General features: G+C 38.2%; 4 protein-coding genes and 1 long non-coding RNA gene across 5 annotated transcripts; 2 read left to right on the top strand and 3 right to left on the bottom strand.

Annotated features, from left to right (window-relative positions):
• Nucleotides 1-210: 210 nt before the first annotated feature.
• On the bottom strand, nt 211-179320 carry LOC121388770 (adhesion G-protein coupled receptor V1-like). Its single transcript, XM_041520265.1, has 105 exons — nt 179285-179320; nt 178429-178596; nt 177341-177586; nt 174447-174548; nt 174066-174182; nt 173345-173467; nt 164035-164808; nt 162984-163245; nt 162254-162402; nt 161379-161517; nt 157602-157816; nt 157046-157234; nt 156536-156689; nt 155252-155445; nt 153848-153971; nt 153205-153465; nt 148672-148801; nt 147622-147837; nt 147090-147313; nt 146294-146514; nt 144620-144776; nt 143249-143460; nt 142798-142922; nt 141125-141253; nt 138596-138810; nt 137591-137829; nt 135901-136161; nt 133661-133741; nt 133299-133439; nt 120062-120334; nt 118444-118647; nt 117513-117636; nt 113351-113638; nt 112000-112172; nt 110306-110570; nt 109294-109377; nt 108753-108881; nt 107303-107421; nt 105564-105742; nt 104578-104755; nt 97805-97963; nt 96344-96713; nt 95256-95378; nt 93522-93707; nt 92074-92213; nt 91554-91653; nt 90355-90534; nt 87994-88336; nt 87374-87518; nt 85975-86116; nt 83675-83919; nt 82820-83001; nt 81505-81844; nt 80802-80948; nt 79891-80171; nt 77591-77856; nt 76129-76363; nt 74875-75079; nt 72662-72820; nt 71763-71910; nt 70663-70834; nt 67297-67426; nt 64181-64357; nt 62529-62768; nt 61585-61707; nt 60244-60411; nt 59297-59689; nt 58519-58713; nt 55516-55751; nt 54069-54214; nt 53000-53242; nt 50726-50901; nt 47578-47853; nt 45552-45701; nt 44374-44594; nt 43202-43361; nt 40058-40220; nt 38805-38918; nt 37056-37237; nt 35433-35615; nt 33932-34093; nt 32369-32456; nt 31433-31582; nt 29717-29910; nt 28830-28970; nt 27804-27956; nt 26465-26611; nt 25545-25690; nt 24826-25030; nt 24138-24241; nt 21307-21423; nt 19932-20039; nt 19079-19246; nt 18273-18356; nt 17723-17783; nt 16252-16332; nt 13310-13413; nt 12575-12779; nt 11808-11912; nt 10981-11121; nt 9639-9720; nt 8990-9262; nt 7235-7356; nt 6219-6416; nt 211-2426 (listed from the first exon to the last, which is right to left on the bottom strand). The coding sequence occupies exons 1-105, from the start codon at nt 179318-179320 to the stop codon at nt 2142-2144; spliced, it is 19188 nt and encodes a 6395-aa protein (XP_041376199.1). The 3' UTR covers nt 211-2141.
• On the top strand, nt 123037-131549 carry LOC121386420 (C-type lectin domain family 4 member K-like). The gene is made up of 2 exons (XM_041517311.1): nt 123037-124297; nt 128957-131549. Exons 1-2 carry the CDS (start codon nt 123748-123750, stop codon nt 129199-129201), a joined length of 795 nt encoding a protein of 264 aa, XP_041373245.1. The 5' UTR covers nt 123037-123747; the 3' UTR covers nt 129202-131549.
• LOC121386437 lies at nt 165151-172115 on the top strand. The gene is made up of 3 exons (XR_005959653.1): nt 165151-165287; nt 170638-170640; nt 172060-172115. It is a non-coding gene; the product is annotated as an uncharacterized LOC121386437 (long non-coding RNA).
• A 24962-nt stretch (nt 179321-204282) lies between the features above and the next one.
• LOC121378721 (sorbitol dehydrogenase-like) lies at nt 204283-218912 on the bottom strand. Its single transcript, XM_041507010.1, has 9 exons — nt 218868-218912; nt 218198-218231; nt 216653-216817; nt 211349-211508; nt 210130-210245; nt 209389-209457; nt 208465-208637; nt 206517-206638; nt 204283-204550 (listed from the first exon to the last, which is right to left on the bottom strand). Exons 3-9 carry the CDS (start codon nt 216801-216803, stop codon nt 204397-204399), a joined length of 945 nt encoding a protein of 314 aa, XP_041362944.1. The 5' UTR covers nt 216804-216817; nt 218198-218231; nt 218868-218912; the 3' UTR covers nt 204283-204396.
• A 1529-nt stretch (nt 218913-220441) lies between these two features.
• LOC121378712 (sorbitol dehydrogenase-like) lies at nt 220442-230175 on the bottom strand. Its single transcript, XM_041506999.1, has 5 exons — nt 229401-230175; nt 225271-225336; nt 224115-224287; nt 221933-222054; nt 220442-221521 (listed from the first exon to the last, which is right to left on the bottom strand). The coding sequence occupies exons 1-5, from the start codon at nt 230134-230136 to the stop codon at nt 221368-221370; spliced, it is 1251 nt and encodes a 416-aa protein (XP_041362933.1). The 5' UTR covers nt 230137-230175; the 3' UTR covers nt 220442-221367.
• Nucleotides 230176-230865: the final 690 nt, after the last annotated feature.

Genomic DNA, 230865 nt, shown 5'->3' with positions numbered 1-230865 from the left:
ATACTGCAGCTGAACAATGCATATATAAAAGATCCCTTGCGTTAATGGAAAAATGTAGCAGGTTTTCTCTTGGACTTTGTCAAAATTACTAAATGTCTGACGTCCAATAGCCGATGATTGATATCGTAATGTTAAACATTAATTCCAATGATTAATAAATCTGTGCTCTACATCCCACCCCACATAAGAAAGAGCACATCAACAAACATGAAAGAATGATAATTTTAATATATTGCACGGGTAAAAATAAAATGGTGGTGAATGGAAGCAAACGCACATTAAATACTCTGAACACAATATTTTTGCATAGACATGAAGTATGGCCACAATGAGCCAAATAGTTCTCAAAATGTAAGTTTAACAAGACAATAAATTAATGGACAAGCTGTGGTATAATGTATTCGTAACTATAATATGTTTATAAATATACTTGACAATAACGTATATATACATGTAGGTGCCTATAGTATATACAATAATGTATTTATCAACATGCATACCAATAGTGTATAGACTCATAAATTTTGGTACTGAAAACGTATTCATACATGGAGTATTTAGTTGATAAATTCATTAAAAGAATACTTGGGGAAATGATAATGTACATGTGTTTGTGTGTGGGTGGGTTACATGAGCATGATTTTGACATAATTTGTAAAACAACTGTGGCCCCATGTTCATTGACATGAACTAATCTAACAGACATAAATGTTTTTCAAACTGATATTAACTATTATGAATAATTCAGACTACAGACAAAGAAATGATCTGGAGACAGTCGTAAACCTTTTTTAGTGATAGTCATGAACCTTTCTTAATGATAGTTTTTAGCGATTAGTCAGGAATCTTTCTTTGTGATAGTCTTGAACCTTTCTTTGCGAGTCGTAAACCTTTCTTGATGAGTTGTAAACCTTTCTTAGTGATAGTCGTAAATGTTTCTTAGTGAGTCATGAACCTTTCTTAATGATAGTTTTTAGCGATTACTCTGGAACCTTTCTTAGCGAGTCATGAACCTTTCTTGGCGAGTCCTAAACCTTTCTTAGTGATAGTCATGAATGTTTTAGTAATAGTTATGGACTATTATTATTGACAATGAAATCTGTCCTGAATTGGTCATGAAATTAGTGGTAGTGATGAACTTTTCTAAAGATACAGACATTTAACTTTAATGAAAGGAAAGAAAAGGAATGTTTATTCACCAACACCTCGGCATATTTTCAATTAGTTACTTGGTATGCAACAGTTATTCGATACTTGTGCTAGTTTGTGAGAGGAAACATGATATATAGGCTGCTACCGAATAACAGCAAGAGACCTTTTATATGCACGTTCCCACAGACAGGACAGCACATACCACAACCTTTGATATACCAGTTGTGGAATACTGGTTGGGATGGGGGTAAAAGATTTGGTCCACCAAGTGCAATTGATCCTATGCCCCACTGCATCTTGGACGAGGACCCTGGCACTAAATTAGATTTCCCCCCCCCCCCCCCAAATATTAAGGAATGCAAATTCCCTATTTAATGGTAATGATGATTTTCCAAAATACAAATGACAAGAACATTGATGCATACTTACAAGATATAATAAAACTGTTTAAGCAATGATTTGAACTGCAAATAAAATAGCACAATTCTTTGAGAATGACAAACTATATACATGACAACCATACTGGTTTGCAAAATAGGTCATCTTAGAAGGTAAAACTACAGCTTACTGATGAATTGTACCGCCTTCGGCAAGTATCGGCAAAAACGTTTACTAATACACAGAATTAAGTATTAGGCTAAATAAACATTAACAAAAAATAAATGATAAAACAATATCCATCTCTGCATTCTAAATATAATGTTTAATAATATACATCACACAATCTCAGAAGACTCCAAAACTGACAGAACTTTAAGTCTGCAAATAGAAGGTTAGTGGGTTACTCTGTCATGAACCCCTACCCTCCACCCATGCTTATGGGTATGGCTAATAAAAATGTTGGCAAGTGACAAGTATAAAAATTAAATCATCAAATGACTTGATACAAATGCATTATGTTATGTCAATAAAAAGTAAGTAGTAGTCTTTGTGAAAATTGCATACTGAATGACATCGAAAATGTGGATTTTTAAATCCCAGAATAAACACTACAAATGAGTGTCTGTAATTTCTATTTTCTTTGTTTGAAATCCCTCCAAACGAACAGAGAGCTCCGACAAATTGTCATCATCAACGTTATGAGAAACCTCGCTGGGAGCGAAGCTTCCTCCCGCTTTCAGAGCATAGAGAATCTCGTCAAAGTCTTTGTCGTCGACATCATTGTGCGACGGCGGTGTGATGTACGCCACTGGTGGGTCGATGTACACTTGTGACGGGAGAGCGCGCTTCACGGTCATCTGACTGTGCTGACCCACAGAGTCTCGCTCCCAACTCTGAAAACAAAAAATGTTTATTACATACCCAGTTAATCTTACTATAGTAAAATAAAGTCAATTCTGACCATGCAATAAAAAATATTTTATTGAACATGTGTAGTATAAAAATCTTGCATGCATAGTACATGTTTACTCGAATGACGTCATGTCCTTAGCCAGGATGCTCAGCATTCTGTCAATTCCATAAAATTCAAAATTTATAATATAAAGTTGTGTTATTTAATTAAACGTTTATTACTCATAATATAAAAAGGTTGTATGTAATAAATACAGAACCACATACCAGTTGTTTCCCCATGTTATTTATCGCATCCCTATTATAGTGCGCAAGATTTATACCACTCGAGTGCTACATATTCTGGATCATTTCTGTTTGAATGGTGAGTATTATTTAGAGAATAATTAAAGAGTTACAAGGAATTATGAATTATCTGTTCCTGAGTGAAGGAATCTTGTAAACCCAAGCCTTTGGCGAGGGTTTTACAACATTCATTCACAAGAGACAGATAATTTGTAAGTCCTCATAGCGAGATGGTTATTCTCTTTTTAATATAAACATTTCTTTCCATTATGGGCAGTGAGATGCGGGTGAATATATTTTCTATCTTTCTCTGATGTCATGACGTTAGTTTGGTAATGTCGTCGGCTTCCTCGACTGTCAAGTCTCTCGTTGCTTTTCTTTCGTGATGTCATCAGTTTCAGCAGACTTTCACATCTTGTATATTTTATAGTTTGTGTCATGAAAGAAGTTTAAAGTTTAAGTTTCTAAACTATTTACACTATGGGTAATAAATACAATAACCCACTCGATACTTGGAATTACGGATTATCTGTTGTGGATAGATAATCCGTAATTCCTTTAACTCGTAAGTTATTGTTTATGTCTACAACAAAGCCATCATGTAATGTACAGTAAGTGACATCGTGGCATAACAACATTCTTGTTAGAGCCAAATGTTTACGATACAAAATGATACAACTGTGGTTGCATTAGTAAATAATTATTTTTCTATGCTACTTAGATCTCAAGCCGACGATTATTAAAATATACCATTTCATGTTTATGAAACAAATGCATCAAAATGTTTCTCTAAATATTTGTAGATCGTATAACGTATGCGTGATCTGACTTATGAATGGAAACATATGAATGAAATTGAAGTTCTGGGCCGTGGCAAACAATCAACCAAACGTAAATTTTAAACCAGCCAATCAGTAGCTGTAGAAGCGATTTACACACTGCAGAGATCGAAAACATATTACCTTGTACATTATTTCACTCAGGACAAACATGATACGAAATGGTAGCAAGTTTAATATCCTATGATGGGTCTTCATTGATATCACTCGACTCGTTTGGTTGACATTACTATAAGGTTGTAGAGTGCCAATCAATAACGTCATCATGTGACGTCGAAATCTTACGTCCCACTTGGCGTTCTAGTGGGATGTATCACTTTGATATGTACCAAGATATTTTTGACCATATGGGTAATAAATTCAACTATGGTGGGTGTTGTATTCAATTTGATGGACATTATATTCAAATACAATTTGTGGCCACATTTATTTTGTTCATTTTTGGATATCAAACTAATTGCACTTTCCTTTCTATTCCCATTTGGCATAATATTTGTGATCAGCTTTTAAAGACATATAGATTAAATATGAGTTTGTAAAAAAAGCTAACATTTGTTTGTGCCAAATGTATTTCTAACTAGCAAGACTCAAGTACCCGTGCAAGGAAGAGCACTCTCCTTTAATTATATTCTTTACGTTATTTTGACATATGCTGGAAGCCAGTTACATTATAAGGTTATGAGGCATGGAGGGAAAAGAAAAGTCGAATGTACGTCATTTTGCCATATATTTGCCACCGGTTACATTATACGGATACGAGACATGAAGGGAAAACAAAAGTCGAATATGTGAAATGCAATACAATGGTATGATTTGGCATCCATGTTCATCACTGGAATTAAGATGCATAATGCTATTTTACTTATGCCTTAGACTTATTATCATCTCGTGTAAGTGTCAGGTACTCGGGTCTGAGTTGAGTTTGATCCTCGAGTACTCGAGTCCAACATTTTGGACTCGTGGAGGCCCTATTTCTAACGAACAAATTTTTTTTAAAGTTTAAAACAAACTGTAAAATTAATATGCAAAATGCAGTTTGGCAGAAAACCTCAAATGCATGGGATCAACAAGCAAAAAAACCAATGTATGTTACAAATACTAAAGCATGGAAATTCTTGCCATCAACCAAAACAGGAAATCTTTATTATAATAATACAATAAGAAGTTGAATTACATTTTACCTAACAAATTACTCAAGTTAAGGATACATTACTCCCCCATTAAAGCCAAATTATTCCAAATGAAATCAAATTATACTAAAATAAAACAGTTTTAAATTTATTCTCAAATACAAAAAAATATATACTCTGCATTTCATGTTACTTTGTATTATGCCCCTTTTCAATAAAGAATTTAAAAAAGTAGTATGATAGGCAGCTTTAAGAGACTGCATAAATTGTTGTATCTGCTCCTTCCAGACAGCAACCTGAACATAAAACCTTGGAGAAAACTTGGAGCGTCACGTGACCGGAACCAGAGGGAGTATGCAGTAGAAGAGGTTAGGCCATCCCATTGGCTGTTGGGATGTTCGGACCAGACTACTAGCCGTAGCAGGGGGGGGGGGGGGGGGGGGGGGGGAGGGGGAGTGCACTTGTTTTGAGGACAGGTAATGTGAAAAGAAATGAGCATTAACAGGACAAAAGAGCTGCCACCACAAATTAAAAGTTTTCCACTCTTTCTCATTGGCAGCAGGTTGGGTTTTTATATGCATTTCCCACCATGCAGAACAGCGTGTACATTTGTTTTTGGGTATATCAGTTATGAAGCAAAATCCCATGGAGTCTATTCAGGAGACCAATCAAACAACCCGCCTCACCTCAGATGACTGCTCAACCAATGAGCTACCTCCATAGGAAAAAGCAATCATTTGCAATTTACACTGCAATTATCAAAACTGGTGTGAAACCGCAAGCCATGGAATAAAACATCTGCATACATTTGCAATAAGAATAGTATGTTGTTGCAACTACAGTTAATGTTGGGTTTTTTAGATTATGTTTTTTTTAAACTTTAACTTAACTTTTTAATTTAAGATAATAATAACTACATGGACAAATAAGCTAAAAATAATTACTTCTTTTTAATTAAGAATTCAAATTAATTAAAGGTTGCAATATTTATAGGAACAATGGTTACAAAAGTTATAGAAAGATAAAGAAAACCCAATTTGTATCCAATCAAGAAAATAATTACATAATTATAAGGTTATAATAATTATAGGGAAAAAATATCACCTAAAAAACCCAAACCTAAATGTTTCTAATTAAGAAATTAATTAAAGGCTACAATAATAACCCAGACAAAAGTCATGCTATAAAATCTTGTTTTCGAGGTTATTAGAAAATCCATCATAATGTCAATCAAAAAATATTTTAATCAAAAACTTCATAAAGATATAAGATAAATTTCCAGGGACCAAATACACATGCTTAAAAAACTTCACTTGAAAGGTATTTGGGAAAACAAATCCTTTTATTTCCAATAATTTTTTTTTTCAATTTAAGGTTACTTTCAATCAAAATCTTCAAAAAGACATAAATTACCCGGGAAAAAATATACATGCTAAAAACAAATGTCATTTAAAAGTTATTAGAAAAAAATCCCTTCAATTCCAAAGAAAAAATTAAATTTAAAGTTTGTGATAATTACTTCGTTGAGAAGCGAGGCTCTCGATCCTTTTGGAGTATCGTTGGACCCTTGTGATGCCTGGAAGTGGAAGTTATTACTCGTGGTTGGAAAGAAGTTATCAAAATCGGAGCTTACAGCGTAACTGGCGTTCTTGGGCCCAAACACACAGGCCAGCAGCGGATTGCGAATAATACCATACAGGATCAGCGCCAGCAAACCCTGAAAGAACAAACAAAAACACCAATTAATTTTTAAAATATATAGCAGGTACATCCATCCATCCATCCATCCATCCATCCAAAATCCATCCATCCACCCACCCACCCATCCATCCATCCATTCATTCATCCACCCCATCCCATCCATCCCATCCATCCATCCATCCATCCATCCATCCATCCATCCATCCATCCATCCATCCACCCATCCACCCATCTATCCATTCATTAAATTTTTCACATATTCATTTATTCATTTGTTTGTTCATCCATTCATTTTATCTTCATACTTATTTATGTCCAAATGTGTTTCAAGCATAATTAACTGATATTTCAGATACTGAAAAATATTGAAGACATGAATGAATTCTATTGACAGGAGTTAAGTTTCAATGTTTTAAAAATGTTCTTTTTGTTTGCACCAAGATACTGATATCTGCAAAATAATAGTACAATTTTAGATATATGTATATAGATATTTTAACACCTATCATGCTGTTGATCAGTCATTGGTGTTGTGGTTAAGCCATAGAACTTAAGCTGTAACAGATTCAACCCAGAGCAAGTTTAATGACTCAATGGGTAGGTGTAAGACCTCTACACCCACTTCTCTCTCACTAACCACCAACAACTAACCCACTGTCCTGGTCAGACAGCCTAGACTCAATGGGTAGGTGTAAGACCACTACACCAACTTCTCTCTACTAAACACTAACCTTCTGTCCTGTTTGAACCGTAATTGGATAGAAGCATGAAAATAAGTATAAAAGAAATTAATGAAATCACGCTTTTATCAATTCTCGCATTCGAAATACCAACCTGTAGTATGTTAAATATACAGAACAAAATGAGCATCCAGAGTTGTCCATACACCATGTGGAGCCCTCCCCACAGCCAGGTTAGAATGATCACCAGCCAGAACAACAGAGTTAGGCGCACCTCTGAAAAACAATCAAATCACAGTGAGAAGTATTTTAAAAAAACAAGTGCAAATGATTGTTTTCCCTCATAGGACCAAACGTGAAGAGTATAGATAAAATGAAATCCTGACCTGGTCCAAACACCACTGGGCTGCATACCACTTTCATATCACCGTGAATACAACCTATAGGCAGACCAACATGTGACCTATCACACATACCACTGAGCTGCATGCTTTTTTTCATCCCATGACTTATCACACCACTGGGCTGCAGCCTACGTCCATACCATCTTGTGACTTATCACACCACTGGGCTGCAGCCTACGTCCATACCATCTTGTGACTTATTACACCACTGGGCTGCAGCCTACGTCCATACCATCTTGTGACTTATCACACCACTGGGCTGCAGCCTACGTCCATACCATCATATGACATATCACACCATTGGGCTGCATACTGTCATGTGACTTATCACACCATTGGGCTGCAGCCTACTTCCATACCATCTTGTGACTTATCACACCACTGGGCTGTATGCAGTTTTCATAACATCATGTGACCTAACACACCACTGAGCTGCAGGCTACTTCCATTACATCATGTGACATTTCACACCACTGGGCTGCAGGCTACTTCCATAACATTATGTGACTTATCATTCCACTGGGCTGCAGGCTACTTACATATTGTCATGTGACTTATCACACCACTGGGCTGCAGGCTACTTCCATACCATCATGAGACCTATCACACCACTGGGCTGCAGGCTACTTTCATACCATCATGAGACCTATCACACCACTGGGCTGCAGGCTACTTCCATACCATCATGAGACCTATCACACCACTGGGCTGCAGGCTACTTTCATACCATCATGAGACCTATCACACCACTGGGCTGCAGGCTACTTCCATACCATCATGAGACCTATCACACCACTGGGCTGCAGGCTACTTTCATTACATCATGTGACTTATCACACCACTGAGCTGCATGCTACTTCCATTACATCATGTGACTTATCACACCATTGAGCTGCAGGCTACTTCCATTACATCATGTGACTTATCACACCATTGAGCTGCATGCTACTTCCATTACATCATGTGATTTGTGACATCATTGGGCTGTAGGCTACTTCCATATCATCATGTGACTTATCACACCATTAAGCTGCAGGCTACTTCTATAATATCATGTGACCTATCACACCATTGGACTGCAGGCTACTTCCATACCATCATGTAACTTATCACACGACTGGGTTGCAGGCTACTTCCATACCATCATGTGACTCATCACACCATTGGGCTGCATGCTCCTTCCATACTGTCATGTGACATATCACACCATTGGGCTGCATGCTACTTCCATACCATCATGAGACCTGTCACACATACCATTAGGCCGCATGCTACTTCCATCCCGTGACCTACCACATATACCACTAAGCTACATGCTATTTCCATACCAACTTGTCACCTATCGCACATACCGCTGAGCTGTCCAGCAGCCCCCTATCTCATATACCTATGGATAGGAATACTGCATCATTTGACTGATCTATACAGTCAAATTTGATTTTTTAAAGAACCCATCATTTTATGAAATGACTAAACAAGCTGTAAGTAAAGAGTGAAACACCCACCGTTATAGTTGTATCTGCCTCTGTAGATGTCATCATAAGCCTGCCAGCCTGGCAGAATCTGAAACGCTTTCACAAAGATAACTCCAGTCACCGTCAACATCAGCAGGACAGGAATGATGATCCCCCCGAGAACGGAATATGCGTTGGTGATGAAACACATTTCTGAGTTATTATTCACATCTCCGTATATAAACGCCACCGGCAAGTCATAGACAAACTTGTAGACGTTGTAAACAATGGCATAGAACACAGCAACCAGTAGCAGTGGGAGACCTGAAAAACAAACAAACAAACAAAAATATAATTAATTTATTATTAATGTACTTAATTATTAATGTACTTAATTATTATTTATACATTTATTTATGTATTCATTTATTTATTTATCAATTATTAATGTATTTATTAATTAGTAATATATTTATTAATTATTAATGTATTTATTTATTAATTATTAATGTATTTATTAAATAATTATTAATGAATTTAATCATTATTAATGTATTTATTTATCAGTAATTTATTTATTTATTTATTATTAATGTATTTTTAAAATTAATTATTAATGTATTATTTATTAATGTATTTATTTATTTATTATTAATGTATTTATTAACTAATTTATGATCAATCTGTGTGGATTACTTACCCCAACCTAAGACAAAGAATATCACATATTTCCTGTCTGTATGTTCATCATTCATCACTAAGAGCTTCCAGAAATTATACGACTGCAACAAAAACAATTACACACAAATTATTTAATACAGTGGAAGCTTAAAAAACAGGTTCCTGGCTTATTATTAGCCAGGTGAAGATAAAATAGTAAGATTTTCATAAATGTCCATTGTTTCATAACTAACAATCACAATAATAAACCTCTTTATTTATGAAGGTAACTTGTACAGTTCCTGGGCTATTCTTCCTCCTTAACAAGCATTATATTGCTGCATGAAGATTTTATTTCAGAGAAAGTGCTCTGAAGTAAATATTTTAAAACTTCCAAAACCCAAGACAATATAACTTTAAAAACATAATATTAATTATCAACTTGTATATGTAGCATTCCATTATTTAGTTTCGACATAATTTTTGGGTTAAAAAATATTAAAATTCTGTAAAAAAAAGTATGCAATGAAATTAATTATTTCTAAAAAAGCTTGTTTTAAAATATGAACCCACGCTTCTTAAGATTTTTAAAAACAAATGTTGAGTTATTTCAAGATCTAAAAATGAAAAAAAAAGGTTTTATCAAAAAAAAGGTTTGCACGTTAATTAAAATTATTTCCTTGTTTTTTTCAAAGTAAAAAGTATAATATAAAATCTAACATCAACTTACCTGTATTGAGAAAATATACATGTGTTATATAATTTGGCAATTGTTACTACTAACTTAAAGCTATCCCTCAAGTTATTTTTTTAAATATTTTTTTTTAAGTGTTCACTTTAGAACTTATTGGAAGGCTGTTAATATGTGTAAACATTTGTAGTAGTGTAGGTATAAAGTGTTCCTACTGGCAGTAGCTGACACTCACCTGTGTTACTATCCAGGTAAAACCTGACACTCGCTCACCTGTGTTACGATCCAGGTAAAACCTGACACTCGCTCACCTGTGTTACTATCCAGGTAAAACCGGACACTCGCTCACCTGTGTTACTATCCAGGTAAAACCGGACACTCGCTCACCTGTGTTACTATCCAGGTAAAACCGGACACTCACTCACCTGTGTTACTATCCAGGTAAAACCGGACACTCACTCACCTGTGTTAATATCCAGGTAAAACCGGACACTCACTCACCTGTGTTACTATCCAGGTAAAACCGGACACTCACTCACCTGTGTTACTATCTAGGTAAAACCGGACACTCGCTCACCTGTGTTACTATCCAGGTAAAACCGAACACTCGCTCACCTGTGTTACTATCCAGGTAAAACCGAACACTCACTCACCTGTGTTACTATCCAGGTAAAACCGGACACTCACTCACCTGTGTTACTATCCAGGTAAACTGTGTTAGAAAGAAGTAGTGCATGAATATGCCCATCACGATGCAGCGGTAGTTGTCATCAGTGTTGTTGTACACTAGAATCTCCGACGGACTCAGGTACGCAGCCACCACAAGACACACCTGTTATGCAAACCAATTCACTCATTACAGGTAACTAAAGTTTGCACTTAGAACAAAAAGTTTATATAAAAATTACTAGCCCAGCTTTATCTGTAAATATTATAAACATTGTTGTACACCAAAATCTGTGATAGACTCAGGTATACAGTCAGTACAAGACACACCTGTATATTAAATCAGTAAACTGATTACAGGTAACTAAATGTGCTTCGAACAAAAAGTTTATTTAAACATTACTAGCTTAACTTTATCTTTATAAAAATTATAAAGACACGCAGCCTCCATAAGGCACACCTGTACAGCAAACCAATTCACTGAAACATCGGGAAAACAATATGTGGGACAGACAGATAGACAGAGAGACAGATAGACCGACAGATGGACGGAGAGACAGACCGACAGATGGACAGAGAGACAGACAGACCGACAGATGGATGGAGAGACAGACAGACCAACAGATGGACGGAGGAACAGACAGACCGACAGATGGACGGAGACACAGACAGACCGACAGATGGACAGAGAGACAGACAGACTGACAGATGGACGGAGAGACAGACAGACCGACAGATGGACAGAGAGACAGATAGATAGACAGAAGGATGGAGAGACAGACAGACCGACAGAGAAAAGGATGGAGATGAAATCTAATAACTTACAATAAACGTTTAGAAATAACAGTTTACCTGTGTTGCCATGGCAGCAAAACACATGTGCATGATGAGACAAGCTGAGATAGTGGCCCGAGTCACACACGCATGGTGAACGAGAATCGTCACGAACATACAACCCTGCATTGCACAAAAAAACAGAATGGAATGCTTTTTAAGTACAAAATAAACTTAAGTTTTACAAGACAAAATTTAAAACTTTCTATTTCAAAATCTTATTTTAACATTCATTCATTCTTTCTTTCCTTTCTTTCTTTTTCTTTTTTCACCCGATGTGTGGTCAGTTTAAGATCGAACCCCATTGGTGGGCCCATTGGGATATTTTTCATTCCAGCCAATGCACCATGACTGATATATCAAAGGCCTTGGTATGTGCTATCCTGTCTCTGGGATAGTGCATATAAAAGATCCCTTGCAACTAATGAAAAAATGTAGCGGGTTTCCTCTCTAAGACAATACGTCAAAAAATTACCAAATGTTTGACATCCAATAGCCAACCCCTGCAACTCACAGCAATCGACAATGCCAGGGAGGTTTGAGTTCTCCACAGCACTGTTTTGTCTTCGACTATATTCAGGTGGGGTTTTATTTCAATGGCACGTTTTTTTTTGCCATGGACATTTTTTTAATTGCAGGGGTTGAAAAGCCAATGATAAATAAATAAATGTGCTCTAGTGATGTCGTTAAACAAAACAAATTTGAACTTTTAACTTTGTTCTACCACTATGCTATATATCTCACTTGCACTCATAGTAAAGAGACAGTAAGTCTTTAAGACGTACAATGCATATAAAACAGGCAATGTAGAACCAGAGAGTGTATCCAACCAGCCCCACTTCACTCGTCTTGGCAACAATAGCATAACTCGTCATGTGATTGCAGGAACAGTCAACAAAGTCGTCTGTGCCAAGTTCAAGGTTGTTGGTCACTTGGCAGATTTTTTCAGGCCCCACCCATTGTTTGATGGCCATGTCAAAATATACACACCTGGGGGAGAAAAAGGAAGTTAACATAAAATTTTTATTAATATACACACCTGGCAAAAACATGTTATTTGCATTTTTATTAATTTAATTCAATTTTTAAATAATAAAGAGTTAAAATCAATCATCCTAACTAGATAATAACAAGAATTGTGTAGAATTAAATGTCTTGCCTACCCAAAAATGGTTGGCATTAAAAAAATTAATTGTATAATTTTTCTTTATATATGACATGTGTTTTAATTTCTAAGCAAAGTTTGATGATTAAAATCTAGTTGACTTTAAAAAAAAGAAAAACTTTAAACATTAAAAAATTAATTAAAAATTAAAATTAATTCACTCTAATGGGTTTTCTTTTAACAAGCATTGATATAAACATTTACAGGTATAACTGGCATTTATAATAAATTTTGGACTAATAGTGTGAGAGAAATGCAGTTAAATGTAAAAAAAGTTTGATTGTTTTTAAAAAAAAACCGATTTTGACCAACAAAAGACTAGAAAAAACCCCCTAGAATATAATAATTTACATACTGAGCTCTTCTGGTTGCCACACGTCTATCTGGACTGTGAATACGAAACATTATTGGAGTGTCGATGTAACCAGATTGTCTCCCTTTGATTCCAAATGAAATCACCTGACATAAATAATAAAAATATTAGTATACATGTATTGGTAATCATATGTGTAATTACAACTATATCTAAAAATATCATCTGGTAACACTGGAAAGTGTTTAGAATAATAAATTTTAAGGATTAGAAAGCTTTGGAAGATGTCAGGATTAGAAAGCTTTGGAAGAAGTTGTAAGGATTAGAAAGCTTTGGAAGAAGTTGTAAGGATTAGAAAGCTTTGGATGGAGCTGTAAGGATTAGAAAGCTTTGGAAGGAGTTGTAAGGATTAGAAAGCTTTGGAAGGAGTTATTAGGATTAGAAAGCTTTGGAAGTTGTAAGGATTAGAAAGCTTTGGAAGGAGTTGTAAGGATTAGCAAGCTTTAGAAGGAGTTGTAAGGATTAGAAAGCTTTGGAAGGATTTGGGAAAGAAAAGAAATATTTGGTTAATGACACCTGAAAACATTTTTAAAACTACGGCCATTTGTGGTCCAACATATAATTATTTTCCCACTTGGTCTAGATAGGAGTGGGATGTATCCCAGTGGTAAAGCACTCGCTTCATCAATCCCCATCGGTGGGTCCATTTGGCTATTTCTCATTCCAACCAGTGCTCCACGACTGGTGTAACAAAGGCCGTCGTATGTGTTATCCTGTCTGTGGGATGGTGCATATAAAAGATCCCTTGCTACTAATGGAAAAATTATAGCATGTTTTCTCTCTATGACTGTGTCAAAATGACCATATGTTTGACATCCAATAGCCGATGATTAATGAACCAATGTGCTCTAGTGGTGTTGTTAAACAAAACAAACAAACTGGTCTAGATAGTGAGAAATCAAACTTTCTGCTGCCCCATAGGCTACTCTGACTAAATAGCTGCAAGAGATCTTTTATATGGACCTTCCTACAAACACAAATGGACACACTAGTTATTAATATACTAATTACTCATGGGGAAAAGGATTCTTAATATTTGAAATTGTGAAGAAAGAAGGTAGGCAATGTTTTATTTAATGATGCACTCAACACATTTTATTAACGGTTATATGGCGTCAGACATATGATGAAGGACCACACAGATAATGAGAGAGGAAACCTGCTGTCGCCACTTCAGGGACTACTCTTTTAGAATAGCAGCAAGGGATCTTTTATATGCACCATCCCACAGACAGGGTAGTACACACCACAGCCTTTGTTAAACTAGGAACACTGGATGGAACGAAAAATAGCCCAATGGGCCCACCAGTGGGAATCGATCCTAGATCGACCGCGCATCAAGCGAGTGCTGTAACACACAGAGATACATCCCGCCCCGTTAACAAAGAAGACATGCTTCTAATTGTTTATATCAATATAAGACAACAAAGTAAAATTTTATTTAGAAGCATGGACTCATTCTATGTAGATTTTTAATTAAACACTACTATTAAATATACTACAACAAAAAAGTTTAGCAATATGGTATTATTGCATTGTATTTTTAACACCCAAGCTTCGTCCAGTGACATGAGTGTTACACATTTCATTTTGTATTGAAAATCTCCTGTTACTTATACTGACAAATGATGCAGTTATTAAATCCAGTATCTGATTTCACTTTGAAAGTCACAGCGTTTCTTTTATTTAAACATTAAACACTACTATTAAATATACTACAACAAAAAGGTTTAGCAATATGGTACTATTGCATTGTATTTTTAACACCCAAGCTTCGTCCAGTGACATGAGTGTTACACATTTCATTTTGTATTGAAAATCTCCTGTTACTTATACTGACAAATGATGCAGTTATTAAATCCAGTATCTGATTTCACTTTGAAAGTCACAGCGTTTCTTTTATTTAAAGTGACAAACCCGAGTTTTTAAACACTATGGCATAGTTTTTATTACTATTAGAACACATTGAAATATTATTTAGATTTTATTGTTTAAAGTATCAATTTTCATAAATCCACAGTGTTTCTGGTCACCCTGGTGTTTCTAATACAATAAAATGGATTCTTCATCTTTTAAAAATGCGGAGCGGATAATTTTACCATGCTCATATACCACGAAGGTTTTGAGCATGTCTGTCCCGGGTCCCATCTCTGGATAGCCAGGGGTCCGACCTGGGACAGATTAAAAAATGCACATACCTCTGGGAAGTAGAGGTTAAAACATCCAAGCTCCAGTCTGTTTTCAAAGGTATTTTCCCATTTCAACACCACAGACTTTTGTTTTACTCCATTATACCTTTATCCAAATATGTTACAGGTTAGTAGATTCACCAAATGTAGTGTCCATGTATTTACGGGCTGAAACTAGGGTGTGCGACTTTAATCACTTTTACCGAACTGTGCTAAACGGTTTTGTCTTAGTGTTTATTGCATACCTATTCAATCTTACTACAGTGATAAAGAAATTTTGAAACTGTGTGATAAATTTATTTTGTATCGCACATATGTGCAATATGGACCAGAACGTTTAAATGGGGAATTCCCTTTTTCTTTTTACTGCAGTTAGCGTCTTTTATTTACTGATGTCATATATGATTTACAAATGACGTCACATCGTATTTGAAACATTACACAAGGCGGCCGCAGAGTATGATTCTTAACATTAAGTAAATCCATGAAAGGAGTTTTAATCATAGATTTAACAAAGTGTTGTTATGATGTTAAATTAAAAAACATTTTTGAAAAACATAAAAGAAGGCATATAATAAGTACAGAACTTCACATACGTTGTTTTTGCTTTCTATTATTGCACTCATTTATTTTGCGAAAGAATATACCACTTGACCGCTACGTGGTCTTGTGGTATATATTCTTGCGCAAAATGAGCGAAAACAACGTATGTGAAGTTCTGTATATGTATCATACCCGTCCACTGAGCAGTTGCTGGCCACCCTCAGTCCGGAACCACTGGTCACTGTTATACTCTATCATGTGGAAGTCGTGACACTGGAGAACAAAACATAAATGAAAAAATAGTGAAAGAAAGAAAGAAATGTTTTATTTAATGAAGCACACTCAACACATGTTATTTACAGTTATATGGCATCGGACATATGGTTAAGGGCCACACAGATATTTAGATAAGAAACCCGCTGTTGCCACTTCATGGGCTACTCTTTTCGATTAGCAGCAAGGGATCTTTTATATGCACCATCCCATAGACAGGATAGCACATACCATGACCTTTGATGTACCAGTTGTGGTGCGAAAAAATAGCAATGCATATACTCACACTAACACCAACTAACATTGATAAAGAAAAATTTACACTGGTACTTACCGGCCTCTATCTGAATGGAGGACCAGCATTGGTGGTGTCGTGGTTAAGCCATCAGACATAAAACTGGTAGGGAGTTTTAACGACTCAGCGAGTAGGTGTAAGACCACTACACCCTCTTCTTTCTCACTAACCACTAACAACTAACCCACTGTTCTGGACAAACAGCCCAAATAGCTGAGGTGTATGTGCCCAGGACAGCGTGCTTGAACCTTAATTGGATATAAGCACGAGAATAAGTGGAAATGGTACTGACACATAATAAAATTGACATTGACACTAAGGACCGTTTTCCATGTGACCGGATTTTGGCATAGTGCAGAATACGAAAAATAGATGCAGAAATGAAGGCAGGAAATGTTTTATTTAACGACGCACTCAACACATTTTATTTACAGTTATATGGCATCAGACATATGGTTAAGGACCACATGGATATTGAGAGATTAAGCCCGCTGTCGCCACTTCATGGGCTACTCTTTTGGATAAGCAGCAAGGGATCTTTTATATGCACCATCCCACAGACAGGATAGTACACACCACGGCCTATCATATGCCAGTCGTGATGCATTGGCTGGAACGAGAAATAGCTCAATGGGCCCACTGATGGGGATCGATCCAAGATGGCAATGATTTCATATACATGTACCTCTGTTTTATGAGTTCGTTTTCATACCGTGTCAAAAACTGCCCTAAAACATGATTTTTTTTCTTTCTTTTGTTTAATAATAAAAATATGTATCTAATTCAAATATCTGTCTGCCCCTCCCTCCCTCCCTCCCTGTCTGTCTGTCTGTCTGTCTGTCTGTCTGTCTGTCTCTCTCTCTCTCACACTCTCACACACACACACACACACACACACACACACTCACTCACTCACTCACTCACTCACTCACTCACTCACTCACTCACTCACTCACTCACTCACTCACTCACTCACTCACTCACTCACTCACTCACTCACTCACACTCACTCACTCACTCACTCACTCACTCACTCACTCACTCACTCTCTCTCTCTCTCACTCTCACTTGCAAGCTACATTACAATAATCCTACCCCATTGGCACCAGTTGATGTCTGTGGAATAGTGGCTGGCAAAACTAGCTTATCCTGTCGCCTGTAAGACAGAAAATATGTATGCTTATGATTAAACCACAATATCTAAAAAAATAAAAACTTATTCCAAATCCACTAAAAAATCCTCTTTTAATCAATTATCCCAACTGCACAAAAAAAATTTTTTTAAATTAGTTATCTCAACTGCATGAAAACTAACTAAATTGCTTTTAACGAAAATAATATTTTAATTAGTTACCGTAATCCAATTGTACTAAGAAATAATATTTTAACTCATAAACAATTCCACAAATATATCACCTGTTTTGAACAGAACTCTCTGGTGAAGTCAGAAGTTGTGCCCATGGCAGACATGCTTGAACAGTTGATGGAATTATGGCAAAAATTACCCACATCACTAAAATTCATATCTAAATTAGTCAACCCAACTGCATAAAAATATTTTTTAGTTAGTTATTCCGACTGCATGAAAAATTACATTAATTAATTAACCAGACTGCACTGTATTTTAATTAGTCAATAATCTTACTGAGCTGCATAGTTGAAGCCTTCTATATTTTCCATTGGCCAACGACCTGCAGATACCTTCACATGTGTGCACTGTTGACTCACTCTGTAAAGGGTGAAAAAACAGAGGGCCTTGTAAGTTGTCAAACTTGTGCCCGTTTCTTTTGTTCTTTGTACAATAAAATATGTTTTCAATCAATCGGAGAAAAAGAAATATTTTATTAAACGACACATTTTAACTATGGTTATATGGTGTCAGACGTATGATTAAGGACCACATGGATAATTGAGAAAGGAAGGAAGGAAATGTTTTATTTAATGACACACTCAACACATTTTATTTACGGTTATATGGCATCGGACATGGATGGTTAAGGACCACACAGATATTGAGAGAGAAACCCCACTGTCACCACTTTATGAGCTTTTTCGATTAGCAGAAAGGGATCTTTTACATGCATCGTCCCACAGACAGGATAACACATACCACGGCCTTTGATATACCAGTCGCGGTGCACTGGCTGGAACTAGAAATGACATTAGTAACTTGGCAAATGTTGCTTTGTTAGGTAGGTGTATACTACCAAATCCAATGCAACATGTGGCAAAGGTTTCTTTGTTAGGTATGTTATATCTTCAGTAACAATGAATATAAATTAGAAGACAACTAATAGGTGTGTTAAAACATGGCGCCCACTTTACTTGGCCTTCAGCAACCACTTGTGGTATTTTTACATTAATTTCCAGTGGTACCGGATGCTACTAAACACAGCTCTCTGCCCACTGTTCAGAACTGACTACATGAATGTCAACAAGGTAGACACTTACACATCGGGTGGGTTAGGCGTGGGACACTCGGCATTGGTCAGAAATGTGTACGCGAATTCCTCCAGAATCAGCGCCAGTGAGGATCGACCTTGTGTCGCATCGTTCTTCCCCGGGTCCAGCAATTTACAGAACAGGCTCACAACTGACTTAAAAACCTCGGGCGGCAGTCTGAAAAAAGAAGTAACATACACTGAATAGATGGGATTTTTTAAAAATGAAAGTAAAATCCAGAATTCTTATAAATATATAAAGGACCATAACATATTTGCAGTGCAGTGACACCGATAAACAAGCATTCTGAGTGTACTGCTAAAGCAATACATGTACCCTACTGGGTCCTTTTTTTCGTATCTCCTAATTTCAAGGGCTATAACTCTGTAAAAAATAGGAACATTGCCATAATATTGAAATCTGATCTGTAATAGTATGTGATAAAGCTATTTAAAAAATTTCAGCTTAATATCTTGAGGCATGTGCCGAAAACAAATATTCGTATCTCCCAAATTATAAGACTATATGTCAAAATTATCAAATGTTGGAAATCAAATGTTTGACATCTGATAAATAAATCTCTAGTGGTGTCGTTAAACAAAATAAACTTTAACTTTCAAACTTTTATATAATCTTAGAGAGGAAACCTGCTACATTTTTACATTAGTAGCAAGGGATTTTTTATATGCACCATCCTACAGACAGGGTAGCACATACGACAGACTTTGATATACCAGTCATGATGCACTGGCTGGAACGAGAAATACCCCAATGGAACATCCGACAGGGAATGATCCTAGATCTTACAGTTTACAAAACCTTTATTTCTTGAGTTTCACAAAAGGATGAAAAGGATAGTTACTTTCTTTTCTTCCCTTCGTTAATAATCCTTTTTAATGTGTTTTCTATCAAGGTCACATCATTATCATCAAGGTCATCCTTTACAATCTCTTCGAATTGATTGACAGTCCTGCAATAAACAATTTCATTAAAAGTAACACTGGCACCTGTAACAATGTTTTACTAAGTCTGAAGATTAACTAACTAACATGTATGAACCTAAAGTTGTATTGAAATTGGCCCTTTACTGGTGACTTATTAAATTACAACAACTGGCAATATTCATATGATTATAACTAGTTACATAATAATAATATATCTAATTAATTGAAGACACTGTACAAAGTTTGTAGCCATTGTAAGATATTTCCAACTAACAAATTTGTTTTGGTGACTAAAATTACTTAATAAATGTATGTTCTTGTTTAGAACACCAGTGTCTGTATGTTCAATGTGTTTGCAGTCATGTGCTAATGTTTTTTACTGTCAGTTTTCATTATACTTTGTAATATATATTTGTTCGTACATACAAAATTATCGGAATGTAAAATCTGTTTGGGCTACTACAAACATTAGGACAGCAACAAACACCTTGTTTATAGAGACACTGATATTCTAAACAGGAAAATATCTTTAATATGTAATTTTAGTAATCAAAAGGCTTAAAGGGACATTCCTGATTTTGCTGCACTGTAAGATGTTTCCGACTAATAAAATATTTCTACGATTAAACTTACATATTAAATATATTTTCTTGTTTAGAATATCAGTATCTGTATATTCAATGTGTTTCTGGTTATCTTAATATTTGTCAAAAGCCCAAACTGGATTTTGTCTTCAAATAATTTCATGCGTACACAAATATTTTTTTTTAGGAAATAAAATGCAATTTAACCTAGTACAAATATTAGAATGATTAGAAACACATTTAATATACAGCTACTAATATTTTATGCAGAAAAATATATTTGATATGTAATTACAATCGTTAAAAAATCTCTGCTAGTCAATAACATCTCAAAAATTGCAGCAAACTCAGGAATGTCCCTTTAAGATGTTGTAAACATTTTATAATGGTAGCAAACTAAGACAGTCCCTTTAAATTTAAATTATCACTCATCAGTTTGTTTTATTACCATGTCATTAAAAATATGAGCAACATTATACTCCATCATATTGTTGTCATCACAACTGTCCAGAATAGAGGTTAATGTTAAATTCTTAGATTTTATTTCTTCAACTTGATTTTTGTGCTTATATCCAATTAAGATTAAAGTGCGATGTTGAGGTAAAAAACTAAAAAACCCACCTCAACGACATGACAGTTATTTGGTTTATAGACTTGTACAGTGTGCAAGTATGGGCGATGGTGTTTCAGTCAATATATTAGTACTTACTTCTGTATGTTAACGTTAGTTAACGGTGCAGTTTGTTGTTCAACTATTGCCTTCCACAGGAGTAGGTATTCATTTTTCACTATTCTAACATGAGCTCTGGCAAATTCTGGATGAATGCTAGGATACAAAACAAAAATAATTATTATTAAGTCTTTTTTTCTTTTTTTGAAACAAATGTATACATCTGCCAGGAAACACTTTGTTCAGTATTGCATTACAATTCGCTACGCAGGTTTTAGAGATCACTACACAATTCTGAAATGTTAATTACCAACACAAAGATGACGTCCAGATGGAAAAAACACGTTTTTACCATTGAAATGATAATAAACAAGTAATTTTTTATTATTATTCATCAAACTTATAATGCATTCAAGAACAAAAAAGTACATAATATTGCATGATGGGGTGTTTTAGTTATACTGTGCATAAATAATTGTTACACAAACTGTGAAAGGCTTTCAAATGCATAAGTTGCAGTTGGGAGTGTTTCCGATCAGAATTTTCTGCACCAGTTTGTTGCCTCTGTGTATAAGCCGACTCTCTTCTTTTGGAAAGTGTCTCTAGACTTCAAAAGTCGGCTAATACACGGCAATATACAGTAGTAATTTGTCAAAATGATAACAAATGTTGCTAATCGAAATGATAACAAATGTTGCTAATCGAAATGATAACAAATGTTGCTAATCAAAATGATAACAAATGTTGCTAATCAAAATTTTGAAACAAAACTGTCCTTGTCTTGGTCAGTCAAATTAAATAACATTTCTATTCAAAGGTCAACAAACTTTACTAAACAAATATTTGTGTCCATACAAAAAAACATTTGTAGTCATCAACGAATAACAATGAATTTTCAAATAATACAACTCTGTATTGCAATTACATAATTCTTGCAAATCATTTATGTATTCATTGTTTTTATAAATAGTAAAAGGAGTCAAGAGTACAAAAATGGGGATAGCTATCAACAACAAAACAGGAAACCTAAATTGATTTTTAATTCTTATTATTTTAGTAAATTGAAACAAATTATCAAATGCCACAGAAATACAGTAGAAAAAGAGTATGTATTTTATATTAAACCGATTAAAAACAAACAAATAACAAACAAAAATCAATGTTATGAAATAAATAAAAGATTAATAATTATATCACATAAATATTTTTTTTATGTTCAGTTAATAACAGTTAATGTTAATAGTTTATGTTAACTCTATCTTAATCAAATGTTAAAAGATAGGAAAAAATATAAGAATGTGTTAAGTGTGTTAACCAATTGTTAAAAGATAACAACAACCATGATTTGTACATACAAAATGAAACACAAGAAATTACAAACTTTAAAGTACATATTCATCTAGTTCATTTTGAGTCAACTGTTATCTAAATAAATTTTTGTAAGTCCTAAAAAATAGTCTGTGTGTTTTCGGGAATGTGCCAAAATATTTTAGGTAGGCTAGGTCAGCTTTTTTGAAATAATAAAAAACAATGAAAACGAAAATTAAGGTTGGGCCTTTTTTCTAGGTGTAGGGTGGGGTTTCCAGAAACACACAGTTTCTTTAAGGCCTAACATCGAAGTACTTAGGTTAAACAGCTTGAATGAATATGAGATATATATGTTTTGTAAAGGAACTGTTGCCTGATCTTTCATTAATTATAAAGCTTCACTCCAATACAAAATATTAAATGCATCACTGAAAAATAAATTTGTAAACAGTTAAATGTCTATGTGAAATTGTTAGTAAGGAAAAAAAAAGAAGACAAGAATATGTTCTATTTATATTACGCTTACACTCAAAACAGCTTTGATTGTTTTCTTTGCTGTAAAAACATTAAAAATGCATATTGGATACTTTAAAATGACCAGTATTACTAAACGTCTTATTCCTGTAATAAAAATAGTTAATTTATAAACAATATTCATGGAGTATGAGATTTAAAATAAATTAAGACCAAAGAAAAACAACAAGAAAATGTGATATTAAAAGAGCTATTGTTTAAAACGTGTCATAGTACATAAAATGCAGTGTCTAATATCTAAATATTTTAAACCCATAATAACCACTTATACACAGTTTTGTATTTACTGCTTACCCTTGAATTACTTTCTGGCAGAAAGTGGAAAGAGTTCGATCCGTACCCCTCTATATTAAAGGCTCTAAAGACTAACCCTAACCCTATATCTAAAACTACTGTAACCATTGAAAGGGTGGTACAGGTCGAACTCATGCCCAGAAAGATTGATAGACTACTTCATTCTAGGGAATCTGCTCTCCCAAGTAATTTCCACATGAATACAAATGTAATGTTATTGGCAATTCTTTTTTTTTTTGCAAACATTTTATTAGGATGGGAAAAACCAATGGGATTGATTCTATGATGAACACTCTTATCACAGTATCGCAGATACAGTCCTTATTAACTTCTTTAGTCAACAAAAGAAAAGTGATAAAATTGTGGGGCCCTAAGGTGCAAGGCAATGGACAATACCCAATTTACCCTTCCCTACATCCACCGTTACTGTGACAACTGGTATTTAAAGTTAAAGTTTGTTTTGTTTACTGACACCACTAGAGCACATTGATTAATTGGATGTCAAACATTTGGTAATTATGACATATAGTCATAAGGAGAAAACCTCTTACATTTTCATATTAGTAGCAAGGGATCCTTTATATGCACCATCCCACAGACAGGACAGCACTGGCTGGAATGAGAAATAGACCAATGGGCCCACCGATGGGGATCAATCTCAGACCAACCGCACATCAAACGAGGGCTATGACACACCCCAATTGGTATTTAAAGAAAATAACTATCATGGTTACCTGGCTCCATTAGTAGGATTCTTCAGAAGCACAGAAAACTGTTTTGGAAGAGGATTATTAGAAGCCAGAACTGGAGTCAAGGTTAAGTCAATGAACTGAACTCCCTGAAAAGTTGAAAACATTCTTAAAGTCAACATTTTCTAGTAGAATCTTCAAATCAATATGATTATATACATTATCTTCTTAGTAGATTAGTAAAGAATCTTTATGTTCCATGAATTATTAAAAATACAATTTTTATCATTACAAAGTTATAATGTTAACATGGCACAGACAGTGAGAGAGAGAGGCAGATTTGCAGAGAGAGGAAGTGAGAGAAAGAGAAGGGATGAGAGAGAAAAGAAGAGAGAGAGATGGGGAGGGGAAAGGAGAGAGAGAGAGACAGAGAGAGAGATAGAGACAGAGACAGAGACAGATACAGACAGAGACAGAGACAGAGACAGAGAGAGAGAGAGAGAGAGAGAGAGAGAGAGAGATTTTACGATCAAACAAAAGAGAAAAGACAGAATAGAGACATGTTAGGGCTGATTTCAATGTGTGCTGTTTGTATTTATTGCAATGTAGCTTGCAAGTGAGAGAGTGAGAGAGAAAGAGAGAGAGAGAAAGAAAGAAAGAAAGAAAGAGGGCAAGGGAAGGAGGGAGGGAGAGAGAGAGAAATGATCTAGATATTATTTGTTTTTATATATACCTGTGTGTTTTGCTGGAAGACTAGTTTGCCAGTCTGTCTTGTAAAGTCTGACCCTTCTAAAGCCGGGTAGATCTTTAACCCAGAAACAGTTGTTTGTGAAGTCATCTGCAAAGTGTTGTACAAGACCTCAACATCATAACCTTGACCTTTGACACGTTCCACCATTAGTCTTACGCTCTTTGCATTTTCACCAACTACCATTGTTCTGTAAAACAAAAAGTTTTGTGTATATGATTTGCATACATGTGTATAATTTTATGACTGCATTGTTGACGCATGTGCCAAGAATAGCATGCTTGAACTTTAAGGAGCTAAAGTATGAAAATTAACTGAAACAAGCATTATGAGAGTACTGCTAAAACAATACATGTCCTCTACTGTACATGATAAAGTTATACAAAACATTTCAGCTCAATATCTCAAAGTCTTGTGAAAAAAAAAGAGTCTGGAAAACTAATTTTTAAGGACCATAACTCTGTCAAAAATAGGTAAATCACCACAAAGGTCAAACCTGATCTGTAACAGTACATGATAAAGATATACAAAACATTTCAGCTCAATATCTCAAACCATTCTAAAAAAAACACCATCCGGAAAACTATATGTGGGACAGATGGATATACAGACAGACAGACAGACAGAAGAAGACAGAGATGAAACCTCTAGTCCCCTCCAGTTGGATCGGTAGAGGACTAATAAAATGAATAAGCATGGCTTACCTTGAGTCAGTTGTAAACTGGAGCAGACCTCTAATGTAGTCACTCGGTTCAACGTTAATTACAGCAAACTGGTTGTTCTCGTTAATCTTTGCGTCGACTTCCGCCCGTAACAACTTGATGACAAAAATCCAGCCTTCTTCTGGCTCCTGGCAATGGAAAGATATTGTTATTATGGAAGTCTTAGTTAATTGAAGTCCAAGATGTTTCAAAGGAAATATTCACCGACAATGACTCAGATGATATCGACTCTGAAGAAGATGACCGGCCTCGGTGGCGTCGTGGTAGGCCATCGGTCTACAGGCTGGTAGGTACTGGGTTCGGATCCCAGTTGAGGCATGATATTTTTAATCCAGATACCGACTCCAAACCCTGAGTGAGTGCTCCGCAAGGCTCAATTGGGTAGGTGTAAACCACTTGCACCGACAAGTGATCCATAACTGGTTCAACAAAGGCCATGGTTTGTGCTATCCTGCCTGTGGAAAGCGCAAATAAAAGATCCTTTGCTGCTAATCGGAAGAGTAGCCCATATAGTGGCGGCAGCGGGTTTCCTCTCAAACTCTGTGTGGACCTTAACCATATGTCTGACGCCATATAACCGTAAATAAAATGTGTTGAGTGCATCGTTAAATAAAACATTTCTTTCTGAAGAAGATGATGGTTGGGATTAATCAAACATGAATTTCAAAGTGAATTTTTTAGAATATAAATATTAATTTGTGTGCACATTTTTATTAGTGGAATTACACTTACTATGATGCACCAAAAAACACTATATACAACAATTTAAAAAAGTGTTTCCTGTTTTCTTATAATATGAGGTGGGGAAAAATGTAGTTTCAAAATGACAAATTTCACTTTGGAAACATATTTCTGTGATGATGTATTCTAATAGTAAAGTTGGGTGTGAAAGAATGAAATACCTGATCATTAACAAGTTCGACAGTCAGTGAACACGTGCTCTGTTTGGCAGGACAGGTGGCGACACCTGTAGTCGCAACTAACTGGTGAGGTAACTCTACATCCTCTTGGTTAGTGCTGGTCTTGGACTTCTTCGCCTTCCAGTACACCTGAAGCAAAAATGAAGACACGAATGTGTGTTTAATGACACCCCAGTTCATTCTTTAAAAAGTGGTTATTAGGTGTCTATCATTATCAGAATTAAAAATATATCATTGCATTTGCGAACATACTTTATTTTTTAAATGTCGCTTTAATAATAATTCACTGTTTTGGTACTGAGGCCGCTTTGATTTTTATAAGCCTATGGGATGGGGGTAGGCAGGGGGCAACTGCCCCTCTAGTGCTGGAACAAAACCTCAGATTTGGGCAAAAATTATACAGATATTCGGGCAAAATGTGCTAACCTGAGACCTTTTTACCATGTATTTTTATCATTCTACTCTCAAAATTAGTTGTAATCTATGTAATAGTGAATGCATAGTGATTCATTTGCAACCCTATATAGCTATTTGGTAGTAATGCTAATATGAATAAATGTTGTTGTGCAGATTCGGGTATTTTCATTTAATTTGGGCAAATGCCTGCCTGGCCCCCTACAAAAATGGGTGCCTGTACGCCTATGTTGATTTTTGATATGTATTAATCAATATGAAATACTATTTGTATTGTTAGAGCTCTCATTAAGAATTCTACAAGTCCTTTAGGATTTGTATATTCAAGTGACCTAGCTTGCTTGCTTACACCAACAAAATTCTTGTCTTGGACAAAAGAACTGGTCCATTGTAATAGCTTGCTCTGAACATGCTTGTTTCCAAGTCCAAGACCGACAACATATTCTCACCCACAATGATCAAGAGAGGAAGCCAAAGCTGGTTCAACAAAACTATGCAACCTTATCATTTATGTAGTCTGATAATTGTATTTGTATATTTGATTCAATACCAATGCAACTATGATACAGATTGCTGTTCTCTGAAACAAATATGGAATACAGTGACACATCTCAAAACTGGACCCTCTGTAAACCAGATTTTCTCAGTCCCTTTCTAAATATTAGTACAAAATGTAACCCCTCTAAACCAGATTTTTATTCCATCCATTGGGTGTCCAGTTTACAGGGGTTTCACTGTATATCATAACATCCTTACAACTGAAATGAATGTTTTTATCATTATTATAAGTTATATTCTATTTGTTTGTAGTTTGATTATATAGAAATGTTTGTGAAAAGTATCACTAAATTCAATCAATTTTGGATTTAAAAATGTAAATATGTTTCAAATTCAATTGTAAAAGTACCTGAACTTCTCCAATAAAAGAGTTTAGTCTATTCAGGGTCAGAGTAATGACAGGAGATTGATCCTCATTGGCTGTTACACTCTTGGAGTCATCAGAGAAACCAATCAAACCATTCGATAGATCACTTGGTTGGATTGTAATAACAGAATATCCCTGAAAGAAAATTAATTCAAAATATTAAAAATTTCTATACAAATAATAAAATGTAAATGGTGCTTACTAATAATATTTAAAATATATGGAAATCTGGAGATCATAGCATGTTGGATTTATAGATTTGAACATTATAATTTTATTTCTTGAATGTGCCAAGTGAAACATATTACATGTAGGGCCTATGTTAATGTCTGAGTTACTTTTAAATCATGAATGATTAATAAATACAGAACACTTTCATAGCTTTATTTATTCTATAACTTGCCCATGATATCCATGTCATAAACCCATGTGATAATTTAGTGTAGGCCTATTGACCCGGTTAACAATGGTATGCAAATTTGCAAGGTCTCTAGGTAATGTGTTGCTGTGGATGGATCATTTGCTTACAAGCCAACAAGACCTGTGTACCCGAGTGTAACGTTTTTAAAGATTTATTTAAAATGCGTGATTTCAAACTAATTTGTGTCAATCAATATGACGTCATATTAACAATGGCGGCGACTTTAGTTGTGTGGTTTACGAAAAATGTAATTAAAATGTTATTTTAGAAGTGTTATAGGATAAACAGAAATCGCTACTCATGTTTTTCCATATGTAAAATATCAACCTCGTCTAGTTAATCGGTATTTGTCGAGGCAGAGCCGTGACAAATACCGATTAACACAGACTCGGTGATATTTTCCATATTAAAAAATACTCGTGACAAATCGTCTATTTATCACATAACTGCTATAATATATCCATAATATAAATCAACAATTGCAGACATAATCTGCCAATTAGACATGCCATTATACAAATACATGTATACACTATAATGTTATACTCAGTAGTTTCAAGATATTTAAATAAAATTCTCAATGTTACCTTCTTCCCTGCATCTGGAGTTCCTTCAGCTACTCTAGCACCCCCTTGTGGCTCGGTAAGGTAGACAATCACTGACATGGCACCTTCTGGTATGTTGTCATCAAGGATCGTCACAGACACCGGCTTCTCATTTTCATTAGGCTGAAAACAGTAATATTTTTAACACATAATTAAAATTATTTCTCCATCCCCATCCCACTACAAGAAATCATTAAAATTAGTTCTCCATCCCTAACCCACTCCAAGAAAAGGTTCACTGTCAAAAATAAGAAAACAGTAATATTTTAACATGTAATTATTTCTCCATCCCAAAAGGATCATTGATAAAAATTAAAAATAGAAACAAATAATAACAGGAAATAGTTACTATAACCAAAACCCTCAATTTATGGTGTTCGGATGTTGACTACAATACTCGATGGAAGAGTGTGGTCTGGTCTTGGGGGAAGGGTTCTGGCATGAACCTAGCTTACTTAAGTAATTGCCATTGGTGCCATCGTTAAACACTAACATGGTAATTATGGCAGAAAACTATTGCCACCATAAATGCTATTGTTTCCTATTTGCTCTTATCAATAACAGAACAATTAAGTTTACCACATTTGATGTATTATGGAGCAAACATTGGAATGCTGGAATAAAACCAGTGCATCACCACTAAGGTAACTGTGACTTCAGCTGGGATTAAAATTATAATTTAAGAAATACCCGAAATGTGGTGTTTAAAAAAAATGTATGGGCTTTTTCTTTTGGAGGGGAGGGGGGTTGTGGGGGAAGAGGGGTTATATTGTGTGTGTTTGTGTGTGTGTGTGTGTGTGTGTGTGTGTGTGTGTTTAATCTTTATTATCACAGAAAACCACAGGATGTTAAAGTTAGTGATGGAATACCTGAAACGTTATTGTGGTGTCGAGGACCTCGTAATCACGTCCGCCCGTGGCAATGTTCAGTTTGTTTTTCTGACCCATGATGTCACTGATGGTGTCGTTGGACAGTACCCCAGTGTTTGGCACAATCGTCGATGTCCAGCTCTCTCCACCACCCACTGTCCGCACCCTGACACTCACAATACCAATGGGACCTCCTGAAAACAAGCACATTTTATTTTTCAACTTATTTTGTTTGAAACATATTTTATTGTATATAATACACAAAAGGATTGGGCACAAGTTTGACTTACGAGGCCCTCTCCTAAACTTATTTTTTGTGTTATATCCAATTATGGTTCATGCACGCTGTTCTGGGCACACACCTTAGCTATCTGGACTGTCTGTCCAAGACAGGGGGTTAGTTGTTAATTGTTAGTGGTCAGTGAGAGAGAACAGGGTGTATTGGCCTTACACCTACCCACTGAATCGTTAAATCTCACTCTGGGTGGGAGCCAGTACCGGGCTGTGAACCCTGTGCTACTAGCCTTATGTTCAATGGCTTAACCATGACACCACCGAGGCCGGTATCAAGAAAATAAAGCTACAGGTTTCTTGATGCTTTATTCTATGGGAAGGAAATTACAGGAAAGACAAAAATAGGTAAATCGCAATGAAAGTTAAACTTAATCTGTAACAATACATGATAAAGCTATATACAAAATTATACATCAAAGCCTTCAGGCATTGAACAAAAAAATATCAGGACGTTCAAGGGCCATAACTCAGTCAAAAAATGGGTAAATTACCAACTTCATCTGTAAAAAAAATAATTATAAACTATACACAAAATGTCTGCTCTATATCTTGAGGAATATCGCAAACAAAAATCCGGTAAACAAATTTTCATATCTCTTAAGTTCAAGGGCCATAACTTTGTCAAAAATGGGTACGTCAAACTTAATTTATAACAGTACAAAATAAAGCTATACACAAAATTTCAGCTCAATATTTCAAGGCTTTCTGAAAAAAAAACATCTGGAAAACTATATGTTGGACAGACAGAAAGACAGGACAGAGATGAAACCTATAGTCCCCTCCACTTGGACCGTTAGGGAACTAATAATGTGTAACTGTTTGGATGAACTGAAGTGATGTTATCTTAAACCAAAACACAGAGTTTAAGTTTGTTTTATTTAATAACACCACTAGAGCACATTGATTTATTAATCATCGGCTATTAGATGTCAAACATTTTGGTAATTTTGCACATGAAGTTGTAGAGCACTCTGCCAACTAAGGTAGGTCCCACCCCACCCTACACCCCCAAAAACACAGAGATGAATTTTGTTGAAAAAGTAAAGTTTGTTTTGTTTAAAGACACCACTAGAGCACATCGGCTATTGAATGTCAAACATTTGGCAATTTGACATATATTCTTAGAGGAAACACCCTACATTTTTACATTAGTAGCAAGGGCTCTTTTGTATGCACCATCCCAGAGACAGGATAGCACATACCGCAGCCTTTGATACACCAGTTGTGGTGCACTGGCTGTAACAAGAAATAGCCCAATGGGCCCACCAACAGGTATCAATCCTAAGCCGACTGTACATCAAACGAGCACTTTATCATTGGGCTACATCCTGACCCAAATGTTGTTGAAATGCTTATCTCTACCAATAACATATCTTTGTTCAGTTGGTATCTCTCGTACCTGTATCTACAAGTGCAGCTTACCTGTTCTCACGACTTTGAGCACGACACGCGTATACTCTTCAGCAACGCTCGTTGTGGTGGGTTCTATGGACAGAATGCCATTTGGGTCATTGCTTTCCTTGATGGTAACCGTGGAAACAGCATATCTGGAACTGAGTCTTGGAGACACACCTTGTAAAAATAGAGGTAAAATATAATTTGAGTATTTTTTGCTAACAAAACAAAGTCAATGAAGATACAATATTTGCTATAAAAAATGTTTCCTTAATATCTATCTACCACTATTACCTGAGAATGCATTATAACATCACTGAAAACAGAGGATATATATATTAATTTACATATTTTATTGTGACAAAGAAATATTAAAATGAATTAATAATAAATGTACAATCCATACAGAAGTTATGGTTGTTTTGTTTAACGACACCACTGGGGCACATTGATTAATTAATCATTAGCTATTGGATGTCAAATATTTGGTAATTCTGACTCTTAGTCATCAGAGGAAACCCACAACATTTTTCCTAATGTAGCAAGGGATCTTTTATATGCACTTTTCCACAGACAGGAAAGCACATACCATAGCCTTTGACCAGTTCTGGTGCACTGGTTGGAATAAGAAAAAACCCCAATCAGTTTAATGGATCCACTGAGGTGATTCGATCCTGCGACGCAAGCACCTCAGGCGAGCACTCAACAGACTGAGCTAAATCCTGCCCCAAGAATAAGAAGGTCAGTGTTTAGAAGTTACTGCCCTGACCATGTATAACATATTTGTTGTTCAGATTTTAAAAGGTAACAGTTAAGATATGAATTTAATTATTTTGTTTAACAGTTTAAACATAAACAGGACCAAAACCCGAACTGAAGATGCCGGAATCTGTCCACACAATGAATACTATAAAATATATAATAATTTTTATTTTTTTATTTTAATATTAAAATTGTACTCACTGGGCTGGGCTGAGGTTGGGAACTTTTCAACACCGAGCAGTTTCACCTTGAATTTCTCACCAGTTTCTGGCTGATTGTCTTGGAAGATCTATAAACAATAAGAAATATAAATACAGTAAAACCCCTAAAAACAGGACCCTCCGTAAACCAGAATTCCCTCAAAACTGGACATTTTTAACAGGTCCTTTTTAAATATAAACAGAGAACATAACCTCTCAAAACTGGATACCCAATAAAAACAAACTTTTTATTTGGTCCTGGGGGTTGTCTGGTTTAGAATGGTTTCACTGTATAATGTTCCATAATTAATATGTCACAGTATACAGAGTCTGCAGGTTATATCCACAATTATACCATAAGGTACTCCAAAATATTTATTTCCAACATAAAACTCACTCTAAACCCTAGGCCTTACTTTGCAAATGGGATAATTAATTGGGATCCATTATTTCGGTGGCAATTAAATTATTTCAGAGAAAATGTTATACCCTGAACCAGGGGCAGAAGGTGCTGCCTATCTCCAACACTGAAAAATTATACATTCCCTCCCCACACCCCCATTGTAAAGTTCCTGTGTCATTTAAAGCATAATTTTTATTTCAACCAAAACTGATTCGTAATCATTCAATATTTAACTTTAACATAATTATTACTGTACCAATAAGTTTCAAAGTAGAAAACAAATTCCTTATTTTGCCTCTAGACATAAGTATTCGAGATGGAAGGTCCAGGGTGTCAACTGAACCCCACCCCACTCCCCGTGCTGGAGCAATTATTTACATTTAGGCAAAAATGAAGGAGAGGTTCAGGTAAAATGAGCTGGCCTGGAAACATTTCACAGAGTATTTCCATCATTCTAATCACAATATTAGTTGTAACTCACATACAAATCTATAATAGTTCGTTTGGAACCCTATATTGTAGTTTGGTAGTAATATAAAAATTAATAAAAATTGTTATTCAGATTCAGGCATTTTCGTTTTAAATCTGGGCCAAAACAAGGTTGCCCACACACCTACAAAAATTGAAGTCAGTATACCTATATCTCTAGAATAGTAGTTTGTGGCATGAGTCCTTTTGTAGGTGTTTTTTCTGACACAAGTCTTATGAAAATCAATCATTGGAGCAAGTTTAGTGAGTTCCATGGATTGATTTTATTTCTTAGAATGAGTGCATTTGTACCGTGACGTGACGTCCCTACTCACATCTGATATATATTACATCACTAGAAGAAATGCGGAGTGGATGATTTTACCATGCTCACATACCACGAAGGTTTTGAGCATGTCTGTCCTGGGTCCCGTCTCTGGATAGCCAGGGGTCCGACATGGGTCAGAAGAAGAAATGCATGCAGTGTTACATATTATGTGATGTCACATACTACCTTTGCTTACAGAATGACGTGATGAACAGGTAGCAATGGCCATCTACCTCGCATTACCATCTAGGGGACGTGTGCCAGATGGTTTTTCTAGCAAGACTTTTCGACACCTTTCTACTGGTTGACCGAGCTAGAATTAATAATCTATTCACTATAACACTACTGGTGATACCTGTACATACCTGTACACTGATTGTGGCCGTCATCTGTCCTGGGTTCATACTGATCAGTCCGGACTTGATGTCCTTGAAGTCAAGGTCAGCCTGGGCGGTGTCAGCCTCTGTTTCGTATCTTATTTCTAGCTTGCTGACAGAACCATACAATCGAATCACGGTCAGTAAAACCTAAAACACAAAAAAAAATCCCAAGAACAATTTGAAAAATAATAACACAGTATAGAGGATAATTAACATAAAACAACACAGACAAATCTGTAGAACAATTAGCATAAGAAGCATTCTGAGAGTACTGCTAAAGCAATAAATGTCCCTTACCTGGAGCAACAAATTTTCTTATCTCCTAAGTTCAAGGCCCATAACTCTGTTACTCTATATGATAAAGCTTATACACAAAATTTCAGCTGAATATCTTGAGGCATTGTGAAAGAAAAGTTGGAATACTGTATGTGGAACAGACAGACAGACAGACACAGACAGACAAACAGACAAACAGACAGACACAGACAAAGACACAGACACAGACAGGCAGGCAGGCAGGCAGGCAGGCAGGCAGGCAGGCAGGCAGGCAGGCAGGCAGGCAGACACAGACAGACAGAGAGAAGGATGGACAAAAAATTAAAAGATAAATGTTCATAATAATTAACATAAAAACAACACAATATGCACGATAATTAGTATAAAAAGAATAAATAAGCTGTATTATTAGCATAAAAAACATGGTATTTAAAACAAGATAATTAGCATTGAAAAAAAATCATACAGGATAAAAACAACACCTAGATAATTAGCATAAAAAGCTGTTGATTAGATAAACAAAATACATATAGTAAACAGAATGACTAGCCTAAAAACAAACCAGAAAATTATTCAATTAGGATAAAAGTAGTATGAACAAAATAAAAATACCACAGTAAACACAAAAACAATATGCTTAACATGATAATAAATATGATACTGTAGATGTAGACTGTACGACTGACATACAAAAAACACAGTTATAAATCAAACACCACCCATTTTTTTAAATATATATAATTGTAGGTAGTACTAAACCAAATAACTTCCAGCTGGGTCAAAGTTGGAGGTGCACCGAACTTTTGATAGAGAAGTGAACACCACAAGTCCTGTGATTAGTTATAAATGTGAGTGTGTTGGTTGTAAAAAATAATAGTTTCATCTGGGTAAAAAAAAAAGTGCAATTTTATTTCATCTATTACCAATGTGTCAAGTAGCCTTGTGCTTGAAACATGTATGGGGTACCTGTAAAAAAAAGTACTCGAATTTTGTGCGAAACTAGGGTAGTCATAGACGCTACCCGTTATCTCAGAAACAAGCAGCTTGACCCCCATTTTTTTCTGATTCACTTTAAGTGTAAGGGGTGGTAGTATTTATATCCGTGGCGTTTATGTCGGTTGATACGTTGCAGGTAGGAGTTTTAGCCACATATATTACTATTGTCGTCTATGGGATTTGATTTGGTAGTATACACCCTGTAAGTTCTCACCTTGTCCTTTAGTTCAGACACAGTAGGTTTTAATGACTCTGCAGCAAACTGGACCAATCCATACGGTTCAATGTCAGCCTCTTTCTGATCAACTAATAGCTGGGTACCTCCATTCACTGAAGTCTTGGGGGAACCAGGCAGCCGAATGGTAAACTTTTCAAGCTGGTTGGACTTTGGATTGACCTTGAACAAAGAATAAATATAATGTGATAAAGATAAAGTTTGTTTTCTTTAACGACACCACTACAGGGGACAATATTTCAAAATCTTAGGTAAACGGAAGTCAGTTCATGTGAGTTTTACCTAGGTAACCGATTGTTCAGTTATGTTTGTTTTCTTTAACGACACCACTACAGGGGACAATATTTCAAAATCTTAGGTAACCACAAGTCAGTTCGTGTGAGTTTTACTTAGGTAACCGATTGTTCAGCTACGTTCCGATGAGTTAGGCCTACCTAATCCTAAAACACTTGAACTACGGTTCTGTGCTACATTGGTGGTTCAAAAACATAAACTGATTTTCACTTTCATTACTGATATATATGGTACTTTTAATTTTATAATGTAATTGTGCACCACATAACCGACTGGCAGTTCTAATGATTTTAAAGTTGCATAACTGACACGCGAGCAGAACGGTTCTCGTGAAATATTGTGCCCTGCATTAGAGCACATTGCTTTATTAATCATCGACTACTGGATGTCAAATATTATATAATTTTTTAAATCATGGACTTTGAGGAAATCTGCTAGTTTTCTATTAGCAGTAAGGGATCTTTTATATGGACTTCTCACAGACAGCACAACACATACCACGGCCTTTGATATACCAGTCATGGTGCACTAGTTGGGACAGGTGAAAACCCAGTCAGAGAATGGGTACACCGAGGTTTGATCTAATGATGCAAGCACCTCAGGCGAGTGCTCTACCAACTGAGCTAGATTTCAGATGCCCCCCACCCCCACCCTCAACCGGAACAGATAATTTTTATGTATCTATAGCTGAAATGAGATCTTACCGACTACTAGGATTTTAAAGTTTCTATCAAAAGATCTAACCAAAGTCAACAATATTATATATCTGGACTACGGTACATTTGATTTGATCAATCAAAACATTTTTGACTGCAATGAGATCTTACTGACTACTAGGATTTTTAAGCTTCTATCAAAAGATCTAAACAAAGTCAACAATATCATATGTCTGGATTACATTTGATTTGATCAATCAAAACATTGCTGACTGAAATGTGACAGCATTAGACAAACTGTAACGCATTGTAATAACTGTTTATTTGACCAATCAAAACATTGCTGACCTAATTTATAAAATATGACACCACTAAACAAGCTGTATTGCATTCCAAATGTCTTAACTGGATACAAGCACAAAAATATACTAAATATATAATATATATATAACATAGCAAAAGTTTCCTGTGAATCATTAGTTAAAGTTACTGCATAGATCTATGAGTTGTATGCTATCTACAAATTTTCAAAGCTATCTTAGTGCGATGATATCGTAAGACCATTGTAGGCTATGACATCACTACAGCAGACACCAATGGTACAATGATTATTACAGGATGGTTTATTTTTAACCTTAAGAACAGAACATACCTGGACAGTAAACTGTTTGGTTTCCACACCGTGTGGCATGCTGACTGTTCCCAAGGTTGGTGTAATGATGCCGTTGCGGACACCTGAGGGAAGCTTGGTGTCTTCAACTCCCGAAATCCAGTCAACATTTATACTCCCATACGTGCCAAACCTTATTAAATCCAGAGTCACCATGTTGGAGTCTGCAACAATTAAAACATTACAATAGGACTTGCAAACATGTTTTGCTCTGGTTTTAACTTTAGTTTATCATAAAGTTAACCTTTAAGCAAAACCCTGTATTAGGTTATTAACTGCCAAAAACTATTTTACACTGCTTACTAACAAGCTGACAAAAATAGAACTCCTGTCAAATTTGCTGATCTAAGCAACTTATTACATTATTACATAAATTTATCTCAGTTTGAAAATGTCACTAGTTAAAGACACAGAAAAAACTAATAATAAATATAATAGAACTAGTGAGGTGCAACTCCTGTCTGTAATAGGTCTCAAGCTGTGACCACAAGGAGGTTAAAAAATCTGAAAACATTTGAAAAAAGTATTTCTAATGTCATGACCCATGGGGACGTAAACAGAAGGCTCAAGTGCTTCAATAATAGACAAAAAGAAAACTTGGTAGTTTCGTATGCATACAAATGCATGACCAGGACTCATGCTTATAAAACTTTTTGTCTTAGTCTTCAACATCATTTCAACAACAACAAAAAAGTGTATGCCTGTAACTTCATTGGAGATTTGTGTCTACTCTCTTAAAAGTTTTATAAGCATGAACTGTGACCCATATTTGTGTGTATGAACGTAACCTATACTTGTGTGTGTGAGCGTGACCCGTATTTATGTATATGACCATGACCTGTATTTGTGTGTGTGAGTGTGACCCATATTTGTATGTATAAACGTGACCCATTTTTGTGTGTGAGCAGGACCCATATTTGTGTGTGAGCATGACCTGTATTTGTGTGTGAGCATGACCCATATTTGTATGTATGAACGTGACCTGTATTTGTGTGTGTGTGTGTGAGCGTAACCCGTAATTTATATGTGTGAATGTGACCCATATTTGTGTGTGTGAGAATGACCCATATTTGTGTGTGTGAGCATGACCCGTATTTGTGTATGAACATGACCCATATTTGTGTGTGTGTGAGCATGACTCGTATTTATGTGTGTGAGAATGATCGATGTGTGTGCATGTGAGTGCGACCCGTTTCTGTGTGCGTGTGAGCATGACCCATATTTGTGTGTGTGAGCATAACCCGTATTTGTGTATGAACGTGACCCACATTTATGTGTGAGAACATGACCCGTATTTGTGTGCGTGTGTGAACATGACCCGTAATTGTGTGTGAACATTACCTGTCTTTGTGTGTGTATGAACATGACCAGTATTTGTGTGTGTATGAATGTGACCCGTATTTGTGTGTATGAATGTGACCCGTATTTGTTTGTGTGTATGAACATGACCCATATTTGTGTGTATGAACGTGACCCATATTTGTATGTATGAGCATGACCCGTATTTGTATGTGTGTGTGTGCGTGAGCATGACCCGTATTTGTATGTGTGTGTGTGTGAGCATGACCCATATTTTTGTGTGTGAGCATCACCCATATTTGTGTGTGTATGAATGTGACTAGTATTTGTGTGTGAGCATGACCCATATTTGTGTGCATGTATGAAAGTGACCTATATTTTGTGTGTGTGTGAAAGTGACCCATATTAATGTGTGTCTGAGTGTAACCTTACCTTCGTTAACACTAACCACTGTGTCCTTGAACCCGACCTTGCTGTTCGCTGCAAGAGCTGGTACAGGGATCAGAGCCTCTGTTTCACCAGCTTTCAGCCTCGGGGGCTCTGTCACTGTTAAAACAACAAACATTTCATTACAAGTCGGTTTTTGTTTTAATGACACCAGTAGAGCATATTAATTTGTTAATCATCAGCTATAGAATGGACTCTTTTTTTTTTCTGCGTCCCACATTCATACTGCATAAAACAAAATCTGTACTTATGAATTTGCAATCACCAGGCCTGTAGGAAAGACATGTAAATTGGTGGGAAGGAAGGAAATGCTTTATTTAACGACGCACTCAACACATTTTTATTTACACTTATATGGCGTCAGACATATGGCTAAGGACCACACAGATATTGAGGAAGGAAACCCGCTGTCGCCACTTCATGGGCTACTCTTTTCAATTAGCAGCAAAGGATCTTTTATATGCACCATCCCACAGACAGGGCAGTACATACCACAGCCTTTGATATACCAGTTCGTGGTGCACTGGCTGGAATGAGAAATAGCCCAATGGGCCCACTGATGGGGATCGATCCCAGACCGACTGCGCATCAAGCGAGCACTTTACCACTAGGCTACGTTTGGCCCCCTGTAAAATGGTGGGGTGCACATACTATCTGGGTTACGGAGGATATACAAGGACATTTAAAAAATATATTTATAGAGTAGAACCAAAAGAAAATGTTTGAGGCTCAAGTGAGAGTGCATAGGTACAATCGCCCCCCACCAACACCCACCCTCCCACCCACAATGCACAATGCCTTCCCCCTAATTGTTTTGGCCTACTTTCTGATGCAGTCATTACTGCCATCAGAAAAATAACATCTCTACCTCACTTTTTCTACTTCATCATGGCATGTAGGGGGCGGGATGTAGCCCAGAGGTAAAGCTTTTCCTTGATGCACGGTTGGTATAGGATCGATCCCCGTCAGTGGATCCATTGGGCTATTTCTCGTTCCAGCCAGTGCTCCACAACTGGTGTAACAAAGGCCATGGTCTGTACTATCCTGTCTGAGAGATGGTGCATATAAAAGATCCCTTGATGCTAATCGAAAAGAGTAGCCCATGAAGTGGCGACAGCGGGTTTCCTCTCTCAATATCTGTGTGGTCCTTAACCATATGTTTGACGCTATATAACCGTAAATAAAATGTGTCGTTCCTTCCTTCATCATGGCACGCAAGACAAAAATGATCAACATACCTCCATTTCCTAGGTACTGTACTCCTTGCAGTGACACCATGAAGGTTGAACCAAGTTCGAGAAATCCATTCCCCTGAATATCAACCATCTTAATGCTGTTCGTGTTTCCTTGGTTGAACTGTACGGTACCAGTGTTTTTTTTCAAAATTATTCCAGATAGTGGCTGCCAAAAATAAATAAATATAAATATATGGTTTCACTGTAGTTGACGGTGTAAGTGAAAATGGTGCCACCATACATATAGATGAAATCACCTTGTTATAGTTGAAGGTGTGAGTGAGAATGGTGCTGCTATAAATATACATGAAATCACCTTGTTATAGTTGAAGGTGTGAGTGAGAATGGTGCTGCCATACATATAGATGAAATCACCTTGTTATAGTTGACGGTGTGAGTGAGAATGGTGCTGCTATAAATATACATGAAATCACCTTGTTATAGTTAACAGTGTGAGTGAGAATGGTGCCACCATACATATACATGAAATCACTGTGTTATAGTTGAAGGTGTGAGTGAGAATGGTGCTGCTATAAATATACATGAAATCACCTTGTTATAGTTGACAGTGTATTGAGAATGGTGCTGCTATAAATATACATGAAATCACCTTGTTATAGTTGACGGTGTAAGTGAGAATGGTGCTGCTATAAATATACATGAAATCACCTTGTTATAGTTGAAGGTGTAAGTAAGAATGGTGCTGCTATAAATATACATGAAATCACCTTGATATAGTTGACAGTGTAAGTAAGAATGGTGCTGCTATAAATATACATGAAATCACCTTGTTATAGTTGACAGTGTAAGTAAGAATGGTGCTGCTATAAATATACATGAAATCACCTTGTTATAGTTGAAGGTGTGAGTGAGAATGGTGCTGCTATAAATATACATGAAATCACCTTGTTATAGTTGACAGTGTAAGTAAGAATGGTGCTGCTATAAATATACATGAAAACACCATGTTATAGTTGACAGTGTAAGTAAGAATGGTGCTGCTATAAATATACATGAAATCACCTTGTTATAGTTGACAGTGTAAGTAAGAATGGTGCTGCTATAAATATACATGAAATCACCTTGTTATAGTTGAAGGTGTGAGTGAGAATGGTGCTGCTATAAATATACATGAAATCACCTTGTTATAGTTGACAGTGTAAGTAAGAATGGTGCTGCTATAAATATACATGAAATCACCTTGTTATAGTTGACAGTGTAAGTAAGAATGGTGCTGCTATAAATATACATGAAATCACCTTGTTATAGTTGACAGTGTAAGTGAGAATGGTGCTGCTATAAATATACATGAAATCACCTTGTTATAGTTGACAGTGTAAGTGAGAATGGTGCTGCTATAAATATACATGAAATCACCTTGTTATAGTTGACAGTGTAAGTGAGAATGGTGCTGCTATAAATATACATGAAATCACCTTGTTATAGTTGACAGTGTGAGTGAGAATGGTGCTGCTATAAATATACATGAAATCACCTTGTTATAGTTGAAGGTGTAAGTAAGAATGGTGCTGCTATAAATATACATGAAATCACCTTGTTATAGTTGAAGGTGTGAGTGAGAATGGTGCTGCTATAAATATACATGAAATCACCTTGTTATAGTTGACAGTGTAAGTAAGAATGGTGCTGCTATAAATATACATGAAATCACCTTGTTATAGTTGAAGGTGTGAGTGAGAATGGTGCTGCTATAAATATACATGAAATCACCTTGTTATAGTTGACAGTGTAAGTAAGAATGGTGCTGCTATAAATATACATGAAATCACCTTGTTATAGTTGAAGGTGTGAGTGAGAATGGTGCTGCTATAAATATACATGAAATCACCTTGTTATAGTTGACAGTGTAAGTAAGAATGGTGCTGCTATAAATATACATGAAATCACCTTGTTATAGTTGAAGGTGTGAGTGAGAATGGTGCTGCTATAAATATACATGAAATCACCTTGTTATAGTTGACAGTGTAAGTAAGAATGGTGCTGCTATAAATATACATGAAATCACCTTGTTATAGTTGAAGGTGTGAGTGAGAATGGTGCTGCTATAAATATACATGAAATCACCTTGTTATAGTTGACAGTGTAAGTAAGAATGGTGCTGCTATAAATATACATGAAATCACCTTGTTATAGTTGACAGTGTAAGTAAGAATGGTGCTGCTATAAATATACATGAAATCACCTTGTTATAGTTGACAGTGTAAGTGAGAATGGTGCTGCTATAAATATACATGAAATCACCTTGTTATAGTTGACAGTGTAAGTGAGAATGGTGCTGCTATAAATATACATGAAATCACCTTGTTATAGTTGACAGTGTAAGTGAGAATGGTGCTGCTATAAATATACATGAAATCACCTTGTTATAGTTGAAGGTGTGAGTGAGAATGGTGCTGCTATAAATATACATGAAATCACCTTGTTATAGTTGAAGGTGTGAGTGAGAATGGTGCTGCTATAAATATACATGAAATCACCTTGTTATAGTTGACAGTGTAAGTAAGAATGGTGCTGCTATAAATATACATGAAATCACCTTGATATAGTTGACAGTGTAAGTAAGAATGGTGCTGCTATAAATATACATGAAATCACCTTGTTATAGTTGACAGTGTAAGTGAGAATGGTGCTGCTATAAATATACATGAAATCACCTTGTTATAGTTGAAGGTGTGAGTGAGAATGGTGCTGCTATAAATATACATGAAATCACCTTGTTATAGTTGACAGTGTAAGTAAGAATGGTGCTGCTATAAATATACATGAAATCACCTTGTTATAGTTGACAGTGTAAGTGAGAATGGTGCTGCTATAAATATACATGAAATCACCTTGTTATAGTTGAAGGTGTGAGTGAGAATGGTGCTGCTATAAATATACATGAAATCACCTTGTTATAGTTGACAGTGTAAGTAAGAATGGTGCTGCTATAAATATACATGAAATCACCTTGTTATAGTTGAAGGTGTGAGTGAGAATGGTGCTGCTATAAATATACATGAAATCACCTTGTTATAGTTGACAGTGCAAGTGAGAATGGTGCTTCTATAAATATACATGAAATCACCTTGTTATAATTGAAGGTGTGAGTGAGAATGGTGCTGCTATAAATATACATGAAATCACCTTGTTATAGTTGACGGTGTAAGTAAGAATGGTGCTGCCAAAGGCCCCGTCATGGCGTGTGAAGTTCAGCTGTATGCGTCTGGTCAGATCGGCTGGATCTACGACAATACTCTGATCCTCAGAGCGCACGCCAAACATTCCATGTGGATTATCATTATACCTAAAACAAAAACACATGTATGCATAAATGTGTTACTGGTCATAGATCATTATCTGTCAATTGTAGACTATTATGACCATTTTAATATAACATCAAATGCCTGCAATATAAGTAAATGTTACTTTAATAAATAGTTATTGAAATACATGTACTGTATTGCTAGCAGGGCTATAATTAAAAAGGTTCCTGTTTGGGTGACAGCAACCATGTTAAAGGTACATTATTACAGTTGCAAGTGCCACATTTCGCTTTTTTACCCATCTATTAGTAATAAACAACTATCATTTACATACATACATGTAATCATTGCCTGAAGCAAAAAAAAACCCAACAAAATTATATTTCAATTTATTTTTCAAACAATAGCTCCTGTAATTCATTTCAACAGTAGTGTACCTGATTTTAAAACCAGAGTTCCTACAATTTTGTTCAACAACAGTGTATCTGATTTTGAAACCAGAGCTCCTACAATTTAGTTTAATAAAAGTGTACCTTGATTTTAAAAGGTAGCTCCTATAATTCACTTTTAACAATAAAATACCTGATTTTGAAACCAGACCTCTTACAATTCAGTTTAACAGTGTACCTGATTTTGAAACTGGAGCTCCTACAATTCAGTTTAACAGTGTAACTGATATTGAAACTGGAGCTCCTACAATTCAGTTTAACAACAGTGTACCCGATTTTGAAACTGGAGCTCCTACAATTCAGTTTAACAACAGTGTACCTGATTTTGAAACTGGAGCTCCTACAATTCAGTTCAACAACAGTGTACCTGATTTTGAAACTGGAGCTCCTACAATTCAGTTTAACAACACTATACCAAATTTTGAAACCAGAGCTCCTACAATTCAGTTTAACAACAGTGTACCTGATTTTGAAACTGGAGCTCCTACAATTCAGTTTAACAACAGTGTACCTGATTTTGAAACTGGAGCTCCTACAATTCAGTCAAACAGTGTACCCGATTTTGAAACTGGAGCTCCTATAATTCAGTCAAACAACAGTGTACCTGATTTTGAAACTGGAGCTCCTGAACTCCGTGTCTAGCTCAGCTCCGCCCTTGACCCGCGTCATGGCCAATGTAAAACTTTCCGTCAGCTCGGGAACGTCATCCGACAAAATCTTCAGAGTTATCTGTCCTGATCGCCGCTCATTGGCCAGGAACGTGGAGCCATTTTGAGGCTGCACATCTGGGGCTAAACCTGTGGGGCCGCGCACCTCCCAGAATATCTGTGATGAATATTTATTACATTTAGTAAAGTCACAACGTAGACAGTTATAACACTATACCTCTATTATCCTTCTGCCCTATAATATAACACCTATAATGTAACAGCATTATATGGCCTCAGATTACAGTTATCTTCCCATTTGGTTGTCCAAAATCCGGAAATTTGACCGCGCAAGTAGTCTGCTGTTTGACTGTGATTATTTCATGGCAGACAGCTATGAAGTGGCAACTGTTTGACTGAAGTGACAGGGGATAGCATGTAGTTTGTAAACATGTGTAACTTGTTGACATTGAAGTCTCGTTTGTGGTAATTCCGGCCCATGCAAAAGTAGTGCTTTTTGTGTAAAATGGGTGTACTCCGGCCTGGTTTAGAGGGTGTTTCTGTTTAAACCAATATGCTGGGAGAAAGAGCTGGACAACAGGGGTTGTCCTTTTCAGGGTATGTGTCCCCCATGCAGGCAAAGGTACATACAAAACTTCACGGGCCTGCTGATATTAATAAAAATGTTATAGCCACTAAGGCTATATAGAAACATATAGCGAAATTAATTGTGGTCTGAGGCCATATATAGTCTGGTTGGAAAAGTGTGTCTTTCTTTAATTGGAGAGAGGACGGGGTTTAGCTCAATCGCTAGAGTGCTCTCCCGAGGTGCTATGTTAATATGCTGTATATTATTCTATTATATTACTGTAAAAAAGCATAGCAAAAATGCATTTCATATAACTCTTGGCATGTTTTAAATATTTTTTAAAGCAATAAAATTGTCCAATCATTTTGCTTAAAAAACAAATATTTTACACCACAAGTGATTTTTAAGCAAAGAGGTTTAATAAATGTTAAATAAAATTCATGGTTATGTATAACATTGAGTTTTAAAATCAGGCTTAATTTCATGGTCCATCTGTATATTCTGTAAATAAATACAATAACCATATTATAAACACATTATTCTGACCTGAATATTTCCCACAATTCCTGTTCCCGCCTTTCTAGTAATGGGAAAAACGAGATCAAGAGTTCCAGAATTGGGTTCCTCCACTTCCCTTACAGTCTGCGCAGCCATGTTGAACTGGACAATACCATTAGGATCACCAAACTTTTGAATCTAAGAAATATAAAACACATCACTTGTATCATGTCGAATTGGCATCTCCAAATTTCCAAATTGTTGTTAAATAAAATATTTCCTTCCAAATTTCCAAATGTGAGAAATATACACAGAGAGAAAATTATACATAACAAAATAACATGACACCACCATTAGAATCTCCATTAACTTCTGAATGTGTGAAACACATCAGGGCAGTCATGTCAAGAATACTATTAGGGTCTCAAATCACTTCAGTCTAAGAAATGAAACACGCGTCATTGCCTGTAAGTAGCCATTTCAAATACGATTTGGTTTTTTTATGGAGAATGAGACTCAAGCTTTGGCTTTGATACACCAAATATCAAGGGTAATACAAAATATATTACTGGATCGATGGATCGATGGATGGATGGATGGATGGATGAATGGATGAATGGATGGATGGATGAATGGATGGATGGATGGATGGATGGATGGATGGATGGATGGATGGATGGATAGATGAATAGATGGATGGAGGATGGGTCAATGAAATGATGGATGGATAGATGGATGGTTGTGTGATGGATGGAAGGATGGATAGATGAATAAATGGATGGAGGATGGGTCAATGAAATGATGGATGGATAGATGGATTGATGAAAGGATGGATAGTTGCATGCATGGACAAATGAATAGATAGATGAATGGACAGATAAATGGACATCAAACAGATCTGATGGATGGATCGATGGATATATGAATGGTGTGCAAGCAGAATGTCAATGGACAAAATGTCACCGGTCAAAATGCCAATGGACAAAATGTCACCGGGTCAAAATGCCAATGGACAAAATGTCACCGGGTCAAAATGCCAATGGACAAAATGTCAATGAGTTTGGAAATTCGAGTTCTTTGCTCATTACAAAATTTGGAATAATTAGAGGATATCCATTGTTGGTTGTATGCCTCATTAGCCAGCCTGTTTTTTGATATAAAGAAAAGAGTTATAGGGTGTATACTACCAAATCAAATCCCATAGGTGACAATAGTAACATATGTGGCTAAAACTCCTACCTGCAGCATATCAATCAACATAAACGCCACAGATATAAATACTACCACCCCTCACACTTAAAGTGAATCAGAAAAAATTGGGGGTCAAGCTGCTCGTTTCTGAGGTAACGGGTTGCGTCTATGACTACCCTAATTCCACACAAAATTGAAGTACTTTTTTTTACAGGTACCCCATACATGTTTCAAGCACAAGGCTACTTGACACATTGGTACTAGATGAAATAAAATTGCATATTTTTTTTACCCAGATGAATCTATTATTTTTTATAACCAACACACTCACATTTATAACCGATCACAGGACTTGTGGTGTTCACTTCTCTATCAAAAGTTGGGTGCACCTCGAACTTTGACCCAGCCGGAAGTTATTTGGTTTAGTACTACCTATAGGCATTTAAAAACAAAATTCATCACCCACGTTGTTCCAGTTTAGTACTGTTAAATGTATGCAAGCAATGCTTTGATTGGTCAAATAATTTTTTTTGTTTTCTTCTTCTTTTTTTTTCTTCTTTTTTTTTCTTCTTTTTTTACAAATTATCTATAATCTGAAAGTTGACATTTTGACCTGGGTACCACTTTTAGCAGTTGACATTTTGACCGTTGACATTTTTGCCACTGAGATTTCGACCGTTGACATTTTGACCATTGACCGTTGACATTTTGTCCTACATCCGTATGAACGAATGGATGAAGATTGGACAGACCGACATGCAGAAGGGCAGAATGAATGAATGAATGTTTAATGACACATCAGCACTAAAAAATACATTTGGGCGTCTAACTAAGGTAATCAGATGGACAGATACACAGACATTTGCATCATCTGCAGTCATACTTTTAAAGTAACTTTTCCCCGTGTCTCGCTGACTTCACCAGCCTCTGCCGAGAGAGGGTTGGCCTCGATCTTAAATATCTCGAGTATGAAGTGCTTCTCGATCTCCCAGCTTGAGTACGGTTTGATGTTGATGACGAACTTCTTCTGGCCAGCCTCACTGTCCGCCCAAACCAACGTGCCTGACGTCACCTCTACGCCGTTGTTGTTATAACTCAGATCTCCCGTATCCTCGAGAACGATGGCCGGGTTGTTGGGACCCATGATTCTCCAATAAACCTACAGATAAAAACGTCAATAAAATCATGTACAAACTACGGATTACTGATTTAAACAGATGAAAAGATTAGCTTAAAATGTCATTAATCCTCAGTTGTGTGGGCACAGAAAGATGTTCTCAAGAACAATGGCTGGGTTGTTGAGACCCATGATTTTCCAATAAACCTAGAGGAAGGAAACAAGAACAAGGAAATAGTTTACGACACACTCAACACATTTTATGACCGGTTATATGGCGTCGGACATATATTTAAGCACCACACAGATATTGAGGTAGGAAACCCGCTGTCATGGGCTACTCTTTTTGATTAGTAGCAAGGGATATTTTATATGCACCATCCCATAGACAGGATAGCACATACTATGACCTTTGATGTACCAGTCGTGGTGCACTGGCTGGAGCGAGAAATAAAAACCTAGAGATAAAACGTCAATAAAATCAGACCGGCCATATAACCGTAAATAAAATGTGTTGAGTGCATCGTTAAATAAAACATTTATTTCTTTCTTTCAATAAAATCATGTACAAACTACGGATTACCGATTTAGACAGATGAAAAGATAATCTTAAAATGTAATTAATCCTCAATTGTGTGGGCAAATATGAACTCAAGAATGATTCTCCAATAAAACTAAAGTAAAAATGTCAATAAAATCAAGTACAAACTACGGATTACTGATTTAAACAGATGAAAAGATAAGCATAAAATTCCATTAATCTTCAGTTGTGTGGGCATAGAAAGATACCCTCAAGAATGAGGGTTGGGTTGTTGGGACCCACGATTCTCCAATAACCCTACAGACAAAAAGGTCAATAAAATCATGTACAAACTACAGATTACTGACTTAAACAGATAAAAAGATAGTTTAAAATTCCATTAATCCTCAGTTGTGTGGGTATAAAAAGGGGTCATGTAAACACAGATTCTGAGAGTATTGCTAACGCAAAACATGTCCCTGTATTAAGGCTTAACAATCTTTTCTATCTTCCAAGTTCTTAGAAAAAATTGGTAAATTGCCATGAAAGTTAAACTTAATCTGTAACAGAGCATATGATACAGCTATATACAAAATTTCAACTCAATATCTTCAGACACAGCAAACAAGTCTGCAAAACAAATTTCCATATCTCCTAAGTTCAAGATGCATAACTTGATTTGTAACAGAACATGATAAAGCTATACACAAAACGTCAGCTCAATATCTTGAGGAATTGCAACAAAAAAACCCATCCAGAAAACTATATATCACATTATGTGGGACAGACGGACAAGAAACCTATAGTTCCCTCTGCTCGGAACCTGTAGGGGACTAATAATGCTATGCTTCTGTGTAAAAAAAAGTAGCAGAAGATGTTAGCTATTTCATAAACTGTTGGGATGTTTGGACTAGTCTATTGAAATGGGGGTGGGGGGAAATGCCATTAGTTTGCGGTCAGATTAAATTGAACATTTTAGAGTGGACAATTACTGCCATGATATGTGCAATACAACCAAATATATGTTGGCTCAATTACACAAATTAAAATTAATACACAGGGCTTCTAGATTATGGTAGCCGCACTCCCATCACGGGTATAGGAAGATGCCAAAAAGTGGGGGGGGGGGGGGGGGGGGGGGGGGGTCACACACACACACACACAAATATATATAAATACAGTGGACTCTGTCTAAACCGGATTCTGTCTAATCCAGATCTCTGCGTAAACTGGTCCATTTCTACAGCCCCGTCCAGCTACCGTTTATCTCTTAGGTATAAATCTCTGCCTAATCCGTATTCTGTCTACTCCGGACTCCGGATCAAAAATTAAGAATGAAAGAACCGTTCATGCATTAATTAACTCTGTCTACGCCGGATTGGGATTTGACTGAACGCCAGTGATCGTCAATTGCCAAGTAATCAGGACGCCGTCACAAGATTAAATACAAAATGTAATCGCACCCATGTGAAATTTACTCTTATTGCAGTAGATTAATATTAGTGTGTGTGTGTGTGTGTGTGTGTTGATACCTAACTGATTTCACTCTTGTGAATTCGGCATGTATAAAGATAATAATTATAAGAAGCCCAAACTCGATTTTGTAATCAAATAATTTCGTACATACGAAAAAATTATGTTTTAGGAAATAAAATGAAATTTAACCTAGTACAAATATTAGAACGACCAGAAACACATTTAATATGCAGCCACTAATATTTTATGCAGAAAAATATATTTGATATGTAATTATAATCGTTACAATGGTTTGTATGACTGTGTTTCCCAACCATCCATGGGTTCAAATGTCATTGTTGATTGTGATTTTTCGATCATTCAAGAACTATAACTCTTGATGAACTCTGTCTAAACCGGTCCTCTATGTAAACCGGACTATTTTCGACGGTACGAAGTGAGTCCGGTTTGGACAGAGTCCACTGTACATGTATATATATATAAAAAACATCGCTGCTCCCACAAAGCCTCCCCCCCCCCCTCTCCGCTTCCTATGCTAGTGATATTCAGTGTATAAATATATAAAAAACATCGCTTCTCCCACAAAGTGAGGGGGGCACATGCCCCCTCCCCCCCCTCCGCTTCCTACGCTAGTGATATTCAGTGTTGGGCTAGAAAATGGCTAGTGAAAAAAACCTTGTCAAATGCTGCATTTAAGTCTTATTTGTAAATATGAATATCCTGCCCCCCTTTTCCCACCCCCAATCTAAGGGGTTTTAAGCTCTATCTCCCTCTATGTGACATATCTGATTATTACTATTAGTAAAATTGTATTTATTTAAAGTAGGACTAGTGAATTTTTAAAATCACTAATCCCATGGCTAGTGGATTTTTATAAAATTCTAGAAGCCCTGATACATCAAAGTAAAATGAAATTACTGTTTGTTGTCCAAGTAGTCCCCCAGTTCTTTGAATGGCGAACATCTGTGTCACTGCATTTGATGGATTTGCCATCACCAAGTCAAGTTGACCAAGGAATCCAAACTGACCATTTGGGAAATCTGACTTCGCTATTGTTACTGTGGATGTTCGGGATCCACCCAGTAAGGCACCACCTAAAATAAAATGTCCAAAGTCATTGTTTTAAAAATTCAGAAAGCTTGGAAAAGAAAGACATAAAGAATAATACATGAGTGGCCGTTGGATACCATTTATCTCACAACGAGTTGTTTTAAAATGTATCTAATGAATGAAAGCGAGTTTGATATGTTTTTAAACAACGAGTTGTGAGATAAATGGTATCTAATGGACACAAATGTATTATTCTATTTCTTACATATCCTCAAAAACCAGGTTTTAAGCAAATTTTAACATCTTTTTCGACTAAAAGATATTTACAACCCTTTGCATTTGTAGCTGACTTACGTGTCACTGACACATGATTGTCAGGTTAACTATACATCACAAGATAATTGATTTCCATCCTGTTGTTTTTTATTGGATATATGGCATCGGTGACCTGGTCATCACCTAGGAGCAGCCAGTCGTACATGTATGTCTTATAATTGTTAACACATATACATGTAAACAGGGTATATGTTATCATAAATAACACATGGTGTTCTCACCAATGGGTGTGTAAGAAATTCCATTTATTCAACTATAAAGAATATTATTTTCTTTAACAACACTACTAGAGGACACTGATTTATTAATCATCAGCTATTAGATGTCAAACATTTGGTAATTCTGACATGTATAGTCTTAGAGAGGAAACCTGCTACATTTTCCATTAGCAACAAGAGCTTTTTTATATGCTCTTCCCCTGTACAGTAGACACCCTGACCTTTGATATACCATCAGGGCGGCACTGGTTGGAATGGGTAAAACAAAATCCAGTCAGAGAGTGGGTCTACTGTTGGGGTTTGATCCTACGATCAAAGCACGACTGATGAGGGTTCTATCAACTGAGCTAGACCATCCCCTTTCAAATTTAGATCTTCCTTCCCCTTCAAATTTAGATCCTACTACCCCTTAAAATTTAGATGTATATAAATAAGGTGTTGGTTGTAATCCTAATGTTTCTCGTAGCGAAAACCAGATTTTACCATCCAATAATTTCATACATAAACAAATACATATTATGAAGCAAAATCATAATTGACTGCTAGACATTAACACAGACACTAATTTTCTAAACAATTAAACATATTTAATATTTAATTTTAGTTGCCAAAAAGGCTCTGTTATAATGGCTGCAAACTCAATACCTGTAGACCCTTTAAGAAAACGAAAAATGTGTAAAATAGCGGACTTGTTCTGGGCTCATATTTTTAAAGCCATCTAGCATTACAATACTGTAAAGTTATCGGGGCTATGACATGTGTCATATTGACATCACAGCCTACAATGGTTTTACAACATCATAGCACTATAGATACAGGCATCAAAATAAGCATTGTGTCTGGTAACCCATTTACAGGTTACCACAAAATATAGCCTGGTAACCTATAAATTACCACAACCATAGGCTATGAAAGTTAGAATTGAATTCCTGTTACTACTGCTTTTAACCTCCTTACATGTGTGCCAGATGATTATTGTAGTATACATGTATTTATAATTCATTCTGTACCTTATCACTGTTCTTAATGTATTACATGTAATTCTTTACAAATAGGTGCCTTATATTTAATAACTGAACAACTGAATAAATAAATTGATGAAAATACAAATGTTTGGTTTTTTAATTTTCTCTTATTTTATCATACAGCAATGAACATCGGTACGAGAAACGAAATCCGGAAGTAAATTTATCTAGTGGGCGCTACTTAAAAGCAGATAGCCGAAATTGCTTGCAATTGCTCAAGTGCGCACAAACATCGGTGAAATTTCGTACGGGAAAACGAAACGCGGAAGTAAATTCACGGAAGTATTAACTATAATTGCTTGCAATTGCACAAGTGCACGTGAACATCGATGCAATTCCTTACAAGAAAATGAAATGTGGGAGTCCAGAATGCATTACCTGGATTACGTTCGGAAACGAAACTACCATTGAATTTTTTGTCAAGAACGAAACACCGTTCTTGACTTTTCTTACACGTGGTAACCTCCTGGTAACCTCAACGACCGTTCTCGACTTATTTTGATGCCTGTAGATAGCTTCAAAAATATAGGGCCAGATTGTTAGCCCTTTAAAGAGTTACTTACCAGTTGCTTCCAAAAGTGTTATTTTGAATGTTTCAGCGAATTCCATTTCTGTATCATCTTTGATAGTGACGTTAATTGTTTCAGTTCTCCTCCCATCTGCAATGATGAGCTCACCACTAGACCCAATGAAGTCGTCGTCTACAGTGGCTGTTAGTGGCTGGATGGAAAACTTAACTCCCACCTGCCCATAGTTACCTCCCCTTCTGATCACGGGGACCCGCGCCATGCCTTCCTCTTCCTTCACTGATTACATGGATAAAAAAAGTAAAAAGTCATTACCAAGAAATTAAATATCAGCATTTAACATATGGTTATTTCGAGATTTGGTCTTCATAGTTAGATCTGCTCCCACTACAAAGGGGGGAGGGCGAGACGTAGCCCAGTGGTAAAGTGTTCCTTGAGGCACGGTCAGTCTGTGATCGATCCACGTCGGTGGGCCCATTGGGCTATTTCTCGCTCCAGCCAGTGCACCACGACTGGTATATCAAAGGTCGTGGTATGTGTTATCCTGTCTGTGGGATGGTGCATATAAAAGATCCTTTGCTACTAATCGAAAAGAGTAGCCCATGAAGTGGAGACAACGGGTTTCCTCTCTCAATATCTGTGTGGTCCTTAACCATATGTCCGATGCCATATAACCGTAAATAAAATGTGTTGAGTGCGTCGTTAAATAAAATATTTCCTTCCTTCCCACTAACTAGGCTAATTCTGATAAATAGCAGCAAGATATCTTTTATATGCATTTTCCAAGTTGTAAATATTTGACAAGATTTTTAACCAATAAGGCAGTTCGTTATTTGAATATTCAAACAAATTTTTACCAATCAATTGTTCACTACTTGAATATTTAATTAGATTTTTACCAATCAGCTGGTCATTACTTGAATATTTAACTAGATTTTAACCAATCAGCACTTCACTACTTGAATATTTAAAATAGTTTTACCAATCAGCTGTTCACTACTTGAATATTTAAGTAGATTTTTAACCAATAACCAGTTCGTTATTTGAATATTCAAACAGATTTTAATAAGTAATTCACTATTTGAATATGCAAACAGATGTTTACCAACAAACTGTTTGGCCGCTTCATCAAACTCGATGATTCCTGCCGCGTTATCGTTCTGTGTTATGACGACCACCTTGGTCACAGCCGCCCCCAGTGCCGGTCGCATGTCCAGCTGTAGACCATTGTGTTTGGTGTAGTCATTTGTGCTGAAACAAAATGTAAAAATATGTAAAGTTTGTTACATTTAATAACACCATTACAACACAATGATGAATTAATCATCGGCTATTGGATGTCAAACATATGGTTATTTTGACATTTAGTCTTAGCGTACAAATTTTTGTTTTGTTTTTACGACACCACTAGAGCACACCAATTTATTAATCATTGGCTATTGGATGTCAAACATTTGGTAAATTTGACAAAGTCTTTGCATTAAATTTTGTTTCGTTTAATGACACCACTAGAGCACATTGATTCATTAATCATCAGCTATTGGATGTCAAATATTTGGTAATTTTTACATATAGTCTTAGTGTTAAAGTTTGTTTTGTTTAATGACACCAGTAGAGCACATTGATTTATTTATCACTGGCTACTGGATGTTAAACACTTGGTAATTTTAATCTTTTAAATGCACCATCCCACAAACTGGACAGGACATACCACGACATTGTACCAGTTATGATGCACTGGCTTGAGCGAAGAATAGCCTAATGGGTCCATCGACGGGGATCGATCCTAAACTGACAATGCATCTTAGACCTATATGTTAATTTTATGCACCAGTTTTCTCAATACGTTTTACGGTCAGTATAAAGATATATAATTACAAAAATCAAGCTTGGTTATTTTCTGGGGATAATAAAAAATAAAAAAAAAAAAAATAATAATAAATACATTTTTTTTTTTTTTTAAGTTCAATCTTGGACTTCTGTGTTATTGTATATTCCAGTTTTTACAGAATGGAAGAAATCCAATACTGTTAGAGGTCAAGATAATGCAAAAAAGAAATATATAATTATAAAAAATATTTTACCAGATATTTTATAATAAGCCTTTGTTTTGTACCCTATTTCTCCTCCAAGATGCAGACACAAAAAAAAACCTGTTAATTTTGTAAGAAATATTTTATAAACATTTTTAAAAATTGTATGCTGGTATTAACCTCCTTCGCATAGTGTATGTTGTGAAAATGTAAAACATTGCCCCCAAATTGTATAATTTTATTTAGAAAACCATTAATTTTTGTAAAGAACATTTTATCAACATTTTTTTAAAAAAATGTATGCTGGTATTAACATCTTTACCATAGTGTATGTTTGTGAAAATGTAAAAAATTGGCCCTAAATTGTATAATTTTATTTAGAATATTTTATCAATTTTTTTTTTCAAACGTGTATACTGGTATTAATCCCCTCCTCTATTCTATGGTCTGTATATTTGTTAAAACACTGACAATAGCTAACGGCCCCTAAATTGTATAATTTCATAAAAACGGCCTCACGTCGGATACACAAGCTCCACAGCAGTCAGGTTGACGTAGAAATATTCCGCTCCTTCCGGTTTGTCGTCTGGTCGGATCGTCACACCAATGTTCTGACTGTTCATGCCGTTCTCAAACATCAGGGTCCCCGCGGTCTCGAAGAAGTCTTCATTAGCAATAGCGGTGCCTGACGTCGTGGTGTACTGAACTCGCACCTGACCACTGCTGCCATCTCGTCTCACTACTTCAACTGTCACCTAGTTGTAAAAACAAATAAATGGGACGTAATTTTTTTACTCACTACTTCAACGATCACCTAGTTGTAAAAACAAATAAATGAGACCTATAATGTTTGTTCAAGGCCATTTTTAATATGTATTCTGACAGTACTGTTAAAGCAATACATGTTCCCTACCAGGCCCAACAAATGTTCATATCCCTACAGGGAGCAACACATTTTCATATTTAAAGCACTATTCAAATAATAATCAATTTTAAGATATACCTTTGCTGTTGATTTTGATGTGTTTGTTAAAATAATTATGATGTATTGAGTTATCACTGACTCAAGTTTCTTAACAAATTGATTTAAATATTATTTAAAGATTCATAATATGTGCTATTGTTCCTCATGCTATACATATTACATGTATGTTGATGTTGTTTCTTTGAATGTATGTATGTATAATATCATGTATAGATTAGAGAGGGCCTCATGGGAGACCAGTCACCTCATACTGAATGTGTTTACCCTCTGAAAATAAAGAATTTTATTATTATTATTATTATTATCTCTTAAGTTCAAGGGCCATAACTCTTGACAAAAAATTAGAAAAGCCTCAAGAAAGTCGAACTTGATCTATAACTGTACATGATAAAGTTATACACAGAGTGTTTATCTTGAGGCAAAATGTATCCAAAATGTTGATAATTGTACATGGACTCTACATGAAATGTTACAGAAATGTAATTATGCCCCTTTAGTGAATATCGTACATGTTGTTTTTTGATGAAAATGTAACCGACCTCGGAGGTGCAGTGGTTAAGCCATTGGACTACAGGCTGGTAGGTACAGGGTTCGCAGCCCAGTACTGGCTCCAACCCAGAGCAACTTCTTAAGGGCTCAATGTGTACGTGTAAGGCCACTACACACTCTTCTCTCTCACTAACCACTAACTAAAAACTAACCCACTGTGCTGGACAGACAGCCCAGATAGCTGAGGTGTGTGCCCAGGACAGCGTGCTTGAATCTTAATTGAATATAAGCAGGAAAATGAGTTAAAATGTAAAAGAAATGATGAAAATATAAAACAAATTGCAATCATATTATGAAAAAGATAAAATATTTAAAATTTATACTATAGATTTGAATGCAGTAAACAGGCTACAATAGGTTGAAATAATTTAACAGAAATGAAAATATACTGGACAACACCTCTTAGGTGTTCTACTATAGTAATTTACACTGTTGATAAAACTGCTAGAATTCAACTTTAAAGATAGGGTCAACTCAAACAAGAGCTTTATGTGTTGGAAAGATGCATACCTGGACCACCAACATATACTGACACTTTAACAAATGAAAAACGCGTACTTTTAGAGTTAATAAAAAACATGATTATTCCTGCTAACTGGGGGCAGCCATTTTGTTTCGTTTTTGCGACATCCAGTGGTATAGCTTGGGGCGAAGTGATGTCAGCTCCTCTATGCACAGTGTAAACAAATGCTCTAATTTACGACAAGGCGCTTCGCTTTCATCAACCTGACTTGTGAAACAACATAAATGACTTGATTGTATAATAAACTATTTAACTAAATATATTTCAATTTGCATAAATATTCACCAATCTGCTGCACTAATAGAACGAAATGAGGTTTTAGTATTTTTTTTTTTTTTTAAATCCAAAGAAAAAATTAACATTATTAGGCCTGTTGGTAGGGTACGTTCGAGTAAAAACGACCACTCATGATACCCAAGTGATACTTTTCTTTTCTTTGGGACGACGTCATTGGTCAGTTTTGTGATTTTAGATGGGAAAGTCTACTTAAGCAAGGGTTTTACAGAACTACTTACAGTAATAACATAGGGCGGCTGGTAATGTCCATTACGAATAGAGGGGTATCCATGCGGTTATAACACAATACCCTGTGATCTTAATAAAAGAGGCACGTCTTTTTAGTGTGTCTAGACACAGTGTCTGGTGACTGTCTAAATATACACCTGCCAATCAGGAACCACAGGTACAGGCCACGGAAAGAAAAGACCAGTTAAGCAAGAAAACACTCTGATTATTATTTCAATACATGGGTTAATTTATGCACAAAACATAATACAGTTATTTCAACAGTTTGACAATGGTGGTTTATTTTGTATTGAAAAATAATATATAATTGTTACTGGCTTACTGGGATGGCTATTATTACAGAACATTGCGATGCATCTGCAAAAATCAGGTATGTTTTGTTTCTTCAGTTCGAAAACTAATTCCTGACATGACACGTTAGGTATTACGTAACCACCAGCTCGCCAGAGGGCGTATTCACTAGGATGGTACAAAACGGCTGTGCCTGTTATATATAATAGTCGTCACATTTAACCGTCTTATTAATTAACTATAAGACTATAATTGTTGATATTAAGCAATAATGTGCATTATATATCATTTAATATGCATACCAGGCCAAATGTCTTAATTGTCCCCTCCTTTAAGGAAGGAAATGTTTTATTTAACGATGCACTCAACACAGATATTGAGAGAGAAAACCTGCTGTCGCCACTTCATGGGCTACTCTTTTTGATTAGCAGCAAGGGATCTTTTATATGCATCATCCCACAGACTGGATAGCACATACCACGGCCTTTGATGTACCAGTCGTGGTGCACTGGTTGGAGCGAGAAATAGCCCAATGGGCCCACTGACAGGGATCGATCCCAAACCGACCGCACATCAAGCGAGTACTGTACCACTGAGCTATGTCCCGTCCCAAAACTGCTAGAATTCAACTTTAAAGAAGGATTCTTACTGCAGAGGAATCTTCACCAGTTGATATCATCTGTGATCCTCCGAACTCAAACCGCCCGTGTGGGAAGTCACTAGCCACAAAGATAATGTTCGCTCTAGTCGCCAGGGGGTCAGGGGTCACTGTGGCCCCTCCAGCGGCCGAGTTGATCTGCAGGGTGTACATCTTCCTCAGTTCCGGCACCGTGTCATCCTTCGCCTAGATTACGAGAAGTTGGAGAAACAGATTAACAAATGATGCATAGAATAAGACGTAAACAAAGATAAAATAATGAAACCTTAGAGTCAACACTCAAATATTATTTTTATCTACAAAATTTCAGCTGAATATCTTGAAGTATTGTAAAAAAATAAAGTCCATAAAACTATATGTGGGACAGACAGACAGACAGACAGACAGACAGACAAATATCAGACAGACACGGAGAATGAGCCCTATAGTCCTCTCTATACATGTAGTTGGGTATGTAGGGAACTAATAACCTTCATAAATATCTAAATCTAAACACTTACTGCAATAACAATGGTTGCTTGTCGCTGCAGGTCGACAAATCATGCAGTGCATAAAAGCCTGCTGCTAATACAGGGCTATCAACTACGTGAAAAATAACCTTCATATTATGTAAATCAAACACGTAACACTCACTGCAATAACAATGGTTACTTTCTGTTGTAGGTCGACAAATCGTACGGTGCCCTCAAGTTGTAGAAATGCTTGCTGCTCATACAGGGGTTATCGACCATGTGAAAAATATTATGTAAATCAAACATGTAACACTCACTGCAATAACAATGGTTGCTTTCTGTTGTAGGTCGACAAATCGTACGGTGCCCTCAAGCTGTAGAAACGCCTGCTGCTCATACGGGGTTATCGACCACGTGACGCTGATGTCACCGAATATCCCGGCTCCGCGGCTGATCACGATTTGAGCCTCCCCCTTGTACGAGGGGCTGGACTCCCCCGGTTCTCCGATATACACCAGTCGGGAGTCCTCCTCCACCGAGACCAAGCCGCTGGCGCCAGAGTTGGGCAGGATGACAATGGTGGCGTCACGTTTCGTTGGCGAGATGTCAGCATTGTTGTCGGCCGATGTGAGGGACACTGTGAACGTCTCTTCACCTTCCAGGGTCGAGTCGGGCTTTGTTTGTACGGTGATACTCTGTTCAAGCTCTCCCTGAAATAAGATATATATTATATATTAAATAAATGAATGAACAAAAGAACTTAAAAGACAATGGAGAAAACTTGAGGTGTTTTCTCTTTTATAGATACATCACCTGTCCTCATAACTAGTGCATATTCCCTACGATTACCGGTAGTAGACTGGTCCGAACATCCCAACAGCCAATGGGATGGCTTAAATGGATGAATGAATCATGTATGGATGGATGGATGGATGGATGGATGGATGGATGAGTGGATCAATGGATGAATGAATCGTGTATGGATGGATGGCTGGATGGAAAGATGGGTGGATGGATGGATGGCTGGATGGCTGGCTGGTTTGGATGAATGGAAAGATGGGTGGATGTACAGATGGGCTGTCCTGAGCACACATCTAAGCTATCTGTGCGGTCTACCAAAGACAGCAAGTTAATGGTTGGAGATGATTGGTTGGATGTGAACCCAGTACCCTTCTCCCTTAACTCCAATAGCTAACCACTACACAACTTAAGAATGATTACTTAGACCCTATTACCTGCAGAATGATTAATTAGACCCCATTACCTGACGAAACTGGAGAGTTCCATAGAGCGGATCGAGGAAGTCAGTGCGGGCCTCGGCGTTCAGTCTCCACTGAACATGCACCAGACCCTCCGAGCCCTGGATTCTCTCCACAATCAGAGTAGCCCGCCCTTGAGGGTCGGTCGGGCTTGTAGACTCCTTCGTAACAACCTAGGAGAAATGAAAAAATTAAAGAAAGGAATGTATTGTTTAATGATGCACTCAACACATTTTTATCTACAGTTATATTGTGTTAGAAAGACGGTTAATGATCACACAGAGGAACTCATGGTCTCAACTCTATGGGCTACTTTTTACGATTAGCAGCAAGGGATCTTTGTTTGTTTTGTTTAATGACACCACTAGAGCACACTGATTTATTAATCATCAGCTATTGGATGTCAAATATTTAAGAAGTAACCGGCTACCTTTTTCAATTAGTAGCAAGGGATCTTTTATATGCACCATCCCAAAGACAGGATAGCATATACCACAGCCTTTGATATACCAGTTGCGATGCACTGGCTGGATCGAAAAACAGCCCATCGGATTGATCCTAGACCGACTGTTATATGGCATTAGAAATATGGTTAAGGCCTACACAGATAATGAGAGAGGAAACCCACTGTCAGCACTCTATGGGCTACTCTTTACAATTAGAAGTATGGGATCCTTTATCTGCATAATCCCACAGACAGGACAGTACATACAACAGATGTGGAGCACTGGCTGGAACAAGAAATAGTCCAATGGGTCCACAGACTGGGATTGATCCTAGACTGATCATGCATCAGATGAGCACTTTACCATTTGGCTAGGTTCCGCCCCTTTTTGGAAAGAGTGCCAATCTCCTTAAATATATCCTTAGTCATAATTACTTGGCCATACACTCCAGAAACCAGCATCGAATATCACCAGGCAGGCTCTGTCATGGAACCCACAAGGCAGAAGAGAAAGAGGCCGCTCAAAGAACACATGGTGAAGGGACCTCCAGGTGGACACCAAAAAGACAGGATACACCTGGAGGCAGCTTGAAACCAGAGCCCAGGACAGACAACTCTGGAAAACTGTAGTCAACGGCATATGCCCCAGAAGGGACGACGGGCATAAGTAACTAATAATTACTGGCATTGAATATAATAAAAAAAATTCAGATATTTAGGAAAAATATTATTTTTATCATGCTACTTATACTTATTTTAATTAAAGAAGTTCAAGATATAATTATTTCTATTACCTTAACTTTTAACTAATATTCTGTGAAAAAAAGAAATTAACATTTAGCAAATTCTACTGCTATAACTGTTTTTTAAAATCTATAAATTTATTAGTAGATGTTGTTACCTTTTGTGTTTTGAACTGGAACAGTCCCGTCGGTGAGTCGTTTTTCAAGATGGCCACCGTAACAGAGCTGGCTGGTCCGAGCGATGCTCCACCATTCACACTTATCAGCTTTACCTTAAATGTCTGCCAAAAGAAAATGAGAAAACCATATGTTAGAATTAAAATCAAATAAACCTAATTCATCTTTAGCTAATCCAGCTGTTTAAAGGTTGTAGTATACAAAATAAAATCCCAATGGTGACAATGTTAACATATGTGGTTAAAAAGTACTTTATGCAGTTTATCACTAGAACATATTGACAAATTAATCATTGGCTGTGGATGTCAAACATTTGACAAACCTGACATGTTGCAGAAAGGGATCTTTTTATATGTACTTTTTATATTTATTTATATCACAACTTTTAACATATACCAGAGTTGTGGGGGCACTAGCTGTAATGGGAAAAAACAATCAGAGGATGGGTCCACTGAGGGGATTCGATCCTTCAATCCTTTGACCCACACACCTCAGGTGAGCACTCTACCAACTGACAGGGGCGGGACATAGCCCAGTGGTAAAGCATTCACTTGCTGCACGGTCGGTTTAGGATCGATCCCTGTCGGCGGGACCATTGGGCTATTTCTCGTTCCAGCCAGTGCACCACGACTGGTATATGAAAGGCTGTGGTATGTGCTATCCTGTCTGTGGGATGGTGCATATAAAAGATCCCTTGCTACTAATAGAAAAATGTAGCAGGTTTCCTCTCTAAGACTACATGTCAAAATTACCAAATGTTTGACATCCAATAGCCGATGATTAATATATCAATGTGCTCTAGTGGTACCGTTAAACAAAACAAACTTTAATGAATTTATAATTTACACACTAAAAAAAAAAAAATCTCATTGCCTACAGAGAACCAGTATCTAGTTTTGTACTATCTTCAAATGTTTCTACTCACTTCCATATTTTCTTGCTGGGTGTCATCAATTATCGTTATCGCTATTTCCGCATCCTTCTGTCCCGATGCCATGGTTACGGTCCCACTGGACGGGAAAAAATCCAAGATATTTGCGTCCACCGGCTCGGCTTGCCAAGTGATTGTTATGGAACCGAAGAGACCAACCGAACGACTAATGGGGAGGTGGATCGTCTGGTTGTAGCCATACTGTTCATATGTGTCAAAACGACCTTCTGTATTCTGAAGAGGGAAAAAAACTAATTATTACCCATATGGTTACAAATGTCTTGGTACATATCACAGTGATATGTCCCCCTAGAACACCAAGAGGGATGTAACACTTTTGACGTTATCAATTAGCGCACTACAACCTTACAAGAATGTCAACGAAATGAGATGAGTGATATAAATTAAGATTGATTATGGGTAATAAATAGGATATTAAACTCGCTACAATTTCGTATCATGTTTATGTTTATAACACATACTGTTAAGACATATATAGGCGATAACATTTTAAAGACATATGACTGGATGATCCTAGGTGATGACTGGGTCACCAATGCCATATCATCCAATGAAAAAAAAGCAAGGTTACAATTGATCATTCTGTGATGTACAAGTTAACCTGAAATTGACTTGTCTGTAATGCACAAGTTAACTACATGTATAAGCACTATAGGGCCCATAACAGGTTTTAGTTGGAAAAGGCATTTAAATTTATTTTAAAACTGTTTTTTTGAGGATATGTAAGAAATAGAATACTATATTTGTGTCCATTAGATACCATTTATCTTACAATACAAGATATGTTTTAAAATAAAAGATATATGGTATCCAACTCATTAGTGTATATACATATTAGAATTCAAAAGAATATTTTTTTAACACTAGCATAGCCAGGGGCCACGTCACCTCACCAATTGTAATCTTTTTTCCCCTATCTGCATGTCGCTCCATAAACAGTGTGGTTGGCTCTTCTCCCAATGTGGCTGATCCTCTCCAATATAAAATCCTGGTTATGCCAATGTTGTTCAATGTCCTTTACTGACATATGTTACAATATAACCTATGTTATTAAACACTACTTCCATGCATGTATTAAAGTGCAATTGATAGACCCTACATTTCACCCATTTAGCCAGCTAGCAATCCATGTAGCCAGCCAGCTAGCAATCCATGTAGCCATGTACAGTCAGACAATCCACCAGACTGCAATCCATGCAGCCATCCATTCAGCAATCCTACCAGCAATCCATCTATCCATCCAGCCAGCCATCCATCCAGCCAGCCAGCCATCCACCCAGCCAGCCATCTATCCATCCATCCATCCAGCAGCAGCCAGTCAGCCAGCCAACCATCCAGCCAGCCATCCAACCATCCATCCATCTGTCCATCCATCCATCCAGTCATCCATCCATCCAGCCAGTCATCTAGCCAGCCAGCAAGCCAACCATCCATCCATCCATCCATCCAGCCAGCCAGCCATCCATCCATCCAGCCAGCCAGCCAGCCATCCATCCATCCAGCCAGCCAGCCGTCCAGCCGTCCATCCATCCATCCATCCATCCAGTAACATTAGATTTACTTCAGAGCCAAATTTTAAAATCCATTAAAAACAAACATTTTACACCTCCATTAAAATGTCTTACCGTCTTGACGTTGAACTGCACCAAGCCTCTAGCATTGTCATTCTCCTCTATCTGTATTTTAGCCACATTGCCAGGAATACGGACGCTGGGTTTGGCGCTATTGTTGCTAGGGTTACCAGTCACCTCGACATCAGTAATGTTCACAAAGAAACTCTCTGTCGCTTCAGGAATGTCATCCTTTAAGAAGAAGAGAAATGGTTTATTAAACACACTAAACACTTTTTATTTCAGTTATGTGGCGTCAGACACATGGTATGGATCACACAGATAATGAGAGAAAAAATCTGCTGTTGTTTCAGGAATGTCATCCTTTAAGAAGAAGAAATGGTTTATTATACAACACACTAAACACTTTTTATTTCAGTTATGTGGTGTCAGACACATGGTTATGGACCACACCGATAAAGAGAGAAGAAACCGGCTAATGCCACTCCATAGGCTACTGTCTTTGATTAGCAGCAAGGGATCTTTTATATGCACCATCCCACAGACAGGATAGTACATAACTTGGCCTTTGATATACCACGTGGAGCACCGAATGGAATGAGAAATAGCTTAATTTAATTTGGACAACAAAGACTTCTCCAAGATAGCAACAGCTTGCCCAGTTGGCTTGAGGAGTATGCCTATGTCAGAATACCTGAACTTTGAATGGATAGAAGCAGTAAATAAAATAAAATTATAATGAAATTAAATTCTCTGAAATATGGTTAAGAGAATGAGGCAGGTAATTAATACATGAAAAGACATTACAAAAATTAATTCATAACTTAAACAGTATACAAATAAATAGCAATCTGAGTAAACATGTTTAAAGACAATTTCTACTAGTGTTTCGTGACATGGTCATCTATTACAACAAATATTTAACTGAAACAAATGCTGATGAAAACAAAGAACAAACAAACCAGGAAAGTACTAATAATTGTTTTTAAAGATAGACAAGCATCCTCAGAGTACTGCTAAAGCAGGCCAATTTTTTTTTTCGTATCTCCTAAATTTAAGGGCCATCACTCTGTGCAAAATGGTTAATTGCTAGTTAAACTTGATCTGTAACAGTACATGATAAAGCTATATACAAAATTTCAGCTCAGTTTTCATATCGCCTAAGTTCAAGGGCCATAACTATGTGAAAAAGGGTAAATTGCCATGAAATCCAACAATGATCTGTAAGAGATCAAAAGTCCGGAAAACAAATTTCATATCACCTTAGTTCAAGGGCCATAACTTGGGTAAATTGTCATAAAAGTCAAAGTTAATCTGTAAGAGTATATGATACAACTATGCAAAAAATTTCAAATCAATATCTCAAGGCATTCTCAAGGAAAACAATACAGAAGGACGGACAGACAGACAGACAGGCAGACAGACACACAGAGAGAAGGATACACAGACAGACAGACAGACAGAAGGATACACAGACAGACAGAAGGATACATACATACAGAAGGATACACAGACACATAGACAGACAGAAAGATACACAGACAGAAGGATACACAGACAGACAGGGAGACAGGATACACAGACACACAGAAGGATACACAGACACACATAAGGATACAGACAGACATAAGGATACACAGACAGACAGGATACACAGACAGAAGGATACACAGACACACACACATAAGGATACACAGACAGAATGATACACAGACAGACATAAGGCAGAGTTCGACAAATCCGCTAGCCCGACGCCCGTGGCTAGTGGTTTTTAAGTTCGGGCTAGTGAGAAACGCAAAACCACTAGCCCCTGCGGGCTAGTGGTTTCCCCCCTCCTCTCGTCATCGCTCGATCGTGGGTTTTTTGTTTTCTTTCTTTCTTTTTCTCTCGGCTGAAAATTCGTTTAATAAATTTGATTGTGACGCAATGAGTTATAATAATAATCCACTTGAGCTAGGTCTGCAAACTGCAGTAACATGCTATCTCTACATCGTCACAGTTACAGCATGCATTGTTTACCTTTCCCTTTCAAGTTTCTGGCACAGGAAATAAAGTCTAATGACATGCGTGTTTTGATTGGTTAAACACGTCACGTGGTCGTTAATATCGCACATGTTTTAGGCTAAGAACTTGGAAATCATCAATCGCGACGACAGGTTAATCTCAATCAAGTAAACCCCAGCCATGCTTTGAATTTCAGTGTTTGTTTTATTTACCTATTGTTTTTTAATTTAACACTTCGCTAACATGTGGTTATCGGCAATCAGGAAAACAATTTACTTTAATGGTAACCGCATATGCAATGACTCGGCTTGGCCTATTACGTGTAGCGGTTTGGATAAAACGTCATAGCTGCCGATACAAGATAATACCTTTTTTGTTCATCAATTATTAACAACGGATTAGATGTCGCCGTTATATTCTTTTGATATCGGTCTGACATGGGATAATGCCCTGTATTTGACATCACCGTTCCTGGCGACACTGTCGTACCCTCATTTAAATTTAATTATTTTGATAGTGTTTTTAGATACCAACCAAGAGTTTGCTCAATTAATTTTCCCCGGGGGGGGGGGGGGGTATGGGGGCAAAAACAAAAATGGGACAATGACGATGGATCACACTTGACAAAAGACAAAACGTACGACACGACAAAAAACTGAAAGTTACAACATGATTTAAGTGTGTTTTATTTTACTGTTATACTCGTAAATGTGTAATGTTACAAAAATTATATAAAAATCCAGTTATAATTGATCAGGAATTTGGGCTAGTGCTTTATCTTGGTGGGCTAGTGGTTTTCACAAACCCACTAGCCCTGTGGCTAGTGACTTTTCAAAATATTTGTCATACTCTGCATAAGGATACACAGACAGACAGAAGGATACACACAGGCAGAAGGATACACAAACACACAGAAGGATATACAGACAGAAGGATACACAGACACACAGACAGACAGACAGGATACACGGACACACAGAAGGATATACAGACAGACAAGGATACACAGACAGACATAAGGATACACAGACACACAGAAGGATACACAGACACACAGAAGGATACACAGACATACAGACAGACGGAAGGACGGAGATGAAACCTATAGTCCCTTTTGGATGGACCGGTAGGAGGCTAATAATACAAACAGATGACAGTTTAATTACATGTTTGATAACAATCTCGACTGGTGTCCGTGTTGCGCTGTCCTCCATTATCACTGTGCCCTGTCGAGAGACGTAATCCTCACCAGAGGTCGCCTGCTGGTGAGATGGCAGACCTACAGCTCGCGAGGTACTGAAAAAAGGAAAGGAATGTGTCTTAAACAACACCTCAGCACATTTGTTAATCAGTGGCAATTGGGTGTCTGTAGTATTAGAGAAGAAACACACTTCATAGGTTACTTCACCGATTGGCAGTAAGGGATCTTTAAAATGAAACAATTATCACAGACTCTTAGAGCAATAATTTTAAGCCAGGGATTCATGCCCTGGACCTCTCCTCTGGGTGTAGGTGAAGAATTTGTAAGGACTATGTACAATTCATTTCATCCTGTGAATAAGGCAGTTTCACAGTCTTGAATAACTGAAAGATAAAAATCATAGACTACCAAGTGAAAGAAGAAGGAAATGTTTTATTTAACGACGCACTCAACACATTTTATTTACAGTTACATGGCATCAGACATATGGTTAAGGACCACACATATATTGAGGAAGGAAACCTGCTGTCGCCACTTCATGGGCTACTCTTTTCGATTAGCAGCAAGGGATCTTTTATATGCACCATCCCATAGACAGGATAGCACATACCATGGCCTTTGTACCAGTTGTGGTGCACTGAGTACAGTGAAAAATAAGCCCAATGGGCCCACTGACAGGGACTGATCCCAAACCGACCACGTATCAAGAAAGCTCTTTACCACTGGGCCACGTCTCACCCCCAGACTAGCAAGTGATACACATAAGAATTGTTTCTCATTTTTTAGCAATTTATCGATGTATAAAAGTCACAAATGGTATAAAATCGCGTAGCACTCTACCACTGGGTTACATCCTGACCCATCCAGACTGACCGCACATCAAGTGAGCACTCTACCACTGGGCTACATCATGACCCATCCAGCCCAACTGCACATCAAGTGAACACTCTACCACTGGGCTACATCCTGACCCATCCAGACTGACCGCACATCAAGTGAGCACTTTACCACTGGGTTACATCCTGACCCATCCAGACTGACCGCACATCAAGTGAACACTTTACCACTAGGCTACATCCTGACCCTTCCAGACTGACCGACCACACATCAAGTGAGCACTCTACCACTAGGCTACATCCTGACCCATCCAGACTGACCGACCACACAACAAGTGAGCACTTTACCACTGGGCTATATCCTGACCCATCCAGACCAACCGCACATCAAGTGAGCACTCTACCACTAGGCTACATCCTGACCCATCCAGACTGACCGACCACACATCAAGTGAGCACTTTACCACTGGGCTACATCCTGACCCATCCAGCCCAACTGCACATCAAGTGAGCACTTTACCACTGGGCTACATCCTGACCCATCCAGACCAACCGCACATCAAGTGAGCACTCTACCACTGGCTACATCCTGACCCATCCAGACCGACCACACATCAAGTGAGCACTCTACCACTGGGCTACATCCTGAGCCATCCAGACCGACCGCACATCAAGTGAGCACTCTACCACTGGGCTACATCCTGACCCATCCAGACCGACCACACATCAAGTGAGCACTTTACAACTGGGCTACATCATGACCCATCCAGACCGACCGCACATCAAGTGAGCACTCTACCACTGGGCTACATCATGACCCATCCAGTCCAACTGCACATCAAGTGAACACTTTACCACTGGGCTAATCCTGACCCATCCAGCCCAACTGCACATCAAGTGAGCACTTTACCACTGGGTTACATTCTGACCCATCCAGACTGACCGCACATCAAGTGAGCACTTTACCACTGGGCTACATCCTGACCCATCCAGACTGACCGACCACACATCAAGTGAGCACTTTACCACTGGGTTACATCCTGACCCATCCAGACCGACCGCACATCAAGAGAGCACTTTACCACTGGGCTACATCCTGACCCATCCAGACTGACCGACCACACATCAAGTGAGCACTCTACCACTGGGCTACATCCTGACCCATCCAGACCGACCACACATCAAGTGAGCACTCTATCACTGGGCTACATCATGACCCACCCAGCCCAACTGCACATCAAGTGAGCACTCTACCACTAGGCTACATCCTGACCCATCCAGACTGACCGCACATCAAGTGAGCACTCTACCACTGGGCTACATCATGACCCATCCAGCCCAACTGCACATCAAGTGAACACTTTACCACTGGGTTACATCCTGACCCATCCAGACCAACCGCACATCAAGTGAGCACTCTACCACTAGGCTACATCCTGACCCATCCAGTCCAACTGCACATCAAGTGAGCACTCTACCACTAGGCTACATCCTGACCCATCCAGACCGACCACACATCAAGTGAACACTTTACCACTGGGCTAATCCTGACCCATCCAGCCCAACTGCACATCAAGTGAGCACTTTACCACTGGGTTACATCCTGACCCATCCAGACTGACCGCACATCAAGTGAACACTTTACCACTAGGCTACATCCTGACCCTTCCAGACTGACCGACCACACATCAAGTGAGCACTCTACCACTAGGCTACATCCTGACCCATCCAGACTGACCGACCACACAACAAGTGAGCACTTTACCACTGGGCTATATCCTGACCCATCCAGACCAACCGCACATCAAGTGAGCACTCTACCACTAGGCTACATCCTGACCCATCCAGACTGACCGACCACACATCAAGTGAGCACTTTACCACTGGGCTACATCCTGACCCATCCAGCCCAACTGCACATCAAGTGAGCACTTTACCACTGGGCTACATCCTGACCCATCCAGACTGACCACACATCAAGTGAGCACTTTACCACTGGGCTACATCCTGACCCATCCAGACTGACCGCACATCAAGTGAGCACTTTACCACTGGGCTACATCCTGACCCATCCAGACCGACCGCACATCAAGAGAGCACTTTACCACTGGGTTACATCCTGACCCATCCAGACTGACCACACATCAAGTGAGCACTTTACCACTGGGTTACATCATGACCCATCCAGACTGACCGACCACACAACAAGTGAGCACTTTACCACTGGGTTACATCCTGACCCATCCAGACTGACCACACATCAAGTGAGCACTTTACCACTGGGCTACATCATGACCCATCCAGACCAACCGTACATCAAGTGAGCACTCTACCACTAGGCTACATCCTGACCCATCCAGATTGACCACACATTAAGTGAGCACTCTACCAATGGGCTACATCATGACCCATCCAGACCGACCGTACATCAAGTGAGCACTCTACCACTAGGCTACATCCCGCCCCCTTGTTACCAATGTGAAAAGTGTTCATACACGAAGGAGATCTGCAGCTGTCCTTTGCCCCCTTGTTCCCGGACAATGTAGAGCGTCACGGGCAGGTCCGTCCCGATCGGTTCCTTCGTGGAGACCAGGGCCTTCTCCCAGGATACCACTCCATGCGGGGAGTCATTGGCCAGTACCGTCACCTTGCTGGCAGCGTTTGTACCTGAAGATTACACACACAGTTTGTAAGTTGTTTTAGCCTTTACTGTATTTGAACAATACAAAATATGTTTTAAGGTAAATAATTTTTTTTTTTCAAAACCAGAAGAATATATTTGAAGTGGATTATTAATTAATTAATTAATTTTTTAATTTCACGTATCTATCTATCTAATCTATCTATCTATCTCCTATCTATCTATCTATCTATCTATCTATCTATCTATCTATCTATCTATCTATCTATCTATCTATCTGTCTGTCTATCTGTCTGTGTGTCGGTCTATCTATCTGTCTGTGTGTCTGTCCATCTGTGTCTGTGTGTCTGTCCGTCTGTCTGTCCATGTGTTTGTCTGTGTGTCTGTCCATCTATTTGTGTGTCTGTTTGTCTCTCTCTCTATTCTACTGAAAAACTTTTTAGATATTCGAAAGTTTCCTGAGAATAGTCTTGTTTTAATAGTGTGGAATCAACACAGGTTTTTAGTCTTACAATGTACAGTGAAACCTTTCTAAACCAGACACCCAAGAGACCAAGAAAAACATCTAGTTTTAAGAGATATCTGGTTCAGGAGGTGGTGTTCAGTGGTAATGTTTTAAAAAGGGACCAAGAAAAACATCTAGTTTTAAGAGATATGTGGTTAGGGAAGTGGTGTTCGGTGGTAATATTTTAAAAGGGGACCATGAAAAACATGATGTTTTAAGAGAATTACAGTTTATCGATTCTGGTTTTGATGGAATACTGGCTTACTGAGTCCGGTTTTGAGGAAATTCTGGTTTACTGAGTCTGGTTTTGAGGAAATTCTGGTTTACTGAGTCTGGTTTTGAGGGGTTTCACAGTTCACTGTGTATATATATATATATATATATATATATATATATATATATATATATATATATATATATATATATACATAAACTATTCCGATATTTACCAATGACCGCTCCTCTTCCAGGCAGATCAGTGCCTTTCTCGATGACCTCTACAAGCTGTATGAAGGTCACTTCTGCAAACTCTGCCACATCGTCATCTCGTATGGTCAAACTGATCGTAGAGACCGCCTGTCCATTGGCAAACTCAACCTGGATAAAGAGACAATCACAAAACAACAATGAGATATACCTGGGCTGTAATTCTTTGTTCTCTAAATAAAGTCAAACAATGTCTCCTGATATATTTAATTTTAACTTAATATCAAATTTAGGTTTGAGCAATCTGTCCTGTTAGGGCTAACTCTGGCACTCGCCAAATTCGCCAATTGCGAATTTTGAAAGCAGTTGTTGAATTTTATTCGAATTTGGCGAAATAATTTTATGTAACAATGGACATTTAAAAAAAATAAAACCTGTTTATTTCTGCAATTTTTGAAGTTTAATAAACAATTTGTCAAAATGTTTTGCTCACTCAGAGTTAGCCCTGCATGTGCACATACCTCAGAGGTTAGTGGTTAGCTGTGAGTGGTAAGTGTGACAGAAATGTGTGTAGTGGTCTTTTAGAACATTTGTTTCCAATTATCATTATAATTCATACTTACCTACCTAGTGCTAGCACAACCGATAATACCTTCTCACCTAGCTGATAAAAACTCACTCTGGGTTTGGACTGATATTAGAATGCAAATCAAGTAAATACCAATCTTATGTCTGATCACTTAACACTACAACGCCAAAGCCCATGCTTCATATAGTTTGATGACTTAACACTACAATGCCAAAAAACATGCTTAATATATATTTGTATGCTTCCATCAGAGAACTGTTCAAGCACACCTGTTGTGGACATCACATCTAACTTTGCTCTTTAAATTATGCTGATATAAACTTCTATGCTCACCCTGCCACTGACTGGCGTGATGTCGTTGAAGCCATCGTTATCCCCCGACGCCACCCAGCTGACCACCACGCGACCGAAGTATCCCTTCTGTCGTAACACGTTCAGCTGAATGGTGTTGTCCCGTCCCACAAGCTCCTCAGCTAGCACATTCAGAGAATCCTGTTGAACAACAATAAACAATTAGAGAATAAATACTCAACAAGCTATGAGGGAAGGACAACATCAATTCACGAAAAAAAAAAATTGTTTTGTTTAACACAACTAGAGCACATTGATTTATTAATCATCAGCTATTGGATGTCAATCATTTGGTAATTTCAACATATAGTCTCAGAGAGGAAACCCGCTATATTTTTTCTATTATTAGCAAGAGATCTTTTATACGCATCATCCCACAGACAGGATAGCACATACTACCAGTCGTGGTACAAAACTTATCTAGGGAAGAAATGGGAGGTGGGGTTTCTTTACGTAAGGAAAGAAAAAAATTCTTTCCCCACTTCTCTCTGCCAATAGGGGTAATAATATATTTTCTTTATAAGCTGAACATGAAAAAAACCCCAAAAAAACTTTCTTCAGATGTTTTAGTTTACCAATACCCAACCTGTCATTTTAACAATGGGTCTGTAGACAAGTATATTTCAGAAATATTAATAATTACTAACATTTTCACAAGTATACAAACCCCTTCCAAAAAGTGTACAGTGGAACCTCGTTAGTCCGGACTCCATTACTCCGGAAACCTCACCTTACGGACGGTTTTATCACAAAACGAAACGACCACCCAGTAAAGTTATTCGTTAATCCGGATATTCAGCTTCCGGAACCGGACGGTCATAATTCTGAACCAAATGTAAAAAGTAACGGCAAATTGCTTTGTTTGACCGGTCGCCGCTGATTGAACATAAAGGTAATCCGCCAATTAACGCTCAAGGAATCGACAGAGATAAAATGCCTGCATGAGGTTTCACACCGCGGTTTATTTAACGATTCACCTGTGTTTATTTAGTGTTTGTCAGATAGAGCACAAGTGTTCACAAGTGTTTGTTGTTTTTTTAAATATAATTTCTTTGATCTATGACCAGACTGGCTGTTTTATTTTATGCAATGAAAAAAAAAGTTTAAAAAAAAAGAGTATTTTATTTTTAAAAGTGGGCAACTCTTGATCATACCCTACGGTACCCCAATGACCTCATTTTGTAACTACCCTCCTAACTTACCTGTATGATTTATTACTGAATACTGTTCATAATTGTTTTTGTGTCCAACTCAAGAGTATTGCCAGTCAATCAAAATAAAGACAAAGGAAACGTCTTTACATGTTATTGCTATCAAAACACTCAGTTACACTGGCTTGCGACTCTTTCACAAGTGGAACAATGCTCATTCAGTTTCTGTGCTAGCGGCAGAGGGATGTATCATGTTGGCGTTTATATTATATCAGTAGATATAGCAGAAATGAATGATAATTTCGCCATTTAATATGTTTAAAATATAATCTGTAAACGTAGAAACTTTAAACTAATAATGATTGTATATAAGTGAGAAACAATATGCATTCCTCAACAACATACTCAGTTCGTGGAAATGAACTCAACCACGTGGCCTAGATTTACCACATTAACTGGTATGACAAAACACAACTAATAAAATTTAAAACTTGTTGCTGCTAGTAATCAAACATTTAGTATCAACAATGCAACATGTCTTAAACAGTATTTCATTTTATTTAATCGCATTTTCTAACTTTAAGACAAGCACCTGGCAGTACATTACTAAATAGTAGACTGACCTCATAAACATGCAAATAGCGCTTATTCACACCACGAGGCGGATCAATAGAACAGAACTGGTTGAAGAAATGTTTGGTTCTAAAAATCAAATGTGTCGTTTTTATTTTGTTTGTGAATCAAGGGAGGTTACTCATCACGTGCATTTCAGTAATTCGGAAATTCGTTAATCCGGACGTTTTTTTTAATAACCATACTGTCCGGACTAACGAGGTTTCACTGTATATCCAAAATATCAATTTTGCACTGGACCCTCCCCCGCCGCATTAAATGTCAGTAAGACAGTTAAATTCCTGATACTATGGATGAGGTTTCTGACAGCAGCCAATATTAACTGTTACGTGTTCACTTATTTCTTTCCACCAACATATAAACATCAACTGCGATAAAAGAATACAAACAAGATTTCTTGATGTTACTTACAGGAGCAAATTCAATGATGCCATGAGCGTTGTCATTGGACAAGACACTGACAGTCACGGCTCCTGATTGGCCAATCTCGGCTCCACCAGATGAATTTGATAGGGCAACTTTGAAAGTCTGTGTATCCTCTGGGATGTCATCTTGAAACACATAGGCTGAAGCTTGCAACATCATCTGATCTGGGTCAAAGGTCAGTGTGAGAGTTCTGGTGAGAAAGATAAAATATAACAGATTAGACAATCCATAAAGTTATTTGTATCTGCTCGTAAAATATATTTGAATGTACACATTAAATTGAAATGGTAATACAGTGACTATAACAGTGATAGAAATAAGCAGAATTTTTTACTAGTCCACCGGACAAGTACATCTAGAAATCTTCTGATCCGCCAATATTTTCACTTATCTAAATAAATGGTTCGTTTTATTCAAGTACCGGGATGATGTTTGTGATTGCTAAAAATTAAACTGCACTGACAATTTTTACTTGTCGGAATAAATTTTCACTTGTTGGGACAAACGGACAAGTGCTTATTTCGAACACTGTATAAGCATTTTATATATTAAATTAGCAAAAAGATAAATCAATAGACATATGTGCCAGATACTTTTTAAACAGGCATTCTCAGAGTCCCCCACTGGGCCCAACAAATCTTTATATCTCCCAAGTCAAGGGCCATAACTCTGTCAAACTTAATCTGTAACTCTCTATGATAAAGCTTACACAAAATTTTAGCTCAATATCTTGAGGCACTGTGGGGGAAAAAAGTAATTGAAAATTATATATATTGGACAGACAGACAAGCAGACAAGCAGACAGACAGACAGACAGACAGACAGACAGACAAACAGAAGGATGGAGATGTTGGGACCAGTACAGAACTAATAAATGACTTAGTAGGTGGAGTAAAATTAAAATATTATCACTTGGTAAATATAAAAGTTTTGAAAAAAAAATATTTACTTGCAAAGTAGTTTCATCACATGAATTTTTAACATAAAAATGCAATCTCCAACCAGTCTTCACAATCTTACATTCTAACTTCTAATCTTACAAGGCCACCTATCTATAATGGTAGTGTATCTCACAATGTCATCATTATCTAATCTCTGAAAGACAACTATTGCTGCTAATAAATTTACTTGTTAATATTGTGCCCCCTATCCAGAACCTGATACCTAGGCACACCCTCTAATCCCTCTGTCACTGTTCCTTACATCTCATTCCCCTATGAATAGCCAAAATCAAAATACCTGGGCATGAAGATGTTTGATTTTGAAACCTTGGCAACTTGGTAAACTGTTGGATTTCTGTCTGGATTGACATCTGCTGCAGCCAATAGATTTAAATCTCCAGAAGCCTGACGAATTGTGATTGGATAAAGCTGAAGGGCCGGGTCTCCACTCCAGACCAATAAAAACCTCTTCTTCTCAACATTCCACTCAAAGATTTCTGACTTACCAATTCCATTCGCAAAGACAAGATACACTGAAATAAATAAATTTAAATAAGTAAATTTAACTAATTAAAAATAAATAAATAAATGAATGATGAAAAGAAATATGGGCACATAAACAGCAACAGAAAATATTTACTGTTACCAGAGAGCTCGCTTGATGCATGGTCAGTCTGGGATCGATCCCCATCGGTGGGCGCATTGGACTATTTCTCATTCCAGCCAGTGCACCACGACTGGTATATCAAAGGCTGTGGTATGTACTACCTTGTCTGTGGGATGGTGCATATAAAAGATCCCTTGCTGCTAATCGAAAAGAGTAGCCCATGAAGTGGCAACAGTGGGTTTCCTCTCTCAATATCTGTGTGGTCCTTAACCATATTCTGACGCCATATAACCGTAAATACAATGTGTTGAGTGCGTCGTTAAATAAAACATTTTCTTTCTTTCTGTTACCAGAATTACAGTGAGAAGTTAATTGTATTACTGACAGTCAATGCCACAGTACAGACATTCAGTCCAACATTATCTCTCTGTATCTTATACGGGCATAACTACTCTAATAGTAAAGTCATTAAATTTCTGTTACATTCATCTCATATAATGTCATCTCATTGGTCCATCCACAGCAACGCAAGTTTACTAATATCTCAATGAACATAAAAATTATGTAGACCGGGAACGTCACTTTATATTGGTATTTTGAGTTATTCAGTGTTACTGTTTTAGAACCAAAAAAATTATTCAAAATAAAATAAGCACTTTTATTATTATTATTAGTAAGTATGTTTTAAACTTAATTATAAGGATTGTCTATTATTTCTTTTACATTCATCTGGGTATGAACAAAGAAACAAAATCATGCGCAAACTTATGTGCCGATTAACACAGTTTGCGGATGATTTTGTTTAGTTCATATCCTGATGAACATAAAAGAAATAACAGAGAATCCTTAATTAAATTTGGCCTCAAATATCACTTGTTCCCTTATTGTATTATTTTCCATCAGTGTATTACCCACCTGCAACACTAGCATGTGTAAATGTGTGTACAGACTAAAATTCACTGAACTATTACCCACCTGCATCACTAGCATCTATAATGGAATCCACAGACTAAAATCTAATAAACTATTACCCACCTGCACCATTAGCATCTATAATGGAATCCAGACTAAAATCCACTAAACTATTACCCACCTGCACCAATAGCGTCTGTAAATGCGTGCACAGATTAAATTCCACTGAACTATTACCCACCTGCACCACTAGCGTGTGTAAATGTGTGCACCGCCTGGACGCGGTTGGTTGGAATCTCCTGGTAGAGGAGGAACAGCTGTGTGGTTGGGTCCCACCGGTAGATCTGGGACGTCTGGGGACTGCTGATCACATTCTGACGGTTGTTGCCATACACCACCAGGTGAAGGTCACCAATAGACAGGTGCTGCACGTCGACAGCTCCGGTCGTTGAAATACGCTGGTGCTGTGAGAAGAAGTAGTTCGCTTCCAGCTTGTAGATGATGGAGCTGCAAGTAGAAGTGTTATACATATTTAATATACATTTACAGAGATTATTATAAGACCTTGTGTGTCATAAAATCAGTACGACTCACACGCGAGTGTAATAATTTCTTTATTATCCACATTATCCAAAATATTATTTTCGTGAATAGCAAGCTAGGATCATGTCAAAACATTTCAAACGTAACTAAAAAGAGATGACAAATTGACATCATTTTCCCGAAGTGATGCCATTTTGGTAAGTGGTTACACTGTGAAAGCCGTATTAAATTATGACGTCACCTCACAAAATTACGTCATTCGGTGTGCACGTGAAATCATTATGACACAAGTGGGTCATACTGGTTATATTTCCCTGAATATCTTGAACTATGTGGATAATAAATGAATTTATGACATGATGATCAGGGAATATTTTGTTCAGTATTGCGTTGTGATTGCTATGCAAGTTTTAGAGATCGCTACACAATTTCAAAACATTAAACAGTAGTGGCTAATCTAGTGGCTACTGGCTAATTTTCAGTTGACTAGAAATGTCATTAATTACAATTTTGAACCTGTGTTAAGCAGCCACCAAGGGCATAAAAAACCCTGGCCTTTTAAGACAGTTGGCTGCTTAATACAGGTTAGTTTACACAATATTAGATGATTTATGAGAATAAAAAGATGGCCTATTATTCTTGCTACAGTAGGTTTCACTGGACATACATAAAGTATGAAATCATTAAATATTGGAAACAATGAGAAAAATACTAGACTAGGAAACTGATTACTGTGTAGAGGTGGAAAGGTAAGGAGTGTTTGTTTAATAACATCTCAGTACATGTTAAACTATGAATATAAATGAGTGTCTAATATACGGTTATTTGGGAATTTGGTCAAAAGAGAGGTAGAGTAGACACCCACTGTTACATTTGTCTTCTTCTTCTTGTTTTTTTAATGTTGTTTTTTTCTTAATAGAACTTGCTAGTAATTATTCGCAAAAGTGTAATTTTTCCAAACCAAAAAATTACAAATTTGTGAATAATGCCCAAGTGTTGTTTGTTATTAAAGTATAGATGTAAAAGAAATGACATGCTCACCTCGTTTCATAAGCACTGGCTATGTTGTTTGTTAAGTACAAGTGCAACAGAAATGACATGCTCACCTCATTTCATAAGCACTGGCTATGTTGTTTGTTAAGTACCTTGTTTCAGAAATAACATGCTCACCTCGTTTCATAAGCACTGGCTATGTTGTTTGTTAAGTACATAACATGCTCACCTCGTTTCATAAGCACTGGCTATGTTGTTTGTTAAGTACCTTGTTTCAGAAATAACATGCTCACCTCGTTTCATAAGCACTGGCTATGTTGTTTGTTAAGTACCTTGTTTCAGAAATAACATGCTCACCTCATTTCATAAGCAAGCTATGTTGTTTGTTAAGTACCTTGTTTCAGAAATAACATGCTCACCTCATTTCATAAGCACTGGATATGTTTGCTTGTTAAGTACAAGATGATGATGATGAATGAATGTTTAACGACACCCCAGCACAAAAATACATATTGGCTATTGGGTGTCACAAATGGTAAGTATATGGAAATATTATTTATATATATTCATGTAAAACCACAGTGTAAGGAGCTGTGGGGAAAAAGTATAATATAATACATAAAATCAAGGTAAATATATTTTAAAACTTTATATAGAAGTCAAAGTGTTTTAAAAACTTTACAATTAATTCTGGATGTAATTTAAACGATTCCAAAACATTTCTATTGCCAAATATATCACTTCTTGTCAGCTTGAGATGATAACACTCCATCAAAATGTGGTGCACAGTCGTGTACACTGACAACACTGAGGAGGAGGGTCTTTAAAATAAATTAATGCGTCAAATATGTATGGCCGATGCGGGCACGGCATAAGACTACTTCATCCTTCCTGCACCGCCTGTAGGATGACTGCCACTCTCCCAGGACTGCCTTGACAGAATGAAGCTTATTCGCAACCACACTGTCCTGTTAAGTACAAGTGTAACAGAACTGACATGCTCACCTTGTTTCATAAGCACTTGTTGTCCAGTCATAGTAGTTGGCGACGGCCATGAAAAGGACATTGTCAATGTGGAACAAGACCACGGCTCGCGGGTACAGCGACGTGATCGTCTGCCACGTCGACGAACTGAACCGACTCAGACCGCCCTCCCAGATGTAGATATCCAGAGACAGGTCCGACTTGCTCGTGTCGTCCAGAGAGTTCACAAAGAGGAGGAAACTCTGCGCGTTCTGAGAAAAGAACTTCACATCACTGGCTCCTTTTGTGCTGAACGTCTGCTTCTGTGAAAAAAAAAAAAAATCTAAAATATATCATGAGATCTACGTTTAAAGTGACAGACCCTAGTTTTTTTTAACTTTTAGGAGATAACCATATGGAGTTTTTAGATCTGCGGGTGTTATTGTTTATTTGATCCTGCAAATGTCATTTCTGACCAAAGGCGTTAGCCTGAGGTGAAAAATGAAACATATGCAGATATCAAATAGATGATAACAACCACAAATCTAAAAAAAATCAATATAGTTATGTCCATTGTAAACGGAATTGTTTTTCTACAGAACTAACAGTATATTTGGTATTTCTTGAAAAAAATACCTGGCTACAATCTAACTGTAGACCCTTGAGCCGTCAATTTGGCCTGTTGCAATTGCTAATGACGTCACTTTCTAATGACATCATTAGCTGTCCAGGTGATAATGGAAAAAGAATGTAATTAACAAATAACAATACAGAACACACTCGCTATCACTTTACAATCAGTATTAGAGCCATTTTTGATAAATGAAAGCAGACATTAACTAAAACAAATGTTGTTATATATATATTATCCATTTCCGTACATCCGCTTATTTCAAAAATTGTTTATTTCTTTCTATAAAAAAAAAGACATTATTCAGGTTATGAATGATTACCTCTTTGAGCATTCCTCCAGCTTTGATGGTGTACAAGACTGAATTAACATTGCGTGACCCTTCAGTGCCACCATTGGCTATAACTAGGTAGTCAGCGCCCCCTAGTGAGATGGAGTCAGCAGCACTTGCTCCATTTGTGTTCACAGTCTGCAAATAATATTAATATTAAAAATGAAAAACAATAAATTCACTCATTCATATAGGGGTGGGACGATGCCCAGTGGTAAAGCGTTCGCTTGATATGCAGTTGGTCCAGGATCAATTCCCATCTGTGGACCCATTGGGCTATTTCTCGTTCCAGCCAGTGCTCCACAACTGGTGTAACAAAGGCCGTGGTATGTACTATCCTGTCTGTGGTATGGTGTATATAAAAGATCCCTTACTGCTAATCGAAAAGAGTAGCCCATGAAGTGGCGACAGCGGGTTTCCTCTGTCAATATCTGCGTGGTCCTTAACCATATGTCTGACGCAATAAATAAAATGTGTTGAGTGTGTCGTTAAATAAAACATTTCCTTCCTTCATTCAAATAATACAAAAATTCAACAATTGCATTAATTTGCTGTAACTACCTGTTATAGTAGTATGTAGTTTAATATTTATTGCAAAAGAAAATCCATCTAAAGTCTATAAAACTATCAAAAGAGGAAGCATAATATATTATATTCATTTAATTAAAATTTATCTGCTATCTTTGAAATTTACCTGAATTAGAGTTATTTCCCCCTGCCAGCGAAGCATGAGAGATTGTCCATTTCCATCCAGGTTATTGGGTGTAATAGACTTCAGTGAAGTGTTGGCAGGAAGTGATGTCAGCATCAAAAGGTAGGTAACTCCATTAACCTCCATACTGTGCCAAGCACTGACTTTCTTTCCTGGTAGATTCTGCAGAGTGGCTAGAGTCAACTCCTTTTTACCTGGTGAAACTGGGACAGATTCAGTAACCATGACTACATCAATGGTGACTTGTTTACTGGACCCCTTACTTCTGACAACATCAAACTTGATGAGTCCAACACTTTCTTCCACAGATATGGAAGAATTTCTAAAAATGAAACATGTAAAGATAAATGAAAGTAAAAGAACATTTAATGTTTAACTTTAATGACCTATCAGCACTTTTTACACCACAGATATTTAGTGCCTTAAATATGGTTAATTTTTTCAATTGGTTGAGAGAGAGAGAGAGAGAGAGAGGGAGGGTGAGGGTGAGGGAGAGAGAGAGAGAGAGAGAGAGAGAGAGAGAGAGAGAGAGCGAGAGGGAGGGAGGGAGGGAGGGAGAGCGAGGGAGGGAGGGAGAGAGGAGAGGGGAAAGGGAGAGAGAGGGAGGGAGGAGAGGGGAAAGGGAGAGAGAGAAAAAGAGAGAGAGAGATAGAGAGAGTGGGAGGAGAGGGGAAAGGGAGAGATGGGGAGAGAGAAAAAAGAGAGAGAGGGAGGAAGAAGGAGGGAATGAAGGTGGAAACCTGCTGCCATGACAGGTTATTCTTACCAAAAGAGCCATACTATATTATAAACACACTTTCGTAGACATAGCCTTTGATGTATCAGTTGTGAGGCACAAGATGGGATTAGGAAAAAACTTCAAAGTATATCAGAAGCAATCAATTCTGTTACTTATTCCACCTCAGGCAAGCACTCCTCCCTCTTCTCTCTCACTAACCACTAACCAACTGACAACCCCCAGACTGTCAGAGGTCACCGGCATCGGTGGTATTGTGGTTAGGCCATCAGACATAAAGCTAGTAGGTACTGGGTTCGCAGCCCAGTACCGGCTCCCACCCAGAGTGAGTTTTAACGACTCAATGGGTAGGTGCAAGACTACTACACCTTCTCTCTCACTAACCACTAACCAACTAACAACTAACCCACTGTCCTGGTCAGACAGTCCAGATAGATGAGGTGTGTGCCCAGGACAGTGTGCTTGAATCTTAATTGGATATAAGCAAGAAAATAAGTTGAAATGAAATAAAATAAATGTCAGAGGTCACAAAACAACCTGCAAACCCTCAGCCGACGTTACCTTGTGTTGGCGACAAATATCTCGAACATTCCGTTAGGAGAATCACTCGATCCCACCGTGATCACTCGCCGTTTGATCTGTCCCAGCTGGCAGCCGACTGGACGTCGTAGGATGATGGAGAATGTCTCAATGTCCTCAGGGATATCATCATCAACAACGGTTATCTCCAGAACACCAGTGGACTGAATACAATAAAATACAATATTAGAGATATCATCATCAACAACGGTTATCTCCAGAAAACCAGTGGACTGAATAAAATAAAATACAATATTAAAGATATCATCATCAACAAGGGTTATCTCCAGAACACCAGTGGACTGAATAAAATAAAACACAATATTAGAGATATCATCATCAACAACAGTTATCTCCTGAACACCATTCCAGGACTGAATACAATAAAATACAATATTAGAGATATCATCAACAAGGGTTATCTCCAGAATACAATAAAATACAATATTAAACAATACAATGTAATACAAAAGGACTGAATACAATGTTACAAAATACAACAGCATACAATGTTATACAATACAGTCACATACAATGTTATACAATAAAACAAATATCTTTGAGCTGTTCTAAATACCGTAAAAACCTTAATTTTGTAGCCAATAAATTTTTGCGATTTCACAACACTTTGTATATATGTGGACAAATATTTCAAGAATCTTTAAAAAGAAAAACTAATAATTCTTATTTTAAATGAAAATAAAAACCTGATCTGGCAAATATTTTCATGAATCTTTGAAAAAAACCCCAATAATATTTATTTAAAGCAAAAAACAAGACAGACTAGTTCACATTGTCATTGCACTAATAGTTTCTCGCATTTTCTCTCATACACACCTGGCCATTGCCTATGGTTACGGTTCCTGTACTGGGTGTCAGATCAGTGACCGGTGCGTCGTCGCTGGCAATGATCACAAACTCGACTGACACGGCACCGTACACCCCTGGACCACGAGTTAGGGTGAGTGCTGCCTTGCTCCTCGAGTCATCACCTTTGTCAGACTCGTACAATATGATTTCATTGCTCGAGTCGAAACTGACAAACCCTCCAGAATCATCGTTGGCTGATATGGTTATCTGAGCTGCAGATGAAAGAAGAAAAAATGGTGAGTTATATAGAGATTATTATACAAGCTTGTGTGTTATACTGATTTTATGAAACAAGTCTCATGATTTTTGTACTGCCCAAGTGAGAGCAAGAGTAATACTTGAATCCTGACACGATTTTCGTAAAATCATTACGACTCACATGTGAGTGTAATCATTTCTTTATTTTATTTTTTATTAATAGCAAGGGCCTTCTCAAAATGTTTTGACCATAACTAGAAGGAGACGACGAAATGACATCTGAGCTAGGACTTGGGAAGCAACATCATGATATGACGTCGCTTCACAAAATTACATCATTACACATGTGCTTTGTATGATTTTTATTGACTCGGTTATGTTGAATCATGTGGATAATAAGTACATATACCATAACATGGACATTATTTAATATTCTTTAAATAATAAACTTTATAGTTATTGAGGCAGTTAAAAATCAAACCAAAAAGTAAGTTTTATAGTATTACACAACACTAAACACCACTATACTACACTTTATTATATATATAGCAATGAAATATATAGACCTACAGAAACCATCAAAGTGATATCTGGTGAAAAGTAATATTTTCACTGTATTTTAGCTACAGTGAAAATATAGAAATTGTATTTACTTTTTTGTAAAAGTTCATGTTTAAATTATCTCCCTTTGTGTCGTTTGTTCGTATTTAAGGTTGCACTATACCAATTAATTTCCAGCTGGGTCGAAGTTTGAGGTGCACCGAACTTTTGATAGAGAAGTTAACACCACAAGTCCTGTGATTTGTTATAAATGTGAGTGTGTTGGTTGTAAAAAAACATTGGTTTTATCTGGGCTAAAAATTTATACAATTTTATTTGATGTAGTACTACTGTGTCAAGTAGCCTTGTGCTTGGAACATGTATAGGGTACATGTAAAAAAAAAAGTACTCAAATTTTGTGCGAAACTAGGGGTGTTGTAGAAACATCTGGTTATACCGAAAATGAGCCATGAAAGGTACAGTTAATACTTTGAGGTAGGGGTTGTAGTACTGATATTTATGGGTCATAGTTTGGTTGATATATTGCATATAGTGTTTTTAAACACAAACGTTAACATGGTCGCCTATGGGAATTTAATTGGTATAGTCCAACCTTAAGTTTGATAATTACCAATGCATCTGATCGTACTTGAAAAATAAAAAATGTAATTTAAACAACTGTACCTATTAAAAAAGAGATATGCAGTGCAATTACGATAAAATATCTAAAACGCATTGAATAAGAAGCTAAATAATGATTTCACAATGTTCTGTCATTGAGTGTAAGTTAAAATTTAACAGTGTTCGTTTCATTTTGTTTTTGTGGCTTTTGGAGGATTGTTTTGTCAGGTATGTTTGCACAGCAGTATTATTAAATAAATGTTGATTTAATAATTAAATAAATATAATTTATATTCAAATTTCTTCTAAAAAGTCTATGGTCAAGTAAATGTTCTGGAAAACTTTCATCAAAAAAAAATATATCATGGCGTTACGTGTTTTCGATAGGATACACGAAAGATATTAACAAAAAGTGAATAAAAACTTAGGAAAGATGTAAATAATAAACAGATCATTTCATGGTGTTTTTTCGAATACAATTTTTATGTCAACTCGTGATGTGATATAAATCGTATTCGAAAAAACCTATGAGATAGCTTCTATAAACTATACTACACCCATACCGCACTACACTACACTGCACTACACTACAATGGTCGGGCTGCTTTTTCTCTCTTGCACTTGTCAAGCGCGAGCGGTCCCCTCTACTCCCCCAGCCCCTTTCCTGTCCTGGTCAGAGGAGACAGTGTAAGTCGACACCTGCGCCCATGACAGGCATGCGCTACAACAGCTTGCTTTGAATGTGCACATTAAAACCTATGACCTGACCTGACCTGACCTCAGTAGCTATTAGCTCAGTTGGTAGAGTGCTGGACCGATAGTCTGATGAGTCTGTGGTTTAAATCCCCTAATTGGAGATTGATTTTTCTGTTACATTTGTATGTTGTTTATTTCTGTCAATATTTCACCTTTTGATTCCTTCCCGAGCTCAGCCCCGTTCCGAGGGTTAGTGAGAATGATCTCAAAGGTTTCATTTCCCTCTGGTATCTCATCATCGATGATTCTCACAACAATGTCTTTGTGACGCTCTCCTGCTGCAAACAGCAGCTCCTGGTAGCAAAAGAATAATGAGATAAAATAACCACAAACAGTAACTTCTGGTAGCAAACGAATAAAAAGATAAAGTAACCACAAACAACAGATCCTTGTAGCAAAATAATAACAAAATAAAGTAATTACAAACGAGATCCTGGTAGCAAAATAATAACAAAATAAAGTAATTACAAACGAGATCCTGGTAGCAAAATAATAACAAAATAAAGTAATTACAAACGAGATCCTGGTAGCAAAATAATAACAAAATAAAGTAATTACAAACGAGATCCTGGTAGCAAAAGAATAACAAAATAAAGTAACTACAAACAAAGTTCTGGTAGCAAAAGAATAACGAGATAAAGTAATCACAAACAACATATCCTGGTAGCAAAAGAATAAGGAGATAAAGTAACTACAAACAACAGATCCAGGTAGCAAAAGAATAACAAAATAAAGTAATCACAAACAACAGATCCAGGTACATGTAGCAAAAGAATAAGGAGATAAAGTAACTACAAACAACAGATCCAGGTAGCAAAAGGAGAACAAAATAAAGTAACCACAGACAACAGATCCAGGTAGCAAAAGAATAACGAGATAAAGTAACCACAGACAACAGATCCAGGTAGCATAAGAATAACAAGATAAAGTAACCACAGACAACAGATCCTGGTATCACATTAGTCATATGATGAACTCAAACAACAATTCAAATAGTAATACAGTGAAACCTCTATAAATGGGACACCCACAGAACAAAGTAAAATGTACAGTTTATTAGGGGTATCTAGTTTAGACAGGTTCTGTTCTGATTTAATATTTAAAAAGGAACCGTGAAAAACATCTGGTTTTGAGGGAATTCTGGTTTACTAAGGGTCTGGTTTTGAGAGGTTAATATAAAGTAACAAGTAAACAACAAAATAACAATAACATAACCACAAACAGCAGTTCCTGATAGTCAAATAATTTTGAGATAAAGCTTGATGAACTGAATATGGTCACTGCCATCTCCGGTCTCATATTTACTACCTGAAGCTGGCAGACATTGTCAAACAGGCTGACAGTCTTCAGAGCTCATCCTGCAGTCTTTCCCCTTGTACAACAAAGCAAGGTTAAAGCACTGGCTGACAAGCTTTGGGGCACCAAAGAAGACTTGATCTAGAGAGAGGTCTTTTTCAACACAACCAGACCCCAAATCTAAAGCATGATTAATTGTATATCTTAACACAGAAGAAAAACAAAAGAATCTTAAAAGAGGAATTAATGACTTACTGTTGGTTGAACAGAGTAGTCTGTTCCTAGAACGGCGCCCTCTGTGATACCCTGGGCGTAGTAGAAGACAGAAACATTGCCATACAGTCCACCCTCTCTAATAATCCCCAGGGAGATGTTGATGTTCATTTCATTCACAGTCATCCTGAAACAGAGTAATAGTACAATAGGCCAATGGGGTGTTAATATTTAATTTTTTTATTCCAGACTAAAATATCTAATACACACATATTCACAACACAGACACACACACACCTACACACCTACACACACACCTACACACACACACACACACACACACACACACACACACACACTCACACTCACTCACTCTCTCCCCCTCCCCCTCCCCCCCCCTCTCTCTCTCTCTCTCTCTCTCTCTCTCTCTCTCTCTCTCTCCAATTGTGTCTTTAAACAAATGCATCATTAAATAAAATATTTTCTTCCTTCCTTCCAGCCAATACATCAGTATCAAAGGCCATGGTATGTGCTATCCTGTCTATGGCATGGTGCATATATAAGATCACTTGTTATTAATGGAAAAAAATACTAGCCCTTTTAGTGGTGTCATTAACAAAACAAACTTTAAATCTGAAACAAACAGACATGCATTTATTTACCTTCTTGAGTCAGACCTGAATACGAACACCCCTTTCGCTCCATCGTTAGCTCCGATTATGATCTCGGCTATGACTCCCGAACTGGCCAGACGGGGAGGCAGATCCTTGTCCCCAAGGCCAATCAACTCCACTTGAGTCAACTTGACGAGAAACACCTCGTCGATCTCTGGCAGGTCATCGTTCACAATGTCCACAGAGATCGCCCCCGATGACTGCCCACCTACCAGGTCAATGTGGCCATTGTTGACAATGAAGTCAGAACCTGGCAACGCCTCCTGAAGGATGTCTCGCGATAAGGCTGTTATTGATCCTCGAGTCATGATATATGAAACTCGAACAGTTCCTGAAAAAATATTATAAACATTATACTATATTTACATGAAGGTACATGGACAGTATTTCATTCCTGTTCAAAATTGATCCTCGAGTCGAACCATGATATATGAAACTCGAACAGTTTCCTGAAAAAAAGAAGATTATACAACATTATATGGAGGGGCAGGGAGTATTTACATGAAATTGAATATGGAGGGGCGGGGAGTAGCTACATGGACAGTATTTGGTACAGCACTCGCCTGTTGCAAATAATAGAGTGTAACAGATAAATTGATATGGAGGGGCGGGGTGTAGCTCAGTGGTACAGCACTCGCCTGATGTCCAATTGAATATGGAGGGGCGGGCAAGCTCGCATGTGAGGGGGGCGGGGACTCGACACCATGGACTCTCAGTACAATGTGTAGATTGGAGGGGCAGCTCAGTTTAATATCATTTATGGAGGGGCGGGGCATACTCAGTGGTACAGCACTCACCCGGTGCGATTGAATATGGAGGGGCGGGGAATCTCTGTAGTTTGAATATGGAGGGGCTACATGGTACAGCGCTCGCCTGATGTGCATTTTGGAGGGGCAGGAAGTAGAATCAACCAATGAAAGAAGAGTCACAGCATAATATGGACAGCTCAGACATCCAATTGAATATGGAGGGGCGGGGCGTAGCTCAGTGGTACAGTGCTCGCCTGATGTGCGATTGATCTAGGATCGATTCCCGTTTGTGGGTCCATTGTGCTATTTCTCGTTCCAGCCAGTGCTCCACAACTGGTGTAACAAAGGCCGTGGTATGTACTATCATGTCTGTGGGATGAAGCATATAAAAGATCCCTTGCTGCTAATCGAAAAGAGTAGCCCATGAATTGGCGACAGCATGTTTCCTCTCTCAATATCTGTGTGGTCCTTAACAATATGTCTGACGCCATATAATCGTAAATATAATGTGTTGAGTGTGTTGTTAAATAAACCATTTCCTTCCTTCAATCAAATATGGAGCTTTACACCACATTCATAACTTCCTGAATGTCTTTAAAACTGTAACTAAATCTATTGGGGAATATTTTACAAACTACATGGAGTTCCATAATTGAATCTGTGCTTGAATTTTATAACTAATTGACTCTAACTGCAAATCTCTTACAAACTAGTTTTGTAATTGAATTTATCCAAACTTTTCTTAAAAGTTAGTTCCTTAATTGAATCTGTCCTTGAATTTCTTTAAAAATTATTTCTATCACTGAATCTATCTACAAATCTTTACAAACTATATATAAGTGCATACTGTAGATCCTGAAATTAATGCGATCATAATATTAATGCAAAAAATGCGAGATTGTGTTATTCGCATTAATAATATGACACATTTATTTCTGTTTTTGCCTATGTGCCCCATGTTATTAAAACAAGACAAAGATTAAAATTCTAATATATTTATAACACACAACTGGAAAACAATTCATCGTAGATGAGACAGACTAATTTTCCAATAGTTCAGCAGGCTGTCAGCCATGTGTGACAACTGCAGGGTCTTTGGCCACCCTGTCAATAGCCGACATGATCCAACGTGCGTGAATGTGTTTTAGCACGCTAATCCTGCGGTCAACGGTTTCTTTGTTTTTACTGATCAAGTTTGATGCAACTTCATCAGCATACCACTGGGTGAATTGTTCTTTCATTATGACTTTGAAATCACCATTTATAGATAAAGATACAGTTGTAATAGGACATACATGATTTAGCTAAATATACACATTACGTAAATAATTGCTAAAAACATATGCTTTGAGTTGATTTCACCAAAAACACAAGGGATTAAACAGGGTAATTGATGTGTACACAGACATGTTAGTGAACTGATCTCATTGAAGAGACCTTTAACTTTAATGATGATAGAAAAGTAATATTTCAAAGGGAGTCCATTCGCATTAATTTTATGCAGCATTTTAGTCTGCCCACCGTCACTCGCATTAATTTAGGGATGCATTAATTTCAGGATCTACAGTATATCCACAAACTAGTTGTGTAAGTGAATTACCGATTGCTCCAAACTTTCTGTCCACTTGGAGACTGACTCGTCCCACATCTTCCTCCACTCTCACAGACGTGGATGCCACTGCAAACTGGATCACTCCGTGGGGGTTGTCACTGCCCCCTATTGTTATCAGAGCTGTGCCCTTTTGGGGGTTAACAACTGCAGCTCCTGTGCTGCCAATTCCTGCAAGATTAGAAAAGCTAATTTTAAAAAATATGTCCATGAAACATTGATGCTTCAAGGAAACTAATTATTATTAATAAGAAGCAGTAGTTCATGAGACAGTGGTCGATCTTCTTTTTAACATTAGGAGATCAGGACATAGCCCATGTGGTAAAGCGCTCGCCTGATGCACGGTCAGTCTAGGATCAGTCTTCATCGATGGACCCATTGGGCAATTTCTATTTCCAGCCAGTGTACCACGACTGGTACATCAAAGGCCATGGTATGTGCTATCCTGTATGTGGGATGGTGCATATAAAAGATCCCTTGCTACTAATAGAAATTTTTTAGCGGGTTTTCTCCATAGACTATATATCAAAAGTACCAAATGTTTGACATCTAATAGCCAATGATATATAAATCAATGTGCTCTAGTGATGTTGTTAAACAAAACAAACTTTAACATTAATCTTTGTCCTGGATGAACTGGCAGGAGCTGAGCTGCATGCTTGAAAAGTAACTGGATATCATCATTATCACTGTCAAAACCATTAACACGACTGTCATGATTGTCATTATCATCATCATCATCACTGTCACCACCATTAACATGACTGTCATCATCGTCACTGTTATCAAAATCACCATAAGCATCATCATCATCATAATAATAAAAACTCAACAAGAGTTTTTAATGTAAGGGGCAATCCACAAAGTACATACACCCGGATGAGGGAGGGGGTTTGGGCAGGAGGTTTGGGGTAGGGGTTTCGCTGCCAAGCTCTTATTTAACTGAATCCATTGTACTTTTCAGTGTGAAAGAATGATATAGGGGAAGGGGGTAAAGATCAAATGTACAAAAGGTGTACAAGAGAGAGGAGATTTTGTGCGTATGTATTTCATGGATGGCTTCTAGCACCATAGTTATAGCTACTAGTTGGGAATCGACTGTACAACCCACTGTACATCAAGTGGTCTTTCACTGAGTTACATCCTGCCTCAATAAACAGTTGCTTTATTCTGCTGAGAACTGCACTGACCTGATGTGGTGACGTTCTGAAGCACAATCTGGTATTCCTCATTCACCTCTGGAGTATCGTCCAGCAAAACCTCCAACCCTATCAGTTTGAAGAGCTCACCCTTAAAGGAACAAATGTATATTAAACAAATATTTAGAAGTTTCAAAAGCACAAGACTTGACAGTGAAGTAAACACAAGCATTGTCAGTGTACTGCTAAAGCAATAACCCAACAAAGTTTCCTATCTCTTAAATTCAAGGGCCATAACTCAGTGAAAAAAAAAGGTACATCACCATAAAAGTTAAACCTGATCTGTAACAGTACAAGATAAAGCTAGATACAAACTTTCACCTCAATATCTTCAGGCATTGCTAAATAAAAAAAGTCTGGAAAACAAATTTTCATATCTCCTAAGTTCAAGGACCATAATTTTATCGTCAAACCTGATCAGATAAAACTTATAGTTCCCTCTGAATGGACTGGTAGGGGATTATCAACAGCACATCTATATTAAGAATATATTATTAATAGGGTTTTTTACCGGGAAGAAGATGAACATGCCAGAAGACTCTCTGAATCCCGTGGTAGGGTCTGTGCCTCGTACGCCGGCGATTCTCCAGTCTACCGTTACCTGGCCGTGAGCCGGGGCCGTGCGCGTCACTCGGATAGACAGCTTGTCTCCTGAACAACACAAAACAGTCACTTCTATAGTGATCACATGGAGCACTGTTTTCTTAATATAGTATTTGTACTACAAGTTACTTATTTCTGAGCCAATAGTTTTCTAAATAGTGGAGGGTTTTGTTATTTCCAAAACACTTTTACTTTTATTCTTATGTCAAATCAAACTGAAATTATTTATCAAAAAATAACCTTTTCATGGAGGCTGAGATGGACTCTTAGTTTGTTGGAGTTTTTGGAGGTTTTTGAAAACCTTTCTGCCTTTAGCAAATGCTTCCTATTGTTATATGTCTTTCTAAACCAGTGCTGGTGGTGGATTTTCACTTTAACATTAATCTTCATCCTGGATGAACTGACAGAATATGCATATTTGAAATGTAACTGGACATTATCATCATCACGACTATCATCATTCACTTCTATGTTGTTGGGGTTTGTTGGTTTTTTTCCTTTTTATTAACTCTCTGCCTTCTGCAAATGCCTTACTTTGTTTTATATCTTTTAAAGCCACTGCTGAAAAGTAATACAGTGAAACTCCTCTAAACCGGACATGCTTAGGACCAAGTAAAACGTCTGGTTTTAAGAGGTATCCAGAATTTTGCTTTTTAAATGTTCATGGTGCAACCACAAACCATGTTTTAATGATCAAAGACTTACAGTTTGTGAAAAATGGAGCTAAATGCAAAAACTGAACACCAGAGGTAAATACAAAAGTTGATGCCACTGCCGCCACCATCTTTGGTAAAGTAATACCTATATATCACTACCAATAACTTCACTGCTGCCACCATCTTTGGCAAAGTAATACCTATATATCACCACCAATAACTTCACTGCCGCCGCCATCTTTGGCAAAGTAATACCTATATATCACCACCAATAACTTCACTGCCGCCACCATCTTTGGCAAAGTAATACCTATATATCACCACCAATAACTTCACTGCCGCCGCCATCTTTGGCAAAGTAATACCTATATATCACCACCAATAACTTCACTGCCGCCTCCATCTTTGGCAAAGTAATACCTATATATCACCACCAATAACTTCACTGCTGCCGCCATCTTTGGCAAAGTAATACCTATATATCACCACCAATAACTTCACTGCCGCCACCATCTTTGGCAAAGTAATACCTATATATCACCACCAATAACTTCATGAAGATGAGACAAAAATTAACTTAACCCGACATATTACAATAATAGTTGTGCACCAAGGTATAAACTTCTAAATAATTGTTAATCACTATCTTGTATATCACACCATTAAAAACAAATTCTGTCATGTTATTACAATACAGTACCTTCATTAGCTAGGTATGCAGTTGAATCAAATGCTAGCACCCCTGCTACGTTATCGTTCTCGAGAATAACAACAGTCAGATTTGAATTTGGCCCGATGGTGGCACCACCTTGTGGGTTGGATAGCTGAATGGTGATCGTCTCATTGTCTTCTGGCTTAGTGTCATCCAGCACTGTCACTGTTATGACTGGAAATAATTAAAAGATTAGGTATACAGGGTTCATACACCTTGGAAACAAAAATATTCCAGACCTTTTTCAGACTTTTTCCAAGACAAAAAAATATTTTTCAAGACTCATGTTACTCAATAATCAGTATACATCTCCCCCTATTTTCGGAAAATTTGACAAAATGGATAATTTTTTTGTCATATGCATTGCGTAAGCGCATACTTCAAATCTTCGGTAAATGTCGGCAAATGTTAGTCTTGATTTCCCAAATGTACGTTAGTGCCGAAATGAGAAAACATCATCAGATTCCGCCGGTTTCACGCAATTGAAATTTTCTACATGGGTCCTAAAGACAAATTTCCATACTTTTTCCAAATCAACTTGCAAAAAAGGTATTTTTCCATACTTTTTCCAGGTCTGGAAAATGGATTTTCAAAATTCCATACTTTTCAAGGTTTTCCAGACTCCATACGAACCCTGGGTATATGACAACCACAAAGCTGTGTTCACATATATAGAGATATGAATCCACAATTATGGGGCATATACACACAGAAATAGGATCCTACAATCAGACATAGCTTTCACATACATGTATGTACAATTATAAATGCAATGAAAAAATGACAAAAGGTCTTTCCAAATAAAAGTAGCATGGGAAACTATTTTTGTCAACTTCTTGAATGCGGTTTGACGTGCCAATACTATCACTGTGTGTAGTGACCGAAATGATCCTGTCTGTATCCAGACACCTTTGAGTTAGCAAATAGTAATTATTGCCATATCCGTATCTGGATCCATATTCGTGTGTATGTGAACATAGCCTTACACTTGGTCAAATGCTAAAATGTAATCGTTAGTGATATATAAATTCTGGGCCTGTACTGGAATCCCACCCTGTCCTGGACGGAGGAACCAACTGAGGCTGGCACCTGTGCCCAGGACAGGCGTGCGCTACAACAGCTTGCTCTGAACATGCACTTTAAACACTCTGACCTGACCTGACCTGGATTCCCTATATAGCTCGTCATAAGATTAAATACCCTCCTGCTAATGGAAAAAATGTAGTGTTTTTTTTTTTAAAGACTACATGTTATAGGATTGAATCCCCTCAATTCGGCTTTTATCCCATTCCAACCAGTGACTCATTAATACTATTGTATGAATTGTCCTGTCTGCAGAAAAAGTGCATAAATTATAAAAGATCTCTTGCTGTTAACAGAAAACTGTAGTTTGTTGTAAGACTATATGTCAGAATTGCCAAATGTTTGACATCCAATAGATGATGATTAATAAATAAATGTGCTCTAGTGGTGTTGTTGCTCACCTCTGTCCTGAAGAGACAGTAACCCAGATAACTTAGGTTTGTTCAGGACCGCGTAATAACAGACAACATCACTGACATAATATGAATACATGAATTTGTGCTTAAAGCATTTAAATACAGAAGCATCAATAATAAAAAGATTAACTAAATCACAATATTGTATCACAAATATAAAAAGTAAAACATGTACTCCAAACATAATATGTTACAATTCAAAGACATCATTTGGAACATTTACCCCTTCTCGACTGGCCAGCTGCAAAGGTCAAGGTCGCACCATCAGCTATAAAATCTAGACCATAGGTAGCACCCTGCGTGCCACTGACAGCCCAATCCACTGACACCTCACCAATAGTTCCTCCTGAAAAATATAATAAAATTAAATATTCCATCCTGTAAATTAATATGACTTAATATCACATACATGTACCAATATTCCCTCTTATAAACTGAGGTGTTTAAAATAAAATTCCAATATTCCCTCCTGTAAAATGTTATGATAAATAGTCCATTAACCATCAACCTGGAATGGTGTATAAACTCTTCAGGGTCAGAATGATACACAAATTGGCCTCGGTGGCACAGTGGTTAAGTCATGAGACTACAGGCTGGTAGGTACGTGGTTTACAGCCAACCCAGAGCAAATTCTTAAGGGCTCATTGGGTAGGTGTAAGGCCACTACACCCTCTTCTCTCTCACTAACCACTAACCAACTAACAACTAAAACTCACTGTCCTGGACAGACAGCTCAGATAGTGTGTGTCTAGGACAGCGTGCTTGAACCTTAATTGGATATAAACATGAAACTAAGTTGAAATGAATGAATGATAAACAGTGAACCCCATCAAGGCTGGACCCTCTGTAAATAAAATCATAATTCCCTCAAAATATCAGTACAGAAAATAACTTCTCTAAAGTGGATTTCTCTTAAAAAGCAGACCTTTTTCTCCGTCTTGTTGGTGTCCAATTTAGGAGGGTTTCACTGTATAACCATAAGATATATGTGGATGTTCTGAATGGTGGGACATAGCCCAGTGGTAAAGCACTCACTTGATGCATGGTCTGTTTAGGATCGATCCCTAAAGGTGTGCTCATTGGGCTATTTCTCATTGTAACTATAGTGCACCACAACTGGTATATCAAAGGCTGTGATATGTGCTATCCTGCCTGTATGATGGTGCATATAACAGACCCTTTGCTACCGATGGAAAAATGTAGTGGGTTTTCTCTCTATGACTATATGTAAAAATTACCAAATGTTAGACATTAATGTGTTCTAGTGGTAATTTAACTGTAATGAGATCTGACTGCGTGTGTGTATATCACCTGTTCTTTCCACAACTAAATCAACAGCCAGTTGGTTCTTCTCCTCCACCAGAACCATATCTCCAGAAGCTGATGGACTGTTGCTGACAATCCGAAACATGCCATTTGCACTGTCACTGCTCGCTATGGTAACCGTTGCCGTAACCACATCTCCAAGCTGAGGTTTCTGACTGGTCGCAATTGCCGGGTCATCCACCACGACTCGCTTCAGAGTGACGAGGAATTTTTCTTTAACTTCAGGTGTAGAGTCATCGAGAATGACCAGAGGCAGGCTGCCTTTACTGGCACCATCGTCCATCAAGAAAGAGCCTTCATTCACCGTCTCAAAATCCTGACCAGAAGTAGCCCGATTTTTTTTCAGATTGTTTGTCTGAAAATGAACAAATAAATGAATGAATGAATAAATGCTTAAAGACACCTAAGCTAAAAAACCCACACACACACACGTCGGCCATTGGGTGTCAAACTTTGTCTGAAAATAAAATGATGTAATGATCAAATTGTGGAAGAGGTCAGTTTTTATTTTACTTTGTTATAATTAATGGAGTGTAACCACTTACTTTTGATTTTAAGGAGGATAACTCTAATTCTTGAGTTTAGGGACCTGGGTCCTCTTCCATGAAGTGATTTAAAGCGCAGTGATCAACTTAGTGCATTTATGGTGATCTTAGTGCAAAAATCACTTTGTGGAACGGGGTCCAGGTCTGCACAAAAGAGAAATGATCAGAATGATTGAAAACTGTTAACCTTTTTGTGTCTGCGCTCGAATGATGTTGTGGACTGCACTTTATATGAAGCAGTGTTACTTTATTTATGTTATTATATGGCACGCTATTATCATCTAATTTCTTTAAAGAGAGTGAAATAATGTATATAACTCTTATATGTTGACAAGTACAAATGCTACAGGAAGAAACCCATATGATGTTCACTAGTACAAACGCTACAGAAAGAAAACCAATGTGCCTATCTGAAAGACTGTGACTTGCTTTTGATTAGGGGTATCAGGTTTCTTCTTGTAGCACTTGTACTAGTCACTGACATGGAAGTTTAATCTCATGATCCAACAAAAGATATATGGCATCAGAGTTAGGTACTATGTGTATTTTAGACACAGTACTTACAGACATCTTGGTCAGTGAAATTGTCTAGATGGAAAAGACCCCCACTGCTATTTTTGTTTAGTAAATTCTTCACTTATTACAGGAGTACCTCTATAAATACGTCATACATAAAGTGATTACATCATGGGGTATGAATATTATACTACTGGGGGTGTTTACACAATAGACTGGGGCAGCTATAGTAGGTATGGTAACAGCGGCGCACAGTGCGTCGTCGCGTACATGACGTTATTTAATTAGCGGCATGCTGCGCACCGTCACGTTACAAAAGGGTTAAAAAGGCCTTGTGTGTTATATCATAGATTACTCTAAATGTTAACAACCTCATGCTACTTACCTTCTCCATGTCTTTTGCATAGTATTGAGAGTTGACATCACTTTCTAAATCCCCCGGTGAAAAGGCTCGAGGAAACATAGTGCAGGTCATTCCATTCACGATACTAGTCAACACAAATGAGCGACATGACAAAGAGTTTAAGCATTCTGCAGCACAGGCCTGGAATATATAATATATACACAAGTTACAGATTAATATAAATATTAAAGGGTTTTCCTTATTCTCATTTCAACAGGGTTTAAAAGTATATATACACGTTACAGATTAATATAAATATTAAAGGGTTATTCTTATTCTCATTTCAACAGGGTTTAAAAGTATATATACACACATTACAGATTAATATAACTATTAAAGGGTTATCCTTATTCTCATTTCAACAGGGTTTAAAAGTATATATACACACGTTACAGATTAATATAACTATTAAAGGGTTATCCTTATTCTCATTTCAACAGGGTTTAAAAGTATATATACACACGTTACAGATTAATATAACTATTAAAGGGTTTCCTTATTCTCATTTCAACAGGGTTTAAAAGTATATATACACGTTACAGATTAATATAAATATTAAAGGGTTATTCTTATTCTCATTTCAACAGGGTTTAAAAGTATATATACACACGTTACAGATTAATATAACTATTAAAGGGTTATCCTTATTCTCATTTCAACAGGGTTTAAAAGTATATATACACATGTTACAGATTAATATAACTATTAAAGGGTTATCCTTATTCTCATTTCAACAGGGTTTAAAAGTATATATACACACGTTACAGATTAATATCAAAGGGTTTCCTTATTCTCATTTCAACAGGGTTTAAAAGTATATATACACGTTACAGATTAATATAAATATTAAAGGGTTATTCTTATTCTCATTTCAACAGGGTTTAAAAGTATATATACACACGTTACAGATTAATATAACTATTAAAGGGTTATCCTTATTCTCATTTCAACAGGGTTTAAAAGTATATATACACACGTTACAGATTAATATAACTATTAAAGGGTTATCCTTATTCTCATTTCAACAGGGTTTAAAAGTATATATACACACGTTACAGATTAATATAACTATTAAAGGGTTTCCTTATTCTCATTTCAACAGGGTTTAAAAGTATATATACACACATTACAGATTAATATAACTATTAAAGGGTTATCCTTATTCTCATTTCAACAGGGTTTAAAAGTATATATACACATGTTACAGATTAATATAACTATTAAAGGGTTTCCTTATTCTCATTTCAACAGGGTTTAAAAGTATATATACACACATTACAGATTAATATAACTATTAAAGGGTTATCCTTATTCTCATTTCAACAGGGTTTAAAAGTATATATACACACGTTACAGATTAATATAACTACAGTGAAACCGGTCTAAACCGGACCGTGAACATCGGAATCCTGTCAAAACCGGCCAAGTTCCATGGTCCCGAATTTTTTTGCTATTTAAACCATGTATAAAAACCTGATAAAACCGGAACCTCTCAATTCCGAAAACCGGATTGATTTTTCGCTCAGAAATGTTAAATCCTTAATAAATTAACCTGAACAAACCGGCGTAGTGTAAATGAATGAAGAGTCAACTTCGCGTGAAAATACAACTTCCAGCTAACAAAGCCGACCGGAATTTCCACTGACCAACATCCGGTGTTACGTCACGGGTCACCGCTTTCTGCGGTCTCAGCCCAGAATAGCAGACAGAGTAATTAATGCTCGATTGTTTCCAATTGTACTGTCTGAAACTGTCGACTTCTTCTCACCTTCAAACACATGCCCGCTACTCACACCTTACGGTTTCCGCCTTTGATTTGGTCAATGCAATTTAACATTGAAATACAGGCACAGTTAGAGTAAAATGATAGAAAAAACTAAGTAAAATGTACACATGTGACATAATATTTTATACACTGAATAAACACTAATAGGGAATTTTATCATTTCTGCAATAGAAACGAGAGATACACACACTGAATTTTGCTACACTTTATTAAATTAGGAGAGAAAAAAATGTCACGGCCACCACAGGCTAAACGTAGGCGTGTAGAATTATCTTTGAAGGTAAAATTTGACTTGATTAAAGATTCACAATCGCTACCAAAATTAAGTCAAAAGGATTTGGCAGCAAAGTACGGAATTGGCGTTTCTACTGTATCAGACATTTTAAAGAAGAAGACCGATTATATTCAAGAATATGAAAGTAACTCTAGTGCCAAGAAAACGCAGTTCAAAACAAGCTGCAAATAAGACGAACTCAACGAACTGACATGGAAATGGTTTCAGCATGCACGAGCAAAGCATATCCCTATATCCGGACCAATCATTCAAGAAAAAGCTTTGAAATTTTCATCTGATCTGTCGATTCGTGATTTTAAGGCATCTAACGGGTGGCTAGAAAGCTGGAAGTCGCGTTTTTCAATTCGACATTTCAAGGTCAGCGGTGAAAGTGCCGGTATAGATAGCAACGTGGTTGACGATTATAGAGAGAGAATTCCGGACATTGTTTCCAGTTATGAGCTGGAAAATATATTTAACTGTGACGAAACCAGTCTTTACTGGCATGCTTTACCCGACAAGACCCTGTCTGCTAAAGGCGAGACCAAGGGAATAAAAAACTCAAAAGAAAGGTTAACTGTTATGTTGGCTTGTAGCACCATTGGAGAAAAGTTGAAGGCACTCGTCATCGGGAAAGCGGCGCGACCGAGATGCTTAAAAAATGTGAACATTAACCAGCTTCCTGTGATTTGGGAATCAAACCGTAAGGCATGGATGAATGGAAAGTTGTTTGAAAAATGGATTAAAAATGTGAACATACAAATGAAAAAACAGGGCAGAATGATCTTGATGTTTCTGGATAATGCGACTTCTCATGCCCAAATTGAGCTTTCAAACGTAAGACTGAAGTTTCTGCCACCCAACACAACGTCGGTGCTCCAACCCTTAGATCAAGGCATTATCCGTGCGTTCAAAGCCAGATACAGGAAACACCTGTTAAGAAACTTAATGGTTAAAATTGACACTGCCGACTCTGTGTCACAGTTATGTAAGGAAGTGACAGTACTGGATGCGGTACATTGGATATCGAGCGCATGGAAGGAGACACTGTCAGAAACCATATCGAAGTGCTTTCGGGCATCTGGCTTTCCAACCTCAACATCGACAAATATGGATTCCACTGATAATGATGATGATGACGACGGCGATGATGATGACGACATTCCCCTTTTACAACTGGTCAACGAACATCGGATGAATGTCAATCTGACCACTATTGCGACATTTGACGACCATTTGCCAATCGAGGATACAAGTGATGATTGGGAAAATGAACTTCTGAATGAATTCAGAAAATCAGAGGAATGTGATAAGAGCCCAAGTGATGACGAGAGTGAAAGTTGTTCCGATGAAAGTTTGCAACCCAACGGTTGTGAAATGTCGCACAATGATGCACTGGTTATGATTAAAAAACTTAGAAATTTTGCTCTTGCAAAGGATGAACGCTATTTAGAACACATTCTGAAACTTGAATCAATGTCTATGAAGATTGTCCTCAAAAGCAAATCGGAAGCAAAACAACAAACTGTGGACTCGTTTTTTAAACGTTGATCGGGTCCATGTTTTTGGTGAAAATCATGCAAGGTTTCGATAAAAACTAAATTATACTGAAACTTGTTTTGTTTTGTTTTTTGTTTTGTTTTAAAGTTAGTTCACAAATATATATATATAACAAATTAGGGATACGGCGAGATGATTAGCCCTTGTTGCCTTTACCACATTCAGATTCATTCGGCAATTCTCGGACATGTTCGTTTTTAGCTACGAACATATCAGAGAATTTACGAAAGAAAGTTCTAGATCCATGGCAAAAGAAACTTGTGGAAACAAACAATGCATTAATAATTAGTAAATATTACAGCACAATGTTATCATTAACTAAATAAATTATTATATAACTGTACGTTACAAAACAGGTTTATTGGATCAATCAAATCATTCTCGGGTAATTCGTTGCAAATTGCACGTCAAGGGCAATAACTCTGTTTTATAAAAACGCGACCCTCTAAACACCGGATCCTGTCTACACCGGATAAATATTAGGTCACCGACGTCATCCGGTTTAGACAGGTTTCACTGTATTAAAGGGTTATCCTTATTCTCATTTCAACAGGGTTTAAAAGTATATATACACACGTTACAGATTAATATAACTATTAAAGGGTTATCCTTATTCTCATTTCAACAGGGTTTAAAAGTATATATACACACGTTACAGATTAATATAACTATTAAAGGGTTATCCGTATTCTCATTTCAACAGGGTTTAAAAGTATATATACACACGTTACAGATTAATATAACTATTAAAGGGTTATCATTATTCTCATTTCAACAGGGTTTAAAAGTATATATACACACGTTACAGATTAATATAACTATTAAAGGGTTTCCTTATTCTCATTTCAACAGGGTTTAAAAGTATATATACACACGTTACAGATTAATATAACTATTAAAGGGTTATCCTTATTCTCATTTGAACAGGGTTTAAAAGTATATATACACACGTTAGAGATTAATATAACTATTAAAGGGTTATCCTTAGTCTCATTTGAACAGGGTTTAAAAGTATATATACACACGTTAGAGATTAATATAACTATTAAAGGGTTATCCTTATTCTCATTTCAACAGGGTTTAAAAGAATATATACACACATTAGAGATTAATATAACTATTAAAGGGTTATCCTTATTCTCATTTGAACAGGGTTTAAAAGTATATATACACACGTTACAGATTAATATAACTATTAAAGGGTTTCCTTATTCTCATTTCAACAGGGTTTAAAAGTATATATACACACGTTACAGATTAATATAACTATTAAAGGGTTATCCTTATTCTCATTTCAACAGGGTTTAAAAGTATATATACACACGTTACAGATTAATATAACTATTAAAGGGTTATCCTTATTCTCATTTCAACAGGGTTTAAAAGTATATATACACACGTTACAGATTAATATAACTATTAAAGGGTTATCCTTATTCTCATTTCAACAGGGTTTAAAAGTATATATACACACGTTACAGATTAATATAACTATTAAAGGGTTATCCTTATTCTCATTTCAACAGGGTTTAAAAGTATATATACACACGTTACAGATTAATATAACTATTAAAGTGTTTTCCTTATTCTCATTTCAACAGGGTTTAAAAGTATATATACACACGTTACAGATTAATATAACTATTAAAGGGTTATCCTTATTCTCATTTCAACAGGGTTTAAAAGTATATATACACACGTTACAGATTAATATAACTATTAAAGGGTTATCCTTATTCTCATTTCAACAGGGTTTAAAAGTATATATACACACGTTACAGATTAATATAACTATTAAAGGGTTATCCTTATTCTCATTTCAACAGGGTTTAAAAGTATATATAGACACGTTACAGATTAATATAACTATTAAAGTGTTATCCTTATTCTCATTTCAACAGGGTTTAAAAGTATATATACACACGTTACAGATTAATATAACTATTAAAGGGTTATCCTTATTCTCATTTCAACAGGGTTTAAAAGTAAATATACAGTGAAACCTCTCAAGACTGGACCCTCTGCATGTAAACCAGAATTCCCTCAAAACCAGACATTTTACAGAGTCCCTTTCTAAAAACCAGGACAGAACTTAACCTCTCAAAACTGGATCGCTCTAATTAAAACCAGACATTTGTCTCGGTCCCAAGGGTGTCCGGTTTAGAGGGGTTTAACTGTATATTGTTCGATTTTATTAATAATAACTGTTATAAAAGTTACTAGCTGATGACATCATTAGGAATCCCAATAACATGAGCTGGGTGGCCGAACCATTAGTGGTTCCCACATGGATGCATAACTGGAAATATTTTTATTACCTCTCATGTATGAATAAGGAGCGGGACGTAGCCCAGTGGTAAAGCATTCACATGATGCGCGGTTGGTTTGGGATCGATTCCTGTCAGTGGGCCCATTGGGCTATTTCTCACTCCTGCCAGTGCACCACGACTGGTATATTAAAGGCCGTGGTATGTCTTATCCTGTCTGTGGGATGGCGCATATAAAAGATCCCTTGCTGCTAATCGAAAAGAGTAGCCCATGAGGTGGCGATAGTGGGTTTCCTTATTCTATATCTGTGTGGTCCTTAACCATATGTCTGACGCCATATAACCGTGATTAAAATGTGTTGTGTGCATTGTTAAATAAAACATTTCCTTCTTCTCCCTATGTATGAATAATGCTTAATCAAAGAACTTGTTCATTTCTGACTTTAAAATGACCTTGGTCAGCGAAATTGTCTAGATGGAAAAGACCCCCATTGCTATTTTTGTTTTTTTTGTAAATTCTTCACTTATTATAGGGTACCTCTTTACAAGTCTAATCAAGGAACATGTTCATTTCTGACTTTAAAATGATTAAATATTTAACAGATTTTGTATGTAATATATATACACTGGAGAAATCTTCATGATGTCATTAAAAAACACCTGTGTTATTCATGATGTAGTCTGACTTCAAAAATCAGCAGCCTGTAAAATGTTGGTTTTACCACCTCAAATTCCAGAAGGGATCCAATAAAATTCATTCATAAAAATGTGTTGAATTAGAATATTAAATAAACACAACTGTTTAGGAAGGTTACATATGATAAATACCGTAAATTTGGTCATCAATCTAAAATACATGCAGTCGTACCTCAGCTTTATTAGTTTGTGAAGCAATATCCACCACAGTCCCTGCAGAACGACTTCGTTTGCCCTGAATAACACTTCCATAGTAACCAACTGCAGTACCTCCATTCCCTGTTGCCAAGGAAGCAAGAGGTATCTGGTTGGTTGAAAAGTACACCCTTAGTTTTCCATATGTTCCACCTCTGAAAACAATCAAACTTGCTACATAAGTAATCACATAAGAACAAGATGACTTTGATAATATTCAAATGGTTGTTAAACACAGAACTGCATGGCTTGAACATAAGAATTTCTTACCTATGTCATTTATGAAATGTGTTTGCCACAGGCTCACCAACTTAAAGGGACATACTCTAGATTTTAAACACTAAGGCATATTTTTTTACTATTAGAGCCATTTTTGTTAACTGAAATCATATGTTACTTACATTTTATTGTTTAATAGATTATCCATTTCTGTACATTTGAAGTGTTTTTGGTCATCCTGGTGTTTTTAATATCACAAAATGCATTTCTCATATTTTTAAAAACAGTTATGGAGTCCAGTTTTAGTCTATTTCAGAGGGTATTTCACCATTTCAAAGTCACAGACTCATGTTTCACTCAGTTGTAACTTTATCCAAATGAGTTACAGGTTTGTAGATTAACTGAACTTGGTGTTAATTTTCACGGGTTGAAACTAGGGTATGTCCCTCTAAAACCCCTAACTTATGATAATTGATATCACAACAAAGGCAGTTGCCATCTGTGTCATCATTAACTTCAAGCCATGGGTTCATTTGTGTAGTCCAAATTTGATTGTATATAACAAACCTCCTGATGTATACCTATGGAAACATATACCTGTTTTAAGAGGCCACCTATGTATTCTTCAAAATCATCTTCTATAGTACAAATTACCCTGCATAAAGCAACCACCTGTCTTTAAGAGGTCACTTTGTGCTAATATTCAGGTGGTTGTTAAAGACAGGTCTGTCTGTAAGTACTTACTGTCTGTCCACCTGGATATACTGCGGCAGGTTTCCGGGATTCTCCTGTACAGTGAAGGTGGAATTGGCAAACATCAGAATGCCGTGAGGGTTGTCATTTGGTGCTATGATTAGAATAAACTTGTTCTTCTTGCCAATTCTGCCACCATTATCGACACCAGTCAAAACAAATTCTATATTCTGTGAAAAAAAATATGAAAAGAACGATATATAACAGATGAGGTTTTACGGTTACGAAATTTAAAACACTTTATAATAAATTATTATATAATTTTAACAAAACTGGTGTGTGTGTGTGTGTGGTGTGTGTGTGTATGCGTATGTGTGTGTGTGTATGTGTGTGTGTATGTGTATGTGTGTATGTGCATAATGCAGTTGCCCCGTACACGTGCGTGGGGTGTCATTCTCGATTTTGACAATTTCCAGGAAGGTCCATTAATTATTGTGGAACATTATTTCTGTCAATCTTTTTCATTCTGTTGATCATACAGTTGTTACTGTTTTGTTTTTAGTCATTTTTATTGTTTGAATTAGCAAGTTACTGATAAAAAAATGTCAACTTTCAAATTTCACTTCTGACCCTAATTGTCCTTCAAGATCTTTGGTGGTCATAAAACCTACTGTAATACTGAACTACTGGTTTTTCCCAATTAATTCACTATTATCATATAACCATTCCCCACAGCTAATATACCTTACAATTTTGGCAATTGTAAATTCTTATTGAGTTCCCCTACTTTGTTTTGAAGAGTATTATTAAGTGTGAACGATTTAATTTCTTCATAATGAAATAACTTTCAGAAGTCTCATTTGAGTATGATGACATGCTACAGTGAAACCCTTCTAAAACGGACACCCTTGGCACTAAGACAAATGTCCTGTTTTAAGAGGGAACTGGTTTACAGAGGTTAAGTTCTGTCCTCTTTTTTTTTTATAAAGGGACTCTTTGAAACGTCTGGTTTTGAGGGAATTCCGGTTTACAGAGGGTCCGGTATTGAGAGGTTTCACTGTAGTTACATGCAAAATAAGGCACAGCCAGTTTAGCTGTGAGACTGTTTAATTTGACTAGGGGGGTACTGTTGCAATTTGATGCATGGCTGCAGTTAAATTTTGAGTTCTGACTGAGGTTGGTCCATTTTATTGTCGTCATTGGGTTTTAATACCTAGATGAAAACTGAAAACAATAACATGTACTATGTTTAACCAGCCTCAGTGGTGTTGTGGTTAAGCCATCGAACATAAGGCTGGTAGGTATAGGGTTCGCAGCCCGGTACCGGCTCCCACCCAGAGCGAGCTTTAACGACTCAGTGGGTAGGTGTAAGACTACTACACCCTCTTCTCTCTCACCAGTGGCATACCTAGGGTATGGCAGGTATGGCATGTGCCCTGGGCTCTACTTAAAGGGGGGACGCCACTGAGTAATTTCTATTAATGTCAGACATTATCTAAAAGATGGGTGTCCAATGTTTGGACAGGGGTGCAATTTTAGTGCTTGCCATAGGCACTATTTTCCGTAGATACGCCACTGTCTCTCACTAACCACTAACCAAATAATAACTAACCCACTGTCCTGGACAGACAGCCGAGGTGTGTGCCCAGAAACAGTGTGCTTGAACCTTAATTGGATATAAGCACGAAAATATGTTGAAATGAAATAAATGTAGGCTATTACATTCATATGTGTGCTCTACCGCTTAGTTTTATCAGAACAAAATGGCAACCAAAGCCTGAAATCTTTACCTCTTGTCCCTCAGGAATATTATCTGGCAAGATGGCTACCGTTATGCGTCTGCTACCTTCATTACTGACAAAATGGAGAATTCCAGATGTTGGATTTATGTCTTCAGTGGCCAGCTCACCTAAAAATCAGTTGAAATTCATCAATAATCACAAACATTAATAACTGTCTAACAATTAATTAACGCAATTAATTAATAATACATTTAAAAATTTACAAATGTTTTAACAATATTCTATTAATTTTTTTTTAAAAGAGTCAATTTGATGAATTCATTCATTGATGTAGCACTACTTATAATAATAAATAATTTAATTAAAATTTCAATACCTTAATACACATGTAATTAAAAACATTCTGTAGGTCATAAAAGGGACAGACTCTAGTGTCAACCCATGAAACTTAACACCAAGTTTAGTTAATCTACAAACCTGTAACACAATTAAAAACACCAGGACCAAAAATACTTCGAATGTATGGGAATGGATAATCTAAACAATAAAATCTAAGTAAAGTATGTTACTGTGGTTTAATTTTCATAGTTCTGTCACACTGCAAGATACGTATTTCATTAAAAACATAGGACCAGTTCTGTTCTCTTCCACATGCGTTGCCTGCTGCCACCCCACAGCCTAGAAATATTTTATGACATTATCTTGGTCTCACACATAGCACAGTTAATATTGTGTTTTGTGGTTGTGTGCCTGTGTGACAACTGTGACACCTTATGGAGTGCAACAACTGCCTATAAAAGCAAAATACAACCATTTGTTGTGTCGTTACTTGCTGTAGCAGGGGGGCGAGACGTAGCCCAGTGGTTTGGGATTGATCCCTGTCAGTGGGCCCATGGGGCTATTTCTCCACGACTGGTACATCAAAGAATGTGGTATATGCTATCCTGTCTATGGGATGGTGCATATAAAAGATCCCTCGTTGCTAATTGAAAAGAATAGACCATGAAGTGGCGACAACGGGTTTCCTCCCTCAATATCTGTGTGGTCCTTAACCATATGTCTGATGCCATATAACCGTAAATAAAATGTGAAATATGGTTAAGGACCACACAGATATTGAGAGAGGAAACCCGCCGTCGCCACTTCATAGGCTACTCTTTTCGATTAGCAGCCAGGGATCTTTTATATGCACCATCCCACAGACAGGATACTACATAACATGGCCTTTGTTACACCAGTTGTGGAGCACTGGCTGGAACGAGAGATAGCCCAATGGGGCCACAGATGGGGATCAATCCTAAACAGACTGCACATCAAGTGAGTGCTTTACTACTGGGCTCTAGAATGATCAGAAACATATTGCATATACAGACACTGATATTCGAAACAAGAAAATATATTTAATATGTAAATATTAATCATCATTACAAAATTGTATGAGTCGCAAACATCTTACAATGCAGCAAACTCAGGATAGGCCCTCTAATGATGATTTTACCTTTGAGCCTCGCCTCCCAGTTCAGGGTGACCACGCCCATCGAGCCTCCCTTCCGCACAACGGTGATGTTGACAGAGTACGGCTGACTGCCCTCCGGTTCCTGTACACTCATGTCTGTGGTAGCAAACTCTGTCAAATACAGAAGAAAGGAAGGTAAGTTTAATGACACCCCAGCACATTGTGTTAGTGATGTTGACAGAGTACAGCTGACTGCCCTCCGGTTCCTGTACACTCATGTCTGTGGTAGCAAACTCTGTCAAATACAGAAGAAAGGAAGGTAAGTTTAATGACACCCCAGCACATTGTGTTAGTGATGTTGACAGAGTACGGCTGACTGCCCTCCGGTTCCTGTACACTCATGTCTGTGGTAGCAAACTCTGTCAAATACAGAAGAAAGGAAGGTAAGTTTAATGACACCCCAGCACATTGTGTTAGTGATGTTGACAGAGTACGGCTGACTGCCCTCCGGTTCCTGTACACTCATGTCTGTGGTAGCAAACTCTGTCAAATACAGAAGAAAAGAAGGTAAGTTTAATGACACCCCAGCACATTGTGTTAGTGATGTTGACAGAGTACGGCTGACTGCCCTCCGGTTCCTGTACACTCATGTCTGTGGTAGCAAACTCTGTCAAATACAGAAGAAAGGAAGGTAAGTTTAATGACACCCCAGCACATTGTATTAGTGATGTTGATAGAGTACAGCTGACTGCCCTCCATTTCCTGCACACTCATGTCTGTGATAGCAAACTCTGTCAAAGAAAGGAAGGTAAGTGTAATGACACCCCAGCACATTGCGTTAGTGATGTTAACAAGAGTAAGGCCGACTGCCCTCCAGTTCATGCACAATGATGTCTGTGGTAGCAAACTCTGTCAAAGAAAGGAAGGTAAGTTTAATAATACCTCACCACACTGTCTTAATCAGTGGTTAACATAAGAAACCCACTCAGACACAGGCAGGTGCCTGGGGTTTCAGGATCACCCCCTCCCCCCGCCACTCAAGCAAATTTCCTTCTTTCTTTTTTTTTGTACATATACATAAAAATATTTTCCAGGGGAGCATGGCTCGATACCCCCCTAGATCCTATGCTTAAAGTCCTGAACAGGTGCCTGCTACTGCTACTAAGTAGTTATTCCATTTAAACAGCAACTAGATATCTTCGTAACTGTATTAGTTTTTTGTATTGAGTGTCATAATTGTATTACTACAGCCTTTGTTGATATGCCAGTTGTTGAGCACTAATTGTCAAAGTACAAATTAATATAGTATTAAGATGAATATGGTTTTGTCATTATCACTACCAATGTCTCATACAACATACAAAAACACATTTTTTTAAATCAGGATTTATATACAGTGAAACCTGTCTAAACCAGACCCTGAAGAAATCTGAATCTTGTCGAAAGCAACCAAGTTTCATGGTCCCGAACAGGACCCACTAAACACAGGATCCTAACTAAATCGGATAAATATTAGATCCCCAGTGCGATCTGGTTTTAACAGGTTCACTGTACATACAACAGTCTTGCGACTTTTTAAAAATGATACTACTTACCAAAAGCCCCATTTGGATCATCCGATGGCAGTATGGTGACTGTCGCCCTGCGGTTAGCACCAAGAGTGGCGCCACCTACAATCTGATCTAGCAATTCCACGACAAACGTCTCCCGTAGTTCAGGGATTGCGTCGTCAATGATGCTGATTGGAATCTGTTTGCTGGTTTCTCCATCGCTGAGAATAATCTCGGTGGAGGTCACCACATAGTCCAGCATACTCTGAGCTTGTCCATTGGAGTCTATAGTCCGGAAAACAACTGTCACCTTTTAGAAACAGAAAGAATAATTAGATGAATATACAGAGATTATGAAACAAGTGTAATAATTTCTTTATTTTCCATATTATAATTTTTTTTATGAATGACAAGAACTATGTCATAAAGTTTCAAACCTAACAAGAAGGAGACAACAAAATGATGTCATTTTCAGAAATTATGTCTTTTTCGTCATGTTATGACGTTGCTTCCTAAAATAATGTCGTTGTTTGGCTATGTGATTACTTGTTATTACATGTGTGCTTTGTATGATTATTATTAACTTGGTTAAGTTGAACCATATGGATAATAATATAGAATCTATAGTTTGAAAACCAACTGTTTCCTTTAAAAACAGAATATAATACATAGATGAAGATTAGAGAATCTATAGTATGAAAACCAACTGTCACCTTTAGAAACAGAATATAATAATTAGATGAATATTATAGAATGTATAGTTCAAAAACCAAATGTCACCTTTTAGAAACAGAATATAACAAATAGTTGAATATTATAGAATCTATAGTTTGAAAACCAACTGTCACCTTTTAACAACAGAATATAATAATTTGCTGAATATTATAGAATCGATAGTTTGAAAACCAACTGTCACCTTTTAAAAACAAAATATAATAATTAGATAAATATTATAAAATCTGTATTTTGGAAAATGACCGTCACATTTAAAAAAATATAATAATTAGATAAATATTATAAAATCTATAGTTTGGAAAATGTCCGTCACCTTTAGAAACAGAATACAATACTGTAAATCATAAAATATTAGCAATGTTTAAAATTGAGCAAAATCCAAATATGGAACATATTAGCAACATAAAACTTTAGCAAATTCATCAGACATTAAAAACAAATTAAGCTTAAGTTGTAGTTTTGGCCTTCCGATGCACTCACACTACAACTAAGGATCCAATCCATCATCTGGAGAGATACCAAGAGACAACCATTTTCACGCTATGAACCAGTCACTGCCATCTCAGATCCCATATGTACCAACTGAAACTGGCAGACACTGATGAATGTCCATGTCAAAGAGGACCACAGCCCCCAGAGCACATCCTGCAATTCTGCCTCCTCTACGATGAAGTCAGGATAAAGCACTGGCTGAACAGAGCAACCCGGGCTGTCAAGCTTTGGGGTTCCAAAGAAGACTTGACACAGACAGCGTTTTTTTATCCCCACAACCGGACTCAAATCTAAAGCATGATCAACTCTATGATGAAGCCAGGATAAAGCACTGGCTGAATGGAGCAACACTGGCTGTCAAGTTTTGGGGTTCCAAAGAAGACTTGACAGAGACAGTGTTTTTTCTCACCACAACCTGACTCCAAATCTAAAGCATGATCAACTATAGCTTGAACGCAGAAGAAGAAGAAGAAGTTTCGGCCAAAAGAGACTTTAAAAAAAAGCGCACAAACCTCTCCGTATGCTCCTCCTTTCCGAATCACTCTCAGATTCAAAACAGGATTGCTTTCCTCAGTCTCAACAGCAGAGGCTGACAGCTCTATCACACCACTGGCATCATCGTTCATCACGATAATGATCTGGGCGTAGTTCTCTGAGGCAAAGCCAAGCCTTGGAGATCCAGTGACTGTAAAATGTTGTAAAATGTAAGCTCTTAGTGTTTCAAATTCTTTATTATCATATAAACTGAACCCATGTATTACAATAGTAACATATGTGGCTAAAACTCCTACCTGCAGCATATCAATCAACATAAATGCCACAAATATAAATACTACCACCCCTCACCCTTAAAGTGAATCAGAAAAAATTGGGGGTCAAGCTGCTCATTTCTGAGATAATGGGTAGTGTCTATGTCTATCCTAGTTCCGCACAAAATTTGAATACTTTTTGTTTTACAGGTACCCCATACATGTTTCAAGCACAAGGCTACTTGACACAGTGGTACTAGATGAAATAAAATTGCATACATTTTTTGCCCAGATGAAACTACTTTTTTTTTTGACAACCAACACACATTTATCACCAATCACAGGACTTGTGGTGTTCACTTTTCCATCAAAAGTTGGGTTCATCTGAAACTTTGACCCAGTCAGACGTTATTTGGTTTAGTACTAACTATAAAGCTTACTGCAGACCTCTGCGACAAAGCACCGTTTCCAATGTTTGTTTTGTTTAACAACACAACTAGAGCACATTGATTTATTAATCATGGACTATTGGATGTCAAACATTTGGTAATTTTGACGTATAGTCTTAGAGAGGAAATCTCCTACATTTTTCCATTAGTAGCAAGGCATCTTTTAATGCAACATCCCAAAGACAGGAGAGCACATACCACGGCCTTTGATATACCAGTTGTGGTGCACTGGCTGAAATGAGAAATAGCCCTCCAATGGGGATCGATCCCAAACCAACCGTGTGTCCAGGACTGTGTACTTGAACTTGCATTAAAATAAAATAAAAATTAGTTTTTAAACCAAATGAAAACAAGCATTCTGAGAGTACTGCTAAAGCAATACATGTCCGCTACCTGACCCAAACAATTTTCATTTCTCATAAGTTCAAGGGCCATAACTGCCAAAAATTAGTAATTCAGCATGAAAATTAAACTTGATCTGTTACAGTATATGATAAATAAATACACATAGTTTCAGCTGCATATCTTGAGGTAGTGTGAAATATATATGTGGGTCAGATGGATGGATGGATGGACAGACGATGACTCCTATAGTCCACTCCGGTTGGACTGGTAGGGGACTAAAAGAAAATTTCTTTTATTTAGTGTCAAGTGAAATATCTTACCTGGTCTGTCCTGACTTCCTTGAATGAGATTAACATTTGTGAGCGCAACAAATATGGACTCTGCCTGTTCTGGTTCGACATCGTCAAGGATGCTGACAGGAAATGACACGTACTCCTGGTTGGGCAGGAAGCGAATGGTCCCTTTAGCAGGTTTGAAGTCTGTCGTGCTGTTGGCCCACTTAACAGGGCTGGGGAGGAAGTTGTAGGATCTGTCTGGTAGCAAGGTGTTGTACGAAACATCCACAGTACCGTATTTGCCATACAGTCGCTGAACAGTGATCATGGTGTCTACGTAAAGAAAAAGAGAAAGAAAGAAAGTAGCAGTGGTAGCTCTGCCACTCGCCAAATTGGCAAATTTTATTTTAATTTGGCAAAAACAAATTGTGTAATACAGTTAAATCCCGTTGGCTCGAACCCCGTCAGTGCTCGAGAAAGTGTTCGACCCATCGGGTAGTTCGACCGAACCATTCGGTCAACATCGGACATTTCCGTAACATCAGTTAGAAAGTTGAATTAGATACAAATTGTGTAATACACGTAAATGCACTGAAATCAAATAAATAAATGGCAAATTCTTAATCTGTATTTACATGAATTTATTACTGAACAATTTGAATATTTCAACAATAAAAAATGCAGCACTGTCCACTTTTCAGAAATGTAGTCGTTTTCAAAGTAACGCTTTATGCTGAGGCCCGTTTGTGCACTAATTGTTTGATTGGTATCACGGTTCATCTAACAGTTGCAGCAACACTAGCTGTACTTGAAAAATCATTACCGACAGTCGTTTAACAACCAACATGACAAGTGGGGTGACAAAGGATTGCATAGCTAGTGTTGCAATTCCCCGATTCATCTATGTCTGCGTCGTTAAATAAAACATTTCTTTCTTTCTTTCTATAGTTCATTCCGCCTAAATAATTAATCTGAAGGTTATAATAACCAACTGCGCAAGTGCAGTAATTATTAGTCCTGTTTGGCGGTTTGCCATAAGGCCAAATAAAAAAAAGAGTTGGTGATTGTCCCCGCCCGTACCTGAAAAATGCGCCAGCCCCTGAAATTATTTTATTTTTAGTTTGTTAAAAACTGTTAAAAATGCGTTGAGATAGCAGCAATTCAACTTTCGTAAGCACCGTAACAGGTTAAACCATCACCAGGTCCATCTGGCGGCCAGTGAAGGAACTACAACATCCATGCGCATGCGCTGTTGACTGCTACTCCTGGTCTCCAGGGTTTTATAAAGTTTTTCACAGAAAAAAAAACCCCCCCCCCCCCCCCCCTGATTTTTGTGATCAAAAGGACGATCACCAACTCTTTTTTTTTTATTTGGCCTAATTGATATTTGATGGATCACCAGTTCGTGGGAAATATAGCTATTAACATAGATGGGACCGACAATTTAGTTCGAGCGAAGGCTTATAGTCGACCCTGGACGTGTTCGACCCTTCAGCAGTTAATATAAGGGTTATTTAGACCACATGATGTAAAATGTTTTCTTAAATGTTTGTTTTGTTTACTGACACCACTAGAGCACATTGGATAATTAATCATCAACTACTGGAAGGAAGGAAGGAAAGGAAGGAAACGTTTTATTTAACGACGCACTCAACACATTTTATTTACAGTTACATGGCGTCGGACATATGGTTGAGGACCACACAGATATTGAGAGAGGAAACCTGCTGTAGCCACTTCATGGGCTACTCTTTTCGATTAGCAGCAAGGGATCTTTTATATGCACCATCCCACAGACAGGATAGTACATATCATGGTATTTGTTACACCAGTTGTAGAGCACTGGCTGGAACGAGAAATAGCCCAATGGGTCCACCAACGGGGATTGATCCCAGACCGACTGCACATCAAGCGAACGTTTTACCACTGGGCTACGTCTCGCCCCCTCGGCTATTGGATGTCAGACATTTAGTCATTCAGATATGCAGTCATCAGAGATCCCCCGCTACATTTTCCCATTAGCAGCAACGGATCTTTGATATGCACTTTCCCACAGAAAGGACTGCACATACAAAAGGGCACTGGTTGGTATGGGGAAGGGGATTAAGCAGATATTTTCACCAGACAAGTACATGTAGAAATCTACTTGTCTGCCAATATTTATACTTGTCCAAATAAGTGGTTAGATTTATTCAAGTGCAAGGACAATATTTTTGACTGCTTAAAATGAATCTGCACTGAACATTTTCACTTGTCCACTGGACAACCAATGACGTACATTTTGCTTGTCCGAGTAGATTTTCACATGTCGAGACAAACGGACAAGTGCTTACTGTATAATACTTTATTTTCGCGTTTTTCGCGTGTGAATGAAATTCGTGAAAATATATTCCACGCGAAAATAAACTTTTTATAAAGGCCGACAAAAAAAAAAAAAATTGTAGTCTTGTTCAACTATATCACATTAGTTTCTGATGTACGAGGCTAGTAGTAACAAAGCGGTGCTCCCTCCTGTCACGGAACAAACTACAAAACACAAAAAGTTTTATGCTGTTTTCCTTCGCATGTGCTAGCGATCAGTTCATCGGACAGAGTCTACACGTGTTCAACGACGGAAGTAAATATGCATTATCACAGTATATTAAAAATGTGGAAGTGAAAAAATTCGGACTGGGCTATGTTCAGATGTTTCATAATTTTATTTTTATTTTTGGCCTGTTAGCCAATCACAAACCGTTTTGAACTAGTATTTAGACGGCAATAAATATTGTTTCAATCAAACTTAAGTTACTGAGTACTAGTAGCTTGTGCCTTAAAATTTCGTTTCGTTTGTTTTCGGTTTTCGTTTTTATAACAATTACAAGGATTAACAAAAAACTGTACGCGGTAAGCACTTTCTGTAAACAACAAAGTCTTGATTGGTTAAAGCAGGAAAACTATTGTTTTATGTGTATAGCACTCGTGTGTACATGTAGGATTAGTTCTACAGATTAGCATAACAACCAGCAAAACTAAGTTCCTTTTTTAAAACAAAATTATTGACATCTGTACTACGTTTTTTTATTGATGGGGGTTGGGAGATTTGCGAAAATAAATGTTCGCGAATTGACCCATTTTCATTAAATCGCGAACATTTTATCCCGCGAAAATAAAGTATTCTACAGTATTTCTAACACTGGTGTGGGGGAAGGGGATTAGATTGTTGCACCCTAGCACCTCAGGTGAGCACTCTACCGACTGGGCTAGATCCTGTTCCTATAACTACAGTGCTAACGAGCATTCTGAATAATACATGTAATACTGGGCCCCAAAAAAATTCTTATCTCCTAAGTTCAAGGGCCATAACTCTGTCAAAAATGGGTAAATCCCCATGATCAAGTCAAACTTCATCTGTAACTGTACATGATAATTTAAAACACTGCACAAAATTAAAGATCAATGTCTTGAGACATTAAAAAAATACAAAGTCTGGAAAACTATATGTGACAGATGGACAGACAGACACACAGACTATTTTTTAAGACAGAATTTCTGCATCATGTTGTAAGATGATCTTTAAAGGTAAAATTCTATATTTAATTTTATAATCCACCCACTGTTTGTACTGGCCGATTATAATGACCGATTAATAAAAGCAAATTCATAACATATACCAGTAGATTATGACTTTTGACATCGCATGTACATGTATGCAAATAATAGCTTTTCACCTTAATTTTACTGGACTGCTAGATAAAAATAATAACTAGTAAATGCCATAGACTGTTGGCTTATCCTGTTCAGGCCTAATGGGAAATTCAGCATGGCAAGCCTCATGAAATTTCCCAACTTCTTACCTTTGCAGAATAACGCCAATATACTACGTCATTAATTAGATATCGCCTGATGCGCAGTCGGTCTGCGATCGATCCCAGTTGATGGGCCCATTGGGCTATTTCTCGTTCCAGCCAGTGCACCACGACTGGTATATCAAAGGCCATGGTATGTACTACCCTGTCTGTGGGATAGTGCATATAAAAGATCCCTTGCTGCTAATCGAAAAAAGTAGCCCATGAAGTGGAGACAGCAGGGTTTTTTTTCTCAATATCTGTGTGGTCCTTAACCATATGTCTGATGCCATATAACCGTAAATAAAATGTGTTGAGTGCATCATTAAATAAAACATTTCCTTCCAATTAGTTATTGTCGACATAAAAGTAATAAATACCAGCAGTGCGTTCCTCTACTGTGACTGGACGTTGTGTGTTGGGAATCACAAATATTCCATACGGATCATCATTGGCTTGAATTGTCACAGTAGACGTCAGCTTTGCAGCTGGACCAAGCTCACCCTAGAGAGGAAACAAAAAATATTTTAATTCACATGCATACACTTCAGTTCCATATTTTAAATTTCAAGGAGGGGTGCAACATATAAAAAGGGCCATTATAGTATTCATGGAAGAGTGGAACATTTAAAAAGAGCATATACAATATTTGAATAATACATGGGAATACTCTGACAGAAATATTACATGTCCCACGCTAAACATAAATAAATTTAATATGTTTGCTACACACTGGATTTTTGAGCTCTTCAAATTTTTTGGGGAGGGTGTGTGTGTGTGTGTGTGCAAACCCACAACACCCTACACCTGGATCCATGTCTGCCTTAAACCACGTTGTCTATATCCCAAACATTTTTCTACAGATTTGTGTTCCTGTCATTTATAATCCTTTTTCACTTGATTTTATTTCTCCACAAAACGTGAAAACCAATACAAAGAAAAATATGGTACAACAAAGATACTTAATATAATAATATGTATAAAGTGCACCATCCTTTTTCACTTGATTTTATTTCCAAACAAGAGTACTGGTAAGGTACATGATACACCAGTCTAACATAGGTCACTGTGATCTATTTATTATCCGCAACACACCGCCATCTCGATTTGTACATGCATGTACGGTTTCATGATCCTATATAACTGATAAGAAAAATATGCCCTGGAAATGAATAGTTTCCAGGTGGATGGACAGACAGATGTCTGGATGGGTAGACAATACCATACCATAAGAGAACCCATTCAACGATGGGAATATAATAATAATACATGGAAAAATATGGTTACAACAAAGATAATTATATTATTTACCTCAGTTGTGGCTGTGAGAACGACAGACACAATTTCATCGAGTTCTGGCTCTGTGTCACCACGGATACGGATCTCAGCGTAGCCGATGGTCTGTCCCGACATGAAGGTAATGTTACCCGTGAGATCAACAACATCATTACCATCATCGCCAACAACCTGCCATGTCACCTGGGCCTTGCCGATCGTACCACCCAACCTCACAACCTGGAGAAATGAAGAAAGGAAGGAATGCTTAACACAACATCAGGGCTTTAAATTGCACCAAAGCTAAGGTGATACAAGGTGAGCCCAAAATGACTATGTCCAAAATAAGCAAGGGCAAATTAAGTCCAAAATAAGCAAGGGCAAATTAAGTCCAAAATAAGCAAGGGCAAATTAAGTCCAAAACAAGCAAGGGCAAATTAAGTCCAAAATAAGCAAGGGCAAATTAAGTCCAAAATAAGCAAGGGCAAATTAAGTCCAAAACAAGCAAGGGCAAATTAAGTACAAACAACTTCAAATTATTTCTGCTGAAAATCAGTGGAATGTTAAGCTGTAATTAAATTAAAGGGACACAGGTTTGTTATATACAATCAAATTTGGACTACACAAATGAACCCATGGCTTGAACTTTTTAAAAACAGTTATGGAGTCCAGTTTTAGTCTATTTCAGAGGGTATTTCACCATTTCAAAGTCACAGACTCATGTTTCACTCAGTTGTAACTTTATCCAAATGAGTTACAGGTTTGTAGATAAAGCGTTACATTTTCACGAGTTGAAACTAGGGTCTGAAATATGCAGTCTTTAGTGACCCTAGTTTCAACCCGTGAAAATGAACACTAACTTGAGTTAATCTACAAACCTGTAACACATCTGGATAAAGTTACAACTGGGTGAAATATGAGTCTGTGACTTTGAAATGGTGAAATACCCTCTAAAAATATAAAAATAGACTAAAACTCCATAACTGTTACTTTTCAGACGCATGTGCATTTTTAAAAATATGAGAAATATATTTTGTGATATTAAAAACACCAGGATGACCAAAAACACTTCGAATGTACGGAAATAGATAATCTAAACAATACAATCTAAGTAAAGTATGATTTCAGTCACCCAAAATGGCTCCAACAGTGAAAAATATGTCTTAGTGTTTAAAAACTAGGGTATGTCCCTTTAAAACAAGCTTTCTGAGAATACTGCTAAAGCAATACATGTCCCTCACAAATTTTTGTATCTCCTAAGATCAATGGCCATAACTCTGTGCAAAAATGATGTTAAACCTTATCTGTAACAGTACATGATAAAGCTATATAAAAAAATATCATCTGAATATGTTAAAGTACTGCACAAAAAAACAAAAACAAAGAGTCCGAAAAACACATTTTCTTATCTTCTAAGTTCAAGGGCCATAACTCTGTAAAAAAGGAGTATATTGCCATGAAAGTCAAATTTGATCTGTAACACAACATCATAAAGCTATATACAAAGTTTTAACTCAATATCTCGAGACATTGCTAAAAAAAAAAAGAGTCTGGAAAACAACTTTTCTTATCTCCAAAGTTCAAGGACCCTAACTCTGCCAGACATATATTTGTTTTAGCAGTATATACTATGAGAAGTTCTGTTTCATCTCACCTCTATCTTGGCAGGGTTGTACCCGACATCTCCGGTTTCCTGGGCGCTTGTATTCAAGGCACTTTCTGCAAACTGGTATATTCCATACGCACCGTCAGAGGCGTCTATGGTTATGGTTGCCCGGGAACCGAGTCCAACGGCGGCTCCGAACCGCGGGTTGGCCAGCTGAACAGTGAAGGTCTTGTCGGGCTCGGGGATGTTGTTGTTGATCAGAGTGATGTTGATGAACGCGAATCTCTGTCCATCAGCAAACACCAGACTAGACGCTGCACCCTGGTTAGAAAATAAATAAAATATAGTAACAGTTGAATCCCATTGGCTCGAACCCCGTTGGTGCCTGATAAAGTGTTCGACCCATCGGGTAGTTTGACCTACCATTCGGTCAACATCATGTAACTGTAACTCTGGACTTCGTTTTTGATTTGAGCGTTGTAGTGTATTCGACCCTTCTGAGTTCGACACAATGAGATTCTATTGTATATAATAATAATTAAACTAGATACATGTCCTGCTTTAGCAGTATACACCATCAGAAGTCCTGTTTCATCTCACCTCTATCCTCTGTAAACCAGAATTCCCTCAAAACTGGACGTTTTTCACATCCACCTTGAAAATACCAGTACAAAAAATAACCTTTTTAAACAGGATACCTCTTAAAAGTGGACTTTTGTCTTGGTCCCATGGGTATTCGGAAAGAAAGAAAGAAGGAAAGAGATGTTTTATTTAACGATGCACTCAACACATTTTATTTACGGTTATATGGCATCAGACATATGGTTAAGGACCTGCTGTCGCCACGTCATGGGCTACTCTTTTCGACTAGCAGCAAGGGATCTTTTATATGCACCATCCCACAGACAGGGTAGTACCACAGCCTTTGATATACCAGTCATGGTGCACTGGTTGGAACGAGAAATAGCCCAATGGGCCCACTAACGGGGATCGATCACAGAGCGGCTGTGCATCAAGCGAGCGCTGTTCCACTGGGCTACGTTCCGCCCCCTGGGTATTCGGTTTCACTGTACTATTATTTGAAAGTTAAAGTTTGTTTTATTTAACAACACCACCAGAGCACATTTGATTTATTTATCATATTGGCTATTGGGTAGCAAACATTTGGTAATTTTTACATATAATTTTAGAGAGGAAACCTGCTACATTTTTCCATTAGTTGCAAGGGATCTTTTACATGCACCACTCCACAGAGAGGATTGCACATACCACAGGCTTTGATATACTAGTCATGTTTCACTGACTGGAACAAGATATTATTTGAAATAAAACCAATTATAAAATCAAAATTAATTAAACATTAGGCTTGATGCTGCACCCTGGTTAGAAAATTTACAAAGGAAACAAATTTAAGTCGGATACTACAGATACCAAATGGCATTGCATGGTTATAGAATGCCGAGGAGTCAAATCTTTAATTTAGTTTCCTTATTTGTTTTTGGTAGGAGTGTGTTAGGCGTATGTACTTTTAAAATTTAAACATCAAAACTATTTACTAGTTCAGTTTGTTGTATTCAATTATTTTACAAATTAGTAATAATACATGTACTGGCTTAGAGAGCTCCGCTATTTAATTTTCAATTTTGTCTCTAGTTGAGAGACTTTCAAATTTTCAATGTTAAATTTCCATTTAAAAAAGAAAAATTAATAAAAATTAATAAAAATTCTAAACTTCAAAAAAATCTCACTACTGGTTTAATGAAACTGCTCAAGAGAATCATGGTACCATGTTTCAGAACTACATGTATCCAATCAAAACTCCAGGAAAATATAGACTTTCAAATTTCGCATTTAAAATTACTTTTATAAAATTAAAAATTTCTTAAATATCATCCTGTTACCGGTAGAGTTGGTGAAAACTGCCCTTGAGAATCACTGAACAGTTTCAGAACTATCCAGTCAAAACTCTAGGAGATGATATCCTTTTCAATCTTCAATTTAAAATTCTATTTAAATTTTTAAAATTTAATAATAATTCACAAATTTAAAATTTCCAAAATATCTCTGTATTAGTTTGTGAAGACTTCCCATAAGAATCACTGTATTGAGGTTTAGAAATGTCCAATCAAAACTCTATAGGAGATTTCTGACTTTCAAAATGTCCATTTAAAAAAAAATTAATAATAATAATAATAAAAAATTAAAAAAACGTTTTTCATGTCTCTCTATTAGTTTGTGCAGACTTCCCCAAAGGATCATTGTTCCAAGTTTCAGAACAATTCAATAAAAACTCTAGGAGAAGACAGATTTCAAATAAAACATTGACACACACTGGATAATGGACTTAAGGATTCCAGACAAATTGGTGTTACAAAACCTCAGCTAACAAACATCATAGTGGAATTAAAAAGCCAAGTCATTTACTCAGCTTACAACAACAGCATTATCATTTAAAAGTTCATTGCTAGATGCACTTGCACATTCTCTCAAACACTCCCTTAGTCAGCAAACCCAACAATTCAAAACAAGGTGCAGACCCAGCTAATTCTTCCCTTAAGACCACCCCCTTAGTCAGAAAAGCCAACAATTCAAAACAAGGTGCAGACCCAGCTAATTCTTCCCTTAAGACCACCCCCTTAGTCAGAAAAGCCAACAATTCAAAACAAGGTGCAGACCCAGCTAATTCTTCCCTTAAGACCACCCCCTTAGTCAGAAAAGCCAACAATTCAAAACAAGGTGCAGACCCAGCTAATTCTTCAATTAGGACCACCCCCTTAGTCAGAAAAGCCAACAATTCAAAACAAGGTGCAAACTGAACTAATCCTCCCTTAGGACCATCCCCTCCTTCAGAAAAGCCAACAACTGAAACCAATGTGTAAGCCGCGGTAATCCGTCGACATACATGCACAATACTACACTGAGCCTGTTGTGCATTGAATCCCCCAAAGAAAGCATTGAGGAGCAGTCTGCTTATTAACATGATAATCAATAATGAACTATGATGGTCTCACGCCACACAAAGACGTCTTACAGAGACTAGACATTAAGCTCATTCCAAAGTGTGAGAACTTTTTGTGCAAAAAGAAATATCGCCGGCTAGGGAAACAAGTCAATTATGCACGAGTCAAGCCACAAGTAATGGGTGGCCAACTCCTGGCCTGTGTTCCATGTTTGTGTCTCTAGAGATTTATGGAAAGCAATTTCCATACAATTTCGATTTGGATAAAAGAAAGACAAAGCTGTACAAAAAGAAAAGAGCAGAACAAAGTTCTCAGGTGTACCAGCTTACACTTTCAGTCGGAGAGGAACTTGTTAGTATTTTACTAGCTTGTGGCAGTAACACTTTAAAACTTTTATTTCTGTCTCACATGATATAGAGTATTTAGAATACTGGTTGGAGCTCCTAGGGTGGAAGCTGCACTATTAGTGAAGTGGCAGTAGAAAACAAAATGGGCTAAAAGGTTTTCTTATGAGATGGACAAAAGAACTGACATCTGAGAATTATGAAATTTGTTGTGTGAAGGATGAAAAAAGTCAAATAGTTGACATTTTATATTGATGTTTTGGATATACCACTTTAAATATCAAATGAACAAAAACATTTTTTCTTTTTAATGTTGGATCTTGTGTTTTAATAATTGTGCATAACTACAAGATGAAGATTTGCAAAAGAACATCAAGACATCAAATGCATCCATCAAGTATTTAGAACATAACTTTTGTTTCCTTTCAAAATGGAAGTTTCTGTTACATGTTTTTGGTGCCTGTTTTTAGCATTTCTTCTTCAGACATCTGAAACATATTCAGAAAGAACTAATTCCTGTGATGTCATGATAGACGAATGCATATATAACGTCCAAATCCGATCAACAGAGATTTGCAAGAAGCAGTCAACATCAAGACGGAAAAGGGCTGACAGTGTCACTCTAGAGAGACTGGAAAACGCACCACTGACACCAAAAGATTTTCACCAACTGTCGAAGAAACTCATCCGAATAACGGAACAAATGTCCGTGCGTATTTTACGCTGGTGGCGAAAACTTGACAAGAAGATAGATGCTATGACTGGCAGCAGCCATCAGAGACGGTCACTGGAACGGAATAATGGCTGCCCGGATCATTTCGTCGGTTTGAAGAACTGGCCATCCTGTTACCTGTTCTCCAAGTTTAACACCTCCTGGTACAATGCCAAAGACTTCTGTATGGCATTTGACAGTGACCTTGTTGCCATGGGAACTGTCAAAGAGCATTTCTTGTTGACATTTTTCATAAAAAATAATCTAGGTAAGTTGTTTATTTGTAGAATTTGTAAACATATTGCTCAATATTATTTATAATAGTTCTTTGCATGTTGAAGTTAATGTTGAAATATTACACAAACGAGCAAACAGATGTGTTAGATGTTTCCTTTATTAATTTAATATTTCTTTAAAAAAATGTTTATGGTTAAACAAAATGTTTATGTTTTTCTATTAGGAGACAGGATAGCACATACCATGGACTTTGATATACCAGTCATGGTGCAAGGGCTGGAATGAGAAATAGCCCCAGGGGCCCACGAGCGAAAGCGAGTTTGTTACGTTTTTAAACGAGTTGTGAGATAAATGGTATCTAACGGACACAAATATAGTAGTCTATTTCTTACATATCCTCAAAAACCAGGTTTTAAGCACATTTTAACATCTTTTTGACTAAAAGTTATTTACAGCCATTGCACTTACACGTCACAGACACATGATTTCCAGGTGTTAACTATACGTCACAATGTAATCGACTTCCACTGTGTTATTTTTCATAGGATGCAACGCACTGGTGACTTGGGGCCTAATTCACTAAACTCTCACAACTTTGAGATATCGCAGTGCAATGCAAAAAGACTTGCAAAGAGGATGCTTTGTTGTCTAGCAGCCTTTGTGAATTAGGCCCCTGGTCTTCACCTAGGAGCAGCCAGTCGTATGTCTTGAAATTGTTAACACACGTACGTGTGTAAACAATCCATGTGTTATTTAAAATAAGGAATGATGTTCTCACCAACGGGTGTGTAAGAAATAAAAATAAAACAAATATATACATTTTTTTTAAACATGCTCTTTTTTATTCAGGCTAAGAAACCTATACACTGCCACAAAAGTGATTATGGATTGCTGTTGCATATTTAATTTGCCTCAGAAATATCAAAATGGCACCAGGCAACTTCAGTTATTACTTCATACTCTGAAGGTTTTAGAAATTAAATCTTTCTTTAGAATGAGCAAGCTATAACGCATGTCAGCTGTCCCATTCAGACCTCACATAAAAACATATTTATGGAACAATCGATACGCAAAGGTTCATTTTGATGGCATGCTATTCACTGTGCTATTGACTCAGACCATAGCTCTATAGTAAATTATGCAACAGGATATCGTGAACAACATGCCAGGGGCATAGCTATTTTCTTGATGTTTTAGGGGGCAAGGGGTGGTGAAGGGGCAAACTAATAAAATAATATTAGTTACACATATCATTGATGTGTGCATCAACTGTTGGTTGGTTTGGATATTTAATTATTTCGGGAGCATGTATAGGGTTTTTTTGGTCCTAATCGAGATAAATAAAGAATAAAATCTGACTTGTGTCCCCCTCCCACAAGAGACTGTGTCCAACTCCATCAGTGATTGTGACTCCACCCCCCCCCCACCCTGCCCCACCCTGAAAAGTCATTTACAAGGGTCTATGTTTTCAGGTAAATGTCCAGTTGAAGGTTCATGAGTTCAGAAAGGGAAACTTGTGCAAGCATTTGGCTGTATTCTGTACATATACTGAGAGAAAGAAGGGACACTTGGTATTGTAGACCATATTTCAGTTTCTATTAGCATGGTAACTGCAACCGAAATCCTAATCCACAGAATTAGGAAGTTAACCGTGTTACCAACATTCCATTTCACATTACTGACATTCAGTCTCATATTACTGACATTCAATCTCCCATTGCTGATATTCAGTCACATATTGCTGACATTCGATTTCACATTACTGACATTCAATCTCACATTACTGACATTCAGTCACATATTGCTGACATTCAGTCACACATTACTGACATTCAGTCTCACCTTACTGACATTCAGTCACATATTGCTGACATTCAGTCACACATTACTGACATTCAGTCTCACCTTACTGACATTCAATCTCACATTACTGACATTCAGTCACATATTGCTGACATTCGATTTCACCTTACTGACATTCAATCTCACATTACTGACATTCAGTCACACATAACTGACATTCAGTATCACATTAATGACATTCCATCTCACATTACTGACATTCAGTCACATATTGCTGACATTCAGTCACACATTACTGACATTCAGTCTCACCTTACTGACATTCAATCTCACATTACTGACATTCAGTCACATATTGCTGACATTCGATTTCACCTTACTGACATTCAATCTCACATTACTGACATTCAGTCACACATTACTGACATTCAGTATCACATTAATGACATTCCATCTCACATTGCTGACATTCAGTCTCACATTACTGACATTCAGACACATACTGCTGACATTCGATTTCACATTACTGATATTCAGTCTCACATTACTGACATTCCATCTCACATTGCTGACATTCAGTCACATATTACTGACATTCAGTCTCACATTACTGACATTCCATCTCACATTGCTGACATTCAGTCTCACATTGCTGATATTCAGTCTCACATATTGCTGACATTCGATTTCACATTACTGACATTCCATCTCACATTACTGACATTCCATCTCACATTACTGACATTCGATTTCACATTACTGACATTCAGTCTCACATTACTGACATTCAGTCACATATTGCTGACATTCGATTTCACATTACTGACATTCAATCTCACATTACTGACATTCAGTCACACATTACTGACATTCACATTACTGACATTCAATCTCATATTGCTGACATTCAGTCACATATTGCTGACATTCAATCTCACATTGCTGACATTCAGTCTCACATTACTGACATTCAATTTCACATTACTGACATTCAGTCTCACATTACTGGCATTCAGTCTCACATTACTGACATTCAGTCTCACATTACTGACATTCCATCTCACATTACTGACATTCCATCTCACATTGCTGACATTCAGTCTCACATTGCTGATATTCAGTCTCACATATTGCTGACATTCGATTTCACATTACTGACATTCCATCTCACATTACTGACATTCCATCTCACATTGCTGACATTCGATTTCACATTACTGACATTCAGTCTCACATTACTGACATTCAGTCACATATTGCTGACATTCGATTTCACATTACTGACATTCAATCTCACATTACTGACATTCAGTCACACATTACTGACATTCACATTACTGACATTCAATCTCATATTGCTGACATTCAGTCACATATTGCTGACATTCAATCTCACATTGCTGACATTCAGTCTCACATTACTGACATTCAATTTCACATTACTGACATTCAGTCTCACATTACTGGCATTCAGTCTCACATTACTAACATTCAATCTCACATTACTGGCATTCAGTCACACATTGCTGACATTCAGTCTTACATTACTGACATTCGATTTCACATTACTGACTTTCAATCTAACATTACTGACATTCAATTTCACATTACTGACTTTCAATCTCACATTACTGACATTCAGTCTCACATTACTCACATTACTGACATTCAGTCTCACATTACTGACATTCAGTCTCACATTACTCACATTCAGTCTCACATTACTCACATTCAGTCTCACACATTACATCTTTATACTTTATACTTTATACATAAATTACAATGCTGATAGTGACTGAAATTTGGGGTACAGTACAAAGTGATCCCTTATTTTTTTTATCTCAGTATATATTGAATGCAAGTAAATGTCAATGCGAAAACTTCTGTACCATGTTACAAACTTATATGGCTTATGTGTTGTGAAATTCAAAAGAAAATCCAATCAATGGTTTTTCAAAGCAGCCACAGTTATAGGAAGGTACCTATCGAACCGTGAATATACTCCATGAACTTAAAGGGTTTTTTATTCAAAAATATTTTCAACTGTATGTCGACTTACTATAACAATATATAGTAATACATATCACACACATTTGCATGCGTCAAAACAACCCAAACTGTCAGTAGCACTACCCTAAATTGAACATCTACAACTTACTTCTTTTTTTCTTTTCTTCTTTTTTTTTGGGGGGGGGGGGGGGGGATGAGGGTGGGGTTGAGTATTTATAGTTTTTTTTATGCCAAATGAAATCACACTGTGTAAGATATAATAAAAAATGCAATTGCCATTTTGAGTATGGGTAGTTAATAAAAACATTATTTAAATGCCAGGGTGGTGGGATGTAGCTCAGTGGTACAGCTCTCGCTTGATGTGTGATTGATTCCCATCAATGGGCCCATTAGGCTATTTCTTATTCTAGCCAGTGCTCCACAACTGGTGTAACAAAGGCTGTAGTGTGTACTATCCTGTCTGTGGGATGGTGTATATAAAAGATCCCTTGCTGCTAATTGAAAAGAGTAGCCCATGAAGTGGTGACAGTGAGTTTCCTCTCTTAATATCTGTGTGGTCCTTAACCATATGTCCGATGCCATATAACCATAAATAAAATGTGTTGTGTTTGTGTATGTATGAGTGTATGTCTGTATGTCTGATTGTGTGTGTGTGTGTGTGTGTGTATGTGTATGTGTATGTGTGTGTGTGTTTGTGTGTGTGTATGTGTGTGTTTGTGTGCGTGCGTGTGCATGTGCGTGTGCGTGTGCGTGTATGTATGTATGTATGTATGTATGTATGTATGTATGTATGTATGTATGTATGTATGTATGATTTTATAAAATGTAATGTCACTGGTCATAGCTTAAAATATTCCTTTCTTTCGTTTAATTTTAGCTATAAACCGTGAGGCCGGGTGGTGGACGAGTGGGAGTTTCTTGGGCACCACCAGACAGTGGATGTGGACATCGCAGTTCTACACCAAGCCGTTCACGTTCATCAAGTGGGGCGAGGGCGAGCCCAACGAGGACGGGTCGCAGTGCATGCTGCTCAAGGCCGAGGACGATCACCTGTGGCACGACCAGATCTGTACACGGCGCTTCAACTTCATTTGTGAGATCCAGACCAAGGATTCATCATAAAGCTTTCAACTTCATTTGTGAGATCAAGACCAAAGATTCATCATAAAGATCTGTACACAGCACTTCAACTTTATTTGTGAGATCCAGACCAAGGCTTCATCATAAAAATCTGTACACGATCAAGACCAAGGATTCCTTATAAACATCTGTACACAGTGCTTCAACTTCATTTGTGAGATTCAGTCCAAGGATTCCTCATAAATATTTGTACAGAACACTTAACTTCATTTGTGAGATTCAGACGAAGGATTCATCATAAAGATCTGTACACAGCACTTCAACTTCATTTGTGACATTCAAACCAAGGATTCATCATTAATATTTGTACAGAACACTTAACTTTATTTGTGAAATCCAGACCAAGGATTCATCATAAAGCTTTCAACTTCATTTGTGAGATCCAGACCAAAGATTCGTCATAAAGATCTGTACACAGCACTTCAACTTTACTTGTGAGATCCAGAACAAGAATTAATCATAAAGATCTGTACAGAACAGTTCAACTTCATTTGTGAAATCCAGACAATGGATTCATCATAAAGCCTCATCTTTATATTTGTGAAATCATTATAAAGATTGAACTTTATTTGTGAAATTCAGACAAATGATTCATCATAAAGCCTCATTTTTATATTTGTGAAATAATCATAAACACTGAACATTATTTGTGAAATTTAGACCAAGGATTCATTATTAATCTCCAATATACAGACTAAATATTTATCATGAAGCTTCAACTTTATTTGTGAAATTCAGACCAAGGATTCACCATAAAGCATCATCTTTATATTTGTGAAACTCAGCTCATCATACTGTAAAATTCAATTATTTGTGAAATTCAGACCAAATATTTATTATGGAGCTTCAACTTTATTTGTGATATTCAGACTACATATTTATCATGAAGTTTCAGTTTTATTTATGAAATTAAAACTACTTATTTATTATGAAGCTTCAACTTTATTTGTGACATTCAGTTCAAGGATTCATGATAAATCTTCAACATTATTTGTGATATTCAGACTACATATTTATCATGAAGTTTCAATTTTATTTATGAAGTTCAGACTAAATATTTACAATGAAGCTTCAGTTTTATTTGTGAAATTCAGACCAAGGATTCATCACAAAGCTACAACTTCAGTAACAAAATTTACACCAAATATTCTGCATAATGTTTCATCTTTATTTCTGAAATCATAAAGTAAAGCTTCAACTTTATTTCTGAAATCATAAAGCTTCAGTTTTATTTCTGAAATTCAGACTAAGGATTCATGATAAACTTCAACTTCATTGTGAAATTCAGACTAAGAATTCATCATAAAGCTTCAGTTTTACCTGTGAAAGTCAGTTGAGAATTCTAAAGTAATAATTCTTACTGAACACGTGGCCATGACAAAATTGTGTCCTTGGAATTGTGTTTAAGGTTCCATTGCATGAATCTTGCATTAACCATGTTTCTACAAACTGCCTGAAAATGTGTTTCACATTATGTATTTCAAAATATATAAACACTATTTTAAATTTTGGGGTTAAATAAAATAGTTTTAAACAAAACAAAATGCTAGAAAAAACAAAAACATGCACCATCACTCTGTGCTACCCACCCTTGCTGCAGATTGCTGTATCACTTCCCTGAGAATGATTGGGCCACAGGTCAGGTCATAGGGCTTAATGAGCACATTTAGGGCAAGCTGTTGTAGCGGACACCTGCCATAGGCTCAAGTGTCAACTTATGCTGGTTCCTCCATCCAGGACAGGAAAGGGTTTGGGGTGGGTGGGAGGAGGGACCGCCAGTGCTGACAAGTGCAAGAAACAACCAACAGCCCGACCAGGGTCGGTAGCGGGTGTGGGCATTTGTAGTGTTATTGTATTTTGAATGTCCTGCAGGATTAAGTCCAAAACATCAAGATTTGAACAGTTTTCCTGAGGTAATTGTGGCGCATAATTTGGATCAGTTCATCGAAAAGAAATGGAGCTATTTGAGTAATTTTGACTTAGTTTACCGAATTGTATCTCATCTGGGCCAAACCTTGCAAGTTGCTTATAATGTACAAATTACTGTAGATTACTGTACCACCACCCCCTTGGATATTGCTCTATCAACCCTCCCCTCCCCCCCCCCCTCCAACGTGCACTGCCAATAATCAGCAGCTTTGGTTTTCTTCTTTCTTAACTATTGATATATATTTGTTATTCATTTACCTTTTAAAAGTAATGTGGGTTTTTTCTATTGTAATAATATTATCATTACATGTTATGCACCACACTTATCTATTAATTTGCAAGCTTAATCTATACATGGAACCTCATGATGTAAATGAACAGCATACAGGTAATTGTAACAGCTAAAGATACAAAAAAAATTCTCTACTGTTTTTATTTGTTGGTGGGTATGGGTTTTCTGGGGTGTGGAGGGCAGAGGCAAAATGCAGCCAAACTTAGAGATTGGAGAGATTGGAGAGCTCAGATTATTGAATGATGACAAAACATTGCCAATAACAAAACACCTGGTATATTATGTTTAATATGTGACCTAGGTTTCAGATAGCAGGCATGTGTGCAGGGGGAGGTTTGGGGATCTAACACACCCCCTCCTTGTTCAAGGGAAGGAAGGAAATGTTTTATTTAATGACACACTCAACACATTTTATTTTACGGTTATATGGCATCAGACATATGGTTAAGGACCATACAGATTTTGAGAGAGGAAACCCGCTGTCATCACTTCATGGACTACTCTTTTCAATTAGCAGCAATGGATCTTTCATATGCACCATCCCACAAACAGGATAGCACATACCACAGCCTTTGTTACACCAGTTGTGGAGCACTCGTTGGAACAAAAATTATTCAAGGGGGTTTGGGATCTAACCCTGCCTTGTTCAAGGAAATTCACTTTTATTCAATATATTTTCCAGGGAGCATTGCTCGACTCCTATAAACTTCACTCACCACAGTCACACACCCTGCTAACATTCCAACATATGCACCTGGATAGGTATGTCAAGATCCGATGTACTCACCACATAATCGGGGGGAATCTTCCTCCCTTCACTCACCACAGTCACACCCCCTGCTAACATTCCAACATATGCACCTGGATAGGTATGTCAAGATCCGATGTACTCACCAAATAATCGGGGGGAATCTTCCTCCCTTCACTCACCACAGTCACACCCCCTGCTAACATTCCAACATATGCACCTGGATAGGTATGTCAAGATCCGATGTACTCACCACATAATCGGGGGGAATCTTCCTCCCTTCACTCACCACAGTCACACCCCCTGCTAACATTCCAACATATGCACCTGGATAGTATGTCAAGATCCGATGTACTCACCACATAATCGGGGGGAATCTTCCTCCCTTCACTCACCACAGTCACACCCCCTGCTAACATTCCAACATATGCACCTGGATAGGTATGTCAAGATCCGATGTACTCACCACATAATCGGGGGGAATCTTCCTCCCTTCACTCACCACAGTCACACCCCCTGCTAACATTCCAACATATGCACCTGGATAGGTATGTCAAGATCCGATGTACTCACCACATAATCGGGGGGAATCTTCCTCCCTTCACTCACCACAGTCACACCCCCTGCTAACATTCCAACATTTGCACCTGGATAGGTATGTCAAGATCCGATGTACTCACCACATAATCGGGGGGAATCTTCCTCCCTTCACTCACCACATAATCGGGGGGAATCTTCCTCCCTTCACTCACCACATAATCGGGGGGAATCTTCCTCCCTTCACTCACCACATAATCGGGGGGAATCTTCCTCCCTTCACTCACCACATAATCGGGGGGAATCTTCCTCCCTTCACTCACCACAGTCACACCCCCTGCTAACATTCCAACATATGCACCTGGATAGGTATGTCAAGATCCGATGTACTCACCACATAATCGGGGGGAATCTTCCTCCCTTCACTCACCACAGTCACACCCCCTGCTAACATTCCAACATATGCACCTGGATAGGTATGTCAAGATCCGATGTACTCACCACATAATCGGGGGGAATCTTCCTCCCTTCACTCACCACATAATCGGGGGGAATCTTCCTCCCTTCACTCACCACATAATCGGGGGGAATCTTCCTCCCTTCACTCTTAGCTGTCCCATCCTCTGTCCTCCACTCCACCGACACCTGGCCCAGCAAACCCTGGGCTCGCACAACCAGCAGAGACACAATCCCAGCCTCCTCACTGGCACGAATCTGAAATGGTGAACACATATAATACAGAGACATAATCCCAGCCTCCTCACTGGCACAGATCTGAAATAGTGAATACATATAATATATAGACACAATCCCAGCTTCCTCACTGGCACGGATTTGAAACAGTGAATACATATAATATATAGACACAATCCCAGCTTCCTCACTGGCACAGATCTGAAATAGTGAATACATATTATGTAGAGACACAATCCCACTCTCCTCACTGGCATGGATCTGAAATAGTGAATACATATAATATACAGAGGCACAATCCCAGCTTCCTCACTGGAACGGATCTGAAATAGTGAATACATATTATATAGAGACACAATCCCACTCTCCTCACTGGCATGGATCTGAAATAGTGAATACATATTATATAGAGACACAATCCCAGCTTCCTCACTGGCACGGATCTAAAAATAGTGAATACATATAATATAGAAGGAAGGAAATGTTTTATTTAACGACCCACTCAACACATTTTATTTACGGTTATATGGTGTCAGACAACACAGATATTGAGAGAGGAAACTTGCTGTTGCCACTTCATGGGCTACTCTTTTTTATTAGCAGCAAGGGATCTTTTATATGCACCATCCCACAGACAGGACAGCACATACCACAGCCTTTGATATACCAGTCATGCTTCACTGGCTGGAACGAGAATTAATCCCAGACTGACCATGCATCAAGCGAGCACTGTACCACTGAGCTACGTCCTGCCCCACATATAATATAGAGTCACAATCTCACAATCCCATTGACTAGGGTGTCAGCCGGTCTGATCATGGGACCACTTGGTTTTGGAGATGTCACATTACAGACTGAACTAGAACTAACCTTGACTGGGGCGTCAGCCGGTCTGATCATGGGACCACTTGGTTTTGGAGGTGTCACATTACATACAGACCGAACTAGAACTAACCTTGACTGGGGTGTCAGCTGGTCTGATCATGGGATCACTTACATACAGGTTTTGGAGGTGTCACATTACATGGGACAGACACATTACATACAGACCGAACTAGAACTAACCTTGACTAGGGTGTCAGCTGGTCTGATCATGGGATCACTTGGTTTTGGAGATGTCACATTACAGACTGAACTAGAACTAACCTTGACTGGGGTGTCAGCTGGTCTGATCATGGGATCACTTGGTTTTGGAGGTGTCACATTACATACAGACTGAACTAGAACTAACCTTGACTGGGGTGTCAGCTGGTCTGATCATGGGATCACTTGGTTTTGGAGGTGTCACATTACATACAGACCGAACTAGAACTAACCTTGACTGGGGTGTCAGCTGGTCTGATCATGGGATCACTTGGTTTTGGAGATGTCACATTACAGACTGAACTAGAACTAACCTTGACTAGGGTGTCAGCTGGTCTGATCATGGGATCACTTGGTTTTGGAGGTGTCACATTACATACAGACTGAACTAGAACTAACCTTGACTGGGGTGTCAGCTGGTCTGATCATGGGATCATTTGGTTTTGGAGATGTCACATTACAGACTGAACTAGAACTAACCTTGACTAGGGTGTCAGCTGGTCTGATCATGGGATCATTTGGTTTTGGAGGTGTCACATCACATACAGACTGAACTAGAACTAACCTTGACTTGGGGTGTCAGCTGGTCTGATCATGGGACCACTTGGTTTTAGAGGTGTCACATTACATACAGACTGAACTAGAACTAACCTTGACTGAGGTGTCAGCTGGTCTGATCATGGGATCACTTGGTTTTGGAGGTGTCACATTACATACAGACTGAACTAGAACTAACCTTGACTGAGGTGTCAGCCAGTCTGATCATGGGATCACTTTGTTTTGGAGGTGTCACATTACATACAGACTGAACTAGAACTAACCTTGACTGAGGTGTCAGCCAGTCTGATCATGGGACCACTTTGTTTTGGAGGTGTCACATTACAGACTGAACTAGAACTAACCTTGACTAGGGTGTCAGCCGGTCTGATCATGGGACCACTTTGTTTTGGAGGTGTCACATTACAGACTGAACTAGAACTAACCTCGACTGAGGTGTCAGCCGGTCTGATCATGGGACCACTTTGTTTTGGAGGTGTCACATTACAGACTGAACTAGAACTAACCTTGACTGAGGTGTCAGCCGGTCTGATCATGGGATCACTTGTTTTGGAGGTGTCACATTACAGACTGAACTAGAACTAACCTTGACTGAGGTGTCAGCCGGTCTGATCATGGGATCACTTGGTTTTAGAGGTGTCACATTACATACAGACTGAACTAGAACTAACCTTGACTGAGGTGTCAGCCAGTCTGATCATGGGATCACTTGGTTTTGGAGGTGTCACATTACATACAGACTGAACTAGAACTAACCTTGACTAGGGTGTCAGCCGGTCTGATCATGGGATCACTTGGTTTTGGAGGTGTCACATCACATACAGACTGAACTAGAACTAACCTTGACTGGGGTGTCAGCCGGTCTGATCATGGGATCACTTGGTTTTGGAGGTGTCACTGCATTGGTGAACTGTAACAGTCCATGTGGGTAGTCTGTGTCCTCGATCACCAGACGAGACTCCTGCGCCCGGGGGTCGATACTGGCACCACTCGTGTTTGTCGTTCCAGTGACGCCGTCATCAGAAGCTGCCGAGGACAACAGAACTCGAAACGTTTCAGCGACTTCTGGAATATCGTCATCTTTGATTTGGAACTGTAATGTCTGGAAATTAAAAATAACATCTTGTAACGGAAAGTTAAATTTTGTTCTCGAATATCGTCATCTTTGATTTGGAACTATATCATCTAAAAATTAAAAATTAAAAGTTGTAGAGGAAATTAAAAAAAAAATTCTGGTATATCGTCATCTTTGATTTGGAACTGTATCATCTAAAAATTAAAAATAAAAAGTTGTAGAGGAAATTAAAAGATGTGTAAAATATTGTTTAAAATACCGTATAACCGGAAATTTTTGAGGATTTTTATTTTTGTGGGTTTCGAGGGTAAGTAGTCAGCATCGAAAATATAAATCCTTGAAAATATTTGAAAAAATCAACAAATTCTAACTAAAATATTTATTGTGAAAACCATAACACACGGACAATTTACCGGAACATTTTATTTCCTGTCATGCGCAGTCCACCAGATACGACAAGAGAATAGTATAGTCAAAATAACAAGTTAGAATTTAAAAAAAGTTATTGCGTGAATCTCACTGTTTGTAGAATATAATGAAATATTTTTAAATTTCGTATATTGTTTTTGTCAATGTCCGCCCGCACTGCATCAGAGATTCTGGGGTGGATGAATGCAGATTTCAACATTTCCTGGCATATTTTTAATTCTGCCATAACTTTCATAATCCACCTTGCATGAATTGGTTTTATCGCCGAAGTACGCATTTCGATCTTGATGTCCGTTACAACTTCGCCGAGTTTCATAGCCAGGGAAACCCGCTTTGAATACCATGTGGTAAAATTAGACTTCATGGCGTCCTTAAGTGCTTTGTTCACACATACGTCGTAATTGGCTTTACACAAAATCAAAGACTGTGATCAGTTGTCTGTTGAATAGCATACCGGGTATCACAGTGGCCAATTAGGCTACAGGTGACTGTTCTATTGTTTAACTTTACAGGTCGGTAGTATCGAACAACTGGCAGCCGAAGTGAAAATAAAATCACTTTCAATTTAGATTTGGCAAACAACGAAAATAAGAAACCTTGAAATGTTTTTATACCCCAAACCACGAAAAATTAAGACCGCAAAAATTTCCGGTTATATGGTAATCTTATGACACATTTAACAAACAATTATCCTGGATTCTTCAGAAAAAATTACTTTCTTATTCAAACTCGAATTAAAAAACAATTTTAAAGCTCCTACTGTCCTTGTCAACTATGGATGAAATTCAACTAGGACTTTTTTTTCCTATTACACAAAATACAAACAGAGAAATGGCCAGTGTGGCACAGATAGCCACAAGACAAGCACTGGTCACAGTTGGAGAGACAAGGACTGGGATGTGGAGGTGGACAGTGAAAGAAGTTGAAAGATAGGAGCCGACAGATCAGGAAGAAATGAAATGGAATTCAAAGGAGAGAAAGGAAAGGGGTCAGTGGGATAAAAAGGCAGAAGATTAAATCTACAAACCTTTGTTCTTTCACCAGGACTGAACACAAGCGTCCCTGTGTAATCAAGAAAATCCTGCGTGGCAGTCTCGTATCCTGCAGTCGTGAATTTCTCAATGACCCAGGTTACACGCACAGTGTCATCATCTCCACGTTGCCTAGCAACCACACACGTGATGTTGTCGGCCTCGTTGCTCGTTCGTGATGGGGTGCACGGAGTTTGAAATCCAAACAGACCATTCGCATTGTCACTCTTCAACACTAACAGAGGAAAATTAAATAATATATTAAACCTATATTTAAAGTATGGTAAAAAGTACAGTGAAACCCCTAAAAAAGGATACAAAAGGAGCAAGTAAAAAGTCTGATTTTATGGGTCCCCCCCACCCCATTTATTATTAGGACTTAAATAAAAATTTCAAAAGTATCTGTTAAGTAATCAAGTCTTGTCTCGAATCAGGCTCATGATCTTATCGGAGGTCAGGCTCGGGATAGGCATGTTCAAAACCCCAGTGGTATATGAGCACATAAAACTAGTTACCTACCTACCTACCTATCTTTATGGGTTATCTATTTAGAGATGTTGTGTTCTGTACTGAGATTTAAAAAGGGAGCATGAAAAGCAATGGGCATCAATAACAGTGACAATTACTTCTGCTCTAGGATGCAGATAATGAGAGAGGAAACCCACTGTCGCCACTTCATGGGCTACTCTTTTCGATTAGCAGCAAGGCATCTTTTATATGCACCATCCCACAGACAGGATAACACATACCACAGCCTTTAATATACCAGTTGTGGAGCACTGGCTGGAACGATGTTTAAAAGAAGAAACCTACATAGCCTACTCCTAATCGAAGCTTGTATATATGTACACTGGCTGGACGAGAAATAGCCCAATGGGTCCATCAACGGGGATTGATCCCAGACCGACTGCGCATGAGGCGAGCGCTTTACCACTGGGCTACGTCCTGCCCCCCCATTCAGTCAAGTGCTCCACAACCATAAATAATCTAACTACATGTACCTGTGAGAGCTGCAAAGGCATCAGCTTCCGAGATGGAAGCTCCGTTATTCACCGAGACGATTCCAATAGAAAACACTTCATTCCCCTCCTCCTCTATGTCCTGTAGTGAATGGACTGTGAATGACTGGACCTTGTCCCCCTGATTATAGACGAGAATACCCGATGTAGGGCTGATGTCCTCCTTAGCCGGGGTCTGATAAAGTTCCTCTACCTCCCTGATAGAAGAAACAAAAGTTACATTGGTCAGGATTAGTTAATTAGAAACACATACCCGTTGGAGAGAACACTGCGAGAGCAAAGAATGTTTAATGACACTTCAGAACAGTTTAAACCAGTGGCGTGGGCAGGGTCACCGGGGCGGTTTCCCTGGATGCAAAATTCTGGACTGGTGGAAAGGACTTGGGGATTGCTAATGGTTCACTGGTTAGGGGGCGCAATACTTGCCTTGCCCCGGGCACTGGCAAACCACGCTACGCCACTGGTTTAAACTACAAGGTCTTGTTGTTCAAAGCACGGTTAAGCTAACCTTGGGTTATGTGTGCGATTTTTTATATCACACAGAGGTTGGCTGCTCCATAGTGATGACTCTCTGTTCAGACCCAGATGCCAAAGCCATTTTATCCAATGAAATAAGCACAATTAAAACTGACTGGCAGTCACTGCTCTGTGATGGACAAGTTAATTTAAAATGGTTTATTCTGTGATGAACGTGAACTGCATGCATAAGCACTTTAATTGAGCTTCAGTTGGTAAATGTATTTAAATATCTTTTAAACCTGTTTCTCGAGGGTATGTAAAAGAAACCCCACCCTATGCTTGTGTTTTGCTGTTTCTCATTAGCATGTCTCACCCTGTCCATTGCCAAATTAGCCAACTGCTAATTTTTATACAAAGTGGCTACAACATTTAGTCTTTGGCTAATAAAATATTCCTTAAATTAACCTCATTTTAAATAATGTTCAAGGAAATACTCATTATATTTGAAAATTGGCTGAGCCAATATTTGTTCCAGTGTGAGCCCTGCATTAGACACATTTTGAAGCACTTTACTGTGAGATAACTGGTATCTAACAGCAACTCATGTAGTATTCTCCATATGTCACATAGTGCTTAGCTAAAATCCTAAATATTGAAAGTTACTTTAGAATATGTTAGTTAATTCATTAGGTTGCAAAGCTATGGGCATTATAAACAGTGATTTATTTGTGCTACAGGCTGCAAAGAAATAAGTACCCGTAACAATGTCAGTTACTTCTGCTATAGGCTGCAAAGAAATAAGTACCCTTAACAATGACAGTAACTTCTGCTATAGGCTGCAAAGAAATAAGTACCCTTAACAATGACAGTTACTTCTGCTATAGGCTGCAAAGAAACAAGTACTCTTAACAATGTCAGTTACTTCTGCTATAGGCTGCAAAGAAATAAGTACCCTTAACAATGACAGTAACTTCTGCTATAGGCTGCAAAGAAATAAGTACTCTTAACAATGTCAGTTACTTCTGCTATAGGCTGCAAAGAAACAAGTACTCTTAACAATGTCAGTTACTTCTGCTATAGGCTGCAAAGAAACAAGTACTCTTAACAATGTCAGTTACTTCTGCTATAGGCTGCAAAGAAACAAGTACCCTTAACAATGAAGGTTACTTCTGCTATAGGCTGCAAAGAAACAAGTACCCATAACAATGACAGTAACTTCTGCTATAGGCTGCAAAGAAACAAGTACCCTTAACAATGACAGTAACTTCTGCTATAGGCTGCAAAGAAACAAGTACCCTTAACAATGACAGTAACTTCTGCTATAGGCTGCAAAGAAACAAGTACCCTTAACAATGACAGTTACTTTTGCTATAGGCTGCAAAGAAATAAGTACCCTTAACAATGACAGTTACTTCTGCTATAGGCTGCAAAGAAATAAGTACCCTTAACAATGACAGTTACTTCTGCTATAGGCTGCAAAGAAATAAGTACCCTTAACAATGACAGTTACTTTTGCTATAGGCTGCAAAGAAATAAGTACCCTTAACAATGACAGTAACTTCTGCTATAGGCTGCAAAGAAACAAGTACCCATAACAATGACAGTTACTTCTGCTATAGGCTGCAAAGAAACAAGTACCCTTAACAATGACAGTTACTTTTGCTATAGGCTGCAAAGAAACAAGTACCCTTAACAATGACAGTTACTTCTACTATAGGCTGTAAAGAAATAAGTACCCGTAACAATGTCAGTTACTTCTGCTATAGGCTGCAAAGAAACAAGTACCCTTAACAATGACAGTTACTTCTGCTATAGGCTGCAAAGAAACAAGTACCCATAACAATAACAGTTACTTCTGCTATAGGCTGCAAAGAAACAAGTACCCATAACAATGACAGTAACTTCTGCTATAGGCTGCAAAGAAACAAGTACCCATAACAATAACAGTTACTTCTGTTACAGTCTGCAATGAAATAAGTACCCTTAACAATGACAGTTACTTCTGCTATAGGCTGCAGAGACATGGGTACTTAATTCTGAAGAACTACTTACTTCTGCTCCAGGCTGCGGAGGAAAATGCGGACATCCTGCATGTATCCCGTAAACCTGTCGGTTCCCCGAGCGTTAGCCCCGACTAGCAGCTCCCCTGACACATCCTCCACATAGTTGCCTACCAGGTTGCTGGGAGACAGACAGAAAAACAAGAATTCATTTGAATTAAAGTTCTCACCTACCATAATCAAATTTGATGCAACTATATAGGGTGTATACCACCAAATCATATCCCATAGATGACAATAGTAACATATGTGGCTGAAACTCATACCTGCTGCGTATCAATCAACATATAGACCACAGATATAAATGCTACCACCCCTCACCTTTAAAGTGAATCTGTAAAAAATGGGTAGCGCCTATGACTACTCTAGTTCCACGCAAAAATTGTCATGCTGTTTTTAGTAGCATCTCAAACATGTTTCAAGCACAACGGTAGTTGGTACACTGACACTAGTTCAAACTAAATTACATTAATTTACTGGCCAGATGAAACAACATTTTATCACAACAAATGCTCTCACATTTATCACTAATGGCAGGACTTGTGGTATTAACTGCTCTATCAAAAGTTAAGTGCACCTCAAACTTTGACCCAGCCAGATATTTGGTTTAGTACTATCTAAACTAAGTTTCATTGAACTAGGACTGTTTGTGAAAAATTTAACTAAAAGTGAAACTTTTAACATTAAACTTTAATGCAAAAGTTGATACCATCAGAAAAGTTTGTTTGTTTTAGTTTAACAACACCACTAGAGCACATTGATTTCTTAATCATCAGCTATTGAATGTCAAACATTTGGTAATTTGACATATAATCTTAGAGAGCAAACCTGCTACATTTTTCCATTAATAGCAAGGAATCGTTTATATGCACCATCCCACAGACAAGATAGCACATACCACAGCCTTTAATATACCAGTCATGGTGCACTGGCTAGAATGAGAAATAGCCCAACAGGTCCAATGATGGGAATCGATCTCAGACCGACCTCGCATCAAGTTAGCTCTTTACCACTGGGCTACGACCCACCCCATCAGAAAAGTAATACCTACATTTCATCTCTTTACTTCATAAATGCAAGACAAATTTTTATATTTAATGACACTTCAACACAGGGGGGTGGGAAGGATGTGTGTGTATATTTCGTACTGTATCATACCCAACCTCAAATTGCACAAATCATACGTACACATTATTTTTTTGCAAATATGCATTGCAAATACCCAATGGTTCTTCACAAAATATAGTCATCGTGAACATGCATTAAGGTAAGCATTTACGGAAAAATAAACATTACAATATTAATCGAGTTGACAGTATACCACTACAGTCAAACTTGTGAACAAGACACCAAAAGGGGTATAAAAACAGGCCTTTTAAGATAAGTGGCTGCTTAATACAGGTTAGTTTATACTTTATTAGATGATTTGGGGAGTGGGATGTGGCCACTCAGCACAGGTGACCTCTTAACACAGGTGGCTGCTTATTACGGGTGGCCCACAACAGCAGGTTTGACTGTACATGTATTCGGTGGCTTACATGATTATTCTGACATATGGTCTAGCTAGTGAGAAGGTAATTAAAACTGCTGCTTCAATGGCATAACAAAAGGGAAGAAAGACGTTTAGACAAATATACAAAATACATGAAAATATTGTGAGGTTACCTAGTGAAGATACTCTTCCCATCCAGGTAAGCATTCATTGTAGCATTCACCACAGAAACCAGAACATGATGCCAGCCGCCATCTTGGATGTTTTTGGTTACCGAGAAGGGAATTACATGATTCTCCTGCAAGTACAAGGAAGGAATTGTTCTATTTAACGACGCACTCATCACATTTTATTTACGGTTATATGGTGTCTGACATATGGTTAAGGACCACACAGAAACCTGCTATCGCCACTTCATGGGCTACTCTTTTCGATTAGCAGCAAGGGATCTTTTATATGCACCATCCGATAGACAGGATAGCACATATCACAGCCTTTGATGTACCAGTCGTGGTACACTAGCAGGAGCGAGAAATAGCCCAATGGACCCACCAACGGGGATCGATCTCAGACCAGCCGCACATCCAGTTCGAGAACTAAACTCCATGACTTTAAACAACTTACCTGTTCAGCCGTGGAGAAGGTCAGCTGGAATGTTGTCTGAAAGGGCGTGGTGGTCAACTTGAGGCTGTAGCTGTGGTATGTATCGCCGTTTGTCTTGGCGATGATGTACCCGTTGGACGACGTCATCGGCTGAAGCCAGGCACTGAGACTGAAGCCACTCCTGATGTCATTGGCCGAAGGCTGGTTCTGACTAGGGACAGTGATGTAGTCTCCTGAAGTACGTGAGAAGACCAAGGTTATTATACATGTCTGGTCGGGTGGGTGGGTGGATGGGTGGGTGGTCGGGTGGATGGGTGGATGGATGGATGGGTGGGTCGGGTCGATGGGTGGATGGATGGATGGATGGATGGATGGATGGATGGATGGATGGGTGGATGGATGGATGGGTGGTCGGGTGGATGGGTGGATGGATGGATGGGTGGTCGGGTGGATGGGTGGATGGATGGATGGATGGATGGGTGGTTGAGTGGATGGATGGATGGATAAAAGGATGGATAAAAGGATGGATGGATAGAAGGATGGATGGATGGATGGATGGATAGGATGGGTGGATGGATAGAAGGATGGATGGATGGATAGAAGGATGGATGGATAGGTGTATGGATGGATGGGAGGGTGGGTGAGTTGGATGGATGGATAGAAGGATGGATGGATGGATAGATGGATGGATGGATAGATCGATGGGAGGGTGGGTGAGTTGGTGGATGGATGGATGGATGGAAGGATGGATGGGAGGGTGGGTGAGTTGGGAGGATGGATGGATGGATGGATGAATGGATGGATGGATTATTGGACAGATGGATGGATGGATGGATGAGGGGGGAATTAATTGAATGGAAAGGTGGATGGGGTAGGGGTGGTGGATGAATGGTTGGATGGATTGTTGGGTGAATAGACAGATACATGTAGATGGATAGGCAGATGGATGAATGGATGGGTGGGTGGATCATAGTGGGATAGATGAATGAATGGATGGATAGATGGACAGATGGACAGATAAATGGTTACATGGATGGATAGACAGATTGAAAGATGGTTAAAGTTTGCTTTGTTTAACTACACCACTGGAGCACATTGATTTATTAATCATCGGCTATTGGATGTTAAACATTTGTTAATTTCACATATAGTCTTAGAGAGAAAACCAGACTGAAAGATGGATAAGTGACAATGTGGGTGAGCAATCAGCCTGGTGTATACATATGTTTGATGGGTGAATAGACTTGGATTGGTTTGGGTTGGTTTGGGGTTAGGGTTTGGGGACAGGGACAGACTGGGATGGGATAGATGAGTGGATGGATGGATGGATGGATGGATGGATGGATGGATGGATGGATGGAACGATGGATGAATGAACATAAACATACATACTTGGTGAGCCAGTAAATAAGTAGACATTTGTTCCAGTGGAGGGTCTTCTCTTGGTTGGGACTGTAGTTAGCGATGCTGGCCGAATCCCGACGAACATCAAGTCTATCAGCTTTGGTGGGTTGCCTCCCATTCTGTCAGAAAATGTGTCCCACAAGACCTGCACACAAGCAAAAAAATAAAATTGATTATATCTGTGTTCAAACATTACAGTTCATGGATTTGTTTTATTTATGACAAATAATTTCTCAAGATGACCCCTTATTTTAACTAAATTTCAAATGTACAACTGACCAAATTGTGGCTACACCAACTTGTATGTCATACAACTATTCATTACTTTGAATTTTAAATTAATCATGTTTCCCAACATGAAGCATCATAATCTTTGGTTATTTGAAAATTAAGTATTTTTACTATCTAGCATTTGAAATTAAACATTGTCACATTTTTAATTTTAATTTATAGTCTGTCCCACGTGGAATGCCTTTTTTCCATACTATGGAATTAACTACAAGTTATTTATTTCTGAGCCGATTGTTTTGTAAATTGCACACAAAAATAGGGGTTTTTGTTTTGTTATTTCCAAAACACTTTTATTTTTCTACTTAGTTACCAAACTGAAATTATTTACACAAAAGATTTTTATACAATGATGGGACGGACTATAAATATCACTACCACCTGGCAGCACTGACTAGAGAAATTTGAAATGTTTTAATATCCAACATTTCAAATGTAAGTCCAAAGACATTTGGCAATTTCAGTTTTATTTATTTATTTATTTCAATTTATTTCCATGCTTATATCCAATTAAGGCTCAAGTACGCTGTCCTGGGCACACACACCTCAGCTATCAGGGCTGTCTGTCCAGGACAGTGGGTTAGTTATTAGTTGGTTAGTGGTTAGTGAGAGAAAAAGAGGGTTTAGTGGCCTTACATCTATCCACCGAGCTCTTAAGAACTCGCTCTTGGTTGGAGCCAGTACCGGGCTGCAAAACCCTGTACCTACCAGCCAGTAGCCTGATGGCTTAACCACTGCACCACCGAGGCCGGTTTCAGTTTTAACAACAAAACACACACACCTCAACTCTACCAATGGAGCCTAGCCTGATGGTTTAACCACTGCGCCACTGAGGCCAGTTTCAGTTTCAACATTCAAACACACACACCTCAACTCTACCAATGGAGCCTAGCCTGATGGTTTAACCACTGTGCCACTGAGGCCAGTTTCAGTTTCAACATTCAAACACACACACCTCAACTCTACCAATGGAGCCTAGCCTTAAGGTTTAACCACTGAGGCCGGTTTCAGTTTTAATATCCAAACACACACACCTCAACTCTACCAATGGAGCCTAGCCTGATGGTTTAACCACTGTGCCACTGAGGCCAGTTTCAGTTTCAACATTCAAACACACACACCTCAACTCTACCAATGGAGCCTAGCCTGAAGGTTTAACCACTGAGGCCGGTTTCAGTTTTAATATCCAAACACATACACCTCAACTCTACCAATGGAGCCTAGCCTGATGGTTTAACCACTGCGCCACTGAGGCCAGTTTCAGTTTCAACATTCAAACACACACACCTCAACTCTACCAATGGAGCCTAGCCTGATGGTTTAACCACTGCGCCACTGAGGCCGGTTTCAGTTTTAATATCCAAACACACACACCTCAACTCTACCAATGGAGCCTTGCCACCTTTCAACTGTAAACGTCGCCTTGGTTGTCTCCTCCTGTCCTGGAACAAAGTCTTCTGCGATGCTCTTTTCCCGCGAGTTAGGTGGAAACGCAAATCTACCATACGGCTCGTCGCTGGCTTTGACCAGTAAGGAAGCCTCTGTCTTTGTTGTATCAAGCCTACCAAGTACAACGTCCGTTCTGCCAACCACAACTGAAAAATATTTAACATACTGTGGGTTTTTTTGCCGTTAACAATAAAAGTGTTTTAAGATGTGTAGTTTGAAAAGCTGAAATAGAAAGTGAGTGGTATAAATGATGAAAAGAGGCAAGCAATTGTTTTACCAGTAGTTAGATATGGATTTAGATATACCAACAGGCACGGGTGTATTATTCAAGTTCTGACCCCCCCCCCCCCCCCCCCATATGTTCCCCGATCTCGCAGTAATTTGTTCAAAGTACAGTTTAATGGGAAAACACTAAACAAAGAACCTCAGCCTTAGGTACAGACATAAATGGTATACTAAAATGTCATCATTCGTTTATGTTCCTCAGGACACTTGGGTAATGACCTCGGAACAGCCATCAGAAGTGATATTAATGCTGGCGATTATATTGATCTACAATGGGTCATCTCTAACACGGGTGGGTAAGAAAATGCTATTCCAACCTGCAGAAAATATATTATTTGTAAGGCCTAACTATAAACCTTAAATGGCCCTCACAAAACTGTAATATTAATATTAATGTTGGTAGGTTCTGTTAGCCAAAACCTCATGAATCACAAACCTTTTATTCCTGTGAGAACAATTTTGTATCTCTTGTCACTCTCTGGTACATTGTCAGGCAAAGGGCGAATGGCCAGAGGATATTTCCCGATCCGTGGTTTAAATCGAATAACTCCGCTTGACTTCGCGAACTCTGTCCTCTCAGGCACTGGACGATTGGTCAAGAAGTCTCGGACTTCCCAGGAAAGATCCATTTCGCCATACGTTCCTCGATCTCGCATTATACTGTCAAAGTAAAACAGATGTCACTGATAAAAAATTAAAATGATAAAAGACAATGAAGATTGTATGAAAACAAATTAATGCTTTTACATCTTATAAACACAGTGTTTATCTGGTAGATCTTAGGAATTAGCATATACAGTTGAATCCCATTGGCTCGAACCTTGTCTGGTAAATCTTAGGCATTTAGAATATACAGTTGAATCCCGTTGACTCGAACCTTGTCTGGTAGATCTTTGGCACTTAGCATATAAAGTTGAATCCCGTTGACTCGAACCTTGTCTGGTAGATCTTAGGCATTTAGCATATACAGTTGAATCCCGTTGACTCGAACCTCGTCTGGTAGATCTTTGGCACTTAGCATATACAGTTGAATCCCGTTGACTCGAACCTCGTCTGGTAGATCTTTGGCACTTAGCATATACAGTTGAATCCCGTTGACTCGAACCTCGTCTGGTAGATCTTTGGCACTTAGCATATACAGTTGAATCCCGTTGACTCGAACCTCGTCTGGTAGATCTTTGGCACTTAGCATATACAGTTGAATCCCATTGGCGCGAAACTCGTCAGTGCTCAAGAAAGTGTTCGACCCATCGGGTAGTTCGATCTAACCATTCAGTTTACGTACAGTAAGTGTAACTCGGGACTTCATTTTTGGTTTGAGCGTTGTGTTGTATATTCGACCCTAGCGAGTTCGACCCAATGAGATTCTACTGTAATTGAAGAAACAAACATTTAGTAATTCTGACACATAGTCTTCAGAGAAAACCCTCTACATATTTCCATTAAAAACAAGAGCTCTTTTTATATACACAATCCCACAGACATGACAAGTCTTTGACAGTTGTGGGGCACTGGTTGAGACAAAACAGAAAACCCCCCAGTAAAAAAGGTGATCCGATTCCATGACCAAATCATCTCAGGCAAGCACTCAGGTCAGGTCAGCAGGTCAGGTCGCAGGTCAGGTCAGAGAGTTTAACATGCACATTCAGAGCAAGCTGTTGTAGCACATGTCTGTCATGGGTGCAAGTTCTTGCTAAGCAAGTTCTTGCGTCCAAGACAGGAGGGGGAGGGGAGGGGAAGGGGGGATTCTCATTTACGACACTGAAGGAGAGCAGAAGACCTGTTGTTGGTGGACCGTGATACGGCCGAAGAGACGGAGGTAAAATTTAGAAATTTCTCAAAAGAAGAATTAAGCCTGAAGATTGGAGTAATTGTTTTGCATTATGTTCGAAAAAATTAAGGTGATTGAATGCTAATTTAGAACGGTTCGGACAAAAGTTAAAGGGTGTCGGGTTTTTTTAATTTACCCTCCTACAACCAGCTAGATCCCACCTCTTGAAATAACAATACAAACTTACTCAAAATAGATCGTGTTCCCCTCCTCAGCTTCTTTCTGTAGAGGGTCAGCAAAGTGGAAAACTCCGTAAGCATCATCATTACTCAGAATCACAATGGTCACCTTTGAGTTGTTATTGAAGATAAAATCACCTGTGAAAATCATTTAGAGGTATAAATTGTAAATAGATTTCATGAATTATTTTATGAACTCCATGTTAATATGGTGAATAAACCTTCAATACTGGTAGAAAACCAGTAAACATTTCCACCCATTTACAACTGTAGATATGTGAACTGTGCATCATTTATGATGGATGGATGGATGGATGGATGGATGGATGGATGGATGGATGGAATGAATGAATGAATGTATGGATGAAAAAATGAATGAATGAATGAATGAATGAATGAATGAATGAACGAATGAATAAACGAACAAGTGAATGTTTAATGACATCCTAGCATGAAAAATGTATCGTCTATTGGGTGTCAGACTAAGGTAAATAAATGATGTAAATGAAGTGATACATCATTTACATATTTAAGTGTATGTGAAAGTATTAAAGTTTAACAGTTTTCACAAGTTAGTGGCATAGTCATAACGACTAATAAGTTTAGCATCTTCTAAAAATGACCGAGTTAATTCTTTCCTCTATAGAAAACTAGTTGATATTTACACATAATAGATAGAGAAGAACTAGTTAACGACATAGGATATTGGCTTTATCCTGCAAAGGTAAGAATGGGAAATTCCACGAGGCTTACCAAGCGGAATTTCCCATTTGGACTGAACAGGATAAAACTGATATCCTATGTTATTGACTAGTTATTATTTTCATCCTGCAAAACATTATATATTGAGGGAAAAAACAATTTTTTTTTTATTTTACAAACATTGTACAATGACCTAGAAATCAAATGAGTGATTTTGTAACGTAGCTATGCATGTGACATCACAGGTGTGACATCAAAAGTCATAATCTGCTAGTATACATATACGTGTATGACTTTGTTTTAATTGGTCAGCATAATTGGCCAATAGAAACAGTGGTTGCAGAATAAAACTAAATAAATGATACATCATAAAAAAATGTTTTAAAATTTCAAAGCAAGCATGACACATTCATGCAAATAAGTGGATTGGATGCACTGTTATCATTATAAATAATAACATATTGTGTACTGCCCACATGAATCTGTGCATAAGTTAATTACTAGCAATAAAATTGCTCATGTGCATTTCAAATCACATGCATTGGAAGGAAAAGTAGTAGTTTTTTGTTTGTTTAATGACATCATTAGAGCACATTGATTAATTAATCATCGGCTACTGGATGTCAAATATTTTGTAATTCTGACACATAGTCATTAGAGAAAACCCACTACATTTTTCCTGATAAAGCAAGGGATCTTTTATATGCACTTTCCCACAGACAGAAAAGCACATACCACAGCCTTTGTCCAGTTGTGATTGGAACAAGAAAAAACCCAATCAGTTGAATGGTTCCACAGAGGTTGCTCGATCCTGCGACACAAGCACCTCAAGCGAGCACTCAACTGACTGAGCTAAATCCCGCCCTGCATTGGAAGATGCCAATGACTGGAGGATCAAAATGGTGGGACCAGTTATTAAATGTGAGGTCATATATAATATTATATTTAACAATTTAGAATGTTTGTAATCAACTTTTGTTGTATTTTCTACAAACATGGAGAATTATGAGCTACATTCTTGTGAACTGTCGGATTAAAAAAAATGTTCATTCAAACCGATATTTAGATCGGTTTTCATCTGGGAGGAAGCTAAAGCATACTGTCCCCTCCAGCTTTAGAACTGGTGGAGGGCAGTGCCCCACTGACCCATAACTTCTGATGTCTATACAAATGCACTGGTGTAAAAATACAACACTCAGAAAGACATAGATTTACAAACACGACCATATTCAACACAGTATGAAATAGTTTAATAGTTATATACTGATATATATTAAACCAAATAAGAAACTTATCATGTTTATTTTGTATTCTAAAAATATAGTAAGAATAATTATTGTTACATTTCTTATTTGGTTCAGTATATATAAGACAAATTATATTTATATTAATGGGTCACCTTTGACAAATATATTATTAAATTTAACCCAAACAACTCATAAAGATCCCACTTTTTATTTCTTTTGATTGCTAACTATTAAAACATTTTAAAAACTAACATAAAATGTTGACTGATAATGGTTGTTTGGATTATACAAAGTAATTTTTAAATCAAAAGCCGATTTTACAAAATATCTTCTGTTTTTTGTTTTGTTAATTATTTAAATTTTTATAGTTATGCGATAAAAAACAATGTGATGCTATCATGAAATACATATATCCACTGAAAAACATCACAACATAGAAACTTACCATTATTTTCTGAAATGGAAAAACACAAATTACAAAATTTGTAAAAGAATTTATACTTATTCATTTTTGGCAAACATTAATATACAGTTTATTTGTTTTTGTTTTTTAATTCTTGACCACATAGAGTTGACATGTGCTCTCTTATTTTCATAAGCACATCAGACTGAAAACATCCCATTCCCATCCAAGTGCTGAAGCATATTTTTCGCATTCTGACAAAAACGATGAATACATTTAGGGAAAACGAGCTGGCCTGAAAACTTTCACCATGTATTTTCATCATTTCATTCAATATTAGTTGGAATCCATGTAGAAATGTGCAGTGATTCATTGAAACAATTGTACCTCCAGTGTCGAAGAGCTGTATGAAGAATGCATTAAGATTATACTTCCAGTATCAAAGAGCTTTGTGAAGAATTTATCATGATTATACCTCCAGTATCAAACAGATGTCAAACAGATGTATGATGAATGCATTATGATTATACCTCCAGTACCAAAGAACAAGATAAAGAAAGCATTAAGATTATACCTTCAGTATTAAAGAGCTGTATGAAGAATGTATTATGATTATAACTCCAGTATCAAAGAGTTCTATGAAGAATGCATGATGATTATAACTCCAGTATCAAAGAACTGTATGAAGAATGTATTATGATTATACCTCCAGTACCATAGAACTGTATGAAGAATGTATTATGATTATACCTCCAGTATAAAAGAGCTATATGAAGAATGTATTATGATTATACCTCCAGTACCATAGAACTGTATGAAGAATGTATTATGATTATACCTCCAGTACCAAAGAGCTATATGAAGAATGTATTATGATTATACCTCCAGTATCATAGAACTGTATGAAGAATGTATTATGATTATACCTCCAGTACCACAGAACTGTATGAAGAATGTATTATGATTATACCTCCAGTACCATAGAACTGTATGAAGAATATATGATGATTATACCTCCAGTATCACAGAACTGTATGAAGAATGTATTATGATTATACCTTTAGTACAACAGAACTGTATGGAGAATGTATTATGATTATACCTCCAGTACCACAGAACTGTATGAAGAATGTATGATGATAATACCTCCAGTACCAAAGAGCTATATGAAGAATGTATTATGATTATACCTCCAGTACCACAGAACTGTATGGAGAATGTATCATGATTATACCACCAGTAAATCAGGACTGTATGAAGAATGTATTACAATTATACCTCCAGTACCACAGAACTGTATGGAGAATGTATGATGATTATACCTCCAGTACCACAGAACTGTATGAAGAATGTATTATGATTGTACCTCCAGTATCGATGAGCTGTATGAAGAATGTATGATGATTATACCTCCAGTACCAAAGAGCTATATGAAGAATGTATTATGATTATAACTCCAGTATCAAAGAGTTCTATGAAGAATGTATAATGATTATACCTCCAGTACCACAGAACTGTATGAAGAATGTATTATGATTATACCTCCAGTACCACAGAACTGTATGAAGAATGTATTATGATTATACCTCCAGTACCACAGAACTGTATAAAGAATGTATTATGATTATACCTCCAGTACCACAGAACTGTATGCAGAATGTATTATGATTATACCTCCAGTACCACAGAACTGTATGAAGAATGTATGATGATTATACCTCCAGTACCACAGAACTGTATGGAGAATGTATTATGATTATACCTCCAGTACCACAGAACTGTATGGAGAATGTATGATGATTATACCTCCAGTACCACAGAACTGTATGAAGAATGTATTATGATTATACCTCCAGTACCACAGAACTGTATGGAGAATGTATTACGATTATACCTCCAGTATGGAGAATGTATTATGATTATACCTCCAGTACCACAGAACTGTATGAAGAATGTATTATGATTATACCTCCAGTACAACAGAACTGTATGGAGAATGTATTATGATTATACCTCCAGTACCACAGAACTGTATGAAGAATGTATTATGATTATACCTCCAGTACCAAAGAACTGTATGAAGAATGTATGATGATTATACCTCCAGTACCACAGAACTGTATGAAGAATGTATTATGATTATACCTCCAGTATCAAAGAGCTATATGAAGAATGTATGACGATTATACCTCCAGTATCGAAGAGCTGTACAGAGAATGTTTCATTTCCTTCTGGCAAGTCATCATTGAGGATGGACACGGCTATCGTCTTGGTGTCCTTCTGAGTACCGAAGGTCATCTGAGTGTCGGCTATCTCCTGGTAGTCTCCGGTCAGAGACGAGGCTGACCCATCCAGAGTCCGATAGTGGACGTACGCTGACTTGTACAACATGCCCCTTCGCTTGATGGTCAGCACCACAGTCTCAGGTTCATGAGCATAGACCAGATTTGCTGAAATTACACAGAAAGAATATTGGGATTTTAATACAGTAGAATGTAATTTATGTTTGGTTAACGAGTACTGGTTTATTTGTGAATTTGATTGGGTTATCGTTTTTCCGTATGTATTTAAATAATGTTTAGAATTATAGAACATTTTGTTTAATTTGTCCCAATTTAAGATTTTCATACAGTATAATTTAATTTGTGTTTGGTTGCAGAGTACGTCGAAATGGTTTACTTGTGAATTCGATTGGGTTATCATTTTCCACGATGTCTTTTTTAATAAATGATGTGTCATGAATTATAGAACATGTTATTTAACTCAATTTGAGCTTTTCATACAGTATAACGTTGTTTATGATTGGTAACAGAGTACATCAGAATGGTTTACTTGTGAATTCGATTGGGTTATCATTTTCCTTGATGATGACTGTCGCCATTCTCGGAAGTCCCGATCGAGCGCCTCCGAATGGTGGACTTAGCTCTACTTTGTATCTCTCGTCTATCTCAGGAATCTTCAGAAATAAAACAAGAAATGTTAGTTACATGAATAGACAATTCTAATGCAGTCTGCATGTAACATGAACGTTATAAGGCTATCCAAATCTATTTGTGGCATTGAAACCAGTATTAATGTGTGGGAAATTCAACGGATAGTATGAAATAATTAATATTCAAAGAAATTAAAAAGCTTAAAATAACACGGCACAACCTTCTCCAGCTAAATAAAGAGAGAGAAACTGGACCCCCCCACCCCCCCCCCCCCCCCCCCCAACTACCATCACTGCTGCAAGATAAATAGTAAGTTGGGTATTCTGTTTATTACTCACCGTCATTAGGATGTTTTGGAAGATTTTAAAAATAAATTCTTTATTTAAGCATTCACCTCATACTGCCCTTGGTGGTGAGGTGTAGTGTAGCTACCAGATTGACAAGAAATAAGATAGAATTCAAAGGAAAGAAAGGAAAGGGGGTAGTGGGGGGTGGGCCGGGTGAAAGTCTGGTAGTATGGGGCTCGCATCCCAGTACTATCTCCCACTCAGAGCAAGTTTAATGACTTAATGGGTAGTGTAAGACGAATATACCAACTTCACTAATGACTAACAACTAACCACTATCCCTCTAGCCTGGACAGACAGTCCAAATAGCTGAGGTGTGTGCCCAAGACAGCATACTTGAATTTAATTGGTTATAAGCATGGAAATAACTATAGTGAGTCTAAACCAGACCTTGAACTGGCCAGGTTTCTTGGTCTCCATAGCTCCGTAGCCCAGTGGTAAAGCATTCACTTGATGCATGGTCAGTCTGGGATCAATCCCCATCGGTGGACCCATTGGGCTATTTCTCGTTCCAGCCAGTGCTCCACAACTGGTGTAACAAAGCCCGTGATATGTACTATCCTGTCTGTGGGATGGTGCATATAAAAGATCCCTTGCTGCTAATCGAAAAGAGTAGCCCATAAAGTGGCGACAACGGGTTTCCTCTCTATATATCTGTGTGGTCCTTAACCATATGTCTGATGCCATATAACCATAAATGAGTTGAGCACGTCGTTAAAAAACACATTTTCTATACTTACCGTTTGTGACACCCGATGTGTATTTTTGTGCTGGGGTGTCGTTAAACATTCATTCATTCATTCATTCATTCATTCATTCATTCATTCATTCATTCATTCCAATTTTCAAAATTCTATAACGCGACCCTTTAAACACCGGATCCTGTCTTAACAGGATAAATATGATGTCCCCGATGTGATCCGGTTTAAACATGTTTCACTGAATAACCAACTCACATCATCCTGCTTCGACTCAAGAGTGATGGCCTTCTGTGATTCTCCCTGATAAAAGGTCAGTTTCCCGGTTGTTGGCGTCAGGTCAGCTTCCGCTCCTCGGGACAGCGTCCAGATGACGCTAACCGTCCCAAATGTGCCGCGGTGTCTCTCAACCTGGATGTCCACGGTGTGCTTCTTCGTCTCCGTACTTTCAGCTGGCAGAGAAGACATGCAAATAAATGCTGGTCATACAGGTATGGTTAACGTGCAAAAAAAAAAAAATGTAAGGCGATGAATCAGGAATCCCCATACCTATGTTTCTGTGGATAATATACAATTGGAAAAAAAAATAAGATGAAGAAATGATGATTATAAATGTCAAACATTATGGGCACCACCATAAATGCTTAAACGGATTTGTTTTTGGAATAAATTTGTAAATTGGGTGTTTATGTGTGTGTGTGTATGTGTGTGTGAATGAATGTGTGTGTGTGTATGCAAGTTTGGGTGTGTATGCATGTTTGTGTGTGTCATGTGCATGTGGGTTTATAACTCACCAATATACATGATGGTTGGGTGAAATTTGAACTGAATGATGCTGTAAGGATCAGTGTGTGTGTGATGTGTGTGTGTATGTGTGTGTGATGTGTGTTTGTGTGTGTGATGTGTGTGTGTGTGTGATGTATGTGTGTGTGTGTGATGTGATGTGTGTGTGTGTGTGTGATGTGTGTGATGTGTGTGTGTGTGTGATTTGTGTCTGTGTGTGTAGTGTGTCTATGTGTATCTGTGTGTGTAGTGTGTGTCTGTGTGTGTCTGTGTGTGATGTGTGTGTGTTTTCCTAGTCACTATATAACTGACCTATATACATGATGGTTGGGTCAAACTTGAACTGAATGTGTGTGTGTGTCTGTGCGAGTGTGTGTCTGTGCGAGTGTGTGCGTGTGTGTGTGTGCGTGTTTGTGTGTGTGTGTGTTTGTGTGTCCGTTTGTGTGTGTGTGTGTGTAGTGTGTAGTGTGTGTGCAACTCACCAATATACATGATTGGATCAAACGTAAACTGAATGATGCCATATGTATCATCATGTGTGTGTAGTGTGTGTGTGTGTGTGTGTGTCTGTGTTGTGTGTGTGTAGTGTTTAGTGTGTGTAGTGTATGTGGGTAACTCACCAATATACACAATGGTTGGATCAAACTTGAACTGAATGATGCCATATGGATCATTGTGTGTGTGTGTGTGTGTGTTGTGTGTGTGTGTATGTGTGTGTAGTGTGTAGCGTGTAGTGTGTAGTGTGTGTGAGTAACTCACCAATATACACGATGGTTGGATCTAACTTGAATTGAATGATGCCATACGGATCATCGTTGGCCAACACAGTGATTGTGATATTGTTCTTCTCACCAATAACTGCTGGGTCATCGTCACCAAATGGAACAAGCAAAAGTGAGAAGTCTTCATCAATCTGTAGTAACAAAAATTATTATTATATGATGGAGGTGGCAGGTGGGAGCATGCCCCCCCCCCCAATGTGTCCTCCTGCCTACAGTGCAGATGAATTAATAATTACTATTGTCACACCATTTCAACTATCTAACAAAAACTACAATTATTTATACTAACACACATCATTCACTAATAAAAGTACATATGAAAATAAAATTATTAGAAGTGTCTGTAACCTGTAAAATGCAAGTACAGTCAAATTAAAGTTGTAAAGCAAATATATTGGTCAGACTGAGCCTACGTTATCACAATTTGTACAGTAAAACTAAGTCTGATAAAGTAAGTGTATAGTAAGTGCATAACGTATGAACGTACCTCTGGTATTCCATCACCCCTAGCTAACAGTGTGGCTGACATGCTGCTGACTCCCGGTTCAAATCTTAGGACATTTGTTCCACCGTAGAATTCTTTATCTCCGTCCGGCACCACCTTGTACTGTACTTCTTTCATCAGCAAGTTTCCCCCCGTTCTCACCACGGTAACCGTGAGTGACTCAGAATTCTCCTGAAAACATCATATCTATAATGTAATACACAAGGCACCACCTTGTACTGCATCCCCTTCATCTGCAAGTTTCCCTCTGTCCTCACCATGGTAACCGATAGCGACTCGGAATTCTCCTGAAAACATCATGGCTCAGTTGTTCAAAGCATAGTTTTGATTATGTGTGGATACCGTTGATTGTTCTAATCAAATTAAAGCTTGTGACAACTGAAAATTATTTCACTTGGGACATAAACATGATATGAAATGGAAGCTCATTTAATGTCCTATAATTTTTACCGCCAAAGGATACAGCTGATATTCTATGTCATTAACTAATCATTCTCTATCTACACTACCTTAAAAAAAAAAAACCCCACAAAATTACCTTGATGGCGTACTGAATTCTCATACTAGGCAGGAACTGGAATACTCCGGCCGGATTGTCGTTAGCTCGGACAGTGATGTTGGCCACTGTGGCCCCGGGACGCAGCCGCTGAGTGTTTAATGGTGTCACACTGACCAGTGTGATGGTCATCACTTCGTCCAGTTCGGGGATGTTGTCTGCCTTTACATATATTATCAAGTCTATCTCAGAGATACCTGGAGAACGAAAACAAAACAAAAAAAGAAAAGATTCATATTTTTTTTCATTCAGTTTTTTTTTTGGTCATTATATCAAATTTTGTTGAAGCAAATGTTTCCTTGATTACTCATCTCATCAAGCGTGGGATGTGGTCCAGTGGTAAAGTGTTCGCTTGATGTGTGGTTGGTTTAGGATCAATCCCCGTTGGTGGACCCACTGGGCTATTTCTCATTCTAGCCAGTTCACCACAACTGGTATATTAAAGGCCATGGTATATGCTATTCTGTCTGTGGGATGGTGCATGTAACTCACGGAAAAATGTAGCAGGTTTCCTCTCTAAGACTACATGTCAAAATTACCAAATGTTTGACATCTAGTAGCTGATGATTAATAAATCAATGTGCTCTAGTGGTGTCGTTAAACAAAGCAAACATTAACTTATCTCAATCTATTTGGATCGTCTGTCTAGGACAGAGGGTAAAACAAAAATGTAAAAAACATTCTGGACTTTGTGACCATTGTTCTTAGAATACAAAAGTATATGTCCATTCTAGCTCAGAATATATAGAGAATAATACATGAGTGGCTGTTAGATACCATTTATCTCACAATGAGTTGTTTTAAAATGTATCTTACAAGCGAAAGCAAGTTTGATACATTTTTAAACAATGAGTTGTGAGATAAATGATATCTAACGGACATGAATGTATTATTCTATTTCTTACATATCCTCAAAAACCAGGTTTTAACCTTTAGACTACTGGATTAATTTTTGACAAAAACCACGTTGAGTGGGTACAAGTTTATAATTTTTACTGACATATAATCACTTAAATGTTTCATAAATACATGAAATAAAGTTCATATATGAATCAGTAAGTATTATTTTTGTGGGTTTTTGTAATTTTTATTATTTTTAGATCAGGTAATGGTGATTAAAATTAGGCAAAAAATCGAAAAAGTTGGGTTTACTTACAGGCATTTATGGCCAGCTGTCCAGCATTTATGTCCATTATTCCCAGTAACAGTGGTTTTCTCACCAGAATGTTTTTTTAAAACCCGAACTACGATTCATATTGCAATATTTGGTGATTTTCGTTGTTGGTAAAATGATCAAATTTATTATCAAATTTGCTGTCAAATTAGCTATCGATCCCTGAAAATGACCGCGAGGTATTTTCAATTGAAAAATCAAAACAAAAGTAACCATTTTGAAAAGAAATCTTTTTCTTTTCTTATATTTCCATTTCCGGTGAGTATCGTGTGCAAAACGGCAGGAAATATGAATTGGGGAATGCACTGTATATAGTATACAGTATGTCGAATCGGGTGACATATCTTGCCTGCAGTACTCAGAAGGTTAAGCAAATTTTAACATCTTTTTCGACTAATAGTTATTTACAGACATTGCACTTGTAATTGACTCACTCGTCACAGACACATGAATGTCAGGTTAACTATACATCACAGTCTTATCGATTTCCATCATGTAGTTTTGCATAGGATGTATGGCATTGGAGACCTGGTCATCACCTAGGAGCAGCCAGTCATATGTCTTGAAATTGTTAACACATGTACATGTGTTGACAACCATGTGTAACCAAAAATAACGCATGGTGTTCTCACCAACGGGTGTGTAAGAAAACAGTTTATATATCCAAGTTAGCTTAGAATAATTATGAAAGTCTGTATATCCATTTTGGCTTAAAATATAAATGTCTGTATATCCATTCTGGTTTAGAATATAAATGTCTGTGTATCCATTCTGGTTTAGAATATGAATGTCTGTGTATCCATTCTGGTTTAGAATATGAATGTCTGTGTATCCATTCTGGTTTAGAATATGAATGTCTGTGTATCCATTCTGGTTTAGAATATGAATGTCTGTGTATCCATTCTGGTTTAGAATATGAATGTCTGTGTATTCATTATGGTTTGAGACCGGCCTCGGTGGCGTAGTGGTTAGGCCATCGGTCTACAGGCTGGTAGTTATTGGGTTCGGATCCCAGTCGAGGCATGAAATTTTTAATCCAGCTACCGACTCCAAACCCTGAGTGAGTGCTCCGCAAGGCTCAATGGGTAGGTGTAAACCACTTGCATCGACCAGTGATCAATAACTGATTCAACAAAGGCCATGGTTTGTGCTATCCTGCCTGTGAAAAGTGCAAATAAAAGATCCCTTGCTGCTAATCGGAAAGAGTAGCTCATGTAGTGGCGACAGCAGGTTTCCTCTCAAAATCTGTGTGGTCCTTAACCATATTTCTGACACCATATAACCGTAAATAAAATGTGTTGAGTGCGTCGTTAAATCAAACATTTCTTTCTTTCTTTCCATTCTGGTTTAGAATATGAAATGTCTGTATATCCATTCTGGTTTAGAATGTGAATGTCTGTATATCCATTCTTGTTTAGAATATGAATGTCTGTATATCCATTCTGGTTTAGAATATGAATGTCTGTGTATCCATTCTGGTTTAGAATATGAATGTCTGTGTATCCATTCTGGTTTAGAATATGAATGTCTGTGTATCCATTCTGGTTTAGAATATGAATGTCTGTATATCCATTCTGGTTTAGAATATGAATGTCTGTGTATCCATCCTGGCTTAGAATATGAATGTCTGTGTATCCATTCTGGTTTACAATGTGAATGTCTGTATATCCATTCTGGTTTACAATGTGAATGTCTGTATATCCATTCTGGTTTACAATGTGAATGTCTGTATATCCATTCTGATTTAGAATATGAATGTCTGTGTATCCATTCTAGTTGAGAATATGAATGTCTGTATATCCATTCTGGTTTAGAATATGAATGTCTGTATATCCATTCTGATTTAGAATATTAATGTCTGTATATCCATTCTGGTTTAGAATGTGAATGTCTGTATATTCATTCTGATTTAGAATGTGAATGTCTGTATATTCATTCTGGTTTAGAATATGAATGTCTGTATATCCATTCTGATTTAGAATGTGAATGTCTGTATATTCATTCTGGTTTAGAATGTGAATGTCTGTATATCCATTCTGGTTTAGAATATTAATGTCTGTATATCCATTCTGATTTAGAATGTGAATGTCTGTATATTCATTCTGGTTTAGAATATGAATGTCTACATATGGAACATGTTATGGTCATCCTAATGTAACTAGTACTCCAGGGTTGATTTTACACACCCAATACAGTGAAACCATTCTGGACACCCACTGGAACTGGACGCCCAAGGGAACAAGTAAAAAGTGTTGTTTTAAGGGGTATCCAGTTTAGAAAGTTTCTTTTCAATACTGATATTTAAAAAAAAAAAAGACCAAGAAAAATGTCAATTTTTGTATTAAAAGATACAGTGAAATCCTTCTAAACTGGACACCCATTAGAACAAGTGAAAAAAAAAGGTTTTAAGGGGTATACAATTTAGAAAGGTTTTTTTCCACTACTGATATTTAAAAAAGGACCAAGAAAAATGTTCATTTTTGAGGGAATTCTAGTTGATACTTACTAACTAAAACAGGAAAAATATCCCTCACTCTAAACTGGAAAATTAGATTGAAGCTCAGTGACATAAAGGTCATATTTACCAGATGACAGAATGACGGTGCCAGACATCTGCATGACGTCATCCATGGTTACCGCGGCAGCAGAGGCATAATATCCAGAAAGAATCCATTTTATGTTGGCCGTCTCACTATAACCTTCTCGGGAAAGTCTTAATGGAACCTAGAAACACAATAATAATATTTTAAAACAACATTAAAAACAACGCAAATAGAGGTTAATAAACAAAGTTACCAGTTATTGTTACATTTAACTTGTTACAGTTAAATAAAGTGAACATTTACTTGATATTTTGTTCATGTAAGGAACACAAACAGTTTTTATTAATGTTAAATAAAATATTTTTATTAAAAAGTGCTCTCCCTCGATAACCACCTTGCAAAAAAAAATTTATCCACCCTTATGCCAGAGTACCACCTCATTTTGCTGTTATACAACAGGCAACATACAACTTGCAGGTTGTTTAGTACTAAAAATAACAAGTAATGGGTTATTTAAATACTACATGGGTCAGCCTACATGTAATCATCAAAGAAAGATTTCAAAAGGCAATTTAGTAATTTATATTATTTTTTTTAATTAAAAACTCTTTCCTAAACTGGACTATATTAACCCTTTCCCTCCCATTCTCGAATGCAGTTGATAGCAACCGGTCTTTGTAAACACAGCTGTCAACATTCACAGGAGTTATCTATCTTGATTCTGTGAATGCTAGAACAGTAGAATGACAATCGAACACACTGAGTGTATTTTGTTGACTGGTATTTGTATTTGAGTTGTTATCATAACATCGAAAAGAAAACAAAAAATGGTCTAAATTTGTGTAAACGATATTGATGATGTAACGCGCACATCTGTTGAACACCGTTGAAGCATGTTTATAATTGTGTAACTTAACCTGAAGTATGCCTGTCTCCGGTTCGTCCACTATGATGCCAGAGATATTGTAGAACCCAATCTCACCGTTGGCCTCAGCTGCAGTCACAGGTACGGTTACCTGAGTTCGCGCATTCAGCTTTGGGGTGTTGTAAAACCCATATTCAGGTTCTAAGAATAAATAAATAAAAAAATGAAATGAAAATAGCAATGTTAAAGTGGGTTTTTTAAGAATCCAGTTTAATACCACAAGATGTGAGGCATAAAAAAATAAGCGTACCTGTGAGGTACATAATATGCATGTCAGGAGTTTTATGGAGATGCACACAAATTACTGAATGTGTTATATGAACTGATAAGGAAAAAATGGCTCGAACAAGGATTTTTTTTTAATGCGTAGTAATGTGTGAAAAGTAGGTCACAGTGACCGTATATCCAGCAGAAATTTCAACCAATTTGGTAAAATAACATGAATAAAATATTATTATCCATATGGATAAAAATCTCTTGGTATATATCAAAGTGATATGTCCCACTACTGGCACTATAACACCAAGTGGGACGTAGAACTTCAACGATAATGGGTAATAAATAGAATATTAAATTCGCTACCAGTTCGTATCATGTTTATGTCCTTCGTGAAATAATTTTCATTGTCACTTACTAACGTTTGTGACAAAGGAAAATTATTGTACTCGGGACATAAATGTGATAGGAAACGGAAGCTTGTTTAATATCCTATAAATATCTACCTGTTTCCAGCACAACACTGGTTAACATGGCCTTGAAATATGAACCAATATGCAGAAATGCTGTCTGCAGCAGTGCCACATTGGTCGTGGCCAGATTTTCATTTTCGTTCATGACGACTTCAATCTGTGACTGCTCTAAGACATTGTCTGTGTCCTGCACGCCCAGACTGGTCACGTAGATCAGGGTGATGTTCATGACGAGGTTCGCTGTCCGCCCGCTTTGACGGGACAGCTGCAGTTGGAACGATCTTGGATCAGTCGTCTTAAAAAATATAACGTATCACATAAAAATAATTAAAGAAATATCACATAAAAATAATTAAATTAAATATCACATTAAAAATAATTAAATTAAATATCACATTAAAAATAATTAAATTAAATATCACATAAAAATAATTAAAGTAAATATCACATTCAAATAATTAAATTAAATATCACATTCAAATAATTAAATATCACATAAAAATAATTAAATTAAACATCGCCTTAAAGTATTAAAATAAAGTTTAAAAAAAAAGAAAAAAAGTTGAAGTCAGTTGTGGTTGCAATTGTCTTTGATGCATCATTTTAGAAATATAAAATATATATACATTAAAATAATTAAATTGAATATCACATTAAAAATAAAGTTGCAGTCAGTAAAATTTTGATATCCACCATATGAAAACAATGTCTTGAACATGTATAAAGTTAGTTTAATGACACTACTAGACCACATAGAGATTATTATACAAGCTTGTGTGTCATACTCGTATCAGGATTTATGTATTACCCTCGCTTTCGCTCGGGCAATACAAAAATCCTGACACTCGTTTCGTAAAATCAGTATGACACACACTCGAGTGTAATAATTTCTTTATTATCCATATTATTATTGTTATTTTTTATGAATAACAAGGACCGTTTCAAAATGTTTCAACCACAACTAGAAGGAGATGACGAAATGACGTCATATTTCACATTTGAAAGTCTGAACTAGGACTGGAAAAAACAACGTCATGTTATGATGTGGCTTTTTTTTCTTTAGTTTTTTTCTTGCCATACTTACAGTGATTATCTTCTGGTTCTGAGAAGTGGAAAACTCAACAAATCCGTAAACATTATCGCTGTCTTCAATCAACAGCACTGCTTCAGTGATTCCTTCCAGAGACGCCTTCGCAGATGCCGACACCAATCTAACGATGAACTGCTCGGCTATTTCCGGATCATTGTCCTGGACGATGGTCACTACAATATCTTTTTTGTTAACCCCGTCCTGAAACATGATGGATCCCTGTTCAGGCCCCACATCCTGTGTCACTGGGTCCAGACTGGAACTGTTTCTCACGATCTCCCACTGGACGGTGACCACGCCAAACGTTCCGCCGTTTCTCGCCACGGGAAATCGAGCTATGGAGAACGTGTCTTCATTCACCTGGACCACTGGTTTGCCAGATGTGAAATCTTGGGCCCTGAATGTGATGATTCCATTTGGGTTGTCGTTGGCACTGATTATAATGGTTGCCGAGTTCGGCATCACCCAAACGGCATCACCAGTGATCTGCGTAAATGAAAGAATGAAGGATTCTTCCATCTCTGGGTAATTGTCATCGTTGATGTCAAAGGTTATTATTTTATCTGTCTCGCCACGCCTGAACAACAGTTGGCCATTGTAAGCGGTAAAATCCAGACCATTCCGGGCAGTTCTGTCCGTGAATGTGTATTGAACCACGACATCGCCGTCCAGTGAACCGATCTGCGATTTGCCATCGTCGGTTTTACCTCGGTATACAGGTATGCTAACGGTTTGTTTTCCAGGTCCCTCCTCGAAACGATAAACACTCTGAAAAAGAAAAGAGAAGATTTTTGTTGACCACTAGAGCACATTGATTTATTAATTATCAGCTACTGGATGTCAAACATTTGGTAATTCTGACATATAGTCTTAAAAAGGAAACCCACTGCATTTTTAATTAGTAGCAAGGAATCTTTTATATAGTCTTTAAAGAGTTGCCCACCTACCCAAACAAAATAGAAGCTTTTGTTGTTGACTGATAACACTAGGTAGATATTTTTTACATACTCCCCCCCCCACTCCCCTCAAAGTAAAATTGAATTTTTAATTCATGTATGTGTAAAAGACCAGTGGAAATTCTATTATTGTCTGTAATGAAATAGACTAGTGGAAAGTCTGAGTTATTTTTACTGGCTGCAATGCATTTCATTATGTGCATTATACGGTCGCACGTGCATTGCGAGGGTAGTGATCTCCAGCCAATGGGAGATGGCTGCACTGCAGTGAGAGACAAATAAAAGCGGTTAGTAACGAGTGTTCGGGGTCTTCCGCTGGGAACGTGATTGGGTCGGTAGGTAAAACAGTATGAGTAAATGTTAGGTTAATTGGGGTTGGGGGTGATCATAATTTACTGTAGTTGTTATTTAATACATTCGACAGTGAACACTGCGATTATATGTTATGTTTTGTGTTTTGATAATTATGTACTAAATATTATTATTTCAATTGGTGTTTGTGTTTTATTATATGTAGTAATTACGGCATCCGGATGAATTTTAAATCTATGTGGATGAGCGCCCGTGAGGGAGCCTTCATCTCCTGTCGACATTCACTTGTTGAGGGTTGAGGGGAGATTGACGCTCACTCGTGGCCGTTCCGTCCTCGTTGATGGTCTTATTATTGTTGTTCTAGATTAGGACGGTTACATTTGGCGCTATGAGTAGGGTCGGTTGTCCGTAATTACATAGTTTATGCAGTGATCATTGTCAAACAGTTTCGTACTTGAATGGCACGTTAGGGAGTTATTATTATAGTAATATGGATAACGATACGTCCGTACTGAAATGTTGGTCGTTAGGTCGGGGCAGGGATCGTACCAATTCATTTGTTTGCGAAAAACGCGAGGCAGGTGCAATGTCTAGCCCTAAACTAGAGGTACACCCTTGCTTTTAAATGGATGCGGGTATGCCCATTACGAGTAATCGTAAAGTATCGTTAGGACGAGGTTTAGACTAGCATTCAGTGGTGATGGTTCAACCGGGTACAGGTCTTAGGCCAGAACCGTTCAATGGTGAAAAACCAGAGGATTGGCCCGAGTGGTTGAAAACGTTTGAATTATATGGAGATTTAAACGGTTGGAATGTTGAAAATAAACCTAGATTGTTAGGCGTTTGTTTGCATGGAAGAGCACGAAAATTATATTTTGACATTGGTGGCGATAAAAGTGATAATTTTGAGGAATTAACACGAACGTTGAGTGATAGATTTCACCCGAAAGGGAGTGGCCATTTAGCAAATGTAGAGTTTAGACATTGTCAGATTCAGTCCGGTGAAAATTTGATTGATTTTGGGATAAAATTACGACGGTTAGCACAACAGGCTTATCCGGGTATGGGTGTAGTAGAAATGGAACAGTTGTGTGTTACCGAGTTCATTGAAAAGATAGGGCAAAAGCCTCTGCGTTTGCAAATGCGTCATAAACATTTCAGAACCGTAAACGATGCCGTAGCGTTTGCGATGGAGTGGGAAATGATCAAAAGGGCAGATAGAGAGAGTAGACAAGTCTCTATGACCTCCGTGACCTCTAAATCACTTGCGGGTAGCGATAACGAAATCGATCAGTTAAAAGATAAAATACAGAAGTTAACTCGTGAAATGAGAGAACTTAAAGCATTGCACAAAGATGAAAAACAAGATGGCTTCCTAAACGAGCAAAAGACGAGAAATAGGTCTTGTTGGAATTGCGGTGATACAAATCATATGGTTAGATTTTGTCCAAAACTTAAAAAACCCAAACTGTTTGGACAAGGTATGTGGTAAGACCCAAAAGAGTAAGTGTTGAAAACGAGGTCAAATTTTCAACACCGTGTTTTAGTGGGACCAATATTTCTTGTCCTAAATATTTTGTATTAGGACGAGTGAATGGTGGCTTGGTAGACATGATGATTGACACAGGGGCCGCTATCACAATGATAAGCGAGACGTGTTTAAAATCCGTAGGTGGAAGTTTTTCTGCAGTCCCATTAGATCTGAATTTGGTGGGAATGGGGAAAAGTTCATTGCAACATTTGGGGATGGTAGAAGTTAGTCTGACCTTGGGGAATAACCGACTTGTTGTGCCCATGGTCGTCATAAAGGACTTGGGCTATAGGGTTATTTTAGGTGCAGACTTTCTTACCAAATGTGGGGCAACGTTGGACTTGAAGAAAGATAAACTTAAACTTATGTCGGGGAATGTGCCAATGCATCGTAAGGGAAAGGTTATATCGGTACCTATTGTTACCAAAGAGGCTGTTGTGGAGTAACAGAGGCTGTTGTGGTTCCCGCTAAACATGAGATGACGTTTTTTGCAGAATTAAATGGTGAATTCTGTGGGGAGGGGTGCGTCGAAAGTATTGATACTTTTGAAAGGGACAATACCATTGTTGTAGCAAGGGTATTAGTTACACCGCGCAACCGACAGATTCCCGTTAGGGTTGCAAATCTAACTGAAACGGAAGTGAAAATTCCCAAGGGTAGTTGTTTTGGAAACTTGGTCGAGGTAGAAGAACAATGTGAAATTGTTTCAGGGATTGATCCCGTAAAACCAAATTATGGTTCTGCCAAATTTGGAGAATTAAATATTGATGATCGGAAACAGTTGGACAGGTTGTTACAGGCAAATCAGGACGTATTTTCTAAAAGTACCGATGATTTAGGCTGTACCAGTCTTGTTTATCATAAAATAAATACCCTCGACAGTGACCCAGGTAAACAATCTCCTCGTCGAGTACCGTTTCATAAACAAAACGAAGTGAAGCAAATAGTTTCTGATATGTTAGACAATGGTATAATTCAACCGTCAAAATCTCCGAGGGCCTCTCCAATTGTCTTGGTTAAGAAAAAGGATGGCACAACGAGATTTTGTGTAGATTATCGTCAATTGAATGATGTCACAGTAAAGGACGCTTATCCCTTACCATGAATCGACGATGTGTTAGACCATTTATCAGGGTCAACATGGTTTTCGTCCCTTGATTTGGCCTCAGGGTACTGGCAGGTAGAGGTGGACCCAGAAAGTAAAGGTAAAACTGCGTTTTGTATACCAGGGGGATTGTATGAATTCAATGTAATGCCATTTGGTTTATGTAATGCCCCAGGGACATTCCAACGGTTAATGGATTGTGTTTTAGCTGGCTTACAAGGGCAAACGTGCATGATTTATATAGATGATTGCATTATTTATACAAGTGGCCCATTTAAGAAACATTTAGACAGCCTATCCCAGGTATTTGATCGTTTAAAAGAAGCTGGTTTGAAGTTGAAAGTGTCGAAATGTGGTTTTGCCCTTAAAGAAGTGTCATATTTGGGACATACCATTTCGGACAAGGGTATTTTAACTAACCAGGCAAACACTGAGAAGGTTGTGAATTGGATTGTTCCCAAGTGTGTGGCAGACATGCGTAGTTTTCTGGGTTTAGCGTCTTATTACCGACGTTTTATCGAGGGGTTCGTGACCATTTCTAAGCCACTTACCAAGTTACTTGAAAAGGGGGTTAAGTTTGAGTGGTCACCTGAATGTATCTCGGCATTTCAAAAACTTAAGGAATTGTTAACATCTAGCCCGATTTTAGCATACCCAAATTTTAATGTAGATTTTATTTTAGACACTGACGCTAGTGATATGGGTATCGGGTATGTGCTGAGTCAAGTACAAGATGGTAAAGAGCGAGTTATTGCATATGGTAGTCGCACTTTATCCAAACAGGAAAGAAACTACCGTGTAACTCGTAGGGAACTTTTGGCTGTAGTAGATGGTGTTAAACATTTTAAACATTATCTTTTGGGTTGAAAGTTCGTGGTGAGGACTGATCATGGTTCGCTCACCTGGTTGATAAATTTCAAGAATCCGGAAGCACAGGTAGCTAGATGGATTGAAGTGTTATCATCATACACTTTTGAAATTCGCCATAGGACTGGTAAATCATACCAGAATGCGGACGCAATGTCGCGTATTCCTTGTAAGCAGTGTACGCGTATTGGCATTGCTATGGTAGAAACTGTACCAACTCTCCGTCAATCACAACAATTGGATAATACTATATCCGTTATATATAGACTGATTGAAGGAAAGGCTGTGAAACCTCTTCAAAATTAGTTGGCTGTCGTTCTATGTCGTTCTATGTCAGCAATGGGAGTCATTGAAAGTGCGTGATGGATATTTGATCAGGGTTTTGGATGACACAGGGCATACACAAATAATCGTACCGGAAGCCGATAGAAATGCCCATTTAACTGGGTTACATGAGAATATTGCGGGTGGTGGACATAATGGGATTGATCGAATGATGTCCAAGTTGAAACAGCATTATTATTGGCCAGGGTGGGTTAATGACGTTCGAACTTGGTGTTTAACGTGCAAACAGTGTGCATCGCGTAAGTCACCTAGTCGCAAAAACCGAGCTGGTATGATGAGTGAAATCCTGTGCTTTCCATTTCAACGTATAGCAGTTGATCTTTCTGGACCATGGCCCGTTACTGATAGGGGAAACAGGTGGATTATGGTAGTGCAAGATTACTATACTAAGTGGGCATTCCCAACCAGGAAGCTGTAACGGTGGCTGGTAAATTGGTGGACGAGTTCATTTGTAGGTTTGGGGTTCCACATAGTTTGCATTTGGACCAAGGAGCTAATTTCGAGTCGAAATTATTTCAAGAGATGTGTAGAATGCTGGGTATAACAAAAACGCGTACAACGGTGTATTACCCGCAGTCCGATGGCCTGGTCGAACGCATGAATAGGACTTTGTCAGACATGCTTAGTATGTATGTGGTGGAATCACAGAATGATTGGGATGTTCATTTGGCCAAGTTACCTATGGCCTATCGTAGTGGGGAACAAGTGTCGACAAAGTTTTCGCCGAACTATCTTGTGTTTGGTAGGGAAGTGACTTTACTCACTAGAAATAGTGGAAGGCTCACCGTGTATTGCAAAACCCACGTCAACTTTTGTCAGGGAAACTAAAGAACATTTGCAAAATGCATTTAAAACCGTAGGTGAGAATTTAGATAAAAGTCATGGAAAGCAAAAGTTTTACTATGATATGAAATCTGTTGTGCAAAATGTTAAGATCGGTGACAATGTTTGGATGTACAAAAAAAGGGCAAAAAGGGGTAAATCTCTGAAATGGGTAAAACCGTTGATAGGGCCCTTGCGAGTTATAAAGAAAATTAATGAGGTTACTTACCGAGTACAGGGTAACGTAAACGGGAAACATATTAGGGAAGTTGTACATGTCAACAAGTTAAAATCGGCTGGTAACTATAGGGAAAACGTTGGGGTTGAAGAAAATGCTAGGTTAAGAGAAGTTCGGTTTCACCCGAACATTGTGAACCCAGAAGGGGTAGCTAATGATTGTGACGATGATGAAGTTATTTGGTGGCGAGGTCGTGCACGGCAACAACGTGTTTCCGAGCAGCTAACGTTTGTTGGGCATGTGTCTAATACTTTGTTATACTTCCGGTGCTTCACCCGTAACGGTTGATAACGAAGTGCGTTTACCTGGTGTTTTATCTGTGTCAGATGATGAGAGTACTCATCGGAAAGTGGTAGAAATACCTAGTATTGTATATAGCGAAACTACTCAACACGTTGTATTTTGAGTAATACTTCAGAAGGCGGTTCTGTAGAAACATCTGCAGGCTATGTAGGCGTTAGTCCGGAAGTTGGCTCAAGGGAAGAAACCGATTGCAGTGAGAAGAGGGTTTTCTCGACCCCACCAGTGATGACTAGGGTGGGGAGAATAATTAGGCCACCAGTCAGATTTGCAGATTATGTCACACATTAATGTCATTAATATGCTATATGGTTTGTATGTAGTTTAAGTGAGATTGGCGCCAATCGATTGTTGTGTGAATGAGTGAATGCTTTATTTTTTTTATATATTAATACTGGTTTATTTGTGCGACAAGTTTGAAAAATCTGTACATAAAATGTCGATTGTTGGGGTTGATGGTGTTGTATCGTTATCTATTTCACGTGCAATACACAGTTTAGTGAGTACATATAGGATAATTTTATCATCTTGGGGTAGATGTACAGTATTTGACTGGTGATATTGTCATGTGCGTTTAAATGGTTAACTTACTTTACATTAAGTCCAGACTAGTATATATAATTTTATTATAGGGGTGCCGTATTAGTTTATTCTGGGATGGGGTAGTTTGTTAGGCATCACTCTTGTGTGATGGTAGTGTTCCCAGCGGAAGTCCATTGTCATGTGAGTATGCTTTGTTGTTTTGTGCCGTTTTGTTTTATTGTTATTTGTCATGATATAATTGGTAGTTTAATGTTGTATGTGTAATGGATTAATTATTATATATTTATATATGGAACTAATGTTTAGCTAGTTTTTCAGGGTTCGTTTTGATGTATGAGGGAATCTATAGATGTGATGTCTTTGCTTGATGGGCAGCATTGCTGATAACTGTACAAGTGATGGTGGACACGGTAGAAACGTCCTGAGCTGAAATGTGCTATGTGGCCATGAGGGAGATGACATTGCTTGCTATGGTGCTTTGCTGATGGTGGACGTGAGATGCATTCTTGGAGTATAGATTCGTGGAAAAGAACAGTGGTTTATTGACTTTCACGATCCTTGATGTATAAAGATTGGTTTATGTGTGCTATGGATTCTCTACTCATATAGACAATACATGAAAGACATCATGTTGGACACATTAATAAGCGTTAGTTTATGTGTTTTATGATGGATTTAATTCCTCTGGTCAGTTAGGAGTTATGTGATCACCTAGCGTCAGGAGATCGCCTTATTTTGGTGGGGGGGGGGGGGATGTAACAGACCAGTGGAAAGTCTATTATTGTCTGTAATGAAATAGACTAGTGGAAAGTCTGGGTTATTTTTACTGGCTGCAATGCATTTCATTATGTGCATTATACGGTCGCACATGCATTGCGAGGGCAGTGATCTCCAGCCAATGGGAGACGGCTGCACTGCAGTGAGAGACAAATAAAAGCGGTTAGCGACGAGTGTTCGGGGTCTTCCGCTGGGAACGTGATTGGGTCGGTAGGTAAAACAGTATGAGTAAATGTTAGGTTAATTGGGGCTGGGAGTGGTCGTAATTTACTGTAGTTGTTATTTAATACATTCGACAGTGAACACTGCGATTATGTTATGTTTTGTGTTTTGATAATTATGTACTAAATATTATTATTTCAATTGGTGTTTGTGTTTTATTATATGTAGTAATTACGGCATCCGGATGAATTTTGAATCTGCGTGGATGAGCGCCCGTGAGGGAGTCTTCATCGACTGTTGACATTCGTGGCCGTTCCATCCTCATTGATGGTCTTATTATTGTTGTTCTAGATTAGGACGGTTACATATGCATATCAGAAAAGACAGTACCGGTACACTCATCAAGTATAGTAGCAAGGAATCTTTTATATGCACTTCCTACACAGGACAGCACATACCACGGCCTTTGACATACCAATCATGGGGCATTGGTTGGTATGGGAAAAAACTTAACTAATCCAATTTTGACAATTGAAATCAGACACTGTATAGATTTTATTGTTTAGAGTATGTATTTTTGTAAGTCCAAAGTGTTTCTGGCGATCCTAGTTTTTCTAATACCATGAAATGCCTTCTTGATTTCTTTAAAAAAGCACATTCGTCTGAGAAGTAACTGTTATGAAGACGAGCTAGATTGTCTGATTTTAAAGCATATTTGCCCCATTTCAATGTCACAGACTCTTGTTTCACTCTATTGTAACTTGATCAAAATGTGTTACGGGTTTGTACATTATTCCAAACTTTAGTGTTCATTTTCATAGGGTCTGTGACTTTAATAGAATATTTATAAGCAAAACAAGAATTCTGCAGAATTAACAGTCTCACCTACCATCAACGTTTTTGGTGCACAGTGATGAACATCCATAGGTGCAACTATGAACCAAGTTTCATTGATCTATGACTGGCCGTTAGAGACAAACAGATCTAAACGCAAAACTTTAACATAAAACTTTAATGTTAAACTTTAGTGCAAAAGTTGATGCCGTCAATGATGCCATCAGAAAAATAATACCTACATCTCGCCTTTTTACTTAATAAAGGCAAAACAAAAATAAAGTTAAAACTGAAATAATTAGCTTAACTTGATAAATAATATAGGTGTCAGAAGAGAAGTGCTGGGGGGGGGGGGAGGCAGTGACTCCTCCAACTGAAGATCATACAATTCTCCCCCCTCCCACTCAAAACTGAAAGGTCAATTAATATAATTAATTAACCACTTTTCCCATCAGTTGCTGGTACCTTCCAAGCCCTATGTAACAAGAAAGTATGGAAACCATGTGACTTACATTTGAGAATCGGATTGGAGCGTCGTTTGGCTGTATGATAAGTTCGATCTTTGATCGGTCTATCGTGGCTGTGGGGGAGGAATCTGTCAATATCACAGTAAAGTGTTCTGCATTCTCAGGAATCTGTCAAATTAATAAATATCATTTAATATCATTGTACATTAAGGCAGTTCAAAATTATTTTCAAACCGTACTCTTTTTTTTTTTCTTTTTTTTTTGATTAATCCCTCTTCCCCTTCATTTAAAAGTATACATTAAAAGAAATTAATCAACATTTTTGTTAATTTTTAAAGTTTAACTTTATAATAAAGAAAAGTTAAAACTAAAATGTTTTGTCAAGTTGTAGTCCAGTAATATGTTTTCATTTCCAATAAAGTCCATTTTAATTTGATACAAATCACAGAACATCCAGCATTAAAATTGTTTTTGGCTAAAAGGTAAAATGTGTGTGATTTTACTGAAAATGAACAAGATTGAAGTCACATATGAATAACGATGTCATCCTTGCTTTCGAATAAAGTTTGAAATATTTAGCACAGGTATATTGTATGATGTGAAAGCAAAAGTAGAAATGAGACAAAGACAGAGAGAGAGAGAGAGAGAGAGAGAGAGAGAGAGAGAGAGAGAGAGAGAGAGAGAGAGAGAGAGAGAGAGAGAGAGAGAGAGAGAGAGAGAGAGAGAGAGAGAGAGGCAGGGAGGGAGGACAGACATTTCTACTTACATCGTCTGCCTTGATCTGCAGCTGGAGAATACTCTCGGTCTCGGTGGGCAAGAAGCGGACGATGCCGCTACCGGGGAACAGGTCATCTTCTGCAGATTCAGAATTACTGGAGTTTACCTGAAACACAACAAACACATCAGATATCGCAAACAAGGCGACTGAAACATACTGCACATACAGGCCAGTGTGGTAGAAGAAAATTTCCTACAAACCCAACTCAAAATGTTAATAGTTGACAGATTATTTTTATTTTACTTTCTTTGAAACTAGGAAGATTTGTTTTTTAAATAAATTATTTGTGATAAAAAAGGATTAATTAACATTTCTTTCCGATTTGAATGAATTACATCAACAATATTATTTGTTTATGATCAGCCTTACAACAAAATTCAAGATAACTTCTCCAAATGTTCCTTTTGTTCGACCAATTTTCAGCTCCACTATAGAGGTGTAGGTTTTCTCCTGAACTTCAACAGGGGATGTCTGTCAAAACGAAAGAAATCATGTACAAAACATATATATATATATACATATACATATACACACATACACACATACATACATAGATACATATATATATATATATATATATATATATATATATATATATATATATATATATATATATATATATATATATATATATATATATATATACATATAAAATACATAGACAATTTTCAGCTCCAATATAGAAGTGTAGGTTTTCTCCTTAACTTCAAAACAAAAGAACTTATGTACAACTGCATATACATATTATACCTGAAGTCAAAATAATTTGTTATCCCCAGAAAACAAATATGATAATGCCAGAGTTGAGGGCCCTGGTATCACTACCTTACATTAATGTTATAGGATACACCCTACATAAGAATACAAATAATATGATATGATAGTAATAAACATGTTACCACAAAAAACATTTTATTTGTGACAGAAATATTTCATCAAAGTTCCGTTTCTATGTAAAAGTTACTGCATAAACTTATGAGTGGTATACATGGTTACTTGCACACTTTTGATGTTTTCATTGACAGCTGACAGTCGACAACACAAGAGTCTGTCTGCTGTCAATCAAAACATCCAAAGTGTGCAAATAATCATGCACACCATGAGTTAATTTATGCAATATCTGACTTGTACCATGCCCCCAAATGAGGTTGTTTGGCATTATAAGGAAGTTTAGGAGTCTGGTTCTAAACACTGTGTAGTTATACAGATTTAGTGCACACTTTTATCAATTGGAATACAAGCTCCATGGGGTACAATTATAAAGTTGCAGACAATTACAATGAAAAATATAACTCCACATGTTTGAATTAATGGCCCATAGCTCACACTTCAGAGCCACAGCTTCAACAAAGGTATTCAGGCGGTGTGTGTGCATTATACTTTAGCATGCTCATATACCACGAAGGTTTCTAGCATATGTCCACCCCAGGGTTCAGTCTCTGGGAAGCCAGGGGCCCAATCCAGGGCAAGCAGGCAGTGTTATCTGTTTTATAGCAAACAACTGCCAGTTTTCACTATTCCCCATAAAAAGTGAAGTTTAGGCATGGTAACATCCACTTTCCTCCCAAACATTATGCACGCCTACAGAAATGTATTCTTAATCTGCAATGGGGCATAACAACTCAATCCTAGCACAGCCCATACCATAATACAGAGATAAAAGTTTCCATAAATTATCAAAATTTATTAAAATCAATAGAGGCAATTATGCATTATTAGTATATTTATTGAGAGGAATGAATGGAGATTAATAAATTTGAGATTGATCAAAATAAATTAAAATAATGTCTATCAAAACGAATTAATGGCAATTTATAAAGTATAATTACAAAAAAATCAATAAAAGCTGGTTACACATTATGATAACAACACTGATCAAAACAAAAGGCAATTACACATTATCATAGAGAGATCTATAAAAATCAATAAAAGGTTATTATGAATTATAATGCTAAAAAACCCCTCAATAAAATGCAATTCCACATTATTATAATACAGGTCTATGCAAAATCAAAAGGGTTATTTAAATTTAGGTTATGAAGTAACCACTGGACCCTTTCTGATGTGGTCAGACTAAGCCACAGCTAAAGCTGATGGGATATGACAGGTGGGTGTCACAGATTGACACAAGATATAATTACCTGTTGTGGTTGGAGAGACAAGGACTGGAATGTGGAGTTGGAGAGCAAACAAAGTTGAAAAATATGACGAGCTGCCAGATCGAGAAAAAATCAGATAGAATTCAAAGGTGAAAAGGAAAGGAGATAGTGGGAATTTGTTTTTTTCAACTGCTATGGATTTTCGAAGATATAAAATGATAAAACCATCGTAGGCTATGACATCACTACAGCACATGCCACAGCTAATGAAGATTTAAGCACATACCATAGTGACATAGTTAATGAAGTTTTTAGCACATACCATATTGACATCATAGCTAATGATGTTTTTAGCACATGTTGTAGTGACATCATAGCTAATAATGTTTTTAGCACGTTGTAGTGACATCATAGCTAATGATGTTTTGAGCACATGCCATTGTAACATTATAGCTTTTAATGTTTCTAGCACGTCATAGTGACATCATAGCTAATGATGTTTTTAGCACATGTTGTAGTGACATCATAGCTAATGATGTTTTTAGCACATGCCATAGTGACATCATAGCTAATGATGTTTTTAGCACATGCCATAGTGACATCATAGCTAATGATATTTTTAGCACATGCCATAGTGACATAGCTAATGATGTTTTTAGCACATGCCATAGTGACATCATAGCTAATGATGTTTTTAGCACATGCCATAGTGACATCATAGCTAATGATGTTTTTAGCACATACCACAGTAACATTATAGCTTTTAATGTTTCTAGCACATGTCATAGTGACATCATAGCTAATGATATTTTTAGCACATACCATAGCATGGGCGTACATAGGGGGGGTTCGATGGGTTTGACCGAACCCCCCCCCCCCCCTGAAAATCGCTTTTTTTATAATTTAATATATCTGACATTGATATCTGACATTATTATATTTACTCAACATAGAAATATATGCCCAATATCTCTGCAATTTATTTTGGAACCCCCTTTTCAAAATCCTCTATTTTGGAACCCCCCTTTTCAAAATCCTATGTACGCCCATGCATAGTGACATCATAGCTAAAATATTTTTAGGATTTTGCATCACTAAAATAGCTTTGAAAATATGGGCCAAGTAATATAATGTAATACTGATCTTTAACCGGTTGACACTTACACCAAGGAAGCCGAAGACTCCAAAGGCGTCATCGTTGGCGAGGATTCTGACTTGTGACTGACTGGGTTCCCCGACCCTGGCGGCCATGTTTCCCGCGAGGACCATGTACAGAGTGAACAACTCATCGGCCTCTGCGATGTCGTCGTCACGCACCGTGAACGTCACGTTGGCCACGCCCTGGTCGCCAGGGCTGAACTTAGCCACCTGCGTGTCTCCAATAAAGTCATCACCGATGTCACTCTGAACCTAGGAACAAGGAAACAAAAGAAAGGAATTTTAAGGTTGTGGGTTTTTTGTTGTTTTTTATTACATTATTGGGACTCAAACTGAACAGGATTTTTGTGTTAGCTAATTTCTAGTTTTTCTTCTAAAATTTGTGACAAAGAATACTACATGAGTGGCCGTTAGATGCCATTTATTTTACAAGTTGTTTCAAAATGTATCTAACATCTATCGAGACTCAAACTGATCAGGATATTTGTGTTAGCTGATTTGTAGCGTTTCTTTAAATTTTGTGACATTGAGAATACTAAAAGTAGCTTTTAGATGCCATTTATCTTATAAAAAAAGATATTTAACATCTAAGTGAAAGTGAATTGGATACGTTTTTAAACAATTTGTAAGATAAATGGTATCTAAATGGCAACATGTTATCTGGGATAGAATTTGTATGGCATTGTCATGACAATCAAAGAAAGTTTGTCTTGTTTCACAACACCACTAGAGCACATTGATTTATTAATCATCGGCTATTGGATGTCAAATATATGGTCATTTTGACACAGTCATTTTTCCATTAGTAGCAAGGGATCTTTTATATGCACCACCCCACAGATAGAATAGCACAAACCATGGCCTTTGATATACCAGTCGTGGTGCACTGGTTAGAGCGAGAAATGTCATAACACTGAAGTCTTCAGACATTTGGCGGAGTTGGAGGAGCAATTAATCACTCCACTAAAAAAATTTCATGACTAGATCTATTACAAAATGGCACAACAAGATGAACCTCAAAACATAAGTAAAACAACAGCCGCAATAAACCTAAATATGGTTTCAAGTTAGTAACTAGATGTACTGGCACTCACTGAAACTATGGCAACCAATTCTGCTGTCAGTGTTCCCTTTGCCTGCAGTCGTACAACAAACTGGTCCCCTTCTTTGACGACCTGGTTTGTGTCGACAAAACTCACTTCCACCTGGGCCCTGCTACAGCCAACACAGCAGAGTATCACAAAGAACCACAATAAATTCATCTGCAAAACAATTTATAAAACAAAAACAGTTTTAGAGAAACTGTAGAAAGAGATTGTTGATAATTAAAAGTAGCTTTGAACAGGCATGTCAGAAGCAAGTAAATATTGGGGGGGGGGGGCTGAGATCGAGGATACAAAGCAGTTTCTAGGGGGATTCGGGGTTATGTTCTTCCGTAAAATTTTGAAAACTAGATGTCATGAAATGAAAAATCCTGCATTCTACAAGTAACATTCATCTCTGACTTAAGATGTACTACCAGGAAATGTTTCATTTAAGGACGCACTCAACACATTTTATTTACGGTTTTATGGCGTCAGAAATTTACTACCAATAATATTTTTTAATCTGAATTATTGGGGGACTAGAACCCCCATCCCCCCCCCCCCCAGCCCTCTGAGACCCCCTTGCTCTGCCTGGCCTGTTCAAATAAAACTGAACTGACTACATGTACCACATAAAACAAATTCATGTTTTCTTAGCAGCAAGGGATCTTTTATATGCTCATTCCCACAGGCAGGACAACACATACCATAGCCTCTGATGTACCTGTTTTGGGGCACTGGTTGGAATAGGAAAAAAAATCCAATCATAGAATGAATCCACTGACGAGCTTTGATCCTATGATCCAAGCACCTAAAGCGAACACTCTACTAACTGAGCTAGATCCCAAGATTAATACAGTCAAACCATCATTATCTCAAACTCTGTTATCTCATCCCCCATCAGGGGGTGAGATGTAGCCCAATGGTAAAGCACTCGCTGGATGTGCAGTCGGTTTGGGATCAATCCCCGTCAGTGGGCCCATGGGGCTATTTCTCGCTCCAGCCAGTGCACCACGACTGGTACATCAAAGGCCGTGGTATGTACTATCCTGTTTATGGGATGGTGCATATAAAAAATCCCTTGATGTTAATCAAAAAGAGTAGCCCATGAAGTGACGACAGTGGGTTTCCTCCCTCAATATCTATGTGGTCCTTAACCATATAACCATAAATAAAATGTGTTGAGAGCGTCATTAAATAAAACATTTCCTTTCTTCATCACCCATCGGTGGGCCCATTGGGCTATTTCTTGTTCCAGCCAGTGCACCACAACTGGTACATCAAAGGCTGTGGTATGTACTATCCTGTCTGTGGGATAGTGTATATAAAAGATCCCTTCCTACTAATGAAGAAAATGTAGCAGGTTTCCTCTCTGAGACTATATGTCAAAATGACCAAATGTTTGACAACCAATAGCTGATGAATGCTAAATCAATGTGCTCTAGTGGTGTCGTTACATAAAACAAACTTTAAAAGGTTTTCTCATCAGCCCGATATGGTGGTCCCATGGTGACATTGTCACTAACAACTATCCTGAGCCATTAATTACTCAATACCGGCCTCGGTGGCGTCGTCATTAGGCCATCGGTCTACAGGCTGGTAGGTACTGGGTTCGGATCCAAGTCAAGGCATGGAATTTTTAATCCAGAGACTGACTCCAAACCCTGAGTGAGTGCTCCGCAAGGCTCAATGGGTAGGTGTAAACCAAATGCACCGACTAGTGATCCATAACTGGTTCAACAAAGGCCATTATTTGTGCTATTCTGCCTGTGGGAAGTGCAAATAAAAGATCCCTTGCTGCTAATTAGAAAGAGTAGCCCATGTAGTGGCGACAGCAGGTTTCTTCTCAAAATCTGTGTGGTCCTTAACCATATGTCTGACGCCATAAAACCATAAATAAAAATGTGTTGAGTGCGTCGTTAAATAAAACACTTCTTTCTTCTTGTTTTTTTCAATTATTCAAGCTATTTGGTTTGGTCTCTTTGACATTGAGATAATGATATTTGACTGTGGAGGAAAAATAATCTTCATTTGTCATGAGCTTTATTTACAAATGAAAATTATTTTATGAAAGATGTAAATTTGATAATAACTGGTACCAAGTTTGCTATTTTATTTATTACCTCAGCTATGTTTGTTTGTCTTTAAAAAACTTTTATTTTCGATGTACATTCTATATAAACAATGAAAAAAAAGAAAAAAAAAGAGTTATATTTATTATATTAAAAAATCTACAATAAATTGTGTTAAAATAGTATTTTATCACAACTTTTAACAACAAAAGCAAGCATAAATGCAGTCCATAAACTATGTGACATCATTTACATGTTTGTCAAAGCATAATGACACACTTAGTACCGACATGGTCATTAGTTTGTAAGTGCTAAATTGTCCAATAATACACACTGTATGTAATGCTAGTTTCAGACTATCAACTGTCACTATGAAGTTGGACAACTCAACGGTTGCATTGTAATTACCCCCAACGGTCGCGCTGTAATTTTCCCCAAATCCAGACTCATGACGGGCTCGTTCAGATTAAAAACTAATGGGTTATACGACGAGAATCGAGTTTTAAGTGCAGTCTAGCAACTGGACAGTCGTAAAAGTCGTGAGAAAAGAAAATTAGCCAACTTTGTTGTGGCAGATGGCAGTCTGAGCCTAGCATTACGCCATGAGAAATTACCATTTTTATTTCCCAGCTTATGAGTGGCCACTGGACTAATAAATAGAGAATAACACATGAGTGGCCATTAGATACCATATATCTTACAACAAGTTTTTAAACAACGAGTTGTGAGATAAATAGTATCTAACAGACACGAATGTATTATTCTATTTCTTACATATCCTAAAAAATCAGGTTTTAAGCATCTTTTAACATCTTTATCAGCTAAAAGATATTTACAACTCTTTGCACTTAACTATACGTCACAGAGTAATCAATTTTCACCATAATGGTTTTTTATTGGACGTATGGCCTTGGTGACCTGGTCAGCACCTAGGAGCAGCCAGGTGTATGTCTAGAAATTGTTAACACACATATGTGTGTAAACAACTATGTGTTATCAAAAATAACGCATGGTGTTCTTGTAACCGGATGTTTTAAATTGCATATCACATACACTACAATTTAAAACAGTTTACATATATTTTATTCTTTCTAACTCTAATAGTGCAAAGCTGTTTCTCATTTTGTTTCTGTTGTTTTCCTGTGTCTTTGGTATTGTCAGCTTGGGTTGTGTTCACCCTCAACTCAGTGTTCAGGCCAGGTAATCGATCAGTAGTAAGCTCATCTATTGTTTCTTTTGTTACCTGGTGTTCTCTGGAGTCAGAGACTTTTAAACATTCAAGCAAGACAAGTGGTTTTCAGCATTGCAAGTTTTATAGTTGATCAAGTTCTGCATGGCACAGTTATTAACAGCAAAGGGTCGTTATAGGGATTTGTTATTTGTGTTGATGTATGTTATACATGTACATCGGGATCTTCACATTCCTCCAGAAAGAAATGTTTTATTTAACGACGCACTCAACACATTTTATTTACGGTTATATGGCGTCAGACATATGGTTAAGGACCACATAGATTTTGAGAGGAAACCCGCTGTCGCCACATAGGCTACTCTTTTTACAACAGGCAGCAAGGGATCTTTTATTTGCGCTTCCCACAGGCAGGATAGCACAAACCATGGCCTTTGTTGAACCAGTTATGGATCACTGGTCGGTGCAAGTGGTTCACACCTACCCATTGAGCCTTGCAGAGCACTCACTCAGGGTTTGGAGTCGGTATCTGGATTAAAAACCCCATGCCTCGACTGGGATCCGAACCCAGTACCTACCAGCCTGTAGACCGATGGCTAACCATGACCCCACCGAGGCCGGTCACATCCCTCCAGGTGATCCCTGAATAAAGACCTTAAACCCACTTAAACCCAGCTGAAGTCTTCTGTGATATATATGGAACCTTCGGTAACATTCTCACCAGCAGGTGTGTAAGAAAACAAATTAACACATTACCTGGTAATATTATGTCTCTGAAACATTCAGTGTGTTACCAAGACTATTAATTAGAGAAAACAAGTACAGAGCAAATGTACATTAGAATTTAGAGTATATTTAAATTATTAAGTTTAGTTGAACTTCACATTCCAAGTTGTAATCTTACTCAGTTTCAATAACCAATTGAGGTGACTACCTATATTTATTAATCATCAGTATTTATTTACTACAACAGAAACAGATGTTTCATTCACGTATTTCATATAAATGATCCATAAAACCTTTTCAATTCATATTGCTCATATGATCAATAAATAAAATTTCATACACCATCTAACAGTTACACAGTTAACTTATTTTCAGGGGGATATATTAACCGTTAACATGAAACATGATATAGGTGTGTGTATTTGATTGCTACAATGAGAAAATCAATGAAATTTGATTTTTCTTTTTTCTTACAGGATATTAAATGAAAATTCCATTTGGTATCATGCTCATGTCCCAAGTGAAATAATTTCATGAGGGACATAAACAGGACATGAAATAGTAGCGAGTTTATAGGCTGCAGTACGCCAATCGATAACATCACAAAGTGTTACATCCCACTTGGCATTCTAGTGGGACGTATCACTTTCATAAGTACCCAGATATTTTTAACCATATGTATAATAATTAACTATATGTCTGATGCCATATAACCATAATTAAAATGTGTCGAGTGCATCGTTTAATAAAAACATTCCTACTTCACTAATACATGTATTAATTATTTTCAACAAATTCTGATTTATAATATGCAAATATCACAGTCTTTCACAAGCTTGGAAATTAATAGACATACAACATATAATAAATCTTTTACCAGCATTATTCTCTAAGAATTTGTGCTCAAAATCTTTGGTTTTCACTGTTAAATCGATGGATTCATGCGAATAAGACATGACTGGTAAAACAATATGTGTTTCTGCGTTTCAGTCCACAACTCCACGATCGTGGAAGATCATTGCCTCTAATCATCTTAATTGAGAGGGGGGATATGATTACATTGATGATTCTAGTAACAATACTATCTGGCTGCTGTACATGAAACTCTTATTGTGACATGGAATCAATAATCTTTTAGGGAACGGGATGTAGCCCAGTGGTTCAGCGCTCGCTCAATGCGTGATCGGTGTGGGATCGATCCCCATCGGTGGGCCCATTGGGCTATTTCTCGTTCCAGCCAGTGCACGACGACTGGTATATCAACAGTTGTGGTATGTACTACCCTGTCTGTAGGATGGTGCATATAAAAGATCCCTTGCTGCTAACTGAAAAGAGTAGCTCATGAAGTGGTGACAGCAGGTTTCCTCTCTCAATATTTTTGTGGTCCTTAACCAAATGTCTGATGCAATATACCCATAAATAAAATGTGTTGAGTGCGTTGTTAAATAAAAAAAAAAAAATCTTTCTTTCAATAATCTTTTATTTCATATATTATGGGGGTAGGGTCTATACAGTTAGAGCACATATGTGGCAATTTTCTAGACCCAGATTGTTCAAATACCATATGTGTGACACCTGATAGCTACTAAACAAACAGTTTAGATGACATAAGTAATAAGAAGGAAGGAATGTTTTATTTCACGACACACTCAACACATTTTAATTATGGTTATGCAGTGTCAGACATATGATTCAGGGCCACACAGATATTGATAGAAGAAACCTGCTACTGTAAAGCAACTGGCTACTCTTTCTGGTTAGCAGCAAGTGATCTTTTATATACAGCATCCCATAGACAAGATACATGTAGTACATACCACAGCCCACAGACCACTGGCTGGAATGAAAAATAGCTCAATGGGCCCACCGACTGGGATCAATCCTAAAACACATGAAGTAAAGGGGATCACAAAAACTAATTTTTATACATGTCCTTTCTGGGGTATTAAAAACTGCATTTACGGAGATTAATTTTGATTAAAAATATACAAAAATATTAAAAACACAGAAATCCCTACTCTCCCACCCTACCATAACCACCCTCCCACACACCCCACCAATAAACATGGAAAACATAATCTGACTGGGTTGACAGTTATTGAGTATTACATATCAGTTACATGTATTTAGCAAATTGCCAGATGATATGAGCTACGCTTTCGACAAACTAAATCAAAATTAATCAAATAGCTCCATTTTTTCCCCAATGAAGCATTCCAAATTATGTGCCAAATTACCTCATGAAAATTGTGGTCTTTTATATTTTTTACTTAATCCTATGGGACATTTAAAATTGATTAGCACCACAAATGCCCCCACCCGCTACCCACCCTGGTCAGACTGCTGGTGCTCTCTAGTCCATTCTACCACCCACCCCAACCCTTTTCCTGTCCTGTATGGAGGAATTATGTCGACACCTGCGCCCATGACGGCCATGAGCTACAACAGCTTGCTCTGAATATGCACGTTAAACCCTTTGACCTGACCTGACCTGTGCCAAATGAAAAGAAAAAGGCAAAATATTTCTTTCCCTTTAGAAACAACCAAACAGTTGAACATGACAGGTTGACAAGACATAACTATGGGATAACGACAATGTGAGGAGAGAGTTATGCAAGGATTCCCACACTTTAGAAAGTTTTTTTTTGTTTTAAAGAAGTTTTTTTGTTTAACGATCCCCACTAGAGCATATCGATTTATTAATCATCGGCTATTGGATGTCCAACATATGGTCATTTTTGACAGTCATAGAGAGGAAACCTGATACATTTTTTCATTAGTAGCAAGGGATCTTTTATATGCACCATCCCACAGACAGGATAGTACAAACCACGGCCGTTGATATACCAGTTGCGGTGCACTGGCTGGAAAGAGAAACAGCCCAATGGGCCCACCATTGGGGACCGATCCCAAACTGACTGTGCATCAAGTAAGCACTTTACCACTAGGCTACGTCAGGCCTCCAGTTTTATTTAACACCATGTGTCTCAGAAGTAACCGTTGATAATGAAACTCACCTTTTATTGTTTCAAACACTAGCTGATTCTTGTTCAAATCATAAATACTTGTAGTCTTTCAAACACTAGCCGATTCTTGTTCAAATCATAAATACTTGTAGTCTTTCAAAAACTGAATACCCATATCTGCAACAACAAAAATAAATAAATTTACAAAATAAATAAACTAACTAACTAACTAACTAATTAACTAATTAATAAATAATGATAATAAAGTTAAAATTCTGAATTCATACATTCGAATTAAGTTATGTAGCAGTTAAGTTTATGGAGTATAAACCAGTGTAAAAGTTACGTAATCCTAGGTTCAGACTACTAACTGTCACAATGGAGTTGGCCAACTCAACAATTGGGTTGTAATTTCCCCCACTGCCAACACTTATGTTAACAACTATGACAAGAATCAAGCTGTAAGTGTGCTCGGACTAGCAAATGGACAGTTGTAAAAATGGTGAGATTGGCGAGCTGGCTAATTTCATCATGACAGTTGATAGTCTGAGTCTAGCATTAGCCTACATATTGTTTGTGTGGCACCAACTATCATTCATATATCCATACTGTATGCATGAATCCTATTTACCATGCATGGTACAGTTTAACACTAAAATGTCCATCATCATCAACACTAAATAACAAAAGAAATGCAAATCAGTGTTATAGTTAAGTTTGTCATTAGAACACATTTACCTGATTACAAACACTCAGTTCTGTGGAATGATAAATAGTATTTCAACCTGCAATTCTCCTTGATCGCCAATACGTGTTAATCACTTCATAAAAAAGGGGGCAGGACATAGCTCAGTGGAATAGCGGTTAAAGGGGGCAGGACATAGCTCAGTGGAATAGTGCTCACCAGATTGTGGGCCCATTGGGCTATTTCTTGTTCCAGCCAGTGCTCTACAACTGGTGTAAAAAAAAAGGCCATGGTTTGTACTATCTTGTCTGTAGGATAGTGCATATAAAAGATCCCTTGCTACTAATCGAAACAGAGTAGCCCATGAAGTGGGAACAGCAAGCTAAGGGAGTAAACCCCTACAGAAAATCACCACTGCCTTGGGGGTTAGGCGGGTAAACCAAAGGCTAAGGGACCTGCCCTGAAAAAAAAGGACGCTGAAGTCGGAGGTAGTTGACCAAAAGGTGCAGATAAAACAGTAGGGCGTAAATGCTATGACTGCAAACAAACCACCACAACAAACTTCAAATGATAGTAAAAAAACCCCAAAAACAAGCATTATGGTGTTCCATCAGTGGCCCACCAGGCAGATAAGAGTGCCAGTGTGACGGTTTGAGATTGTACCCGGTTTGAGATTGTCCTTTGCTTACTGCACATGCGTCAAAATCGAAGGGCAATCCGAAACCGCTTCTGCAATAAGCAAAGGACAATCTATGGCCAAACACAACAACACTCGCCACAAAACTGCATGGAACAGTCACTGAACTAATGAACACTGCCTCTTTTGTTGGAAAGACTGGTCTGATGATTCGACTAATGAAAAACAAGAAGAACAAGACCAGATTTACCTGATTACAAACACTTAATTCTGTGAAATGATGAACAGTATGTCAACATGTAATTCTCCTTAATCTCAATGTGTGTTACTCCCTTGTTAAAAAACTAAATGTAATGCAACAGCTGAACATTGGAATTTGCCTTTCTTTTGGTGTCCAGTATATCTGAACAAATAAACAACAGGATGTAGTTTAGTGTTAAGTGAATGCCTGAGGGCCCACGGTTGTAAGATTGAGTGCTTTCAGTGGAATCAATGGGTTTTTTCCTATTCTAACAAGTGCCTTATGACTTGTATATCAAAGGTTGTTATATGTGCTGTCCTGTCTGTGGGAAAGTTAAAATATGTTTTGCTTAATAACACCATACAGGGCCATGAAGAGCATTTGAAAGTCGGGTGGGGTTACTGTCAGTGCAATGTTGAAAGTGGCTGGGGTGGGCATACCGGGGTAGTTTGTCCAATGGCCCTGGTAAGGGAATTGAAGGGCCCAAAAGGCCTGTACCTGTTCTTAAGGGGTTTGCGGGCATGCACCCCTGAAAAAACTTTGAATTTCATGTATTCAAATACAGCATTTCTAGCATTTGAACACAATAACAGGGAAACGTTTGTGGGAGGTGGCATAGTCTCCATGTCCCACCTCTTTAACAGCCTGTTACACTTAGACCAAGTATCACAGTAACTGTATGTTATATACTCAACAGCTTTGATTTGAAATGTGCCAAGTTGTTGTTAATACAACATTCCTTTCCTTTTTCCTTTCAAATAAATACTCATGACTAATCTTCTGATAGCACCATCCCATGAACCACCCCCTTGCATCACAACCGCTTCAGGGTGGGGATGTAGCCCAGTGGTAAAGTGCTCTCTTGGTGTGCATTCAATCAAGGATCGATCCCCATCAGTGGGCCCATTGGGCTATTTCTCATTCTATCCAGTGCATCATGACTGGTAGATATTAATGGTAGTGGTATGTGCTATTCGGTCTGTGGGATGGTGCATATAAAAGATACATTTTTACGAATGAAATTTTTTTGCAGGTTTTGTTTCGAAGACCATAGGTCAAATTTACCAAATGTTTGACATCCACTAGCCAATGATTAATAAATCAATATGCTCTAGTGGTATCGTTAAACCAAAAAACTAACTTTTACACACCCTCCCACCTCATAAATACACCACTAACAAAATATTTTTCACACCTAATGGTGTTTTTTAAAGTAGACAGGCAAGTCGTAACAGAAAGATGTCTTTAAAACAGTATCATCTTGCAGCCACATAATGGGGTTCCATTGTCAACACACACACAGTACATGGCTTACCCTCAGGGAACAAAACACTTTTCCTGAAAGCTGGCAGGTGTGTTTGTCATGGCAGTGTTACTGTTGTGGTCGTTATTTCAGCTTTCAGCTACATGTATTTTTAGCATAAGAAAAAGTGTTATTTCTGTAAGATTTTAAGAACAATTTAAAAGACAACTTTGTTCACCTTTTGCAAAACCAAGGCAACAATTTTGAAAGGAATGAAAGACTTCTTTCACATCCCTGATCTGGGATGGGAACGATTCTCTCCATATATTTTAAAGCCCTTATTGTCTTAATAATTTCTTCTTACACACCCATTGGTGAGAACATCATTTGTTATTTTTGGTAACACATACCATTAAAACACATACTTGTGATAACACAAGACATGACTGGCTGTTATTAGGTGATGACCAGGTCACCACTGTTATACCATCCAATGACAAAATAAAAGATGTGTGCAGGAAATTTTGCAGAGGGGGTCCACAGTGGTGAGCGTAGTTTATTGGGGGGTAGCATCATGCTCTCTTGGAATATATACTGCAATTTTAAAAAATAAATTTGTTTGAGTGAGAGTTTAGACTACTGAAACCCATCCTCTGCAAATGCACTTGGAGCAAGCAATTTTTTCCCCAGTTAAAACGAAAATGCATATTTATATTAGTTATATAGGCTTCCAAATTAATCACTACACATTACAACTACAATTATGAGTAGAATGATGGAAATACATGGTGAAAAGTTTCAGGTCAGTTTATTTTGCCTGAACATTTCCACTGTTTTTGCAGTTGATCACATAACCCCCAGTCTTGTATGTTTTTACGTTTAATCTTGAAAAAGAACACACCCAAAACAATACCCACCAAACCAGTATATTTACTTGGGACCAGTAGGGTTAGTGCAAAAGGTTGCCTAAGCAATATAAAGAAAAACATAAAAAATTAAAAATAATTTTAAAAAACCAAAAATATTCCAAACAATAACAACAAATAATAAAATAATCAATTTAATTAAATTAATTTTTTTTAGTTCCATCATAATCATAGACCAGGATGAAGTGGTTGGTCTAAACATCGATAAAACCTGAAGATGAAAAATAAAGTCTACAAAACTTTGTACGCGAACATAACAACCCGTCTTCGTTTGCACGTGCAGACTCCACGTGCATTTTATATTGTTAGTCATATTATAGTGCCTAACGATGCGTCGTAATTTGTTTTCGTGCTTGAAAACCGAGCCAGTGCAATAAGCATGCTCCAAATGCGACAGTGAACGCCAGGTGCCTCGTCAGTTAAGTCACCCAGAGTTTCTGAAACAGCTGTGTATATGCTTAAAAAGCGTGCTCGGCCAAACGCATCTTTTGGCAGCCATCTTGGCGTTAAATGATTATGCAATATCCCAATTATACAGTCTTTGTAAATTCGTCATTTCGCTCTGAAAAGAATAAACGACTCGGCACCTGTTGGTTTGCAGACAACATATATAATAGGAAGTATTTATTGCAGTCTCATTGTGATTCAGAACAAATTAATCTAACGGTTCCATTCATGCCACTAAATGAATAGTTTTATTGTCCTTCAGAAATCTGTACTAAGTAAGCCAGTGGCCTGTTGCCGTCGCCGCCGCCCTTCCCCCCTCCCGTCCCCCAGCCAGCGTTATCTAGCAATATCAGCCTGAATTGCATACAAATAAGTTATTGGATTTTAAAGATTGTTTTGTACACCACCAAAGCACAAGGTTTATTAATCATCGGCTGTTTGGATGTAAAACATGGTAATTTTGACATATTATGGTCCATAAGCAATAATATATCTTTTTAATGCACTTTCTCACAGACAGGATAACACATGCCACAACCTTTGATATACCAGTCATGGTGCACTGACAAGCTATTCTTTTGATGATGATGATGATGATGATAACTAGTTTAACGTGCCCATATACCACTAGGGTTTCGAACACGCCCATACCGAGTCCGACCTCCGATAAGATCGGTGGCCCGACTCTGGATAAAGGGGGCGGGGTGAAAATGGGCAGAATTTTGAAAATAGCAATTAGTAAAAACGTTAATAGATTAAATAAAAAAAGAAAAAGGTTATAAGCCAAAAATAAAACAGAATTGACTGCTCGGCCGAATATTTATATAATTTGGAGCATTTTAGAAGGACAGTCCAAAATTATATAAGAGAAAGAAGAGAGGATCGGACTATTCAATAATATTTTTTAAAAAAGAGAAGTAATTTCGACATAAAATTCTGAACGCAGATCTAAAAGTTTAAAGTCCGATCGATATGTCCACGCGAGTGGCCTCGTTAAGGCCGTTTGGGTGCACAGCTTAAAGGGACGAGATGGGTTGCATCCCGTCAAGAAAACCCCTAGATTGACAGTCGATAGACGTTGAAGGTGTAGTGCTGTGCTGAAATACAGATCTTGAGAAGCCGGATCCGTCTGAACGAGAGAGAGAGTATCAGACTAGGGTATAGTCCAGTCGTCATGGGTTGGTATAGTGGTGCGGACGGGCCCGACTCCGGAGGATATGAGATGGTATCACTATAAAGCAAGGTAAAGTCTAGAAAAAGAGTAGTAGGCGCCGACCCCGATTCCTATTTCTTCTTAGAGTGGGGCGGTCAATCTTTCAGTGCTGCTAGGACAGGCTCGGACATGCAGAGAATAAACGCGAACAACCGTGGCGTTCTGCAGAATGGCCGTCTTACGAGTCACGAAAAAAACAAGTCGACAGTCAGACGGAGAAATGACGCGGAGGCAAGGAATCTCGCTAAAAAAGAATCCAACCTGGTGGTGCAGGCTGTCGAAACGAGAAGCGTTCCAGCGTTCAATCAGTTCCAATGGCCGCATACATGCAAGTAGAAAACTTCGTTTCGCTGACAAAAACAACGAAATGAAGGACCCCCAAGTCGAGCACACGAAAGCACGTGCAGTGTGCACAAGCGAAACAAACACGTCTTACCGCATGGAGCTCCAGACTTTGAATGCATCCTTTTGACGTAGCTCTTCACATACCTACGTATCAAGTCACCACTAACGGCTAAAATGCAGGATGCCTTCTCCACTATAATGTTGACGTACTAGAAACACATGTGGGGGTGGGGGGGGGGGGGGGGGGTAGCCCAGTTGTAAAGCGCTCGCTTGATGCGCGGTCGGTCAAAGATCGATCACCGATGGTGGCCCATTGGGCTATTTCTCCTTCCATCCAGTTCATCACGACTGGCATATCAAAGGTCGTTGTATGTGCTAACCTGTCTGTGGGATGGTGCATATAACAAAAATCCTTTGCTACTAATAGAAAACATGTAGCGGGTTCCCTCTGATGACTATGAGTCAGAATTACCAAAATTGGCAACCAATAGCTCTATTCCAGTAGTGTCGTTAAACAAAACAAACTTTTACCAGCAACACCAGGACTACCACAAAATACGTTAGATTTGATAAAAAGTACAATTAAAACACGTTGCAAGTAATGTATCAGTTAACTGTAAAAAAAAAAGTCCACACCCTCACCTCCGACACAAATTTAAATTAAAAATAAAATAAAGTTCAACAACTAATAGCCGAAACTATTTTCACTGCCTAATAACTGTGGTTAGCGGCTTACGAGGACAATACAAAAAAACCCCAACAACTTCGTGGAACTAGGTAGTAAAAGCGACGGCAAACAAATGTTTCTACACTACTTTTCAATATTATCACCCTAACCTCCAAGCTAACTTGCGATGAGGACAGACGTCTCGCCATGTACTCTCGAGTTAGACCAATGGGGGGACTCTTACTGAGTTACGGGAAGCCAGCGGCGGTCCCTTCTGCGACGCCGCCCCCAGCCCAGCCTGAGTCGAGGAAACCAGCTACGCCGGAACCGTCGACCACCGAGAGGGACAAACAACACCGCGGTGTGTAAGACGCCCCGTACAGGCCCTCCATCGCCGACCACTACGTGGCCCCGACAGAACTGGTCGGTATCCCCGGTACCGCCCGATCAGCCGCCGTTGGAAAGAGGAAGGCCGTCGCTCAGCCGAGCGACCAACCTGACAAGGCCCGGCCTCCTCCAACACCCGCACTGTCCCCCTCCGACTCGGAAGCCGTCTGGAAAGTTCAGATCGGGAAAATTAGGTCCGGCTTCCTGAAGTTCGTGCAGGGGGACACCTCGGATCCGGCATCACTGATGGGCGGACTAGGAAACCCAGAGTTAAAACAACTGCCTGATGGAAGCGCTTACGAGCTACACACCATCAAATCTACAGCTGGCAAGACGGGGTTGGTACTAACTCAGCGCCGAGAAGGAATCTACCGACAAGCGGTCCTAGTTAGAGAGATGGATAGCCACACCATCCACAGGATCGTCAAGGCCCTTTTCGGCAACGACTACCGGAGTGTCATAACCATCCTCGCCGACCAGAGATGGAAGCACTTCATCCCCGCCTTTGCCGGTTCTCCGCTCATCGGTTCGCCGTAGGCCAACCTCCAACGGCCTTAACGAGGCCACTCACGTGGACATTATACATCGGACTTTAAACATTTAGATCTTCGTTCAAAATTTTATGTCGAAATTATTATTAAATAGTCCGATCCTCTCTTCTTTTTCTTATTTATTTTTGGACTGTCCTAAAATGCTCCAAATTATATAAATATTCGGCCGAGCAGTTAATTCTTTTTATTTTTGGCTTGTAATTTTTTTATTTATTCTATTCACTTTTTACTAATTGCTATTTTCAAAATTCTGCCCATTTTCAACACTACCCCCCCCCCCCCCCCCCCCCCCCCACACACACACACACACACACATATGTGCACTGAAGCATTTTCACGAAGTACCAGGTCACCAGCTGTCAACATCTCTTGTCGTGTTTCCTTCATTACTTGTCTCGGTTTTATCATCAAATTAGTATAAAAGGCACAAGTGAGTTTAGTTATTGGAGGCATCTCAGCAAAATCCACCAAACAGTTGCAATTTGCAAAGACCTTTCCTTGATATAATCAGATATTCATCCAGAGCTTGGATCACCTTCAATGCTTTCTTATCCTTGCTTCAATTCTGTAGATTATTTCGACAGTTGAATAATTGAGAGATCCATCTCCATATACACCAGCCATAAACTTATGAATTTCAGTATCGTTTTCAAATTCCATAATGAGAAACTGTCCCTCAAAAAAAAAAAAAAAGTTTTAACTAAATATTTAATACAAACTAATTTTGTTTTGTTTTTTTGGCAAGTGTATGATGTGAAATCTGACGTATTAACCCCTGCGCGTGCTGTAACCTCACCGTGGTAAAGGGGTGTAACATTCTCTTTGAGAATGGTCAATACAGCACAAAATTGAAATTTTGAGTAAAAGTCAGTATCTGTGATATTTGTATTTTTGCACGGTTCTTTACACTGTGTTTTTATTTAAATTTTGAATTGTTATATTGATGTTGATCGTCACCTTATTTGTTTACATTACCATAGTTTGATACCCAACAGCCGGTGTATTTTTCGTGCTGGGGTGTCTTTACAAATTCATTCATTCATTCATTCTGACGTATTAAAGTGTGTTTGGGCACGTCTCTGTTCGAGTATTCCGGATAAGTACATGTATTCCTTACCTATAAACCAGTGCTCCACGACTGGTATATCAATTGCCGTGGTATGCGTTGTCATGTCTTTTGAAAAGTGCATATAAAATATCCCTTGCAACTTAGGGAAAATTGTTTTGATATCCAGTAGCTGATGATTAATAAATCAATGTGCTTTAATTCCGTCGTTAAACAAAACAAACGTTAACTTTCAAAAGAAAAAAACATGTATCGGGTTTTCTCTAAGACTACATGTCAAAAATTAATTATCAAATGTTTCAGATCCAATAGCCGATGATTAATAAACTAGTGTGCACTAGTTTTGTAGTTAAGCAACCAAACGTTATCTTTCTTCACCTATATGCAATGTCATTATACCTATATGCAATTGCTAAACAGAATGGAATACACATTTCGAAAGCTTAATTTCTCCCCTATTTTAATAAAGACTGTACAAAATATGCATCAATGCCTTAAAAAAAAACCCATTGTGTTGGATCTAATATGTATACATACCACAAAACGTGAAAATCGAAACAGACGGCAGCGAAATAATCCAGAACTAAGCACACCTGTGCTGGTGATACCTGACGTGATAGAGATGTCTTCGGAAGTCGAATGGTTAGCTACCTGAGGTTTAATTAAGTTACCGAACGTATTAATTATTCACTTCGTCAGGCACACTAGCAGTACGTTGGCAACAGAACTGTGGAAAATTGGATCGAACGCGTAGTAAATAATAAATACCACCAAGGGCAATGCAGATTTATTTAGACACATTATTCGATACAAGATAACTCCCTACAACAGGCAAATATATATCAAGATTGTTGCTGTTGCTCTTGTTGTTATTGTTATTGGTGTTGTTATGATCTTACTGGGTTAGTGAGACAGAAACTGGTTGTCTCTTTATAAATTTCAGTATTTCATTGTTTTGTTTTTGTTCTTGTTATAATGATGATGATGATGATGATGATATGAGATACTCTTAAATGTACACGAGCACAGTGTTTGAAAATGAGGTGGAGCGGGGGTGGGGTGGGGTGGGCACTGCCCTTTCCCAACCTTAAATATTATGCATTGAAAGACGAAGGCTCTTCCGGTTGCTGGTAATTTTCAATGCCTGTATGATCAGTATTAGCAGTGGTACATTTTATTATTGTTATGTGTGGGGTTTTCTCGTTCCAATCAATGCACCACAACTGGTCAAAGGCCGTGGTATGTGCTTTTCTGTCTGTGGGAAAGTACATATAAAAGGTAAAATGTAGCGGGTTTCCTCTGATGACTTCGTTTCAGAATTACCAACTGTTTGACATACATTAATTAATTATTTATTAATTAATGTTCTCTAGTGGTGTTAAACATGTAACAATTGAATAGATGATGCATTATAAAAAGGTATCATACGTATTAATATAAATATTAACATAATTAATCTGTAAATCATTTCTATATATTCTGTAAATATAATGTACCCATAAATAATTCTGAAAAATACATTCCCTGTCCCAACCAATGCACCATGACTGGTATATCAAAGTCGTGGTATGTGCAGTATTATCTATGGGACAGTGTATATCAAAGTCGTGGTATGTGCAGTATTATCTATGGGACAGTGTATATCAAAGATTCCTTGATACCAATGGAACAATGTAGCTGCTTTCCTCTCTAAGACTATATGTCAGAATTACCAAATGTTTGACATCCAATAGCCAATTATTAATACACCAATGTGCTTTATATTTATATATTAGTAGTGTTGGTCAACAAAACAACAATCTTAACTTATATTAACTTATTATTACAAAGTAATTAAATTAATTCTCAGGCGCGAAAACAGGAGGAGGATGCTAGGTGTGTGCATTTCAATTCGAATTTCAGAGTTCCAAAAAATCCAGTGTAGCAAATGGATACGATGAATTTATATGTATAGTGGGGACATGTAATATTTTCGTTAGTTTGATGTTTTGTGGTAATAATGTATTAAATGAAATGGAAAAATATATATATATTTAAAAATATATAAAATAAAATATATGTATAACATCAGCATATATTAATATTACCAAGGATTCTTGGTTCCCGTGTCCCAGGTCAGGTCGGAGGGTTTTACGTGCACATTCAGAGCAAGTTGCAGCGCACGCCTGTCATGGGCACAGGTGCCGTCTCCTCTGTCCAGAACAGGAAAGGGGTTGGGGTGTTTGGGAGAGGGGACCACCCGCACTGAAAGGTGCAAGAGATCACCCGCAGCCCGACCGGGGTCGGTAGCTGGTGGGGGTTTGATTTGGTGCTATGGAATTTTGAAAGTCCCGTAGGATTAATCCAAATAAAGAAAGATTGCGCAGTTTTAAAGAAGGAAGTTGGGCGTTTTTTTTAACGGTTCCGTGTCCCGTGTGATGATGTATTTATGACATACAATCCTGTAATAGTATGCCAATATATTCATATACAAAATGTATCTATAATTAAAATAAATCTGTTACAGTCTTCTCAAATCAAACATCACGAAATACGATTTAAAGGGACAGACCCTAGTTTTTAAACACTAAGGCATATTTTTCACCTACTCTAGTTTCAACCCGTAAAGATGAACACTAAGTTTGGTTAATTTACAAACATGAAATAAATTTGGATACAATAGAGTGAAACAAGAGTCTGTGACTTTGAAATACACTTTAAAATAGACTAAAACGCGACTCCATAACCGTTACTTCTCAGACGCACACGTGCGTTTTTAAAAATATGAAAAATTCATTTTGTGGTGTTAGACCAGGATGACCAGAAACACTTCGGTTGTACGGACGTGGATAATCTAAAGTATAAAATATAAGCAATGTTTGAATTCAGTGATCATAAACGGCTCTAATAGTGAAACATATCCTTAGTGTTTAAAAAGTAGGCTATGTCCCTTTAACAGTTCAATGAGAGGGTTTTTTTTTTTTGGGTGGGGGGGGTCTTCTTTTTGCAGTCGTACACGTACATTCCGTTAGTCAATATGGATACAACTTTCCCGTTTTATTGTCCGTGTGATACAGCAGTCGGGAACAGGGTGTGACTAACAGTTATAGTATGTATGGGCAACAGATGGCACGAGCCTGACATTCACAACGCGGTATCGATTTGTTCGAAATACGTAGTAAATCGATTTGAAATAACAATATAGTTGGCCTATCTCTGACAAATATGGGCGTTTCCCTGCCTATTGCTTTTGCGCAATTCACTTAAAATATAAGATACATTGGTCTTAGTGGCGAATTCGGGGTGGGGGGGGGGGGGGGTGTCTCCGTTTTGTCACAGGCGACGCAAGATTGCCTTGTGATAGTTTCTAGGTTCGTTCGTGTGTTTTTCCTTTTTAAACGTGTTTAGGGTGGGGGCTCCCCGACTTATTTAGAAAAAAACGCAGCAGGCCTACTATTATTTATAACTGTCATTAACTCCAACGACGACCCACCAATCAGCCGTAACAAGGTGCCGAAGGAAATAAGGAAATGATTTATTTAACGACGCACCCAACACATTTTATTTACGGTTTAAATGGCGTCGGACTTATGGTTAAGGACCACACAGATATTGAGGGAGGAAACCCGTTGTCGCCATTTCATGGGCTACTCTTTTCGATTAGCAGCAAGAGATCTTTTATATGCACCATCCCATAGACAGGATAACACATACCACGGCCTTTGATATACCAGTCGTGATGCACTGGCTATGCGAGAAATATAACAAAGTGCTGAACGCAAATTATGGCAGTCTTAGACCTATCTCGCCAGCAATGCTTTTTGTTATTGAATGTCAACACGTTTGTTTTGTTGTTTTGTTGTTTTGTTTGTTTGTTATTGGGTGAGGGTTTTTCAAGTCGTTAATGTCTAAAATCTTACCTGTTTTTCACATAGGGTGTTTACATATTAATATTTTATAAATCCAAGAAATTATCTCTCGCCACTGGTTCTCGAAGGGATGAGTTCAAACTCTTCTCTGTGAAAAGGTCCCGAGTCAGCTACTAAGTATTCTATGACTATTTTTGTTGTTCTTGCTGTTTGCTCTTTTCTTTCCAAGCGTTTTCTCTTCACACGTTTCTTGTTGCTTGTGCGTTAATAATTATTTTATCAAACACTTTAATCCTATAGTTTAATTAAACACTTTATATAATCCTTGAAAACTCCTGAAACAAATCAACCAATCCACGGGTTAATGAAATCTTGATACATACATTCCATAACTGTTTAAAGCCACACAAACAGTACAAAACGAACACATCATGATTAAAACGGGTCTCACTAAAGACACTAAAAATCCACGCACCATTAACATATAAGGTGCAAATCGACGGATTAATATCGAACTCTGTATAACGCCCTGTACACAATACAGTACAGTAGAATTATGTTCTCATTTGCCGCCGTTTTAAAATCGTCTGATAGTAGCAGGTCACGTAGCCGCAATATGAACAGCTGTACCATTATTATTGTCAATAGATTGAAACTGTGCTGCTCGTGTTGTCGGTGGTATATATTGGTTAAAACTGGCGTTAATAACGCGTTCAAGTCAGATGGACATAGCTGGTAGACCACACCTAATGTTTTCCACTAATGACTGTCCCAGTGATGATGTATATTAGGGGTTAGTTTCACACTTGGTTTAGTGTTTGAAAGAAAAAACAACCTACATAGGCTACTCCTATCGAAGCTTGTATATATATATATATACACTTTCCCCACAAAAAAGCCGAATAAAAGAAATAAAGGAAATGATTTATTTAACGACGCACTCAACCCGAATAAAAGAAGCAGCTAGAAGAAAGAATAAGAGGATAACGAAGAAGGATATATATTTTTTAATTTGAAAGAGATGAAGGAGGAGGACAAGAAGAAGATGGTGATGATTATTATGATTATTATGATGATGATGATGATTATTATTATTATGATGATTATGATTATTATTATGATTATTATGGTTATGATTATTATGATGATGATTATTATTATTATAATATTATGATTATTATTATGATTATTATTATGGTTATTATGATTATGATATGATTATGATATGATTATGATATGATTATGATATGATTATGATTATGATGATTATGATTATTATGATTATTATGATTATTATTATGAATATTATGAATATTATTATTATGATGATTATTATTATGATGATTATTATTATGATTATTATGATTATGATTATTATTATGATTATGATTATTATGATGATGATAATGATGGTGAAAAATAACAAATAAGTATTATGAATATGGTACCTTTCTTCAAACCTCTAGACTAGGTGCGACATACAAATTCATGCTAAAAAAAGATAAAAAATAGTATAGATTCCATAACCGTGGATACCAATTTTCTGTGGACATTCCGTGTTTGAGGAAACATCCTGTTAAGAATCTCCTTGGGAAATGGCGGGTATCCTAAGAATGAACATCTGATAGTCGATCGGGGACGGATTTAGTTCAGTCGGTTGAGTGCTCGCTTGAGGTGCTTGCGTCGCAGGATCGAACCACCTCGGTGGATCCATTCAACTAATAGTTTTTCTCGTTCCAACCAGTGTACCACAACTGGTCAAAGGCCGTGATATGTGCTTTTCTGTCTGTGGGAAAGTGCATATAAAAGATCCCTTGCTGCATTAGGAAAAATGTAGCGGGTTTCCTCTGATGACTGTGTCATAATTAAAAAAATGTTTGACAGCCAATAGCTGATGATTGATTAATCAATGTGCTCTAGTGGTGTCGTTAAACAAACTTTAACTGATAGTAGATCATGGAAGCAATCACGACTTTGCCTTTAGACTTCCTTTCGACTGCCTTTTACAGAGATACGATTTTGATTTGATACAGATACAATGAAAGCAATTACACACCAAAACAAAAATACATGTATATATTTTGTTGGTCCTGTATCACAGCACTGACAGCAGATTAACTTTCTGACTAATTGTAATGAGCCTAACATACACCAGACAACTGTGCCTAGGATGCAAATTATGATGACACTATGTTGTTTTGTGTATTCTAGCAAAACAAATTCAAAATCAATTAGTAGTCACTATATTTAGACTCGTAGTTCAAAACAACTGTAACTTTATAACAGAAGATACCACACAATTGCAAAAGGGGCCGTAGCTAGGACTTTTTGTTGGGGGGGGGGGGGGGTAACAGTAGTTAATAGTCTAAAACTCCTTAAATGGTTACGAAGCGAATTTTCTTTAAGTTTCTATACATTTTTCCAGATTTTTTTTCTGGACACCCCTTTTAATTAGATTGAGGTTCTGTTAGTCGGAAATAGTTTACAATGCAGGGCTGTAGCTAGGATTTGTTTTGTTTGTTTTGTAGTTTGTTTGTTGTTGTTTTGTTGTTTCTTTTTTTGTTTTTTGTTTGTTTTTTGGTGTGTGTGTTTGGGTGGGTTTTTTTTTTTTAGGGGGGGGGGGAGGCAATTGAGTAGTTAATAGTCTAAAACTCCTTAAACGGTTAAAAAGAGAATTTTCGTGTCTATAAATAAAAAAATTCCGGATTTTTCCTCCCCTGCTAGCTACGGCCCTGCAATGGAAGCAATCTCAGGACAGTCCCTTTAAATAGAATCCCTATCATACAATCTTTCATAAACATGTCCACTCGGCGATTACGGAAGTGCCAACAATATCCCGGGCCTCGTTTGCTTATGAAATCCACGAATCAATGGTGTGTATTATATTTGATAGTAATAATTGGCCATAACTTAGCATTAACGGTGACGGTTATAACGAAATCGACCACACTGGTTATTTCCAAATAATATGGACTTATCTCATTATCTTACCTTTTGCCAGAGCAGTAGAAGTCAATTGATGAAGGATATAGTATAGTAATGAAAATATGAACCTAAATAGTAATAAAATCCACCTGCTTCAGGTGTGTCGCTGGTTATATTAACAAAAAAACACCATTAGATTCTCTAGAAAGTTTTTTTTTCTAAGTCTGAAACGAACTCTAATCCAAATATTCGAAATGATCAAATAATGAGACCCAGGGTTTTAGCTTCAATGAAATTGCATTGCAACTGGTAGTTCATGCACGAACAATATCATCGTTTACAGTCACGCGTTTGCAAAATAGATTATGCGTCGTGCACAATAATGCGAGATAGAAATGTAATATTGCAGAAGACTTTTTACAGACCCGTAGCGGAGGGGGTGGAGCAGGGGTGCCCACCCTCCCTCCCCCCTAATACTTTTTTTTTTCTTTTTCTGTATAACCATTACATCTCGACTGAATGTAAAAGTTGTAGCGAGACTAACGTATCGAGATTAATGGCGAGTTACAGTAAGGAGCAAATAACCTTTGAATCATGCCCGCAGATCCCCCCCCCCCCCCAAGAACTCACAGCTCATTCAGTTGGCCCCCCCCCCCCCAATAATGTCCACCATGCTACGGGCCTGGAATATTGTGCATCAAATTGATGGTATAACATTTGGTCACATGGATTCCACCACCACCAACAACAAACCTCATAATAACAACAAAGTAACCACATACTACCATATAATTAGTTTATTATGTTATTTGGTCATTTTACATAGATCAGCATCATTGCACCAATATGATTAATAACATGAATCAATACATATGAATACAAGAATATGGAATGGTTTTTTTTCTTCAAAATTACAAAGATTATGAAAGATTCACTAACAAAATTGTTGGTATTTTTTTATTTTTGTTGTTGTTGTTGACAATATCAATGTATGACATATTTAATAAATGAAACAAACACAAATTGGGAAAATTTCTCAGGCACATGAAGCAGCCATATGTTTTATGTAAAAACTTTTATTTAGTAGTGCTGGACTTATATTACAGGATAAAATAAATGGAACAAATATAAATGAAACAAATATAAACAATCATGGACTTGAATCGTGACAATTTTGACCCCATTCAATCATGGTTGAAAACAGATAACCTAAGGTAACTCAGTCTTACTCCACTAAAAAGCACGGTCAAGGATTGGTTGTAGTTAGCTATTGAGAAGCATGCCTGTTCTGAGCATAATAATAATAATAATAATAATAATAATAATACTGTTAGAGGTAAAGAGGTAGGTAGGGAGAGAGAGAGAGAGAGAGAGAGAGAGAGAGAGAGAGAGAGAGAGAGAGAGAGAGATGGAGAGAAATGGAGAGAGAAAAGAAAAGAAACTACATATTTATTAAAATTATATCAGTCTTATGACATACATCATGGTCTTCCTTTCTCGGATTATTTTTGTCAGAATAAATGAATATTAGACACATCATTACAGTAATTGGTCCTTCTTCTACCATTGCTTACAAAAAATTAGTTGTAGACACAATTTAATTCTGAACATGCTGAATCCGAACTTGCCAGTCCTTCGAATACATGTGATTCAGTTCAGCTATACATACCTGTATCATTTTAAATTTCCTCCTGCCAATGTGTATTGAACCCATTCTCCTTCATAGTAAATATTTTTGAACAATAAGCTAGGGTTAAAGTAGGAAGGAAGGAAGAAAGAAATTTAAGGATACACTCGACACATTTTAATACCAGTTATATGGCATCAGGCATATGGACAAGGACCACACATATAATGAAAGAGGAAACCTGCTGTCGCCATAGGTTTAGGTTGGATAAAATATAATGGTTAATGAGAATGCATTCCACAAAATCCAATCTGATGGACAACAATGCAACATACATAACTAAAGCTACTACATTCAATCTTCCAATCAATATTTTAAATCATGGATTATAATGACCACACCAACTTATTTTTAACATTAATTGAAGAAAATGTGACTTCATGAAGCAATAATTGAAACATAATTACATTAATTTACTGGTGTAAAAACACCCTAATATGTTATAATATGTTGCATATCTCACCACTGGCAGGCATGTCAGTATTCATAGCTCTTTTAGAGCTGTTGGCACTCTGACCTATTGAGATAATATCTGAATTCACCACGTGACAAATTAAAGGAACATTTTTACCAAATTTAATTTCATTATTGTTTATTTGAAAAACAAAAGCTTATACATAGTCCGTTTAATTTTCTTATATATGGATTCAAATATACTCTTCAAAAAAAGAAACGCAAAAGGGTACAAATGGGTTATAACTCCAATTTTATGTTTCCTACCGGTTCATGCTTTGTGAATATAAGGTCATTGCATGTCCCAAACACATTCCCACGGTTACATTCGATAAAACGCAGCTACTGTACAATAAAGTTCCAAAATGTGAATATTCGCAAAAACGCAGCCACGTGAAAACCATGTCACCACTGCACGTGTGTTGTCTGCACGTGCAACATGAACACCGACAGTATAAAAGTGCAGGGTGTTCGCTTGCCTGGCCTCTGTATCTGGCCGACAGTTGACAATCCAGGACATGCCACGTCTCAGTGAACCGCAGAGAAACAATGCCATCGGCCGACTAGACGCAGGCGAATCCAGAACGGCCGTTGCCAGGGCATTCCATGTGTCCCCAAGCACCATCTCCAGACTGTGGGACCGTTACCAGCAACATGGATCAACACGTGACCTCCCTAGATCCGGTCGACCACGGGTCACTACCCCCGGGCAGGACCGCTACATCCGGGTACGCCACCTTCGGGAACGATTGACTACTGCCACCTCCACAGCCGCAGCAATACCAGGTTTGCGCAGGATATCCGACCAGACCGTACGGAACCGCCTACGTGAGGTAGGAATTCGTGCCAGACGTCCAGTTCGAGGTGTCATCTTAACACCACAACACCGTCGACTCCGACTGCAGTGGTGCCAGATTCATCGACAATGGCCTCAACTGCGATGGAGACAGGTGTGGTTCAGTGACGAGTCCCGATTTCTGCTCCGACGTCATGATGGAAGATGTCGCGTGTATAGGCGTCGTGGTGAACGTTATGCGGCAAACTGCGTGCAGGAAGTGGACAGATTCGGCGGGGGTAGTGTCATGGTGTGGGCAGCCATCTCACACACTGGCAGAACTGACCTGGTCCACGTGCAGGGCAACCTGAATGCACAGGGCTAGATTGACCAGATCCTCCGGCCACACATCGTTCCAGTTATGGCCAACGCCAACGCAGTGTTCCAACATGACAACGCCAGGCCTCACACAGCACGTCTCACAACGGCTTTCCTACAGAACAACAACATTAATGTCCTTCCTTGGCCATCGATATCACCGGATTTGAACCCAATTGAGCATCTATGGGACGAGTTGGACCGACGCCTCCGACAGCGACAACCACAGCCCCAGACCCTGCCCGAGCTGGCAGCAGCCTTGCAGGCCGAGTGGGCCACCATCCCCCGGGACGTCATCCGTACTCTGGTTGCTTCAATGGGCAGGCGGTGCCAGGCAGTTGTCAACACACGCGGAGGCCACACCCGGTATTGACTCCAGATGACCTTGACCTTGGTGGTGTGTCCTATCACTTACTCACAATGGACTAGAGTGAATTGTGAACAATCCTGCAACATTTGGTAATTATTGGACTCACCATTCAATAATTAAATAAATTCTCCAAATGTTACGACAATGTGGTTTTGCGTTTCTTCTTTTGAAGAGTATAGTTTATTTTCTTTCACAGTTAATCATAACTTTAACTCCTTTCCCGCTCTTGGCTGTTTCGAAGGCCTCCAGAGTCTGTTCCAGTTTGAAGCGGTGGGTGATAAGAGGCTTGACGTCCACTTTATCCGCGGCTATCATGGCCAGAGCAGTGGGGTAGCTGCAGAGGAAATAAAAAAAAGATGTGTTATGTAATATGGTTTATACAATGAAAGTTTGTTTTGCACAATCCACAGTTCCAGCCAGTGCACCGCGACTGGTACATCAAAGGCTGTTGTATGTGCTATCCTGTCTATGGGATGGTGCATATAAAAGATCCCTTGCTGCTAATCAAAAAAGAGTAGCCCATGAAGTGGTAACAGCGGGTTTCCTCCCTCAATATCTGTGTGGTCCTTAACCATATGTCCGATGCCATATAACCGTAAAATAAAATGTGTTGAGCAAGGGATCTTTTAAATGTACCATCTCACAGACAGGATAGTACATACCACAGCCTTTATTACAGCAGTTGTGGAGCACTGGCTGGAGTGAGAAATAGCCCAATGGGTCCACCGATGGGGATCAATCCTAGACTGACTGCACATCAAGCGAACGCTTTACCACTGGGCTACGTTCTGCCCCTTGGCTGTTGGATGTCAAACATTTGATTATTCTGACATGTAGTCTTCAGAGAAAAACTTGCAACGTTTTCCCATTAACAGCAAGAGATCTTTCATATGCACATATTGCAACCTTTGATATACCAGTAATGGAGAAATGGATGAACAGAACAAAAATCCCAAAAGTGTATGGGTATGGGATATTGTTGGTGTGCTTCCATCAGGAAAGTGTTCACACATGCCTGTCATGGCACAACCTCTGACTTCGCCATAGAGTTGTGTCCAAGACAGGGTTCCAGAACTTTTTGCTGTTGTTGTTGTTGTTGCTGTTGTTGCTGTTGTTGTTGTTTTATCCTTCAACCCAAGCACCTCTACCAAGTAGGTGTGGGACATAGCCCTGTGATAAAACGCTTGCTTGATGCGTGGTCGGTTTAAGATCGATCCCCGTTGGTGGCCCCATTGGGCTATTTCTCGTTCCTGCCAGTGTTCCACAACTGGTGTAATGAAGGCCATGGTATGTACTATCCTGTCTGTGGGATGGTGCATATAAAACATCCCTTGCTGTTAATCGAAAAGAGTAGCCCATGAAGTGGTGACAGCTGGTTTCCTTCCTCTATATCTATGTAGTGCTTAACCACATGTCTGATGCCATATATCCATAAATAAAATGTGTTGAGTGCATCGTTGAATAAAACATTTCCTTCCTCTACCAAGTACTCTACTGACTGCGCTAGATCCTGCCATTTGGGCAATGGATCGCTTATTAATGAAGATTTGCTGACTTATGTTCATACTAGTGATACATACAGTGGTCGTCTAAACCAACAGCCCTTTCATGTCAAATTTCTTGCCCCTTCTTCAGAAAAATGTAATACCATATGTGAATGCACGTTCCAACCTTTAAGATTGGCTAAATGATTAACTGGTAGCTAAGCTGACAGTAAATAAATCATTCACATTTAAATTTAAATGTTCATTGAAAAAAAGATGAAAAAAACAAGAGAAAAAGTTATTATATATTCATGGACAGATCAGGATAAATCCTAGAAAAGTTGTAAAGGAAGATAAAAGGAATTATATGCATGAAAAAGTTAACAAGGGAGATAATTCATCCAAATCAGTTGGACATGATTACAGTTCTTTACTGAATAAACACTGAAAATCTACAGGCTATAGCCCAGTGGTAAATTGCTCACCTGACATATAATTTGTCTAGGATCCATTTCTGTAGGTGGGCCCATTGGGCTATTTCTTGTTCCAGCCAGTGTTCCACAACAAGTGTAACATATAGCCTGTGGTATGTGATATTATGCCTGTGGGATGGTGCACATAAAAAATCCATTGTTTGGCAGCAGTGGGTTTCCTCTCTCATGATCTGTATGGTCATTAACCATATGTCTGATGCCATATAACCATAATTAAAATGTACTGAGTTCATTGTTAAATCAAACTTTTTTCTTGCTTCCTAAATGAGATCTATTGCTAAAGTTAAACTGGTATGCTAACAACAGAGAAGGACCAACTCACCAGTTTGCATATCGGAACACTCCCTTGATGTCCACTTCTCTCACTGCTGCATTGACTATCGGAAGCTGGATCTCTCCTGGACACATGCCAACTAGCAGTACACAACCACCAGAACAAGTTGCCTAGCAACAAAAGCAATTAAAATTTGAGAAAATACTGACGTTTTTCATGTTATATTTGATGAGTGTTACATACATGATATTATTAGGGCAGCGTAATATATTAGATAATACATATGGATTTAATATATGTAATATTACATGGATGGCATAATAATACAGGAATTACATATATTATATACCTGATACATAAGTGGTATATTTGACAAGCAGAGGAGTGAAGTTAGGATTCTCCTTATCATATATACAACAGTAAGTGGATGATTTATGAAAATTATCTCCAACTGATGTTCATTTTCATCACAGTTTATTATTAATAAAAAATGGACCAATGACAGTCTCAACTGCAAAATATTATGGGATTCCTTTTCAATATGTTGACAATACTATAGACATACATATACAGTAGCTGATCAGGCTAACTATTATTTCTAAACAAGTGTATCATAAACCCAAACTTTCACTGATACAACTCATGTTTTCAGATATTCTTACACTATAGAATGCCTCATTGATATTTTCCCAGCAAACACAAAGTAAGTGTTAATTAAATTACCCCAAGTGTCACAACAGCATCACATTTACATAATTTAGTTTTTTCATTTATAAACCAGGACCCATATTCACAAAATATCGTAAGCCTAGTTTTACACGTAAACATAAATCTACGACTGAAGAGCTATTCACGAAACAACGAAAACATAAGTTACGTGTACAGTTGGACGTAAATATAAGAGTGCCTCAGGTTGCAACTAACGCTGCACGTAAGTTGTGTACATATAATAAATCAAGCACGATCGCCGTTATTTACTATTATTTACGGAAACTAGCAGTATTTCCAATAAATGAAGCAATTTGCGATGGCGAACGCCCACGGATTGAACATATTTTTGTTCGTGATCGAATGGATGTTTTCGACTCGGCCAATTTCTCCTGAGTTATCTTTTCCTTTTTAAGAAATGTCCTCAAGTTCGTACCAAAACGCGGATCCCCACCAATAACAAAATGCCATGGTTCACTGTTCGCAATGTTATTGTTAGCAGACGACAAACAAAATTGAGTTTTGCGCATTTGTTATTTACCCGGTAGCCATCGTTTCTAATGTGTTTTTATTAATTACTCCAGTGAGAATGTTAAATCGTAGATTTACATCCAACTAAGTTACGTATACATTTACAACCATCTTTGGGAATAAGGTGCTTCTTGCACGTAAACGTAAATCTATGGCACACGTAAGTGCTAGTCGTAGACGTAAATTAACACTTTTTTGTGAATATGGGTCCTGATCTGTATTTGTAATAATTAACTAAGTCAGTTAGACCACAGAGGGTTTTTTTCCGGTATCCAAATTATATGATAGATCAATAATGTATATTAATGGTTTTCCTGGTTTACCTTTGTTGTTGTGTATTTTAATACACATATTTGAATTTATTATCCATATGGTTAAAAAACATCCTGGTACATATCAAAGTGATATGTCCCACTAGAACGTCAAGTGGGACGTAACACTTCGACGTCATCAATTGGCACACTACTTCCTTATAGTAACGTCAACCAAGTGATATAAATTAACATCAATTATGGGTAATAAATAGGATATTAAACTCGCTACCATTTCATATCATGATTATGTCCCTCGTGAAATAATTTTCATTGTCACTTGCTAAAGCTTGTGACAATTGAACATTATTTCACTCAGGACATAAACATGATATGAAATGGAAGCTTGTTTAATATCCTATAAATATGTATTGTTGTATAATATATAACTATTATTGTTTGAAAAATATTTTCATCTGTACATGTATATATGATTGTATACTTACAAAGATTGCAGTTTTGATACTAGATGGCGCTGCACTGCACTCTATTGTGATGTCAGCCGGCTGGCCAAACACTTCCTCCACTTGTAACGCTGTCTCTTTCGGATCTTTGGTCACCTTGATTGTAAAATCTGCTCCAAGTTTCTTAGCAAACTCTAATCTAGTTTGGTCAATATCTGAATGTAGAAAGAAAACAATTCTTGGGTTCAGCTATTAATGTATTTTTACAGGGGTGGAACCAGGACTTTGTAAAGGGGAGGTGACAAACTTCTAAAAAGTGCAGTTGTGTTTGTCAAAAGCAAATGAGATGAGCTCTCAAAAGGGGCGAGAACTGTAAGAGTGTTTGAGGAATGCTCCTGGGAAAATTTTAAAATAAAGTTGTGCGTTTTCAGGGCAATTTAATGCGGTATATCGTGGATGTTGAATGTTTTAAAAAGTCATTAAACAGGGCATGTCAAACAATGGGGGGGGGGGGGGGGGGGGGGGGTAGGTCACAGGACCTCATAGTGATCTATAAGAAACCTGGGGCCTAATTCACAGAGGTCTCTTAGGCTCTGCTAGACAACAAAGCATCCTCTTTGCAAGTCTTTTAGCATTGTACTGCGATATTGCAAAGTTGCGAGAGTTTAGTGAATTAGGCCCCTGACCTTGATGTGAAATCTTTTTAGGGGTGTGTGTAACTGCTTCCCTAACTTAAACTATGGGTAGACATTTAAGATATTTCCATATTGAGCATTGGTATTTAATTCTTTTGTAGTATTTTTTTTAAAATTCAGATGCTGAGGGGATTTAAAAGTACTCTCAGAGAGGTAATGGCGAGCCACAGTGATATGGGTGGTGGGTAATTAAACAAAATTCCCTCCTGGCCCCACCCCCATGTGATTATAAATGTGGAACAGTCCTAAATCGGGTTTCTTCTCGTTGTACCTGTTATACACACTTCAGATGCTCCCCTGGCCTTCACAGTGAGCAGATTAACCAGACCAATCGGACCTGAAACAAAAACAAAACAATATTTAAAGAGACTTGTCAAAATATGCTAAAGCAATCCATGTCGCTTACAGGGACCCACACATTTTCAAGAGCTAGACCTTTCATTTTTAACAGAGTTATGGCCCTTGATTAAGTGCCAATGAAATTCGAACTTGATCTGTGACTATACATAATAAAGGTATGTACAAAATGTTAGCTCCATATCATGAGGCATTTTCAAAAAGAAAAGACAAAAAACAAATGGACAGAAGGACCTGCTCCACAGATGAGGACTTTGTGTCAGAAAAGAAGATGATACTCTGGTTATTACACACCCACTCCACAGATGAGGACTTTGTCAGAAAAGAAGATGATATTTTTATTATTACACACCCGCTCCACAGATGAGGACTTTATGTCAGAGAAGAAGGTTATATTTTGATTATTACACACCCGCTCCACAGATGAGGACTTTGTGTCAGAAAAGAAGGTGATTCTCTGGTTATTACACACCCGCTCCACAGATGAGGACTTTGTGTCAGAAAAGAAGATGATATTTTGGTTATTATACACCTGCTCCACAGGTGAGGACTTTGTGTCAGAAAAGGAGGTGATGTTTTGGTTATTACACACCCGCTCCACAGGTGAGGACTTTGTGTCCGAAAAGAAGGAGATATTTGATTTATTACACATCTGCTCCACAAATGAGGACTTTGTGTCCAAGTCCAACATCGGCACGGTTACACGCGTGAACGGCGACAGACAGCGGCTCCAACAACGCTCCTTCTTCCGTGCTCACGTGGTCGGGAAGTCTGCAAGAATTGATTGGAAGAGTTAGTTGCAGGTTTTGTGTCATCATGAATGCAGTGAGTGAGGGAAGAAGTGTTTGAGTCAGTAACAGACTTAACGTCATCATGAATGCAGTGAGTGAGGGAAGAAGTGTTTGAGTCAGTAACAGACTTAACGTCATCATGAATGCAGTGAGTGAGGGAAGAAGTGTTTGAGTCAGTAACAGACTTAACATCATCATGAATGCAGTGAGTGAGGGAAGAAGTGTTTGAGTCAGTAACAGACTTAATGTCATCATGAATGCAGTGAGTGAGGGAAGAAGTGTTTGAGTCAGTAACAGACTTAACGTCATCATGAATGCAGTGAGTGAGGGAAGAAGTGTTTGAGTCAGTAACAGACTTAATGTCATCATGAATGCAGTGAGTGAGGGAAGAAGTGTTTGAGTCAGTAACAGACTTAACGTCATCATGAATGCAGTAAGTGAGGGAAGAAGTGTTTGAGTCAGTAATAGACTTAGCAAATGAACAAGTGGATATGTGAGCAACTACATAGGTTTGTGTTAGTGGGTGGGTAATGCAGTGTTCTCAATGGGTGAAAATTAAAGGGGGCCATGACACCCTGCCACTCCCACCACCTAAAAAAAACCTACCCAACATTTATAAAATTCACAACTTTGATAAATCATCTAATGACTTTTGCATATATGAAGACTATTCAGTTATAAATAGCATTTCTGAAAGCAGAGAAGAATGTTTTAACCAAGAGGCTCTAGTTTACAATATTCATTCACTCTGGACAGATCTCGCTCCAGCCAGTACACCATGACTGGTACATGAAATGACATGGTATGTGCTATCCTGTCTATGGGATGGTGCATATAAAAGATCCCTTGCTGCTAATTGAAACGTGGCGACAGCAGGTTTCCCCTCTCAATATCTATGTGGTCCTTAACCATATGTCTGATGCCATATAACCGTAAGTGCGTCATTAAATAAAACATTTCTTTCCTTCCTCTGGACAGATAATCCGTAATTGCTCATAGGTCATTAATTATTCTTTAATTATGATTATTACGTATCATACATGACTGACACCCTAAGCAAACACATTTTGAGAATGGCCTTACTTAAAACAGAAATCAGCTGCGTGTGTGTACAGTCTTGCCAGGTTGCCATGGATAGGGGGCGTGGCACAGAACTTCATGTCATGGCAGAGGTTGTACCGTCCAATCTTACAGAACTTACACATGCGACAGGGGACGCCGGGTTCAATAGCCACTCGATCACCTGATAAAGAAGAACAAAGCACAAGAGTTACAAACAAGACAGGGGACGCCGGGTTCAATAGCCACTCGATCGCCTGATAAAGAAGAACAAAACACAAGAGTTACAAACAAGACAGGGGATGCCGGGTTCAATAGCCACTCGATCACCTGATAAAGAAGAACAAAGCACAAGAATTACACACAAGACAGGGGACGCCGGGTTCAATAGCCACTCGATCACCTGATAAAGAAGAACAAAACACAAGAGTTACACACAAGACAGGGGACGCCGGGTTCAATAGCCACTCGATCACCTGATAAAGAAGAACAAAGCACAAGAGTTACAAACAAGACAGGGGACGCCCGGTTCAATAGCCACTCGATCGCCTGATAAAGAAGAACAAAACACAAGAGTTACAAACAAGACAGGGGACGCCCAGTTCAATAGCCACTCGATCACCTGATAAAGAAGAACAAAGCACAAGAGTTACACACAAGACAGGGGACGCCCGGTTCAATAGCCACTCGATCGCCTGATAAAGAAGAACAAAACACAAGAGTTACACACAAGACAGGGGACGCCGGGTTCAATAGCCACTCGATCGCCTGATAAAGAACAACAAAACACAAGAGTTACACACAAGACAGGGGATGCCGGGTTCAATAGCCACTCGATCCCCTGATAAAGAAGAACAAAGCACAAGAGTTACAAACAAGACAGGGGACGCCGGGTTCAATAGCCACTCGATCCCCTGATAAAGAAGAACAAAGCACAAGAGTTACAAACAAGACAGGGGACGCCGGGTTCAATAGCCACTCGATCGCCTGATAAAGAACAACAAAACACAAGAGTTACACACAAGACAGGGGACGCCGGGTTCAATAGCCACTCGATCACCTGATAAAGAAGAACAAAACACAAGAATTACACACAAGACAGGGGACGCCGGGTTCAACAGCCACTCACGACACCACTGAGGCTCCAACTATGAACCCTGTATCTACCAGCCTTATGTCCGATGGTTTAACCACGACACCACTGAGGCTGGTACAGGGCTACGAACCCTGTATCTACCAGCCTTATGTCCGATGGTTTAACCACGACACCACTGACGCCGGGTTCAATAGTATCTACCAGCCTTATGTCCGATGGTTTAACCACGACACCACTGAGGCTGGTACCAACTACGAACCCTGTATCTACCAGCCTTATGTCCGATGGTTTACCCACGACACCACTGAGGCTCGTACCGGGCTACGAACCCTGTATCTACCAGCCTTATGTCCGATGGTTTAACCACGACACCACTGAGGCTCGTACCGGGCTACGAACCCTGTATCTACCAGCCTTATGTCCGATGGTTTAACCACGACACCACTGAGGCTCGTACCAACTACGAACCCTGTATCTACCAGCCTTATGTCCGATGGTTTAACCACGACACCACTGAGGCTGGTACCGGGCTACGAACCCTGTATCTACCAGCCTTATGTCCGATGGTTTAACCACGACACCACTGAGGCTCGTACCGGGCTACGAACCCTGTATCTACCAGCCTTATGTCCGATGGTTTAACCACGACACCACTGAGGCTGGTACCGGGCTACGAACCCTGTATCTACCAGCCTTATGTCCGATGGTTTAACCACGACACCACTGAGGCTGGTACCGGGCTACGAACCCTGTATCTACCAGCCTTATGTCCGATGGTTTAACCACGACACCACTGAGGCTCGTACCGGGCTACGAACCCTGTATCTACCAGCCTTATGTCCGATGGTTTAACCACGACACCACTGAGGCTCGTACCGGGCTACGAACCCTGTATCTACCAGCCTTATGTCCGATGGTTTAACCACGACACCACTGAGGCTGGTACCGGGCTACGAACCCTGTATCTACCAGCCTTATGTCCGATGGTTTACCCACGACACCACTGAGGCTCGTACCGGGCTACGAACCCTGTATCTACCAGCCTTATGTCCGATGGTTTACCCAAGACACCACTGAGGCTCGTACCGGGCTACGAACCCTGTATCTACCAGCCTTATGTCCGATGGTTTACCCACGACACCACTGAGGCTCGTACCGGGCTACGAACCCTGTATCTACCAGCCTTATGTCCGATGGTTTAACCACGACACCACTGAGGCTGGTACCGGGCTACGAACCCTGTATCTACCAGCCTTATGTCCGATGGTTTAACCACGACACCACTGAGGCTGGTACCGGGCTACGAACCCTGTATCTACCAGCCTTATGTCCGATGGTTTAACCACGACACCACTGAGGCTGGTACCAGGCTACGAACCCTGTATCTACCAGCCTTATGTCCGATGGTTTAACCACGACACCACTGAGGCTGGTACCGGGCTACGAACCCTGTATCTACCAGCCTTATGTCCGATGGTTTAACCACGACACCACTGAGGCTGGTACCGGGCTACGAACCCTGTATCTACCAGCCTTATGTCCGACGGTTTAACCACGACACCACTGAGGCTCGTACCGGGCTACGAACCCTGTATCTACCAGCCTTATGTCCGACGGTTTAACCACGACACCACTGAGGCTGGTACCGGGCTAGAACCCTGTATCTACCAGCCTTATGTCCGATGGTTTAACCACGACACCACTGAGGCTCGTACCGGGCTACGAACCCTGTATCTACCAGCCTTATGTCCGATGGTTTAACCACGACACCACTGAGGCTTCACGAACCCTGTATCTACCAGCCTTATGTCCGATGGTTTAACCACGACACCACTGAGGCTCGTACCGGGCTACGAACCCTGTATCTACCAGCCTTATGTCCGATGGTTTAACCACAACACCACTGAGGCTGGTACCGGGCTATGAACCCTGTATCTACCAGCCTTATGTCCGATGGTTTAAAGACGGGGACGCTGAGGCTCAATACCTGGCTACGAACCCTGTATCTACCAGCCTTATGTTCAAGAGTTTAAACACAACAGGGGACTGAGGCTTCAATAGCGGACTACGATCCCTGATCTACCAGCCTTATGTCCGAAGGTTTAACCACGACAAGACAGAGGCTCGTACCGGGTTACAAACCCACTCTATCAGCCTGATAAAGATGAACAAACCACAACAGTTACACAGGCGACAGGGGACGCCGGGTTCAATAGCCACTCGATCGCCTGATAAAGAAGAACAAAGGCTCATAGAGTTACAACACATCTACCAGGGGAATGCCGGGTTCAATAGCCACTCGATTTACAGCCTGATAAAGAACTTTGCAAAACAACAATGAGTTTACGACACAATCTACAGGGGACGCATTTTGTTCAATAGCCACTCGATACGACCTGATAAAGATACAAAAAACAAGCGTTACACACAAGATAGGGGACGCCCGGTTCAATAGCCACTCGATCGCCAGAGCCCTGAACAATTCACAAGAGTTACACACAAGACAGGGGACGCCCGGTTCAATAGCCACTCGATCGCCTGATAAAGAAGAACAAAACACAAGAGTTACACACAAGACAGGGGACGCCGGGTTCAATAGCCACTCGATCGCCTGATAAAGAAGAACAAAACACAAGAGTTACAAACAAGACAGGGGACGCCGGGTTCAATAGCCACTCGATCACCTGATAAAGAAGAACAAAGCACAAGAGTTACAAACAAGACAGGGGACGCCCGGTTCAATAGCCACTCGATCGCCTGATAAAGAAGAACAAAACACAAGAGTTACACACAAGACAGGGGACGCCGGGTTCAATAGCCACTCGATCGCCTGATAAAGAACAACAAAACACAAGAGTTACACACAAGACAGTGGACGCCGGGTTCAATAGCCACTCGATCCCCTGATAAAGAAGAACAAAACACAAGAGTTACACACAAGACAGGGGACGCCGGGTTCAATAGCCACTCGATCGCCTGATAAAGAACAACAAAACACAAGAGTTACACACAAGACAGGGGACGCCGGGTTCAATAGCCACTCGATCACCTGATAAAGAAGAACAAAACACAAGAGTTACACACAAGACAGGGGACGCCGGGTTCAATAGCCACTCGATCACCTGATAAAGAAGAACAAAGCACAAGAGTTACAAACACGACAGGGGACGCCGGGTTCAATAGCCACTCGATCACCTGATAAAGAAGAACAAAACACAAGAGTTACACACAAGACAGGGGACGCCGGGTTCAATAGCCACTCGATCACCTGATAAAGAAGAACAAAACACAAGAGTTACAAACAAGACAGGGGACGCCGGGTTCAATAGCCACTCGATCGCCTGATAAAGAAGAACAAAACACAAGAGTTACAAACAAGACAGGGGACGCCGGGTTCAATAGCCACTCGATCACCTGATAAAGAAGAACAAAACACAAGAGTTACACACAAGACAGGGGACGCCGGGTTCAATAGCCACTCGATCACCTGATAAAGAAGAACAAAACACAAGAATTACACACAAGACAGGGGACGCCGGGTTCAATAGCCACTCGATCACCTGATAAAGAAGAACACAGCACAAGAGTTACAAACACGACAGGGGACGCCGGGTTCAATAGCCACTCAGTCCTCTGATAAAGAAGAACAAAACACTCAGAGTTACACACGCGACAGGGGACGCCGGGTTCAATAGCCACTCGATCACCTGATAAAGAAGAACACAGCACAAGAGTTACAAACACGACAGGGGACGCCGGGTTCAATAGCCACTCGTTACCTCATAAAGAAGAACATAACCCACTAGCCATGGGATCAGTGATTTAAAAAAATTACTAGCCACTATTAAAAATTCACTAGGCCTACTGTACTTTAAGTTAAAACAAGTTTACTAATTAATATTAATAATCGGATATGTCACCTAAAGAGGGAGATAGAGCTTAAAAACACTAACATTGGGTGGTGGTGGTGGTAGGGACAGGATATTCATATTTACAAAATAGACTTAACTGCAGCATTTAACAAATTTGTTTTCACTAGCCATTGGGCATGGCAATAAGTTATTTACTAGCCCAACACTGAAATTCACTAGCCATGGGAGTGGGGCTACCCTAATCTAGAAGCCCTGCATAACCCATAAATGGTTTTCCCAATTGTCAACTCTTAGAGACCTGTGTCTTTAAAGTAAACTCCTGTCTCAGGAATTCTGTATAGATCACTACAAAACATTCACCAATTTTAAGACTGGATACACCCTCGCCAAGTTTGGTTACAACACCGCTGGCTTCATGGCCGATCACCATCGGTGCCTTCACGATGAAATCTCCAATAGCACCATTCACCCAGTAGTGTATGTCCGAGCCACAAATCCCCACATCTCGCATGCTCAGCTGTACTTCTGAAAATATCATGATTCGTAAACATGAGTTACAGTAGTGTATGTACGAGCCACAAATTCCCACATCTCGCATGCTCAGCTGTACTTCTGAAAATATCACAATTCGTAAACATGAGTTACAGTAGTGTATGTACGAGCCACAAATCCCCACATCTCGCATGCTCAGCTGTACTTCAGAAAATATCACGATTCGTAAAATTAATAATAAAATAATGATTTACAGTAGTGTATGTCTGAACCACAAATCACATGTCACATATTGATCAATACTTGTGAAAAAAACCCCACATTCAGTGTTTGACAAATGTTTGAGAAAGTCACTAGCCATCAAAGAAGTTTTTTGGCTAGTGCCCCTGTGTTTTATAGTAATACAGTTGATAAGTTTCACTAGCCCAGTCCAAAAGTACATTAGTAGGGACGAAGGACTAGTGGATTTTTCACATCCTACCACATCTGGTAAAATTACAGTGAAACCTGTATTAAGCAACCACCTGTGTTAAGAGGACACATTTTTATTCTTCCAAATCATCTGATACAAGGACTTTGGGCAATAACTTTGTCAAGTCAATGAACAAAAAATATGTAAGATATAAAAATGTAATATGTTTTGTTTAAAAAACGGACGTCTAAAAATTTATAAATTGTTTGTAAGATGTGTAATAAAAATATTATTATACATTGTTGTTTATACATGTATATGTAATTTCATTGTACTAGTCCATATTTAATTGTAGTGAAAATCAATACTGGACTCAAGGTCTGTGGTCCCTCATGATGCCTCATCCAATTCGGATTTTCACCACCATGTGACTGTGTACAATAACATCCATACTGTTAACAACATTGTATAATAACCTTATATTACACACATTTCATTTCAACTTATTTTCGTGCTTATATCCAATTAAGGTTCAAGCACACTGTCCTGGGCACACACCTCAGCTATCTGGGCTGTCTGTTCACGATAGTGGGTTAGTTGTTAGTTGGTTAATGGTTAGTGAGAGAGAACCTACAACCTCTGGCGGTTTCCATACATTCAACACGACATGCAGGAGTGTCCCTGGGATACAAGGTGTTAATATGTGGTGCAGGTACAGTTATATGTGAAGCTAGATTCATTCATTTCAACTTATGTCCGTGCTTATATCCCAATTAAGGTTCAAGCAAGCTGTCCTGTGCTCATACCTCAGCTATCTGGGCTGTTGGTCCAGGACAGTGGGCGAGTTGTTTGTTGGTTAGTGGTTAGTGAGAGACAAAAGGGTGTAGTGGCCTTACACCCACCCATTGAGCCCTTAAGAACTCGCTTTGGGCTGGAGCCAGTAGTATGAAGAGGATTTGGTAAGCTAGTGAAAAATATTTTATATATTTAAATAATCTCACCTCCTGGTCCTGGTTCTCGAGCAGGCAAATCTTCCTGAAACAAAAAAAAACCCAACATGAATTCAAATTGCTAATATAAGATTGTTACTGGCACTTCTATTGTAATACATGTACTGGCATCTGCATTTAAACAAACCCAACCCAACGAACAAACAAAACCAATGAAGCAACCAACCAACCATCCATTAAATCATCCATCCATCCATCCAATCGTCCATCCATCTAATCATCGATCCAACCATCCACCCATCTATCCATCCATCCACCCATCCATCCATATGTCCATCCAATCATCCATCTATCCATCCAATCATCCATCCATCCATCCAATCATCCATCCATCTATTAATGCAATCACCCATTAATCCATCTAATCATCCTATCATCGATCCAATCATTGATCCTATCATTCAATGAATTTCACATTCAATAACCAGAAGGCATCCCCCACCCACCACCCGACCAAAACGGGAGCCTGAACCCCCATGCTCAACGAGTGCAAATAATTCATTGTTATTAGACGAACAACAAAATGCACGAAAAGGCTGAGTCTTCAAAATTCTATAATGACTCAGTTAGCTTGAACTATGAATGACCCCATTTACAAAAACGGTAAACAAGAATGAATAATGCAGCATCAACAAAGTGTCAGGCAGTTTGCAACACATACCAAACGAAGGTCGCCTTTCTTGTACAGAATTGCTGTCAAATTAGTGTTACTATTAACAATAAACCAAATTTAGTTTAAAATACACATATTCCGTATTCTTTTGTCAATAAAATGCTCCATCTTCCGTAATGATGTAATTTTCTGCGTGAAATAGATGCCAAACACATGTAAACGTATGACCGGTTTAACTGCTAGTCGCAGACGTAAATTTACGATGTTTTGTGAAATTGGCTAGATGGATGCAATATGATGGAAGACGATGGTACCGGTTAAATAGTTCGCGAGCGCTCAGCCTCCTAAACACGTCACTTATCTCACACTATTAGACACCAGTGTCATAACAATCACTCAATATCTAACTAGTGTAATATTGGCGTGACGCGAGCATGACGAAGATCACTTGCTGACCCAGTTCGCAGAAAACTAACGTGTAGTAGGTCCCGACATCTGCTTCTGTTCGTGACTCGTATGACGGCCATTCTGCAGAACGCCACGGTTGTTCGCGTTTAGTCTCTACATGTCCGAGCCTGTCCTAGCAGCACTGGAAGATTGACCGCCCCACTCTAAGAAGAAATAGGAAGCGGGGTCGGCCCCTACTACTCTTTTTCTAGACTTTACCTTGCTTTATAGTGATACCATCTCGTATCCTCCGGAGTCGGGCCTGTCCGCACCACTATACCAAACCATGACGACTGAACTATACCATAGTCTGATACTCTCTCTCGTTCAGACGGATCCGGCTTCTCAAGATCTGTATTTCAGCACAGCACTACACCTTCAACGTCTATCGACTGTCAGTCTAGGGGTTTTCTTGACGGGATGCAACCCATCTCGTCCCTTTAAGCTGTGCACCCAAACGGCCTAATGAGGCCACTCGCGTGGACATATCGATCGGACTTTAAACTTTTAGATCTGCGTTCAAAATTTGATGTCGAAATGACTTCTTTTAAAAAAATATTATTAAATAGCCCGATCCTCTCTTCTTTCTCTTATTTAATTTTGGACTGTCCGTCTAAAATGCTCCAAATTATATAAATATTCGGCCGAGCAGTCAATTCTTTTTTTATTTATTTACCAATTGCCATTTTCAAAATTCTGCCCATTTTCACCCCCCCCCCCCCCCCCCCCACCCATCTCGAGTCGGGCCACCGATCTTATCGGAGGTCGGACTCGGGATGGGCGTGTTCGAAACCCTAGTGGTATATGGGCACGTTAAACTAGTTATCATCATCATCAAATCACTGGCATGATTTTGCAAGAAAGGTTTTGATTGGTCGAATGAAAGGTCGAATGAATGGACATCAGCTCCAACGGGCTGTTGTTAGATCCACAGATAATAGTAAATAACCAGTGGAGATAATTCTATATATGGATACGTTAAACACTAGTTATCATCATCATCATCTGCTTCTGCGTTGGGGATTGTTTGCAGTTGGTTTGTAATAAATAAAATACTAAAATAGCTTGCCTGCCAGACACATTTTTATGAAACTCGTGAACAGTGTTGGTATTTGACCATTTTAAAATCCATCACCACCACCAACAAACCTCATAACAACAAAGTAACCACATACTACCATTTAATTATTTTATTATATTATAATGTCATTTACATAGATCAACATCATTGCACTAATATGATTAATAACAACTCATTTCATATGAATATAAGAATTTGAAATACATGTAATCCATTTTTTCCCAAATTACAAAATTCAAAAAGTTTCAGTAACAAAAGTATAGACAATATCAATGTAGGACATCTTTAATACATGGAACACACATATTGGGCAAATTTCTCAGGCATTTGAAGCAGTCAAATGTTATATGAAACAGCATTCATTTAATAAGTGATGGATTTGAGCTGTATTCAGGGGCATGAGAGAGAGACAGACAGAGAGACAGAGAGAGAGACAGACAGAGAGAGAGAGACGGACAGAGTGAGACAGAGAAAGAGAGAGAGAGACGGAGAGAACCTGCTGCCGTCACGGGTTTAGGTTGGATACAATATAATGATTAATGAAGAATGCATTCCACCAAATCTAATTTCAAAGACAATCAATATTTTATATCATGAATTATAATGACCACACCACTTTATCCTTAATATTAATCAAACAAAGAGTGACTTCATATTGCTCACGTCAGACAAAATTAAAATGTCCTTGACAAGTTCCACACAAAAATTGTCTTCCTAATTTTAGGGGTACCCTTCACGTTTAAAGCACTAACTAAAATCTAATTACATGAATTTACTGGTATAAAAACACTAATACTTTATAATATATGTCCTCCCATATATCTCACCACTGGCAGGCATGTCAGTATTCATAGCTCTTTTAGAGCTGTTATCATTCTCACCTACTGAGATGATATCTGAATTCACCACATGGCAAATTAACGGAACATATTTACCAAATTTAGTTTCATTATTGTTTATTTGATAAACAAAAGCTTATGCATAGTCTTTTTAATCTTTTAATACATGGATTGAAATAGTTTATTTTCTTTCACAGTTAATCATAACTTTAACTCCTTTCCCACTCTCGGCCATTTTGAAGGCCTCCAGAGTCTGTTCCAGTTTGAAGCGGTGGGTGATAAGAGGCTTGACATCCACTTTACCTGAGGCAATCATGGCCAGAGCAGTGGGGTAGCTGCAGAGGAAAAAAAAGAGATAAAGAGACATTAAATAATAATATTATGGTTTCTACAATGAAAGTTTGTTTTGTTTAATGGCACCAGTAGAGCATATTGGTTAATCAGTGGTTACTGAATGTCAAACATTAGATTATTTTGACATGTAGTCTACAGAGAAAACTTCCAATATTGGAAAGTGCATATAAAAGATGTTTTATTGGCAGCAAAGATTCTTTCATATGCAGTTTCCCAGACAGAAAAGCACATACCGCAATGTTTGATTAACCAATAATGGTGCAATGGATGAACAGAAAAACAATCCAATTGGTTCTGCTGGGTTCGTTTTTTTCCCCTTTATCTCAAGCACCTCTAATAAATGTTCTACTGACTGAGCAAGATCCTGCCTCAACATAGAAGGACCAACTCACCAATTTGCATATCGGAACAATCCCTTGATGTCCACTTCTCTTACAGCTGCGTTCACTATCGGAAGCTGGATTTCTGCTGGTCCCATTCCAACTAGCAAAACACACCCACCAGAACAGGTGGCCTAGCAACAAAAGCAATTAAAATTTGAGAAAGTACCAACATGTTTTTCAGGTTATATGTGATGAGAGTAATATATATATATATATATATATATATATATATACTCTTCAAAAAAAGAAACGCAAAAGGGTACAAATGGGTTATAACTCCGATTTTATGTTTCCTACCAGTTCATGCTTTGTGAATATAAGGTCATTGCATGTCCCAAACACATTCCCACGGTTACATTCGATAAAACGCAGCTACTGTACAATAAAGTTCCAAAATGTGAATATTCGCAAAAACGCAGCCACGTGCAAACCATGTCACCACTGCACGTGCGTTGTCTGCACGTGCAACATGAACACTGACAGTATAAAAGTGCAGGGTGTTCGCTTGCCTGGCCTCTGTATCTGGCAGACAGTTGACAATCCAGGACATGCCACGTCTCAGTGAACCGCAGAGAAACAATGCCATCGGCCGACTAGACGCAGGCGAATCCAGAACGGCCGTTGCCAGGGCATTCCATGTGTTCCCAAGCACCATCTCCAGACTGTGGGACCGTTACCAGCAACATGGATCAACACGTGACCTCCCTAGATCCGGTCGACCACGGGTCACTACCCCCGGGCAGGACCGCTACATCCGGGTACGCCACCTTCGGGAACGATTGACTACTGCCACCTCCACAGCCGCAGCAATACCAGGTTTGCGCAGGATATCCGACCAGACCGTACGGAACCGCCTACGTGAGGTAGGAATTCGTGCCAGACGTCCAGTTCGAGGTGTCATCTTAACACCACAACACCGTCGACTCCGACTGCAGTGGTGCCAGATTCATCGACAATGGCCTCAACTGCGATGGAGACAGGTGTGGTTCAGTGACGAGTCCCGATTTCTGCTCCGACGTCATGATGGAAGATGTCGCGTGTATAGGCGTCGTGGTGAACGTTATGCGGCAAACTGCGTGCAGGAAGTGGACAGATTCGGCGGGGGTAGTGTCATGGTGTGGGCACTCGTCTCACACACTGGCAGAACTGACCTGGTCCACGTGCAGGGCAACCTGAATGCACAGGGCTACATTGACCAGATCCTCCGGCCACACATCGTTCCAGTTATGGCCAACGCCAACGCAGTGTTCCAACATGACAACGCCAGGCCTCACACAGCACGTCTCACAACGGCTTTCCTACAGCACAACAACATTAATGTCCTTCCTTGGCCATCGATATCACCGGATTTGAACCCAATTGAGCATCTATGGGACGAGTTGGACCAACGCCTCCGACAGCAACAACCACAGCCCCAGACCCTGCCCGAGCTGGCAGCAGCCTTGCAGGCCGAGTGGGCCACCATCCCCCGGGACGTCATCCGTACTCTGGTTGCTTCAATGGGCAGGCGGTGCCAGGCAGTTGTCAACACACGCGGAGGCCACACCCGGTATTGACTCCAGATGACCTTGACCTTGGTGGTGTGTCCTATCACTTACTCACAATGGACTAGAGTGAATTGTGAACAATCCTGCAACATTTGGCAATTATCGGACTCACCATTCAATAATTAAATCAATTCTCCAAATGTTACGACAATGTGGTTTTGCGTTTCTTCTTTTGAAGAGTATATATATATATATATATATATATATTATCAAGGTGGTGTAATATATTTGATAGCACATATGGGTTTAATATATGTAATATTACATAGATGGCATAATAATACAGGATGCTAGGATGTCAATAAACATTAATTAATTAATTAATTAATAATACAGGAATTACATGTATTATATACCTGACACATAAATTTGAGAAAAAGGCTCAGGTTTACAACATTCATGAACTGGGAACAGATAATCTGTAATTTCTCATAGTCGTTATTGATGAAAATGTAGGTGACCAGGATAATAATTATTTTATTTTTTCCTTTTTTGAGGTGAATGTGTGTTGGGGGGGGGGGAGGGGGGGGGGGTGTTAATGTCCACTACAGAATTGCTCTTTGGATTCTACTGTAATATCCCCAAGTAAATACAAAATAATGTTAATTAAATTTCTCCATTGTTCACAACGGCACCATACTTACAAAAATAGCAGTTTTGACACTAGATGGCGCCCCACTGCACTCTATTGTGATGTCAGCCGGCTGACCAAACACTTCCTCCACTTGTAAAGCCGTCTCTTTCGGGTCTTTGGTCACCTTGAGAGTAAAATCTGCTCCAAGTTTCTTAGCAAAATCTAGTCTAGTTTGGTCAATATCTGAATGTGCAAAGAAAACGATTCTTGGATTCATATATTAATACTTAAATTTCCGTTACATTCATTACCACATAACGTCATCCCAATGGTTCAAACATATCAACGGGAGTTTGTTCATTTCTTCATGAATGTAAAAATTATGTCATCAGGAAATGTTTTATCTGATTATGTCATTTTATCTTATGCAAGTTGTCTTATTGAGCATTATTGTTTATGGACCAAAAATAATTCAAAATAAAGTATAAAGTTTTAGTGTTATTATTAGCAAGCATGATTCAAATTTAATTATAAGTATTGTCTGTTATTTCTTTTATGTTCATCTGGGTATAAAAAAAACAAATCTGCAAACTTATGTGAGAACGGATTCGCCGATTCACAGTTTGTGGATGATTTTTATTTTGTCATACTTCGATGAACGTGAAAGAAATAACAGACAATCCGTAAAAGTGCAATTTGAGTTTGTCAAAGGCAAATAAGCCAAGTTTCCAAAGGGGGTTAGTGCAATGCACTATGTAACATTTTCAAAAAAATATGCTCCGATGTGTTTGAGGGGAAATTTAGTGCTGTATATTGTGGATGGTGAATTAAAACAAAACAACCAAAAAACATATTAAAAAGGGCAAATGCAGGGGGGGGTTGTTTTGGGACCCCTGTGACCTCCCCCCCCCCCCCCCCCCCCCCCCCCCCCCCCGGAGTCCTCCATTAATTTAGATTATCCAGACCATGACATGAAAAATTTGAGGGCAGTGATTAATTGCTTCCGTAACTTAAATTATGGGGAGCCATTCAAGATATTTCCATATATAGCATTAAAAAATTTAGTCCTTTTGTAGTACCTTTTTCATTTAGGGGTACTAAAAATTACTCTCTCTGAATTAGTGATGGGACGTTTGAATGATATGGGTGGTGAGTATATGAAAAAAACTTCTGCTCCCCCAGATCAACTGTGGAACAGTCCTAAATCAGGTTTCTTCTTGTTGTACCTGTAACACAGACTTCAGCTGCTCCTCTGGCCTTTGCAGTGAGCAGATTAACCAGACCAATTGGACCTGAAACAAAACAATATTTAAACAGACTTGTCAAAATACAAATTTTCTGAGTTCTGCTAAAGCAATACCTGATACATGTCCCCTACAGCAGGGACTCACACATGTTCTGAGTCCTGCTGAAGCAATACCCAATACATGTCCCCTACAACAGGGACTCGCACATGTTCTGAGTCCTGCTGAAGCAATACCCGATACATGTCCCCTACAGCAGGGACTCACACATGTTCTGAGTCCTGCTAAAGCAATACCCTATACATGTCCCCTACAACAGGGACTCACACAGTTCTGAGTCCTGCTAAAGCAATACCCGATACATGTCCCCTACAGCAGGGACTCACACATGTTCTGAGTCCTGCTAAAGCAATACCCGATACATGTCCCCTACAGCAGGGACTCACACATGTTCTGAGTCCTGCTGAAGCAATACCCGATACATGTCCCCTACAGCAGGGACTAGCTCACACATGTTCTGAGTCCTGCTGAAGCAATACCCAATACATGTCCCCTACAACAGGGACTCGTACATGTTCTGAATCCTGCTGAAGCAATACCCTATACATGTCCCCTACAGCAGGGACTAGCTCACACATGTTCTGAGTCCTGCTAAAGCAATACCCGATACATGTCCCCTACAGCAGGGACTCACACATGTTCTGAGTCCTGCTAAAGCAATACCCGATACATGTCCCCTACAACAGGGACTCGCACATGTTCTGAGTCCTGCTGAAGCAATACCCGATACATGTCCCCTACAGCAGGGACTCACACATGTTCTGAGTCCTGCTAAAGCAATACCCTATACATGTCCCCTACAACAGGGACTCACACAGTTCTGAGTCCTGCTAAAGCAATACCCGATACATGTCCCCTACAGCAGGGACTCACACATGTTCTGAGTCCTGCTAAAGCAATACCCGATACATGTCCCCTACAGCAGGGACTCACACATGTTCTGAGTCCTGCTGAAGCAATACCCGATACATGTCCCCTACAGCAGGGACTAGCTCACACATGTTCTGAGTCCTGCTGAAGCAATACCCAATACATGTCCCCTACAACAGGGACTCGTACATGTTCTGAATCCTGCTGAAGCAATACCCTATACATGTCCCCTACAGCAGGGACTAGCTCACACATGTTCTGAGTCCTGCTAAAGCAATACCCGATACATGTCCCCTACAGCAGGGACTCAAAAATGTTCAAGGGCCATACCTCTGTTAAAAAAAACTAAAGGATAAATTTCATTTTCAACAGAGATATGGCCTTTGATTGAATGCCCTTGAAATTCAAACTTGATCTGTAACTATTCATTTTCAACAGACATATGGCCTTTGATTGAATGCCCTTGAAATTCAAACTTGATCTGTAACTATTCATTTTCAACAGAGATATGGCCTTTGATTGAATGCCCTTGAAATTCAAACTTGATCTTTAACTATTCATTTTCAACAGAGATATGGCCTTTGATTGAATGCTCGTGAAATTCAAACTTGATCTGTAACTATTCAAAATAAAATTCTTTATTTTCACATGGTAAACACATTCAGTACAAGGTTATGTATCTCCCATGAGGCCCTCTCAAATATTTTCATGATATTATGCACACACACACACACATACATACATACATACATACATACAAGCAACATCAACATACATGTAATATGTATAGCAATGCAAGAGAAAGACAGTAGAAGGAACAATAGCACGTATTATGAATATTTAAATAATATTTAAATAAATTTGTTAAGAAACTTATACCAGTCAAACATTTATGCGTGTTTGGCAAAGAGAATACTACATGAGCGGCCGTTAGATACATCTTATTATTACCCCAGCGGTCACTCATAACAGGGAAAATATTTTCCATATTTTCTCAGTGAGAAATATTCTGCATTGGTCTAACGAACAATACTATTGGACAATTTGATGCTCACAAACCAATGACCTTGTCGGTACTAAATATGACGTCATCACGATTTGGCAAATGTAGTTTAAAGAGTTTGCGTTTACGGCTCTCTATTTTTGGTGTTAAATTTATAACAAAATGTCATTTTAATGCAATTCCTTATAGATTTTGTAGCAGAATAAAGAACACTTTTGTTTTTAAAAAATTATTTATGAACGTGATTAAATTACAAAGTTATAGCAATTCTCAGAAAAGTGCGCAAAGTGGTTTACATCGTTTCTATACAGGTTAGCCTTTCGTGCATGTGCGTCGAAAATAAAGGCTTCTAGAGAAAAAGTAGCTGAGGTAATAAATAGAATAACAAACTCGGTACCAGTTATTATAAAATTTATGTCCCTCGTGAAATAATTTTCATTTGTCACTCGCTAAAGCTCGTGACAACTGAAAATTATTTCACGAGGGACATAAATTTGATAATAACTGGTAACTCATTTATTATCCTCTATTAACGAGTCATGAGGAATTTTCCAAACAAAAAAAAGGGTCTAGAAAACTACATGTAGGACAAACATTAATTAATTAATTCTTATCAGCTACTGTTTATCACACGTGTAGTCTTCAGAGGAAACATGCAACATGTTTCCATTAGCAATAGCAAGGGATCTATGCATTTTCTCCACAGACAGGACAGCACATACAATGGCCATTTATATATCACTTGTGAGGCACTGCTTGGTACGTGAAAATGCAATCAGAGAACGAGTCCACCAAACGGTTCCATCCTTCGACCCAAGCAACCTCACGCAAGAGCCCTACCGACCGATCTAGATCCCACCCCTGGCTATCGTAACTTCCTAGGGCCGTACCTAACTTTAAGTGTTTTCTTGTTCCAACCAGTGCACTACAACTGGTCAATGAAAAATACATAGGCTATTGGGTGTCAAACTATGGTAATACACACACAACTGGTCAAAGGCCATGATATGTGCTTTCCTATCTGTGGGAATGTGCATATAAAGGATCCCTTGCTTCATTAGGAGAAATGCAGCAGGTTTCCCCCGAACAGCTTATGATTAATTAATCAATATGCTCTAGCGGTGTAATATTCAAAACATACTTTAACTTTCACCTAAGTAACAAGGGATGTCAACCCACTGACGCTTATGTTTAAGATTTGATAAAATTGTTTAGTGTTAGGATGGCAACTTTAGTGTAAACAAAGTTACACTGTATTTATATTTATTGTGCACTGAATAACAAAGCTATCACTAGAAAAATATCTATCACAACAGAAGTGGTTGCATGTATGAAACCTCTTTAAAGCGGACCCTCTGTAAATCAGAATTCCCTCAGTCCCTTTTTAAATATCAGTACAGAACAGGACCCATATTCACAAAAGGGTGTAAATTTACGTCTACGACTAGCACTTACGTCTGCCGTAGATTTACGTTTACGTGCAAGAAGCACTTTATTCTCAAAGATGGTCATAAATGTAAACATAACTTAGTTGGACATAAATCTACGATTTAACACTCTCACTGGAGTAATTAAAAAAAATAGAAACGATGCCTACCGTGTAAATAACAATGCACAAAACGCAATTTTGTTTATCGTCTGCTAACAATAACATCGCGAGCGGTGAACCATGGCATTTTGGTATTGTGAGTACGAACTTGAGGACATTTCTTAAAAAGGAAAAGATAACTCAGGAGAAATTGGCCGAGTTGAAAACATCCGTTCGATCACCAACAAAATTATGTTCAATACGTGGGTGTTCGCCATTGCAAACTGCTTCAATTATTGGAAATGCTGCTAGTTTCCATAAATAATAGTAAATAACGTCGATCATGCTTGATTTATTATATCTACACAACTTACATGCAGCGTTAGTTGTAACTGGAGGCACTATAATTTACGTCCAACTTTACACGTAACTTACGTTTTCATTGTTTCGTGAATAGCTCTTCAGTCGTAGATTTACATTTACATGTAAAACTAGGCTTACGATGCTTTGTGAATATGGGTCCTGAACCTCTCTAAACCATATACCCCTTAAAACCAGACTTTTTGCTTGGTCTCATATCCAGTGTAGAGGGGTTTCACTTTATTTGTGTGGTCAGTCAGAAAAGAAGGTGATACTTTGGTTATTACACACCCGCTCCACAGATGAGGACTTTATGTCCGAGTCCGACATCGGCGCGGTTACATGCGTGAACAGCGACAGACAGCGGCTCCAACAATGCTCCTTCTTCCGTGCTCACGTGGTCAGGAAGTCTGCAAGAATTGAATGGAAGAGTTAGTCGCAGTTTTAACGTCATCATGAATGCAGTGAGTGAGGGAAGAAGTGTTTGAGTCAGTAACAGACTTAACGTCATCATGAATGCAGTGAGTGAGGAAAGAAGTGTTTGAGTCAGTAACAGACTTAACGTCATCATGAATGCATTGAGTGAGGGAAGAAGTGTTTGAGTCAGTAACAGACTGAACGTCATCATGAATGCAGTGAGTGAGGGAAGAAGTGTTTGAGTCAGTAACAGACTTAACGTCATCATGAATGCAGTGAGTGAGGGAAGAAGTGTTTGAGTCAGTAACAGACTTAACGTCATCATGAATGCAGTGAGTGAGGAAAGAAGTGTTTGAGTCAGTAACAGACTTAACGTCATCATGAATGCATTGAGTGAGGGAAGAAGTGTTTGAGTCAGTAACAGACTGAACGTCATCATGAATGCAGTGAGTGAGGGAAGAAGTGTTTGAGTCAGTAACAGACTTAACGTCATCATGAATGCAGTGAGTGAGGGAAGAAGTGTTTGAGTCAGTAACAGACTTAACGTCATCATGAATGCAGTGAGTGAGGGAAGAAGTGTTTGAGTCAGTAACAGACTTAGCGTCATCATGAATGCAGTAAGTGGGAAGTGGATTGAGTGAGTGGGTAAGGGATTGAGTGAGTGAGAAGGGGATTGAGAGTGAGTAATGGATTGAGCCAGTGGGTAGTGGATTGAGCGAGTGGGAAGGGGATTGAGTGAGTGGGAAGGGGATTGAGCGAGTGGGTAGGATTGAGCGAGTGGGTAGGGGATTGAGCAAGTGGGAAGGGGATTGAGCAAGTGGGTAGTGGATTGAGCAAGTGGGAAGGGGATTGAGCGAGTGGGAAGGGGACTGAGCGAGTGGGTAGTGGATTGAGCGAGTGGGTAGTGGATTGAGTGAGTGGGTAGGGGACTGAGCGAGTGGGTAGTGGATGGAGCAAGTGGGTAAGGGACTGAATGAGTGGGTGGCGGAATTGAGCGAGTGGATGGGGGACTGAACGAGTGGGAAGGGGATTGAGTCAGTGGGTAAGGGATTGAGTCAGTGGGAAGGGGATTGAGTTAGTGGGTACGAGATTGAGTGAGTTGGTGGGGGATTGAGCGAGTGGGTAGTGGACTGAGCGAGTGGGTAGGTGACTGAGCGAGTGGGAAGGGGATTGAGTGAGTGGGTAGGGGATTGAGTGTACATGTGGGTGGTGTATAGGTTTCATAGGTGGATGAGTGAATGAAGGAATAAGAGTGTACATATGAATACTAATAGGTGGGTGTATTGGTCAGAGAACAACTATAGTTTTTGTAATTTTCATTTATCCTTGTTCTCAAATA

The sequence above is a fragment of the Gigantopelta aegis genome, chromosome 2, assembly GCF_016097555.1.
Source record: "Gigantopelta aegis isolate Gae_Host chromosome 2, Gae_host_genome, whole genome shotgun sequence".
NCBI lineage: Eukaryota > Metazoa > Mollusca > Gastropoda > Neomphalida > Peltospiridae > Gigantopelta > Gigantopelta aegis.
This window is presented reverse-complemented; position numbering and strand designations above follow the sequence as displayed.

Bases quoted from the DNA above. Each gene is read 5' to 3' on its own strand.
- LOC121378721 (XM_041507010.1), bottom strand. From the start codon at position 216,803: ATGCGAGATGTGGGGATTTGTGGCTCGGACATACACTACTGGGTGAAT. The intron at 211,509-216,652 runs GTGAATGTTTTG...CTTCTTTATCAG, and splicing joins TGTATCCAGTCTTAAAATTG to GTGATCGAGTGGCTATTGAA. The intron at 209,458-210,129 runs CAGATGTGTAAT...TTGTTTTTGTTT, and splicing joins CAAAGTCCTCATTTGTGGAG to CAGGTCCGATTGGTCTGGTT.
- LOC121388770 (XM_041520265.1), bottom strand. From the start codon at position 179,320: ATGGGGGATGAGATAACAGAGTTTGAGATAATGATG. The intron at 87,519-87,993 runs GTAAATAAATGC...ACTCTGTTTCAG, and splicing joins TTCAGGTCTGACTCAAGAAG to GATGACTGTGAATGAAATGA. The intron at 60,412-61,584 runs GTAACAACATCT...CATTTCTCCTAG, and splicing joins TCCAGTTCAAAACACAAAAG to GTTGTTACGAAGGAGTCTAC.
- LOC121386420 (XM_041517311.1), top strand. From the start codon at position 123,748: ATGGAAGTTTCTGTTACATGTTTTTGGTGCCTGTTTTTAGCATTTCTT. The intron at 124,298-128,956 runs GTAAGTTGTTTA...GTTTAATTTTAG, and splicing joins TTTCATAAAAAATAATCTAG to CTATAAACCGTGAGGCCGGG.
- LOC121378712 (XM_041506999.1), bottom strand. From the start codon at position 230,136: ATGATGACGCTAAGTCTGTTACTGACTCAAACACTTCTTCCCTCACTC. The intron at 225,337-229,400 runs GTGTGTAATAAC...GTTTTGTTTCAG, and splicing joins AGTCCTCATCTGTGGAGCGG to GTCCAATTGGTCTGGTTAAT. The intron at 222,055-224,114 runs GTAAGTATGGTG...TTTTGTTGCTAG, and splicing joins GTGTCAAAACTGCTATTTTT to GCCACCTGTTCTGGTGGGTG.